The 288,358-nt window shown below is 36.6% G+C and overlaps 3 protein-coding genes across 9 annotated transcripts; 2 read left to right on the top strand and 1 right to left on the bottom strand.

Moving 5' to 3' along the window:
* Nucleotides 1-24,561: 24,561 nt before the first annotated feature.
* Nucleotides 24,562-68,352, top strand: RCBTB2 (RCC1 and BTB domain containing protein 2). Of its 7 annotated transcripts, XM_044249717.1 has the most exons (15): nt 24,562-24,617; nt 37,066-37,164; nt 40,922-40,987; nt 46,537-46,692; nt 46,895-47,045; nt 49,267-49,433; nt 49,938-50,096; nt 50,233-50,340; nt 51,390-51,532; nt 54,838-54,903; nt 57,685-57,875; nt 58,408-58,534; nt 60,253-60,392; nt 64,795-64,925; nt 67,033-68,352. In XM_044249717.1, exons 3-15 carry the CDS (start codon nt 40,946-40,948, stop codon nt 67,171-67,173), a joined length of 1,722 nt encoding a protein of 573 aa, XP_044105652.1. In that variant the 5' UTR covers nt 24,562-24,617; nt 37,066-37,164; nt 40,922-40,945; the 3' UTR covers nt 67,174-68,352. The 7 variants fall into 7 exon arrangements, with proteins under 7 accessions (XP_044105652.1, XP_044105658.1, XP_044105655.1 ...); XM_044249723.1 differs by lacking the exon at nt 64,795-64,925; XM_044249720.1 differs by lacking the exon at nt 54,838-54,903.
* A 4,951-nt stretch (nt 68,353-73,303) lies between these two features.
* Nucleotides 73,304-238,173, bottom strand: RB1 (RB transcriptional corepressor 1). Its single transcript, XM_044249725.1, has 27 exons — nt 237,898-238,173; nt 235,071-235,197; nt 209,000-209,115; nt 205,282-205,401; nt 193,644-193,682; nt 192,593-192,660; nt 188,991-189,101; nt 186,519-186,661; nt 184,292-184,369; nt 181,995-182,104; nt 179,733-179,810; nt 175,968-176,055; nt 168,886-169,002; nt 167,591-167,647; nt 167,475-167,506; nt 167,312-167,388; nt 166,033-166,229; nt 105,381-105,499; nt 101,467-101,612; nt 93,080-93,225; nt 88,006-88,110; nt 87,418-87,531; nt 87,157-87,320; nt 80,903-80,933; nt 78,278-78,420; nt 77,705-77,754; nt 73,304-75,199 (listed from the first exon to the last, which is right to left on the bottom strand). The coding sequence occupies exons 1-27, from the start codon at nt 238,056-238,058 to the stop codon at nt 75,126-75,128; spliced, it is 2,811 nt and encodes a 936-aa protein (XP_044105660.1). The 5' UTR covers nt 238,059-238,173; the 3' UTR covers nt 73,304-75,125.
* On the top strand, nt 135,019-137,119 carry LPAR6 (lysophosphatidic acid receptor 6). Its single transcript, XM_044249726.1, has one exon. The coding sequence runs from the start codon at nt 135,718-135,720 to the stop codon at nt 136,732-136,734; it is 1,017 nt and encodes a 338-aa protein (XP_044105661.1). The 5' UTR covers nt 135,019-135,717; the 3' UTR covers nt 136,735-137,119.
* Nucleotides 238,174-288,358: the final 50,185 nt, after the last annotated feature.

Raw genomic sequence — 288,358 nt, forward strand, 5'->3', positions numbered from 1 at the left:
AAATTGATGCAAACACTTTGAGAAATACTTTTGTATTGTCTGATAAAACAGAAGTTGTGCATACTCTAAGAGCTAACAATTCTACTTTTCAATAGATAGTCTGGAGAAACTTTTGTGCTTGTACTTAAGGAGATATATAACTGGATTTCCATTACATCATGGCTTACAATAATGATATATTAAATATAATTTAAATGTTCATCACAGAAAAATAGATAATCATGGTATTTGGTTGAACAATATGAGATTGCTACTATTCAGCCATTTTGATGTAGTTCAATCTAATAAATTTATAAAACTGAATATTAAATAGGAGCTAAAATGAATGAACTAGTAGTGCAGTTGCTGGGTTATAGGGTAGCTCTATTTTTAATGTATTGAGGAACCTCCATACTCTTTTCCAGAGTGGGCTGTACCAGTGTGCGTTCCCACCAACAGAGTAAGAGGGTTCCCCTTTCTCAACATCCTCACCAACACTTGTTGTTCCCTGTCTTGTAAATTTTTGTCATTCTAACTGGTGTAAAGTGGTATCTCATTGTGGTTTTGATTTGTATTTCCATGAGGGCTAGTGATGTGGAGCTAGCCACACATTTTTTCCTGTGTGTTAGCCATTTGTATGACTTCTTTGGAGAAGTGCCTGTTCATGTCTCCTGCTCATTTCTTGACTGGATTATTTTATTGGGTGTTGAGTTTAAGAAGTTCTTTACAGATCTTGGATATCAGCCTTTTATCTGATAAATCATATGCAAATATTTTCTCACATTCTGTGGGTTGCCTTTTAGTTTTGTTAACTATTTCCTTTGCTGTGCAGAAGTGTTTTTTTTAAATCAATGAAGTCTTAATAGTTCATTTTTGCTTTTTTCCCTTGCATTTTGGGACATGTCTTGCAAGAAGTTGCTGTGGCTAATGTTGAAGAGGTTACTGCCTGTGTTCTCCTCTAGGATTTTGATGGGATTCCTGTCTCACATTTAGGTCTTTAATCCATTTTGAGTTTATGGTGTAAGAAAATGGTCCAGTTTCATTTTTCTGCTTGTGTCTTTCCAATTTTTTCAGGACCATTTATTGAAGAGAATGTCTTTTTTCTATTGGATATTCTTTCTTGCTTTGTCAAAGATTAGTTGACCATAGAGTTGAGGGTCCATTTCTGGGCTACTAGGTATTTACCCCAAAGATACAGATGTAGTTAAAAAAGGGGGGGGGGCACATGTGCCCCAATGTTCATAGCAGAAATGTCCAGAATAGCTAAACTGTGGAAGGAACTAAGATGTCCTTCAACAGATGAATGGATAAAGAAGACATGGTTGATATACATTGAAATATTATTCAGCCATCAGAAAGGATGAATACCTACCATTTGCATCAACAAGGACAGAACTAGAGGGGACTATGCTCAGTGAAATAAGTCAAGCAAAAAAAGACAATTATCATACAGTTTCACCCAAATATAGAATATAAGGAATAGTGCAGAAGACCATAGGGGAAAGGAGGGAAAGCTGAATGGGAAGAATTCAAAGAGGGAGACAAACCATGAGAGACTTTGAACTCAAGGAAACAAACTGAAGGTAACAGAAGGGAGGGGAGTTGGGGGATAGGGTGACTGGGTGGTGGGTATTAAGGATGGCACATGATGTGATGAGCACTGGGTTATAAGTAACTAATGAATTGCTGAACACTACATCAAAAACTAATGATGTTTTATATGTTGGCTAATTGAACAAGATAAAAATTAACAAACAAATAAATAAGATGAATGAACTAGGTTAAAATGGTTCACTAGGGAGAAATCTCAAAAATATGGAGGGGAAAATCCATACTGTAATATACGGTATGATCACAAGCACACTCAGGCAAAAATCAACTTCTTTAAAATAGAGTATCTACAAATAACAACAACGAGAAGGGTCTTAAAAATTCAGAAGTTTGACAGAAGGACTTGTTGAGGACCATATCCTTTTACACTCATATTGAAAGAGGAAGTTCCTCTACAGGAAACCACAGTACTGTTAGAACCAGAGAATGAGCCCTGGGTAGCCAAAAATTACAAATGTCCATTATACCATCCTAGTCCCTTATTTTTATTTTAATTTATTTCTTACTTACTAGTGATACATTACTGATTATTCAAAGAGGAGAGAGTAAGCAATTTAATGCAGAAGACCAGTAGATCTCCAGAGCTAGAAAAAAATAGATTAACTGAAAATTTTATTCTAACATTCTCCACTCACTTCTTAGAAATTCCTATGTATATCATATCAATACTAAACTTGCCATAAGTGAAGATTAAGATTGGCAAATTCACCTCTATTTTTCCTTTTCTTTTCTTTGATCCTGTGGCTAATGATCAATGCATGAAATTTTAAAAGTTGTGCTCTAATTCTTGGTGATATAAAGGGAAAATGAAAGAGTATCACAAATGTGAATAAACTTTCCTTCATACCTAAAATCCATTATTTGTTCCTCATCATATATTAAAAAAAAAACCCTAAATTTCTCAGAGTTCAAGGCCTTCTTGATATTACCTCAATAAAGTAGGTAATATCTCCATTGGTATCAGTTAAAATAGGTTCAGCTACCGTATGCAGAAGATTCATAAGAAAGAGGTTGCAGTGGAAACTCTACAATTGTCAGAGACCTAGGTTCCTTTTAACTTGTTGCTCTGTCATCTTAAACATGTAACTTCTACCTCTGGCCCAACAGGTTACTCCAGATCTTGCAATTACATCTGCACACTGGCCAACAAGGAGGAGGAAAAATGGAGGAGAAGGAATATCCCACATCTCTAAGGACACTTTCAGGATACCTATCACCTTACGCTTCATTATTTAGCACTTAGCCATATGTCACACAGAGCTTCAAGGGCAGCTGGTAAATACAGCTTTTATTCTAGGTGGTTAGAGCCCATCTAAATTTGAGGGCTTTGATTACTGAGAAAGACGAGAGTTGATACTGTAGGGATAACCAGGAGCTTCTGCCATACCATCTTCATCCTTTCCTCTTCTCCTCCACCTGAGAGAATACTAATTTGATTCCAGCACTCATCCTGTCATGATTACTCTTGGGCAGACAACTGTGCAATAAAAGACTTCATGCATGGGTGCACTGATATGGCCCTTTCTTGGAGGATCTGCTCCACTTATTCCTTGCGTATAGCTGAGTTGGTAAACTGATAAATATTGGCCTAAGGAATGACCCAAGTATCTCTATCTCTGGTCCCTTTCTCTTCATTTACAAAGGTTTGAGCACTTTCACTGTTTTCATGGGAGCAGTTGGCTGGTGGCTTGCTTTGGCCATACGTGTGGGTGTGAATCACATACTCCATTCTACCTAACCAGGAAGTCATGCCTTAATAATTATAGTTTGAGACCAACTAATATTTAAGACAAAATAGATACATTGATTTTAGTTTTAAAGAGAAAGTACTTGGAATAGAAGTAAGAACCTCAAGAAAACACTCAAGTGATAAAAGATGAGGGTGCCTAGGTGGCTCAGTTGGTTAAGCAACTGCCTTTGGCTCAGGTCATGATCCTGGAGATCTGGGATCGAGCCCCACACTGGGCTCCCAGCTCCGCATGGAGTCTGCTTCTCCCTCTGACCTTCTCCCATCTCATGCTCTCACTCTCTCTCTCTCTCTCTCTCTCTCAAACAAATAAAATCTTAAAAAAAAAAGATGATAGCTAAATTGTTCTATGTAACAGAAGGAGGCAAAGGAGCTGGAGGTTGTGAGGTGGGAGAATCAGAAGGGAACCACCTTGATTAGGAATGGAGAGACAAAAAAACCCCCTATGACTGTTTGTTGGCTCTGTGCTGTGGATATATCTTGTCAACCTCCTCTTTTTTTTCACTTCTATGAAATATTTAGAAAATTACATTGTACACAAGGGTATGTATGAGTAGACTCATGATGGGGTTCAAAGATGAGACAACAAGTGACAATTTGTATTATGTCATTTGCAAGTTCAGAAACCCAAGACAGACAAGCTAACTCAAGGAAGAGACAGGAAGAATGAAGAAGAAAGTCAGTTGGCTTATTAAACTGGGAAGTCCAGGAATAAATTTTGATTTAGGCATAATAAGTGTTATTGTTTTTTCTTCACCACCCCCTCATCGCTATCTCTCTTAATTTCCATGTCTGCCTCTGCTTTCTCCTCTCTGTTGGTCTCTTTTTCTTTCCACTAAAGACAGGCTTCCGGGGAGGAGGAGTCAAGATGGCGGAGAAGTAGCAGGCTGAGACTACTTCAGCTAGCAGGAGATCAGCTAGATAGCTTATCTAAAGATTGCAAACACCTGCAAATCCATCAGCAGACACCTGCAAATCCATCAGCAGATAGAAGAGAATAGCAATTCTAGAAACAGAAAAACAACCACTTTCTGAAAGGTAGGACTGGCGGAGAAGTGAATCCAAAGCGAGGGGAAGATAGACCTCCGTGGGAGGGGCCGGCTCCCGGCAAGCGGTGGAGCAACGGAACACAAAATCAGGACTTTTAAAAGTCTGTTCCGCTGAGGGACATCGCTCCAGAGGCTAAACTGGGGCGAAGCCCACGAGGGGGCAGCATGGCCTCAGGTCCTGCAGGGTCACAGAAGGATCGGGGGTGTCTCAGTGTCGCAAAGCTTGCGGGTACTGGAACGGGAAAGCCGGCTACAGAGACAGAGCCGACAGTAAGATCACAGCTCAGGGTTACCTTGAACTGGTCGCAGGCTCAGTGAGCTCGGAGTGCAGCTGGAGGTCAGGCAGACGGGAGTTACTGGGCGCTGTTCTCTGGGGGCGCGCTGAGGAGTGGGGCCCCGGGCTCTTGGCATCTTCAGGCCAGAGACCAGGAGGCCGCCATTTGTATTCCTGTCCTCCGAAACTCTACGGAAAGCGCTCAGGGAACAAAAGCTCCTGAAAGCAAAGCCGAGCAGATTACTCAGCCCGGCCCCTGGTAAGGGTAGTGCAATTCCGCCTGGGGCAAAGACACTTGAGAATCACTACACCAGGCCCCTCCCCCAGAAGATCAACAAGAAATCCCGGCAAGACCAAGTTCACCTACCAAGGAGTGCGGTTTCAATACCAAGGAGAGCAGCAGAATTCCAGAGGAGGAGAAAGCAAAGCACGGAACTCATGGCTTTCTCCCTGTGATTTTTTAGTCTTGCAGTTAATTTAATTTTTTTCTTTTTCATTTTTTTTTCTCTTCTTCTGCTAAAATTTTTTTTAACTTTTACCCTTTTCTTTTTTAACTAGTTTATCTAATATATATATATTTTTTCTTTTTTATACTTTTCTTTATTCTTTTTCTTTTTTTAATTCTTTTCTTTTTTTTCTTTTTTTTTTTCTTTCTTTCTTTTTGAACCTCTTTTTATCCCCTTTCTCCCCCCTCACGATTTGGGATTTCTTCTGATTTGGTTAAAGCATATTTTCCTGGGGTTGTTGCCACCCTTTTACTCTTTTACTTGCTCCTTCATATACTCTTATCTGGACAAAATGACAAGGCGGGAAAATTCACCAGAAAAAAAAAAAAGAACAAGAGGCAGTACCGAAGGCTAGGGACCTAATCAATACAGACATTGGTAATATGTCAGATCTAGAGCTCAGAATGACAATTCTCAAGGTTCTAGCCGGGCTCGAAAAGGGCATGGAAGATATTAGAGAAACCCTCTCGGGAGATATAAAAGCCCTTTCTGGAGAAATAAAAGAACTAAAATCTAACCAAGTTGAAATAAAAAAAGCTATTAATGATGTGCAATCAAAAATGGAGGCTGTCACTGCTAGGATAAATGAGGCAGAAGAAAGAATTAGCAATATAGAAGACCAAATGACAGAGAATAAAGAAGCTGAGCAAAAGAGGGACAAACAGCTACTGGACCATGAGGGGAGAATTCGAGAGATAAGTGACACCATAAGACGAAACAACATTAGAATAATTGGGATTCCAGAAGAAGAAGAAAGAGAGAGGGGAGCAGAAGGTATACTGGAGAGAATTATTGGGGAGAATTTCCCCAATATGGAAAAGGGAACGAGCATCAAAATTCAGGAGGTTCAGAGAACACACCTCAAAATCAATAAGAATAGGCCCACACCCCGTCACCTAATAGTAAAATTTACAAGTCTTAGTGACAAAGAGAAAATCCTGAAAGCAGCCCGGGAAAAGAAGTCTGTAACATACAATGGTAAAAGTATTAGATTGGTAGCTGACTTATCCACAGAGACCTGGCAGGCCAGAAAGAGTTGGCATGATATTTTCAGAGCACTAAACGAGAAAAACATGCAGCCAAGAATACTATATCCAGCTAAGCTATCATTGAAAATAGAAGGAGAGATTAAAAGCTTCCAGGACAATCAAAAACTGAAAGAATTTGCAAACACCAAACCAGCTCTACAGGAAATATTGAAAGGGGTCCTCTAAGCAAAGAGAGAGCCTACAAGTGGTAGATCAGAAAGGAACAGAGACAATATACACTAACAGTCACCTTACAGGCAATACAATGGTACTAAATTCATACCTCTCAATAGTTACCCTGAATGTTAATGGGCTAAATGCTCCAATCAAAAGACACAGGGTATCAGAATGGATAAAAAAACAAAACCCATCTCTATGTTGCCTCCAAGAAACTCATTTTAAACCTGAAGACACCTCCAGATTTAAAGTGAGGGGGTGGAAAAGAATTTACCATGCTAATGGACATCAGAAAAAAGCAGGAGTGGGAATCCTTATATCAGATCAATTAGATTTTAAGCCAAAGACTATAATAAGATGTGAGAAAGGACATTATATCATACTCAAAGGGTCTGTCCAACAAGAAGATCTAACAATTTTAAACATCTATGCCCCCAACATGGGAGCAGCCAACTATATAAACCAATTAATAACAAAATCAAAGAAACACATCAACAAAAATACAATAATAGTAGGGGACTTTAACACTCCCCTCACAAAAATGGACAGATCATCCAAGCAAAAGATCAACAATGAAATAAAGGCCTTAAACGACACATTGGACCAGAAGGACATCACAGATATATTCAGAACATTTCATCCCAAAGCAACAGAATACACATTCTTCTCTAGTGCACATGGAACATTCTCCAGAATAGATCACATCCTCGGTCCTAAATCAGGACTCAGCCAGTATCAAAAGTTTGGGATCATTCCCTGCATATTTTCAGACCACAATGCTCTGAAGCTAGAACTCAACCACAAGAGGAAGTTTGGAAAGAACACAAATACATGGAGACTAAACAGCATCCTTCTAAAGAATGAATGGGTCAACCGGGAAATTAAAGAAGAATTGAAAAAAATCATGGAAACAAATGATAATGAAAACACAACGTTCAAAATCTGTGGGACACAACAAAGGCAGTCCTGAAAGGAAAAAATATAGCGGTACAAGCCTTTCTCAAGAAACAAGAAAGGTCTCAGGTACACAACCTAACCCTAACCTAAAGGAGCTGGAGAAAGAACAAGAAAGAAACCCTAAGCCCAGAAGGAGAAGAGCAATCATAAAGATCAGAGCAGAAATCAATGAAATAGAAACCAAAAAAACAATAGAACAAATCAACGAAACTAGGAGCTGGTTCTTTGAAAGAATTAATAAAATTGATAAACCCCTGGCCAGACCTATCAAAAAGAAAAAAGAAAGTACCCAAATAAATAAAATCATGAATGAAAGAGGAGAGATCACAACTAACACCAAAGAAATACAAACAATTATAAGAACATACTATGAGCAACTCTATGCCAACAAATTTGACAATCTGGAAGAAATGGATGCATTCCTAGAAACATATAAACTACCACAACTGAACCAGGAAGAAATAGAAAGCCTGAACAGACCCATAACCAGTAAGGGGATTGAAACAGTCATTAAAAATCTCCAAACAAACAAAAGCCCTGGCCAGATGGCTTCCCGGGGGAATTCTACCCAACATTTAAAGAAGAACTAGTTCCTATTCTCCTGAAACTGTTCCAAAAAATAGAAATGGAAGGAAAACTTCCTAACTCATTTTATGAGGCCAACATCACCTTGATCCCCAAACCAGACAAGGATCCCATCAAAAAAGAGAGCTATAGACCAATATCCTTGATGAACACAGACGCAAAAATTCTCACCAAATTACTAGCCAATAGGATTCAACAGTACATTAAAAGGATTATTCACCACGACCAAGTGGGATTTATTCCAGGGCTGCAAGGTTGGTTCAACATCCGCAAATCAGTCAACGTGATACAACACATCAATAAAAGAAAGAACAAGAACCATATGATACTCTCAATAGATGCTGAAAAAGCATTTGACAAAGTGCAGCATCCCCTCCTGATCAAAACTCTTCAAAGTGTAGGGATAGAGGGCACATACCTCAATATCATCAAACCATCTATGAAAAACCCACTGCAAATATCATTCTCAATGGAGAAAAACTGTAAGCTTTTCCACTAAGGTCAGGAACACGGCAGGGATGTCCATTATCACCACTGCTATTCAACATAGTACTAGAAGTCCTAGCCTCAGCAATCAGACTTCAAAAGGAAATTAAAGGCATCCAAATCAGCAAAGAAGAAGTCAAATTATCACTCTTTGCAGATGATATGATACTATATGTGGAAAACCCAAAAGACTCCACTCCAAAACTGCTAGAACTCATACAGGAATTCAGTAAAGTGTCAGGATATAAGATCAATGCACAGAAATCAGTTGCATTTCTCTACACCAACAACAAGATAGAAGAAAGAGAAATTAAGGAGTCAATCCCATTTACAATTGCACCCTAAACCATAAGATACCTAGGAATAAACCTAACCAAAGAGGCTAAGAATCTATACTCAGAAAACTATAAAGTACTCATGAAAGAAATTGAGGAAGACACAAAGAAATGGAAAAATGTTCCATGCTCCTGGATTGGAAGAATAAATATTGTGAAAATGTCTATGCTACCTAAAGATATTTACACATTTAATGAAATTCCTATCAAAGTACCATCCATCTTTTTCAAAGAAATGGAACAAATAATTCTAAAATTTATATGGAACCAGAAAAGACCTCGAATAGCCAATGGGATATTGAAAAAGAAAGCCAAAGTTGGTGGCGTCACAATTCCGGACTTCAAGCTCTATTACAAAGCTGTCATCATCAAGACAGCATGGTACTGGCACAAAAACAGACACATAGATCAATGGAACAGAATAGAGAGCCCAGAAATAGACCCTCAACTCTATGGTCAACTAATCTTTGACAAAGCAGGAAAGAATGTCCAATGGAAAAAAGACAGCCTCTTCAATAAATGGTGTTGCGAAAATTGGACAGCCACATGCAGAAAAATGAAATTGGACCATTTCCTTACACCACATACAAAAATAGACTCAAAATGGATGAAGGACCTCAATGTGAGAAAGGAATCCATCAAAATCCTTGAGGAGAACACAGGCAGCAACCTCTTCAACCTCAGCCACAGCAACATCTTCCTAGGAACATCGCCAAAGGCAAGGGAAGCAAGGGCAAAAATGAACTATTGGGATTTCATCAAGATCAAAAGCTTTTGCACAGCAAAGGAAACCGTTAACAAAATCAAAAGACAACTGACAGAATGGGAGAAGATATTTGCAAACGACATATCAGATAAAGGGCTAGTGTCCAAAATCTATAAAGAACTTAGCAAACTCAACACCCAAAGAACAAATAATCCAATCAAGAAATGGGCAGAGGACATGAACAGACATTTCTGCAAAGAAGACATCCAGATGGCCAACAGACACATGAAAAAGTGCTCCATATCACTCGGCATCAGGGAAATACAAATCAAAACCACAATGAGATATCACCTCACCCCAGTCAGAATGGCTAAAATCAACAAGTCAGGAAATGACAGATGCTGGCGAGGATGTGGAGAAAGGGGAACCCCCTACACTGTTGGTGGGAATGCAAGCTGGTGCAACCACCCTGGAAAACAGCATGGAGGTTCCTCAAAATGTTGAAAATAGAACTGCCCTATGACCTAGCAATTGCACTACTGGGTATTTACCCTAAAGATACAAACGTAGTGATCCAAAGGGGCACGTGCACCCGAATGTTTATAGCAGCAATGTCCACAATAGCCAAATTATGGAAAGAACCTAGATGTCCATCAACAGATGAATGGATCAAGAAGATGTGGTATATATACACAATGGAATACTATGCAGCCATCAAAAGAAATGAAATCTTGCCATTTGCGACAACATGGATGGAACTAGAGCATATCATGCTTAGCGAAATAAGTCAAGCAGAGAAAGATGACTATCATATGATCTCCCTGATATGAGGAAGTGGTGATGCAACATGGGGGCTTAAGTGGGTAGGAGAAGAATAAATGAAACAAGATGGGATTGGGAGGGAGACAAACCATAAGTGACTCTTAATCTCACAAAACAAACTGAGGGTTGCTGGGGGGAGGGGGGTTGGGAGAAGGGGGGTGGGGTTATGGACATTGGGGGGTGTGTGTGCTTTGGTGAGTGCTGTGGGGAATGTGCACCTGGTGATTCACAGACCTGTACCCCTGGGGATAAAAATATATGTTTATAAAAAATAAAAAATTAAAAAAAAAATTGAGGCTTCCTCCATTCAGCTAGAGAAGACATTCACGGACAGCACCAGATTCACATCTGCACAGCAAACCCAGCAGAAAAGCAATTGGCTCCTCACATTTGTATATCAATATAGAGGAAAACTCTTCTCCTGCTGAATTGCGTGTCTGTTCCTAGATCAATCAGCAAACCAAACATATAATGAACCATGAGTCAGGCATGTGACCACCCCACAGCCAGAGAGCGGTACGATTGATAGTCCCAAATATGTAATTGGAAAAGTACTCCCCACGAGAAAGGGAGTGCTGCAACCAAATGTGCTGTGCAGGCAAAAATAACATAACATAACATAACATAACATAACATAACATAACATAACATAACATATAAACTAAATAAAATACAATATATAAAATAAATTTTAAAAATGAAATAAAGAAAAAAAGAAAAACTCCAATCTACTATACTATATCATGTTTTCCATCTTTAAACTAAGATTTCTAGTTGCATTTTAGATTAAATTACCATGGCAGGACTGAACAATTCATACATTCCAACCAGTGTCTAAGGGTTGAATGCATGGTGTGGACAAATAGAATTGAGGAGCAAGGAGGTCTAAGAATACCACTTCTGAGTCAGAAGAAAATAATGGAAAGAACCGAGTTTAGTCTGATAGCTTTTATGCCCAGTTCATAATAGAATAGGTTTCTAGATTTCTAGAAATAGGATTAATATGTCAGTGTTTGTTCATATTTAATAAACTACCAAAATTCAGGTTGCAATGAAAAAAAGAGAGGTCCCATTGTATGGTCCCATCAATGATACATAAAAGTGCCCATTCCCCATACCTCACTATTGGTTATTAGGGGAATGCAAATTAACCACAATTAGCTACTAGCACACATGTATTAGAATGTCTAAAATTTAAAACACTGACCATATTGAGTTTTGGTGAGGATGTGGAGAAACTGGGATTCTCATATATTGCTCATGGGAATGTAAAATGTTTCAGCCATTTTGGAAAAGATTTAAACAACTCTTATTCCTTCTATGTGATCCAGCCATTCCACTCCTAGGAATTTACTCAAGAGAAAAGGAATTATATATCTATATGAAAATTTAAACACAGATGTTCACAGCTGTTTTATTTCTAAGAGCCCCAAACTAGAAACAGTCCAAACATCCATTAACAGGTGCACAGGTAAACAAATTATGTTGTATCCATGCAGGAGAATACTAATGAGCAATAAAAAGGAAGGAATTATTGATACATGCAACAACATGGCTCAAACCCAAAATAATTATGCTAAATGAAAGAGGCCAGATTAAAAAAAAAGAGTACATACTATGTAATATCACTTCTATAAACATCTACAAGATAGAATACACAGAGAGTAGGTAGTTTTTTGGAGAAAGGAAGAGTACAGATGGGGTGGTAAGATTGCAAATAAGCATGAGGAAACTTTTGGGGGTAACATGTTCATTGATTATGGTGATAGTTGCTAGGGTGTATATATATGTTAAAACTCAACAAACTGTACACTTTAAATATGTGCAGTTTATTATTTGTCAATTACATCTCAGTAAAGCTGTACATATACATATATACACACATAGACATATATATTATACATAGACATGATAATATTACACCTCACTAAAGCTGTATACATAGCAATTGATAGATTGGTCGATAAGTTGATTGATAGACTGAGTGCTTACTAGACACTGTTCTGGATGTTGAAAATTCAGTAGTGTCAATCAAAGCCCCTGCCTTCATGGAATTTTCCTTCTAGCAGAAAGACATTTACCCACCTGCTCCCCAAAAAGTAAATAATTATATAAATAATAAAGAAATTGGCTACCAATATTTTCCTTTATGGCTTTTCTCCTCCAATGAAGAACAACATAAATGAAAATGGCAAAATTCAGTGTAGCAATAAGATACTCATGTTTTTCATACTATCAGATACAGACTGCTATTTTAATTGTTAAGGTACTCACGTAAAATCTATTAACCAAAGATTAAGTACTCCTTCCCTCAAAAAAAATCTCGTTATTTAAACTTACTTCTCAATATCTTCTGGGCTAAAAAAGACATGAGAATTGAAAGTATACACTTCAGAAATGGTAAAAATGCAAACATTTTTTGCATTTTCCTAGTGGGTTGTAGTCAAAATAACACTCGGAAGAGAACTCATAGCCTTAAGCACATGTTTTTAGAAAAGAAATTTTTTAAGCATTGATCCAAGAAGCTAGAAAAATAACAACATAAATTTAGAAAAAGTTGAAGGAACAGATCAATAAAAATAAAAGCAGAAAATATTAAAACAGGAAAAAAATACTCAATTAACAATACCAAAAGCTTACTATTTGAAAAGAGTAATAAAACAGACAAACCTATAATAAGTCTAATAAAAAGAAAGTTGAGAGAGAAACAGAGCAAGAGAGAGAAAACTTGGTAGATGTTAGATTCAGACAAGCCTTCACTTGAAACCCAGTTCATCTTGAGCAAGTTACCTGACCTCTTTAAGCTTAAGTTTCTCATTCACAAAATAAGGCCAGTAACATGGTGCTTATTTCATGGGGTTGTTGTGAGGATTAAATTAAGTCATTTGTAGGGGTTTAGCACAGTGCCTTACATATGATATGCTTACAGTAAATATGACTATGATTATGGTTAATTGTGCTTTGTACCTGGTACATTGCCAGTACTCAATAAATGCTAGTTCCTTTTCTCCTTGCTGCCATAGTTCCACACATCAAATCATTTCCCGTCATTCGTGCCCTATTGTTAATTTGTTTCTAAAGTCAAATCAACTCAGGGCAAATGAGATATGCTGACAGTAGCTTGGGGGGCAATGCCGAAAATATCAATAATTGTCTGAAAATAATTTTGATTCCCTACTCCAACAGTACAGAAATGGACAGCTCAGAGGCGTTGGCTTTCTGGCATTAGTGCCAAAACACAATTCTCCATTTTGGGGTGTATGCAGTCAGGGATCCCCAGTATCACCCAGTGAGGGCTGGAAAGCGTTGTGAGAATAATCAATCACCTTCAAGTCCCAAACACTAAAGACAAAATAGGGAACCAGTGAGCTTCCTGAGGACTGTCTGGGGCAGGGATCTCTTTGAGCTTTTAGAGAGGTGAGGGAGACGCATCTGAACCATGAGCTAGTTTGAGTTGCCCCACATGGAAAAGGAAAAGGAGGAGGTGAGGCCATGGGAACCAGGAAGACTGGTTAAACTAGGACCTGGACATTCTGATGCATGAAGTAGGAGGAAGTCCTGGGTCACCGATTGAGATGACAAGAGGTGGAAGTGTTGGAAACAAGGATTTATGAAGAGACAAAAAGGACACTGAAGCCCCAAGTTGAGCCAGAGAAGAGCTACTGTCAAATCCTAATCATAGAGAAGTCCAAAAGGAAGCTCTGTCAAGTCCTGTGGAAAGAGATTGGAATAGAAGTGAGTTGAGGTAAGAGATGAGTATAGGAGAAAGTAGAGTATAGCCACAGTTGGGCAGCATCTTGTCACATCTTCCTGGCTTCTTGATGGTGTATGTCCTGCTAACTTGCCACCCTGTTGTAAACCATTGATTAATAATTGATTCTTCATTTGCCTAAAGTCATGCTCTTTATTTCTCCTTCTATATACTGCTTGGGAAGTCCTCTGGGAATAGAATTGATAGCCATTTGAGCGGTGATGTTGGGACAAGGGTTCAGTACATAGTCCATATACCAGGCTAGATGGTTCTAGAGAACAGGGTGGGAACTTTTCTATAGTTCTCTCTACTAATTTTAATTTTACAAACCCGAAAGGGTGGCCTTACCTTAACTCATGATACAGGCAATTATTTCAATGTACAAAAAGAGTTAGAAATTTCATTTTGTTCCTCATTTCACTGTGATATACATGACATCATCAATTCAGACTGTACTACTAAGCTTTAGAAACATTACATCAAGCCTTGCAAAAATGAGACAATGAATTCTTTCCAAGCATTCTCTAGTGACTTGGTTCTATGACATGAAACCCTGGCTAGAAACTAACACACCAGATAGGAATATCAGAAGGGGTAGGATTAAATAGACACAAGTTCTAAAGAGTAGAGTCTCAACAAAGTTTCTTCTAGGTGGTATTCATACTTTCTCTGACCCATGCTTTTTATTTTTACTGGCTGGGACAGCATTTTTGGCCTAGAGTAGATCTAAGACCCTGATTCTTGAATGCCTTGGCAGGGCAACAGTCCCAATCTTTCCCTCCAGGTTGCAGATATGCTACAATATTTTCTCAGACCATCATTGGTTCAGGCTGGAGGGGCAACATTGATTTTGAGTTCCTGTTGTTGCACAGAAGTCAGAGGACTTGTCTGACCTTTGACTAGGCTTCAAGACAGTCTGTCCCCTCAAAGGCAATTTGGGTGAAGAGCCAATCACACAGGAAGGCTATAAATGACCAGGTCCACTCCAGAAGTTATAAGAACGCTCCCAGGTAAGTGTGTGAGGAATAACACTTCACTGAAGACTCTGAGGCCAGAAGAGGGAGAATATGTGAAGGCTATTATATGACTTTGGGATCCACAGCTTATTATATCTACACTAGGGTCAAGGTCACAACCCTGTCTGTAGTGGGAGGTAAGTCCTACTTTCAGTCATCAGGGGAGGGGCTGGATCTATCAGACTTGGCACAGAGTTTCATCACCTCCATGCTGGCTGTGAGGAGGAGCAAGCTATTCCTCCTTCAGAGCTCTGACCCAAGGGTGGATAGAAGAAATCTCGTTCTCAGCTTCCCATACCCCAGCTGAGACTAAGTAAATCCTGCTGAAAATTCCACTGATGTTAAGAGAGAATAAGAGAGAGGCTATGTAAAGTATTTACTTACTCCCTTCTTTCTTCTCTCCTCTCCATCCCAAAAATCACTGCTCAAATTACAGCTTGCATTGTCTCTTGTCTGGACTTGTGCAGTCGCTTCTCCAGTTGTTTCTCCACATCTTTTTTTTCCCCCACCCCCACCCCAATCCATCCTGGCAACTATATCTAATTTCTGTTCAAAACTCATCAATGTCCTCAAGGAACTACCTTTCTAGATTCATCTGCAGCCTCATCTCCCTACATGTGTTCAGGGCATTTTCTCTCTGAAGATTGGGAGGTCCAGGAGAGCAAGGTTGTCTCCTTCACTGAAGTTGCCCCAGTAACTATGGTAACACATGGTGTACAACACATGAGCCATAGAGAATTGTTAGTTCTATTTCTTTTGATTACTCTCGTGGTTGGCATAGCCCTGACTTCCTGTGCTGATACATTGGCAGAACCAGCCACATATAGGGTAATTAACAATAGAAAAAAAGTCCCTTCTTCAATTTTACTTTGGAGGCCTAGATTTTTTAAAAAATATATTTTTGGTTTTAAGAATACGCAGTTTCTTGGGAGGATTAAATGTATCAAAGAGACTGAAATTTCTTAAATGTAGGCTAAAGGGAGACTACTTATTATTTTTACCACTAAGTGAAAATTATGCCAATTGTATTTTCTTGGTGACTAGAAAATGTCTCTAATAAAACTTGTGTTTTTCTGAAAGTTTTTTCTTTCAACAGGAAGATTACATCCCACTGGGCTAGACAGTATTGTTGATTATAACAATAAGATACACGAAGGGTAAAAAAAAAGTCACAAAAATTTTTGTATCAGGAAATGCTTAAAATGTTTCTAAAAAATGTTTATCAGGAAATGTTATTCCAGAATCAAAACATTTCCTGTCTGACGATTATACTTCAGAGAAAAATCATGTGATGTGATGCCAGTTATGGGGTCTTGTAAAAAAGAATTTTTATGATGGGATTTTTTTTTTTTGAGAAGAATTCATTATAAGTAACACAAGGGACGTGAGAATTGCTCAGAATCATACTTTGCAAAAAGTTTATTATTTACATAAAAATTTAAGCCTTATATCTTATAGAAAAATATAGCAAATAAAGTGGAAATTCACCAATCTCTCATCAGTCAGAAATGACTACTCATAACATTTCAACGAACTTAATTCCAGGGAGTCTCAGTGTAAATATATGTGCTTATGTTCAATCTTATGTAAATAGTCTTAATAATAACTACTATATCAGCAACATATCATAGATATCTTTCTCTGTCAATAAGTCTAGATCTACAGTATTAATGTTCATAATTGTGCCTATATATCACCTATATCCACTGGGATGTTCCTAGCTTGAGTAGCAGGTCTCCAAACATCAAGGCCTCATGTGATATATGAAAAAAGCTGGATCAGAGGGATGGGGGAGAAGGGAGCATCTGAGTGGGTGGAGGGAGTCTTTCTTGGAAGTAATCTTCCTCATATATGTCTACAGTCAGGACTAGTCATATGCCCATCCTAGACACTATCAAATGAGAAGGAATTGATAAGATATGGTCAGTCAAGCTGGGATTTCTTCTCTGTGACTGATTGCATTACTACCTAAACAAGAACAGGGTTCTGTGAGTAAGAAAAAGGAGATGAGATATAAGAAGCAAGTTTAAATCCATGAATTCACAATGACACCAGCAAACAAACTTATTCGGTCACCACTGGAACACACTAGTGAAAACTCATTGTTTTGAAAACTGGCAAATTAAGAGAAAGAATCATATTTGTCCTATATCACTGGGAAATAAAATCATTGAGCAAAGTATTTCCTCTCTATAGACATATTCCAGCTAATAAATGAAGAAATGATAGAGTTAAAATTTCACCATTTAAAACATCTACTGAACTACATTAGTATCTAATTCAGTGTATCATATTCAGTATAGCATGGATATAGGCATTGAGTATCAACAACTGTTAGCGCAGAAACAATACAACATTCTATTCCTCCCAATGAAAGGACACAACATCATCTAAGAAGTCATCTTGCCAAAAAGTAAAAAATAAAACCTGAATATAATCAAGGTTCTAGATCACTAATTTGTGGGAAATATGGAGACTGCCCTCAAGAAATTCCAGATTTTAGAAGATCTAGAGAACAAAGAACCTGGTGTCTCCAACAAATACATTGCAAGGAAAAAAGTGCTGGAGAGTTAAAAGAAACTTAAAAGATATCTCAACCAATTGCAATGTATATACTTTGAATTCCAAGTCATCCAAACTGTTAAAATATATGTATATGTGTGCATGTATACATATATATATATATATGCTGAACTCTGAAAAGATATTTCATGATCAAGGAATTAGTGTTAGTTTTTCAAAGTATAATAATAGTATTTTGGTTGTTTTTCAAAAGAGACTCCTTATCTTTCAGAAATATCTACTGAAATATTTACAGATGAAATGATAAGATACTTCAAAATAATGTGGTAGTTTGGTTAAGACAAGTTTGGATCTGAATTGCTAATTGATGAAGCTGAATGATAGGTGCATAGGGGCTTATTAATCATTCTATTTTTGTATATATTTGAAGTTTTCCCTAATAAAAAGTAAAAAAGAAAGGGAGAGAGAGAGGAAGGAAAAGAGCAAGAAATAGAACTTTCAGGTGGACAATCAACAGCATTTGCCATATTTTAATTTATCTGACTAGTTTGTTATAGAATATATAGGTTTCTTTCTACTTCTCCCAATTATAAAAATGCTATATGCCTTTATGCATATATCTTTTCATACTTAATAAATTCCTAAATGTGGGATTATTGAGTCAAATGACAAATTTAATACCTAAAGTCAAAGCCTTCCAAAAGGCTCTCCCAAACTACATTTTCAAGATTTTAGAATTATTTAAATAAAATCAGTGAGAATTTTATTAAGATATTATACTTCTGAATTAATTTTAGGAAAATTGGCATCCTTATATTATTGAGTCTTCCTATCTATAAATAGCATGTTTCTCCATTTTGCCTTCTTTTATCTCAATAGTTTTATAGTTTTCTTCACATTGATTTTTGTATATTGATTTTGTAGCTGGCTGCATCACTACACTCTATAATTCCTAAGTTTTTCAGTATATTTTCTTGGGTCTTTGAGGTATACATAGGTCATGCCCAAAGCGGGAAAAACTAAAGTGATGTTTGACAAGGAAATCCAGAAACACCCAAATCTTGTTCTTGACCTTCTTTTCTCTTAAGTTCCCAGGAAAAATATATACACAAGCACACACACACACACACACACACCCAAAATGAACAAACAAAAACCAAACCAAACCAAATGAAAAAACCAGAGCAAGGGAAATGATCACTATTATCTGATGACTTGCCTTGGGATCTCATGTTGAACTCAGCAAATTAGGCCACACAGTACACTATGTATGCTTACCTGGTTTAGAACGAAGGCAGGCCATGAAATCTTCCCTGTTTATTTTTACCTTAGAATCCTGTCCTCAATCTTGGCTCTTGCCCCTGCAATGTACTTGGCCAGGAGAAAGTTGTGCAAGAGCAAAAAATTATTTGCTCCAAAGCTTGGGGCAGTTAGACTGCACCACTGGGCTTATCTTGCCTTTCAGGCACAATGAATGAAAAGCCACAAGTGGAGTTAATATGTTGGCTATCTCCCAAGACAGGGCTCTGACATTGTTTCCTCAGTCCTATTAAAAGAGTCAGAAGAGCCCTTCCCATTAACTCCACTGGACAATGTGCTACCATGGCAGAGAATAGCTCCATTCCCTTGGGAGGGTACCTATAAAATGTCTTTGAACTTGATCAGTCCAAAATTGGAATGGAGGTAGGCAATAGGGGAAAGGAGCTGTGTGTATCCCTTAGTCCACAAATCTAACTGCATAGTTTATGAGTAATGATAAGTTTTCTACATCTTTTTCAGTCTTCATATTCCTTACTTTACTTTCTTATCTATGTGCATTAGCTAGTACTTCCAGAATAGCACTGGAGCATTAAGTATGTATTTATTCCTGTATTTAGTGGACATGCTCTTAGAATTTCACTGTTAAACACAAAGCTAGCTTCCAGTGCATATATGTAGCCTTTTACTAAAATTTCTTTTATCAAAAATGAATATTGAATATTGAATTTTATCAAACATGCTCCCAGCATCAATTAAAATGTTTCTATTTCTTTAACTTATTATTATGAAGAAGTATATTAATGTTTTCTCAAAATTAATCAAAATTTTCTCAAAATCATCTTCTTTCTCTTTAAGCCCAGCATACTGTTGCGTTGAGTTCAAGGACTCTTAATGTCCCACCTGGGCTGATCAGATAGTCTTAACATGGTCCCCTGACTCCAGGCTCACTATCCTCCTCACTGCACAACAGGGGGCCACCTCAACACAAAGGGCATTATGTCATCCTCTTGCTTAAAATCCATTGTTGGATCCTATGATGTATCTTACAGTTACATTGCCAAGGCCTTTTATTATTTGGCCCATTTGCTTTCTACTTCATGTAGAAAGAGGCCACATGGTCAAATGGAAAGAACTCCAGATTGGAATCAGAGATGGATTTGAGTCCTAGCCCTACCTCTTATTAGTTATGTGACCCTAGGCAAGTTAGTTAAGTCTCTACTATTTCATCTGAAAAACAGAGCCAGAATTAAGTTACAGTTTATGGTAGGGACTAATTAAGATAATGTACTATAAAGAGTGCAACCCAAGAAAGCACTCAAGAAATTATTGCTACTTTAATCTTCTACCATTACTCTATCCCCTCCACATACCCTTTGTTCTGCCTTATTAAGCAGCTTACAATTCTCAAACACATCATATTCTTTCTTATTCCACTTGGAATGCTTCCCTTCCCCAGCATCTCCATCCCTAACGTTTGTTCTCTTATTTTTTTTTTTTTTTTTGCCTGGGTGGCTCAGTTGGTTGGACGACTGCCTTCCGCTCAGGGCGTGATCCTGGAGTCCCGGGATCGAGTCCCGCATCGGCTCCCAGCTCCATGGGGAGTCTGCTTCGCTCTCTGACCTTCTCCTCGCTCGTGCTCTCTCTCACTGTCTCTCTCTCTCTCAAATAAATAAATAAAATCCTAACGTTTGTTCTCTTAACTAACTTGTGCACATCCTTAAAACTTAACACCGAAGTTTTTTCTTCTGGGAAGCCTTTCCTGACCTCCTTCTGGTAGTTTGCTGTTCTCTCATTATTGCCATAGTAATACCATCTTCATTACTTTGTATTCTAGCACCCTGCTGGGATACATCATGCCATATATCACGATAAAGAGGAAGAAGGGTCTGTAAAGCCACAGCATAACTAGTATCTCTCTAAAATACAGAGAGTTGGGCAGTGCTTCCTTTGTGCCTTCCACATCAAAGTGGCCTGGGCACATATTGTCTCCCACACAACTGGCAGTAGCCAGGACCCTAGGAGTGTCTCCTGTCCTCACTCAGGAGTAGCAAAGATGGAGGATGCTACATGGTGTCTACAGAATTATACTAGAACACTCCATCTTTCCAGCCCCTATGGACTTTAAGAAGGGCTAATATTCCTAGAGGTTGCCCTTAGATGATGGAGCCAGAAATTTATTTTTTATTGCAATCTGGCTGTGATCTGTAGGGATATAGGTTATGATATCAAGGACATTTTCTGGAATACTTTAAGAGAAATGATAAATGATGAAATAATAGACAAAAAAAGAGCACAAAAATGTCTACCTGGTATAGAGACTACCCCTTCTCTTCTGACCAAGGAATGTGTTGTGTTTAATGATCTTCTTCCCCCTTTCCCTCCTTCTTTTCTCTAGAATAGCTCCCTCATTCAGAATCCTTGCCCCCAAACCATCCTTTTCAATCTTTAGCTTCTGGCCAGTTGGTTTTCCCTGAGTTTGGTCAGCTTATTCAATCCAAGTCTTTGCTTTAACTTTTTTTTTTTTTTTTGCAATATATTATTATCTTAAGCATAGTGAGGGAAAGTGGAGGCAGGTGCATGGGACACTCTGTACTATTTTTGCAACTTTATGTGAATCCATAAGTTTTTTAAAGTACAAGGTTAAAAAAGAATTTCTTCCTCTTTAAAAAGGTTAAAAAATATTTCTATGAGGAATACCTCATCTTCCCACCTTGTGCAATGGCACTGTTGTTATCATTCATTTGATGGATAATGAGATTCTGCTCTTTGTCCTATGAGTGGGTTGATGCATTGGAAAAAGCACTGAAATGATGAATCTAAAGACTTGAGACAAATTACTTCATAATCTGGGCATCTATAAAATGAGGATTTATATTTAATCTCCCAGTTCTATGATAATGCAAAGAAACATTATATAAATTACCAAGATTTATCAGATAAATATCTTATGTTAAAAGTGATTAAGGAATAAATATCTACTTATTGCATAGTATAACAAAGGTAAAATTTTCAATGTTAGATATGTTTCAAGATTATTATACTTAAAATGTTGTATAAATCCAAATTATTGGATTTAAAATATTACAGAGTCAAAACATGTAGTGAAATCAGATGCTGCCTACCGAACTAATGGTACTCTAGAGAAGTGGTCTCTAGGGTACCTGGATGGCTCAGTTGGTTAAACGACTGTCTTTGGCTCAGGTCATGATCCCAGAGTCCTGCATCAGGCCCCCTGTTCTGTGGGGAGTCTGCTTCTCCCTCTGACCTTCTCCCCTCTCATGCTCTTTCTCACTTTCTCTCTCTCTAAAACAAAAACAAAAACAAAAAACAAACAGTTAAAGACTAGTAATGACAAGATATCACTGGGGAAAAAAAAGATGTGGTCTCTAAACATTTTTGGTCATGTACTTAGATTACAAAAAATATGCACTGTTGTCAATTTACATATTAAATATTAGTAAAGTTTGATTTCTTAATTTAGATAAAAATAGAGATAATTCTAAAAGTTTCTTCCCAACTGCTCTAGAGGTTAGATTTGTTTCAAGAAATTTCCACTTTTATATTTTCAGACTATACCTGTTGAATCCTCTGTTCTGATCATTCTTGCTATAATCATATATTAACACTAAGTCCTCCATTAGCAATAGGATTCATGGTAGAACCTGGAGAAAGTCTATCCCATGTCTTACTGTTTTTTTTTTTTTTATCATTTAGTGCCTTTCAGGACCTTTAAAAAGTATTTTATTTTTAAAATACCTCAATCTTAAAATACTAATGCGTAAAGAAGTATTATACCTTTATGTAAAGAATTATTATATAGGTCGATTTTTAAATTATTTATTACATTCTGTATGAAAGGTTTTCTACAATTTTGCTTTCTTAATAGTGACTTTTAAAATGCCTTAAATATAAAACAGTCTGGATAAAGGAAAAAATGTGGCTTGAGTGTTCGAATTAGAAAAAAATCCTGTTTAATGAACCAACTCTAAACTTGTTTAATGATGAATTTCAGCTTTGGTGGTCATCAGAGAAAAAGCCTTTTCCTGAACAGAAAAGTCAGTCACTGGATTTTTTATGCAGACTCAGTGTTATGCAGCTTTGCCACAAGGAGAGGAAGGAGAGAGCTGATCAGGGTATAAGAAAAGGTGACATAAGCCTTTTTGGATTAGGTATGAACTCTTAAAAAGTCAGTTTATCAAGGCGGTCAAGCCCAGGAGACCTGGCACAAATAATCCAAAATGAGAGTACACCATGGATTAATGCTTATGTTTAGGTCTCTTAATGACATATGGAAGCATATTTGAGTAACTAAAGGGCACGTAATCAATGCAATTCGATTCCACAAACATTTATTAAGCAGTTTATAGTACAGAAATAAGGCATGATCTGTGTTCTCAAGAATTTCACAATCTAGTGAGATAAAAAAATCACAAATAGGAAGGTATGTTTAGTGATTAACCCCATCTTATCGCACTACCTTCCTTAGTCTGACCACCTTCTCCCTTAGATAAATACCGTCAGGGAAGTTCCTCCTAATTAACCTTTTCAAATAAAAAATCCAGGCTGTCCTTTCAGTTACGGTTATTTTACCTTTTATATTAAAAGGTCAAAGGGTAACTGATTGTTTCAGGAGGAAAAGCTTGTCTTAGGCAATGCCATGCATGTAAGACTCTTGCCCTGCTCATAACCTACAAAGTCAAGTAAATGCAAGCCTCCTTCTGGGTTTTAATGGAGCCATTCTGTGATAATAGACGTAGATGTCTGCCAACTACAGCAACTGCAATAAAAACACCTAGACATTCTGGATGGATGTTTTCCCAATGAATGACAAAGGTCAGACCAAACAACACCGTCATGGTCCCTGTGGGTTGATATCTCAGTCTACGCAGCTGTGCTACTTTTCGGCAAATCACTTAGACGTTGAACCTGTGTCCTCATTTAAAAGCCACTGTAAAAGCACTCAGCTTACCTCGCAGAAACAGCTAGTAACTGTAGTTGTGAAGCATTTTACCAAAACCCACTCAAGTCAACGTTAAGTGCAGTAAAGTTTTAGAAATTATTGCACATTATAAAGCTATGGCGCATTTTACTAAAATCTAGCAAGGCCAACAGAAGTGCAGTGTAATACAAGAAATTACTAAATTAGTAAAGGGATAGTGCAGTTGTTCCAAAAGACCTTGATCCCGGGGTAGCTCAAGTCACTCCCTCAAGGCAAATCACTCATTATTTCAACATTCGTGTTTGAAGGGTACACGACTTCGGCCCCACAGCAGTGAGGTGAAAAGCAGGCGGGAACCATGCGAAGACGCGATCTGAGCTTCCCCGTGGAGGGACCACCACAAGAAAAAAGCCGAGAAAGGCTGGGGGACGCGGGCTGTAGAAAAGGTTGTCCACGCACTATATGCGCGCCTCACCCTTCCGGGTCGGGCATCTCCAAATTCTCAAGCCTTTGGGGCCCAGAACCTGGAGAGAGTGGGGGGTATCCCACAGGGCGGAGATGGGCTCCCCGGACGAGGCGGGGTGAAGTCCTGGGGTCTGCTCCGCTAAGACCCGGAGTAGTTGGGGAAGGGACGGGGGCGGCAGTGGGCAGCCGGGCGAGAGGAGGAGGGGCGAGGCGCCGTCGCCGGCCCCCTCCCCTCGAGTGTGCTCCCCTCCCTTCCCGTCCCCGGCCTGGCACCCGAGCGCAACCCGCCGAGGCCGGGCCGCTTCAGGGGGAGGTGCCAACTCGTCGCTGCGCCGGGTCCCCAATCGAGCAGTAACGGCGACCCAGAAGGCGGAGCGGATGCGGCTCGGGCCTGCGCTGAGGTAAGGCTACAGGATGGCGTAGGAAGTCAAGAGGGGACGCCAGGCTCGACGCCGGCCACTCTCAGATCCCCCCAGCAAGCGGCCATTTTTCTCCGCCCCCTCAGTCCGAGCTCCGGGACGCAGCGACGGCCGACGAGCAGCCCCCGGGGTTACACCCCCGCCCAGGCCTGGGGCCGAGGCGTCGCCGCGCGTGCGCAAACCCGCTGGGGGGGGGTAGCTGGGTGCGCGACTCAGGAGATTGTCCCCCCACCCAGGCCGCGGGCTCAGGCGGCGCTGCGCATGCGCGAGTCTGAGGGCGGATGTCGTGACGGGGGCGAGGGTCTTGGCTGGCCTCGCCACCGCGGAGCCTTCACCGCCTTCCGCACGCGAGGCAGGGCGTCGTCCCGGCCTGCGGGGGCGGCGGCTGCCTTAGAGTTTCTCCTCTCCCCATTCTTCGCTTCGCGTAGGCTGCTGCTGTTTTTATTTCTGTCGCCTCGACTCGAGGCTGGCGTCGGGAAAACCCATTCACCTAGCTCCTGGCCCCGAATCTGCTCCCTAACTCTGTATGATGTCTTTGACCTTGGTTGCTGTGGTTGAGGGAAGGCAGGGAAAGTTTGGCTAAGCCAGGCGAAGCCGCCGTGGAGGGAGGGGAGGAGTCGCCTTAAGCCTTTATTTTAAGCCCGAAGGTATTGCTCTGCTCAGCCCCGGAAACAGGTTTTCTGACGCTGAAAACTTTCCAAGTGCTCCGCCTTGGCCCGAGTTGGAAGGCGAGTTTAGAGCGAACTTTTGTTTCTGTTCTGTGGGAAGTTACATAAAATGTTGGAGCAGTGCGAGTCCAGGACTGTCACAAAATGCATGTCGCAGAGCTGCCGCCTACAGCTCTTGGCGGCTTAGTCTTAGAGCTGAGTGGAAGTGTAGAGTTAACGAACTGCTTTGGGACGGCGCTCCTTACCCCAGACTCAGAATGACCGTCACTGTTTTTTTTTTTTTTTGGTTTTTTTTTTTTTTTGTTTTTTTAAGATTTTATTTATTTATTTATTTGACAGAGAAAGATTACTAGTAGGCAGAGAGGCAGGCAGAGAGAGAGGAGGAAGCAGGCTCCCTGCTGAGCAGAGAGCCCGATGTGGGACTCGATCCCAGGACCCTGAGATCATGACCCCAGCCGAAGGCAGCGGCTTAACCCACTGAGCCACCCAGGCGCCCCTGACCGTCACTGTTTAATGTTTATAGAGCCTCATGACTTTGCACCCTTCTAGTACCAAGTTAGAACTTGGCTTTACACCTTCGTGCGCAGTGGTACTTAGTGAAAGTCAGTTTGGTGACTTCTGAGGCTACTTGGAGCGGTTTTTAATGATGTCATTACTGTGCTTTGTAATCTTATATGACGTGCTGATACAGACATTTGGGGGCTGGAATTGAAGAAGCTCTTATTATCAGGGAATCTGAGTACTCTAGGTGAAAGGTAATCTCTATTTCCCAGGGCATTAGGAGATATATATATATACACACACAGACATACATACACAAATACATATAGATATGTGTATATTTGAATGTTATTAAGTAGTAGGTAAAGGCAACTAGAATGATGCATTCTTTTTTTTTTTTTTAAGATTATTTATTTATTTATTTGACAGAGAGAGATCACAAGTAGACAGGCAGGCAGAGAGAGAGAGAGAGAGGGAAGCAGGCTTTCTGCTGAGCAGAGAGCCTGATGCGGGACTCGATTCCAGGACCCTGAGATCATGACCTGAGCCGAAGGCAGCGGCTTAACCCACTGAGCCACCCAGGCGCCCAGAATGATATATTCTTGCACACCCCACACACCCCACTTCTACCATGCTGGCCTCATTGGGCTTGCTGAGCTTACCAAGTGGGCCTCTACCCTAGGGCCTAGGTGTTTGCTATTTCCTCCATGCTCAAAGCTCAGTTTCCCCCTCCACCCAAAGACGTATGGCACCTACCTTAATCCAAGACTCAAAACAATTGCCATCACTTCAGAGAGGTGACTCAGGTCATTTAAAATAGCCACTGTGTTCTCTTTCCAACCTCTTACCCTGTTCTCCTTGGCATTATAGCACTTACCACTGATAATACCTATTTCTATGTGTATGCTCTGTCTCCCCCGTATTCGGAGCATAGTAGATATTTGTTAAGTGTATAAAGGGAATTAAAATCTGACTCCAGAAACATTTTGTACTGAGTCCTCAATGTGGATTCATTCATTCTTTCATTCAGTCAACAAATACTGAGTGACTACTTTCCATCAGGTTCTGTTCAGGTGTTTAAGATATGTCAGTGAACAAGATAGACAAAAATCCCTTCCCTCTGGAGCTTAACATTTCTAGAAAAGAATGATTGACTGTAAGCATATTTGGTTATCATTTAGAAAATTATAAGTGCTATGAAATATGGAAAAGAAGAGCTGAGAAAGAGGACTAAGAGTACAGGTGTGGGTTGCAATTTTATACATCATGGTTTTGTTGGGTCTGAGGATAAACTGAAGGTGATGTTCAAGACAGAGAACTAGTTTTTCAAATTATCTTTCTGGAGAAAATGTTCCTTGCCATTCTCCAGTATAAATTTGATGGGGGCCCACAGCATGACCATTGTGACAAATAAAACCTTATTTTATATAGGTAAAACATTTTTTTTTCCAAATTGGGTACAAATTATTCAGAATTTTATGGTTTAATTTAATATATCAAATGAAGAGACTGGGCTCTTAAGTAGAAAGGACTAGCCAAATGAATACTACAGATGTGTTGAGAAAAAGTGTATATTTTCTGCACATATTACTGTACTTTGCAATTCTTCTTAATGTCTCTCTGACTGATAAGTGAAAACTAGTTTTCTAAGAGAGGTCAGTTCCTTTTCTTTATTTGAAACTATGTTGAAAGGTCACCTGGTATGATATCATGTGATAAGTTATTAAATTATTAATCTTAGAGATTTCTGAATAAATCAGACAAGACTTAGAGAAAGTGGCTGATAGAGAGGAACAGTTTTAGAAAAGTGTGTCTTTTGGGCCCTTTACTTAAATAGATTACAAACACTATATCAAAAACTATTAATCTGGAAATTATGTTGGATAACTATAAGGTACCTATGGGGTTTGTCTAAGCCTTGAGGAGTTTGTCATATTTAATTTTGATTTTATCATTTGGTTAGAATGGAATTAAAATGCCTCTAAGGTACCACTACTTTTGAGGTTTACTGGAGTTGAATTATTATAAATCAAAATTGACCAGACAAGAGAGATTTGAAACCAGGAGTGAAATTATCAGTGGTGCAGAATGAGATCAAAGACCCCTGTTTGAGGCTGAAAATAGAGGACTACATGGGATATTTACTTCAAAGCAGCAAATAATTTGCCTCTCTGAGAAGGATATTTATAGTATCCTTCAGTGAAAGGCAGATATCCTTTCAACTTTCATTCTCCGGAAGGAATATGTGTCTAGTTCACATGGTGATCCCATCTTAACAATATAAGAGTCTTTAGGAATTTTAAGGCATAATAGTTTTTTTCAGCATATATCTGACACTGAAGTGTGTGTCTTAGTGTCTTCAGTCTTGCTGATCTAACCTGAGCTGATATCTATTATGTATATCTCTCCATGGAAGATATTTTGAGCTAATGAATACCAGATAGTAAGTAAATCATAAATAGATCACATTATAATATGTTTTGTATTAAATTAAATGTTTATGATACCAAACAAAATGAATCCCCCCCCACAAAAGGAAAACCAAAACCAAGACCAAACCAAACCAAATGAATCCCAAATGGAAATGAGCCAAGGCTAAGAAAGCCTACCATGCTGAAGGAATGTTTATGTTGTGGGACAAAGATCTTTCACAGTTAGGATTTTTAAATTATTATTATTGTACTAGATCTATAAAGACCTAAATTTCAAATGGATTTACAGATTTTTTCAAGTACTAACTCATTTTAGCTAGTTTAACAACATAAAAACATTCGTATAGTTTATGTTGATAATTTTTCATATTTGAAAAAGGTACTTTTGCTCTGTATATTTGAAAAGGCTAACTTTAATGAGCTCAGTAATCTCTTCAAACTAAATACAAGTTTCCTTGAGACTGAAGATCTGCCTCATCTCTCTTGATGAAATTTGGAAACCTTTTTACAAACATAATTAAAATAACAGTGATGTTTCTGTGTTCTAAGTCAGTTTGATGCTTATCATAAACCTGGCAGTATAATTTCTTTTGAGGTTGTACCTTTGTCATAGTTGTGCTTTTTAGTTTTTCAGTTTTGTCTGTCCTGTTTATAATTGTCTCACGTTAGTTAGCAGCTGTGCAGGTATTTTACTGTTATTTGTAGTAGGCTTATCGCCTCTCATTCAAGTAGAGATAAATTATAGCTATCATCCTTTTTTACAAGTGATAATTGGGATCATGTTTTCTTGTATTTTTATCATTTATTACTTACAGATGACATATCACTTAATGGTTCAGTTAGAATGTTGGGAATCATCATTACCCCACTGACATTTACTTGGTCTGGACCTCATTAACACACTGTTACTGTAAACCGTGCTGGTATCTAAAAAGACATTAGTTTTCTTTAATGTCCTATTTCTTTGTTTATAAAAGTGGCATCAACGGTATTGCCCAGATGGGAGAATTTTGTTAAAAGCATTGAGTTCTATATTGCAAGAAAACTTTTTTATGTATTTTATTTTTCAAGCATGGCTTTAGAGTTGACCTCATATTATTAAGTTGAATTAATTATATATTTATAGATAATTATTTTCTATAATAATGTAATATAATGTTGCAATATGTTGTATAATATACCAAATAAAATAATATTTATATATAATAATTGTGTATATATATGTATATATACATATGTAAAACACTGGGTTTTCTTTGCAGAAATTACCATTTTTTTTCACCATAGGAATTACTTCTAAAGAATGGTTATTAGCACTTGAAGTTCCTGGTTAATTGTAAAAATCAGTTTCCATGGAAGATGCTTTCTTCTCATAGATACAGTATGTCTAGTTTATTAAATCTTAAGGCCCACAAGTACTGTTGTGTTGGGGTAATGTTGACATAAGCACCTGGGAGGTGGATATCTTTTTGATCCACATTTATTTTGTTTTTTCTCTTATGTAAGTTTGCTTTCAGCTTAGTACCTACTACAGACACCACCTCAACATCTGTTGAATAAATTAGGCAAATGAATGTATGTCCTGTAATCAGCTTAACTCTTTATTTGGGTCAGAGGTATTACCAAGTAACATAACACATTGTCCTATTAGCAAACACACTGATTAACATTAATTACCAACAATACTTTGTATAGGCTGCTTATCATATACTTTGTGTAGGGAACTGAATAACTTGACCTGTTGTGAATTGATATGTTTCTCATGTTCAGTTATCAAAAGACTGTCTTTTTATCCACCATCTCCAACTGCATAGCTATTAAGAGTGTAGGGAAAACTCTCAAAATACAAATTGCAAGATTAAGGAGTTATCTGTTCCAAACAGGGATAATTTGGAAATAAATTGCTGAACTGTACAAGTTCAAGGAAACAGATATAATCGGTTGAAATGTTGAAAGGGGTGGTCCAAGATGGTGGTGTAGAAAAGCCCTAATCTCACCTTCTCACATAGACATACCAAATCTACAGCTACATATGGAAAAATTCCCTCTGAAAAAGACCAGAAAACTAGCTGAATAGCTACTTCACAACAAAACAGTAAAAGGTCCACGTATGCACAGTTTCACCAAAAACCCCACTGCCAGAGTGGCAACCCACAGTTGGGAAGCATTTCACAAATCTGGAACTTCTTTGATGAATGAGGGGTTTATATCCCACATCAGGCATCCCAGCCCCTGGAACCTGCAATGAAGAGATGAGCTCCCCAAACATCTAGCTTTGAAAATCAATGGATCTTACATCCTGAAGACCCAAAAGGCTGTAGAGAACTGAGATATTTCTCTTAATGGGTTTGCATGTAGACACACTTGCCTTGGGAACCAGCACAAAAGCAGCAGTTTGAAAAGCACCTAGACTATATGTGAAGATTTATTTTCTAACCTTAAAGCTTCTGCTGATTGGAACTTTTTGTGGGGACAGAGGTGCTGGTAGATGCCATTTTTGCACTCTTCCTCTACCTTGATACCTTGGGCAGGCATGCCTATGTTCCTGGGTTCATGGGACTGTAATGAACAGAGAGATAGTTCTTGGACCCCCAGTCTATTAGTGAAAAAAAGCCTATTTACGTCTCCTGATACTTTGGCCCAACGGGCAGACTTCAGGTCTGCCACACATCTAGAGGCTACAAAGGTGCTCTCAGGGAATATAGGCTGTGGGATGTCATCTTTTTGCCTTCCCTCAGCCTCACTACAGTTTGCCAGGACCTTCCAGAAAGAACCTTATACACTGGTCTGAAGCCCCAATTTTGACAGCTGTCACCCAGGGGACACTGCCTCATTGCCTGGTCTAGAGGTCAGCAGGGTCTATGCTTGTCTCAAAGTAATAACCAAAAAGATGTTCACCAAACTTGGGAGAAGAATGAATGTATACAGCAAGAACTTCAGCAGCAAGAGTATATGAGGAAGTACCAACTGAAGTCACAGAACTGAAGAATATAATAACTGAATTGAAAAATACATTAGATGGGGGTTCAACAACAGACTGGCTGAAGCAGAAGAAATGTTTGGTGATCAAGAAGACAGGGCAGTGGAACGCAAAGAGAGCAACAAAAAGGAAAAAAAAAATTAAAAAAAAATAATGAAGCTAGCTTAAGGAACCTATGGGACAACATAAAGTGGCATAACATTAGCATTGTAAGGGTCCCAGAAGGAGGAAAGAGAAAGTGTTAGAAAATCATGTAAAGATCAAACAACATGCTACTGACCAATGGGCCAATCAAAAAAACCAAAGGAGAAATAAAATACCTTGAGAAAAATGAAAATGGAAATATAACTTACAAAATATATATGACTCAGCAAAAGTAGTAGTGAGAGGGAATTTCATAGGGATTCATGCCTACCTAAAGACATAAGAAAAATCTCAAACAATTTAACTTTTCTACTTAAAGAAGCTAGAGGAAGAACAAACAAAGCCGAATGAAGAAGAAAGGAAATAACAAAGATCAGAGTGGAAATAAACAGAGACTAAAAAGATAATAGAAAAGATCAATGAAACTAAAAGCTAGTTCTTTGAAAAGATAAGCGAAATTGATAAGCCTTTGGCCAGACCCATCAAGGAAAAAAAAAGAGAGGGTTCAAATAAAATCAGAAATGAAAGAGCAGTTACAAATGATACCACAAACACAAAGGATCGAAAGAGACTACTAGGAAGAATTATAGCCCAACAAATTGCATAACCAAGAAGAAATGGATATTCACAGAAACTTTCTATGAGTGAATCATGGAGAAAAAGAAAATCTGAATAGACTGACTACTAGTCTGGATATTGTATTTGTCATCAAACACCTCCCAACAAATATAAGTTTATGACCCAGTGGCTTCACTGGTGAATGCTACCATTAATATCTGACCTTTTTAAATTCTTCCAAAAAATTAAGGAGGAGGGAATGCTTCCAAACGGATTTTACCAAAACCAGACAAGGATACCACGTACATGAAAAAGAGTATTACTGGCCAGTATCCCTGATGAACATAAAGGCAAAAATTTTCAATAAAATATTTGCAAATATTGCACACAGATTAGCAAATATTAGGAAATATAACATGAATTCACCAATACATTAAAAAGATCTTACACTATGATCAAATGGGATTTATTCCAGGGATGCAAGGATGGTTCAACATTCACATGTCAATTAACATGGTACACCACATTAACAAAATAAAGGATAAAAAATATATGATCATCTCAACAGATGCAGGGAGGCATTTGACAAAGTTCAACATCTGCTTTTGAAAAACACTCTCAATAGAGTAGATATAGAGGGAATGTATTTCAACATAATAAAGGCCATATATGACAAGTCTACAGCTTACGTTGTACTAAATGGTGAAAAGCTGAAAGCTTTTTCTTTAAGATTAGGTATAAGACAAGGATGCCCACTTTTGCCATTTTTATTCAACATAGTATCAGAAGTCCTAGAGCAATTAGGCAAGAAAAGGAAATAGAAAGCATCCAAACCGGAAAGGAAGATGTAAGCCTTTCATAATTTGTGACATGATTTTATACATAGAAAACCCTAAAGATACCACCAAAAAACTCTAGTTTTTTATTTCAATAAAGAATGTATAAATGGGGCGCCTCGGTGGTTCAGTGGGTTAAAGCCTCTTCCTTCGGCTCAGGTCGTGATCCCAGGGTCCTGGGATCAAGTCCCGCATCGGGCTCTCTGCTCAGCAGGGAGCTTCCCTTCCTCTCTCTCTCTGCCTGCCTCTCTGCCTACTTGTGATCTCTGTCTGTCAAATAGATAAATAAAAATCTTTAAAAAAAAAAGAATGTATAAATGAATTCAGTGAAGTTGCAGGGTATAAAATCAACATATAAAAATCTGTTGCATTTCTATACACTAACAACAAACTATGAGAAAGAGAAATTAAGCAAATCCCATTTACAATTGCATCAAAAAACGCTTAGGAATAAATTTAAACAAGAAGGTGAAAGACCTGTGTGTCGAAAACTATAAGACATTTATGGAAGAAATTGAAGAAGACACAAATAAGTGCAAAGATATCCCATGCTCATGGGTAGAAAGAATTAATATTGCTAAAATGCCCCCATTACCCAAAGCAATATATAGATTCAATGCAATTCCTATCAAAGTCCCATGGCACTTTAAGCAGAAGTAGAACATATAATCCTAAAATTTGTAGGGAACCACAAAAGACTCTGGATAGCCAAAGCAATCTTGAGAAAGGAGAACAAAATTAGAGGTATCATGCTTTCTGATTTTAGACTATATTATGAAGCCATAGTAATCAAACAGTCTGATACTGGTATAAGAACAGACACCTAGATCAATGGAAGAGAATAGAGAGCCATATGTATATAGTTCAATTAATTTACAACAAGGATGCAAGAATATACATTGGTCATTAAGACAGCCTCTTTAATAAATGATGTTGGGAAAACTGAATAGGTACATGCAAAAGAATGAAACTAGACTACTTATATTACACAATATGCAAAAATCAACTCAAAATGGATTAAAAACTAAAATGTAAAGCATGAAACCATGAAACTAAAAGAAAACATAGGCCCTAAGCCTCTTGACATTGGTCTTGGCATATGACTGTAAAAGCAAAAATAAACAAGTGAACTACATCAAACTAAAAAGCTGTTGCACAACAAAGGAAACCATCTACAAAATGAAAAGGCAGCCTATAGAATGGGAGAAAATATTTGCAAATTATTTATCTGATAAGGAGTTAATATTCAAAAAATATAAAGAACTCCTACAACTCAATAGCAAATAAACAGACAATCCAATTAAAAATGGACAGGATTTGATGAGACATTTTTTCCAAAGGATACATACAGATGGCCAACAGGCACAGGAAAAGATGTCAACATCACAAATCGTCAGGGAAATGCAAGTCAAAACCACAATGACATGTCACTTCACACCTGTTAGAATGGCTGTTCACAGTAAGCCAAGAGGGGCACCTGGATGCCGTGGCGGATTAAAGCCTCCCAGGGTTCTGTGATCAAGCCTCACATCCACCTCTCCACTCAACAGGGATCCTGCTTCTTCCTCTCTTTCTGACTGCCTCTCTGCCTACTTGTGATCTCTGTCTGTCAAATAAATAAATAAAATCTTTAAAAAAAAAAACCACTAAGCCAAGAAATAACAGGTGTTGGCAAGGTTGTGAAGAAAAGGGAACCCTTGTGCTTTATTGGGAATGTCAGTTGGTAAAGCCATTATGGAAAACAGAGGTTTCTCAAAAAATTAAAATCACATATGATCCAGTAATTCCATCTCTGGGTAGTTACTGAAAGGAAATAAAAAGAGTAATTTGAAAAGATATATTCACCCCTATGTTGATTGCAGCATTATTTACAGTAGCCAACATATAGAAACAACCTAAGTGTCCACAGGTAGATAAATCGATAAAGAATGTGTGGTATATATATATAAGTGGAATATTGCTCAGCCATTAAAAGAGTGAAATCTTGCCATTTGTGACAATATGAATGGACCTAGAGGTCACTATGCTAAGTGAAGTAAATCAGAGAAAGGCAACAACTGTATGATTTCACTGACAGGTGGAATCGAAGACACAAACAAAAGTCATGGATATGGAGAACAGAGTGGTGGTTGCCAGGAGTGAGGAGCGTTTGGGGGAAGGATGAAATGGGTGAAGGGGCTTGGGAGGTAGACTTCAAGGTATGACATGAGTAGGTCAAGGTGTGCTTCATGCTGGCTATGGTCAATAATATCGTGGGTGCATATTTAAATGTTGCCAGGAGAGTTCTCGTCACAAGAAAGAACAAGAAAAACCATTTTTTTAAAAAGATTTTATTTATTTGTGAGAGGGAGGGAGAGAGAGAGAGTGAGCACAAGTAGGGGGAGCAGCAGGCAGAGGGAGAAGCAGGATCCCCACTGAGCAAGGAGTCTGGTGCCCTGTGGAGCTCCAGTCCAGAACCCTGGGATCATGACCTGAGCCGAAGGCAGACACTTAACCGACTGAGCTACCTAGGTGCTCCTCTTTTTCAAGTTTTTATTTAAATTCCAGTTATCAAACAGTGTAATATTAGTTTCATGTGTAGAATTTAGTGATTCTCACTTATATACAACAGCCGGTGCTCATCACAAGTGCATTCCTTAAGGCCCATCACCCATTTAACCCCATCCCACCACCCACCTCCCTCCAGCAACTCTGTCTGTTCTCTATAGTTAAGAGTTTGTTTTCAGGTTTGCCTCTCTTTTTCCCCCATTATGTTCATTTGTTTTGTTTCTTCAAATCCACATTTGAGTGAAATTTTATGGTATTTGTTTTTCTCTAAGTTTACATAGCATAATACTCTATAGCTCCATCCACATCATTGCAAATGGCAAGATTTCATCCTTTTTGTGGTTAACTAATATTCCATTGCATATATATACCCCATATTCTTTACCCATTCATCAGTCAGCATTGTCCAAGCTATAAGGCAGGGCTTATTAGTGATCCTCGAATTATTTTAGTAGGTTGAGACCAGCATTTTCTTTTAAAAATGAAATAGGAAAGGATAAAATAGGACAGAGTCAGGGTAGAATAAAATAGAGTAAGATAGAAAAAATAGAAAAGAAGATATCCCTTAGCACCTCATACAATAAGGCTAAGAATTATTTTGTGAGACTTTTGTTTCAGGTACATATATGTGTCAAAAAAGATTGAATGAAAGGCACACTGCTCTGACCTAAATATTGTTGAGTTACTCTTTGAAGTGACTACACCAGTTTATGTTTCTTATGGCAGGATGGGTATACTATTGATCTGCATCCTCACTAACACTAGGAATTGTCCCTTTAATTTTGCAGTTGTGACAGGTGAGATCTATTTCATTGTGATTGCATTTCTATGGTAAATTTGAGCATCTTTTAATATGTTTATTAGTTGTTTCTGTGACTTGTCTTGTCTTTGGCCCATTTCTAAATTGGATTGCTTGGGTTTTTTTCTTACTGATTTTTAGGTATTCTTATCTATTCCAGATGCAAATCCTCAGCGAGCCACCAGTTATATATGTTGAAAATACCTTCTCCCATTCTGTGACGTGTTTCCCTTTGTTCATTTTGTCTTTTAGTATGCCATATTTCTAAAGTTTTAATGTAGTAAATTTCTTTTTTTCAGTCTTTTCTTTTAAATTTCAGTCTTTTCTTGTGGTTTATGCTTTTGTATCTTATTTAAGAAATCTTTCCCAGCCTTGAGGTCACAAAGATGTTTTCTATACTTTCTTCCAAAAATTTCAAAGTTTTGCTTTTTTTACATTCAAGATGACTTCCTTTACATTTTCTATATTGACATACTACAAATTAAACTTTTTTGGGGGACGCTTGGATGGCTCAGTAAATCAAGTGTCTGCCTTTGACTCAGGTCATGATCGCTGGGTTCCGGGATTGAGTCCCACATTGGGCTCTTTGCTCAGCGGGGAGCCTGCTTCTCCCTCTGCCTGCCACTGCTTCTCCTTGTGCTCTCTCTCTCCAACAACAACAACAAAGAATAGTATGCTAACAAATTTTTTTTAGTATGTGTTTTTTTTCATATGTTACAGTGTCAAATTGTTGAAGAATGGTCCTAAAACTTACCACATAAAGTTATAAATGTTATATAAAGGTTATAATGTGTAATAATTGCTTTTTAATAATTGAGCACCTCTATTGCTACTTTTTAATAATAGAGCTAATAGGATTTTGAACTATATACCTATAATGTTATCTTTTTAAAGTTGCAAATGGTATATTTTTTTCTTCTCTGTTTTTTTGTAATAGAATTTATTTATGCATTTATGTTTTTCAGTCACATTAACTTTATCCTAGAAGACAACTTTACAAGGATCTAGAAGGAGCAGGATTAAAGATGACTGAATACAGGGCTCCAGAAATTTAAAACAATCAGGTACAAAAATTTTGGATGGAACAGTCCCAGCCAGTCAATACAAAATAAAACTGGAAGGTACACAGGAAAGCTTAAAATATCCCTGCACTGTAGGGGAGGGTCTAGGAGAGGAGTTTTGAAATTGTCCTGGGTTCAGAATCTGGCTCTAACCCTGACTGGTAGGTGATGGTTGGTCAAGTTTTTGAAACATATGTCTAAAATGGAGGCAATGACCTTATCTGCCGCTTTTGGCTACTGTAAAGTTTAATGAGATAATATAAGGCCCTTAATACCTGGTACAGGCTAACTCTTTATTTTAACTGTTATTATTATTGCTGCTGTTATTTAGAATTTATAGATGTGGTATTCTTTATGTATATTGTGGATTTTTAAGAAGTGTATATTGATGTACTGCTATAACATTGATATTAGTAATAGCCTGGTGAGGGGTGCCTTGGTGGCTCAGGCTGTTAAGCATCTGACTCTTGATTTCGGCCAGGTCATGATGTCAAGGTTGTGAGATGAAGCCCTGCATTAGGCTCTATGCTCAGCACATACACTCTGCTTAATATTCTCTCCCTCTCCCTCTGCCCCTCCTATCTTACGCCTGCTCACACACATACTCTCTCTCTCTCAATAATAATAATAATAGCCTGGTAAAATCATGTAGATAACAGGAGAAGATAACTATAATCCTTACATATATTCCATAAACTGTATTTCTCAAGTTGTGCATATTGAAGAAGCTAGTTTTCTCTATTATGTTTGATCACATTGAAATAATGTTAGAAAAAAAAATCCAACTACTTTCCATAATGCTAGAGAATTCAACAGTTTTTTCATAGTATTATACAATAGTAATTATTCTTGAATAATTTTTAAATCTTCAACAACATTCTGGCCAATAAAGATGAAATTATACTAATGTTATATTTAGCCTTAATTGAATTTTACAAATGTTATTTTTTAAATAAAAAAACAGGATTAAAAAATTTAATTAAATTTTATTTAATTAAAAATTTTAAAAAAACCAGGATTTTAAAATGAAAACAAAAAAACAGGATATTCAACTGATTAAAAAAAAAATCTCTGTTAACTGATAAGGACTGATTTCCAGGAGATATTGTTAAATTAAAAAACAAAAACAAAAACAAATTGCTAGAGTATATCAGGTATACTATTTTTTTGTGTAAAGAAGAATTAGGAAATAAAAACACAGACACGTATCTGCCTATTTTTTTTTTTAAGATTTTATTTATTTATTTGCCAGACAGAGATCACAAGTAGGCAGTGGGGTAGGGAGAAGCAGGCTCCCTGCTGAGCAGAGAGCCGGATGTGGGGCTTGATCCGAGGATCCTGGGATCATGACCAGAGCTGAAGGCAGAGGCTTTTACCTGCTGAGCCACCCAGGCGCCCAATCTGCCTAGTTTTGGAAAAAGAAAAAGTAAGAATAAACCAGAAACCAGTAATGGTAGGGGGATGGGATGGGAAACAACAATCCAGGATTGCTGTTCTAGGATCTTAGTGTATTAGCAAGATTTCCCTTCTCCTAGGAACAAAAGTGGCCTACATTACAATGAGGGGCAGTGATAGCTCATCTTTGGTCCCTTTTCCTCCTATTTATTTCCTTTTTTTTTCTCTTCCCTTTGACTTCCCTTTGATCTTAGTGTATTAGCAAGATTTCCCTTTTCCTGGGAACAAAAATGGCCTACATTACAATGAGGGACAGTGATAGCTTTGGTGTCTTTGGTCCCTTTTCCTCCTATTTATTTCCTTTTTTTTTCTTCCCTTTTTCTACTCTTTTTCCTCTTCTCTTCTACTTTCTTTCCCCCCTCCCCTCTTTTTATTTCTTGTTCTAGTAAACCTGGAGTAGATGTGGAAAATGTCATTCCAATTAGGATGAAACAGAAAGAAAAGAACCTCGATACAAAAAGCTGTATTCAAAGAATGCTTTCAACCAATATATAGTCTGTGTTCTTCTCCAAACCATGTCCTGCGGTGGTTATAGCAGTGAATGAGTCATGGTTGCCTCTCAAACAGCTTGCAAATTAATAGACAAGACAGATCATGTAGGGATAACGGTCACATGAAATTATCTTTCCATATTGGAACTAGATCAAGTTTTATAGGTTTACAAGTGAGAAATGTCCAAGTAATTCTTTTAAAAACAAGTATATCTTTTCTAGATGTTAGAAATAATGATTTTGGGGGCACCTGGGTGCTAAGTTGATTAACTGACTCTTGATTCTGGATCAGGGCATTATCTTAGGGTGGTGAGATTGAGCCCCACCTCAGGCTCCTCACTCAGCGTGCAGTCTGCTTTTGAGATTCTGTCCCTCTCCCTCTGCCCTTCTCCCTGCTCATAATCTCTAAGTAAATAAATAGAGAGATAAATAAATAAATAAATGTTAAAAAGAAAGAAATAATGATTTGTATCAGTTGCCACATTTTGAGCTATATTTATTCTAAATATATTATTATTCCTTATATTCTGAGAGAACTTTTTATAGCTGAGGAAACCAAAATTTTACCAGTATCCTCATGGATATATAAGACATTGATAAGGAACATTGTTAAGACTTGACCTTATATTGATTGTTGTTTTTATCTGTCCATTATAAGGTTCTAATTGCCTGTAGATAATATAAAATAAAATATTCTGATGTTAATCCTTGAAATGTGGATTGTATTTAAGTAAATAGAACCCCAACTAATAAATCAGAAATATCAAAATTATTATTATTATTTTAAAGATTTTATTTATTTATTTGACAGAGATCACAAGTAGGCAAAGAGGCAGAGAAAGAGGGAGAGAGAGAGAGAGAGAGAAGGGAAGCAGCCTCCACTGAGCAGAGAGCCCGAGAGAGAATGGGGCTTGATCCGAGGACCCTGAGATCATGACCTGAGCCGAAGGAAGAGGCTTTAACCCAATGAACCACCCAGGTGCCCCAGGAATATCAAAATTATTAAATAAGATTTCATTCAATTGCTTTTGGGAGGAGAGAGAATATTTATTTATATTTATTTTTAGGGATGAGATAGTCAACTAGGTAATGATTGAATCACAGTCCAGACCTGCCCTGCAAGAAATATTAAAGGGAATCCTTTGAGCAAAGAGAGAGCCCATGCCGTGGCTCTTTTGGTAGAGCTTCTTCTATGGTTACTTTTATGTGGTAGAAAGTAATCTTCATAGCGATGATTCATTAAGGCAAGAACATTGAGTGCTGCTGCTGCAAACTTGATGGCTGTTGTTGCAGATTTGTTGTTAAGGTCTAGGATAAACAAAGCTCTATTCATTCTTCATCCTTTCATTTTTTCATTCATTCCTCACCCCACGTCCCTCAGTTTAGCAAATCATATACTCTTCAGTGGAGCTGAGAACTGATAAGTCTGCTCTTCACAGTGATTTGGAACTTTCCAATCCCAGAGGAAATTTGACCAAGGTCTAAAATTTATTTTTTCTTATCTGTAGTAGGTCAACTATAAAAAGAAAATTTTCTACTTATTTCCTTATAGATTTAAGAATCTTCATTTATCCTGGGATTACCTATCCAGACCTCTGCAGGAGGATTCCCATAAGAGACCATATGATAGTTCCAGAACAGTTAAAACACCTTTAGCTATTAACTCTCATGCCTAAACCTCAATTCTCTTATCATCCCTTTACCATATTTGAGCTTAGCTTATTTTCTTTGTTAATTGGAAGAAAAATCATTTTAACCTGCCTAGTTTCATCTGACATATGGGATCCTGATTTTACCACATACTTTTTCCTTAGGCGACTGCACAGGACTGAGTCCATATGGAAGAAGAGCTTTCCCTTTCCTATGGAGAAAGTGGCAAGGTTAGAAGAAAACATACAAACATGCCTTTTGCATGTGTACTTGCTGTTGCATAAAACATGTATCAAACATCTACTGGTCACCCAACAGGAAGATGAAGGAGATAGCATCTGTCTTTGAGGGGCTCACGGTATAGTGGCTCAGATGCAAACAGATAATTATCGTGGGTAATATAGCATGCTACAGGGGCCAGCAGAAAGCTGGGGGTATTAGCTGAGGGATAGAGCAGGGTTCCCAGAAACGGTGCTCTTGGAGCCTTCACGGATAGCAGTGTCCTGCAAAAGGATCTGAGTTGAATAATGTTTACTTCATTGCCAGAGACTTAACAGAATTATAAAATACCTAATCTTAGATGACATAGTCTTAATTCATTATAGATATTCTTTGACTTATTCCTTTTCCTTCACAGCTCAACATTACAGTCAACCAGCTTAACTCCTGTGTATCCTACTCATGTTAAAATTTCACATCTTTCAGCATGCATGTTGATTTCTGTCTTGCATTAATTTTATTAAATTGACACAATATCTGTTCTTCACTGTTAGCAGCTTGATACTAATTGCCACTATTAATTTTCATTTTTCTGTTTTTAAATAAAGTATGGTCAAAACACAATAAAAGATGTAAATAATTATATGGTCAAAACACAATGAAAGATGTAAATAATTATAAAAAAGCCAGCATAGTTTACAAAGATGGCAAAACATCTGAAACCAAACCATAGCATTACCGTGTGCTGACTTGAAGTGTTCATTTGTGAGCCCTTAAAGCAAAATAGAAAATTAGCTTAAAAAGTAATGTATAGAACTTGAGAATCTTCTAAAATGTTAATAGAAAAATTCCTAATTTTTCCCAGGAAGAACAGATTTTGTAAAATATAAGAGAATAACAGAATTAGCGATGAAATGACTATTACATATAAAGTGTTGCATTGCCAGAAAGTCCTCCAAAGGCAAGGTGTTGGTGGGTTTCTTAAAATAACTTCTTTGTTAGTCATGCTCAACAGGTAATTTTGGTTCTATTTCTATGTTCTGTATTTTAAATGTAATTGTGACAACTTAGTTGTCTAGAGTTGAGTGAAATATCATAATCTGTTCAGTTCTTCATTTGGGTGGAGAAGCAGAATTCTATAGGTAGCCCATACTCAAAGGAGTAATAAAATGCATCTTGGTCTCTAATTTTATGGAGCTGTGTTTCCTTAATTATATTTTCCTTGAGCTAATATTAAAATTTTGCCACTTTGCATTTCTCAAATAGAGGCCAGTGAAAGATGGGGAAGAGAGGCTGGATGTAAAGGAAAGTAAAGGAAAGCTGGTCAGGGAATAGTTACTGCCTATAGTAGTAGTATGTGCAGGAAGGAGAGTTACCTGGGCCAAATTAGGACTGAATTCTAGAGATACGGTCTTGAAGACTTATTGTGTGTGCTTTAGTTAAGCTCTCACTTCCTGGTAGTGCTTTTCTCCCATGCAGATTTTTTTGTTGCTTGCCCTTGGCTCTGGCTCAGCGGGTCCCTTACTTAACCAGTTGGGCACAAAGGTGGTTGGGTGCCTTTTGCAGAGAGGGCTATTGTCATGCAGGGTGGCTGTTTCTCCCCTAGGAGCTGTGTGTGAATCCTATGTCACCTCCATTCTTGTTATATATACAAAGTCTCCACATACATGCAATATATGTACATATTTGCAATATTTGTAATATGTACAGCAATGTACACTCATGAGTGTGTTGTAGAGAAATATTTTTCTTCTGAGAACACAGATGCTACAGTTCCTTGAGATGGATAGGAAGGAACTATTTACCTCTGAAAAGTGTAAATGTATGCCTTTTACAAATTAAGTCATAAGTTCTTCCAAGAAATAACTCCCCCACAAGACTTAGAAAACAAAATTTTTTTGATGATTCACCTCCAGGAGCCAGCCTTCTGACAGACATTTAAAAGCAGTGTATTTACCCCTCCATTGTACCCAGGTTATATTGTAAGTATTCGTTTTCTGTTAAATTGTGAGCTCCTTAAAGGGAACGATTGTGCTGCATTTTTATACCTTTCCTATCTGGCCCTTAATACATGATCAGTGATTCTGTCACATCTGATGTTCTTTTGACTTGTGGCAACCTTTAATGGAGGTATGCCTGCAGGTAACACTTCAACACGCACGCACGCACGCACGCACTAGAATCCCAGTGGTTAGTAGAGTCATGGGGCGGGTGGGTACTAGAGGTTTGGTACAAGTGAGTCCGAAAGAAAGTTCAGAACCAATGATTTGTAGAAAGATGTCTTAGGAGTTTGTTGGATTTACCACCTGATTCTAGGCATCTAAGAAAACCACTGGATTTTTGTAGCAGGGAAGTTGAAATCCAAAAATCTGCTGGAAAGGAGAAAATGAGGTGGGAATGCTTAATTTCTCTTTGTATATTGCTGTCCGCCCTGTTCATGGAAGTAGCCCACAGTGTGTATTCTTGCCTTGTTCGTTAAGGACTGGATGAGAACAACCAAAGCCTTGTAATTGTAAGCTAGATCTTCCAGTGGTATAACTTTATATGTGAACTTTTTTTTTCTCTGCAACATGTGCTATATGGAAAGCAGTCTTTAGAAGCAAGTGATCTTGGAAGATTACTTAGTCTTCCTCTGCCTCAGTTTCCTTATATTTAAAATGAGGATGACAATATCTATGCCCTATATTTGTGAAGATTAGAAATAATATGTAAGAATTCTTTTAACTAGCACACTTCATCTATAAATATTTGATGCCACATCCCAAACATTGTTCTTTTTGAAATTTATAGACTTAAATAGGAAAAAAAATTAAAATGCAGATGCCAGAGAAGATAAGATTCCTTCGTGATATAAGGAGGTGGGTGATTTATGGTAGATTGGACTAAAAGCTAATATAATGAGAGATTCTGCCCTTACCTCTATAGTGGCCTTGGGTGCTGCCCAAAAGATAACCAAGGACTTCATTCTCCGGACAGGGTCTTAGAGCTTGAGTGGCATGCTGAGGGCAGCGTCTGGTTTTGGCATCAGGGGAGCTCATCCTGCTTCAGGCGCTGCCATTAACTCAGGAAGATGCTGTTTACAGTTACAGGCTGCCTACCTTCTGCATTCGTTTCTTAGGGCTGCCTTCACCACAAACGGGTGGCTTAAAGCCATAGACATTTATTCTTTTATAGTTCTGGAGACTAAAAGTCTGAAATTAAGGGGCCAGCAGGGCCATACTTCTTGAAGGCTCTGGGGAAGAAGCCTTCCTTTCTTCTTCCCAGCTTCTGGAGGTTTCTGTCAGTTCTTAGGGGTTCCTGGACCTGGAGGTGATTGCTCCAGTCTCTGCCTCTGTGACCACGTGGGCTCCTTCGCATGGTGTGTTGCTCAATTTGTGTCAGCTTGAGTGGTCCACTGGTGCCAAATTAACACTGCTTCTGGGTGTGTATGTGTGAGAGTGTTTCTAGTAGAGTTTCTGAATTGGGGAACTCACTAAATGGTTTGCCCTCCCCGGTGTGGGTGGGTATGATCCACAGTGCTAAGGGACTGAATAGAACAAAAGGGAGGAAGGAGGCATTCATCCCTTTTTTCCCCCTGTTTCACTGATTGATAGGGGTCACTTCACTTCATCTTTTCCTGCCCTCAGACTGGGATGTACATCACTGTCTCCCCTGGTTCTCAGGCTTCCGGGTTCATTAAATTATGCTACCAGCCCTCCTGGGTCTCCAGCTTGCAGATGGAGATCATGGGACTTCTGAGTCTCCATTATCTTGTGAGCCAAGTCATCATAATATGTGTGTGTGTGTACATACGCATACACTCTCCTGACTCCTAAAGTGGGTGGGACAAATATGCTTTCAGATCTGCAGAAAATAAGTAGCTAGTCCAATCAGCTTTCTACCAGAATTCTTTCCTGGTAAGGTTGACTTAATAGCTGATGGGAAAGACAGGCCTCAGAAAATCCTTCGCTCCTTTAAATTAAGCAGGAGTATAGTGATAGGCCATTTGAAGGACACGTTGGCTGTTTATGCACCTTATTGTAATCCTCAAATTTTTGAAAGCTGGAAAGGACATATGTAAAAATGTTTCCAGTAGAGCAAATAAATAAAAGTTCTCTTTAAAACAGCTTTACAGTGTCCACATAGTATGCTCTTATGAGAGCACAGGAGCTTATGATCTTAACGTATACTTTTATGGGTTTAATTGTTCCCCCCCCCCCCACCAACCCCAGTTTCTGTGTTGAAATCCTAACCCCCAAAGGTGGGGGTTATTAGAAGGTGGGACTTAGGGACATGATGAAGTTATGAAGGTGGAAGCCTCATGAATGGGATCAGTGCTTTATAAAAGGGTCTCCAAAGAGATCCATCCCATGGACGATGCCCCTTCCATCCCATGAGGAGGACATTGTGAGAAGGCAGTGGCTATGAAGCAGGAAGGGGGCCTTCATCAGAATATGAGCGTATTGGTGCTTTGATCTTGAAATTCCCAGTCTGCAGAATTATGAGAAGTAAATTTTTGCTGTTTATAACCCACCCCATGTGGCATGCTGTTAGAATAGCATATATACACTAAGACACCCCAAGACCCCAAAAGGTGACCTTATTTGGAGATGGGGTCATTGCAGATGTGATTAGTTAAGCTGAGATTATTACGGTGAGCCCTAATTCCGGTATGACTGGTGCCCTTATGAAAAGGGGCAGTTTGGATCAAGAGATGGATGTGCATGCAGCAAAGAGGATATGAAGACACAGAGAGAAGATGGCCATCACAAGCCAAGGAGAGAGGCCTACCTCTCACAGCTTCCCTCACAGCTCTCAGGAGGAACCAAACTAGAAGATACCTTGACTTTGAACTTCTAGCCTCCAGACCTGTGAGAAAATAAATTTCTTTGGTGTAAGCCTCTCAGCTTGTGATACTTTGCTATGGCAGCCCAAGCAAACAAATACATTCTTTGTGGGTGTATATTCCTAGCAATCCCCAAACCTGAGGGGATGGAGTGGGGGATAGACGAGAGAAGCCACTAACTGCTCAACTGACAGTCAGAATAGACCCAAGAACCGAAACTTCTGGACTGGTTCCTTGGTGTCACCTTCAGCATCGTTCTTTTCCAGGAATGCATTTTGTTAAGACTTAGGTGCCTGATGAAATCCCCGTGCCCTTTCAGTTTTTCCTGCCTTTCCTGCCTTTCCAACCAGCCTAGTTTCCAGAGCTACATTTAAGACATAGCACTGAAAGTACAGAAGTCAGTCTTGGACGGTTCTTGTGGCCCTGAGGAAAATTAGGTGAGATCTGGTCCCAGCTGGGGTCTCAGGCTCTTGGTTGCTGTGAGAGCAGGACTGAAGCAGTGGGCTTCTCAGGACAGTTCCCATAGCTGGGAGGGGCTCTCAAGACTAGAAAGAATGGGCCCTCCTTGAGTCGGTGCTGACTTCCACAGAAGTCAAAGGGGAAGGGAAAAAAAAAATATTTTTAACTTAATAGTCTTAATGTGTGTGTGTGTGTGTGTGTGTGTGTGTGTGTGTACACACATATATTTTTTAATTTTATTGATTTATTATTTATTTTTAATTTTTTCCTTTTCAGCCAGTACAGGCTACTCCATCATCTTTGAAGATGTTAGATGTGGGAAAGTGGCCAATTTTCTCCCTTTGTTCTGAGGAAGAACTGCAGTTAATTCGTCAAGCCTGTGTCTTCGGCAGTGCTGGCAATGAAGTTTTATATACTACTGTAAATGATGAGGTAAATTTTGAAGAAAAAATTCAGACACTTGCAGTAATGGATTTGCTAAGTTGAAGATCTTGGGGAGGGGGGACTAAGGAATTGGGTTTTAAAAAAGGCATGGAGGGTGGATTCTTACTTATATAATGTTATGCAATGAAACAATAATAATGGGTTTGTCAGAAATAGAAGTGCTTGAACTAACAGTGGTTTTTTCCCTCAGATTTTTGTGCTTGGCACAAACTGCTCTGGCTGTTTGGGATTAGGTGATGTCCAGAGTACCATCGAACCTCGGAGACTGGAGTCTTTAAATGGCAAAAAAATAGCCTGCCTCAGCTATGGGAGTGGCCCCCATATTGTCCTTGCAACAACAGGTAACTTTGGGACACAGTGTAGAATTTTAGCTACTGACTTATTTATTGGTAAACAAGACTTAGGACCACCCCTTAAATCGAGAACATACTTTTTGATTGGATAGGAGTTTCTGGCTCTGCCCTGTGAACATTCCCTTGGGTAACATGAAATATGAACATATCTGAATATCAGAGTAATATAATAGAGCAGAGAGAATCTGGCAACTATTGGCATTTTTGATGTGAAAATGACAGTGCTGTAAGCCCAATAAACCCCTTTTATTTATACTTTAAAAGTTGAACTATAATTGCATTAAAATGCTGAATTCACTCTGGACTTTCTGAACTTGAGATCCCTGATCTACAAATTAAGACACTAGAGCTAAATTCCAAGATGCCCTCTAACTTCTAGCACTCTGAGATTGTGACCATCAACAGTGACTAATGACTATATTTGATAGTAGTAATTTAAGGAATTAAATAGTCTCATGGCTGTTTCATGAATTCACACTAATAGGATATTATAATTAAATCATACTTTAGCATTTTTCTTAAGCTGAGTATTCCTTTTTATTAGTTACTCTTTGAACTGAAAATAAAGTTTATAAACACTCTTTTGTAAACTAATTTCACAAATTTTAGAGAATTTTGGTTGCCAGTAATAGGCTAGGTTTTTTGGACCACTTCTTCACTGGAAACAACTAAAAATTCTAAGAAAATGTTGAATTTTTTTTTTTTTTTCATAGAGGCATCAAAGCACTGACAAGGCTGAGAGAAATTATTAGATCATATTTAAGAGAAAGTGTGAACTAAGGTTAAAGGGGAACTTAAAGCTAGTTTTACCTTAGGGCGTCTGCCTCTCCACATAAATGGTGTTCTGGTTTGATGTCCTCACGAGGTAGAAGGGATCATGAGTCAAAAATCTAAGAGGTTATGTGAGGCCCACAAAGGGCTAAAATCTAGGGACAGAGATGGGTTAGCTCTCCCATTTCTAAGGCAATGAAAAGAAAAACCCTTGGGTGTGAGCAAAAAAGGAGGAAAAAAAGAAAAGAAAGTAAACCCCTCCCTGAAGGGTTACAGTCATGGATTTGTATTCCAGTTCACATCAGACTGGGCCGTCCAAGAAATCTCAAGCCTTGGATTTATTAAAGAAGTACCTTTAAGTGCCTTAGTGGCACTTAACAGAAGTTAATGTAGGACCTTTCTGCAAGAAGGTACTTTCACTTCATCCTAGGCTTGAGGAACTATAATGCCATTGAAAAATGAGTGTTCAATGGCAATTAGTAGCACATAGTCAAAGATAATCAGGTACACAAGGAAGCAAGAACCATGAATAAGAACCAGCAAAAAAAAAAAAAAAAAAAAAAGGCAAAAACTGACCAACTGACCACTAAGTATCAGATATTAGAACTGTCAGATACCAGTTACAAGATGGCTCTATTTATTACTATATATATTTATTTATTGTTTGAGAAAGTACAAAGTGATCTTGAAGATACCTGCAGAGATCAAAGAAGATTTGAAAAAGAACCAAATAAACAATATAATGATCAAAATGAAAAAGTCAGTGGGCAAGTTTTATAGCAGTTTGGACACAGCAAAGGAAAATTAATAAACTGGAAGATTAGAAGAAATTATCTGGAATGTAGCACAAAGAGATAATATGGTAGAAAATACAGACAAAAGGAGTATATACTGTATGACTCCATTTATTTAAAGTCCGAGAACAGGAAAACTGAATTCTCTTATTCAATATTATATATCGGGAACTTTTGGAGTGAGCATCAGGTTGTATTTTTTGACCTGAGTGGTAGTATATGGGTGTGTGTTTTATAATTATTTATAAAACTGCATATATATTGTATGGACTTTTCTGAATATGTATTATACTATACAATAAATAATATAATAACAACAATTTTTAAATTAACTTGATCATTTTATAGATAAGAATATAGGCCCAGAGAAGTTAAATGATCTTCCCCTTATCCTTTGACTTTCAATGTAATGTTTCTTCCTCTTAGCCTTAGTAGCATTTCTCTGCCATTTATTAAAAAACCTATCTTCCAGCTATTATAATTGCATCCATTTAAATTTCATCTTGTTGCTTTGAGATAGAATATAGTTTATATTTTCCAAATGTTATCTTTTCTAGAATGAGTTTGGTGCTTTTGCACATGAATTTTTAGTTTTCATTCATGGAGGTGTTTTGAAAGCTGGTCGTATTTCTTTTTATTTTCAGAAGGAGAAGTCTTTACCTGGGGTCATAATGCTTATAGCCAGCTGGGCAATGGGACAACTAATCATGGTTTAGTGCCCTGTCATATTTCTACTAATTTGTCAAACAAGCAAGTCACCGAAGTTGCCTGTGGGTCTTACCATTCTTTGGTGCTAACATCTGACGGAGAGGTGAGACTAGTTAAAGATCTCATTGATTTTTTTCCAGTAAGTTTATATAGATTCTTATAGCAGTCTTAGAAATTGGATCATTTGATTAAAATAACCATCTTCCTCAAATTCGGTCTTATTAGCAATTCATAGTCGTGGTGGTTATATCATGAAGTGTACCTTTATGTAGTAGGTAATTCTATAACTGCAAAATTTAGAAGGCTTTGATGTTCCTTCTATATTACTATGCTCAAAGGTTTTATCTGCAAGAGGAAAAATCCCACAATGCTGGAAAATATGGTTACAGTAAAGTAGATATTTTAATAATATTATGTGATATCTGAGAATAATTATTGCTATTTGTGTAGATAGTACCAATAACCTAATTTTATGAAGTAACGTATTTTGTAAGAATGAATTTTATAAAAATTCTCTACCTGTGGTGTGAGCAGAGAATTTGAGAGCAAAGAGGAGACCCAGTTGAGACACTTTATGAATTAGCATGTTTCATTTTTCAATTCCCAGGTATTTGCCTGGGGTTATAACAACTCCGGGCAGGTAGGATCTGGATCAACAGCCAATCAGCCGATCCCTCGAAGAGTCACAGGCTGCCTGCAGAATAAAGTAGTTGTGAACATAGCATGTGGGCAGATGTGTTCAATGGCAGTGGTGAACACTGGGGAGGTAAGAAAATGGTTTCGTATGTTGTTTAAAAAAACCCAGTTGCCTTATTGGTGTCATACTGACATACCATATTTCTCAATAGAGTGCTTGCTTGCTTCTATTTTTCATGGGCATTGAGTCTCTGCTTTTCCCTCAGGTCTATGTCTGGGGTTACAATGGAAACGGGCAGCTTGGACTTGGCAGTAGCGGCAACCAGCCAACTCCCTGTAGGATAGCAGCTCTGCAAGGCATTCGTGTCCAGCGGGTACGTCCACCACTCGTTTATGTGTGCCTGTTTTTCAGTCTTTAGTGGCAAAGATGCCAATGGACACAGTTTTCTTGGTAGATGAAAAGTTTAGCTGCTTGATGTTTTTCTTCATTGAAGTAAAGGCTAAAGCTCTATTTCCCTGACTTAAGTTATAGATGTTCGTCAGAAAATTTATGTTTCTAGGCCAGTCTCACATGTAGCTGTTGGAACGTCAATTGTTACGATGTTTTCCAAGGAAACTTTGGCAGTATATATCGAGAGCCTTGGAAATATTTATACCCTCTGTTCTATAATTTTATTTCTAGGGTATTATCGTAAGGAAGCAAAAAGAAAGAGACTTCTGGAATTAGTGGAAAAGGTTTAAAAAAGAAGGGAAGAGAAAGAAAAAAGAAAAAATGTTAACTTCAATAAATAACATAAATAATAGATATAGCATAATTTAGTCAAATAATATATTAATAGTTAAATAAATTATACTAAATCTGTATGAATGGGAATGATGTTTACAAAGGGTTTTTAATGATATGGAAATAGTGTTATGTGATGTCAATAGAAATAAAGATACAGATACGATGCGTGGAGGCATGGTACATGTCCCTATTTTGTATAGAAGTAGGAAAATAATCCTGATCTTGAGATTACTTTCATATTTATGCTTTTCTATATTTTTTTCCACATCAAACATTTTTACTTTTACAATAAAAAAGGGAAAAATTCTTAAAAAAGTAAAAGTGTGTTCCATATTCACTTCATACCCCTTGATCTCTGTGAGCATAATGAATGCCATAGTAAAGCTGAACAAAGCAGACTTGTGTCACCACAGGACTCGTGTTGAACTTATTGCAGTTTTGGCCACACATAGGCTAAGCTAGTTATGGGCAAGTACCGGTCACCTTAATGTTTTGCCTCTCTGAGCAGGCTGCCTCTTCTTCTTTTTTTTTCTTTTTCTTTTCTTTTTTTTTTTTTTTTTTTGTATCTTTGATTCTTAACCTATCTTGTGAAAGCATATTTGCAGGCCTAAGTGGATTTGGTTTCTCTGTTTCCAGGTGGCCTGTGGCTATGCACATACTTTAGTGTTAACAGATGAAGGCCAAGTGTATGCTTGGGGTGCAAATTCTTATGGCCAGTTGGGCACTGGCAATAAAAGTAACCAGTCCTATCCTGCGCCTGTCGTTGTGGAAAAGGACAGGTAATATGTGCATTTTCAAAATAACACGCATGTTCTTTAGCGATAAAACAGAATGTAGACATGATATAGAATTGTGGGGAACTTGCTGCTAATATTAGAATATTCTTTCATGAGAGCGTTCATTCCTTTTTAAAATTGGCTTTTGGGGGTGCCTGAGTGGCTAGTTGTTTGAGCAGTGGACTCTTGTTTAAGGCTTGGGTCACTGTCTCAGGGTCCTGGGATCAGCTCCTCACTGGGCTCCATGCTTAGCGGGGAGTCTGCTTGGGGAGTCTCTCTCCCTCTGGCACTCCCCACACTCGTGCTCGCTCTCTCTCTCTCAAATAAATCTTTTAAAAATAAAAAGGTAAAATAAAATTGGCTTTTGAACTGTTGGAGAGTTTGCGTGTTAGACGTTAGATGTTGTTAGACTTTGTACTTAACCTGTATTTCAGCTGCTCTACACTAATGACAAGGACTAAACCTGCAATAACCCACTTTATTCTGCTCCGTCACAAATTACCTTTTCCTCCTTATTGTTTTCTGTTTTGTATTCTTAAGAGGAAGTTAAATAATGTTTGAGGTCAATCTTCTGTGGCTTAGGAAAACCAAAGTACCTCAAATGGGGTAGGGTACAAAGCTATTTACTCTGCTCCTTATAAATGTGCCAGTTGAAAGGATAGGACTGTCTTATTCTTTTAGCTCCCAAGCTATCACTGTGAGGAAGTACAAAATGGTGAGAAAATCGAGACTTAGTTTTGCCCATTTGTTTGCAAGGTTTTGTTAAGTAGTTAGCAAATCCAGAATTTTTCCCTACATTATCCTGCTGAAAGCCTTTTGAGTGCCTCAGACATGGCTATCTCACTACTTTTTCATTCTACATCTTTTGACACACTAAAATGGAACAAAAATATCTCATTAGTGTTTTTGTTAAACCAGGGCTGCAATCATTGTAGAAATTAATACTGCTATTTCCTTTTTTTTATAGTGAGTATTAATTTTGGTTACCTCTGATTTTAAAGTAAAAATATGGACACAGAGATGATCTTTCCTTTGTATCCAGTTCTTTTATAGTTTCCTGTTGGAATATTTAACAATGAAAGCAAAGAACCAAATTGTCATTTTTAACCCCCTTGATTTTCAGTTGTTATAAGCTTGGCTAATTTTGTTTAACCTGTGTCAAATAGTTTAAAAAAAAAAAAAAAAGACCTGTTCTTGGTTTCTTTCCCCAAAATCTTAGAATAAGACCCTGGACCTCTTAAGGATTGGGAAGGAGAAGGGGGACTGGAGGACAGGAGCCAGGGGACGTGCGTCTGTGCACACAACCGTGCTAGTTGCATTTGCTGCTTCTGGACTTGCCAAGTCCACTGCTATGTGTTCGCCAGCAACTTGCCCCACATCTCGCTGCTGGTCCCCGATCGACCCAGCCTGAGCGCCAGGTCTTCTGACTCTAGTCCCGCTGGGCCAGATGGATTATAGGGCAGCTTGGTGGGGAAGGCAGGAGAGGCAGAAAAGCAAGGCAGAAAAGCAGGGCATGGGAGTTATGGAGTGCCAGCTCCTTACCTGGTACCTGAGAGTATTGCTTTTTTGTCTGTTTTTAAAAAACTCTAATTAAAAAAAAAAATCTTTTTACCAATCACAAAACAAATTTCAAAGTCCTTGGATATACCTATGCTATGCCCTGCATAACGCGGCATACAATAAATATTTCTTGAGTAGCTGAATCCTCTCCAAGAGAAAATGCATGTGTTTAACATTTTCTTCCTCCCATAATACTACATTACAAATCTGTAGCATCAGAATAATGCAATAAAACAAAAATTTTATCTTAAACCACAAAAAAAAAAAATCTTTTTAACTTTTTTTCAAATTTTGAATTATAAGTGTAAAAAAAAAAAGTGGAAATAGCTTAACAGTTGCATGCATGCTGTTGACCACATAATCATTATTTTGGCTGTAATATTATGGATGAGGGGCATCTGGGTGGCTTAGTGGGTTAAAGCCTCTGCCTTCAAGCTCAGGTCATGATCTCAGGGTCCTGGGATTGAGCCCCGCATCGGGCTCTCTGCTCCTGCCTGCCCCCCTCTCTGTGCCTGTCTCTCTGCCTACTTGTGATCTCTGTCAAATAAGTAAGTAAATAAATAAATAAACCTTTAAATAAATAAATAAATATCATGGATGAATGTTCTGAAAGAGATAGTCCTGCCTTTCTCTTTCCATTCCTATATTCGCTGTGGTCAGCCCTGAGTTTGCAGGCTCTCCACCACATGAGTATTGCGAGGGAGGAATTTGTAATTCTGCTGGGACTTGTTTTGCACGTATCCACCCTTTTCAGCAACTGAAACTTACACAGATATGTTATGACTGATCTCTCAAGAACTCACTTCTGACTCTTGGGGCCCATTTCAGGGAAGTTTGGCTGATGAGAAACAAAAGGATTAAATTTAGGGTGGGGTGGATCTTCAGGTCCCAGTTACCAGTTCACAGAAGTGGAAAGTGAAAATCTGTCTACACTGGATCCTTTGCTCAAATGACAATCCAAGGAAAAAACCTTTTAAAAATTTTCCCACAGAGGTCTACTTCTGATGAAGAATGCTAATAACATTTGTTAGCAAATTATGTTCACGTAAAAGTAATTTTAATGACTCAAGTGATTCCCTTCTCTCTAATCTAGTCATTCCCAATCTTTCTGAAGTCTCAGTACTTTGATTTACCAGCATTTGTCTTTGTTCCTGAAGTTTCATAAAAGCATATTTGAAGTTAAATTGATTTAAAGCTAAGTTTGCCTTGCATTTTCATGAATTTTGTGACACCTTGCAACAATTGGTAATATGTTGGCGTCTTACAAAGCCAGGCTTGGGAGTCACTGCTCTGGACCCTTTATTATCATTCTTTGTTCTCCACTCTTCTTCTCACTCACAAAGTACCTTTTTTCTCTCCTCACTGTTTTCTGTTTTATATTCTTCCTCACTCCCTGCATTTTCATTTCTAGTGCCACAGCGATTAAGCTGTGGTTGTTGGGGATCATTCTGTGGAGGTGACACAAAACTCATTTATTAGGAACGTGTCATACCTTCTTTTCATTACACATGGCTACAAACTAAAATGTGAAATATGCCAGATATCCGGCCAGGGAAGGTTAGCTCGGTTCAGTCACTGTCTGTTGCATATTACACTGGAAAATCTGAGCTTCAGAATTTGCTTCTTGGTGTGAATCAGGTTTAAGAACTGATCACCTTAGGCCAGAGCAGCGTGCCTTGGCAGTTGGTTGGGTCCCATACTTACACCTGATGGTTCCCTCTAAACTTTCTCCGCTCTTGTTCCTGTAGCAGCTGCTGCCGTCAGCCAAGCCCGTGCCCCACCCCTGACTTCCCGAGTGCTGCTAGGTGTTCCAGGTAAACGTCCCGAGGCCATGCTTAGGGAAGGCTGGCGCTCTGCAGCCTTCTGTATCCCAACCCCTTTGCCATGTCTGTTCCACCCTTTCTCCACCAAGCCGTGTTCCCACCTCTCGTAAGGGCAAAGGCTCCTTACTCCCTTTCCGTGGAGGCTCATAAGGAAATTTCAGAAGCAAATGTAGGAATTAAATTATTTTGGTTTTCTGATGTTGGGTGGCACGACAGTGTTGTGTTTCCATCAGTTACATTTTTCATAGAACATTATCAGGGAAAAGAGATTTTAGGTGGTCTCTGAGAGTTCCTGCAGCCACTGTAAACACTTGAGTCACCAGAAGAGAATGGTTTTGCATGTGCCCTGTGCTGAGTAGCTGATTTCATTTACTCTTCATCACAAGGCTGTGAAATGACTGCTACCTTATCTTCTGCTCCCCTCACCTTTCTTTCTTTTTTTTTTTTTAAAGACGATAAAATAGGTGATAAGAGTCTAAGTGACTTGGCTCCACAGGCTGCTGTCTGACCCCCTGCCCATCTGCTTCAAGCCCTGTAAAATGAAGTGTGTTGCTGTCCTCACATTTGGTGTGAGGGTAGATGGTAATAGTAGGGGCCCTTTTTTTGAATAAATGTATTTATTCCATTTCATTCCCCTTTTTTCTTTATTTGTTGAAAAGAGAAGTCCTGTGCGGGCAAGGAATGTTCTTTTGTAAAGCACACAGTAGAGGTTTGGGCCCATTCACTGACTTAAACATGCGGGTAGGAAAGGTCTCACTGTCTGAATTGACCCTTAGAAATGTGTAGTCTCTATAGGAGGGAGACTTTGCCACTGAAAAATGCTTGGTAGTAATTCTGTAAAGAAATTTCTACCGTTAGCTACTATTTGTACACTGTGTTTGGTGTTTGACATTTTATCATTTAATTCTCACATACTAGCCTTGCAGTATGATGAAACTTGAGTCTCCTAGAGGCTCAGGAGCATTCCTACAGTCACATGGCCTAGTGGTGGAGCTAGGATGCACCCCTAGGTCTGTTTGACTCCAATGTCTAGGCACTTAACTGTGGCACATCGTAGCCTCATTTCTAGTACTCCTGCCTTCAAGAGCTGAGAGCTGCCCTTGAATAAATGAGTAAAATTGCTTGGGCCACGCATGAAAAAATATACTTCAGCCTTTGGAGGCGAGCCATCTCCAGCTTATATGACGACCATCTTCCATCCTTAGCTGGAAAACATCCAATTAAAACACGTGGTAGAGGGATGTCTCCATCCTTTGATCGCTAGCCTGTCAGTGGGGTCTTTCCCACTCCTCACTCACTCTGTGTTGTTGAGTCTTTCCCAATTAGTCAATAAAATGACCTGTAAATTGCTTAGTAAGATACCACATTAGGGAGAGAAGCACACTTAGAGAGAAATAAGCCAGTGATTCAGCCTGCCAACAACTTATAATCTAGCTGAAGAGGTAAGACAGATGTCCCAGAGAGGATAAGGACCAGACTGCAGTGATGTAGACAGGATATGTATCAAGTGCTGGGGTGAACAAGAGATTTCTTGCTTTGGGGCTGTTTGAGCTGGGTCTTGAAAGATGGGCAGGATTTCTAAGGCAGAGAGAAAGGAAAGAGCATTCTTGAACAAGGGATTTAACGAATAAGAATATCGAGGGGCAGTGAGTACATCTGTGTATTGGAGCATAGGGTATGTAGGCAAGTGTGATTTGAAAGAGGGCTGGCTATAGGTAGAGGACAAATTACGGAAGGATTTTATCTTGTGGGAAGCTACTGATGGTTTGAAAGCACTGATGAGAATGGTGTTACCCGGAGGATTGTTAACCTGCCAGCCTTGTGCAGTTTGGTTCGGAAAAGAGAGAGGCTAAGGCAGGGGACACAAGGGGTCATTACTTTGGTCCACATGTGGGGTGTGCCTGACCTAGGGTGGTGGCAGATGGGAGAAATTACAAAGAGAGATTCTATGTGATTTGTCAACTGGATATCCAGAAAAGAGTGGTGAGAAGGGAGAAGAAGTCAAAGACGCTCTGAAGTTCTGAGCCCAGGTCACTGAGCTTGCTGGTGGCATGGCCTGCTATGGCAAAACCAGGATGGCAACCTCACTTAGAGTAAAATAGTTTACTATGTTTTCTGAATCTGTATGGTGGCTTATTCTTTAGGAAAATTAGCTCCAAATCAACAAAAACAGGGTTTTCCATCAGGAGGTGTAGTGTCAACCTGCTCCGTGGTCTTCATGAACTTTAAGGTCTAGTGTATGTCAGTTTCTGGAATCTGCTCTCTTGGGCTCTTGAAGATCGAGTTCAGTGACCCAGAGTTATTGACCTTACTGTTTGTAGTGGGAGTTGGGGTGGCCCACAGCATGTTCCATCTGACACTAAAATTGGTGAGATTTTGATGAAACTATTTCTCGATATTGGGTCAAGATCTGCATTAAGTAGCCCAAGTCTTTCCACGTAATTCATGAAGTCCTGTTTTAAGAAAAAAAGTTAGATCACAGTTTGGTTCACTTGTTTGTTTCAGTCTCTACCCTTGCTTGGATGGTACTTGCATTTCACAATGGGATGCATATGTTTGGAGGCCTACTGCCTGGAAGGGGTAACAAGCAGATCTTCATGACTTGTGCCACTGAAGGAGAGCTAAAATGCAGATCACAGTTTGGTGCCTGAACACTTAGGCGATTCAGTCTTCTGTTGTTTGGTTTAAATCAGTTAAGGTAAAGGGACAGAGAAATCAACTTGTTTCTTCTCCTGTTTATCATGTTCACTTGGTCTTTCTTTGTGAACTTAGAATCATAGAGATCGCAGCCTGCCATTCAGCGCATACGTCGGCGGCCAAGACCCAGGGCGGGCACGTGTACATGTGGGGCCAGTGCCGAGGCCAGTCGGTGACCCTGCCCCACCTCACCCACTTCTCCTGCACCGACGATGTGTTCGCCTGCTTTGCCACGCCTGCCGTCTCGTGGCGCCTCCTGTCCGTGGGTGAGCCGTTTTTGTCCCTTTGGGTGCTGGCCTGAATACTAGGAAGAGAGCTCTGGTGCTTTTTGTGGTGATAGTAAGGACTTTCTTAGGTGTAGTATCATATAACTGATATTTCTCTCATGGACTCCTTAAGAGGAGACTAATTTGATGGGTTAATTTTTCCTGAAAGTATCAGAAACCCACATCACATACCACATTAAAAGCAATTTTATTTGATGCTTTTAATCTTCCTGGGAAACTGTATCTTTTATTTTTAGCCAGGCTATTTACTGAAACATGCAAAAATTTCATGGAATGGAGCCGTCTGGGGCTTTTTAGTTGTTGTTTTGCCAGCTTTCCAAGCAGATGTGTGTGAGGTTCTTATCCTTAATGATGATAGAGATGTGAAAATCCACATTTAGGGGAGAAAAGCATTGCTCAGTAGGTCATTTCGGGTATTTTCATGAGGGTCCACAGAGCGATGCTATATTCTGGCCTGCGTTTTCTATATGTCTGTCATTAACCCTAGAAATGTTTGGTGTTCCTTTCTCAGAACCCGACGACCACCTTACAGTGGCTGAGTCCCTCAAGAGGGAGTTTGACAACCCCAACACGGCCGACCTCAAGTTTCTGGTGGATGGAAAGTACATTTATGCACATAAAGTCCTTCTCAAAATTAGGTAAGGAGTCATTGATTTTGAGAACTGAAATAAATACACTCATTATGTTCTAGGTGTTCACAGAACTCTACTGGGTAAGGCTGCTTTGCCCTCTGAGCATACAGTGCAGCTGGGGAAACATGGTACACGTGACATGAGAGCCAAGAACCAATGGGAGTGGTATAGTGAGTGTCCGGGGCAGGGTGGGCCGTCAGGGAGTGAGGACTATCAGCTTCTTAGAGACCTTGCCCGGTGGTCTGTGCACCTGGGCGTTAGAGCAGCCGACTGGTGCTTGGGGAATGTGTTCTGGGCTTTGAGCACCGCCTGGGCCACGTCCTTGCCTAGGAGCTGAGTTTGTCACGTTGGGTTGTCATCAGTTGTGGGATAGTGACCTTTGAGATGCTTGGAAAAAGGAGAAGGTGAGGCTTTTACAGGACAATGAGGTCTGGGATGAAGTTAACACAGATGATAAAAATCAGATTTACTGACGTATGATTTTTGAGCAATGATCTGCATTTGAAGCGTACAGTCTGAGGAGCTTTGACGTATATATTTATGCCTGTGAAACCACTGCCCTAAATCAAGATATGGAACATTTCTGTCAGCCCTCAAAGGTCCCTCATGCCCCAGGCCTGGGGCAAGCTCTGATCTTCTTTCAGTCATTTAGATCAGTTAGTATTTTCCAGAAGTTTATGTTAATGGAATTCGACAGTGTGTAATTTTTTGTGCCCAACTTCTTTCTCTTAGCATAATGATTTTAAAAATCATTATGTTGTCGTGTGCCAGATATTTAAATCCTGCTACGATGAGTCACAAACAGCAAGGCATTTTTAGTCTCAGGTTCACCTCTTAGTTAGGGCAGGCCGTACAGGATTTGTTCACTCTCACCACAGCTCATAGACCTGCATGGAAAATGTGGGGGCTCTTGGTTTGCTAGGGCTGCTGTAACAGAGGGCCCCATATTGAATGACTCCAACAACAGAAATGTATTCTCCCCTGTTCTGCAGACAGAAGTCCAAGATCCAGGTGTTGGCAGGGTGCGTTTCTCCTAAGGGAGACTTCATGGCTTTGGTGGTTTGCTGGCAGTCTTCAGCATTCCCTGACTTAGGGCAGGATCACCCTAGTCTTTCCATGGGGCTCTCCCTATGTGCATGTCTGTGTCCAAATAACCTGTTTTTATAAGGACACCAGTCACATTGGATTAGGGCTCACCCTAATGACCTCATTTTAACTTAATGAGCTCTGTAAAGGTGCTTTCTCAAAATATTGTTATATTCTAAGGTTAGGGCATCAACCTGTGAATCTGGGGGGAGACAATTCAACAGAGAAGAGGAGGTAAAGAAACAAAATTACTCAGTGTTCATGAAATAACCCCACCTGATTTCCATAAATGCTGCTCATCGGCTGTGGTGCAGGACCTCGGCCTGGGAGTCCAGCCTTGTGTTTGCCTCATGGGGGTCAGACGTGGGGCTCTCCACCTCGGGGGATCTGCACCTGCAGTCTTGTCCCACAAGTGCTGGTGAGTGAGCCTCCTGGCCAGCAAAGGAAGCAAGGGACCAGGACAGGGACACAAAGGTGTGCAACGGGAAGTGAATCCGGGAAGCGAATCTGGCACCGTGCTGCATTTTCCCTTTCTTTTTGTCGGTTTCCCCTTGTGAGCCCTACAAGGACGTGTCTCTCCCCGGGGGTGTCTGCTCTCGCTAGGAGCGAGGGCCCCACATGCTTCTCTCTTCCTTTAGGTGTGAGCATTTTCGTTCTTCACTGGAAGACAATGAGGATGATATCGTAGAAATGAGTGAATTTTCGTACCCTGTGTACCGAGCCTTCCTGGAATACCTGTACACAGACAGCATCAGCCTTTCGCCCGAGGAGGCAGTAGGTAACAGCTACCAGACTTTTCCAGGAGATCGGGGCAACATGCTGAGTAACTGGCAAGGCGGAAGTGGCCGCGAGGGCAACCACAGACAGAGTTCTCTTGCTGGGTATTAGACCCAAACTCTTTTCCTTTGTTATTGCTTCATACAAAGGGTGACTTTGTAGCTGTCACATGGCCAACCCTATAAACAAGATAAAATGCGCAGTAACAGGAAGCCCTACTGGTCTCCACAGCCAGGAATTTCCCTCCACATGGCTCTGGTACGGAGCATTGTGGGCATTCTGGGGCCTTTTGTCCTGAAGCTGGTGTGTGGTGTTCAGTCCCCAAATTTTAAAATATTCATTCCACGTGTATACATCCAATACCATTACCAGATCAGCATTTAATTTTCCTTCCTTTTTTCCACAAATGTTTTAGTGCCCGTGCCCATTATGTGCCACAGCTCTGGCCCTACCCTGGGGACCTGCTGTTTGGGTGAATACACATCCTGAACAAGTTGATCCAGGCGGTCAGTTAGGACGGCTGGGAAGGCCTCTGTGAGGAAGTGTGTGTTGCAGAGAGCTGGGGGAAGCAAGAGCAAGCGAGCAGTACCCAAGGGAAGAGCCTTCTAACCCTGAGAAGCAGTGAGGGCAGCGGTCTGAGACAGGAACAGATTTAGCCTGTGGAGGAAGAGGAAGAAGGCCGGGGTGGGTGTCGTGAAGTCGCACTTGCTGTAGTGAGTATTAGGTCAGGCAGCAGGATGTGGGCAAGAACATGCTAGCTCTTGGAGGCCATGGTGAAGAGCTTTTTTTATTCTTGGTATGATGAAAAGCCTTGGGAGGTTTTGAGCATGAGGCTTTCATTATTTAGTATTTAACAGCAATATTTAAAAAAAATAGTTTAAACAGGACAGTTTCTTTCACACAGGGAGACAGTGCAGGGCGTCCCTACGTGTGGCTTCTAGCTCAGGGTCCAAGATTGCCTTTGCATTACCTGGAGCCAGATGGCGGGCCCATGAGGAAGGGGCAACGAGCAAATCCCAGTGTCTCATAAGAAAAAGTCCTGGAAGTTTCACTTGTTCCAAAACGTGGACCAGAGATGGCCAAGGACAGGACCCCAGCTGCAAGAGAGGCTGGGGAAAGTGATCGTAGAAGAAAGGAAGAATGGATCTGTGTGTATGTGGGGGGCGGGGGGAACAAGGCAACTAGCAGCATCTACAATAGGAGCAATATGATTTTATTTTTTTATTCCAATTTTTAAATTTGAATTCTAGTTAGTTAACATATATGGTAAGATTGGTTTCGGGTGTCGAATTTAGTGATTCATCGCTTACGTTTAACACCCAGTGCCCATCACAACGTATGTCCTTCTTAATGGCCATCACCCACTTAGACCATCTCCTCACCCACCTCCCCTCCAGCGATCCTCAATTTGTTCTCTATAGTTAAGAGTCTGTTTTTTGGTGATAGCTGGGTGGCTCAGTCAGTTAACATCTGCCTTCGGCTCAGGTCATGATCCCAGAGTCTTGGGATCGAGTCCTGCATCAGGCTTCTTGCTCACTGGGGAACCTGCTTCTTCCTCTGCCTGCACCTCCCGCTGCTTATGTTCTTTGTCTCTCTGTCTCTCTCTCTCAAATAAATAAATAAAATCTTTGATTTAATTTAAGAGGGAGCAGGGGGAGGGACAGAGGGTGAGGGAGAGAGAGAGAATCAACAAGGAGACTCCTCACCAAGCACAGAGCCCGACACAGTGCTCAATCCCAGGACCCTGAGATCAAGACTAAGCCAAAATCAGGAGTTGCCACTTAACCTACTGAGCCACCCAGGCACTCCTATAGTTAAGAGTCTCTTACGATTTGTTTCCCTCTTCTTTTTTACCCCTTCCTGTGTGTTTCTGTTTTGTTTCTTAGATTCCACATAAGAGTGAAATCATAGGTATTTGTCTTTCTCTGACTTATTTCGCTTAGCATAACAAACTCTAGCTCTGTGATTTGGGCTCTGTCCATAGTTTGTTGGTAATGCTGCTGTAAACATTAGGGTGTATGTACCCCTTCAAATCTGTATTTCTCTGTCCTTTGGGTAAATACCTAGTAGTGGAATTGCTGGATCAGAAGGTAGTTCTATTTTTAACTTTTTGAGGAACCTCCATTCTGTTTTCCACGGTGGCTGCCCCAGTTTGCATTCCCACCAGTAGTGCAAGAGGGTTCCCCTTTCTCCACATCCTCACCAACATGTTGTTACCTATGTTGTTAATTTTAGCCATTCTGACAAGTGTGAGATGGTATCTCATTATGGTTCTGATTAGCATTTTCATGATGCTGAGGAATGTTGAGCATCTTTTCATGTGCTTGTTAAAAGACCAGTACTTATGATGGTTTAGGTGCAAGGTGACTATGATTAGGGTGGTGTAGCAATGGAGGTGTTGACAAGAGATAAAATTCTGGTTATATTTTAAAGATGAAGCTGATGGGATTTGCTCACGGAAGGCATGTAGGGTGTGAGGAAAAGAGGGAAAGATCACTGCTCTAAGGTATTTGGCCTGAGTAGCTGGGCTAATGGAATTTATCATTTACTAATATGAGGAAGATGGAAAGTGACAGGTTTTGCCCTTGAGTTTGAAAAGTCAAAGGAGTTTGAGTTGCTTCTTAGACATGTGCAGAGCAGTTACTTTAGAGGCCCACTCCCAGCATTTGCAGGGCCCTGGGTGAGAGTCCAGATAAAGGACTAAAAATTCAGAGTTATATCTTTCAGATGAAATATGTTCAATCCTCGTACTTGGAAAAATATACCCTCATTGAGAACTGAAAGGCCAGGCTTGAGTTTTAGTTGGAATTTAGAATTTTAGGACTCCTTAGAGTTCCTTATGGGAATACACAGGAAGGACAGATCCCAGGCCTCCAGCTTGCCGCCTGCCATCTTTCTTTACCCACCACCAGCTACAATCTCCAAGTGAGAACATGGAGGCATTGCAAGGCGGGTGTGGGCCTCCCAGCGGGCACGTACAAGCTCCCTCCACCCCCATCCTGGGCTACCCTTGGGCTGGGCATCTGCACTGGTGGCATGGTCTGGAGGGGAGGAAATATACACCTCTGTGGCCTCGGGGCCAGTTAGGTAGGAAATTCCAGAGTTCCTGGTAACCTAAGCGAGGTCTAGGAGTGGATGCCCGGCTCCCTGGGGTGGATTGTACCGGGAAAAGGTGCAGATCTGGGCTGTCTTGAGTGGGGGCGCAGGGCAGGGTCTTCTCTGAGGGCAGCATTTCCGTGATTCTGAAGTTCAGGAGGCTGTGGGGCTATAGATAGGAATTTGAGAGTTTTAGAGAACTGACCAAAAACAATAAAGCCATCATAGCTCCCATGATTCCAAAAGATTTCAGTTCCTCCATGGGCATTTAGCACTTCTTCTGTAATTTTGATAGTACTGGTCACGTTCCAACGAAAACAGGTTTCCAGCCCATTCCTCACACATACACACAACTCAGTAGCAGAGAGATGGAGAAACAGTTGATATTGTCAGATTGATGAAATCCCGGATACTAGTTAAAAATGGTCTCATGGATTTAGAGAGCCATATCCTTGGCTTACATAGGTTTCCCACTCTACTGTGACTGATGTGAAAGTAGGTGACAGAGAGACGACAGAGAGAGACTACAGCCGGCATCATCAGTATGTATGAAATGGTATTTTAAGCTGGGGGTCAGGAAGTTGGTGCTGGAGGTCACTGAAACTTGAATCCTGGGGCACTCAAACATTGGGAAGTTAGGGAGAATGGCCCAGCCAAGAGACTGAAGAGAAATAGGCAGAAGAAAAACACCAGCAATTAACAGTGTTTCAAGAAGATGAGTGTCACCAACCACATGGAATTCTGTGTAAATGTTGAGTAAGTGAAACTGGGGAACAGCCCCTTGGGTCTGGGTCCATGGGAGCATTTGTGGCATTGGGGCATGGAGGGGATGGGATTATGCTAGAATGGCATAGGGGGAGAATGGGAAGTGAGAACATGGAGGCAGCAAGAGAGGAGGTCTGTCAGGATTTGTGGAGAAATGGAGACTGATGGGAGGCACACATGTAACCAGGAAAGGTTTCTCTTTTTTCTTTTGTAAAATTATGGGCACTGTTTCAGCATGTGTATGTGCTGAGGGAAGTGACCCAGGAGGACAAGTCATGATGCAGGGAGAAGGACATTCCTAGCAGCCTTTCTAGGAAAAACATTTAAGCCATTTTCACTGTGCTCCTGCTTTTCCATTGCTACTTGTTTGGGTGTTGTATTTTCTCCGTTCGGCTGTGTTCCCGGTGGAGCCACACTCAGGATGTAAGTCGGCATCTGTCTGTACCTACACAGCTCTTCCCCAAGGATTATATTCAAGTAAACTCTGAGTTTAAGCCGGATGCTTGAAATCACTACCCCTAATAAACATCTCTTCCCACCAGGGTTGCTAGATTTGGCTACATTTTATAGAGAAAATCGTTTGAAAAAGCTCTGCCAGCAAACTATCAAGCAAGGAATTTGTGAGGAGAATGCCATTGCGCTGCTTTCGGCTGCCGTGAAGTATGATGCTCAGGTCAGAAAAGCATGCTTTCAACTAACTGACCTTCTGGGAAAATGTTAGCTGTTTGGTCCATACATTAAATATAACCAACTCTGAGAGATCAAAGATTCAATGTAAACAAGTGAAGTAACCAGAAGTACCAGAAAAAGTGAACATTTATATATTGTTAGGGTAACGCTCCCATAAAGGAAAGGATTAATAAATCTGATTTCAGGAAGAAAAAAAAAGTCTATACATCAAAAATATCACCAAAAAAAAAAAAAAAGAGAAAGTAAATGATACACTGGGGAAAATATCTGCAACATGTCGTGAAGAACATTTACCATAGTTAATGCATGGTTCTTGGAAAACAAAAAGAAAACATGAGCAGTTTGATGGAAGTGAATGAACCAAAGAACAAAATGGGTTTATAAATAAATGGAAAGTATAAGTGAAAATAAGGTATAATTTTTCACCTGTGCCACCGATAAACATATTCTTAGAGGTAATGCAGGCTCAGGAGGACTGGCGTTCTTCTAAATGGCCGCTGAGGTTGTGAACTGGGGTAGCCGTGTGAGGGGCGATCGGTACCAGATGTACTGAGAGTGAGCCTTAAGCGTTCAATTCTTTAAGGAATCCCCTTGTAGGAATTTATCATAGGGAAGTGATCATGGATTCGGATGGAGACTTAGCTTCAAAGATGTTTATTGCAGCACTGTTTATAATTTTGAAAAATTAGAAAAAGCCAATAGGAACAGTGGAGGATTGTTTCAACTGTAGAATGTTAATACTATAAAATTATACAGCTACTCCAATGTATCATTAATTGAAAAATGATGCCCCCCCCCTTTTTTTAAATGCATAAGTAGCTGAATTTAAAAACACTGAGATTCATTATCTACATAGAAAAAAAAGACCATCAAAGGTCATCTTTGAATGGTGGGATTATGGATGATTTTATTTCCTATCTTTGCTTGTTTTTTCTGAACTTTCTACAGTGCCTGTGTATTGTTTTGACAATAAAGAAAGGAAAGAAAACCTGTCTTAGAGCTAAATCTTTAGGAAGCAGACCATACTTCTTGCAGTCGATTTCCTTTTGTTATAAGGATATCCTCTCCTTTGGTCAAAAAAACAGGAACATTTAGTGGTGGGCAGAAAAAAAAGGTTATAACTTCTTTTCTGCTTATATAAATAAATAAGATTAAAGAAAATTTGGAAAATCTAAAAAGTATGAGGACGGAGATGACTCATCAGTCAGAGAATATTAACATTTTTATATAGCTCCTTCTGTTTTTCCCTGGGTCACATGGTGTATATGGCTCTAAACACTGGATTTTTTTCAGTTAACATTTTACAGAATCTTAACCCACCTTGAAACCTTCACATTTTAAAGTGTAGTGAATGTCTTTCACCAAGCTAATCACATATTTGGACACTTCAAACCTGCAAAATGTTTAATGGCTAGGCAGTGTCTATACACAGTCTTTGCTCAAGTTTTTCAAAGTCATGGGGAGAATCCTGGGGGCTGGTGCACTCTCTCAAGTGATGGGGCAGTGGGCAGTGTTTCCACCTGAATGAAGCTTCATTTTCAAGGCTTCTTCGTAGTCCCTATTTGTGTGAATTATCTGTATGGTTACCTTCCGGCCCTCTGTGTTCTAGAAAGTAAGCTCCTTGAGGAATAGCAGGGACTTTGTTTCGCTCATAACCTTATGCCTAGCTCTGAGGATAGTGTTTCCTAACACATAGGAGAAACTCTGTTCAGGTAGAAACATTTCAGCTCCAATAGGGGAGTATAAAAGTGGGGTATTTTAACAAATACTGAAAGTGGGATGAACAATGCGAATACTGTCACGAGAGAAAGGTACAGAATCCATACACATAGTTACCTGAGAAGAAAAAGATTCTTTGTGTGGGTTGGCATGGAGGAACTTGAATATTTTACCCTGTGTAAAATTTTTGAAAGCATAGGTTCACATTAGCTGTACAGTTTTAGAACTATTCTTTAGGTACAGCTGTACCAACATTTTTTCCTCTTGGCTCTCAAATCCTTTTCCTTCCTGTGTCTTAGGAATTTTCATGCGATGTTGCATTGCATTGGGATATACAAATTTGTTAAAACATTTTTTGTTGTTATTCCTAGGATTTAGAAGAATTCTGCTTCAGGTTTTGCATAAACCATTTGACTGTAGTAACACAGACTTCGGGCTTTGCGGAAATGGACCATGATCTTCTCAAGAACTTCATCAGCAAGGCAAGCAGAGTTGGAGCCTTTAAAAATTGATCCCCATCTGCAAGAAAGAATTTTTAGCATTTCCATTTTTCCCAGCAACAGCCAGAGAATAACTTCTCCTTAATAGTATTTATGATGAGCTACACTTGACCGAATACTTACATTCTATCAAAAGGCGGCGGTGGTCAGTCTGCCCCATCAGCTGAAATCTGAAGTTGATGGCAGAAAGCATTCAGTGCTCTCTGATCAGATGTGACTAAGCTAAAGGAAAGAAAGAAGGAAAGAAAAAAAAAAACGGAAACGTCTTATTTATCATTTCCTCTTTTGAGTCACTTAAGTTGCGACACTTTTGGTTACATTGGTCTAACTATATGCTATTCTGGCCAAATTTCCATTCTTCCAAAGGCTGATATCACATAGAGAGCTTGACAAGGAATGCTGTCATACCACACTGTCAGCACCCAGCACGGCGCCCTGCATACTAAGTAGGCACTCAGTTAATTTCTTCTAAATCTGAAGGATGCCTGAGAACAGCTTTATATGTGGGATACCGGATGAAGGAGTAACTTGCACAAAAACAAATTTTAAACAGCCTGTAACATCTGAGGGTCATGTTCTTCTGTTAACTGGTTCTGAGTCATCGTGGCTAACATCGAACATTAATTAGAATTCACAAACAGCCTTGGCAATTTAATTGTCAAAGTCCCAAGGGCTAATTTTAATTTTCTTTTTACTCTGAGTCATTAATTTCTCATATGGGATTATTGAATATGAAGTACTGTCTCTGAATGAATGTTATTTCTGGGCTTATCTGCCTTACATAATTGCATTATGTCTTTTCCTTTTGTGTTAAGAGAGATTTGCTTATGTAAGTAAAAATGATTCTGTGTTTCTCTTGTAGTTGACTTTTATATCGCTATAAAACAGTTCTCTTAACCTGGCACAAAAAAATTATAAAGTGCTAGCTGAAAAGGAACTCATATTTCATGGACAGCATTAACAAGAATGAGATAAATTTATACTTTTTAGATCAAAACAAGTTACCCAACTGCAAGAGAGAAACTGGAACAGGATGTAGGAAGTAGTGTCAGATCCCTCTAATATGTGTTTCACAATATGATATGTGTTTCTCAATATATTATGTAAAGAAAACTCTTTTGGAATTAGAAACCTTGTTCTGATACTGAACTATTTGATAATAAAGTGCTTATTTGGAGATAATAAGACAAATATGTGGTTTTGTGTTTTTTTTAGTCCCTAAGCAACAGCAAATTTATATCAACCTGACCACTTAAGTTTACATAAATCCATTCAATAAAAGCTTATTTTTGGAAGCAGCTACTCAGATAAGGTATCATAGCAAAGCCCTTCCTAAAACCTAGATGGCACATAAACAACGTAATAGTGTGCATATTATTGAATGTGACTGTTCTTTATTGGTGAGGTCACTTTTTTTTGTTTTTGTTTTTAAAGATTTTATTTATTTGAGAGAGAACACATATGAACATACAAGCGGGCAGAGAGGCAGAGGGAGAGGGAGAAACAGATTCTCCACTGAGCAGGGAGCCTGACCACATGGGGCTTGATCCCGGGACTCTGGGATCATGACCTGAGCCAAATGCAGACACTGAATGGACTGGGCCACCCAGGTACCCCAGTGAGGTCACTTTTGAATCCTTAGTTTCTTTCTTTTTTTTTTTTTTTTAAGATTTTATTTATTCATTTGACAGAGAGAGATCACAAGTAGGCAGAGAGGCAGGTAGAGAGAGAGAGAGGAGGAAGCAGGCTCCCTGCTGAGCAGAGAGCCCGATGCGGGACTCGATCCCAGGACCCTGAGATCATGACCTGAGCCAAAGGCAGCGGCTTAACCCACTGAGCCACCCAGGCGCCCCTGAATCCTTAGTTTCTTTTTATCTGTATTTGCAGACCTTAACTTTAGAGGCAGAGTGGCCTAGAAGTCTCTAGTTGTCCAATCTGTTTTTGGAATTATATAGTCTTCAGCTATTTGTTTTTTAAAGCTGTATATACCATTTGTTTTCATTATTTGATAGAAGTGCTATTTTATCTATCAAAGAAACATCCAGACATGGGATTGGCCGCAGCTATCAGCTTGGGCAATTGGACAGCTGCAGACTGCGGAGCTGACTCTCTCCACTCACCCTCCTGTGCCAGCTGCCAATGACTGATGCCTTTACATCCTCATAAGTGCTTCCAAAACCTCTTCCTTTCTTGTCTATTTTTGACAGGGTCTTCTGAAACTTCTTGATGCCTCTTTCTTTTATGAAATAATTTTATGTAAAAATTGGAACACTCAAGGCGCCTGGGTGACTCAGTTGGTTAAGCATCTGCCTTCAGCTGAGGTCATGATCTCAGGGTCCTGGGATCGAGTCCTGCATTAGGCTCCCTGCTCGGGGTTAGGGGACAGTCTGCTTCTCCCTCTTACTCTGCTCCTTACTCTGCTCGTGTTCTCTGTCTCTCTGTCAAATAAATAAGATTTCAGAAAAAAAAAAATTGAACACTCAAAGGGAACAGGTGCGTTATTTAGGCATGAAAAATGGCCTGCTCTTTACAGAGTGCCACAGTGGGTCAAGGCTGTGCTCCCAGAGGACCATTTCCTCAGAAGGGTTACATGGACTTTTACCCAGATTTCCTAAGTTCTGCTATGTGAAGGCTTGCACTGTGATATTCAGTTCTTCTTTATCTCAGTGTACAGCAGAACAATCAATGGAACTTCTACAAAAAAGATTTAAGGATTGTAATTCAGTACATTTGAAAAGCTCCCCAAGTAATTCTGATGTTTAGCCAAGTATGAAAATCACCGTTTAACCCTTAAAATCTGGGATTCCAAACAAGAAAGTGCTAAATAGGCCAGCTGAGAGATGGCAGTTGAGTCCTGTGGATATATCCCTGAAAAACACATTCCTTTTTCTCTGGTCTTTGAGGATAGGCTTGCCATCCACACTCCTATAGGAAGGATCACAACACTTTCTAACAGATGAGTGTGTGTAGAGCCTCAGAAACCTTGCTGTTCAGTTAGGGATATGTGAGGGAAAAGGTGCACTTTTCATAATGACACTGCACCAGAGATTAATGAATCCTTTACATAAATTCATCTTAGATTTTTGTATCCTTAAATTTTGTTTCCTCCTGCTCACACAAGGAAGTTCACAATGATTAAGTGCTTCTAGTATAATTCCTATGCAGTTTACACAGAGAAGGGTTAAGATTTTGTAAGAATACTGTTGTCTTGTTGGTAGAGGTTTATGAAGATAAACAAAACAACAAAACAACCTTTTAAAACAAAAGGTTAATGTTCTTCAGCTGAGACCTGAAGAAATTGCCAGTTATTCTGGACCAAACATGATTTTTACTTAGAAGCAGGATTCCTGACCAGTGATAATGAAACAATTATAAACGACATAGTCTTGTTTTGTTTTGGGTTTTTTTGGTCTATCTTATTAGCCCTCCCCATGCTATTATTACAACAGACAGGTTGGGAGAATTGCAAAGAAAAATGAAAAATCATACCTGTTATTTTTAATTCAGTCTTTGCCAAGGCATAAAGACATAAACCATACTGATTTTCTCTCACTAAAATCCGTTGAAATCATGACATTTTCTGTTGAGGAAATAAGTGAGTTTGGTCTGTGGCATAAATTTAATTTTCATATTAAATTGTCATTATCTTATATGCCAAAGCTAGTATATAAGCATACTCCCAAAATAACAAATACAGAAAAAGATTTCCAAAAATACCCAGCTTCACATTAAAAGAGCTTGTTTTAATTCCATTCAGACATTATACAGTGTTGCCAAGATATATTTATATGTAAGATGCTATACTCGTGGTACAAGTTTGCTATTCCTAAAGGCAAGTTTTCCTGTTGTCCCGTAAAGTACATATTTAGTCCAAAGGAAAATTCTACTGAATGAATCATTACTAATGCCATGGACACTAGCCCAAAAATGAGGAACAAAAATGTGCTTTGACAGGCAAGTTTCTTTGAAATCATCCAGATGGTAATAGAACTAGGACATAGGGTTTTTCTCCCCCATTTGCACCAGCAAACTATAATGAGAAGTAAATAAATAAATGAATTTGCTTGTCCTTTTTATTGTAAAGAGCTGTAACTGCTAGAATGTTACATCTCTGGGAGCGATTAATTTTCTATCATCCAGACTAAAAACCTCTAGTGTTATAAAGGCTTCTTGATTTCGCCTTGCCCTAAGAGATGCATTTCATGTAAGATTCCCTTCCAACATAAATACAGTCTGCTGAGGTATGCTTGCTGCTTTTCCTGCTCTAGGTTCTTTGCCCTTCTTTCTTCAGGAACAAAGAGGCTGCTGTTCTGAGAGGAGAGAATTTCACTTTCCACCCTGTTTTTGAGAACTCCTTGGTACCAGATACATCTCATACTTTTTTTTGGAGTTTAGTACATATGGTACATAAACCACATAATATGTAATACCTAAGTAGGGCCTAGGTTAGATTCCCAAAATCAATGTATTAATATTTTTGTAGTCAAACAAGAATATTCCTACTAAGTGGGATAAAGGCTGTAAACAGTTCTATGTCATAGATATGCTTTTGATATCACATGACTTTTATCACCAAACACACAGACTTGGGTTATTAAGCTTTTTAGATCTCAGAATTGCAGATAAAAGACAGTAGACTTGTGATATCTACATATATATGGGATGTTTGGGAGGAAAGGCCTTTAATATATAAACTTTGCATGAGATGAACAGAGATTCTTGCTTCCCCATTCCTTCTCCCACAACTGTCCATGTTTCTCTGACACCTTATGGTTCCTCAAGCACCCAGGCATGGTCCCACCTCTAGGCACTGACTTTTCTGCTCTGTGGATTGTTTTCCCGTCATTGAACAACATACTCCTGGCCTTTTCCAGGCTTTGCTCAAAGATCATCTTGGGGAGTCTTTCCCTGACCACCCTATTTTGCATTCTTAAATTCCTTTCTGATCAGCACTCCCTATCCTTTTTGCTATGCTTTTCTGCACAGTGCTTAATACAATCAGACACACTATTATTTATTTATTCACTTGCTCCCATCCCTGAAACGACAATCATTTGGGAAGCTCCATAGAGATGGGGATCTTAGGTTTGTTTATTCATTGCTGTATCCCTCACACATAGAACTGTGCCTGGAACACGGTAGGTACGCAGTATGTGACATATTAAAAGAGAAAAAGAATATTATTTGTTCCCATATACTTGGGAAAAATATGCAAATTACATTCTTTTTTTTCTTTTCGATTACATATGGGCTTCTTCTAGATGCTAGAGCTCTAAGACCAACCAGATGGATGCTTCCCATCCGAGGAGGGAGATTGACACAGGGATGAATAGACAGGCAACAGGCATGTTAAACAAGGCAATTTCTGATGGTGATAAATGCTGTTAACATTTTTGAAGGAGAGTAACATGATGATACAGAGTAAGGGTTTTAGCTTATGTGGTCAAGGCAGGCCTCTGAGCTGATAAGCTCTGAAAGGAAAGAACCACCTATGCAAAATTCTCAGGGGAGAGCACTGCAGACAGAAGGAACAGCAAGTAGAAAAGCCTGAGGTAGGGAGAGTGTTGGTATTACGAGAGGGAAGGTCAGTGTGGCTAAGGCACAGTGAGCGGGAAGAAAGTAGCAGGAGAGGAGGATGCAAAAGCAGAGAGAGCCCACTTCCCAGGCCATGAGAAGAAGTTTGAATACCTGAGTAGCAATGTGAATCAATTTATAATTTAAAGGGGTCATTTTTGCTCTTAAATTGAAAGGTAAAGTAGAAAGAGAGGGAACATGAAGACCAGTTAGACGTCTAAAATGGTGATCTCAACAAAAGCAGATAAATGACTCTGAGGGTTTTGGCTTGACCAAGTAAGTGGCTGGTAAAATGGGGAAAGACTAGGGTAGAAACAAGGTACTTTTGTTTGATTTTGGTTTCTGTTTGGAGAATTCAGGGGGTGAGGGGAAGAGAGTAAGAATCAAGAGTTCTATTGGCTATGAGGGCTCTGACCTCCATGAAGAGGTCAGGCTGGAGAAATAAATTTGGGGATCATTAGCATATGAAGCCAATTAAAGGTTAAGAATGGATAAGACACCTGGAGAGAACTCAGATGTAGAAGAGAACATCAGGGCACTTGATACAAAGAATACGTCAGACCATTAAGACTCTTAGCAACTAATTTATTTTAAAATAGACAAACTATTAATTGTAGAAAATAGTAACATAGCAATTTTAAATGTACAGTTTTAACCAATACAAAAAAGCGATAAAGCAGTATCTGAAGCCTTACTTAAGAAATCTCAATACAAGATCTCTGAAGTTCCTAAAATTCTGGCACTAACTAACGTGAACTTTCATTAGCAAAAGATCCAGAAATATGGTAGCCCTTGACCTAAAAGCTAATGGATTTTTATGATATTCATGCAAAAATTAATGAGGAAATGGGAGAAAGCTTCCTAGTGCCTTGTTATAACTGCCAAAAATAAGTTTGAAACTTAACTGAGCACAAAATAAAATTTCATTTTCTAACAAATAAGACCAGATTTCTTTTTAAAAAGAACTCTGAGTTTAGACAAAGTGATTTTCCTAAAAGCTAGCTGATGCTACCTTAAATATGCTATTTTAAATTATACCATCTCTAAATAAGTTAATCACACAAGATAGTTTAAATACACCTTTAGGTGTTGGGGGAAAATGCCTGTTTTTCTAACACAGCTGTTTTCATTTGAAGCTTTTGCACAAAACCAGATAGAAACATGAATACCTAACCCAAAGACCTTTGATTACTTGCAATTCTGGAGTAGAAATGATGTGGCTTTGAATATGCCAGTGTTAGACCATACTGACTTAAAAAGAAAAAAAAAGATAAATAGACAATTGCCAGTTCAAAAGATACATGGAAGACATGTACAATTCCAGAGAAAACACCCCTCCCCAAATTTAGGAGGGCAGAATAATTGCTGAGATGCAATTAGACAAACCTCTAAGAAAGAAAAATTAAGGCTCCTATAGTTAACAGTCTGTTTGTGGAATAAAATTGTTTTATATCTTGATTCTTCAGGACCCAGAAACATTAGAAAGTGCACTTGGGATATACTGTCTTAGGGCCCTCTGTAGCAAAGCTCTAGCTGAACACTTGATTTTCCAAGTACTATATGGTTACTTCATGAATTCAGTGATCTGAATGGTATAGAAACCAAGAGTACTATTAATAACCCTCATTTTTAAAGCATGAGTTGGATGAAGAAAAGGATCAATAAATTCTTACAAGTCCTGAGGTATGAAATCTGTATCAGTAGTATGACAACATCATTTGTTTATACTTTGTTTTCTGCTTGTGTTTAAAAACTAAAATTTAAAAAACAAGCACACAGTACATCAGATTCCATTAGTAAACTAAAATCTAATGTGTAAAAATTAGTGATTTTTTTTTCTAGTTTTAATATCTGTTTTAGCAGAAGAGCTCAGGATCATTTGGGTGAAGGGGGAGTAGTCAGCCAAATTGCATTTGGAAGACAAGACACATATTCTAAGGGCATTCATGTTAAATTAAAAAAATATATAAATATAAATTAATAAAAATAATAGCAAACATCACATATATGCCACAAGAAAAGACAAAGTACTCAAATAGGCCTGGGTTGTTTGGACCGCCACTCCCAGGGCATCCTCTCCATTTGTAGAGCACAGCAATTATACTTTGGAAATGGAAACATCCGCTACAACTTTTTAAATGGCAGTATTTGCACAAGATTTTCAATCTTGTGCAATAACAAGTATATTCTACTATGACATTGCAAGCGGCGTAGGAATCCCCTGCACGCACACCCCGCGCAAGTGTGTGCGCACACTAGATTCCAGCAGAAGAGCTGAAGACAGGTATTCAATGCGGCCGTAAACAGAACCTGGGAGAGTCACACAGTGGGATCGGGGAGAGACCATGAGGCCAGAGGTGTACTCGGTGCCCACGGAGGTCATGGGACCCTCATTTTTCTTCCCTGTTTGAGGTATCCATGCTATCGTTCATTTTTTGCTTCTGCATTCGTGTTCGGGTAGATGCTGGAAAGAGGATGAAGAGATGTTAATAGCACTGATGGTGCTTCTAGGTAAGGTTGACAAAGGGCTGCCATAAATGTTATTCTCGTGCCAAATCGATGGAGTGCCAGGCCTAGCAAAGCAGTGGTTTCCAAATTTTTTATCATGTTAATTTTTTCCAAGCACGTACCACTAAATTTGTGTGTGTATATGCATTCCATTTATGTTTGTGTCTAAATTATAAAACGCACATAACCCAAACAAATGTGAATAGATGAGCTAAAAATAGAGATTGTAATGTTTTCTCTCTGTACCAAAAGGTGGCCTCATACACTCCACGGTGCCCAACTTTGCAGACCACTTCTACAGAGATGCCGAGGTTGAGGGTGGCCCTGCAGCAGAGCAGAATGCTGGGCTGGCCCAGAATGATCGCTGAAGTGAGTGGTATTCTTCTCAACACAAGCAATTCCCTTGTGCTTGGAGATGCCTTGCAAAGACATCAGCTCATGGCTCATTTAATTTCGACATGAACATTTTAAAAGTACAGTATTAATTACAATATAGACAAAACCGGAAAAACTTCTTTTAAGTTATTTAAAAATTCTTTTTTTTTTTTTAAAGATTTTATTTATTTATTTGACAGACAGAGATCACAAGTAGTCAGAGAGGCAGGCAGAGAGAGAGGAAGGGAAGCAGGCTCCCTGCTGAGCAGAGAGCCCAGCCCTTTGCAGAGCTGGATCCCAGGACCCTGAAACCATGACTTGAGCTGAAGGCAGAGGCTTAACCCACTGAGCCACCCAGGAGCCCCAAGTTATTTAAAAATTCTTTATTTGATTTTAGTAGTGGGCAGGAGCTATTCATTTCAAAGAAGCACAAATTCACACTTGGAAAGAAAGAAAAGACTAATACTAAGTCTTCCCCCTCTGAGAAATCTAGCACTGTGTGATGGTCTTTTTCGAATGTCATTCTTTGAAGAAAACTGAAGAATTCCTTAGCTCTAGGGGTTCAAACTCCTGCTGCTTCTTTCCAATTTGCAGCCCCATAAAGACCCTGAACTCCAGCCTGGCATCTGAAATTCACCACCTGGCAAAGTGCACCGCTGGGAAATGGGCCCAACACAGCAACTAAACTCTCCTCTAAGAAAACATATCTTTACGGCTTTCTGCTCCTTTTAAAAATGTGTATTTGTGAGCTTCGAAATGCTTCCAAATGTTCCTTTTCAAGGCCTCATTTTGGTCAAAAGCTTTGTGTCTGTTTTCATGTACTGAGCAGAAACGCCACCGACTAATTCACAGCTCAAACAGAAGTAGAGCAGTCAATGTAAAATCCAAAACAGAGATTTATTTATAACCAAAACATTTAAACTCTTGGTATATTTAGTTTGATTGTTTTCTTCAAAAGAACATACATAAAAAGAGAGGGTTTTAAAAAATCAAAAGCATTCTTTTAAATACTTTATTTTTTTTTTAAGATTTTATTTATTTATTTGACAGAGATCACAAGTAGGCAAAGAGGCAGGCAGAGAGAGAAGAAGGGAAGCAGGCTCCCCGCTGAGCAGAGAGCCTGATGTGGGGCTTGATCCCAGGACCCTGGGATCATGACCTGGGCTGAAGGCAGAGGCTTTAACCACTGAGCCACCCAGGTGCCCCAATACTTTATACTTTAAATACTTCATATTTACGGGCACATGTTTAGAGACGCCCCTGATTTTTAAAAAGTCACGTTCAACTGGTATAGCTCTTACCGACAAGTCCTATGGCCTAGACTAAGAGTTTGAGTCCTCACTGTCTAGACTGGTCTTCTTCCCAGTACAAGCTGTTCATACTGCAGATGGGTCTGGCAGCAGACGATCAGCAAACATCACACTCACTACCACAGCTCTGCCCCTGGGATAACCCGGGAGCAGTCCGTACGTGTTTGCTTCTTCTGAAAGTACTTTCCAACTATTCTACTTAGGTTAATCTTCTATAGACTTAGGGTAGCTTAGGATAGAATCCCATCTGCCTTAACATTCCAAATCTATGTCACTCTGCATAACTTGGAAAATGATCTGGCGCTTTTTATCAAAATTTTGATTTCTGGTAATGGAAAACTTTTGTTTGACATTGTTTTTAAAACTCGCAAATTAGAGAAGTTCAATAATAGAATAAAAAGTTATTTTTCAAATGAGGGAGATGATGTTCCTATATGCTAATTTTATAAACCCTTTCCCTATATCTAACACTCTTAAAGAGCTCCTCATTATAGTTTTGCTCCCTTGAGGTATTTCTAACCATAGCCATTCATGCTGAAGATGTGGTTTCACTTCTTAGTATTCCTGCACTAAAGATTTTAGAAAAGGTAAAGATTTCATTTTGCATCACACATTTAATCCATAAATGTCTGTGGGTAAATACTATATTCTTGATTGGATTACACTTTAAGTGCTAATTTAGGGAATTATATGTATTTATTCCTTTAAAACACGAAAAGGTTTTTTGCGATACAAACATGGTTTCATTTATGTAGGGTGAGATGATAAGTACTTACTCATTTCTGCCAGTTTCTGTTGAAATTTGGACTCTCCTGGGATGTGTTTACTGCAGATTTAAAAAAGGGAAGATATTTCATATGTATATGCATAAGTTCAAAACTCAAATTTTCAATAACTATGATGGTTCCAATGACTTATTTTATACTCTTATTTTAGTGAGTAGCTTTTAATTTCAGAGGTTTATAAAACATTGAAAATACAAACCATCACAAATTTATAATCTTTTGCATTTTGTCTGTGATTCTTATAAAACACAGTAGTTTTTTTCAAGGGTAAGCATTTAAAAATCTAATGCTAATCATAACAAAATTTTATCAATGGCTTTGTTTTAAAAGGTCAAAAAAAGATCAGATTGTTAATATCTGATATGTTCACTGAATTTCAGTAGATAGTATAGGATTTCAATGGTGTTAACTTTGGGATACATTCCTATTTTTTTAAGCAATCTTCACAATTTCCAAATAAAACTGGTATAAAAGGGTCTGGTGGAAGTTGGGAGCAGAGCCGGCGCTCTGGCTTCTCCACATGACCAACTCAGCTACTGAAAGACATTCTACAACTATTCCTACCTTCCATCTGCTTCATCTGATCCTTCAATATCAAAGCGTAGTTTTTTCAATGGTTTAGGAGGGTTGCTGCCTTCAGCACTTCTTTTGAGCACACGGTCGCTGTTACACACCATCTGATTTATTTTCTGGAACTTCTCAGAAGTCTACAAATTACAAAATTCTTTATTTTAAATCATTAAATGCCAGCATTTCATAGTTAGCAACCCTTAATTATAGTTAAGGGGTATCAAAAATCAGGCAGAGGTCACACATACATTTTAATTTTCTGCTTTACTGTATGTACCAAATGAGATATGGAAAATTCTTGGAATCAGTAACTACACCTAACTTTGCTCCAATTAAATATCTTCCTCTCTCTATGAAGATATTTAGGAAGATGAAATATCTTCCTGTCTCTATGAGGCTCCCCTCCTTCCTCCAACAACTCTGACTACCACTCTGAAATTCCTGGTTCCTCATTTTTGGAACTGACCCACACAGAAAACCAGGACTACTTCTCAGAAGCATGTAAAGTTGGAATGGCTTTCTAGAACCTTGTGGGTTTTGTTTGTTTGTTTGAGGGCATAACCAGAGAGAATAACACAAGAATCTAGTAAGAAGTGAAATGTCTAGTCAATCATTATTTTGGACTCACTTTAGGAATATTACGTTGACAAGTATATAGTTTATATATTTTATATATTTTAAACCATTACTGATACAGTATTTATTAAAATGTTAACTTAAAGTTTTATATATAAAAAATCAAAAGATTTTGAGTCCATTCATTATTACTAGAGATGATTTGAGATCTATATCTCTTGAGGGAGAATATTGTCACAGCAAAGTAAAGAAAGCGTTGGTAATAAATATCAAAGGGGATGTAATACCTTATTTTATCCAAGGACAAGCACATAGAAAAATTCTATTTTTTTTTTTTTTGAGTGAGCACATTAATTTATTTTAGAGTTTCCTTGTTTGTGTTTGCAATTGTGCCATCCTGGTTTTATTATTATAGCTTGTAGCATGATCATAGAAGATGCAAGTTTTCTTTCTTCTCTCTGATCCTCTTTTTATCCAAGTTGACTTAGCTATTTACGGAAGAATATAGTCTTCCTCACATATTTTCCCCATCTTTTTTTTTTCCAATTTATTTATTTTCAGAAAAACAGTATTCATTATTTTTTCACCACACCCAGTGCTCCATGCAAGCTGTGCCCTCTATAATACCCACCACCTGGTACAAACCATAAGTGACTCTTAATCTCAAGAAAAATTCTATTTCTTATTTATCTACTTTAGAACTGGAGTGAGGGGATTACCTCAGGGATATGTATGAACCTGTTCATCTGAACTAAAAAATGAAACCAGACTATTGGTAGAAATTAGGTCTGACTTGACTGACTGATTTGACAGCCAGATTTAGCTTTACTAATTAATCTTTCTTTTCCAAAAATTAAATGAGGCAATTTTCTTTTTTGTGTGTGTTTTGTTTTAAAGATTTTTATTTACTTATTTATTTTATAGAGAGAATGTGTGTGCTCATGAGCAGGGGAAGGGACAGAGAGATCAGAAGAGAGAGAATCTGAAGCAGACTCCAAGCTGAGTATGGAGACTGACACGGGGCTCAATCTCACAACCTTGAGATCAGGATCTGAGCAGAAATCAAGAGTCAGATGCTCAACTAAGTACCCCTAAATGAGGTAATTTTCTAAACATTAAATGCAAAAACAGGTTTTGATGGAAATATGTTTAGAGCACATATATAATATGAAACTAAATTCCTGTATATGTATTAAATTTATGATAAGATTTTTAGTTATCAGCTTTAAAACATGTAGGTTCATATAACATTTTCCTAATTCTTCTAGAGGCTATTGCAAGCAGAAGAGTTTGAGGACCACTAACTCTATATGTATTCAGATCCAAACCTTCTTATGTGGTCCTACAATTTGTCCTTTGTGAAACCTGACAGCTGCAGCCTACCTTGAGCTAAATGTCACAGTATTTACTATTTGTAATATATTTGTTAACATTCGCTCTTTCAGTATACAAACTATTATCTTTCTCTGGTTATATTTGGGGCAGTGGGATAGGCAGACTCTAGAATGGGTCTCACTAACCCTCATCTTCTAGTTTTTACACTCATGTAATCCTCTCTTCCCTGAGTGTGTGGGTGGGACCTAATGTTACCTTGCTTCTGACAAAAATATGACAAAAGTGATGGATTATCATGTCTAATATTAGTTACAAAAAGACTGTGATTTCATTTTGCTCTACTCTGTACCTCCCACTTTCCCTCTCTCTCTTCTTGCTCTGAGGGAAGCAAGACACCATTTGTGAGTAATGAGTGGCTCCATGGAGAAACTAAAGTGACAAGGAATAGATGATCTGGAAAAATATATGGAAGATATTATATAATCTCGAAGGATGTTTAGAAAACCACTTTGAAATTCACCGATTATGAGTATAACTTGAAATTAAATCTGATTTGAAAATAAGTCTGCTATTAATCTTCTAAATTCTATGCAACATGCCTTGCTGAGGTGTTGAATTATATATATGTCAATTCAAGTCACAGAAATCTGAAATTTCTTTTATAGTTACAGTGCATTCCCTTATATTTCATAAAAATAAAATACTCACCCCAAATGATTCACCAATTGATACTAAGATTCTGTTAAGATAAAACACAAATTAATAATGAAGATCATATATAACTTTACAGAGATGAACATTTATCATTTTGGGCTATTAGACATACCAAATCTAAAGTCTGCTCTACCCTAGAACCACAACAAAATTACAATTAGGGGCTTACTCTAACAGTGCTAATCTAATCATGCACTGGGCTGGTCTTAGATTTTTTTAAAGAATTACATGTCTGAAAGAACATATTCTGCCACTGTCCACATTTATAGAAGGTAAAGGAAAATTTTAAGTTTACTCACACTTAATTCTTCATAAATCAATTGGTAAATAATTAAAATTTCACACTTCCTCATTAAAAATTCACATAACAATTGGCAAAAAGTTACATCTAAATAACAATCAGAAAAAATTCAGATCTCTACTTATCATATATCCTAGACTTGGAAATCTATTAGTCTGCCTGTCCTTATTTGAACCTAATAACTTATGTTCTTTTTGTTTTTGAGTATAGCTGACACACAATGTCACATTAGTTTCAGGTGTATAACACAGTGATTCAACAGGTTTATATATTATGTTGTGCTCACAAGGGTAGCCACCATCTGCCACCATACATCACTACTGCAGTATCACTATTATCACTAGTATCACTACTCGTGTTGTACCTTTTATTGCCCGTGACTTATTCATTCTATAATAGGAAGCCTGTATCTCCCACTAACCTTCATTCATATTGTCCATCCTTCCCTCCCCTTTGGCAAATATCAGTCTGTTCTTTGTCTTGATAGGTCTAATTCTGATTTTTGTTTATTCTTTTTTTAAAAATTTTTTTGGATTTTACTTGAGTGAAATCATTTAGAATTTTTTTTCTCTGACTTATTTCTCTTAGCATTATATCTTCTAGGTCCATTCATGTTATCTCAAATGGCATGATCTTATACATTTTAATGACTATATAATATCCCCTTGTATGTATGTATGTATATCTATACTTATAAATCATATTTTTCTTATCCATTCATACATCAGTGGACACTTAGAGTTCTTCCATATCTTAAATATTGCAAATAATGCTGCAGTAAACATAGGGGTGCATATATCTTTTCAAATTAGTGTCAAATTTTCTTTGGATAAATACCCAATAGTGGAATTATTGGACTGTATGGTATTTCTAAGTTTTTGAAGAATCTTCATACTGTTTTCCATAGTTGGGTATAGAAATTTACATTCCAACCAACAGTGTATGACGGCTCCTTTTTCTCCACATCCTCAATAACACTTATTTCTTGTCCTTTTTTAGTCATTCTATAGGTGTGATATCTCACTATTGTTTTGATTTGCATTCCCCTGATGATTAGTGATTTTGAGCATCTTTTCATTTGTATGTTGCTATTCATATGTCTTCTTTGGAAAAATATCTATTAAGATCTTCTGCTCACCCTTTAATTGGATTGTTTATTTGTTATTGAGTTATATGAGTCCTTTACAAATTTTGAAAATTAATTAATCAGATATGTGGTTTGCAAATATTTCCTCCCATTCACTAGGCTGCCTTTTCATTTTGTTGATGGCTTCCTTTGCTGTGCAGAAGCTTTTCATTTTGATGTAGTTCTCCTTTTTATTTTTGCTTTTATTTCCCTTGCCTTAGAAGACATACCTAGAAAAAAATGTTGCCATGGTTGATGTCAGAGAAATTACTGCCTATGACCTCTTCTAAGGGTCTTATGATTTCCAATCACACATTTAAATCTTTAATCCATTTTGAGTTTATTTTCATGTATGGTAATAAAAGGTGGTCCACTTTCATTCTTTTACATGTAGTTGTCCAGTGTTCCTAGCATCATTTATTAAAGAGACTATCTTTTCCCCTCTTACACTTTGGCATAGATTAATTGACCATATATCATTAGTTTATTTCTGGGCTCTATATTCTGTTTCATGGATCTATGTGGTTTATTTTTATGCCAGTACCATGCTGTTTTGATTACTACAACTCTGTAGTAAACCTGGGAATGTGATAATCTCTATTCTTTTTCAAGACTGCTTTGGCTATTTGGGGTCTTTTGTGGTTTCATACAAATTTTAGTATTATTTGTTCTAGTTTGTGAAAAATGATGGTGGTATTTTATAGGGATTGCAATGAATCTGTAGATTACTTTGGGAAACATGAACGTTTTAGCAATATTAATTCTTCCAATCCATGAACATGGAGTATCTTTGCATTTATTTGTATCATCTTCAATTTCTTTCATCAGTGTTTTATAGTTTTCAGATACAGGTCTTTTGCCTCTTTGGTTAAGTTTATTCCTAGGTATTTTCTTCTTTTTGGTGCAATTGTAAATGGTGTTGTTTTCTTAATTTTTCTTTCTTCTACTTCAGTGTTAGTGTATAGAAATGCAATAGATTTATGAACATTAATTCTATATCCTGAAACTTTACTGAATTCATTTATTCTAGTAGATTTTTGGTGGAGTCTTTAGGATTTTCTATGTATAGTACCATGTCATCCGTAAATAGTGACAATTTAACTTCTTCTTGACCAATATGGATGCCTCTTTTTTTTTTTTTTTTTCCTTCTCTGATTGCTATGGGTGGGACATTCAGTACTATGTTAAATAAAAGTAGTTAAGAGTGAAAATCCTTGTCTTATTCCTGATCTTAGAGAAAAAGTTCTCACTTTTTCACTATGATGTTATCATGTGGGATATATGGTGCTAGTTGTGCATTTTTCACATAGCCTTTCTCACATAGCCAAGATAGCCTTACTATCTTGAGGGAGGTTCCTTGTAAACCTGCTTTGTGGAGAGTTTTTATCATGAACGATGATGCATTTGTCAAATGCTTTTTTCTACATCTATTGAGATGTTCGTATAATTTTTATCCTTTGTTTTTTTGATGTGGTGTATCACATTGACTCATTTGTGAGTATCGAACCACCTGGAATTAGTTCTACTTGCTCATGGTGAACGATATTTTTGATATATTGTGGAATACAGTTTGCTAAAATTTTGTTGAGGATTTTTCCATCTATGTTCATCACGGACATTGGCTTGTAGTTTTCTTTTTTTGTGAGGTGTTTTTCTGGTTTTGGTATCAAGGTAATGCTGGCCTTATGAATGCATTTGGAAACTTCCCTTCTCTTCTATTTTTTGGAAATTGTTTGAGGAGAAGAGGTATTAATTCTTTTTTAAGTGTCTGATAAAATTCACCTGTGAATGCATTCTGGCCTGGATGTTTATTTTTTGGTAATTTTTTTGATTACTGATTCAATTTCATTACTAAAAATCAGTCTGTTCAGATTTTTCTATTTCTTCCTAATTCAGTTTTGGAAAATTCTCTATTTCTAGAAACTCATCCATTCAGGATAAATTTGTCCAATTTGTTTGCATACAATTTGTTGCAGTAGTCTCGTAATCCTTTGTAATTCTGTGGTGTCAGTTATTACTTCTCTTTCCTTTCCAATTTTATTTGGGTCCTTTCTCTTTTTTTCTTGATGAGTCTAACTAAGGAATAACCAATTTTGTTTATCTTTTCAAAGAACCAGCTCTTGGTTTCATTAAATTTTTTCTATTTTTTTTTTTTTTAGTCTTTATGTCATTTATTTCTGCTCTGATCTTTATTATTCCTTTCTACTCAACTTGGGCTTTGTTTGTTTTTCTTTTTCTGGTTCCTGTAGGTATAAGGCTGTGTTGTTTATTTGAGCTTTTTCTTATTTCTTGCTATGGGCTCTATTGCTATGTATTTCCCTCTTAGAACTTCTTTCACTGCATCGGAAGGAGTTTGGACCATTTTTCATTTTCATTTCTCTCCATGAATTTTTTGTTTCTTCTTTGATTGCTCTGTTGGCCCACTGGTTGTATGGTATCATACTGATTAATCTCCACGTGCTCATGTTTTTTCCATTTTTTTCCTTACATTTTATTTCTAGTTTCATACTGCTATATAATCAGAAAAGATGCATGGAATGATTTCAATCTTCTGAAATTTATTGAAGCTGTTTTGTGGCCTCATTTGTAATCCCTTCTGGAGAATGTTCCGTGTGCACTTGAGAATAATGTGTATTCTGTTGGTTTTGGATTGAATGTGCTATATGTATCTGTTATGTCCACCTGTAGCAAAGTGTCATTCAAAGACACTGTTTCCTTATTGATTTCCTGCCAGAATCATCCACCCACTGATGTAAGTGGGGTGTTAAAGTCCCTCACTATTATTGTATTACCATCAATTTCTCTCTTTATTTCCATTAATATGTGCTTTATGTATTCAGGTGCTCTAGTGTTTGGTATATAGATACTTACAAGTGTTACATCCTCTTGTTGGGGTGCTCCTTTAATCATTATGTAATACTCTTCTTTGTCTCTAGTTATAGTCTTTGTTTTAAAGTCTATTGTCTGATCTAAGTGTTGCTACTCTGGCTTCTTTTTTGCTTCCATTTGCATGGTAAATATTTTTCTATTCCTTTACTTTCAGTCTGTTTGTGTCTCTATGTCTAAGGTGAATCTCTTATAAGCAGCATATAGAAGGGTCTTGTATTTTTATCCATTCCGCCACCCTCTATCTTTTGACTGGAGAATTTAGGCCATTTACATTTAAAGTTATTATTTTTTTTAAGTTATTATTGTTAGGTATGTACTTGATGCCATTTTTTCCCCTGTTTTCTGGTTGTTTTTGTAGTTATTCTCTGTTTCTTTCCACTTCTCTTGTTCTTTTTCTTTGGGATTGATGAGTTTCTATAGCGTTTGTTTGGCTATCTTTCTCTTTATTTTTTGTATATATATCATAGACTTTGAATCTGTGGTTGCCATGAGTGAACCATATAATTTGTTTTTATAATAAATGTGAAAAACAGTATTAGCTTCACATAACAAGGATATGATCATATGCACATGGAACTAGGAGATATGTCTTATTATACTCCAATTCCTTGATAGGTGGACATCATTTTATATATATATATATATAAATATAAATATATATATATATATTTGATTAAGCAGAATATATATATATATTTGATTAAGCAGAATACCTAAATATGCTTGATAAATAGAATGTGAAGATGCTCTCTTAATGCCTGATCAATGATTAATCAAGATTTTGAGAATATGACCTCAACTGAGAAGTGATTTCACTAAGTTCAGTAAATAGCTATCATAAGAATAATACAAATCAATTATCATTACCTAAGTACACATTTTCATGTGGCAATGTGGGACTGTGTAAATTAAATATACACGATGTATTATCTTAGCAACTTACAGTATAAGTTGTAGATATTATACACAGATACTATAAGAACCGCAAATAAAAGATGGTACAGGGGTGCACAAGAGGATTTATATCACTTGCCAACTAGTTTCTATTTTCTCTCTTCCTGTAGAGTTACAAATTTTTACCATGAGTGTGCATTACATATATAATTAAACACCCCACACAAATGTTTTCTAGATGGCTAATATCTCCCCCTTCTCCCTTTTGTTTTTCTTGCCCATTAAGTACAATTCTATGAGCTGACAATTTAAGGAGATGAGACTACCTTAACTGTACTAGCTAATCTGCCTACCACTCTGTACAAATAAAGTCATTTTCAAACAGCCCATGATAACATATAATAAGGCAATGGAAGCACTTCAAAGTCACAAAGCACTTGTGGTTGGATGTGGAAGATAATGTAATGATTTGTAGTTGCACAGAAACTTTCATCTAGGAATTTAAAACAGCTTCATACTCATCATCTCCCTAATCCACAGCACCCTTCCGAAGTAGTGACACCTGCCCCAGGTAATATAAGGAAGCTGTAGGCAGAATTAAGGATGGACTTCTAAAGACTTAATTTGCAGTTATGTATATGTTAATCAGTCATCTACATTTTTGTAACAAAGCAAGATAAACAGGTTCACAGAGTTTACAGGACATTCAGTAAAGCTAGAGAATAAAAATTCTTAATCAAAAGTAATCTACTTTACTTAGCAAACTGGTTACTTACTAAAGTATGAAAGTGATTTTAAACCTACTATAAAAATTGTTCTTTGTTCACAAAAGAATAAACCCTAGCACCCAGGAAAGCTGAAGACTAAACTTGCAAACCCACTTAAGTAAAAAGATAATCTTTTTACCTACCAAATTCCTATCATGTTACTTAATGTAAATAAATATTTTTTAAGTGAAGAAAGCTTTATATTTTTGTACTTGGATCAAAATAATCCCCTCTTAATTCTTTGTCCTTTCCCTAAAGAGAAAACACAAACCTTGATCTTGGAGTCATTTTTGTTGGCGTTGGCACACCTTCTGAAATTTTATATGGATTCTTCAGGGGTGATATATAGATGTTTCCCCCAGGAATCCGTAAAGGTGAACTAGAAAACTTGTAAGGGCTTCGAGGAATGTGAGGTATTGGTGACAAGGTAGGGGGCTAGGGCAAAAACAAAAAGCAGATTTTTTTTTTAAATGTTTTAGTAAGCTCCACTTTATAATTAGATTTTCCCAATCAAAGAATACTTCCAACATACCCTGGTAGAAGCATACTGCAAAATATTTGTTTTCAGTCTCTGCATGAAGACCGAGTTATAGAATACTATAATGGAATCATACTCCTCTTCTCTGATCAAAACACGTTTGAATGTCTGAGGAAGAAGAATAAAAACACCTGTTAAATGAATCTGGAAATTTATCTTTTTAGATTTTTTTTTCTAATAGTTCATATTATTTTCTAACAGTAAGAATCACATATTATACAGGAAAAAATAATCTAGAAAAGTCTTCTTAGGTTTGGTATATAACTGTTCTACCAGAAGTGAAATGTCACAGACTTTTAAAAATATATATACACATGTGTAAAAATTTATTACAAATATCCTGTTTATTGCAAAGATGTAGTATTCCTTATTAACTTTATAACATGAATTTGGATATTAAAGTGCCTTAACTTTCCAATTCTGTTTTAAGCACAAATAATTAACCAGTAATATAAAGGTAAAAAAACTGATACATAAATTTATATAATTAGGTCATAATATATGATCTAATTAATGACTTACATTATCCATTTTATAGATATGAATATATCAAAAAAAATCTTACCATGGAAGATTACCTACCTCCTGAACAGCATGAGGAAGATCCTTGTATGCTGTTACAATGATTTTGAATTTAAGGTCTATATTCTTCACTTTGCATATGCCATACATGGAACACATCATAATCTAGTAAGTCAATGCAATATAAAAAAATCAGAATTTTGTTACATAGTTGTGCTCTAAAAAGTACTGTTATCTTTCTTTTAGCTTCAAAAAATGGAAATTTAAGTTCCTACAGGATTATGTTTTCCCATCCTAAGCTCAGTTTGAAAGGTGATGTGAAGTGTTCAACCCAAATTGTGTTTAAAGAACAAAATGTCAAAGTCAGACCTTGATTATTAGAACTGATCATATGGTTTGTAAATAACCCTAACTTTGACCTTTGTTCCTTAGGTTTTTTTTTTTTTCCCAGAAAGTTTGAAATTGGAATCAGTTCACTGTTTAACTAGCACTTGAAAAAAAAAAAAAGTCAGATGTGTTAAAGGTTTAAACTATCAGATAAAATAAAATTGAATATACTTGGTGATGGTGGTAAGGAGTTTGGAATGGGGCAGGAGAGAGTCTTTGTATTGCAGGCAATGCTCTTGATTTGGATGCAGGCTATACAGATGAGTTCAGCTGATGAATTTGCGTTAAGATGCAGTCTTATGATATATGGATACTTTTATATGCATGTTCTATCTCAATAAAAACATTATTTTTAATGTAAAAATAAGATTTGAAATTATTCCTTACAGAATGAAAAAATCAAACTTTCTTCATTTGTATGAATTTTATTGCCAAATTTAAGTACTTATATCTCTGCAACATTCTTGCTTATATCTACTATTGCCAAGAATATCTACTCATCACCGCTTGTTCAGCATCCTACCAGCCCCAATTCTATTTTTCCCACTCAGAACACCATCTAATATCTTCTTTGTTAATTCATATTTTTCTCCTACCTCTTCTTAAGGTAACTCTCTGCAAAAGTCTTGATTTCATATACCTAATCTCTTTAGAAATACTTAGGACCTAGGATTTAGAAATCCTTAGGACTAGTGTAGAAAAACAGAAGGCAATGAGTGCCTACTTTTAAAAATCCAACATACTAGAATTTATACACCTGAATATACTCTAGAAAAATATACATATTTGGAGGTTATATCCTTATACACTAATTCACTGTTTGCTGAAAATATCATTCTTTTTCTTTTTTTTAAAGATTTTATTTATTTATTTGACAGAGATCACAAGTAGGCAGAGAGGCAGGCAGAGAGAGAGAGAGGGAAACAGCCTCCCCACTGAGCAGAGAGCCTGATGAGGGGCTGGATTCCAGGACCCTGAGATCATGACCTGAGCGGAAGGCAGAGGCTTAATCCACTGAGCCACCCAGGTGCCCCTGAAAATACCATTCTTACTGGGAACATCACTTCTGAACATATAGAAACAAAGAGAACACTATGAACAACTGCATACCAACAAAATAGATATCTAAGATGGAAAGAAAATTTTTAAGAAAAAACACAAACCACCAAAACTTACTAAAGAAGAAACAGAAAATATGAGCTTGAAATAATACTCCAAAACTATCTGCAAACAAAAGCCTAGGCCCAGATGGTTTCACTGGTGAATTCTACCAAACCTTTAAAAAAGAATCAATACCAATTTCTCACAAACTCTTCTGAAATTAGAAGAGAAGGGAACACTACCCAACTAATTCTGAGAGGATAGTAATACTCTGATATCAAATCCAGATATGAGAGGAAAATTACCATTATCTTTTATGGTTATAGATGTAAACATTTTTAACAAAAACAAGCTGAATCCAGCAGCACATCAAATGTATTATAGACTATGACCAAATGGGATTCGTTCCAGAAATGCAAGATTGGTTTAACATCTGAAAATCAATTCAAGTAATATACCACATATCAATACAATAAAAGGAGAAAACCCCAATGATCATCTCAATAGATATAGAACAAGCACTTGACAAAATTCAACACACTTTCATGATAAAAACAACTAGGAATAGATGGGAACTTCCTTTACTTGATAAAGGGCATATACAAAAACTCCACAGCTAACAATACATTTAAGGGTGAAAGACTGAATGCTTTCCCCTAGCGCAGAAACAAAACAAGGATGTCCTTTCTCACCACTTTCATTCGACATTGTTTTTGAGGTACTACACTACAGCAGTTTGACAAATAAATGAAGTAGCAGTCATCCAGATTGAAAAGGAAAAAGTAAAACTATCTCTATTTGAAGACAATATGATCTTATATATTGAAAATCCTAAAAAATCTACTAAAAACTATTAGAACTAATAAAGTACTTCAATAAAACCGCAGGTTAACAAGATCAATATATGAAAATTAATTGTATTTCTATATACTTGTAATGAATAATGCAAACAAGAAATTAAAGAAATAGTTCCATTTACAATAGTGTTAAAAGGAATAAAAACACTGAGGTGTATAAATTTAACCCACTGAGCCACCCAGGCACCCCTGAGGTGTATAAATTTAATATAAAAAGACTATACTCTGAAACTGTTAAAACATAACCAAAAAAAACTAACATCTAAATAAGTGGAAAGGGCGCCTCGGTGGCTCAGTGGGTTAAAGCCTCTGCCTTCTGCTCAGGTCATGATCCCGGGTCCTGGGATCGAGCCCCACATCAAGCTCTCTGCTTGGCTTCCCTCTCTCCTTCTGCCTGCCTCTTTGTCTGCCTGTGAGCTCTGACTGTCAAATAAATAAATAAATAAAATCTTTAATAAATAAATAAATAAGTGGAAACACATCATATGTTCATTGGCTAGAATACTTAATATTATTAAGATAAGAAAGCTCCTCAAATTAATCTATGATTCAGTATAATCCCTATCAAAATCATTGTTGGCTTCTTTGCAAAAATTGACAAACTGATCCTAAAATTCATATGGAAATGCAAGCTACAGAGCAGTACAACAAATCTTGAAAAAGAACAAATTTTTTTTCCCTATTTCTTTCTTTTTTTAAAGATTTATTTATTTATTTATTTTAGGGAGAAAGAGTGTGCACAAGAGTGTGAGAGCGAGTGGGGGAGGGGCAGAGGGAGAAGGAGAGAATATCAAGCACACTCCCTACTGAAAAGGACCCTGGGATCCGGACCCTAAGATCATGACCTGAGCTGAAATCAAGAGTTGGATGCTTAACTAACTAAGGACCTGAGCTGAAATCAAGAGTTGGATGCTTAACTAACTAAGCCACCCAGATGCCCCCACACTTCCCTATCTCAAAATTTACTACAAAGCTTTGTAATTGAGACAGTGTTATGCTGGCATAAGAGAAGACATACAGATCAATGGAACACAATTAAGAAACCAGAAATGAACTTTTATGCATATACAGTTAGTTCTGATTTCTCTCAACACAGAAAGAAAAGACTTTAAGAAATGGTGCTGGAACAAGTACTATTCACATATAAAAGAGTGACGTTAGACCCCTTTCTCACACCATACAGAAAAATTAACTCAAAATGAATCAAAATGTAAATGTTAGAGTTAAAAGTATAACATTTTTGGAGAAACACAAGAATAAATCTTCATGATCTCTGATTTGGCAATGGTTTCTTAGATAAGACAGCAAAAGCAGTAGTAACAAAAGAAAAAAATAGATAAACTGAACATGATCAAAATGAAAAACTTTTGTGCCACAAAGGACACCATCAAGAAAGTGAAAATACAACTCAGAGAACTGGAGAAAACAACTGCAAATCATATGAAATAAGGGACTTTTATGTAGACTACATAAGAACACCTGTAACTCAATAATAGACAACTCAATTTAAAAATATGCAAATTATCTGAGTAGATATTTCTTTAAAGAAGATATACAAATGGCCAATAAGCACATGAAAATATTCTCAATCAATATCATTAGCCATCAGGGAAGTGCAAATTAAAACCATAAAGAGATACTACTCTATACCCAATAGGATGACTATAGATACTACTCTATACCCACTAGGCTGGTGAGGATATGGAGAAACTGGAACCTCATACACTTCTGGTAGGAATTCAGAATGGTGTGGATATACTAGAAAACAATCTGGCCAATCCGCAAAGGTTAGACATAGAGTTATCACAAGACCTGGCAATTCTATTTCTAGGTATATATCCAAGAGAACTGGAAGCATATATCCATACAAAACTTGTATATAAATGTTCACAGAACATTATTCATAATATCCAAAAAGTAGAAAACAAATGTACACCAAATAATGAACAGATAAATATGATGTGGTATATCCATACAATGGAATATTATTTGGCAACACAAGGGATGAAGTACTGATACAAAGCATAACACAGATGAACAATAATAACATTACACTAAGAAGCCACACACAAAATACAACATATTATATTATTCCATTTATATAAAATGTCCCAAAAGAGGCAAATCTACAGACATAGAAAGATCAGTATTGCCTGGGTCTGGAAGAAGTAGAGGAACAGATGATGAGTATTGAATGGTATGGCATTTCTTTATGGCATGATAAAACTGTTTTAAAAGTGATTTTGGTGATGGTTCCACAACTCTATCAATATACTAAAAACTACTGGATTGTACACTTTATATGGGTAATTTGTATGGTATGTTAATTATATCTCAATAAGTTGCTACCAAAAAAATATTACTATTCTGCATAAAGAGAAAAAACAGGAAGATATGAAAGATCATTCTCTGTAAATTGTCATTCATTTATTTTTTTATTCATTCATTCAATAGGCATTGTTTTAGATCAACTTGTTCTTAAGTCTTGGACTTCTTCCTTACTAACATGATACCTAGTTTACTACAAGACAGAAAAACTCCTAATAAACAGTTTTTTTCAATGATTTTTATAAATAAGACATTTTATGTCATTAAAAAAGTCACTGAAATACTCCCGAGCTCTAAAGCTCTAAGAACTATAGCAAAATTATAAAAGGAAGCCAAAGAATGCATATATATTAAGTCTGCTAAATTGATCTAGCTTCTCATTTGAATCTAATCTTTTAAGAAATCAGTGCACAGTTAACAAATGAGTAGGAGAAGAGTAGTGAAGTGCATTATTTTCTTACCTGATCCAAATGTCTGTCTCTCATGAGTTCATACTCATTTTGCAATGTATGCTGAAAAAGGGTCCAGATGATGTGTTCTAGTTCTGGGTGGTCAGACAGAAGGCGTGCACACAGGGTATTTAGTCGAAGATATGCTAGTCGGTACACTGCAGAGGTAAGGGGACTTAGGTTTACTATTCAACAAGTGGATTTTTCAAAATATTAAATTGCTGTAACTATAATTCTATTAAACAGCATTTTTTCCCTGTTTTTTTTTCAAGTTTTTATTTAAAGTCCAGATAGTTAATATATCATGTAATATTAGTTTAAGATATAGAATTTAATGATTTATCACTTCTATACAACACCCGGTGCTCCTCACAAGTGCCCTCTTGAATCCCCATCACCTATTTCATCCACTTCCTGCTCTGGTAACCATCAGTTTGGTCTCTATAGGTAAGTCTGTTTTTTGGTTTTCCCTTTTTACTTCCCCTATGTTCATCTGTTTTGTTTCTTCAATTTCACATATGAGTGAGATCATATGATAATTGTCTGTCTCTGACTGACATATTTCACTTAACATTATACATTCTAGCTCTATCCACATCATTAGAAATGGCAAGATTTCATTTATTTATTTTTTATTTTTTAAAATTAATTTATTTATTTAATAAACATATAATGTATTTTTATCCCCAGGGGTACAGGTCTGTGAATCGCCAGGTCTACACATTTGACAGCACTCATCATAGCAAATACCCTCCCCAGCGTCCATATCCCCACCACCCTCTCCTATCCCCCCTCCCCCCAGCAACCCTCAGTCTGTTTTTTGAGAGTGAGTCTTTTATGGTTTGTCTCCCACCTGATCCCATCTTCTTTCATTTTTTTGTTTTCCTACCCCCCAAACCACCCACATTGCATCTCTACTTCCTCATATCAGGGAGATCATATGATAGTTGTCTTTCTCCGACTGACTTATTTAGCTAAGCATAATACCCTCTAGTTCCATCCACATCATTGCAAATGGCAAGATTTCATTTCTTTTGATGGCTGCATAGTATTCCATTACATATATATATAGATATATATATAGATATATATATAGATATATATATATCTATCTCACCTCTTCTTTATCCATTCATCTGTTGATGGACATCTAGGTTCTTTCCCTAGTTTGGCTATTGTGGACATTGCTGCTATAAACATTAGGGTGCACGTCCCCTTTGGAGCACCACATTTGTATCTTTAGGATATATACCCAGTAATGCACTCGCTGGGTCACAAGGTAGCTCTATTTTCAGTTTTTTGAGGAACCTCCAAACTGTTTTCCAGAGTGGTTGCACCAGCTTGTATTCCCACCAACAGTGTAGGAGGGTTCCCCTTTCTCTGCATCCTAGCCAGCATCTGTCATTTCTCGACTTGTTAATTTTAGCCATTCTGACTGGTGTGAGGTGGTATCTCATTGTGGTTTTCATTTGTATTTCCCTGATGCCGAGTGATGTGGAGCATTTTTTCATGTGTCTGTTGGCCATCTGGATGTCTTCTTTGCAGAAATGTCTGTTCATGTCCTCTGCCCATTTCTTGATTGGATTATTTGTTCTTTGGGTGTTGAGTTTGCTAAGCTCTTTATAGATTTTGGATACTAGCCCTTTATCTGATATGTCGTTTGCAAATATCTTCTCCCATTCTGTCAGATGTCTTTTGGTTTTGTTCACTGTTTCCTTTGCTCTGCAAAAGCTTTTCATCTTGATAAAATCCCAATAGTTCATTTTTTCCCTTGCTTCTGTTGCCTTTGGCGATGTTCCTAGGAAGAAGTTGCTGCGGTTGAGGTCAAAGAGGTTGCTACCTGTGTTCTCCTCAAGGATTTTGATGGATTCCTTTCTCACATTGAGATCCTTCATCCATTTTGAGTCTATTTTTGTGGGTGGTGTAAGGAAATAGTCTGATTTCATTTTTCTGCATGTGGCTGTCCAATTTACCCAACACCGTTTGTTGAAGAAGCTGTCTTTTTTCCATTGGACATTCCTTCCTGCTTTGTCGAAGATTAGTTGATTATAGAGTTGAGGGTCTATTTCTGGGCTCTCTATTCTGTTCCATTGATCTATGTGTCTGTTTTTGTGCCAGTACCATGCTGTCTTGATGATGACAGCTTTGTAATAGAGCTGGAAGTCTGGAATTGTGATGCCACCAACTTTGGCTTTCTTTTTCAATATTTGAGGCTATTCGAGGTCTTTTCTAGTTCCATATAAATTTTAGGATTATTTGTTTTATTTCTTTGAAAAAAATGGATGCGATTTTGTAGGGATTGCATTAAATGCGTAGATTGCTTTAGGTAGAATAGACATTTTCATAATATTTGTTCTTCCAATCCAGGAGCATGGAACATTTTTCCATTTCTTCATGTCTTCCTCCATTTCTTTCATGAGTACTTTATAGTTTTCTGAGTATAGATTCTTTGTCTCTTTGGTTAGGTTTATTCCTAGGTATCTTATGGTTTTCGGTAAAATTGTAAATGGGATGGACTCATTAATTTCTCTTACTTCTGTCTTGTTGTTAGTGTAAAGAAATGCAACTGATTTCTGTGCATTGACTTTATATCCTGACGCTTTACTGAATTCCTGTACAAGTTCTAGCAGATATGGAGTGGAGCCTTTTGGGTTTTCCACATATAGTATCATATCATCTGCAAAGAGTGATAGTTTGACTTCTTCTTTGCTGATTTGGATGCCTTTAATTTCTTTTTGTTGTCTGACTGCTGAAGCTAGTACTTCTAGTACTATGTTGAATAGCAGTGGTGATAATGGACATCCCTGCTGTGTTCCTGACCTTAACAGAAAAGCTTTCAGTTTTTCTCCATTGAGAATGATATTCGCAGTGGGTTTTTCATAGATGGCTTTGATAATATTGAGGTATGTGCCCTCTATCCCTACACTTTGAAGAGTTTTAATCAGGAAGGGATGCTGCACTTTGTCAAATGCTTTTTCAGCATCTATTGAGAGTATCAAATGGTTCTTGTTCTTTCTTTTATTGATGTGTTGTATCACATTGATTGATTTGCGGATGTTGAACCAACCTTGCAGCCCTGGAATAAATCCCACTTGGTTGTGGTGAATAATCCTTTTAATGTACTGTTGGATCCTATTGTCCAGTTATTTTGGTGAGAATTTTTGCATCTGTATTCATCAAGGATATTGGTCTGTAGTTCTCTTTTTTGATGGGATCCTTGTCTGGTTTTGGGATCAAGGTGATGCTAGCCTCATAAAATGAGTTTGGAAGTTTTCCTTCCATTTCTATTATTTGGAACAGTTTCAGGAGAATAGGAATTAATTCTTCTTTAAATGTTTGGTAGAATTCCCCTGGGAAGCCATCTGGCCTTGGACTTTTGTTTGTTTGGAGATTTTTGATGACTGTTTCAATCTCTTTTCTGGTTATGGGTCTGTTCAGGCTTTCTATTTCTTCGTGGTTCAGTTGTGGTAGTTTATAGTCTCTAGAAATGTATCCATTTCTTCCAGATTGTTGAATTTGTTGGTGTAGAGTTTCTCATAGTATGTTATAATTGCTTGTATTTCTTTGGTGTTGGTTGTGTCCTCTCCTCTTTCATTCATGATTTTATTTATTTGGGTCCTTTCTCTTTTCTTTTTGATAAGTCTGGCCAGGGGTTTATCAATTTTATTAATTCTTTCAAAGAACCAGCTGCTGGTTTCGTTGATTTGTTCTATTTTTTTTTTAAATTTCTATTTCATTGATTTCTGCTCTGATCTTTATGATTTCTCTTCTCCGGCTGGATTTAGGCTTTTTTTGTTGTTCTTTCTCCAGATCCTTTAGGTGTAGGGTAAGGTTGTGTATTTGAGAACTTTCTTGTTTCTTGAGAAAGTCCTGTACCACTATATATTTTCCTCTTGGGACTGCCTTTCCTGTGTCCCACAGATTTTGAACCGTTGTGTTTTCATTTTCATTTGTTTCCATGAATTTTTTCAATTCTTCTTTAATTTCCTGGTTGACCCATTCATTTTTTAGAAGGATGCTGTTTAGTCTCCATGTATTTGTGTTCTTTCCAAATTTCCTCTTGTGATTGAGTTCTAGCGTCAGAGCATTGTGGTCTGAAAATATGCAGGGAATGATCCCAATCTTTTGATACCGGTTGAGACCTGATTTATGACCCTGGATGTGATCTATTCTGGAGAATGTTCCATGTGCACTAGGAAAGAATGTGTATTCTATTATTTTGGGATGGAATGTTCTGAATATATTTCTGATATCCATCTGGTCCAGTGTATCATTTAAGGCTTTTATTTCCTCGTTGATCTTTTGCTTAGAGGATCTGTCCATTTCATTGAGGGGAGTGTTAAAGTCCCCTACTATTATTGTATTGTTGTCTATGTATTTCTTTGATTTTGTTATTAATTGGTTTATATAGTTGACTGCTCCCATGTTAGGGGCATAGATATTTAAAATTGTTAGGTCTTCTGGGTGGATAGACCCTTTGAATATGATATAGTGTCCTTTCTCATCTCTTATTTTAGTCTGTGGCTTAAAATCTAATTGATCTGATATAAGGATTGCCACTCCGGCGCTCTTCTGATGTCCATTAGCATGGTACATTGTTTTCCACCCCGTCACTTTAAATCTGGTGGTGTCTTCAGGTCTAAAATGAGTTTGTTGTAGGCAGCATATTGATGGGTTTTGTTTTTTTATCCATTCTGATACCCTGTGTCTTTTGACTGGGGCATATAGCCCATTAACATTCAGGGTAACTATTGAGAGGTATGAATTTAGTGCCATTGTATTGCCTGTAAGGTGACTGTTACTGTATATTGTCTCTGTTCCTTTCTGATCTACTACTTTTAGGCTCTCTCTTTGCTTAGAGGACCCCTTTCAATATTTCCTGTAGGGCTGGTTTGGTGTTTTCAAATTCTTTCAGTTTTTGTTTGTCCTGGGAGCCTTTTATCTCTACTTCTGTTTTCAATGATAGCCTAGCTGGATATAGTGTTCTTGGCTGCATGTTTTTCTCGTTTAGTGCTCTGAATATATCATGCCAGCTCTTTCTGGCCTGCCAGGTCTCTGTGGATAAGTCCACTGCCAATCTAATGTTTTTACTCTTGTATTTTATAAACTTCTTTTCCCAGGCTGCTTTCAGGATTTTCTCTTTGTCACTAAGACTTGTAAATTTTACTATCAGGTGACAGGGTGTGGACCTATTTTTATTGATTTTGAGGGGTGTTCTTTGCATCTCCTGAATTTTGATGTTTGTTCCCTTTGCCATATTAGGGAAATTCTCTACAATAATTCTCTCCAATATACCTTCTTCTCCCCTCTCTCTTTCTTCTTCTTCTGGAATCCCAATTATTCTAATGTTGTGTCGTTTTATGGTGTCACTTATCTCTCAAATTCTCTCCTCATGGTCCAGTATTTCTCTTTTGCTCAGCTTCATTATTCTCTGTCATTTGGTCTTCTATGTCACTAATTCTTTCTTCTGCCTCATTTATCCTAGCAGTAAGAGCTTCCATTTTTTTATTGCACCTCATTAATAGCTTTTTTATTTCAACTTGGTTAGATTTTAGTTCTTTTATTTCTCCAGAAAGGGCTTTTATCTCTCTGGAGAGGGTTTCTCTAATATCTTCTATGCCTTTTTCAAGCCCAGCTAGAACCTTGAGAATCATCATTCTGAACTCTAGATCTGACATATTACCAATGTCCGTATTGATTAGGTCCCCAGCCTTCAGTATTGCCTCTTGTTCTTTTTTTTGTGGTGAGTTTTTCCTCCTTGTCATTTTGTCCAGATAAGATTTGCTTTCTCCTCCTCTGGAATTCTGCTGATCTCCTTGGTAAGTCAATCTGGTCTTGGCTGGGTTTCTTGTTAATTTTCTGGGGGAGGGGCCTGTTGTAGTGATTTTCAAGTGTCTTTGCCAGAGGCAGAATTGCCCTGCTCTTATCAGGGGTCAGGTTAAGTAATCCGCTTGGGTTCACTTTGGGGAGCTTTTGTTCCCTGAACACTTTCCGTAGAGTTCCGGAGGATGGGAATGTAAATGGTGGCCTCCCAATCTCCCGCCTGGAGGAGCTGAGAGTTCGGGGTCCCGCTCCTCAGTGCGTCCTCAGAGAAGAGCGCCCAATCGTTCCCATCTCCCTGGCCTCTGGTTGCGCTTGGAGAAAAGTGCTCGCGCTTCCATCTCCCTGGCCTCCAGCCACACACTTGGAGAAAAGTGCTCAGTCACTCCGTCTCCCTGGTCACCAGCTGCGCTCTGAGCTCACCCAGCCTGTGCCCTGTTCAAGGTAACCCCCAGCTGAGAGCTCACCCCTCAGCTTTGTCGCTGTAGCTGGCTTCCCTGCTCCAATACCTGCAAGCTCTGCGACACTCAGACACCCCCGGTCCTTCTGTGACCCTGCGGGACTTGGGGTTACGCTGACCCCCTGTGGGCTTTCCCCCCATTTAGCCTCTGGAGCAATGTCCCTCCCCCCGTGGTCTATCTTCCCATCACCTTGGATTCACTTCTCCGCAGGTCCTACCTTTTAGAAAGTGACCGATTTCCTGTTTCTAGAATTGTTGCTGCCCTTCTCTTCGAATTCCCATTAGAGTTGTAGGTGTTTGCAATGATTAGATAAGCTATCTAGCTGATCTCCGGCTACCTGATGTCATCTCAGCCTGCTACTTCTCTTCCATCTTGACTCCTCCCCCCGATTTCATTCATTTTTATGGCTGGGTAATATTCCATTGCATATTTATACCACATCTTCATTACCTATTCATCAATCAATGAACACATGGGCTATTTCCACAGTTTGGTTATTATAGATAATGCTGCTATAAACACTGGGGTGCATGTATCCTTTCAAATTAGTATTTTTGTCTCCTTTGGGTAAATACCAGTTGTAAAATTGCTGGATTGTAGATGGTTCTATTTTTAACTTTTTGAGGAACCTCCATACTGTTTTCCAGAGTGACTGTGCCAGCTTGTATTTCCACCAATAATAAACAGCACCTTAACAGTAACCTTACCTCTACCACTATTTTCTTTATGAAAAAATAACCCCTAGTCTTAGTACAGAGTTAGGTAAATAGAAGGCAAAATAATACTTGAATGCTAACATAAGATTTATTTACAAAGTCTATAAAAATATTACTGGGACATAGGCCTAGAGAAAAGAAATCCACTAAATTTAATTTTTTTCCATCTAGTTTAAATATAATGACTCTTATTTTAAATGTACCTTTCAGAGACTTGCATAAAGCAATCAGAATTTTTTAACTATCCTGGTGGTTCTCATTTTAGTATGCATCAGATTAGCTTTGGAAGGCTTGTTAAAACAAGGAATTTTTTTTTCCACTTCATCCTAGAGTTTCTGTTTGAGGAGTTCTAAGGTGGAGCCTCAACAAAAATTTTCCTTTCTACAACTTTTCAGGTGAGGTGGATTTTGTTGGTTGGGGAACACACTCTGGAAACACTGTTCTAACTTAAGGGATATCTTACAACATGGTTATAAAATTCTGACTTGAGTATATTTATGACTTGAATAAAATCAGAAACAGATTTATCACAGAGGAATCTGGCCTTTTATGTCCCTTCAGAGAGCTTCACTGGGTGTGCACCTGCACATACAGCTGACTCTAAGACAACATGGGTTTGAACTAAGAGGGTCCACTTATACGTGGATTTTTTAAATAAATAAATACAGGACAGTACTATAAATGTATTTTATGATTTTCTTAATAACACTTTCTTTTCTCTAGCTTATTATAGTATATAATACATATATCATATAAAATATGTGATAACTCTTTACACTGTTGATAAGGCTTCTAGTCAACAGTAGGCTATCAGTAAAGTGTCTGGGGAGTCAAAAGCTATATGTGGATTTTTTACTACATGGGGGTATTATTTGCCCTTATTCCCCACATTGTTCAAAGGTCAGCTCTACATATGCACGTACAGACAGCCCTGCTCCACCTCACACACACATAGTCAGAGAATGCTACTCAGCCTAATTACCAGGAAATGTGCCTACATTAGACTACAGAACACTGTACAATCTTAACTTCACATACACACCTGAACAGCAAAAGTAATGTCAGGGTTAAATATTTCCAAACATAAATTTGAAAGCCTGACAAAAGCAGCAGCAGCAACAGTAACAACATCTTATACTTTCTGAGTGCTAACTATGTGCTAGGCACTGTTGAAACATTTTATGTATTCATTCATTTAGTTAACTAAAAAACCTTATAAGGTAGATTACTATTATTACAAAATAAATTATTATTATCATTTCCACTTTACAGATGAAGAAACTGAGGCATAGAGCTATTAAGTGACTTTGCCAAGGACATACCTAGTAAGCAGAAGAGCCATGATTTGAACCCAGTCACAGCCAGGTTCCAGAGTCCTTCTTGAAAATAATCATCTACTAACCTTTTTTGTAAAAAAGTGAAAGGGAGGTAGATTTCAATGGCTTCTGAGTCTGGAAGGCTGAGGTTGCTTGTCCCTCTGTGTTTGCAGTAGAATTTACACGTATAGTTGATCCTTTTTTCTTTGGGGATCTTACAGGAGAAAGATACCTAAACATATTCAAAGAAAAAGCCTTCATTTGAAGTTCCCTAAGAGTCTCTCTCTTTCTCTCTCTCTCTCTCTCACACACGCACGGCTGTACACATGCATCCAAACATATCTATTTAATCTGTTATTCTATACCAAATTCCTTCTCTAAAGAAACATTTTTTTAAATTTTTATCTAAATTCTAGTTATTTAACATACAGTGCAGTATTGGTTTCAGGAGAATTCAGTGATTCATCACATATATACAAGACAGTGCTCATTACAACGAGTGTCCTCTTTAATACCCATCGCCCATCTAGCCCATCCCCCCCAACCTCCTTCTACCAACCCTCAGTTAATGTTCTCTATCATTAAGAGTCTCTTATGGGTTTGTTTCCCCTCTCTCTCCTTTTTTTTCTCCCTTCCTCTATGTTCATCTGTTTTGTTTCTTAATTTCACATGAGTGAAATCATATGGTATTTGTCTTCCTCTGATTTATTTTGCTTAACATAATATACTCCAGTTCCATCCATGTTGTTACAGATGGCAAGATGTCATTCTTTTTGATGGCTGAGTAATATTCCATTGTGTATGTGTGTATGTGTGTGTGTGTTGTGTGTATGCATACAACATCTTCTTTATCCATTCATCAGTTGATGAACATCTGGACTCTTTCCATAGATTGGCTTTTGTTGATAATGCTACTATAAACATCAGGGAGCATGTGCCCCTTCAAATTTGTATTTTTGTGGTCACTGGGTAAATACCTAGTAGTGGAACTGCTGCATCATAGTGTAGTTCTATTTTTAACTTTCTGAGGGACCTCCACACTGTTTGCCAGTGTGGCTACACCAGTTTCAGCAAACTATTTAAACATAAGCTGGAAAAGATACAGCCTAATAGGAAAGCTAAGCTTGACATTATCATTTCTAACTATTTTAATAAATAGCTTTTTCTGAGAGTTACTGTTTTTTTTGAAGAAAAAAATAGCTGTGTAGTGTATATGTTCAATTTTAATAATTATAGTGAGATTGAGATTATCAAATAACTCCAGGTTAAAGGAACAAGTTATTGATACCAAAATAGTGCTGTAATGTTTCTGATTTCCCTCTTAAAAATGTTTCATTGAGGGGTGCCTGGGTGGCTCAGTGGGTTAAAGCCTCTGCCTTCAGCTCAGGCCATGATCCCACGGTCCTGGGATTGAGCCCCTCATCGGGCTTTCTGCTCAGCAGGAAGCCTGCTTCTCCCCTCTCTCTCTGCCTGCCTCTCTGCCTACTTGTGATCTCTGTCTGTCAAATAAATAAATAAAATCTTTAAAAAAATGTTTCATTGATAACTATGGTTCATATGTATGATAAAACAAATACCACGCAGTATAGAATACTGTATTCAGATATATTATCAAGTAAGATTTATACCTGTATACTAAATGTGTCAGACATAAATCTACACAGAGATATTAATAAATATTCTCTCTCAATTTCTGACATTCTACCACCCTTGTGTTGCTTTTCACAGGATAATTCAGATCTATGTTCTAATTTTGTTTTAGTAGCTAAGAAATAATTCTAAAGCAGGAAAGAGGATTTGTACTTTACTGTGGATATTTCTACTATATGTAGTATGTTAACTAGTATACTAGGAAAAGGGAATCACCATTGTAACCTTTTAAGTACCAGGGTTTAGTCTACTTCCAATCTTGAACTTTCCTTCAATTCTCTAATTCACAATATTGTAGACAAACTAAACTTGGACAGGAGTTGGTCTCTCTGGAGTTTTAGGTACAAATATTCAACTACCTATAGAACATCACTAGTTGAATCTCAAACTTAAGAAGGCCAAAGAGGAAGTCTTGATTTCTTCCCTCTGTTTTCCCCAACTCAATAAACGACTCCACATTACATCCAGTTTCTAAAATCTAAAACCTGGGAGCTATTTTTAATTTCTCCCTTTTCCCAATTCTTCAAACTCAATGCAAAACCAAGTTTTATTAAATCATCCTCTAAAATACATCCTGGATCATTCCATTTCTTTCTATCTTTACTGACATATCTTAGATCAAGTCACTTACATCTCTCACTTGGACTGTTAAAACTGTCTCCAAACTGGTCTTCCTACTTCTTCCCTCCTCCAAACCCACTTGTACTTTAAATAGCAGCCAAAAAATAGCCCTTTAAAAATACAAAGTATAGCAAGCTGCATCATTACTTAAAAATTTAATGCTTTCCCATTCTCTGCTAAAATCTAAAACCTTTTCTATGGCTCATAGGACTCTACAAGGTCTGGCCTCAGTTTACCTCTCCAACCTTATCTTGTACCTCCAACCTCCTCTTATCCACTTTACCCCAGCCACACTGGAACTTCTTTCTGTTCTTCAAACCAGCTAAGTTTGGTCTGTCCTAGGGCCACTGTACTTGCCATTTGCTCTATCTGGAATGTACATGATGTAGATGTGTGCCTAGCCAGCATCCAATTGTCCTTGAGGTCTCAGGTCAAATATCACTTTATCAGAAAAAGCTTCCCTAAGCATTCCTACACTCTCAGTTTCTCTCACATTACTTTATTTCTATTACAGTACTTGGTATACTCTCTTTTTTTCTCTCTCTCTCTTTTTTTAAGTAATCTCTACACCCAACATGGGGCTTGAACTCCTAATCCCAAGATCAAGAGTTGCATGCTTTACTGACTGAGCCAACCAGATGTCCAAATTTAGAGTATACTCTAAAAACACATCACATATTAGTTTATTTCCCCCATAACCTAAGCGCTATGAGAGGAAGAACCTAGCTCATCTTATTCGCCTTTTATTCCCAGCGTCTAGAAAACATCCTGGCACTTAGATAAGTCTTGACCTGTTTATATTAGTGCATAACCTAGCAGACAAATCTATATGTGAAGGCAGAGGTATCCTATGCTAGAAATACTCTGGGTACAAGTTAGCTTGGAAAGGACATCTCTGGAAAATAGACCCTGAACTAATCGCAGAACATTATAATGTCAATTCCTAGACTAAACTAAACAGAAACAACAGTAGGCACATTTCTGTAAAAGGCACAGTAGTTGGAATGTTTAAGTACATCAGTTTTGGGGTCAGATTGCTTGGATTTGATTTCTGTTGACTTTGGCGCATTACCCTCTCTAATTCTTATTTTACAGATAACTGAGGCTGATAGCAGAATCTACTACCTTACAGGGCTGTTATGAAGATTAAATGCAAAAATAAAAGAATCTCAAGCACTTAGGCAACTGTCCAGCACACAGTAAACCCTCAAGAAATATTAGCTATTTGCTTTCTTCTTCCATCATCATCATCATCATCATGTACTTACCAACTAATTGTTGATGTTGATGTTGATTGTTGATGTCCCATTCTAGTTCCTATGCCAATCCTATACTTCACCCCAAATGCACTGATCTGTACTCCCTGAAAATGTTTCCTGCTTTCCTGGCCTTACACTTTTCTGACTCTTGGAACACTTTGTGTCTCCTCCTTCCTCTCCAGTTTCCACACAGAAATCCTGTTTTCCATCTTTCAGGCCTAAATAATTTGCCATCTCCACCATGAAAACTATCCTCATTACATCAACCCTAAGTGATCTCAACAGCACTCTTTACCACTTTATATGATCTTTATTTGGGTCATATGCCTTATATTCCTGCTTCTTCAGAGCAAAACAAATATCTTATTCAAAATTCTATTCCCTATAGTTTCTATAGAGTATCGTGCCTTATACCATGTTCAAAATGTAATTGCAGGTTGAATGAATAACATATCATACATTCTACTTACATATCAGCGGCAGTGTGATTACTCTGGAGTGGAAGGTTGAGAGTACAGGCAGGTTCAAGGTGATCAGCTGGTCCTTCTCGGTCTTTTGCTTGTTTAATCAAATCAAATAAAGGTGAATCCTATATCAAACCATATGACATTAAAACCACGTTGGTAAGTATTATTTTCCCATGAACTTATCAAAATCATTTTGTCTGACATGGAAAGCACTACAAATTTAGTTACAATTGACAGCAGAAATTTAGAATTCAGGTGAGATCCTTTTTTCCACTTAAAATACTAATTGCCAATTTTTGTTCTATATATGTAAAGGACTAGAAAAATCTATAACTTCAAATGTTATACACAGAAAAGACCCAAAGAAGGTACAAAGACAGAAATAATAAAGACATGAGCATAATTTAATGAAACTAAAAACAAAGATAAAATATACAGTTTGATCACAAAGCTAATAATCAGTTCTCTGAATTAACTGTATTAAACAAACCTCCAGTCAGATTTAGAAAAACAAAAGAGACTGATAAACAGTATTTGGAGCAAAAAGTAGGACCATCATCAAAAAATTAGAAAGATAATAGGGGATTACTATGAATAACTTTATGTCAATAAATTGGAAAACTTAGACCAATTGGAAAATTCCACAAAAGATATAAATGAATAAAAAATAAAAAAGTATCAATACTCCCCAAAACTATTAAAAAACCTAAATTGGTCATTAAAAATCTCTCTATAAGGATATCAAGCATATCAAGCACCATTGGTTTTACCAGTGAAATCTACCAGTCATTCAAAGAACAGATGATTCCACTTTTACTCAAACTCTTCTGAGAATGGGAAAAGTGGAAACATTCTTGATCTCATTTTATGAGACTAGTACAACAGTGATACTGAAAGTTGTCAAGGACATCAAAAAGGCAATTATAGCCCATTCTTACCATGAACAGAGATGTAAAAATCCTAAACAAGAAATAATAGTAACTCAAATCAGCAGTGACAAAAAGAGAATATATCGTTACCAAAGTTGAGTTTATCCATGTTGCAAAACCATCTCAACATGGAAAGATCTATAATGGCATTCACCTCACTAATAAGTAAGTCAAAGGTGAAAAATCTTATCAAAATCAATGAAGGAATAAGTTCTCATTTTAAAACCTATTTGTAATATAAGGAGGGAAGGATTTATTTCACTCAGCATAATCTCCCCCAGTTCAGTCCATGCTGATACAAAAGCTGGGTATTCATCCTTTCTGATGGAGACATAATACTCCATTGTATATATGGACCATATCTTCTTCATCCATTCATCCATTGAAGGGCATCTTGGCTCCTTCCACAATTTGGTGACTGTGGCCATTGCTAAAGGAGATTATGTTGAATGAAATAAGCCAAGCAAAAAGAGTCAATTATCATATGGTTTCACTCACTCACTTGTGGAGCATAAGGAATAACATGGAAGACATTGGGAGATGGAGAGAAGTGAACTGGAGGAAATCGGAGGGGGAGAAAAACTGTGAGAGACTATGGACTCTGAGAAACAAACTGAGGGTTTGGAGGGGAAAGGGTACGGGGTTGGGTGAACCTGGTGGTGGGTATTAAGGAGGCAGTACTGCATGGAGCACTGGGTGTGGTGCATAAACAATGAATTTCAGAACACACACACACACACACAAATAAAACAAAATATTTTTTAAAAAGGAGGAAAGGAGAAGGAAAAGGAAAGGAAAGGAGCAAGGAGGGAGAAAATTTATTCAACCAGGAATGGTAGGGTACTTCCTAATTTGATAAATGGCATATACAAACGTACCAAAACCCACAGCAAACATCATATGTAATGGTGAAACATTACAATCATTGCCCTTAAAAAAATCAGAGACAACAAAAAAATGCCTATTATCATATGAGCTTTCTATTCAACACTGCGAGGTTCCAGCCAACTCAACAATGAAAAGAAATAAAAGATTAAAGTATTAAATGAAAAAAAATGACAATACCATTATTTACAATATGAAAAATAATTATACTTCTATATATCAAGCAAAAAGCTTGCAAGTCTAATTTTTAAAATACCATTTATAAAAAGATAAGACTAGCAGTAAAATTTACCAAAACACTGATTCAAAATTTATGATTTTCTGGAGGTGACTGCTTATAAGTTCATAAAAAGGGAGCCTATCCATGTTTTACTTTTTTAATCCTTGACCTAAGAACAACAAGAAAACAGAGAGATTGCCAAAATGCTGGGTTTATATCAAAAGGGAAAGTGGTACAACAGTAAGTATTTATACAAAGCAATGTAGAAAATAAGTAGGTTTTGTAAAAATGTAAGAATAGTTCATTCGGGGGGCCCCTGGGTGGCTCAGTGGGTTGGGCCGCTGCCTTCGGCTCGGGTCATGGTCTCAGAGTCCTGGGATTGAGTCCCACGTCGGGCTCTCTGCTCAGCAGGGAGCCTGCTTCCCTCTCTCTCTCTCTGCCTGCCTCTCTGCCTACTTGTGATTTCTCTCTGTCAAATAAATAAATAAAATCTTTAAAAAAAAAAAAAAAGAATAGTTCATTCGGGGATGCCTGGGTGGCTCAATGGGTTGAGCGTCTGCCTTTGGATCAGGTCATAATCCTAGAGTCCTGGCACTGAGTTCTGCATCAGGTTCCTTGCTCACTGGGAAGCCAGCTTCTCCCTCTGCCTGCCACTCCCCCTGCTTGTGCAAACTCTCTCTCGCTCTCTGACAAATAAATGAAATCTTCACCAAAAAAAAAAAAAAAAATCATTCAATAAAGTGTTGAAAAGCTCAGTAATTTGAAAGGAAGAGATTATAACTTTACAATTTATAGAAAATGAATTACTTATATCAAACAAAATTTTAAAATTATTAGAAATAAACAGTATCTTTACAACTTTTTTTAAAAGATTTTATTTATTTAACAGAGAGAGAGAAAGAGATCACAAGTAGGCAGAGAGGCAGGCAGAAAGAGAGGGGGAAGTGGGCTCCCTGCTGAGCAGAGAGCTTGATGTGGGGCTCAATCCCAGGACCCTGAGATCATGACCTGAGCCGAAGACAGAGGCTTTAACCCACTGAGCCACCCAGGCACCCCATCTTTAAACTTCTTGATAAGGGAGGACTTTGTGGGTTTGACCAAAACCCAGAAGTCAAAAAGAAAAAGATGAATTGGTCTAGCTAAAAACTTCTATTTGACTAAAACCACAATAAATTAGGTTAAGCTAAATCTAAAAATAAGCAATACTGGGTTTTTTTTTTTTCTATAACTCCCATAATGTAATTTTTTAAAAGATTATTTATTTATTTATTTTTGTGCGCGTGCGTGTGCACGCACGCAAGAGAAAGACACACAGAGAGAGAGAGAGAGAGAAAATGAGAGGGGTGGGGGGACAGAGGGAGAAACAGAGTCCACCCTGAACAGGGAGCCCAATGAGGGACTCGATCTCAGGACCCTGGGATCATGAAAGCAGATATTTGACTGACTGAGACACCCAGGTGCCATACAATGTAATTTTTATTATCAAATAATTCTTTCCTAGTCTTTCCTTTCATTAAGGGCACTCTGAAGTGCAATCTAAGTAAGCATTTTCATTGGAGTAAAGTAATGCTAATAACACCAGCTAACCCTTGGATGTCATAGTCAGTGTTTTATATTTTCTAGCCACTGACAAATTATATACAAAATATATTTTTTAATGAAAATACTGTGGGTATAAATCCACATATATTCAGCAGAAGTGGCCTAAACCCATTTTTCTTTCAATGAGATTTTAAGAGACCCTAAGATTCACAAAGAAAGAAAAAATGAAAGAAGCCAGAGAGGGAGACAAACCATAAGAGACTCTTAATCTCAGGAAAAAAACTGAGGGTTGCTGGAAGGGAAGTGGGTAGGAGATGGGGTGGCTGGGTGGTAGACACTGGGGAGAGTATGTGTTGTGGTGAGTGCTGGGTGTTGTGTATGACTGATGAATCACAGACCTGTACCCCTGAAACAAATAATACATTATACATTCATAAAAAACTTTTTTAAAAAAGACAAAGAAATGTGAATAAACTTGAGTCTTTAGAGGATTCAGGTATGCTACTAATCAGGCATTTTACTTTCTCTTCAGATTAGCACAATAGGATTATACTAAAGTGAACGCATCCTCCAAGGATTAAGGTAGTATTTTTTTTTTTTTTACCAATAGTCTTTATGTTTCACTCAAGTATCACTTTTATTATTGCATCTTCCCCAACCCAAGTGGTCACACAGATATATAGAAATAGGTTTATGATAATGAGTATGTCATGATAATAAGAGGAGATATAGTGCAGTAGACAGCTGTGAGACTTTGGAGTCATATAACATGGGTTCACATCCTGGCCCTTATTGGTTGCATGACTTTGAACAAGTTACTTAAACACATTATGATACTTTTCTCAACTGTAAAGTGGTGATAGTATGACAATACTTAAATTGCAGTATTGTGAGAATTAAGTGATTTAATAATAAATGTAAAGCATTTACAACAGAGCCGGGCCCAAGTGTTATGCAAACATTTGAAATTATTATGGTCAAGTTCTTACTTATGCATCTAAATAAATGCGTTTATACAAAGGACAATGTATCTGCTCAAATGTATGAATGTCCACCTCACACATTCATATATTCCACCTTCCACCCAATATTTGTTGTCTACTCTATAAGACACTATGGTAGGAGCTAAAAATTATAAACAATCCCCCAACTGCCAGCGATCAGTGGACTTGAAGAATCATTTCAGAGGCATCTGTCCTCTTCCACCTAACTCAATGTTCAATTAATGTCTATGTGTAAAATAAACTTTAACAATCCTCTACCACTAAAAAACTGCTGCTCTTTTCTAGTTTTTCCCATATCATTATCGTTCTTCATATACAGTTGTCCAAAGCAAAAAAAGAGTCATCCTTAATTACTCTTTCCCTCAAACTCCACCATCCAATCCTGGGAAGTCATGTTGACTCTAACTTCAAAATACATCCCAAGTCTAACTTCTCATTATCTCTAACATTACTGTAGTCTAAGCCATTATTATCTCTTGTCTGTACTACCACAAAGGCATCCTCCAACTGATTTTCATACTTCTACTCTTGCTGCCTTCCAGTCTTTTCAGTAAAGCTGATGAACTACTCCTCACACCCTCCACCCTACTCAAAACCCTCCAATGACTTTCCATCTATACTAGAATAAATCCAAACTCTTTTTATCCTGGCTTTGTAAGCCAGGGTGCCTTGAGATCTGGCCCCACTCAGGCCTCACTTTCTACTACTTTCTTCCTTACTTACTTCTTCCATATAGGTCATCTTTTTGTTCCTTGGACACCGCATGATTCTCCCTCTCCCAGTTTTTGTATTTACTGTTTCCTCTGTCTGTAATCCTCTTTACCAGAGCTTCCCATGACTTGACCCATTCCATTATTCATGCTGTATCCTCAGACAACACCTCCTCAGCAAAGCCTTCTCTGAACATCCTGTCCAAGACAGTCATAATTCCCACTTTCCTGCTACTCTCAACTTTGCTCTATTTTCTTCACAGTACTGATCATTATTTGAAATCGATTATGTATTCATTTGTTTACATGTTTAACTGTCTCCTACAGTTATCCTGTTCACAAAAGTATCCCAAATGTCTAAGATTGCCTGGCACACAGTAGGGACTCAATAAACATTTGTTGATAAATGAAAAGTGAGCAGGTAAAAGTGTTTAAAGTTCTTTGAGGTTAATTCTGCCCTAATATATAACCTGGATCCTTTAAAAATAAAATATTTACTTACTCCTTTCTCCCTTATTTTTCCTTTAAGCATTAGTCAAACACATATGTATGTTTACTTTACTCAAAGAAAATAAAAACATGAAAAATTACTTAGAAGACTTTTTTTCAAAGTGAAGTGCAGTGGAGTATAATGGAACATTTAGGCAATCTGCAGTAAAACTAAAAATTAGTTTTGTCTGTAAAAACTGTATCCACTAAGCATCAAACATTTATTGAATACTTCCTATGCACCACGAACAGATATGGCTACTCCCTACATGGGGAGTCCACGGGAAGTGGCAGTCAATAAACAAACAAGGAGGGGCGCCTGGGTGGCTCAGTGGGTTTAAGCCTCTGTCTTTGGCTCAGGTCATGATCCCAGGGTCCTGGAATCGAGCCCCACATCGGGCTCTCTACCCAGCAGGGAGTCTGCTTCCTTTCCTTTCTCTCTGCCTGCCTCTCTGCTTACTTGTGATCTCTGTCTGTTAAATAAATAAATAAAATCTTAAACAAACAAGGAAATAAGTAGCTAATGACAGATTCAGAAAAAAAAATTTTTTTAAAAGATTTTATTTATTTATTTGACAGATAGAGATCACAAGTAGGCAGAGAGGCAGGCAGAGAGAGAGGAGGAAGCAGGCTCCCTGCTGAGCAGAGCCCGATGCGGGGCTCGATCCCAGGACCCTGAGATCACGACCGGAGCCAAAGGCAGAGGCTTAACCCACTGAGCCACCCAGGTGCCCCAGATTCAGAAAAATTATATGAAACAACAGAATTTCTTATGAAGAATGTACAAGTGGATACCCTGGAGGTGATTTAAGGAAGACATATCTGAGAAGGTAACACGAATGCTTAGACTTGAAGGAAGATAAAGAGGCTGTGCTTTGAGAGGAGCAACAGGCAGAAGTCTCCCAAGATGAAGGAAAATGTGCCGAGAAACTGGTATTATTTTAGGAAATCAAAAGAGGATACTGGTACTAAGTAAAGTGGTGGTGCAGTAATGGAGAAGCTGCTAGAGACAAAGGAAAACAGCAGCCTGATGATCCAAAATTATAAAGACCATGCTAAAAAATTTGAATAAACTAAGAGAAATGGGACATCTATTACAATAGAAACTGTATTTTAGGATAGGAAATTTTCTTGTCACAAATCACTAATATAGATATGCTAATTCAACTGTGTCTTGCTTCCTATTATATATATTCATATGCATTCCTAGCATAGAACTGGAGTTCTAAAAATATTTGCTGAATAATTAAATGATTTATTGTTTGCTTTCAGGAATGTATTCCAGGTGCTAGAGGTCACCATAACCCATACTGCCTTAGCTTTGTTTCAAGTGGCAGAATATCCTATCAATTTCCAACTTCCTAGCTCCAACATGCATGAAGAATGTGCCAGGCAGGTTTAGTACCAAGTTCAATGAGAGCAAACAACTTTGAAGTCACATGCATATAACTCAGGAATTAATGCAATTGATCTGAAATTCAAAAAAGAAAAGCCTACTAGTCATTAAATTAAGTCCTTAGCTTCACTATAAGCTGAGCCAAAAATATGAAATTACCAGCATACTCTGGGTTATTTTTATTTCAGCAGTAGTATGTTATCAGCCAAAATGTCTTTCAGCCTATCTTCTCTTCAAGAAAAAAATGTGTATAAGCGGTATAAAACAGGGCCAGGATTAGGGTAGAGCAAGATAGGTATCTAGGATGCAAAATTTAAGGAGCCATTCACTTGTATTTGCATTGACCCTACTATGAAATTTTGCCCCTTGGGGCACTGAACACTAAACTGATAATGAAGTTAGTTAATTTAAGATACATTTGGCAAAACAGAATGAAATATCACTTTTGTGGTTTGCTTAGACAAGAATTAAAGCAGTTTCAATTTACAGAAAAAGTCAATTCAAATGTATTATCTCATGTAATCCCCACAATAAATCTGTGAATTAAGTGTTATCATTATTCATTTCATGGATCACAAAACTTAGCTATTTTAGAAAACTATGGCTGCATACTATATACTGTTATGCACTAAAATTATTTTCAGAGTATAGAGTAATAACATTTGAGTTTATAAATATAAAAACCAAAACTTTTAAAGCTATTTTTTAATAATAAAGAAGGAATAGAGTAGCTTCCTAGAACAAGCATCAGAATATGACTTACTAAAAATATTCTATTAATTAAACTATGGTTTTCCATCTTTATCCAAAGGATTTACTGAAAAAGAAATGTATATTAACATCCACTATTAACAAGAACAGCTACCATTTAGTAAATGCTTACTGCATGTACACTATTTAATTTTCACAAAGCCCTATGGGTATATTATCCCCACTTGAGAGACAGAGAAAATGAGGTTAACAAAAGGATTTGAACTTGGGTAGCCAGGCTCCAGAGTCTGAGCTCTTACTCACTGACTAAACTATAATTTTCATTAATTTCTTAGTATAAAAGATAGGAGCAATTAAGCAAGTACATGAATTAATTTTACCAAGGCTAATCCTGGTATTACACTATTTAATAAAGTGAAATGTTCCTGATAATCATTCGTCTAGCAGAAAACAACAGTTATATTTAATTATTTAACCAGAGATGATTATCTACAACTTCTACAGTATTTGCTTAACATAATGATATAATTTACCAAACAGTGAGAGCTTATGTAAAATATTAGTTTCCTTTCCAAGTTAACTGTTTGGTATAATAAATACCAAAACAATACAATGATGAACTATGAATCAAATTTTGGCAATGCTAGACAATTTATATTATAACCAGTTTGAACAATGTTTAGTTAGAAGCACTGTTTTTGAAAAACACACTTGTTAAATATTAGAAATTATGCAAAAGAGGTCCAAAATTCTAACTAGATTTTCATTGAAAGTGATCATTTAGAGCAGTTTTTTAAGTCTCTCAAAACAGCAACCCCTTTGTTAAATCATAGACTAAAAGCAGATATTTTTAAGAACTTGAAAACTTTAAAGTAATAATGTTATTATGTCAATTATGTACAACTTTACACACACAAATATTCCAAACAACTATGTACCCTAAAATGTATTTTTAAAAGTATTTTCTAAATCGATAACTTCATTAACTTTTTCAAAAACAATGAGAAGTATATCAATTTGGGTAGATCCTATTTTTTAAATTTCAAATTAAGTTATTTTGTGATATTGGGGATTATTTGAAGCCTTTTTAAAAAATGTAACACAAAAAATATGTTATATTTTGCATTTGTTGTATTAATTTTAAAATCCTATTTAAAGAAAGGAATTCCTAACTCAAAATTAGCTAAGAATTCTAAAACCGGGTCAGGGTTTACTTAAAGATGTTTGACATATTTGCTCTGGGTAGGCAGCTCCAAATGGAAATGCAAAATTTATGCAATTAAACTAAGACAGCCATTTTTCTAAATGAAATATTACAGGAGTCAAAAGTCCACTTCCATCAGTCCTAGCTTCAATGACCACAGCAAGTATATCCAATGAGAGGGTCCTCTGTTCTAAGACTTGTGATAAAATTGTGTTGAAGAGTCATTATTTGTATAATTTACCTTAAATACTGTGGGAAAGTTACTGTTCCTAACCCAAAGAAATCTTATTCTAAACCGAAAGCATAAGAGAATCTATAATGAATATTTGCAAAATGAATAAAAATTCATACAGTAGGCAGAATTAATATTATTAAGGGAAATAACAGTATGAGAAGTGGACATTAAAAGAGGAATCAGGGGGTGACTGGGTGGCTCAGTGGGTTAAGCCTTTAAGCCTCTGTCTTCGGCTCAGGTCATGATCCCAGGTCCTGGGATCAAGTCCCACATCGGGCTCTCTGCTTGGTGGGGAGCCTGCTCCCACCCCCACCCCCACCTGGCTCTCTGCCTACTTATGATTTCCATCTGTCAAACAAATGAATAAAATCTTTAAAAAAAATAAAAACAAAAAATAAAAGAGGAATTGGGTATGAAAGCTTGTGAAAGGAAACTAGCATGTCTGAATATAATGAAATCAAGGATGTTTTGTCAAACTTGGAAGAAGTAGAGGGTTATGACTGAACAGGAAAGCACAAGATGGAGGGATAAGAATTCAAAGGTGAGGAACAAACATGTTTGCCATGCTGAAGTGAGGAATCACCAAATTATCTATTAATACTGCTGATGACAAAGATTTGTAACAAAGTAAAAGAACAAAAATACATACCCTATGATTAAATAATCGTAAGAAAAGTCATTCTTCTCCAAATGATTCCTGCTTTTACTAGGGCCTCTCTACCAGAGAATCAAAATCACCAGATTTTTACCTTTGGGAATCTACTTAGTACCTTTTACCTACATATATTATTCCATGATGGGAAATATTGCAGCAGGTTTAACCTATTCATAGCACCAAGGTTTTGCATCAAAAATTATTTAATGACTAGACATTGAATTGTTTTCAAGAAAATAAAACAAACTTAGAAATTTAAGCCAACACTATAGAGGAATTTCACTGGTCTTGGGTTTTGCTGCTTCCCCTCTAGGTGAACATACTCTTGAGTTCTCAGAAATTTCATAATCCTTAAAGTTTCCAATCTGAAATTGAACTAGATCCATGTCATTATATAGGTTTGGGCCTAGGCTCCCTGCAATCAGTTTTTGTTGATATACACATTTATTATTTCTACACCTACCCTAGCTCTGTAAACCCCATTGGCCATGCTTATCCTGAAGCCTTAAAATAAGGGTTGGCCAAACATGGGCTCAATAATAACTTGACATGTAAATGTAATGTAAGGTTCTACAGGCACAGCTTAGTTTCAGCACATGAGTATAACCTGCCAACTTAATTTTTGTACTTAATTTCAATGAAAAAAGTCTACAAAGTAATTATGAGATAGTAAAACTGATTGTTAAACTTTAACTAAAATCTGTGCATTCAAACACACTGTTAAATTGTGTATGTCTTTAAGTGTAATAAGAGTGCAGAATCTCTAATCATTAATTTCAAGTCTGGACCATCAGTGGCCTAGATCATCCCTAGAACGACTCAATTATATTTTATAAGGTAAATGCTTACTTTCTTATATAGCTTCTTTTTTTTTTTTTTTAAAGATTTTATTTATTTATTTGACAGACAGAAATCACAAATAGGCAGAGAGGCAGGCAGAGAGACAGGAGGAAGCAGGCCCTCCGCTGGGCAGAGAGCCCGATGTGGGGCTCGATCCCAGGACCCTGGGATCATGACCTGAGCTGAAGGCAGAGGCTTTAACCCATGAGCCACCCAGGCGCCCATAGCTATATTTGGCTATATGCCAAGTTCTATGCAAAAATATTTTACAAACATTATCTTATATAATCCTCATAGTAAATCTGTCAAATACATACTATTTATTATCCCCATTTTATAGGTAAAGAACCCGAAACAGGAAGTTAAGAAATCAGCCTCATGTCATATGGCTAATGAATAGTGGAGCCGGGATTTAAACCCAAATCTGTTTCAAGAGCATGTGCTGTTTGCTCCTACACTATGATGTGAACCATGTTCATTTGCCCATTTTCTCTTTATTCTTTGTGCCTGTCATACTTTTAGCTGCGTTCCCATGGTGTTGTCTTCCCCTACGATTAGCTCTACTCCCCATAATTCCATCTACCATTTATTCATTCATTCCACAAATACTCATGTTCTATGACAGGCACTATAGCCACTGAGAAGAATAAAACATTAATGATAGTACCTACCCGCATAAAGTTTTTGTGAGAATTAAATAAACGACACAAAGGGTTTGATACAGTACATGGCACATAATAAGCATTCATTAATTCTGCCCTTAAAGAGTTTACAGATTTACCGAATGCCAGGCATAGCACTGAGTACTTTATTTATTCCCACAAAAAACTGTAAGAGGTACTATTTTTTATGTCATTTTACAACTGATGAAAGGTAGGCTAGGATTAAGTTACCCAAAGGCACAGTTAGTAAGTGGTGGATCCAGGACCTGGCCACAAGTTTTCTCACTCCAATGCCCGGGTTTTTAATCCTTATGCTACAGTCTCTAGTCTAATGAAGGAAACAGATAAGTAAATAAAAAAGAGCAATCCAGAGCAGTAAATTCCATAATCAAAGGACACACAGGGTATATACATTGGAAATCAAGAGAAGAATATCAAATCTAGATTAGATACATTAGGAGAAAACATCCTAGAAGAAGGTTAAGCCTGATTTGAGTTTTAAAAATAGAAGTCATTTCAAATGGAAAGCAGAATAGATGGCTCAGAAACTATGAAAATATGGCCCTAAAGAAACTTTATGTAGCTCCCATAAAATGAGGAAAATAATACTCCCTCATAGGGTTGGTTGTTATAACAATTAAATGAGATGGTAAATATAAAGTACTCAGAATGGCACTGGGGCATAAGTCCTTAAGATTGAGATGATTCATTACATAAAGCTGAAACATAGATTTTATAACAAGGAAAGAGTAGGGGATTAAACCAATTAAAGGATTGTAAGCAGGAGACTAACAGGATCCAGATGGGACTTTTTAGACAGCTATAAAATAAAATCCCAGTGCCTAGCACATAATGGATACTCAAATATTCTAGAATGTTATACAATATAGACATATCAAGGGTTAAATTAAAATACAGTAAAGCACTAAGAAGAAAAGTGGTATGCTTTGCTTTCTAATTGCCATTAAATATCATCTGTGGCAGCCATCCTACAAGATCACCCCCATAATCCCTACCACTGGGTTATTTATATACTTGTGAAGATGACTCCTATATTGTACCAGGGTTAATCTGTCTGTCTGGTCAATGGCATATGGCAGAAGTGATGGCATGTCGCTTCTGAGTTAGTTTATAAAAAAACATGCAGATTTAGGCTCTTGGAAGTCCCATGGAAAAAGGTCTACATGGCAAACAAAGGATGCCTCTGGCTAACAACCAGTGAAGAAGAAGGGTTGCCAACAACCATGTGAGTGAACTCGGAAGTAGATTCCCAACTCCAGCAAAGCCTTAAGCTGACTGCATCCTTAGCTGACAATTTGAGGTCTCTCCTGAGTGAACAGGAACCAAAACCACAGAGCTAAGCCACTTCCAGATTTCTGACCTTCAGAAACTGTGTAAGATAAAACTTCACTTTCTTTTTTAATTAAAGTTTTTATTTATTTATTTGTGGGAGAGAGAGAATGCACACAAGCAGGGGGAGCAGCAAGCAGAGGGAGAGGGAGAAGCAGACTCCCTGCTGAGTCCCAATGTGGGACTTGATCCGAGGATCCTGGGATCATGACCTAAACCAAAGGCATACGCTTAACTGACTGAGCCACACAGGCATCCCCAAACTTTAGTTATTTTAAGTTGTCACATCTTGTGGTAATTTCTTACACAGCAAATAGGTAATTAATATAGAAACTGATTTTTTTTAAAGGACTATAAAAAATATTTAGTGGAATACTTAACTTTTGAAAATTATGTATTTATATCTGTAGCACTATGTCCAAAACTCAGAGAGCAGCTTTTCTCTTGGACTCAGGCAAGCTTTCTCATGTCATTACTTATCTACCTAAATTAACTGTCACATGATCACTCTCTGGACAACACTTCACTCTGTTTTGCCACTTAATCTTGTGAAGGAAACCAGACTCTACCAGCAAGATTAGTATATAAATCTCACTGAATAAATGATATGCATAAAAAAGGCAGAGGTAAGTTTATTCTATGTGGTATTTCATCATTAACATACATTTCTAAAGCAAGTATGAACTTTTCCAGAGAGTTGAAGACTTAAAGGTTATCAAGTCAAGGTGTTCCTAAAAGAGATTCTAATTATCTGAGTAAGCACAAGTTCTCTAGGGCTAGTAGAAAAATTAATAATAGAAGTGGAAGGCGGGAATTGCTATTGTTTTCTGGGTATTTTAAGGAATATTATTGGACTTATGTTACAGGAAATGTTTTCGTACTATCCTAAACCAAATCATAAGATCATTTTACCCTAACAAAGGAAACTCAAATATAAAATAGAGGGTGGACCTTGACCTTTCTGACAGTTCTTTCCCATTTTATTTTACTTCTTTAATATTGATATTCCTTAGGATATTCTTGCCAATATATATGCTGGTTGAGCCACTATCATGGTTTTAATTATAGCTATACTTCTCCTAAATCTACATTTCTGACTAAATGTACTTATTCAAGTTCCAGATCCATTATTTCCAACTAGATATCTCATATCTCCACATGGACACGTCAAGTATTCACATGTTCAAACATTAACAGGAACTCATTACCCTCATCACCAATCAGCGATCACTCCTTCAATATCCTCTTTGGTTGACTGTGTTATTAATCACTAACTACAGTACAAATCTTGGAATTATCCTCAGTTCTATTCAGGCTCTTAATCTTTGGAGATTAATTATATATATATCTTTGTATTTAAAACTGGTGTCTTATACAACTATCATATGATCTCCCTGATATGAGGGAGTGGTGATGCAACATGGGGGCTTAAGTGGGTAGGAGAAGAATCCATGAAACAAGATGGGATAGGGAGGGAGACAAACCATAAGTGACTCTTAATCTCACAAAACAAACTGTGGGTTGCTGGGGGGAGGGGGGTTGGGAGAAGGGGGGTAGGGTTATGGACATTGGGGAGGGTATGTGCTTTTGGGTAAATTGGAAGGGGAGATGAACCATGAGAGACTATGAACTCTGAAAAACAATCTGAGGAGTTTGAAGTGGCGGGGGGGGTGGGAGGTTGGGGTACCAGGTGGTGGGTATTATAGAGGGCACAGCTTGCATGGAGCACTGGGTGTGGTGAAAAAATAATGAATACTGTTTTTCTGAAAATAAATAAATTGGAAAAAAAAAAACTGGTGTCTTATAAATGGCACAGAGCTTCTTTTTTAACCACTTTGACAATCTTTGCCTTTTTTTTGGGCTAGCACATAATGGATACTCAAATATCCATTTATATTTATAAATGACCATTTATATTTATAAATGATCATTTATATTTAGTGTAGTTACTGACAATGGCTAGTTTAAATACTCCATCTATTTGTTCCATTGTCTTCTTTGTTCCCTTCAGATTCACCAAAGTAGAGAATTAAATGATGAAATTTTAATTTAAAGTGTAGCCAAATGCAAAGTATTATTATTAAAAAGAGTATTTCTTCTAATTATCAATATTTTAAGAATATATTTTCGAGTAACCTTTAAGTAACATGGAGGTAACAGATAAAAGTTTTAAGACATGCTCCTTCTCAAGAAGAAACTAATTTGAAAGTGATGAATGAAACAAATCTGAACAAACCAAACTATCCATTTCTCTAGTTCAGCTAAAAATTTTCTCAAAGATATCAGTGTTTAGTAATGCAGAGTATAGCTACTAAAAAGAAAAAAAACCCTGCATTTTCATTAACAAAAAAACAGTTTTATCAAATAAGAATTAAATTTTGATTGTGTTTCTGACTATGATTTTAAATGGTTTACTTTACATAAAGTCTGACTTCTGTAGCATACTTATTTTAGGCTCATTTGGTGGCAGAAATTCTTTGACAAAAATTTTTGCTAGATTCATCTCCAGAAGGTATACTTCTTTGATGGAGTACCTGAAAAAGCCTTCTCTATATTAGAAAGGAAGACAGCAGAATCCCAACTCTCTCCTTCAGATAGTATAAATCTTAGGTAAGAATTTTATTGCATCTGACCAACAACTGTTTTTAAATTTACAAGTGTAGTAAATATAAAATGACTTTGTTTTAAAACATCTTATTATTAAAACATCCTAAAATTCCCATTTTCTAATTAACTGAAGTATACTTTTATAAACAGAAAAGTACATATGCATTTTTTTCCCAAATTTAAAATCTAAAAGATAATCTATTCCTAAAAGATTCCTTTTCAGATATGTCATAATGGAAGGTACTGAGACTTTACTAGTTTATATATATATATGTTTATGCCAGGAATCGGCTTATTTTTCATATTGTTTAAAATGGTTGGTGGCTAAAATAATTTTGAGAAATTTATGGTGAGATAGTTTAAAAGATACATAAGAAAATGTTCTTGAAGACATCCAAATGGCCAACAGACACATGAAAAAGTGCTCAGCATCACTAGGCATCAGGGAAATACAAACCAAAACCTCAATGAGATACCACCTCACACCAGTCAGAATGGCTAAAATTAATAAAACAGGAAATGACACATGTTGGCGAGGATGTGGAGAAAGGGGAACCCTCCCACACTGTTGATGAGAATGCAAGCTGGTGCAGTCACTCTGGAAAACAGCATGGAGGTTCCTCAAAAAGTTGAAAATAGAGATATGACCCAATTGCTATGACCCAGCAATTGCACTAGTGGGTATTTACCCCCAAAATACAAAGATAGTGATCCAAAGGGGCACTGCACCCCAATTTTATAGTAGCAATGTCCACAACAGCCAAACTATGGATAGAGCCCAGATGTCCATCGACAGACAAATGGATAAAGAAGATGTGGTGTATATATATACAATGTAATATCACGCGGTCATCAAAAAATGAAATCTTGCCATTTGCAATGATGTGGCTAGCACACAAAGCAAAATAAGTCAATCAGAGAAAGATAAATATATTATCTCAATGATACGAGGAATTTGAGAAACAAGACAGAGGATTATAGGGGAAGGGAGCGAAAAATGAAACAAGACAAAACCAGAGAGGGAGACAAACCATAAGAGACTCTTAATCTCAGGAAACAAACTAAGGGTTGCTGGAGGGGAGGGGGGTAGGAGGGATGGAGAGGTTGGGTGATAGACACTGAGGAGAGTATGTGGTACAGGGAGCACTGTGAGTTGTGTAAGACTGATGATTCCCAGACCTGTACTCCTAAAACAAATAATACATTAAATGTTAAAAAAAAAATTATACGAGAGGAAATATAAGAATTTTACTATAATATCTTTTCTGCCTCTACTCTTGTCATTTAGCCAGTATACAAACTTTATTCAAGGACGAAAAAATAAATAAATAAATAAAAAGAAGAAGAAAATGTTTTTATCCAATAGAAAATGTTTTTATCTAATAGGACATTAAAAAAATCAGTGTTCCCTTCTAAACCTTAAAGATACTATTCTCTGATTTCAGCTATGTAAGTATAATAGCAAAGACTTAAATTAAACCTCAATCTTGTGGTGCGTGCCTAGCTCAGTTGGTGGATCATGCGACTCAATCTCAGGGTTGTGAGTTTGAGCTCCATCTTGGGTACAGAAATTACTTAAAAATGAAATCTTAAAACAAAAACAAAAACAGAACTCAAGTGTTCATTGATGGAATGGATGAAGGAAATGCGCTGGATAGACCATAAGGGCATTATGCTAAGTGAAGTAAATCAAACAGAGAAAAACAAGTAAGTATGACTTCATTTATATGTGGAATTAAAAAAAAAAATCCCAGATACTGATCTCATAGACACAGAGAACAGAGATGAATCCCAGAGGGGTGGAGAGCTGGGCCAAATGGATAAAGGGGTCAAAAGTTAGGAAATTCCAGTTATAAAATAAATAAGTCATGGGGAGGTAATGTGCAGCATGGTGACTACAGCTATATTGTATATTGTATATCTGAAAGTTGCTAAGATAGTAAATCTTAAAAGTTCTCATCACAAGAAAAGTTTTGTAATTATGTTTGGTGATGAATGTTAAATATACTTCTTGTGGTGGTTATTTCACAATATATACAATACTGAATCATTATATTGTACACCTAAAACTAATATAATGTTATATGTCAATTATATCTCAATAGAACCTTCTGCACAGCGAAGGAAAGATCAACGAAACTAAGGCAACCTAGAGAATGGGAGAAGATACTTGCAAATGACATATCTGATAAAGTGTTAGTATCCAAAATCTATGAAGAACTTCTAAAACTCAACATGTAGCAAATGAATAATCCAATTTAAAAACGAGCAGAAGACATGAATAGTCATTTTTCCAAGGAAGTCATACAGATAGCTAACAGGCACATAAAAAAGATGCTCAACATCACTCATCATCAGGGAAATGCAAATCAAAACTGTGCTGAGAGATCACCACACACGTATCAGAAAGGCTAGAATCAACAATACAAGAAACAGCCAGTGTTGGTGAAGATGTGGAGAAAGTGGAACCTTCCTGCCTGCACTGTGTGGCAGGAATGCAAACTGGTGCATTCTGGAAAACAGCATGGATGTTCTTCAGAAAGTTAAAAATAGAACTATCCTATTCAGCAATAGCATTAGTAGGTATTTACCCAAAGGACACAAAAATACTGGTTTAAAAGGACACGTGCACCCTGATGTGCATAGCAGCATTATCTATAATAGCTAAATTATGGAAAAAGCCCAAGTGTCCATCAACTGATGACTGGGTAAAGAAGAGGAGCTATATAAATACAATAGAAGATTATTCAGTCATTTAAAAAGAATGAAATCTTGCCACTTGCAATAACATGGATGGAGCTAGAGAGTATTATACCAAGTAAAATAAGTTAAGAAAGACAAATACTACATGATTTCACTCATGTGGAATTTAAGAAACAACACAAACGAGCAAAGGGAAAAAAGAGATACAAACCAAGAAACAGACTCTTAACTATAGAGAACAAACTTATGGTTACCAGAGGAGAGGTAGGTGGGGAAAAGAGTTAAATAGGTGATGAGGATTAAGTAGTATACCTGTGATAAGCATTGAGTAATGTATGGAAGTGTTGAATCACTATATGGTACACCTAAAACTAATATTACACTATATGTTAACTAACTGGAATTTAAATAAAACTTTAATATATATACATTTTTTTAAAAAAACTAGAAAATGACAGCTGATTTATTATAGCAGTAGAATTCTGTTACCTTTACTCTTTCTACTTTTTCTCTATTACTCTTTAAGAATCTTAATAATATCTCTCCTACAGGGGTGCCTGGGTGCCTCAGTCATTAAGTATCTGCCTTCGGCTCAGGTCAGGATCCCAGGGTCCTGATATTAAGCCCTGAATCAGGCTCCCTGACCAGTGGGAAGTCTGCTTCTCTCTCTCCCACTCACCCTGCTTGTGTTCCCTTTCTCACTGTGTCTTCTATCAAATAAATAAATAAATTCTTTTAAAAAAATCTCTCCCACATTATAAATAATAAATTTATTCTTGGGAAAAATTATTGAAAAATCAACCTCATGGAATGAAGTCATATGTACCTAGAAATTGGTTAAGTTATGTCACAGAAAAGTGAAGTCACAGTTCCAGAAATGAGCAGGGCTAAGTAACAGTTGTGTCAGAACATAAGAGTAAGGAAAGAGTTAGTTCCTTGAAGGACTGACACAAAATTTAAAGGTGGATCCCAAATAGGATACCCTGTTATGATGCAGAAAAGACAACTGTAATATATAAGTACTTTTAAGATCCCAAATGCTCATTCAGGCATAAGTAAGGCAGATAATTAACAGGAGTCTAGGAAGTCAAGTGGTAATAGTCTGTCAGATGTCACTGCAATGAGGGAAACTGGACCCTGTTACCTCTGAGGTAACAGGGTGCTGGCCAAAGCAACAAAGAGCAGAAGATTAACCTGATAACTGCACAGGGAGGCAGAAGTCAGGGTAGGATCTGACTTGAAATGAAATTATTGCCCTGGGGCTCCTTTTAATGAAAGATAGGTACTCTCCTAGAAGTACTTAGTTTCAAGAATGCTGTCAAGTAGCCAAAACCAAACCAAACCAAGTTTATAAGTTGTCACGCAAAACAAAAATCAGAAGTAAACATGTGGAATTTTATCAAATTGAAATGCTGTTTGGAAGTTTCCAATTGCCATGAAAATTTTGTGCAAGAACCTGGTGAGTGGAGTTAAGGAAGATGAGGCTGGAAATATAAATTGGGAAGGGTGTTTTTAAAGACTGTTTATCAGTTAAATGTTAGTCCCTAAGACATCCACATGATTCATTCCTTCATTTCTGTTCAAATGTCCCCTTATCAGCAAGTCCTTCCTAAAACACTTTCCTTTTCCTCCTAAGTGTATTTTTCGTCAGAGATCTTACCACCATATGACCAATTACATAATTACTTATTGATTGCATGTCTCCAAATAAAATATAAGCTCAGGAATTTTTTTACCCTGCTATATTCCCTATATTCTGAGCAACTGGAAGAGTCCCTGGCATACAGTTCACAGGCAGTAAATACTTGCTATTGAATAAACAAATACATATCAGTAGATCCAAGATTAAAGATAACATAAGAAGGAAAAAAAATTTAAATGTGCCTATCCTATTTCCCTATCTATATAACCAGGACAACAATCCAGCAACTGTTCTTTGGTCTGGCTGAAGCAGTCCCCTGTTAAATAAAAACAACAACAAAAAGCTGGGCTTTAAAAGGGGCCGTTTTGTAGGGTCAGTCCTTCCGGTCTTTTGTTTCTAACCTTTCTGAGGCAGCACTGGTGACATCTGGTATAGATAGGAAACCCTCAAGTTTTCCAAGAATGTGAAATCAGTTGATTAAAATAATCACAACAGCAAACCAAAAAATTTCGTTCTGGGAATGAATTACTGTAGTTTAGAATCTTACTGATTAATTCTTCCATATACCTGAGTATCAGTATCTGTTAAAAGAGCCTGTCTTTTTGAATTCTAGTTAAGAGCAAAACATCTGCATAAATACATTTCTGTTGTTAAGTGTATTTGCAATAGTGTTCATAGAACTAGATCTTTTTTGTTTTTTAAAGATTTTATTTATTCATGAGAAAGAGAGGCAGAGGCAGAGGGAGAAGAAGGTTCCCCACTAAGCAGGGAGCCCAAATGTGGAAATCGATCCCAGGATCCTGGGATCATGAGCAGAGCTGAAGGCAGACATTTAACCGACTGAGCCACCCAGGCACCCCACAGAACTAGATCTTAAACATCTGTCATTGTAAGGAAGAAAAAGACAAAAAGAAGATTCTAAATTATGTATACTCATTTTTATTTTGAAGGCCAAAACTTAAAAAAAAGATAAAAATATTAATTTGGATATCAAAAACAGCAAATCACTTTTAAGTTAAAAGAAAAAAATAGGGGCACCCAGGTGGCTCAGTGGGTTAAAACCTCTGCCTTCGGCTCAGGTCATGATCCCAGGGTACTGGGATCAAGCCCCGAGTCGAGTCGGGCTCTCTCCTCAGCAGGGAACCTGCTTCCTCCTCTCTCTGCCTACTTGTGATCTCTGTCTGTCAAATAAATAAATAAATCTTCAAAAAAGAAAAAAATATTCACGTTCAGATCCTTTTCCCATTTTTTGGAATGAATTGTTAATTTTTGTTTGCCTTTTTTTTTTTTTTAAATTAAGTAAACTCTATGCCCAACTCATGACCCCAAGAGTCACATGCTCTCCCAAACGACACAGGGTGCCCCTCACCTCATTAGTTTTATTCTTATATTAAGTACAGTATGATAAATTGACATTTTCTTCCTACTCTACGAATTCTAGCAACAAAACTAAATTATTTAGTCAAAGGTATCTTTTCCTTTAAAACTAAAGACTTCATATAATACTTAAAGATTTTACTACTTTATTGTTATTTTTAAGTACACTCAATTTTTTTCCCAGAAGTCTAGGGAGTCTTTTTTTTTTTTTTACTGGAGTCATTTTTTACATTTAAATACTTGATTTGTTGCCATTTATTTTGGTATAAAAAATTTAAGTCCAGGGGCACCTGGGTAGCTTAGCTGGTTAAGCATCTGGCTTCAGTTCAGGTCATGATCTCACGGTCCTGGGATAGAGTCCTGGGTCATCAAGCTCCCTGAGGAGTGAGGAGTCCACTTCTCCCACTCCCTCAGACTCTTCCCCCATTCCTGCTCTTTCTCTTTCAAATCAATAAGATCTTTAAAAAAAAAAAAGTTAAAGTACACTTTTTAAAATTACTTTTCTGATGACCCATTAAGCATTTATTGAACTATCCATATTTTTCTCTACTGATTTGAAGTGTTATTATATTTCCCCAGGTTTATAGTCTATTTCTGGGCTCACAATCACTCAGAACTAAAGAATTGTAAATTAAATGAGATATCACTTTTGACCTATTATTTTGGAAGGGTTTAAAAGGCTCATAATAATCTGGTTAAGAGGAGGGTGTGAGAAAATAGGTATTACTGATAGAAACATGAATGGGAAGGAAAGACAAAATTTTTGGAAGTAAAATTATGAGGTTATACTATATATGTATATTATACTACATGTACAGTATATTTGCCTACTTATATATAGTATATTTGTACATTATATGTATAATTACACTATATATATATATATGGCATAGTATATATATACATATATGCCATTTTATTCAGGACATTCATTAAAAATCTATTGGGATTTTTAGTGAAATAGCATTAAACTTACAGATTTGTCCCAGTAAAACTGTATGTCACATATTCAAAAATTTTTCTATGGCCTTCATTTAAGCTTTTGGTCTTTTGTTTTCATCTAGATCCTGTTTTTTGTTCTATAAGTGGAATCTTTTTTCCATTATATTTTCTAGTTGATTACTGCTGATGCAGGAATTGTCTTATTTAATGAGAATTAATCAAAAAAACTGGGGTGCCTGGGTGGCTCAGTGGGTTACGGGTCTGCCTCTGGCTCAGGTCATGATCCCAGGGTCCTGGGACCATGCCTGCTTCTCTTCCTGCCCCCTTAACTCATGTTCTCTCTGTTAAATAAATAAAATCTTTCAAAAAATTATATATATATATATATATATATATATATGAAAACATTTTACTTGAATTTTCAAAAATATAGATGTATATTCATTAAAAAATTCTCTTTATGTAGGCTCAAGGTTCTTTTTTAAGTAGAGTTCCAGGTTGTTTTTCTCCTATGAACCACATCAACAATACGTGTCTATGATTTTCACTGTATATAGAGTAAAAACATAAAGACTCTTGCAAAACAATCTGAGGACTAGAGAATCAATCCTTCTAGTTCCTTATGGTATCCTCTAAGAACCTTTTACAGATATACACATCTAACTCTACAATGTATTTTCAGCAACTTGCCTTTGAGTCACCCCAAAGCACCAAACTGGGTTTCCCTAAAACATAATTTCATTATTGGGAACAAAAGAACTCAGGTGTATCAAAGCAGCTTTCTAGCCACAAGTATTTAGCCTTTTAGGAGTATCCTAAAAGAGTAATCCTTCCCTATCTCCACACTTTACTAAATGATAAAGTCAACAAATGCTTATTGAAATAAACTAGAGTACCTGGATTTCTAATAATAAATACTGCTGGAAAATGTTAAATTTACTATTTACAGGAAACCTTTCTTCTAATTATTTGAAAGAAAAAGAAATATTTCCTTTCGATCTATATAAAATTTGGTGCATACTTTCCCAATTCCAACCTTTTTAAAAAATTTTAGACCATAATCTTTTCCCAAAAAGTCTACATAGCTTACACATATAAAAATAAACTTCTTCTCTGCTTAACATTCACCGAAACTATGAACCAAGGTTCTTATTTTGTGTCAGTAAGAAAATGTAAGGTTGGAATCCATCTGTTATATAGCAGGAAATCAGGACTAGACATCAGGGAACGAGAATACTAGTTCCAATTCCCCAAAGATTCATTGAATTGCATTCTCTAACTTAACAACAAAGTACAAGGAACTGTGCTGGGTACATAACAGTGAGGACCTGGTTTTTAGTTCTGGCTTCATGATTCTCCATCATTTAATCACATGTAATTCTACACAAACCACAACTTCTCTGAATTTCACTTTCTTGGGAGACAGTATGTTCTTTGTACCATTCAAAATTAGTATGAAGATTAAATTAAAAATGTAAGGTCTGAAAAGGATTCTAAAGATCTAGTTCAATATTCTTCTTTTACAAATATGTAATAGAGAAGTTAAATGATTTTCTCAATGTCACATTAATTTTAATAGCACAGGTGGAATTAAGAATCTAGGTCCCTCAACACTTAGACTGGTTTTTTAACACTCTATCTTCTTGCTTCTAAAGTAGGTGAAAGACTTCTAAAAACCACAACCAACCTATAACCTTCCTCAACTAGATTCTATGACCAAATTAAGCCCTTATGCCCCCAAGCATTCTTTGGGTGTGATGAATTAACTTCTCTTCTAGAAATTTAGAGTGGAACTAATTATGTAACATTCTTGAAAGAATTGAGAAAACTGTCACTCAAATAATTTTATGTGTTTTTGGTTGAAAAAGACAACATTACTATACTAACAGTACTGTACTAAGACATTATTACCAGGCATGGCTCTAGCCTTTAAGACTTTAAATTTGAAACTCTTATTCAACTGAAGGCTTGCCTTCTTGAGACATTACCTCCTCTGAAGGCCCTTTAATGGACTTGGTTGACTCTTATCTCCATTCTGAATAAACATCTATTGTTATACTCTGTACTGTGATTATTTCTGTGTTTTTTAATCATAACTGAGTTGAAAGAATATGTCTTAAAAGGAAGAGAGACCAAATACTATTGAAGAATAGAAAAAAAAATGATGAAACTGAGGTCTCCATAAAAAATCTGATAGGATTTTAAGAGGCAGAGATGAAGGAATGGGGAGCAGGTAGGGATAGGAAAAAAGGAAGAAGGGACAACTCAAAGTGTTGGCAGTGATAAATATTTACTAAAGTTTTAAGTTTTACACCACAACAATATCCTTGCTCCTCTTAATTTCCTTTTTCTCTTTGTTTGAACCTGCTTCAAGCACCATTCCCATCTACTTTGACTTGGCTATAAATCATCACCCTTTAAATCTTTTTTCTCCTTCCACCCAACCCTACAAGCTGGTTCAATCCTCTGAACTTGGGTAGATGACTCATGTTCCAGTAAAGAGTAACAAAAAGTGCAAAATGTTTGCAATAATGAGGAAAGGTAAACCACTTTCAAATTATATCAACACATAGTAATACTAAATTTGTTTAATTAAAAGATCTTTTTCTATTAAATATATCTATTGACATAAAACACAAATGTTCATTTCTCAAATTGAAAGTTCTGTTTATGTCTGAACCTAAATAAAAAATTTATCCTAAAAAAAAATTATCCAAATAGGCTTCAGAAGAGTCTAAAGTAAGAAAACATTTTTAATAAGTGTAAATTTGAGATGGAAGAGAACATTTAAGAGTCACATTCTCATCACAACAAATATTTGCTGCATTCAAAACAAAGTAAGTTTAGAGTATTATTCTTACATTTTAAATTTTCACTATTCCACACTTTATTTTGAACTTGAACAGCTTTCAGTTTAAATTTCACACACACTCCCATCCAATTGTTTTAAAAATCTCATATTCTCAATGTTATTTTAGGTACAACTCTGATTATGGCCATCAAAACTTAATGAGAAATTAGAGTTCTGATCAATTTTATAGTAAAAACGTGGCATCTTATTTGTGTTTTGGAAAGAAAAATCTTCTACCTATTTATTTTTAAATATTTATTTATTTGAGAGAGAAAGAGAGAGAGAGAGAGAGAGAGACAGGGGGAAGAGCAGAGGGAGAGAGAGAGAGAGAATCTTAAGCAGACTTCCCACTGAGATCAGAGCCTGAAGCAGAGCCTGATCTCAAGACACTGAGATCATGACCTGAGCTGAAATCAAAAGTCAGACGCTTAACTGACTGAGCCACCCAGGAGCTCCAGAAAAATCTTTTAAAGAAGAATGCCATAGAAATACAAAGTAAAGCCTTTTTTTCAATGTGAAATCTTTACAGTATTACAGAATGTTAACAAAATACCCCTTATGAGACTCTTGGCTGAAACAAAGAATATTTTTTGTACATATTTCTTATACAAACTGTTTTCAAAATTAGAAATCCTTAAGCATAAAAAAATGAAAGAGACTCATTGATTTGTTATATCTGAGAGTAAAAAAAAAAAAATCTAGCAGCTTAAGCATTCAAACTATTAAAAAAATCAGAATCAGATACAGAAGCAGGAAGGGACCTCTTAGCAGTCCAACCCCCTCAGTTCACAGCCAAGGAGCCAGAATCACAGGAAGGTCAAATGGTTGCATAACAAGCTTCTCAGATTCTTTGCCTGTGCTCTTTACACAACACTTTGCTACTTCCCTATTAAAATGAAAAAATTACAGATTTACATTTTATTGCCTACATAAACAATTCTGTACTTCATTCATAAAGAACCTGCACTAGGCAAAGTCTTTCTCCTTCTTGTCTATCTACAGAGAAAAGCTTCCAAAATATTTCAGAGATTTCCAGGTATTTCAGAGAAGCAGACTTCAGGACTTGCTAACCCTTCAATTCTTTAGATCCAAGGTCTCTTACCTGTTTTTAGTCACAGAATCTCATCAAAGCAGAATGAATAAACATTTTATAATTGTCAAGGTCTTTAGGTGGAGATCCCTTGCACTAAACTATTAAACTTTCCTTGGCATTAAACCAAAATCACCACATATATATGGACTATATTAATCTACCAACATGTTTCTCAGAACCATAATCTGACACTGAGTACTCTTCTTATATTGAGGGCTAATGAGAAATGGCATATATTCTGCCACTAGGAAACAACCTCCTATAGTCATTTAATGGTTCAAATGTAAAGACTCACAATGTAGTTCTGAGATAAAACAAACCAAAGTTTCTCCCTCAACACTGCGTAATGTTTTCTTCCATTAAATGAAAGCAATGTAATCCACCAAGTTTTCCTTTTCTGCCTTGCTTCAAATGCAGTAGCTTCCTGTAGCCTAGATTTTTCTAACATCATTATTTCACATCTTGGCCCCCTTCCCACCCATCTCGCTCCCTGCATAACACTTGGTTTTTATTCTTTTACTAATGTGTTATAAATTTGTGTTTTAAGATTTTTTTGCCTTTTGCAAACATTTATTGTGTTCAAAATGAATACTTTTTAGAATGAAAATGACTAATACATAGAAAAATTTCTCACATTTAAATTTTTTAACTGTTCTATACTTTGTTTTTAAACTTTTAAAGTTTAGGTATCATTTACATGTAATAAAACACTAAGGTAATTGTTTATTAGTTCCATCAGTTGTGACAATTTTAAAATTATCATCTGCTTTATATACTTTTTGGAAGCAAGAAGGGTATAAATGAATAAATAGCCCCTTTACCTGGCTTCTTGATGATAAAATTAAAATTTGAAAAGTGAAGACTCACATAGTGAGAATAACTAAATTTCAACTCAGTGGCATATGTTTTTTCAGCCCCCTCTTAAGTTCCACAAGAATTAAGTTGATGCACAGACTTACCTTTCAGAAGTGTACAAATCTCATATTAAAATAACAGTTTGGTCTGAGGCTATCAAATATGAAGCACCTATTAAATATACTCCATTCCCTCTATTTATTTAACTCACTTTATAAGCAGTTACTATATATTTTTCAAATCTTAACCTAAGGAATTTTCAAGGTATCTAATTTCACTTTGGTTCCTTAATTAGAAGTCAAATGAAGTATCTTGAAAAATCCAGCATTTAATAATCTTCCCTGAAGCAGATGGCCCCTCTGGTACTGTTCTTTTCCTCAACAGAAACAGTGTTCAAAAGTAAAGTTTATGATCGTGATTCATTCATCAGCAAACATATGAGTACCACTAAGGGCCAAACACTTTATAAGAATTAGAAATACAAACATATACTAATATACCGATAATAACAAAAAGCTTAATTCAACAAATAGTGATCTAAAAGCAGCAATAATTCAAACATAAAAAACCAGAAATGAATATCTAGTTCAGTGAATAACAACATCAATATATGGAAGAATATTCCAATGTAGAATTAATACATTTTAATTCTTTGTTTGAGACAATGCCATAGTCAAAATGAAAGCAGAAGTAAACAAGGTCAGGGCACATGATTACTTATTATTTAATGATGACCCAAAACCTTATCAATTTAATAGATTACTAAGAAACTATAATAGAAATTTTTTCTCAGTAAGAATACAAGCTTATTAACTACTTCTTATTTCATTACTATTCACCTGCCTTCTAATATGAACACTACCGCTTTTTCACACCAGTGCAATACACAAAGAATTCAGCCCTTTAATGTTTAAGTTTATTGGTTATAAATAATACTCGTTTTTTGGTTTCACTTGACTATAAATTTCCCAGTCAAAACCATAATAAAGAACACAGAATATAGGGGCGCCTGGGTGGCTCAGTGGGTTGAGCCTCTGCCTTCGGCTCGGGTCATGATCTCAGGGTCCTGGGATCGAGTCCCGCATCGGGCTATCTGCTCAGCAGGGAGCCTGCTTCCCTCTCTCTCTCTCTGCCTGCCTCTCAGTCAACTTGTGATTTCTCTCTGTCAAATAAATAAATAAAATCTTAAAAAAAAAAAAAGAACACAGAATATAATTCAGGCAGGATTCATCAACAAACAACAGAAGTTGCTGAACTTAGTTTTATAATTAAAAAGGTATAAAATCTGGCGATTCACAGACCTGTACCCCTGGGGATAAAAATATATGTTTATAAAAAATAAAAAAATTATTTAAAAAAAGGTATAAAATCAGCATAAAACATATTACTGCAACATATTACTTTTAAATTAGGTAATTTAGGAAGAAAAAACAAATCACTCTTCAATTCCCTAAATCTTCCTAACAGATACTTCGAAAGATAGAGTTTTGGCCCAAACTGAATGAAACTAGAGAATAGCAACAGTGAATAGTAACTGGATCTATCCTTTTCTGAAAAATGGTAGTTTAGAGCAAGAAAAACATGTATATGTCCAGAGGCTGTGGTATCTTCAATCCTCGAGGAAATAACATCCATATTCAATTACCTCCATCCTGAACATACTTTATTCTTCGAAGTTCTTTGGACTTTAAAAAGATGAGTATCCCTTAGATATAAATATATTCAGAAACAACTCATAGGAGCTTTTAAATGAAGACAAAATCGGAGCCATACACAGTTAATGTCATATTAACAGGGTAAGAGACAGGTGGTAATGAAAATAAAATAATGATCCTAAAATTTAGCCAAGTAGTATAACTTTTATTTTCCAAAACTTATTTCAATCGATTTAGGGAAAAAAATAGTTTGTTTAAAAAGATGCAATTTAGTTCTGTGCGTAAGTAAGATAAATACTACGCCAAACAAAAGAAATGAACATTCTTGAATTTATTCTTTTTTTTTTTTTTTAAGATTTTATTTATTTATTTGACAGAGATGACAAGTAGGCAGAGAGGCAGGCAGAGTCTTGAATTTATTCTTTGGTGAAAGTGAGTTATTTAAAAGTCAAAAGTGCTCTAAAATATTAACTCAATTTTCAAGGAAAGAGGAAAGGATGTTAGAAAACTGCTTATCAAAAACAGAAGAGATGCAGGATTGGAGCCATTCACAATCATACCAATTAATTCTTGAGGAGCAATTATGGCAAACAGAATCCAGAAGCAAAATCACCACCAGTCAGTCAAATATCTTTTACGCCTAAAGATTAAATTTCTCTTTTTCATAAGTCATTAAACAGTTTTTTTTCAATGCTATATTACGATGTCACAATTTCAATTTATAAATAAACACTATACACATTTTATTTTTTTAAAAAAGAAATTTAAAAAGTCATATTCCAAACACAAAAGCAATCAAATAAGAGAAAATAGGCTTAATACTGATTTCTTATTCCCAAATAGAAAGAAATAAAAGAAAGGAAAGAAGGTGGCCAAAATCCCAGAAGCAATTCTGCATAAAAAGAGTTAAAGGGCAGAGGCTTAGCTCCAGAGCCAGTGACCATTTGCAAGTCTCCTAGGTATACTCCCAGAAGACACATTATCAGATTAAAGGCACAGTAAACAAACCGGGCTGAAACCTTTCTTTGTCCAAGCCCAGCCTCTTCTTCCTGTGATGTCATACTACAAATCTAGCGAGCCTTTCTTTTCCACTTCAGAGAAAGCCCATCTCACAATACATCTGGCAACGGAGGAAAAGGCTTCAATTCAGCAAGAGCTAACACGCTTAGGAATTTATTTCGGAAACTTTTAAAGACTCTCCTGCTTACCAGCATCTGGAATCCACTGCAGGAATACCAACAAGGAAACCTTCATTTAAAAGGAGCAAGAAGCGAGACCAAACTGGCAATGTTTAAGTCTCTGAAACTCTGCACTGAAAGCAAAAAAAGACTGCTACCTTCATCTTAAATATTCTGGAGCGTAAAGAAACTTTAATTTTGGGAATATTCATCTTGACTACTGAAATACAAGTTTACCAGATGAGTAGATTTATTCCCATCTCAGAACATAGCTTTTCTTTAAATTCATAATCAACAGGTTGGCTTCACTGACTACATTTTTCTCAAAAGTTGTTCGTCGGTTACCTAAACCCTGAATTCATGGATTTTCTGGATTAGAAAATGAGAATATATTCCTGTTGAAGAACCAAGTGGAAATTTTACAGCAACGAATTTCATGTTTCTTACTGAGATTTCAAAGAAAAAGGAAATATTTATAAAACCATCTAAAGATACAAAGAATTTGCACATACTTTGGAGGTTATAAAGTGATCACAATCTGAATACCAAAGAAGACTGCAGCTGACCAAAGGACTTCAATTCTGTAAATTGGACGTGCCTTTATAATGGTAAGCAATAACAGCTCCAATTGCTCCTATGATGACTCCTTTAAGTACACTTTGTATGGGTGCATGTTTAGTATGGTGTTCGTGCTTGGGTTAATATCCAACTGTGTTGCCATATACATTTTCATCTGCACCCTCAAAGTACGAAACGAAACCACAACATATATGATTAACTTGGCAATGTCAGATTTGCTTTTCGTTTTTACTTTACCCTTTAGGATTTTTTACTTTGCAACACAGAACTGGCCATTTGGAGATGTACTTTGTAAAATTTCAGTGATGCTGTTTTATACCAACATGTATGGAAGCATTCTGTTCTTAACCTGTATTAGTGTGGATCGGTTTCTGGCAATTGTCCACCCATTTAAGTCAAAGACTTTAAGAACCAAACGAAATGCAAAACTCGTGTGCATTGCTGTATGGCTAACTGTGATAGGAGGAAGTGCACCAGCAGTGTTTTTTCCATCCACCCACTCTCATTTTTGCTTTGAAAAATTTCCAGAAGCCACATGGAAAACGTATCTCTCAAGGATTGTAATTTTCATTGAAATAGTGGGATTTTTCATTCCTCTAATTTTAAATGTAACTTGTTCTAGTGTGGTACTTAGAACTTTAAATAAACCTGTTACATTAAGTAGAAGCAAAATAAACAAAACTAAAGTTTTAAGAATGATTTTTGTACATTTGGTCATATTCTGCTTCTGTTTTGTGCCTTACAATATCAACCTTATTTTATATTCTCTTATGAGAACACAAACATTTGTAAATTGCTCAGCGGTGGCAGCAGTGAGGACCATGTACCCAATCACTCTCTGCATTGCTGTTTCAAACTGTTGCTTTGACCCTATAGTTTATTACTTCACGTCGGAAACGATTCAGAATTCAATAAAAATGAAAAACTGGTCTGCTAGGAGAAGTGACTTGAGATTCTCTGAGGTTCACAACACAGAGAACTTTATTCAACATAACCTACAGACCTTAAAAAGTAAGATATTTGACAGTGAATCTACAATATAAACTGCCAGAAATGAAATCACTGGGACTACACTGGGAATCTCTAAGTTCCTTCAACTGTGAGAAGTGTTTTCTTGGACAACTATTTCTCCACCTTTGAAAGAAAATAAACACGTGGACATTTTAAAGTTATTAGTATAAAAATTGTATTCAAAGTGTTAAGCATTAAAATGTATTCTATTCTTGTATACATACCATTTTATGTTTCTGAGCCATTTTGACCTGTATCTTCCTCTTCATTAAAAAAAATCCCTAAAAGGCTTGTTCAAAGTCTAAAAGTGACTATGACTTAAATCATGTGATGACCATGTGTACTGTTTAATTTCTTAGCAATTTTAAATGATTTATCACAAAATAAACGTTTTGTGTACTTAATATTTTTATTCTACATATATCTAATTTCTATTTCAATCTGAATTGAAACTACTAATCATGTTTTTTGAACTATAACATAAATGAGAAAGGAAAATAATTTGAAATAATCAGTGGTTTTGGAGGATCTTTTGAAAAAGACAGCTTACAATCTCTTTTCTAGAATAACAACACACTATTTGGGGATCTCAAGCAGTTACAGATAATATTCAGGCTTTTGTCTTTGTAGACAATTCATAAGAACCATGTGCTACCTAACCATGTAGCATGTAGGCTTTAAAATTATTATTTTGATCTATTTTCTAGATATAACAGCACTCTATCCCAAAATAATATATGCCACCAAAATTGAGAGGGAAGAAGCTAACAAAATGCTGTTTTGCTAGGTACATTTAAAAAAAAATACTACTTGGAGGTACATTTTAAAGGTATATTTTGTATATAAGTAACCTGTATATGCACCTTAAGTCAGAAATACCACAGAGAGTAAGATAGTGAAATACAAGACTTGGTGCTTAGAAAGTGATCAATGAATATATTACTACTCTTCTCTCTTTTTTTTTAAATTTTTTTGTTAAATTTAAACATTTTTTTATTGACATATAATGTATTATTTGCCCCAGGGGTACAGGTCTGTGAATTGCCAGGTTTACACACACCCTTTTCTCTTTTGACCATTTAAAGTCAAATATTGAACAGCTGAAAATATTTCCACTTAGGCAAAATGTTAATGTATAACAAAATAATTTATAAAGTAAAAACAGTTCCTTATGTAAAAAGCAGCAAAACTACAGGGCCAAATAATTCAGTACAACTATATTTTCATTTTCTTAAACACAGAAAAGGTATTGATTTGAGCTATAATTTAGTAGATATTAAGTACCAACTACACTAAAACTTTTTCATTTTCCAACATGTATTTTCTTCCAAATTCAAGCAGTTCTCCAAAGTTAACTAAAAAAGAATGCTTTTTATTTGAGAAAAATGACATAAATAAATTCAGCATTCAATGTATTTTGATTTTTACATCTAATCTTTCAAGTCTTGAACACAACTTTTTTTTTAAAGTAAATTTTTAAAAGTAATATAAGTTTATTAAGTGAAGATACAGAAGAAGCTCTCAAGAGTGAGAGGGGTCCCAACAGGGTTGCCATGGGCAATTACTCTTAATTTAAATTTTATTTTTGCTGTTCTCTGGGTTTGGGCTACAATGATTTCAGACAAATCATAGTCATTTGTTAGATCAGTAATCCATTTTCAATAAAATAATGGGGGAGGGGGAATTTTCTTTAAGTAGTCATAGTCTCCTTTAGATAAAACCAAAAGCAAAATAAATCCTTAGTGTCTTCAATTGGCCCTATAGTATACCTTTATTTGATATCCCTCTTTGGAAAACAAATAAACCTAGCACTTTCAAAAAGTAACAACTTAATGATGTAGAAAAAAGGGGCTGAGAATTTGTAACAGAGATTTCTCTCAGTTTCCCTGGCTTAAAGATCTGTGAGCAAGATCTCAAAGTATGGCTATTACTTTAAAATACAAGCAAAACAGTTATTAGATATTTGTTGTTACTGTGATTACTGGAGACATTTTTGTTGCCCTCTTGTCAACAGAAAGATGAATCAAAAGTTTTGTAAGATTTTTCACAAAGTAATACCTAACAGATTACAAATACTAGTATTCTCTTGAACTTCAAAATCCTGGGTAAAGCTTAACTGCATGGACAGTGTAGTTAAGTAGTTGCGTGTACTAAAGTTATTTTCCTTTGTTAGCATTGCACGTTATGGTAAATTACATACTCAGAATTTTCTCTGTTTTCTTTTCCCAGAAAACCTCTTGAGAATACTTGAGAATTTTACTCCTTATACTTAAAAGTGATAGTACAAAGTCATCCCTCTCGAAAAACCATGCCCACTGTTTTTAACATGTTTATAAAAGATTTAACTGATCTTTTGTTCCACATTAAAGCCCTTCAAAGGAACAAAAGATGAGAACATTTTTAAGGTATGGATCCTAATTTTTAAGGTATGGATCCTAGGATCCTAATGACTGGTTCTAAACTCAGAAATGACCTTTTCTGAGAAAATAACAATTAAGTAACTATTTTATCAAAAGAATGTATGAAAATATATGTGCTATACATAATATATATATACAAAAAAATTAAAGAAACTGGACACACTACTTCATCAAGGAGTTTTGACTATATTTTGCATTCAAAATACTGAAAGTAGATTTGAGGTATAAATTTATAGATGCTGGTATTTAAAGATTAGTAACTCACTTGAGGGATATAAACTATTATAATCTAAAACTTCATATCCCAAATGAGAAACATTTAATTTATGACTTGTATCTAAAGCAACTGTTTTTTGGTTCTGTAATTTTGGACCCCCTAATGAATGAACCTGATATGTAATCTATTATATATCTCAACATATTAATTTACTATTGCCTAGCAGAATCTTTACTACTTCCCAACACCCAAATTTTTTTAGTATTTACATGTCAATCCAGCCCAGATGCAAGTAAGGGAAGATAACCTGGTGCTCTTAGTTGTAAATAAAAAGTGCTTACTAATGGATGAATCTTAAAAGTGCTTACTAATGGATGAATCTTAACATAATCCTAAGGTAAAATGTTTTTAAAAAGCTCTTTTGGGCTGGGCTGGAAATCAAATTATCCATTTATAACATGATTTCCAAGAAATAAATTCTAAATTAAAAGGAACTAATGGGGATGCCTGGGTGGCTCAGTGGGTTAAGCCTCTGCCTTCAGCTCAGGTCACAATCTCAGGGTCCTGGGATCGAGTCCCTCATCCAGCTCTCTGCTCAGCAGGGAGCCTGCTTCCCCCTCTTTCTCTGCTTGCCTCCCTGCCTACTTGTGATCTCTCTCTGTCAAATAAATAAAATCTTTTAAAAAATAAATAAATAAAAGGAACAGATGTACAAAGTTAAGGGCACAAAACATCTTTAAATAGACCAGACTATTTAATGGTCCACAATACTTAATTATAACATTTTCCAGAAATCAACATACACCTTTCCTAAAATCACAAATTCTTAATTACCTATTTAGTCTTTCTTTAACCTTTTTACCTGATGTCTGCTACCCATTTTCTGACAGTCAATTTTACAAAAATACAAAGAATTATCAATTAAACAGGGCAAACTGATCAGGATAATAGGATAGTATGAAATTAACTCCAGGCCAACTTCTCTATCAGGTCTTCCCCCTTCCTCCTGCTCTCAAAAAAAGATTTACTCCAGGGCGCCTGGGTGGCTCAGTTGGTTGAGTGACTGTCTTCAGCTCAGGTCATGATCCCGGAGTCCTGGGATCGAGTCCCACATCAGGCTCCCAGCTCCATGGGGAGTCTGCTTCTCCCTCTTACCTCCCCTCTCATGCTCTCTTACTCTGTCTCTCTCTCTCTCTCTCAAATAAATAAATAAAATCTTAAAAAAAAAAAAAAAAGATTTACTCCAGTAACTCCTTAAAAGGATACAAAATGATCTCTCATTACACTGTGATTCAAGTGCTGAAAACAGTGGCAAAAACAGAATCCAAGACATAAGACCCCAGAAGCAGAGATAATTCATGAACTTAATAACCACTCTTCAAACTCAAACCTTACTTTACTCATATAGCATCAACTCATCAACTAATTTTTGAAAATAATTAAAATTTAAGTAAAGAGTAAGAATGAGAAACAAGTGTGTATTATACACTTAAAGTCAAATTATAGTTAAAAGCCATAGGGTGCCTGGGTGGCTCAGTGGGTTAAAGCCTCTACCTTTGGCGCAGGTCATGATCCCAAGACCCCAGGATCCTAGACTGAGCCCCTCATCCGGCTCTCTGCTCAGCAGGGAACCTGCTTCCTCCTCTTTCTCTACCTGCTTCTCTGACTACTTACAATCTCTGTCAAATAAATAAATAAAATCTTAAGAAAAAAAGAAAACAAAAACCATAGGGTGTATGTGCTGAGTTCTATTAACCTTCGCATCAAAATGACTTCTGGTAAATTCACAATTTAAAACTAAAAGAGCCTACAGCTCACCTTAACTGAAGAATTAATGGGCTAAGTAACTTGCATAAGGTCACATAACAAGTTAAGGTAGAGCCAGGAGAAGAACTTGGGGTTTTTTGTTTGTTTTTGACTCGTCTGTTTCTTTAATGGTGTTCAGGGAAGCAGCACATGCAAAGACCCTTGGTATACTGAAAGAACTAAAACAAAGCTAAAGTAGCTGGAGATAGAGGGCTGAGACCTTACATGTACTTATAGGCCATAGTACAGCCATGTTAAGATCTGAGGAGATGTGGAAAGCCCTGAAGAATTTCCAGTTAGGAGAGACACGATAGATTTGCATTTCAAAAAGCTTCCTCTGATTACAGGGTAGAGATGCATTTGTCTTCAGCAAAACGAAAACTGTCACAATAAGAAAGATATAGTTATTCAATTTTAACTAAAAGAGCTGTTCTAAACCTTTATTTTATATTCTTTCTCCCTTATAAAATGGCCTTTCTTTTTTTGAAATGAGGCTGATGAAAGATGGCAAGAATATTTTAATGTCATCACTGTATAAAATTAAATGAGCAACCCTTGTGAAGAAATTGGTACATTCATACACTGCTGATGAGAACAGAAAATGGTATGACCTTTATGGACAAGAATTTGGCAATATCACACACACACACACACACATACACATTTACTCTTTAAGCCAGCACTCTCATTTCTAGGTGTGTACCCTGAAGACGTAATTTCAATAATGTAAAAACACATGTACAAGGTGCAGCACTATTTGAAACTGTAAATATTGGAAACTACCTAGAAGTCCAAGCATAGAAGATTGGCTGAATAAACTGCAGCACATATATAATGCAGTACCACGAAGCTGTAATAAAGAATGAGAAAGAGCTCTATGAACTGGTATGCCGAGACTTCCAGGAAGTGGTAAGTGCAAAAAGTAGTGTAAGATACTTATGGTATGCTATCTTTGGTATAACAAAAGGCAAAATAAGACAGCATACATATATTTGCTTATTTTCATCAAAAGAAATATAAGAAAGATAAACCAAAAAGCAAGTAATGGGGTGAGGAACAGCATAGAAAGGACATGGAAGGTTATGACACTTACCTGAGTGTAAGATTCCGGGAAACATGTTAATGTTACACATCAGGAATCAGAAAACTCTTTTTTCTTCAAGGGTTGGATAGTGAGTATCTTAAGCCTATGGGCTATAAGGTTCTGTTGCTATTTCTCAACTCTGCCTTACAGCATAAAAGCAACCACAGACAAAACATAACTGAATGAGTGTTGCTGTGTTCCAATAAAACTACAGAATCAGGTGGTTGGCCTGGGAGATGTATGTGCCACTTCTTGATCCACATAGTCAAAAAACTAAAGCCAATAAGGATGGGAAAGAAAAAAACAAACCCAACCTAGAACTACATTCATAATTAGTACTCGGCACGTAATAGCTCTCAATCACCTGTTGAATGAATGAATCTTAAAATTCTATTAAAAGACCGACATGAGTTCTAGTGGGTAGGGGGGTCGCCTTGATCTCAGGACACCAAGGTCATAACCTGAGCTGAAATCAGAGTCAGATGCTTAACCGAGCCATACAGGTACCTCCCTCCCCCCACCACCCTACTCCCTACCAGCCCCACCCTTTAAATAATCATTGTCACCACTGTTACCATGTTATATTGGGACTACTACAATTACATCCTCTGCCTGCTTCCTTTTTTTTTTTAAAGACTGTATTTATTTATTTATTTGAGAGACAGTAGGAGAACACAGAGGCAGAGTGAGAGGGAGACTAAGAATCCCCACAGCAGAAAGCCCCACACAGGGCTTAACCCCAGGATCCTAAGGTTTGTAAGCCACACAGGCACCCCCTCAGTCTGCTTCTTGTTTTGTTGCCTTCAACCATCCAGGACAGGTCAACCAGATTTACCTATTATATCACCAGTTTAGGGCGCCTGGGTGGCTCAGTGGGTTAAGCCGCTGCCTTTGGCTCAGGTCATGATCTCAGGGTCCTGGGATCCAGTCCTGCATCGGGCTCTCTGCTCAGCAGGGAGCCTGCTTCCCTCTCTTTCTGCCTGCCTCTCTGTTTACTTGTGATCTCTCTCTGTCAAATAAATAAAATCTTTAAAAAAAAAATCACCACTTTATACCAATCACTTAATGTCCAGTTTTTTTTGGGGGGGGGTTGTTTGTTTTTTAGAGAGGGAAGGAGAGGTGGGGTGAGGGGCAAAGGGAGAGGGACAGATCAGTCTTCATGCCCAGTGCAGAGCATGAAGTGGGGCTTGCTCTCACAAACCCTGAGATCATAACCAGAGCTAAAATCAAGATTTGGAGGCCCATGGGGACTTAGCCACCCACGCGCCCCGTCCAGTTTGAAAAGTTGTCAGATTCTCCATTGCTTGAAAGAGAAAGTCCAGTTTCAAAGTTCGGCATTCTCCAAAATACAACCCTGACCTCTCAATTTTTTGGTGTATCTTCTCTCTCCCAAATAAGATTCCTCCACTCCTGGATGGTCTACTATATGCCCTGTGTTCCTAACTGGAATTTTATTGACTCTAGACATTTAGGCACATGACACACTAACTGCCCCACTCCCTATCCTAATCAATAAAATTCACGCCCCTCTTCTCTGATAAAATCCATTTCATCCTCCAAGGGCCAGTTCAACTCCTAAACAAAATCTTCTTTGATAATGCTTATTGTCTGTATCACATATTTGGTATTTTTTTCTTCCACCTTTGTTACTTATCTTTTTATCTTCCTGACACCTCAAGCTCCTTGAGGAAAGGGATTACGTTCTGTACTTCTTTGTATTCTTTATAGCATCTAACATAGGTTAGTTTCATTTATTATAGTGAGAGAGGGAGCATGGCGGGGGGAGGGCCAAGGGAGAGGGAAAGAAGGGGAATCCTTAAGCAGACTCCCCACTAAGCACAGACCCCTCCCCACATGAGACTTATTCCCAGGACACTGTGATCATGACCTAAGACAAAATCAGAGCTGGCCACTTAACTGAGCAACCCAGGTGTCCCTGAAGGTTAATTTTTAATAACCAATATGTATTTACTTATTATAGTACCTACTCTGGATATTTGTCAGTGTAGTTCTAATAAATGTCCTATATTTATACACAAAATGTAAAGAAAATAAAGGCTGCCTCTTGTATCATGTATGGTACACTTAATTCTTCAAAAGCCCAAGAAAGAGAATAGTTTCCTTTGTTAATACTACTCTATGACACAAGAATTCAACTCTTGCAGTTATCACCATAAATTTGATTTACCTTAAACGTTACTATTGAATCCCCACCTTTAGATGAGGTTACAGAGTTGTTAAAAGAAACCACTGTGTTATTTAAGACATTCTTTATGTAACTATGGATTTCTTTTCTGGAACAACTATTTTCTAGACCTGTTGTATCCTACAATTTTTCCCAGTTTTTTTCTCTCTGCACTCCTGTTTAATTCTTAGATCTCATAATTTCTCCCTTCTTGGTTTTGTTTTTTACTTTGCTAAATCATATTCCCTAGTAATTTTATTTCAAAAAGGATAGTCAAGAGATAGACCTTCTGAGTCTTAGATGTCTGAGAATTGTTTCATTTTACCCTCCGGTTTGACATGTAGGTTAGACATAGAATTCTAGGTTATCAGATTATCAGTACTCCTGCTAAAAACAGTGATGCTGATCTGGATCTTACTCCACTGTAAATAACTTACCTTTTTCTTGCTGGAAGCTTTCATGATTTTCTCACTACATTTGGAATTCTAAATTTTTCATCAAGATGTGTCCACATTCATTTATCCCACTTGGATCTATGAACCCTTTCCACTGGACCTTCTGGTTTTGAAAATTTTTTGTTATTGTTTTTTAATCTGATCTTTCTTTTGGCGATGGATATTAACTGAGGTTATCCAAAAAATACCAAAGTTAGGGCAACATAACCTCACAGCACAGTAATTTGATGCATTTTCGTCTTAAGGAGAATTATCTTTCCTCTATCATTTTTTCTTCAAATCTGTTATAGAAGTCTATAGATTTATCTAATTTACCTAACTTACCTAATTTATAGGTTTACCTACTTTTCTGCTCTGCTTCTCTTATAGACTCAGCAGAAAGCTGTAGGTACCGTGTGTGTGTATGTTTGTGTGAGCACGTGCGTGTGCGCGCATGTGTGTGTGTGAATACACAAAAGTTGGGGTGGGGTCAGACATGTATTTGTATAGTTTGTACACTTCACAAAAGCACAGGGCTTCAGCACAAATTCTGCATACCAAATCAGGGGTACCTGTATCCAAAGGGGCATCTTTTTCTAATTCATTCATACAGAGGAATGTGCATTTTCCTGATTCTTATAGGCTGGCATGGACTGAGGTGGGGGACTGGTCCAAATGTTTCATGGACCAACGTTCTCAAAATATAGTGGCCAGAGCAGCAACATCAGCATTGCCTAGAAACATGTTGGAAATATAAATTCTTGGGCACTACGCAAAAAATTTGGGGTTGCACCTAGCAATCTGTGACCTGTGTTTTTAACAAGCCCTCCAGCTCATTTTGATGCATGCTCATTTGAGAGCTACTGGTAGACAGCACTTTTTAAAAAAAATTCTCCTGATTGCTGCCTTACTCTCTATAACTGCTACTTTGAGCTTGGAGGCTACGACTCCCACTTCCACCAGAGCCCTTTCCTGTGTGTATTCAGAGCTGTGGTTTTATCAACTTTGTTCAATCCTTCAATATAACCGTCATTTACTTTTTATCCTCAAACCTGAATCAACTGTTCACTTCCCTCCATAGTTTTTCTACTTTATCATCTCAGTATAGCAGGATTTCACCCCCACATGTGCTTTTTATTTTTTCTTTCTGTAACTTTTGGAGGGGTTTGGGGGGAGGAAGCAGGTAAAGGTGTGTGGTCAGCTTGCTATTTCAAACCAGAAACATTCTCATTTTTTTTTTTAAAGATTCTATCTCTTTATTTGACAGAGAGAGATCACAAGTAGGCAGAGAGGCAGGCAGAGAGAGAGAGGAGGAAGCAGGCCCCCTGCTGAGCAGAGAGCCCGACGCGGGATCCCGAGATCCCAATCCCAGGATCCCGAGATCACAACCGGAGCCGAAGGCAGCAGCTCAACCCACCAAGCCACCCAGGCGCCCCCAAAAATATTCTCATTTTTAAAAGCAATTTCACACATGATGTGATAAGCACTGGGTATTATGCACAACTGATGAATTGTTGAACACTACATCTGAAACTGATGGTATATTATATGCTGACTAATTGAAATATAAATAAATAAATAAATAAATAAATAAAAAATAAAAGTGCACAGTATAAATTAAACAAGAAAACATTATAGTACTTAAACCCTTTTACTCCTGCTGAAAAATCATATTCAAAGGGCTTTTTCATCAAAACAAAGCAAATCCATTAATTATGAACAACATAACTTTCAGTTTACTTTCTTTAAAAAATGCTAAGATTTTAAACTATTTAACCAATTATTGTTAGATCACATTTTAATAGGTCAAAAAAATTTATGAATCACTTTATTACAATTCTTTATTTTAAAATAAAGAACTTTCATTTCATTATATGAGTGTAAAATATTCATACTGGACTAAATTTAGGCTTTCCAGAGCAAAGGATTTTATGTATAATGAAAAGCAGTTTATTGAAATAAAAATAAATATTAAAACAGCACTAAAAATTATACTTTTGGCTTAAATGTCACATATGTGATTTTTGCTGATGGCCAACATAACTGGTTTCAAAAGTGTTGGGCAAAAATAGCTTTATTTTGGGTGGGAGGTTGGGGTACCAGGTGGTGGGTATTATAGAGGGCACAGCTTGCATGGAGCACTGGGTGTGGTGAAAAAATAATGAATACTGTTTTTCTGAAAATAAATAAATTGAAAAAAAATAGCTTTATTTTGTGTTGTGCTCTTGTAAGTCTTTTTTAGACTGAAACACAAATAATTTTGATATAAAGAGAAGGGAAAATATGGACATGTGTTTAAAAAATCGAAAGGGACAATTATAAATAGTTTGTCTGTAAGAGATTATGGAAAAAGTTGTTGTTCTTCCCCCAGAAATAATCACAAAGATCAGGTATATCATTTTTGCATTATCATGGCAATCTCCAACCACCCATGCCATTTATTCTTCACTTGAAACTGGACTGTGGAAAAGAACTTGTTTAAATATGTGAGTTAGATCCTGGTTTAAAAGTACATAGTACTGAAAAAAAAAAAAAAAGTACATAGTACTTAAAGTTTCCAGTATGCCTGTTACAAAGACAATATAAAACTTCCTATTTTTAAGAACAAGTTTATATATTTATGAGTTCAGTACTGGATTAGGAAATCCTATGTTCATTTTTGTTTAGGACTGACTCATGTATTGGTAAGAGAGGAGTCATTTTACTTTTATACCTTTCTCATTTTTAATGTTGAAAAGAAAAAAAAATGACAAAGCTAAGTTGTAAAAACTAGTGTTACTTAATATAAAAATGAAAAAAACTTTTAATTATCTTAAAACATAGAAAGAGTAAGGATAATGATCACATATTAATAAAAATAAGTTTTTATTAATTTTTTAGTAAGGATAAAAATGATCAGATATTAAACTCTAAAAAGGAAATGAACTTAAATACAAGATAGCAAGGCAGATTTCTGTTAGTCTTTGGAGTATAATCAAATCTTAAAGAGAAATTATGTTACATTTTAACACAGGCAAGAAAAACTGAAACTTAGCAAGAAGAATATAAAGTTTTTGAAAGAGAAACAAATCCAGCTGTTTCCTATTCTACATTTCCTAATCAGTTCTACATCCACTTACAGAAAGATACTATAAATTCTTTTGATATTTGGCTATTTCTGACAATAGTAGAAAATATGAAGAACTAACAGTAAATTAATAAAACCAAACACACAAGGGCCACTGACCTGCATTTTGAAACAGACTAGGTTGTGACCATTCAGTTTCAAGAACATGTCATAAATATTTAGAAAAGATAAACATCAAAAAGTTGGTCCTATTTTATTATGAAAAGTAACAGAGCTTAATTAAATGATTTAGGAACAATCGCCCCAGAGTATTTTCTAAAATTTTACTAAACTGATTAATAATAATAGCTTCTCATATTGCTGAAGGAATTTAGAAACTAAACTATATTAATTAAAGTAGATTATCTCATAAGATACTTCTACTTTTTGTTTCTTTCACCTTCACATTCCAGAACTGTTCCTCACTATTACAGTTACAGTTACAGTTATACAGGATATAACTACAAGTTTAGAGACTGAAAATTCTAAGATTATATTCAAGAAATTTCCTAACATCATGACCTTGTAGAAGACGCTCTGAACAAGAGTACAACTGCTTCCATTTCCAGAGGTTCATAAGCACAAAAGTTCTTTCTGAGCTTTCTTCTACAATTGCTATCTTCCTTCTTGTTTGTACTTGAATAATGAACTGACACTGCCCTCAGGTAATTACTGACATGATTCATAACTAAAGCAATATAACAAATTCCAACTGCAGTATAACAGTGAACACTGCCTACATTTAACAATACTGGAATTCAGTTACACCTTTTTCCCCTGAACTTTTTCCGTTTTGAAAAGGCAACGGGGGAGGGGAATACCTCAGGAGAAAAGTTCTGAATACTTCTAGTAGGCGAGGATAAACAGATCCAATACTGTTTAACTGTATTCTCAGTTCTCTGTTCTTAAGATATCACTGTAAAGTAGAAGAAAGGGAATGAAGAAAACTAATAATCTTTGTTTCTAAAATGTACCATTCTCATAAGTGTTTATTCCTCACAATAATTCTGAAAGGTAAATACAATTATCCCCATTTTACACACAAGGAAACCTGAAATGCAGAGACATGACTTGTTCATAATCACACCAAAGCAAGTTACATAATTTCTCTGAACCTCAGCTTTTCTTATCTGTAAAATAGGAATGGCATTATTTACCTTCTGTGAAAACCGAGATCTGGTAACTTAAAGCCCAGGTTCCTTCTGTTGCAGCACAGTGACACACAGAGAGAAAGATACAAATACAGATAAAGCAAGAATTAAGAAACCAATCACAACACTGAGTATATCCAACAGTAAGCTAATATACACCATAAGGGAGCACAGAGATTAAGAACACCGTCTCTGGAATCAGATAGCCTGAGTAAAAATTCTGGCTCTGCCAGTCACTTAGTTTTGTGGACCTGCAATATAACCAACTCCACCTGCAGTATAACAGCAAACACTGCGCACATTTAACAACGCTGGAGTTCAGTTACATCTTTATAAGGAAAAGGTTCTCAATTTCTCTGTGCTTCAGTTTCTTCACCTGTGAAATGGTGATAATGACATCATCTATTTCACAGAGTTTGCAAAGTAAAAGAGTTAACATATTATACTTTTAACAGTGCCTGTAACAGCACACATGCAAAAGTATTATCTATTGAGATTTCTACACTGCAATGTTACATGCATAAGTGAGGATCATTTTGATCCTGGTCTGTATGATGATCAGGAAAAATTCCAAAGAATTAAGCTGGTGATGAGCTTTGTAAAAGCACTGCTTCCTACAGCAAGTTTCTATGAGCTACACCTAAGGGACATTTCTGAGGTTTTTTTTTTGTTTTTTTTTTTTTTAACATTCCTAGATTTCTTTAGTCCTTGTACCAATTCACGAATAAGGAAAACATATAATATGGACAATAGGAGAGAAGAAAGGGAGACATGAATGGACAAGTCTCCTCCACAGTGAACACTACCAATTACTCATATATATCAGAGTGTTCTAAAGATTAAAGAAGGAGGCAAATGCATAGAGAAAAGAATAGTCAAACATGGCATGCAAGACTAGAAGGCACCTGAGTGAAGGTTTAGATAGGAAAAAATTTTCTGTTTAAAACCATAAATAGATCTGGATCAAGAGCTCAGGCTCATACCAGCATTTAGTACAGAAGAAGACTTAGACTAATTTATAATAGCCATCTCAGTTACTTTGGGTTTCCCATTTATTGTTTTTTAACATATGAGAAACCATATAAAAAACCATTTTAATGTCTCACTGATTCTTAAAAATTATGAAGAAATGGAATTATTTTACTAAATTGAGTTTATATTCAGATCTTTTAAAATAATCATCTATTCATTTTTCAGTGGATAATTCATTCAGATTAACTAAATTATTATCCTTAATTTTGTGTGTGCTTTTCTGAACTGTATTTTTTTTTTATTTTTCTCTATACTAGCCCACTAATAGAAAACAAGGATATTATCAGAAATTTTATTTCTATGATATTGCCTTTCCTCAGTTTCCCTGTTCAGGCTCTATATTTTTTCATTCTTACAGAAGACTTTAGGCATACCTGGGATCTTTTATTAAAAGCTAAGAGAAAACTCAGTTGTAACATTTCAGCCTATGAAAACAAACCTAGCTTTAAAATTCACTTCAGGGGCGCCTGGTGGCTCAGTGGTTAAAGCCTCTGCCTTCCGCTCAGGTCATGATCCCAGGGTCCTGGGAGCCTGCTTCCTCCACTCTCTGCCTGCCTCTCTGCCTACTTGTGATCTCTGTCTGTCAAATAAATAAATAAAACATTAAATAAATAAATAAAATTCACTTCATTTTTATCCCTCCCTTCAATCTCCTTGAGGTTGTTGACTCAAATACCTAATTTCATCAACCCTAAATTATAATGGATTCTAAAAGTATATATATTAAAATCTCATTTCTAAGAATTGTATAAATCAAACACATATGGGCAATAAGTACTTTCTCTTAAAATATAATTTGTTATTTTTTGTAAAGTTTTCTTTTAATCTTTTCTTCCTAAAGGATCCAGCAGACCAATAATGACAGTGCACTGCACATAGGAGCTGGTTCCCAAATGGTACTTTCTTCCCTTCCTATTATGAACTAGCTTCTAGACAAAACACTTACCTCGTTATTCAAGATAAAAAAATACATATATTATATTTTCACTTAGAATAAAATTAACTATTTATACTGTTGCCTTTTATAATGTCCCACATGCTTGACTACATGTTATAGTGGTAATAAAAACAGTGTGAATCAATAAAAGGGCACAATGACAGGAACACTTTACTAGATGAACATGGAATTTGGAATAAAACCAGTCTGGGATAAAAGGCTGACTGGGTGACCTTAGACAAATTAGGTAACCTTCCTAAGCAAGTTTCCACTTTTATAAAATGAAAATAGTTTTAACAACTTCAAAGGATTGTTGTGATATTTAAATTAGACAAACAGTTTTGGCGTATACACACTTCATTTTTAATTAGTGTATAGAATTAATTGTTACATTTGTACAATATTTCCATTACTAACAGAACTATCTTTCCATTTTTAACGAGGTTAAAAACTCTAACTTAAAAAAAAACAAACCTTGAACTTTTAAGAATAAATTAGTCTTGATGACTAATCTACTCATCTATCATTGCCAAAGCGAGGCCATAATTTCCCCCAATGTGTCTAATTCCAGGTTTTCGTACTTCTGTATCTTTCCGCATTTTTACATCTGTGGCAGGTCTTTTCCTATCAACATATGATTATTCCCTTCTCTGACCCTTGTGGCTTACCTTATTTACTTTTCCACTAGGTACCAAGCAAGCTCCTTTAAGACTAAGGACTATCTTCCATGTCATTATATATCTCACAAGGACAAACACAATTTCTTTCAAATATCTGATATATGGAATACTAGGTATGGCCCAAAGAGAACTGGGAAAAATTGAGCTAAAGGAGAACACAGAAATGAGACCTCTGTGTAACCCTTTTATGAAAGAATCTTCCTTTAATATTTTATAAACTGTGAAGCAATTTAAAGGAATATGGATCTACATTCAGTATTGGCAAATAATTCCTTTAACATTTAAATATTTTTATAAAAACATAAAATATTTGAACTAGAAGAACTCAAATCTTTTGGTCTATCTCAGCTTACAAAGCAAAAATCTAAGACAAAAACATTAACTTGCAGATGAAAGAGGACCTAAAACAGGTCTTCTTCTTTTTTTTTTTTTTAAAGATTTTATTTATTTATTAGGCAGACAGAGATCACAAGTAGACAGAGAGGCAGGCAGAGAGAGAGAAGAGGAAGGAGGCTCCCTGCTAAGCAGAGAGCCCGATGTAGGGCTCGATCCCAGGACCCTGGGATCATGACCCGAGCTGAAGGCCGAGGCTTTAACCCACTGAGCCACCCAGGCACCCCTAAAACAGGTCTTCTGTTTCCACATCAGGCAGGTTATCTGTCACTGGATAAATGTGGTTTGTTCCACAAATAAAAGAACTCTCTGACTGTAGTAAGTGTTTGAGGAATAGTGGAAGTGAGGCCAAGAAGGGCCAGATTCCACAACCAGAGAAAAGAGGTTAAATTTTTCTGAATGGCAACAGGGAGCTATTGTAAGTTTTTGGAACAGGAGAAAGGCATACATTAATATTTAGAAATATTAACTTAGCACCAAAGTTTAAATGGAAGATAGTGGCAAAGCTGGGAGATCAAACAGGAGCCTAAATGTAAATGAAAATAAGATTTAAAAATTAATAAAATAAATCTAAGAGACATTTTTTTTTTCTTTAAATTGTAAGATCCTTGAATACTTGGTATCCAAGCCTGGCTAACTTGAAAAGTAATGTAAAAACATAAATATTAGTAAGCAAAGTTGTACTTAGAACAAAAAAGATAATTTCAGTTTTGAGAAACTACTAGTTAGGGGCACCTGGGTGGCTCAGTGGGTTAAGCCTCTGCCTTCGGCTCAGGTCATGATCTCAGGGTCCTGGGATTGAGCCCCACATCGGGCTCTCTACTCAGCGGGGAGTCTGCTTCCCCCTCTCTCTCTCTGCCTGCCTCTCTGCCTACTTGTGATCTCTCTCTCTGTCACATAAATAAATAAAATCTTAAAAAAAAAAAAAAAAGACTACACTTTCATTAAAAAAAAAAAAAAGAAACTACTAGTTAGTTATGGGAGGTAAGGGCAAGAAATCAGGTCAGAGTGAGAAAGGTTAAAGCCTTAAGCTATACTTTCAGAAAGAATCAGATTTAAAAAAAATTAAAACAGGGGCGCCTGGGTGGTTCAGTCGGTTAAGATCTGCCTTCAACTCACGTCATGATCTCAGGGTCCTGAGATTGAGCTCCACATTGGGTTCCCTGCTCAGGGGGGAGTCTGCTTCTCCCTCTGTCACTCCCTTTCTTGTTCTCTCTCTCTCTCTCTCTCAAATAAATAAAATCTTTTTTAAAAAATTAAAATAAAATGTTTTCTCTTGCTGGCAAAAAAGTATACAGTTATTTTAAATAACTCATGAAGAACTTTTTAAAAACCCAACATAAAATATTTTCCTTTATAATAGCATGGCTATTATATCAATACAAAATATCGCATTATATTATTTCATCATCCTCACCCATATTCTTAGAAAACTGTTATAAATGACTTAATTATTATCTTACAGTTCACTCACTTTCCTGAGACACAATTCTCAGTAAAATGTAACTTTAAAAAAAAGAACAATGTCTCATGGTAGATACTAAAACCTTCTGTAATGTGCACCAGAGGTTAATTATCTACCATACAAATATAGAACAGATATCCTTTTTGGCTTTTTCAAAGCCACAGGCTTTTCTGCCTTTTGTGTTCACTTCCTATCAAATTTAGCATTTCAAAAGGATACCAAAGAAGCTTAAAAATTTGTTTATAGTTTCTTCATCAAATTGGGACTCTAAAAATATAAGCTTTTCATTATAATGGTGCTGGTATGTAAAACAGGCCTTTTAAAATTTGGAAAAATAATAAAAGAAATGTTTTTAATCTTTTCTATGTAAAATGCTGAAGGAAGCAATTTGCTAATGTTTGGTGACTACGGAAAGGTAGTATGACAGAATCCATTTTAATGAGTCAGCTATATTTAACAACAATTAAAGGATACTCAACTTTCTTGTGACTTACTAAAATTAAAACAATAGTTAATAACTAGTACTTCTATGATCTCCATATAATAAGTACCCCTCCAAAACAGTATTATTCAGAAGATATGATACATTTAATATAGGAAAATAGAAATAAAATACTTAGGATACCTTAAACATACATATTTATAAAAATTTTATCAGTAAATACTATGCATAACTCCTTCAGCCATGATGATGAAGGAACAAATAGGACTTGTCTTAAACAGCTAAAAAATTAAACAACATAAATGAAACAATAGATTTCTGCATTGAACAACAGGTAGCAAAGGACAGTGATCCCTGAGAAAAAGAAAACAAATGGTAAATCCAACCACTGCCTCAGTTTACTGCATGGAGAGAGTTCCCAGGCTACAAAGCAAAGAGAAGAAAAAGTCCACTGGTTTCCCTGGCAGAAAACAGAGTTCAGAATTCAAGGAAGCCAAGGTAGCTAAAATTAGCTGCACAGAATACCAGAGGAAGGAGTTACACACAAAGGAAAGAGTTGCAAAGAGAGAGCTCCAGAGATCTACAGAGGGTTATGCTCAAGTCTTCAGAGGAGAACCTCTCAGAACCTATCCAGAGCCAAAGGAAATAAAAACAAAAACAAAAACAAACAAACAAAAAAACACTGGAAAAAGCAGAACCATTTTAGAAGCTAACACAGAGCCAAGAAGAGTTCTGATTTCCACCAACCAGAGTGGAAAAACCTTTTAATACATGTGACATAGGGTAGAGTACTCAGAAGGGTGTTATAGCTTAGCCATAGATTAAAGACTGCTTGGGCTTTGTCCAAAAACAACAAAAGCCTTAACAAGGATCAAATTATTTCTAAGAATCTAAATTGTGTACCAAAACACAAATGAAACATACTGAAAGGAATATGAAAATATCTAGGATTCCATAAGGTAAAAATCACAATGTCTGGCACCTGATAAAAAAATTATGAAGTAAACCCAAAAGGGCAAATAAATAAATAAATAAACAGGAGAAGTATCAGTCAATAAAAACAGACCTAAACACAAAGGTGTTAGAATTCATAGACAGGGACTTTAAAACTGTTATTATAACTATATTCCATATGTTCAAGAAGGTAAAGGAAAGCCCAAACATGTTTTTTCGCCTAACATGTTAAAGAGAGATACAGAAGATGTAAAAAAGGATTCAAATAAAACTTAAAATTGATAAATATAGTGTCTAAGATTAAAAATTGCAGTAGATAGAAAAATAATAGCAGATTAGACATTTCAGAGGAAAAACTTAATGAATTTGAAGACACAGCTACAGAAACAATCTAAAATGAAACAAAGACAAACACCTGGGGAAAAAATAAAAACAGAGTAACAGATTATTAGGTAACCTTAAGTTACCTAATACATTTATGACTGGAATCCCTGAAAGGAGAGTTAGGAGGAGTCAACTAAAATATTTTAAGAAAATAATAGACAAAAATTTCCAAATTTGATGAAACCTATAAAGTCCACAAATCCATAATCCTTTTGATATATTGCTGAATGTGGTTTGCTAATATTTTCTGAGGATTTTTGCATCTATGTTTATTAGGAGTTTTGGCCCATAGTTTTCCTTTTTTGTAGTGTCTTTTGGTTTTGGTATCAAGGTAATGCTATACTCGCTGATGCATTAGGAAGCTTTCCTTCCTCTCCTGTTTTTTGGTAAAGTTTGAGAAGAATACACATTAACTCTTTACGTGTTTGGTGGAATTCACCTGTGAATCTCTCTGGTTGGTAGTTTTTTGATTATTGATTCAAATTCATTACTAGTAATTGGTCTGTTCAGATAACATGATGCTATATATACAAAATCCTAGGCTCCACTAAAAAATTAGCACAATAAATGAATTCAGTAAAGTTGCAAGATACAAAATTAATACCAAAAAATTGGATGCATTTCTATACACTGATAACAAAGTTGCAGAGAGAGAAATTAAGAAAACAATTCCATTTAAAATTATACCAAAAAGACTAAAATAGTTTGGTATAAACTTAGCCAAGGAGGTGAAAGATCTGTATCTGAAAACTATAGAACACTGATGCAGCCTATAAGAAACCTACTTTAAGTATAAAGAGACAAATAGGTTAAAAGTAGAAGAATGGGGAAAAATACGTGCCAAGCTAATATTGAAGAAAAGAAAGCTGGGGTGGTTTTACTGACCAGACAAAGCAGTTTTAAGAGCAAAGAATAGCGCAAGGGATAAAGAGGGTCAGTTCATAAATTAAGGGGTAGATTAATCAAGAAGACATTATAATTCTAGTTGTTTTTGCACTTAAATTCTATATGTGAGACAATGAACTAGGTATTGTACAAAATTATTTTAAGAAGTTAAGACAGGACCTTTTCTTTTCAGGAACTCTCTGCCCCTCCTAGAACCTCTGATCTCAGAGTCACTTCCATCAAGCACTGAACACTTTGGTGCCTAGTCCACATTCCTCTCTACCACATGTCCAGGTGACTTCATCTCTCAGCCTCTTGGTTCCTTGACCCACCTCATTTCCAATGGTTTTCATCTCCATTCCAAATCATACATATGCTCCCAAGATTATTTCTTAGAATACAGTAAACTACATAAAATGTTCTAGCTCTGGAATATAAAGTTAAAATCTCTTTCTCTCTATTAAATTTTATTAAAAGCTATTTCTTACGGGGTACCTGAGCAGCTCAGATAGGTGAGCATCTGCCCTCGGCTCAGGTCATGATGCCCAGGTCCTGGGATTGAGCCCTGAATTGGGCTCCCAGATCAGCAGGGAGTTGACTTCTCCCTCTCCTCTGCCTCTCTCCCTGCTTGTGCTCTCTCTGTTTCTGTCAAATGCATAAACTTCTTAATTAATTAATTAATTAAAAGCTGTTTCTTTTTTTTTTTTTTAATTTAAAATTGTGGCCACTTTCCTCAAACTTCTGACTACACACTTTGCATTCCCTATCCCAACCCACCAACCCACACTCAGCAAATTACCTCAGCTCTATTTTGTAAAATAAATAAATAAATAAGGCCATTAGATGGAAAGTCCCCCATTTTCTGCCACAGCACCCACATACCTCAACTTGTAACTGCTTCCATTCTTTCCATTTGCTGCACAATATTTCCAATCCTCTCCTCAAACAGGAGACGACATCTATTCAAGGGAACCCCCTGAATCTGGACAGGCCCTGTGACTGCTCTCACCAACAGAACATACCTTCCAGCTACAGTCCTTTCAGAAGCCTTTTGAAAGCAAGCTACTATGTAAGATGCATGAGTATTCTGAAACCAATGTGCTGTGGGATGCATACCTTCTCATATAAGGCCAGGAGGATGAGAGCACTCAGAGTAGGAAGGAAAGGGAAAGAAAAATTGACCATGTACTGAGGGGCAATGAGGGGCCAGACTTGTGAGTTAAGAAGCATCATGGAGAGGCGCCTGGGTGGCTCAGTTGGTTGGGTGCTGGACTCTTGATTTCAGCTCAGGTCATATTATGAGGGTTGGGAGATTAAGCCCTATGTTGGCCTCCACACTGGGCATGGAAACTACTTAGTATTCAATCTCTTTCCCTCTGCCCCCAACCTCTCTTCCTCTAAAAAGGAAAAAGAAAAAGTAGAAGCATCATGGAAGCAGATCTTGCCCCTGACACCAAACAGTCAAGGATGAACTGCCCAGTCAAGCTCTTCCTAAATCCCTGACCCTCAGAATCATGAACAAAATAAAATGATTGTTTTAAGCCACTGATGTGTCATCCTGCAACAGAGAACACTCATAACGAATGGCTCTTTTCCATCCACATTTAATCCTATCTTTCCCATCTCAAAAATATAATCTTCCCTCCACCTCACACAATTGGCAGCTATATCTTTATTTCCCTTCAGACAAGACTCTAGCAAAAAGCTATCCACAATCATGGTCTCCACTTTATCCCTCATTCACATCTCATCAAAATCCCACTGCAATCTACTCCTGCCTCCAAGACTTCTATTAAGAGTCCTTGCTACCACTGCCAGTGGCTTCCTTGTTGCTCAAATGAATGCTCTTCAGTTCTTACTGGTAGCTCCTACATTATCTTAAACACCAAGCCCCTTCTCAGACCTTGTAATGCTTTCTCTTTATGACACCACCTCCTATCTCTCTGGCTATTCTATTTCAATCTCTTTTGTAGGCTTCTCTTCTCTGCCTACCTCTTAAATGTCAGAAAACTTCAAGCCTCTATCTTTAACCACCTTCTCTTCCTATACAGTAGCCCCCCTTGACTGCAGTTTTGCTTTCTATCGTTTCAGTTACCCATACTCAACTGCGGTACAGAAGCAGAAGATTCTCCTTCTGATGTGTCATGTCATTCACCTCACTTCATTCACCTCACTTCATTCACCTAAAGCTATGTCATTCACCTCACTTCACTTCATCATATAGGTTTTTTGTCATCTCACATTACAAGAAGAGGGGTAACTGTAGTACAATAAAATACTTTGAGAGGAGAAAGAGACCACATTCACATAATTTTTATTACAGGATACTATTATAATTGTCTTATTTTCTTAGTAGTTATTATTGTTAATCTCTCACTGTGCCTAATTTATAAATTAAACTTTATGACAGGTAAGTATATATAGGAAAAACAGAACATAAAGGGTTCAATACTATTCATGGTTTCAGGCATCTACTGGGGGTCTGGGAACACATCAGCCATGGATAAGATGGAACTACTGTGCTATATTCTCCCCTTAGGTGATCTCATCTATTCCCCAAACTTTAGTTACTTGGTAAAAACATACAGATTAACAAATTCAGAGCCAGGGAGACCTGGGTTCAAACCACAGTGCTGCCATTTAGCTTGTGTGGTTTGGAAAAGTTATTAAAGTTCTAAGCACTGATTGCCTCATCTAGAATATGACCTCATAAATCATAAAAATTAAAGATACTACAAGAAGTACTCACCACAATGCCCGGCACAAAATAAACTGTCAATAAGGATGGAAACTTTTGTTATATATGTGCCAGCAGCTTTCAGGTTCATATTCCTAGCCTAGTATTATATACTAGAAAATACCTAATATTTCTTTCCTTAGCTCCAGACACATATCCAACTGCTACAGGACACCTCTACTTGAAGAACCTACAAGCACTTCAAATTCAACATAATCAAATGAAACTCATCTTTCCAAGAAAATCTCATCTGATCCCGGTATTTTAATGAATGATACTACCTATATGTCATCATTAGTTGACCCCTCTTTATTCATCACTTCCACTTAGTAATTAATTGCCACACACATAATGTCAGCTACTGTTCTGAGTGGTTTACATACAGTTTATATACAGTAACTCAATTAACATGAGTTGCACATATGCACATAGAATAAGATATAAAATTTATAAATGACTGGTAAGTAGTTAGTAATAAACACTGTAAGACTGTAAAGGAGGAAGAATGACTATAGACTAGGATGGTCATGAACAACAGAGTAGAAGTAGAACTGAAATTCTGGTAAGTACAAAGGCAGAGGAAAGTATTTTAAGTGGGGCCTACGAAGTGAACAAAGACTCAGGGACAGGTGAAAAAAAACAAAACATGGTTGTGTGAGTTACAAGAAAAGACAAGAGTAAATGGAGAAGAGAATAGAAGGCAGGCATTCTCCAACATTTGACTCATAACTCTCTTATATTCTTAAAATTATTCAAGGCCCAAAAGTTTTTGTTCATATGAATTATATCAATATTTACTGTATTAGTAATTTTTAAGTAAAGTTAAGTTTAATTTAAATTAAAACGGGGGCACCTGGGTGGCTCAGTCAGTTAAGCATCTGTCTTTGGGTTGGGTCATGATCCTAGGATGCTAGGATCAAGCCTCACATTGGATTCCCTGCTCAGTGAGGAGCCTGCTTGTCCCTCTCCTCTCTGCTTGTACTCTCTCTCACTATCTCTGTCTCTCTCTCTCTCAAATAAATAAAATCTTAAAAAAAAAAAAAGAAAATTTCTAAGAATGTAATAAATAATAGAGCTTTAAGATAGTAATGGATTTTTATGGGGTGCCTGGATGGCTCAGTGTGTTAAGGCCTCTGCCTTCAGCTCAGGTCATGATCCCAGGGTCCTGGGATCGAGCCCATCAGGCTCTCTGCTCAGTGGGGAGCCTGCTTCCTCCTCTCTATCTGCCTGCCTCTCTGCCTATTTGTGATCTCTGTCTGTCAAATAAATAAATAAAATCTTTTAAAAAAAATAGTAATGGATTTTTTTTTTATACTAGCCTAAAACTTGGCAAGTTATAGCTCCTTAAAGCTTAGTTACAATGTGGAATTGGGAACAATATCAATATATCAATTAACAAAAATAAACTTTTCATACTCTGAGATGTTAAAATCTGTTGTTCTATCTTGAACTTTATTAATTATTATGTTAAAAATATTTTAAAAAATTATTATGGGTCTACCTTAAGCTTTGAATAAATTTCTTAATGACTTTATGACACGATTCACTGGTCTTTTGGAAATATTGGAAATATTGAATCATGGAGATCTTACTAACACTGAAAAATCTCCTTTACAATATCAGAAAGTCACATTTATTAATATACCACTGATTTCATCAGAAGTCTCTGAAGTCCTGAGAAGCTGTACTTCTCAGTACAAGCTTAACCAAATTCTAATTTTCTCTTGGAAACTCAAAAATTTACCATTGGCAATATTTTATTGTCAGTTGTTTTCAACAACATGTGATTGAAAATAGAAATTCAATAAAATTAATACTGCTTACTGGTGCATCAATGGCATTCTTAAATGAAACTGACATGTTCTGTTTTGTATTTTAACGGAGAGATGTGGTGGTGAAGAATACAAGGACAACTAGCCAGCTTGATGCTATTGCTCTGATACCTGCAAAGGTGCTAACACTTTTACATCATCAGTATAAATGTCAAGAGAGTAAAAAAGATAAGTAACATCTTAATAGTATAAAAATACTCTTTAACTTTGCAGATTCCCTAAAATGGTTGCAGGGACACCAGGGAGACACTTTGAACTGCTGATGGAAGAAAAAGGGAGGCAACAAAACTCCCAAAAGAGAGCCCTGAGGCATCAAATAGTTGACCTAAAGTTCCCATTCTAAAACCCTGGACCTGATTCCTTTGACCCTCTTCATATGCTGTAATTTTAAAACTGTGTCCTGAACATCATAAATGTTAAATTGTAAAGATTTCTGGATTCTGTTATTTTTTTTCTCAAATAAGCATTGCTTCATTTTGTTTTTAAGCGTGTGATTATTTTCACTGAACCTGAACTGTAAACTTTTTATTTGGGTAGCAGCACCTGTCTCAGTTCAGACCTTCCTTCATTAAGCTGCTGTTAATCCATACAGGGCAATAATTCATGGTTCACATAAAGAAGTGGGCAGATAGGATTTGTCCACTCTCCTCAGCAGCCAAGGTTTCCCCACCTTCTATTTTTTTAGTTTCCCTGGCCCTGGCCAGAAAGTCTGCAGTTTTCTTCTCACTGGCACCCCCTACCCGTCCTATAACACTTTCCACTTAGCCCTGGGCTGAAAACTTCCTTCCCAGGCTCAGAGCTCCTCTTCTCTCCTGAAGAGTCGGTCTATTCTTCCTGTCCAGGAATTTCAGGCAGTTGCTTTCGGAATCATGCAGAGGTTTTATAACTGTCTTTTTTGAGGGGAGTCATGTTGTTAAGTCTTCCTCCACCATTACCAGATGCATAGGACCCTCACAGGTTTTTATTTGAGTTAGCATGATGATATCTGCATTTTAAAAAGATTTCTCTAGTTGCCGCCAGAAAAAATAGTCTTAAGGAAGTTAGAGATGCAGGGAGATCAATAGGAAGAGTCCACAATATTCCCAGGAAGAGAGACCATTTAGAAAATAAAGCACCAGGGCACCTGGGTGGCTCAGTCTGTTAAGTGTCTGCCTTCAACTAGGGTCATGATCCCAGAGTCCTGGCATCAGCCTGTGTTGGGTTCCCTGCTCAACAAGGAGTCTGCTTCGCCCTCTCCCTCTGCTCTTGACCCTGCTCCTGCTCTCTCTCTCTCTGTCAAAAACAAGAAAGAGAAAAGAAGGAAGGAGGGAAGGTGGGGAGGGAGGGAAGAAAGAAAGAAAAGAAAAGGAAAGGAAGAAAAGAAAGAATGAACGAACCTAGTGTATCTTGGTTTATAAAGGTTTAACTGAGGAAAAATCTGATGAATTTTGAGCATACTAAAAGTAATATATATAAATCTCACTTCATAACTGCTGGCATTATAAACTGCTTAATAGATTTAAAAGGCCTAAACATCTGGAAGTCATTTAATCTAACCCTTAGGTATGGTTTATTCTAAATCACCTCTAATTCCTTTAAATTTCCAGGGAACAAGATTTTACCAGGTTTTTCAACAGACTGTTTAGCATTTTATACTTATATATGGCCTATTAATCTCTTCGAAATCAAAACAAAGAAAGATATGCTTTTTCCTTCAAGTTATTCTGTTCTTGATTTATTATTTCTCAAGATTGTTAAGCAAAGATGCTGGAACCCTTCTCCATGCAACCATTAAAAACATGATGATGTTCTTTCTTTCATTAAATTATTGGGGGGAAAAAGTAAGTAGAACCTCCCTTGATGTTTCCCTAAGTAACCAATACTGTTTGAATCTACAGTTAAATGAAAAATTCTTATTGTCATACAGAATCAAAAGATTATTAAAGTTTGCTCTGATTCTTGATCTGGGTGCTGGCAACAGGAGTGTGTTCAATTTATGAAAAATTCTTCAAACTATAAACCTGTAATATATAGTTTTCTGTATATACGTTTTACTTCAGTAGAAAAAAAAAGTCTGTGAAAGCTCAACTATATCTATGGTATGTACCCTTCTCTAAAATGTCAATTATTCTCACATGAGAAATTCACAGTATTCTATTTCTGTGGTATGACTTATCTTCATAGTTACCCTATTCCCTTAATGACTAAAAAAATTAAAAAAATAAAAATAAAAAAATAAAAATTTTAAATGTAAAAGAAGTTTTTAAAAGTTCAAACATTAAAAATATATGACAATACAAATTATCTATAATTTTATCCCCTAGAGACAGCAACCACATTTAGAATTTATATGTAGAGGCTTATGACTTCCACATCCTATTAATAAATTATATATTTCTCCTGACTTTGGGCATGTCACTTTTTCTCCAAAAATTCTCAAGAATAAAGGGATATTGTTTATAATTCTAGAACACCAGTAACTGAACCAAACAGGCTTGAGCACAAGCAATTTATAAACAATAAATTTCTATTTCCTCCACAATTTTCAGAGCCCATGTCTTCTCTGTATCTTTACAATGTTTACTCCAATGCAAGCCATGCTACAGATGCATACTAATGGGGAAAAAAACTCTCTAAACAAATAAAAACAGTCACTTTCATATGATAGAGTCATGTCTTGATTTCAATGTCTAGAAGGAGAGGACACTTCAGCCTCTGAAAAATACCTCTTACTTATTATATTTATCATTGATTCATTTTTGTCATTCTCACTTAAACCTCTAGAAATCCCCTAGATTTCTAAGCACTCCTTTTCTCATTAAGTAGAAGGTCCTATATAATGGAGTTATTAAATTCAATTATAGAAATGCAATGGCTTTCTATCAACTTCCCCTACTTCTCCCCTATTCTATCTACTCTGTTCATATAGCAGTGCAAGAAAACACTAAGAAATAAGTTATCTCTTAGTCATTAAGTTTTTGGAACATCAAAAAATTAAAACTAAGACTTATGTGTACAGATTAGAATTCTAGTGTAATTAAAGTCTATTAAGAAAACAGGTAAGTCTAAAACTATTAAGTCTATTAATGAAAACATTAGTTTTCATTGCCATTTCTATATATTGGCATAAATGAAAAGTTATATGCTTAGCATGCAACACAGCTTCAAAAGAAACAAACTCTATATTAATCTACAGATCTGATGAGTCACAAAGTATTACCCAACTATGCAGATTTAAAGAGCATAACACAGAGGAACTTCAAATAAGTATTTTACCATTACTACATAGAAAATGCCAACTTTATGAAACAAAAGCCTTATCAATAGCTCATATGCTATAAATACAATACATAGAGAATATGGTTTGTGCTTCTATAATGCTATAAACAATAACTATAATTGAACAATAGTGTAGATTTTTGGACTACATTTAATAATAGAACAAAAAGAAATACAAATAAATTGAACCAGAAAACTGTACTTTGTTAAATCACCTAAATAGCATAATTCTACACTATGGAGTATTATGCCTCCATCAGAAAGGATGAATACCCAACTTTTGTAGCAATATGGACGGGACTGGAAGAGATTATGCTGAGTGAAATAAGTCAAGCAGAGAGAGTCAATTATCATATGGTTTCACTTATTTGTGGAGCATAACAAATAGCATGGAGGACAAGGGGTGTTAGAGAAGAGTAGGGAATTTGGGTAAATTGGAAGGGGAGGTGAACCATGAGAGAATATGGACTCTGAAAAACAATCTGAGGGGTTTGAAGTGGCGGAGGGGTGGGAGGTTGGGGTACCAGGTGGTGGGTATTATAGAGGGCACGGCTTGCATGGAGCACTGGGTGTGGTGAAAAAATAATGAATACTGTTTTTCTGAAAATAAATAAATTGAAAAAAAATAGCATAATTCTAATTTTTACCATTTTGTTGGAATTTAACAGCATTTAAATTTTCAAACATGACAACTCTATTTTAAATATACTCTTCAAATACTTTAAGGAACTGTGTTTTGCTTTAAAGTGCCATGTCTTGTACAGACAAAAGGTTGATATCCAGGATCTATAATGAACTCCTCAAACTCAACACACACGAAACAGGCAAACATATAAAAAATGGGAAGAAGATATGAACAGACACTTCTCCCATCAAGACATACAAATGGCTATCAGACACATGAAAAAATGTTCATCATCATTAGCCCTCAGGGAGATTCAAATTAAAACCACATTGAGATATCACCTTACACCAGTTAAAATGGCCAAAATTAACAAAACAGAAAACATGTGTTGAGAGGATGTGGAGAAAGGGGAACCCTCTTACACTATTGGTGGGAATGCAAGTTGGTGCAGCCTCTTTGGAGAACAGTGTGGAGATTCCTCAAGAAATTAAAAATAAAACTTCCCTATGACTCTGCAATTGCACTCCTGGGTATTTACCCCAAAGATACAGATGTCGTGAAAAGAAGGGCCATCTGCACCCCAATGTTTATAGCAGCAATGGCCACGGTCGCCAAACTATGGAAAGAACCAAGATGCCCTTCAACGGACAAATGGATAAGGAAGATGTGGTCCATATACACTATGGAGGATTATGCCTCCATCAGAAAGGATGAATACCCAACTTTTGTAGCAACATGGACGGGACTGGAAGAGATTATGCTGAGTGAAATAAGTCAAGCAGAGAGAGTCAATTATCATATGGTTTCACTTATTTGTGGAGCATAACAAATAACATGGAGGACAAGGGGTGTTAGAGAGGAGAAGGGAGTTGGAGTAAATTGGAAGGGAGGTGAATCATGAGAGACTATGGACTCTGAAAAACGATCTGAGGGGTTTGAAGTGGCGGAGGGGTGGGAGGTTGGGGTACCAGGTGGTGGGTATTATAGAGGGCACGGATTGCATGGAGCACTGGGTGTGGTGAAAAAATAATGAATACTGTTTTCTGGGAAAATAAATAAATTAAAAAATAAATAAATAAAGTGCCATGTCTTAATTAAAGTTATCCCCAGATGGTCTGGGGAGCCCAAGTAAAAGAAAACTCCATTTTAATATTCCACTTAACTCGGGCTATACACTGAAATTGCATTTTCATTAAATTGCATATTTTCTCTTGAGGTAAATTTTAACGAATACCTCTCACTAACATATAATCGTTATTCATTTGCATATTAATATCTTTAATTATTTTAGCTAGTTACTTACAGAGAGCCATGCAAGCGATTCCATGATTCGATGTTCACATCGTTCTAAATGTTTTATCATTTCTCTGGTCAAGTTGGCTTCTGCTTTGATAAAGCTTTCAATCACTTTGTAAAAATCAAAGGCTTTTAAATTAAGTATATTCAGAATCCATGGGAAGGACAAATCTGTTCCAGTATCAAGATTCTGAGATGTATTTCCTAAAAATGAAAGAAAAAATGTAACTTAGGTATGAGATGTTAAGCATTCAATTATGTACTTTCAGTTTGAAAAGATTTTATGAAACAAAAATTTTAAAACACAGTAGAAAAGCTAAACAAAAATTTTTTATTCAGACCAGATTTTTTTTAAATTTTGTTTTTTAAATTCAAGTTGTCTCCTTGCCCAACGTGGAACGTGGAACTTGAACTCAAGACCATGATGACATGGTTAGTTGTGTGCTCTACTGACCGAGCCAGTCAGGCACCCTTGGAGCAGAATTCTTTCCATAGACTCATAGGAAATAGGCTTCTAAATTCTGAGTGTAGGTGCACATGTTTTTCCTAAATAGAGGGCTCATGCTTATATCAAATTTTCAGTGGTCTAACTATTCTAAACTTATGTCAGGAACAATATCTAACCAGTTTAATATCTAACCAACAACGCATTTGCATAGCCATTTTCACAGTCTCACTAATCCTTGATGTGGGGAGGGAAAGTTTCTTTAAGATTTTGCTAATTTGGTTAGCATTTTTTGGTTATAAATGAGGAGTCACAGTTTTCCACATATATTTCTTTTTTGTGTATTTGTATCCTGAGGTAAATTTTCTTTTGTTTTTGCCAACAAAACTTAATATTTGCAACACAATACATGTCTAAAATTATATCTAAAAGAAAATACCATGAGTGGCCTCTGTCTGTTTATCCTGTGGACTTTGGCTCTAACCTTTGGTTTTATGACCATAGAATCTAAAGCAGTGTTTCCATATAGATAAATGATCCTTTGGTAATTTACAATCTCCGGTCTTGGAAGGGATTTCAGTAGATATATTTCCTGGACTAAGAACAGCCCAGAATAAGAGTCTAGTGAAGTACTATTTCCAAGATGACCTGAAATAATTCAGATAATAACCCATTTACAATAATTTATGGGGACCATTTACATTCTTCAGTATATACTGTTCTACATTATGCTATTGTCTCCTTAACTCCACCCCACCAAAAAACACACCACACCTTAGATAAGTTTTTTTTTTTAACTTTAAACTGAGCTAAAATGTTTATTTACTAAAATTTAACTTACTGCTATATGTAGCCATTACGACCTCAAGAGCGCATGCCAACAAAGACATATGAAAGATGTTGTCATTCAGGAGTTTGCTAAAGGAAAGAAAAGAATGATTTTAAAACATTTACTTTTATTAAAAAAAAAGAAGAAATTGTTTCATTAAAACTAAAGAATTTACCTAAAATTTTGAATGGATAATCGTTCTTCTTCCTAAAACAGATTAAAAAAACATTTAGCTAATGCCTTTTTTGTGTCAGCATTGGATTTTTTTCTATTATGTTCTTTTTAACTTACTGATTTAAGCATGGATTCCATTACTCGGTAATACAATCGGACTCCAAGTTTGTATCGCTACAAAGAAAAAAAATTAGATTCCACTACTTTAGAAAATTACAATTATTAATTTTTAAGAATGTTTCTCTTATAATACATTTCTGATACTTTTAGGAATATGAATACCAAAAGATCACAAAAGCTAGCTTGTCTAACATTCAGGACTTCCATATAAAATGATGGTTAACATTCCCAATAAATTATCAAGAGGGAAGGTCCAGTAATTGGTTTCTCTTTTCCTTCATTCTGCTTCAGCCTACATCATTCAACAGAAACACACACACACACACACACACACACACAGGATATGTTTTATACACCTTGTACTATTTTAAACATTTTATACACTAATGTAATACTTTTTGTGGCCTAGGACATATATTTTCAAGAAAACTCTCTAGGACTGAGAATAGTCTGTCCATAAAACTGGCAAAGGCAAAAAATGACCCAACTGATACTATCAGCAAAAAGTTTTAACCAAATAAATAGTTCCCATTAGTTCAAAGAATAACCAAATTTTAGATAGATACACACAAACCCTATTCCTTTGTTCAAATTATTAGCATAAATTTCATATACAACCAAAAAGACTTCTAAATATTATTATTTAAAACACAGTATCAAAATATAACCTCGCTACACTGAAATAAATGTATGTAGTAGATTATAGTTTTCAAACATATTTTTATATGTTATCTCACTAATTCCACACAACAAAGTAGAGCAAATATGGAAACCTGAATTTCAGAGAAGTTAAATGACAGCTCATAAATGTTAGAAGCAGATATAAACCCAGGCTTCTGAATCAGAGACAATACTTTTACCCAATGTATAGGTTGTAGATTTTCTGAAATAACAACAGTAAAACCAACATCACTCAATAATATCACCAATAAATAGCATGTATATCATCCCATTATCTAAGTATATGCATTCATGAATATTCATATATGCAGAGGCCAAAGAACATACACAAAAAATGTAATGGCATCAAAGATTTTAATTTTTTTGTACTTATATTTTTTAAATGTCTACATTTTTTTCTAAAATTTTCTACATGTTTACTTTTGGTTTTTGTAATGGCATAAGGGGCATTTTCTTATAGTTTTCCATAAACAGCAGCATACACAGGTAGCTTAGATACAGAATCTACCAATATAGGACAAATACCATTATAATATTTTTACAATTTGGAAATATATTTCATTTGAGGTTATTTACATATAGTGACACTAATCAAGATGAACTCAAGTTACCTGTGATCCAATTTCCATACATCCCTGTCCCACAGCTTTAGCAAATTTCTCTTTAAAGATGTATCCAACATCCTTCACTCTTTTCAAGATACTTTCTTTTGGATTCACTGTGCAGTTCTTTAAAGAGGAAAAACATAAATCAATGTTGAGGATACTGTTTAATCAGAATTAACATTTTCTGTCCTATAAGATAAAAATTTCACTTTGGGTTATTTATAACATAGAAGCACTTCTACAGAAACTAGATAAACGCAACTACTGAAAATAAGGAGAACATAAAGAATTCCATTTTAGGATGTTAGTATTATCTAAATTTTCTGCTGCTAAGTTAAAGAACAGATTTGTTAGCCTTTCCACCCATTAAAAAAAGTTGCATAGACATTACAAACTAAAACCATGGAAATATAAAGGATCCTAATTGACTACTATGAACAATTATACACCAACAAACTGGAAAACCTAAAAGAAAAGGATAAATTCTTAGAAACACACAACCTACCAAATCTGAACCATGAAGAAACAGAAAATATGAACAGATTGATTACTAATAAGGAGAGTGAATCAATAATCAAAAACGTCCAAAGAAACAAAAATCAAAATTCAGAGAACCTCACTGATGAATTTTACAAGACATTCAAAAAAGAAAAAAATTAAACTTCTCAAAGCCCTCCAAAAAAAAAAAAAAAAAGAGGAGGGAACACTTCCAAACACATACAAGGCCAGCATTACCCTGACATTAAAATTAGACAAAGACGTCATAAGAAAAGAAAATTATAGGCCAATATCCCTGATGAATGTAAATGCAAAAATCCACAAGAAATTATTAGCAAGCCAAATTCAACAATATCTTAAGGGATTACATACTACAATCAGGTAAGACTTATTCCAGAAATGCCGGGATGGTTCATTCAATACTCGCAAATAAATGTGACACATTAACAAATGAAGGATAAAAATCATATGATCATTTCAAAAGATGCAGAAAATACTTGACAACATTCAACATCCACTTATGATAAAAAAAAACTCTCAACAAAGCAGGTATAGAGAGAATATACTTCAACATAATAAAGGCTATATATGACAAGCCCACAGCTATTATCATACTCAATGGTGAAAACCTGAAAGATTTTCCTGTAAGATCAGAAATAAGACAAATATGCCCCCTTCAACATAGTATTGAAAGTCCTAGCCAGAGCCAACTGGCAAGAACACTAAGAGGCATCCAAATTGGAAAGGAAGAAGTAGAACTGTGTCTATTGACACATGACATGACATTATACATAAAAAACCCTAAAGACTCCATCAAAAAATTGCTAGAATAAACTAATTCAGTAAGGTTGCAGGATACAAAACCAATACACAGAAATCAGGTTTGTTTCTATGCACTAATACTGTAATAAGATAGTTAAGAAAACATTTACAAATGTATCTAAAAGAATAAAATACCTAGGAATAAATTTAAGCAAGGAGATGAAAAACCTGTACATGAACTATATGGCATTGATGGAAGAAGCTGAATAACATAGAAATAAATGCAAAGATATTCTACACTCATAGATTGGAAGGGTTAATATTGTTAAAATATCCATTCTACCCAAAGCAATCTACAAATTCAATGCAATCCCTATCAGAATTCCAATGTCTTTTACACAGAAATAAAACAAACAATCCAAAAATCTGTATGCAACAACAAAAGATTCCCAATAGCTAAAGCAATCTTGAGGAAGAACAAGGCATCATACTGCCTGATTTCAAACTATATTACAAAGCTACAGTTTTTGGGTTTTTTTGTTTTTGTGTGTTTGTGTGTGTGTGTTCCAAAGATGTTTTTTTTATTTTTTTAATTAATTTATTTATTTTCAGAAAAACGGTATTCATTATTTTTTCACCACACCCAGTGCTCCATGCAATCCGTGCCCTCTATAATACCCACCACCTGGTTCCCCAACCTCCCACACCCCCGCCACTTCAAACCCCTCAGATTGTTTTTCAGAGTCCATAGTCTCTCATGATTCACCTCCCTTCCAATTTACCCCAACTCCCTTCTCCTCTCTAACACCCCTTGTCCTCCATGTTATTTGTTATGCTCCACAAATAAGTGAAACCATATGATAATTGACTCTCTCTGCTTGACTTATTTCACTCAGCATAATCTCTTCCAGTCCCGTCCATGTTGCTACAAAAGTTGGGTATTCATCCTTTCTGATGGAGGCATAATCCTCCATAGTGTATATGGACCACATCTTCCTTATCCATTTGTCCGTTGAAGGGCATCTTGGTTCTTTCCATAGTTTGGCGACCGTGGCCATTGCTGCTATAAACATTGGGGTGCAGATGGCCCTTCTTTTCACGACATCTGTATCTTTGGGGTAAATACCCAGGAGTGCAATTGCAGGGTCATAGGGAAGTTTTATTTTTAATTTCTTGAGGAATCTCCACACTGTTCTCCAAAGAGGCTGCTACGGTTTTAAAAACAGTATGGTATTGGCACAAAGCAGACACACAGATTGGTGGAATAGAACAGAGAGCCCCCAAATAAACTCATGCATACAGCCAGTTATGCATGAAGTAGGCAAGAATATACAATGGGGAAAGGACAGTCTCTTCAAAAAACAGTGCTGGGAAAACTAGAGAGCCACATGAAAAAGAATAAAACTTGACCAATCTTACACAATACACAAAAATTAACTCAAAGTGAATTAAAAATCTAAATGTTAGACCAGAAACCATAAAAATCCTAGAAGTAAACACAGGAGATAAGCCCCTTGACACTGGTCTTCAAGACCCGATTTTCTGTTTTACAAAAGATAAAGCAACAAAAGCAAAAATAAACAACTGAGACTACATCAAAATAAGAAGATTCTACATGGCAAAGAAAACCATCAATAAAGCAAAAAGGAACTAGCAAAATGTTGTATGTCAATTGTACACCACCAACAAAAAAACCACCCTAAATATAAAAGAAACATCACTACCAAACCTACTGAATGAGAGACATCACTACCAAACCTACTGAATGAGAGAAGATATTTGCATGTCACTTATTCAATAAGGGGTTAATATTCAAAATTTTATGAAAAACTCATACAACCCAACAAATAATCTAATTTTTTTTAAAAAGGCAGAGGACCTGAACAGACAGTCTTCCAAAGAAGATACACAGATGGCCAACCAACACAAGAGAAGATGTTCAAAATCATTCATCATCAGGAAAATGGAAATAACAATGAGATATCATCTTAGACCTGTCAGAAATGGCTAGAATTATAAAGACAAGAAATAGACCAGTGTTGACAAGGATATGGAGAAAAGGGAGCCTCGTGCGCTGTTGATGAGAATGTAAATTGGTACAGTCACTATGGAAAACAGTACAGAAGTTCCTCAGAAAATTAAAAATAGGGGTGCCTGGGTGGCTCAGTGAGTTAACCTCTGCCTTCAGCTCAGTCATGATTTCAGGGTCCTGGGATCAAGTCCCATATTGGGCTTTCTGCTCGGCAGGGAGCCTGCTTCCTCCTCTCTCTCTCTGCTTGTCTCTCTCCCTACTTGTGATCTCTCTCTGTCAAATAAATAAATAAAATCTTAAAAAAAAAAAAAAAAGGAAAAGAAAAGAAAATTAAAAATAGAACTACTATATAATCCAGGAATTCTACTTCTGGGTATTTATCTGAATGAAACAAAAACACTAACTCAAAAGTTATCTATATCCCATGCTCACTGCAGCATTATTTACAATAGCCAAGACATAGAAACAGCCTAAGTGTCCATTGACGGATGAATGGATAGTGTGTGTGTGTGTGTGTGTGTATAATGTGGAAGGTTATTCATACACAAAGAAAGAATGAAATCTTGATATTTGTGACATGTATGGACTTTGAGGGCATTATGCCAAGTGAAAAAGTGAAATAAGTCAGACAGAGAAAGACCAATACCATAAGATCACACTTATATGTGGATTCTGAAAAACAACAACAACAAGCTCATAGATATAGAAAACAAAATGATATTGCCAGAGCAGGGGGAAAAGAGTGGGCAAAATGGGTTAAGGCTGTAAAGGGTTACTAACTTCCACTTATAAAATAAATAAGTCATGAGGATGTAATGTACAGCATGGTGACTGTGTTAATAATACTGTATTGTATATTTGAAAGCTGTTAAGAGAATAAATCTTAGAAGTCCTCATCCCAAGAAAACAAAAATTTCTAACTTCTAATTTCTAATGTATGATGATGTGTTAACCAGACTTACTATGGTGATTATTTTGTAGTATATACAAATATCAAATCACTATGTTGTATAACTGAAACTAACAAAATATCATGTCAATTATACTCTAACAAAAAAGAACTAAAAATGTAAGAATTATAACAATACCACTACTAAAACAAAGAATCTCTTCTTATATTCTCACAAATTATCTTCAATTAAGAGTTATATTGAGATGTATATTACCCTAAAAATAATAAAGATAAAACTAAGATTGGAGTTTGGTAGCATTTCCTAATTTAAAGCTGTGCTTTCAAAGAGTTAAGAATTATTAAATCATTTAGCTACCTTTTTAGAAACACACGATTGAGAAATGGTTACAAACGAAGTCTCAATACACATATCATATGGGGTGGGGCCATACTTAATAATTAAAATACGTCACAAGATGATTACAAAAATGCATACTATGATATATTAAAATACTCTGTAATTCATATTATAACCTATAAATAAAAAAACTGATTCCCTTCAGCTACAAAGATTGACTTTATTTTTATAATCCTCATAGATCAAATACATTCAAAATACTATAAACTTTCCAAAACTAGGATAAAGTATAATTTTCTTTAAAATGTGAACATTGTTGGGGCACCTGGGTGGCTCAGTAGGTTAAAGCCTCTGCCCTCGGCTCGGGTCATGATCCCAGCATCCTGGGATGGAGCCCCGCATCAGGTTCTCTGCTCTGCAGGGAGCCTGCTTCCCTTCCTCTCTCTCTGCCTGCCTCTCTGCCTACTTGTGATCTCTGTCTGTCAAATAAATAAATAAAATCTTTTTTTTAAAAATGTGAACATTGTTATTCAAAAATTTCACATCTTATAAAGTCAATAATTCTACCTCCCTAAAAGAAAACAGCACATGTATCACAGAAATAGTAACAAAGAAACACTTCCTGTCATAAAGTCATTGTTACCAAAACATCCATTTAAAGGTCTACAGCTTCTAAGATTTTACTTACAGAAGAAAAGATGGCATTAATTTTAAAAATAAAGAAACCTGAAAAAAAAGTAAACCCAAAGAAAAACTTACTGATCTTCAAGACATGCCCACTTTTGAGAATAAGCAGTTTGCAGTCTGTGTAAAACTGCAGTTAAGCTAGTAAAGCTTCATTTAATGTTGAACTTCACATTGAGCTCCAGAGAATGCCTTTGAGACAGAATTTTCTGACCAACTAAAGAGCTCCTATATACTCAAAATGTTGTAGGAAATATTCAAAATTATATTTGAAAAGAGAGATTATGGGGGTAGTGTTGGGAGAGGGGAGAAAGAGAGGAAAAAAACTATGAGAGACTTTAAAGGTATTAAGGAGGGCACTAGTGATGAGCACTGGGTGTCGAATGTAAGTGCTGAATCACTAAACTTCTCCTGAAACCAGTATTGCACTACATGCTAACCAGCTAGAGTTTAATTAAAAATTGAAATTTAAAAAAAGAGAGAAAGACACAGAGTCAAGAGAGAGATTATCCTTCTTACAACTTCTATTATTCTCCCTTCTAAAAGTGCTAAGTAACTGAGTAGCCATGTTTGGGAACTACTGTTGCTCTACAGATCATCCATAAATAAAAGTAACCATGCAATCTGGACAAACAAAATCAGTTCTGAGCCAACACAATTATGAATACAATGACAGAAATTACTAATTCCTGAGAGGCATTTAAACAAGAAGATGAGAACAGAATATGACAAGACCACAAGGAAATTATGATATTAAATAAAATGTTAACTACACAAAGCACAGTTACTGGAAGAAGGCAAATTTTAATAATCTTCCTGGCCTTATCCAATTTCCCTGTTTGAGCATTTCAGTGAGTCCTAACCCTCATTTGAATTTAAATAAGGAGTGAAGAAGCAAGCAACACAAATGCTAGTTTTCATGATCTCCTCTCTCCATTGTTTGTCTAGCAGGGAGTGGCCCTTCAGATGTCAAACTCAGGTCTACAGGAGTTATAAACTGCAATGCACACAAGTCCAGGCAAGAAATGTAAATAAAAACGGGCTGAATATAGGATAAAAGACTGTAGAAATATGACAAATGTTGAATTCTTTTTTTTTTTTTTAAGATTTTTATTTATTTATTTGACAGACAGAGATCACAAGTAGGCAGAGAAGCAGGCAGAGAGAGAAGAGGAAACAGGCTTCCCGCTGAGCACAGAGCCCGATGCGGGGCTTGATCTCAGGACCCTGGGATCATGACCTGAGCCGAAGGCAGAGGCTTTAACCCACTGAGCCACTCAGGAGCCCCAAATGGTGAATTCTAATATCACATTCAAAAAGATCTAAAAAGCAGACAGAAAAGATATATAACAAAACAACAGTTAGATTCACAGATTTCTTAAACAGCAATAAGGAGAACCAGGAACATAAAAGTATTACTTACAAATTCTAAAAGAAAGTAAATAATCTAGAACAGAAGATTCAGCTAAAGTATGTTACAAAAAATAAAAGTAAAGATACTTTAACACAAACAAAACAAAAACCTTTTAAGTTCACCCCAAACTAACCCTCACTAAAGGAGTTATTAAAGTACTTATCTGAAGAAGAAAGGAAATGAAATTAGAAATGAGGTATAAGTTGCAAGAAAGAATGATGAGCAAGGCAAAGAGCAAACATGAAAAAAAAAAATCTAAAAATAACACTACCAAAATAACACGCTACGACCAATATTTAATTTGGAGGGTTCAAAGAAGCAAGAAGTAAGGTAACAGACTAGGACTTGTTGGTTTGGAGGTATTTTTTAAAATTCTCAGTATTTTAACTTTTAATTTCAAATTTCTTTCCCAAGATAACACAATAATAATGTTTCATTTATGGCTTACATTAAAATAGGAAATCAGATTTTCTGATGGTTGATCACTTGCTGAATTTAAGATCATCATTAATTGTTGGATAGTATTCATAACAGTCCTAGAGAAAAAAAAACAGGAAGAAATATTAAGCACTGAAGGAAAACAAATGAACAAACAAAATATATCTATTTCACAAGCTAAATGAATCTTTCAAACTCACCTATTTTCTGTTTAAAGAGTTCTTTGAAATAAGACTTTACAAAACCCTCAGTATACTGTTGCTTACAAGGAATTAAATTTTTTTCCTGTCACTCTTTTTTAAATTAACATACAATTTATTATTGGCTTGAGAAGTAGGTCTGTGATTCATCAGTCTTATATTATAAATAGCCAGTCCCATTGCATCACGTGCCCTCCTTACTGCCCATCATCCAGTTACCCCATCCTTCCATCTCCCCTCTGCTCCAGCAACCCTCTGTTTCCTATGAGTAAGAGTCTCTTATGGTTTGTCTCCCTCTCTGGTTTCATCTTGTTTTATTTTTTCCCCTCTTCCCTTATGATCCTCTGTGTTGTTACTTAAATTCCACATATCAGTAACATCATACGATAATTGTCTTTCTCTGATGGACTTATTTTGTTTGGAATACTCTCTTGTTCCAACCACATCGTTGCAAAAGGGAATTACCTTTTATTTAAACCATTAAGAAAGAACATGTTCATAATCACTAAGTTTAAAGTTGAAGAATTTTACATCTATTTATTAATAAAACTACATTTCAAAAACATTAATTGGTCAAATTAATGATATTTTAAAAAACATATAAACTGGTATTAAAATGATAATTTTTAAAGAAAACATTATTACAATCAAACATTAAAGTTTTTCAAATAAAACCAGTAGGATATATTGTAATTCAAATGAAGAAGCATGTGACTTTTCTTTATAGAGGCCTTGAGATGAAAGCATACATAATTTTAGAAGTCATCAGTGTTAAAGCATAAAACTGGGTCAGTCCCTTAAGATTTCTGTAATTTTACAATGTGTATGTGTGTGTGTGTTGTATAGTAAATACTAAGATTCCAATTTTGGAGTAGCAGTACATTGTTACTGTCGGTATGGTTTATTGATGCAAAGAACTATAGAATGTTTATGGCTTAAAGAGTCCTTAAATATTACTTAGCAAACATGTTCAGTGAGCATTTTTTTTCTTTTTTGTAACATCAGTAAGAATTAGAATCGATGTCATTTGTTCAGTTTGGAAAAAGAACTTGGCTTTAAGTCTTTTAACCTCTTTTGGTGAAAGTTTCCATTTAGGAAAAAAGATGACAAACATCACTGATATATTTTTTTTCTATCTTCCTTATTATTATACCAAACTATTATACCTCTCTCAACTGATATACTTCCTCACCTTTAAAATATTATTGTTTTTATAACTTTTACATCTTCTAATCCACTTATGAATTATCCACTTATTCACTTCTAAGCCCACAATGAATAAAGCCACAAATAACTAACTAACTGCTAACACCAAAAGTTCTTTCTCAATTGTTCTGATACTTGATTTCCTTGAAGCATGTGACACTCAAACACCTACTCTTTTCCGAATTTCCCTCCATCCCTTGGCTTTTTTGGCTTCATTCTCTGGGTGCCCTCTCGTTCTCTTTAACTTCTATCTAGTATTTAAATGCTAGCATTCTGGGCGTTATACACAACTAATGAATTGTTGAACACTACATCAAAAACGAATGATGTACTATATGTTGGCTAATTGAACTAACTAACTAACTAAATAAATAAATAAATGCTAGCATTCTTTAGGGCTTAGCCAGCCATTCTTGCCATTATACCTTTACTTCAGGCAAACTCATCTATTTTTATGGTCTTAACTTCCCCAGATAATTCTCAAATCTGTAAGTTACTACTTCTTCATGTTCCATAAATGCCTCATGAATAATATTCTAAGTATGAATTCATTAAATATTTATCAAACCTGTTCTTGTTCCTTCATTCCAACTGCCTACTCTTGGTTCAGATTTCAGCATTTCTCAACTGAATTATTGCAATAGAGCAGTCCAGGGATTTTGACTATGTGTATGGTAGTAGGGTCTAGGCATTTGTAGTTTGGGAAAAAACCTCCTCAGGTTACTCTAATTTGCACCCTTGGTTAAGAACCACTGTGACAGATTGAGAGGTCTATTTCTTACCATGTCCTCCTTAGTCCATCCCCTCACAAACTACTACCGCATAAACTTTCAAAAAATCAGGTCTAATTTTATCCTTATCCCTATTTAACACCCATATATAACAGCAGGCCAAATCACACACAAGCTAAAATCCAAACTTATGGGTACAGTGTATTAGGCCTTTCAGGATCTAGTATTCACCTTCCTCTCCTGCCATTTCATCTTCCCACTTAGGAAGTCAGTACAGAGCTGCTAATAGTTCCCCAGACAAACTGTGTTATTTTATACTTCCACGCCTTTGTACATGCTATTTCTACTCCCTAAAATGCCAGTCTCCTGTGTCACAGACTTTCATGTTTCGAAATTCAGTTCAATAAAATCCCTTCGTAATGTCCCTTCTGTGCCACCTCATTAGTTTGTCAAAAGTTTATGACTATAATTTACACTAATACAGAAATGTATCTTTATATGTCTATGTAGTCATTTGAAAAATATTACTGATAGCCCACTATGTACCAAATATTACCCTAGGTCATAATTATTAAATGGTGAACAAAAATGTCATGGTCCACAATAGTATCAAGCTTAAAGGCTATTATGGGTATTGGTAAAAACAAGCAAGCACAAATTAATTTTTAATTAAAAATTGGAATATATGCTATAAAGGAATAACAACAGGATACTATCGGAAAGAAGAATAAAGAAAAATACTTCAGAAAGAAATACTTTAAAAAGTAATATTTGTACTGAGCCTAAAGGAAGAGTAGTTGTTGGTAACTCAGAAGAAAAAAATTAAAAATAAAAATAAAAATAGGAAGAGTTTCAAGAAGAGGGAAAAGCAAATGTGAAAGTCCTCAAGTACAAAAGAGGAGCCTCGAGTATTCAGGAAACTGGCTAGTACACAATGAGCAGGAAAACAAGATGAGGTTAGAGAGACAACAGAAGCTGGATCATATAAGGTTTTGTAAGCACTGTGAGGGAGTGTGTATTTCAACTGCAACAAAAGAAGCAGTCAAAAAGTTTGATAGCAGGGTGAACATGATCTGACTTACATTTTTAGAATATTATTCTGGGACTCTTTGGAGAAAATATCTGGTGGTGGGGAGAGAGGAATAGTGAGGAGACTAGACACAGCAAGATCAGTTAGTAGGCTACTATAAAAAAAATCCAAAACAAAGAGGAGGAGATCTGGACAAAGTTGGTGAGAGTGCTAATGGAGGACAGGAGATGGACTAGAGATATATTAAAGGTAGATTCAACAGAACTTACTAGCAGGTAAGATGCAGGAAGTGAGGAAAAGGACAGAAAAATGGTTTCTGTCTTCTTAAGTTGTATGCAGAGTAAAGGGTAATGATACATTTTTTCTTTTTTTATTTACTGAGATGAAATACATTCCCATTCTAGGTTATATTCATTAAGGATGGACAGAACTAGATTTGATAATCATATCCTCAGCAACTAGTGAAATACCTGGCAGGCAAAGAGCACTCAATATATATTGGTTGTATGTATACATAAATATATAACAGAACAAATGAACAAACTTAAAGTACAAGAAGGCACTGAGTAAATAATTACAATGAAAAACAAAAGTAAGAAAATGCATACCTAACTGGAGTTTGTGGAAGAATCACATTCACTTCTTCATCAGAGTTACTTTTTCGTGGCGTTCTCTGCATTTCAAAACTAAATAATGATAAGTAAAGTCAAAAGAGCAATATATCACTTATTGCCTCCTACCATTATACAAAATGGTTAAGTCAATAACAGAAGTGATAAGAAACTGATGATCCAAAATCTGCTTAAATAATAAAAATTTTGTGTTTTTCACCATTGTTTTTCAGTTGGGTTTCTTCTATTAGGTTTATGAAAAACAGGTACTCCAATCATTAACAATTTTTTAAAAGTAAAAGTTAAATGCTATCTCTAGATGTTAGATGGTATTACAAACCAAGCTCTTCAATAGTTAAAAAAAAAAAAAAAACAAAGCTCAAGATTTTCAATCATTATGGCTTCCAAAAACCTTACTTTGATGTAAATAAAATTTGAAACATTTTGTGTTTAACCTATAAGTTACATATATTATCAGTTACATATTAAAAGATTTCATGCTAAAGATATAAAATTAAATATACCTATAATCATTCAAATTTTTTGTAATTACCCTATAATCATTCAAAATTTTTATAATTACTCTCAATCATTCCTACTTTAGAATTCTATATGATAATTCAAGAGAATGCACTTCTTTTTTTTTCTAAAGGAAAAAGGTTTAATGTAGAGATTCAAGATTCACATGATAAATGATCTAAAATTGAATACTTATGATAAAAGTTCAACTTTTGCATTTTTTTCCTATTTAACTTATCTTGCCATCTTTTTTCCTGTGTTTTTCTATTACTTTCACCCCACCTCTACCTGTCTATGGTTACAACGACAGATTCTCTCCCTCTCCCCAGTAGTGTAGAAAGCCTACTCTTGCAAAAGCTACAGTGATAAACACTAATTTTAACACTTTAACTTCACCAACATTTAAGTAGTATGTGTAACCTTCCTTTCACCTGCTCCCCAAGTATACTGATCACAGTCCATCCTCCTAGGTAGAAATGTGGCATTTTAATTTTGTTTTCCTTTTTGACTCTTGCTGTGGGAGGAAGATAATATATATTGTGTGTATGCATTTATAGTCATCCTAGATTGCTAAAGTATATCCTCCAGTAATTCTTTCAAAGAGGGTATGCAAGAAACAAACTTTGTGAATTCTTCAGTATCAAAAAAATGTCTTTGTTTTTCCTTCAAAATCAAATGCCAGTTTGGCTGGGTAAAGGATTCTAGGTGTAAAGCCTTTTGCTTGCAGAACTTTTATGACATAGCTCCACTGATTCCTAGCATCTAGAGTATCTAGAGTCTGTGGTCAATCTGATTCTTGCTCCTTTATAAGTTATTTCTCTTTTTCTGGAAGCCTTTCGGATTTTTTCTTTATCACTGGAATACCCAAATTTCACCAAGATGTGTCTAGGAATGAGTCTCTTCTCATCAATCTTACAAGGTACTCAGTAAGCAGTGACAACCTCAACCTTTGAATCCTTTAGCTCTGTAAAGTTTTCTTCAATGATTTCCTTAATTATTTCCTCTACTTCATTCTCTTTATTCTCTTTTTCTGAAATTCCTATCAAACAGATGTTGAACTTCTGGATCTATCCTCTATGTCTCTTGACCTTTATTTATTTATTATCTGTTTGGCCATTTGCATTGTATGCTTAGAGAATTCGTCAATACGTTCTTCTAGATTGTCCATTCTCTTTTCTTCAAGCAGTCTATGCTGCTCTTCAGAACATCTATTAAGTTTTTTATTCCCAACACCTCTGGAAGGTAATTTTTAATATTAGTAACCTCCTCCTGTAGCTCTCTAAATTTGTTAATTACATTACTTCTAAAATTTTCTTCTGTTTTTTGTATTAAGTTTGTATCTTTAGATGTTGAGAATATACTTCTGTATTAACATTTTTAAGAAAAAGAACCAAGCAAGTAATAGCAGATGAAAGGGTGGGGAAAAAGAGAGACCACTACTTAAGTAAACTAATTACTTCAACAATTTTCTTTTAGTGCAGTTTTAAAATTAAATTCAGCTTAATTAAAAAAATAGTTGCTATAGAGGACAATTCACATTAAATCTCTATTTGTTTATATATTATATGCTTAGAATACTGTTTATCTTATTATCAGGTTTATAGAAAGGCATTTGAAATAACTTATTATAAATGATATTTAAAGATCATGAAGTTAAATAAAAACCTATTTAATCTATCTATATTAAATCAACCTATAGCAGAAGTACCTCAACAAATAAAATTAGACCATGTACAATACCTGTCCATAGGCTCAGCCTGAAGGGTTTTATCATGATCCAGAAATAATCTTGCATCAAGATCTTTGTTTTTAAGGTAAATCTCTTCATATTGTTTAGAGAGACTTTCCACCTCAGAATAAAAAATTACTGATTATCCTTTTCATATCATTACATCTCTCAGTCCATAGAAATACATATTTAAAGAATCTTTGTGCATACACTTCATTTTTTAAAATATACTGAGTTCACATGCAATAAAAATAAAGCATACCTGAAAGTGCTATTAAAAAATGCTACTTTTTAACTCTAATTTTAAACCAATTTTATGCATGCATCCCATTCATTAGTGTTTTATGTAGACAATGATCACCAGTAACAAAAAACAGTAGGTATTATTATGACCACTTAATTGCCAAGATCCTCCAAATATCCCATACATACCTCACTTCTAATCATTCCCTATGCTTATCAATATAAAAATATTTTTCAAATATAACAAATCCTCTTGGTTATATATTCTCTCTACCTTTTCTAAATTGTTTGAGGTATTATAACTCCCTTTAGTTAAGTGTCTTGGACAAGAATATTAGCTCAATTAATTAGCCCACTTAATACATCTGCATAATGTCTTCCTAATCTCAGATACTTCTACATTTGCTAGAACTTATAAGTCTTTTACTAGTACTGATTCATAATTTTCTAATCATAATTTAAAATTAATGCCCAACAGACAACTATTTGGCATGATTTCTACTATGACTTTTGAAGTCTGAGGATTTCTAACCTGAGTGAACTAAAATTGCATTTCAAAAGGAGAGGCAGGAAGAAATCCAGTTAAATGTAAATTTTTTGTTTGTGTAAGTTTTTTAGCTAAAACAGTCACTCACATTGATTGAATTTAGTCATTGTTTCTGCCCAATCTTAGTGACACGAATTATCAATCATTTATTGGGGCAGCCATTAATACTATATGAAAAATGATGAGGTAAATATAAGGTTTATCTTAAGATTACTATTAAAACCATAATCCTTTCTAAAGGAAGAAAATTACAGTGAGTGTCCAAGATTCTTTAGAGTTTTGAACAGCCCATTTTTTGGTACAGTGGTTAAGAAAACTCAGTAATACAACATTTGGCCCCTTTTCTTGCCTCTCTAGTCTATCCTACCAGTCTTCTGCCCTGTGTCCCCATCTTAATGAATTAGTGGGAGTTCACTGAATAGACCACACTATCACATATCACTGTCCCTGTGAATCTATAATTTCTAACACTGGAAATCCCATTTCTCATAAAGCTTACTCATCTCAGAAATCACACCTCCAACAGTTTTCCATAAAACCTATCTGCCTCACTCTGAATTTGGTGGCCCTCCTCAAAGATGACACAGCAAATGTGTATACTTCTACCAGACCCTTACAGACTCCTGTAGCGTTCTCTTTGTTTTTCTCCAACTAACATTTTAACAAAAATGACTGTGAGTTAAAGCTCTTACGGATAGTATCTAGCACAATATCTGGCAAATATTAAGCATTCAATAAATAATTTTTGGATGGATAAGTTTATTTATTCAAGGACTAGCCACCAATTCAGGTCACAGAATCAGCAAACTACCTATCTGATTTCATGTCTTTTGGTCTTGGTAACTAATGCCAGGTGCTTCTAAAACACTGCTTTATCCCTGAGTACTTGTTCTTCATCATTTATCTAAGCATCTTTCTCTCCACATATTTCATCTTACCACATATCAGTTGTTCTGTTCTCATTGAAAAGCAAGATTTTTGAGGCAAAATGGGAAAAGAAACAGATAGATGGATGGCACACCACTAAGGTAAAACATTTCTGCAATATAATCATAGCTGTTTCGAATGAATTTATTTTCAATTAAGTAGTTTAAATGTTCAAAAGAGACATTCCATAATACAGAAATGCCAATTATGTTGATGGCATCAATCCATGTATCCTATGCTTAAGGATGCACAGCAAATTAGAATCAAATTTGATTGTGCATAGTTAGCTATACTTAAATATAATGGCACTCAGAAATTCAAAAGCCTACAATTTGATTTTTGAAAGATTTCAGTAAAAATCAATTTTTAATGCAAATTACAAATGCTGCTTATTTATACATCTGAATATATATTCAAAAGGTTTTTCTCTTACTTATATAAAGCTGGTTCACCAAAATTCTACTTAGTTTTCTTTCTTTGGGCAAAAAATATTTAATAAAAAGTAATTTTAAGAAATTAGAGAGCTACTCTTCCCTCCCAAAAGTCCCAAAATACGTTAACTTCTACCAATTAAGTTTTCTTTCAGATTACCTCTGGAAGTCCATTAGAAGCTACAATTCCAAGAGAATTCATAAAAGGTATGAAATTTTTGAAATAAACATTTTTCACCTGAAAAAGATAAAGTTACAGCATAGCCATTAAAATAAAAAAACTTAATCTTTGTCACTATTTACACTAGAATGAAAGTGTTAACTGATACTTTGATCTATGATTTACATTCAACTAATAATAATTATTTATAATTAATTCAAGTATTTTCTTTTTAATTTATGTGAGGCAGATTTCAAGTCTTAGAATGGGAGTAGAGAACTATTAATGAAATAGGATTTATAAGAAGAAAACCCACTGAAACCAACTTCAATATTCTACATTTAACAGATGATGAAAAGATGGTTCAAAAAAATTAAGCAACTTGACTAAAGTTACATAGCTAGGAAGTGGCAGCACTGGAATTAAAACCCAATCTATCATCACAGTCAAGACTAATCTCTTCTCTTTTCAGTATACTGTTTCCAATTTCACCCTAAAGCGTATTTTTAGGTCACTTCACACTCATCATCTGATAGTTAGCTTAGGAAATATCAAGGCAATTATTTTAGCATAAACTCAGCAGAATAGCTTGTTTTTACAAGAAGATAATTTCACATAAATAAAGAATACCCAATAATTCAATTCAAAATCAGGTAACAGTATTTTGTAAAATGATGTAGTTTCATACAAAAGCACCTTACATTTATTTAACATGGATAATAAAGACTAATCAGGAAATCTGGAGTCATATTCCTGCCTGTTCTACACTTGTGATATGTTACAAAATTTCAAACAACTTACTTTTTCATTTAAGTTTTCCAAACTTGAAGTCTACATTTACTAAGATGGAAATAATATCAATTCATATCTTCTTCAAAATAAGTTGCAAAAATGAGCCTTCTGTAACTTATTAATTTTGTTTTCTAACTAACTCCCATTTAACTGGAGTATTTATAAGGTAGGTATTTCTAGTTAACCATTTAGTGTTAATTAAACAATAATTATATAGCCACTAATGTAACTAACTAATAGTTATATAACCAAAAAGGCTGTATCTAAATAATCAAGTGTCAATTAATGTCAATTACTACCATGGTTTTTAACCAGCTGTACTTTAAAAATCATTCCTATAAAGATTCTAAATTATAAAGAGTTATTTAAAATGAAAAAAGATTTTAATGACTTATTCCTGATTTTAGAAATGAAATTTTGCAAGTAGTTATAAAACTCAGAGAATTAACAACCAAGAATGAGAAAACTGAATTTATGTATATTCATTATCTTACAGGACTTAGCAACAGACTGGATTAAAAAAAATCAACTATATCTGTGAGCTTATTAGCAAAGATTATTTGTGATTCTAGAAAAATAAGAAAGTAAACATATATATAAGGTTGATACATCTAGAACCACAGGTGTATATCTATGTCTTTATTGAAACTGACAAAAGTCACAGTGTTAACATTAAGATATCCTGATAAATCATTCCAACACTTCTTAAACTAGATTTTGAGATCATACTCCATTCCTTCCCAGAGATGACAGAGAAGTTTCAAAGATGCAACATTTCATACAGCTATCTGGTGGTAGTAAACTGTGGACAACATAACAATCTATGAGAGAAATAGCATACACTCGAAGGAGCAACTGGTGGCAGATTTCCCAAAGTCTAGCCCTTCATTATTAGCTATTAGTTTCTAGAAGTTCATTTACTCATTACTAAGAGGAGGATGAGTACACTATTCCTAAGACTCCTTCCAATTCCAACACTCCGGATTCTATGAACAAGATAAACAATTCCAGCGTGTTCATGTGTATTCTCTACCAGTGATTAACATCTGGTGTAATATTTGGAATGAGCATATAGGCTGAACAGAAATCTAATGCTGATATTACTTATCATCAAACCAAAACACAAGGGTATCTTAGCAGGGTATTTTAAAACATTAGGAGTTATCAGTAACCACAGAGGAATCAAAGAACAAATTCATTTGAAACCTACTGCCATAAAGATGTACCTTTTCAGTGATTCCTGAGTAAGGGAGCTACTCTCTTTAAAATCAAAGTAACTGAACATGAAAAATAAATTTTTTCTAAATATTTTGCTGCAAAAGAATTAGTACTAAGTACAAAAGCAAGCTTGTCATGAAAGAAGTATATATATACTGTTAGGAAGAACTTACATCTAAATCTACTTCATTTTAAAGAAATCATGAAGTTAAATTACCTCATCTATATTACATTCATGTTCTTTACAGAGAACTTCAATAATTCTTGTATCATTTTCTAGTTGTTTTGCTATCCGTGCACTCCTGTTCTGACCTCGCCTTGGTGTTCGAGGTGAACCATTAAAAGGTATTACAGCTGTTTCTGTAAAAATGGTAAATTAGATAAGAACAATTGCACATTCCACTGTATAAAATAATGAAGTATTCTAACTTGGGAGATCAGAAATAATCTTAGTAACATTCTGCTACTTTTATTTACTAGGCTTCATTAAAAGGCTAACAGTTTCATCTATTTATTGACTATTTTAAGTTGTGTTACTGATAATAGTTTTTGCTATTAGGCAAATACAGAGAAGGCAAGAGAAATAGCCAACTTATAAACTAATTTTAAATGTATCCTACTGAGTCTGTAAGGGGAAAAAATGTTTTCTATCTTAAAGAGTTAAAAAAGTAAAAAAATTATGGACTCAATTGCTAGACATGGTATAAAATTAAATAAAATTTAAAAGTTTGAGCAAATATCATAGCAAATAATTCTTTTTTTTAAAAAAAGTATTTAAATATTATGTGATAAAGGGTGATTTTTTGAAAAATCTCCTGTATTATTTTGAGCATTCCCAATTCAAACTGAAAATGAATTCAGCTATTAAAGAGATAACAGATGACTAAGTATGAAAAGTATTAACTGCCTCCAGGGCTGACCAACAATTTACAGGAAACAGAAAATACAGAAACATGTTAAACTATACAACAGGATGCAAAATCAGAAAAATTTAAACCGCGAGAAACCCCAAAGAATAAACCACCTATTATTTAATGAATAAATTATGAGGAAAAAAAGACAAATGGAGAAGGAAGTTTTTTAAAAGTCTCAAAAGTGTATCAACCAATCATAAGGTATAGATCTTACTCGGATTCTGATTTAGTCAACCTGTAAAAAAGTTTTAAAATCACTTTTATTAGACAACTGAAAGTCTGAACACTTACTAGATACTTGGTGGTAGGTTATTAAGTGATTTTTAGGTGTGACAATGGTAGTTATTGTGCTTTTTAAAAAGACTATATTTAGAGACACATATTAAAATTTATAAGGATGAAATGGTATGCGAAGATGTACTTCAAAATAATATACTTGATGCAACTGGGCAGCAGATGGGGCTACAGACTAACCATATGCTGAAGGTAGGTACTTTAAGTACTGGGGGCTTATTATGCTACTGTCTACTTTTGTAGTTGCTTTAAATTCTCCATAATAAAAAGTTAATTGTAAGTTTACCTTACTCAGCCAATTTAACACCTCATCCTGGTTTCTCTTTAACACAGCACTTAGAGAATTAAATGTACTTTCCAATGATTCAAAAGAACAATGCCTGTCAACCTAATTAACATCCTACATCAATTTATTAAACTTGTAACATGGAAAAAAGTGAAGAAAAAAATATATATAATCTTTACAGATTCAGAATTTTTTTTTAAATATATGTGTTTTCTATTTCTTTTCTCCTGTTCTATAGGTGGTTTCTGCTTGTGACCTTTTTCTGTCAAACCATGTTCAACACATTTTCGAAATTCTGCTCCAAACTCCATTTTCCATGAAGTTATTGTTCAAAAAGATTAATTAGGCTTCTGCTTCTCAGGCACTTCCAACATTGAGACTTCCATGTTTTGATCTGTCCTCTATTATTTTTAGTATTATTAATTCTTTAATCATTTTAGGACCAATGAATCAGTTCAGCCTTAGTTAAGTTTACATTTTTCTGTGATATAATAAGTGATTTTGATATCCTACTCTTGATGCCACCAAAAGAAGCAATTCCATTCTCAGAGGAATATATTTGTCTCTGCTTAATGCTGTCTATTTTAGCAAGTTATTTTTTTAATTTTAATGTTTAATTTTTTTTTAGAAACGGTTACTTTCATTTAAGAATACTTCCAACCACATCACCCCTTGAGGTAGATCAATTACAATTCATATACAAAAAAAAAAATGAGTCACATAATAATCATAGCATCCAATAATACAAATTAGGTGATCTTCTCCAGCAAAATGGGCCACTCTTTCTCAACAAGTTTCATTCATATCTGTGCCTTACCTCCTAACTTTCTTTTTACCAGAAATATCCTACTCCAACTTCCCCAAACACTCAAATGCTATCTACTCTTCAACACTCAGTTCAAAATCCACCTCTTTTATATGGTCTTCCTTGGTCTTCCCCAGCTGAAAATATTTCTCGCTCCTGAACTCTCATGGCATTTACTGTATTTTGGCCCAGACCATTTAGAAAATGGCCATATAGTACTTCTTTGCTTACTTGTCTTATCTCTACTTCTATATCCTATACTACTTGAGGGCAGAGTCCATGTCTGATTTATTTTTTATCATTCCTTCAGCTCTAGAATATGTTTGAGTCATTAAACACAAACTGTTGAATAATGATATAGAAGATGCATAAATTATTTAAAATACTTACTATACGGTTCTTTAAGCAATGCAGGAGGTGAGAGTTTAATAAAATAGTCAAGGACACAGAGCATTAACTGAAATGAGATGACGAGATCATCCTCCATTTGCAACACTTCCCCTGAAAATAAAATAGGTTTACAATGTAAAGTAACAGATCAGAGACTGAGATTGAGATCTTTAAATCAGGGAATATTGTGAATATGGGCATATCCATATACTGATTTATTCAAGAATAAAGGCATGTTAAAGAACTTAACATTTTTTCTGTCTTGCAAAAACTCAGATTTGAAATACATAAAAGTATAAATAAAAGTATATGAAGTTTTGAAATCAGTGATGTATAAGTCTACCATGAGAATTTGACATCTAGAAATTATTATTATAGTTCATTCCCTATGTCTAAATTCATTTTGTTTGTTGCTTTTTTAAACTTATTTCTGGTTTTGGTAAGAGTTATAGAATTTATTACTTCTGAAAGTAATTTTGAAGTATGCTACATGGTAATCTTTAATTCTACTTATTTATGTAACTTCATATATTTTCAATTTTAACCCCCCTCCAAAATATTACCATAACCAAAGCCATTAATAACAAAATTAACATATAACTGAAAGTCATCTATAAAGTAATTCTTTAGCATAAAATCTCAAAAAGATAGTACAGAAAATATACAACTGGAGTGTTGTGAGGAAATAAATGCATATAATAAATATCTGAGAAAAAAATAGTGTAGCTATACAAATCATAATCAAATATAGCTATGATATATTTGCTTGTTGTTCTCAAAGTTTAATTCGGCTCACTTTCTATCTTCTTGGTATCTGCCTGCTAAACCATTGTTAATCCCAACAAATATTGAATGTATAGAAACTATGTGAGAAAGCAAGTAACTGTGCATCAGGAAGATTTTTTATACTCATAGGTATAGTGCAAACATATGTTTGTAACAGACTTAGAAGTAATTAAAGAAACCTCATATAAGTAAAGAATGGTATCAAGGACTTACAGTTAAAATCAGTAGGGCAGAGCCAGATCAAACAATTCTCTTCCAATACCCAATAAAATAAAAAGAAAAACTGTACTGGTTAAGTGTCAGTACCAACAACAAATTTGAGAGACACTGACTGAGAGTATCCCTCTCCACCTCTTCTGAGTTGGAGGGAGGAGAAATTGCTGATGATGGGATAAGGGTAAAACACAGGAAATAAACAAAAGCTAACTTTTTGTTTGTTTGTTTGTTTGTTTTTCTGGGGGGTTTGCTTTGTTTTGTTTTGTTTTTATTTTTTTGATAGCTAACTTTCTGATAAACACAGAGATTCTGATGTGCTATGCTGAATTGGGGACCAATATGAATCCCAACACAATCCCATTATAGAAACAGGATGTATTTACCACTATAAGTGTTCTATTTTAGAATTCATTCTAACAAAAATCTCAGAAGGACAAAGACTTGTATCATTCCAGATGAATTCTTCACTTTCTCCCTCACCCCCTAACTAAAAGTAAGTAAAATAAAAAGCCTGTATTCATATTGTAGCTCTTTGGGGAACACAACTAGCCAAAGATAAAATGCAAGGAGAGTAAAAAGAGATTTATTCATACCACATCAGAGAAAACAGAACATCACACACCAGCCACATCAAAGAAAGCAGAACACCAGGTCAGAGAGTCTTAGTAACATGGGGAGGGGATAGAGAATGAGAAGCACAGAGATTACGCAAACATACTACTGAAAAGAAAAAGAAAAAATAGAGTCACTACGTAAGAAGGGGAAAAGTCAGAGGAGAACCTGATCTAGAAGATAATCTATAAAAAGAAAACGCCCTATAACTTCTTGCACTAAGAAATAAAAAACAAATTATATAAAAACAACAACAATAAAAAGCTAAGGAAAAAGTGAGGACCAAATAACACCATTACAAACATAGGTTAGCTCAAAAGAGAAGAAAGGCTTGAGCCAAAAATAGTTAACACATAAGAAAAAGACCAAAGATCAGAATAATACAAGAAAAGAAAGTGAATAAGGAGGACAAAAATAATTCAACATAAGATAATTAATTTCCTGGGGCACCTGGGTGGCTCAGTTGGTTAAGGATCTGCCCTTGGCTCACGTCATGATCCCAGGGGTGCTGGGATCAAGCCTCACATCAGGTTGCTTGCTCAGCAAGGAGCCTGCTTCTCCCTCTCCCTCTGCTTGCTGCTCCCCCTACTTGTGTTCTCTCTCTCTCTCAAATAAAATCTTGAAAAAAAATTTTTTAAAGACAGTTAAGTTCCTGAAACATAACAGAATAAAAATAATACCTACCTGAATAGAATAACATTTTTTAAAAATATTTATTTATTTGACAGAGATCACAAGTAGGCAGAGAGGCAGGCAGAGAGAGAGAGGGGAAAGCACGCTCCCCACTGAGCAGAGAGTCCGATGTGGGGCTCGATCCCAGGACCCTGAGATCATGACCTGAGCCGAAGACAGAGGCTTTAACCCACTGAGCCACCCAGGCACCCCTAGAATAATATTTTAAAATGTACTGTGTTAAGATGTCTTTGAAATGAGAGCAAAACCTTTAGTTTAAAAAGAGATATAGTATTGTAAGAAAGACTAATATGGAATAATAAAAATCAAGAGATATTCTAGTTAAGGTACTGAACCTCAAATAACCTAACACAAAGTTAAGTAAAATAAAGATTCTAACCTTAATTTTTTAAAAGTGCTTTTTCATAATCTTAGAGAAATATTTTAGGAAATAATACTGCTTAAGTGACAAAACATTTATCTAAATTTAAGTAATTCCTCCCATTTCTCTTATTTATTTCCTTCTGTAAAGTTTGAGTAAAATTAATTTTTATGTCTACATGTTACACTGTAATATGATTCTTTTTTTTTTTTTTTTTTTGAGAGAGAGACAGTGAGAGAGAGCATGAGCAAGGAGAAGGTCAGAGGGAGAAGCAGACTCCCCATGGAGCTGGGAGCCCGATGCCGGACTTGATCCCGGGACTCTGGGATTATGACCTGAGCCAAAGGCAGTCGTCCAACCAACTGAGCCACCCAGGCATCCCTATGATTCTATTTTTAAAAAATTAGATCCGTTTGTGGAGGCACATATCTCCATTATTTTTTTATCAGATTCTATGCACAAAAATGTATCTGAAATGAAAATCACATAATTTTAATGATTATTTATTTATGGGTAGGTTTTGCATAATTTTTCTTTGCATTTGGTGTATTATTTGAATTCTGTATCATGAATATGTACCATTTTTATAAAAATAGTAACATTATTCTTTAAAAAAAGAAAAGAAAAGAAGAAGGATAAGAGGTTACTACAAACAGAAATGAAATGAGACATTTCCAAAGTTGCCTGCAGCGCCTTTTTAAAAAAAAAAAAAAAGGAAGAAGGATAAGAGGTTACTACAAACAGAAATGAAATGAGACATTTCCAAAGTTGCTTCTATAACAACTTGTCAATAGGTTAATAAGCCGCACAGAGAACTGCAGAGTGTGGGAGAATAACATTAAATTGAAAAGAATTTTTTGAACCTAGTCCAAAAAAATTATTATTACATTTGAAACATTAACATGTAACAGTGTAACAAACATAATGACATTACCTTTAGCTAGTAAAAATGTGATCCAAGAAACTTTTAGCACCAACACAGAATTTATTTCAGTAGATATCCTAGTAAACAAATAGAAAGCAGAAAAAAATTTTTATACTGACAGTTTTCCAACTATCTCTTCTTTTTGCTTGTTTTAAATTATAGGCCTAAACTGACTGCATAAGAGAATACAATCAATTTTAAAGGCGTAATTTACACAGTAACTCAGTTTGTCTCAATTAGTGTTTTCACCAAGATATTTATAGTTAGCCCAGAGAACAGTATATATTTTGTGAAGGAAATATTTAATATTTCAATTCTAAACTAAAAATATGCACAAGAAGTGATATACTATGATGTACTTTGTTTCCAATTACTTAATACTTTTCTGCTCCTTGCTTTCTAATTAAAACCAACACTTTAGCAGAAAAATAGAGGTTTGGACAACTCTACCAATTTAATACTATGCCTTGATAACCTGTTGATATTAACAACTGGACTAGATTAATATAATGAATAAACACATAATTTCCCATTATATCAATCATCTTCAATACTACTAGGTCAGTGGGGCAGAAAACCTCTTACACTACACATTCTGTTTCCAAAGAAAACCTCTAGAGCTCTTACATGGGTATACTGTTGGAGCATGTATCATACATTTAAAAAAATAATTGGGAAATTTTAATATACATTGTCACATTTACTCTTACACAAAAACTATGTTCTTAGTCTTAATAAAGTTAATAAAATGTCAATAACAGACACTTAAAAAAGATTAACTCAGTGAATTTGCGTTTTTCCCAGAACTGTTGATACGTTGCACTGAATCTACTTCCACCCTATTAGTTCTCCTTGTAGTAAAAGGCACATATTTCATACAATTTTCTTTGTGAGAAGATAAATAATATACATTGGGTTTTAAATCTATGACCTTAATTTATGACGTAGCATGCTATAATCAATCAAACTAACCCTGGCATTATCAACATGTTTGGGATTCTTCCAGAAAAATCTTTTGAAACGCCAAAAAGATAAAATTAACTTGCTCTGAACTACTTACAAAGTGCTGGGTTGTGTCAAATATATAAGTTCACATGTCCTAAAACAAAGAAATAATTATATTAACATTATGGCTTTTTTAAAAGTTACTTTAAAAATTTTTTTCATAATGTAAAAATCAATCATACTTTTTTCATCTTATTTCAAGAAGTATACATTTTTGGGGTACCCAAGTGGCTCAGCTGAGTGTCCAACTTTGGGGTTTTGGCTCAGGTCCTGATCTCAGGGTTGCTGGATGGAGCCCCGCACTGGGCTTCAAGCTGAATAGGGAGTCTGCTTGAGATTCTCTCCCTTTCCGTTTGCCCTTCCCCCTGCTCATGTGCACACACTCTCCATAATAAAAAATCTTTTTGAAAAGAGTATACATTTTTTTAAAATTATAGAATTATTTAAAAAAGTTAAAGTAAATTTTTCCAATACATGACACTTCACACATCACTGTAATATCTAATTACAAAAGGACTGGATTTCATATGTGCATTTGTAACTCAGAATACATTTTGTAATTAAATCTTGATTTAGTTAGAATCCCAGATCAGGTCATAAAAGCTTACTTAACTAGTAGCCTCACTAAAATAACTCAACTTAAAAGTACTATAAAATCTATTTGTTTAGGACAATGGCAGAATTAGAATCTCCGCAGACCTGCTTCCCAGTATAATAACTATAATTCATTGAAATTATTTAAAAAGTCATTTAAAGTCTCTGGAAATTCTCCTAAGGGCATACAGCAAAAAAGGAAATATTTTTTCAAGAAAATATACTAACTCCTGGCAAGAACAAAAATTGTGGAATTCAAAGCAAAGCTCACTTCCTCCTCTCCAGCTCAGCATTATAAACCTCTACCTTGGGCAGGTGCAGCTAAGACACAGGACTCCTTCTCTCCTCTGCTCCCAGCCTAGGACCATCACTCTGGGAAAGGAAGGTTACTAACACTTCTAATCACCCCGACTTTGAGTTGTAGAAAGTCTATCCCAGGCAGGAGGAGCTGAGAGGTCTGGGGCTCCCATCCTCCACTTAGCTACCACATATACAGCAAAAGTTCTATTCCAGGCACAGCAGATCAATACTGGGGCCTTGACTTCTCTTACTCCAGTCAATTCACAGGACGGAGGTTTCAGACATGAAAGGCAATCTGAGAAAACCAGAGACTATTACCTCTCCTCAGTGATTTTATTTTTTTTTTAACTTTAGAGAGAGCAGGAGAGAGAGAGAGAGAGATAATAGGCACAGTGGGAAAGGGAGAAGCACACTCCCTGCTGAGCAGGGAGCCCAACTCGGGGCTTGATCCCAAGACCCTGGGATCATGACCCAAGTGAAAGTTAGATGTCTATCCAACTGAGCCACCCAAGAGCCCCTCCTTTTTTTTTTTTTAAAGTTTATTTATTTATTTATTTATTTATTGAGAGAGAGAGAGAGAGAGAGCTAGAACGTGCACATGCACAGGGGCAGAGGGAGAAGAGAGAGAGAATCCTAAGCAAGCTCCATGCTCCACTCAGTGCAGAGCCAGCCACGGGGCTGGATCTCATGACTGTGAGATCATGAACTGAGCTGAAACCAAGAGTCAGCCGCTTAACAATCCAAGCTACCCAAGCAACCCCTCAGTGATACTCTTAAAGCAGGGGTGACATTACAAAAGAAGACACTGTCCCCATGCTGACCTCCCAAGCAGTGGCACAGAAATGATGGCCAGGGGAGAGGCAAGTCTTAAAAGATAAGAATTTTTTTTTTTTTAATTCAAGAGAGAGACACAGAGAAAGCAAGAATGGGGAGAGGGGAAGGAAAGCAGAGGGAGAGGGCAGGAGAGTTGAGCACTGAGCCCTATGCAGGGCCCAATCCCAGGACCCTGAGATCATGATCTAAGGCGAAGTCAGACACTTAACCAACTGAGCCACCCAGGCAACCCAAGAAAAAGGAGTTCTGAAGCTCTCTCCAAGGTAATTAACTTCATTTGGAACATAGTGTGGGGACTTTCAAGGCTAATTGCTATTGAAAACAATGGAAATTTTGGTGGTGACCAAGTTAAGAGGAAGCTAACAGTTCTATGAAAGCAACAAGCTAAATTCTAGACCACCAAAGAGAGAACAAGGTGAAGTAACAGCTAAGAAGGGCTCTCCTGGAAAAAGAACAAGCCTCAAGACTAACCTCAAAGACTATTCTTGCAAAGGGAGCCAATTTAATTGGACCAGACCGTGAAGCAATTTCAAATGTGGGGTATTGTCATAAACAGCAGAATAGTCAGCAATTAGTGGAAGGTAACAGCTAGGTATTAAAAAGAGATCGGGGGTTGGGGGGAATGCCTGGGTGGCTCAGTTGTTGAGCATCTGCCTTCAGTTTGGGTCATGATCCTGAGGTCTTGGGATGGAGCCCCACATTGGGCTCCCTGCTCGGTGGGAAGCCTGCTTCTCCCTCTCCCACTCCCCCTGCTTGTATTCCCTCTCTTGCTGAGTCTCTCTGTTAAATAAATAAATAAATAAATCTAAAATAATAATAATAATAATAAGATCAGGGGACAAGACTGTCAAAGAGAACCCCTTGAAAATGACTCACCTCAGAGTAACTGTGGCATACCCAATGGCTACACTGAAGAGCAACAGCAGAGGCTACCCACTATGGAATAAACAGTCCTCACTGAAATAATACAGCAAGGTCACTAAACAAATAAACAACCGCAACAGAAATCCCCAAGAGAAAGGATAATCAGTACCTAGAATTACTACGATGTTATAAAAAATGTTCAGTTTCAAAAATAAGTGAAATACGTAAAGAAGTAGGAATGTATGACCTCTACATGGGAAAAAAGCAGGCAAAAAAACAACAATAACAAAAAAAACAAAACAAAACAAACTGTACTTGAGAGAACCCTGGCACCAGACTCAACAGAGACTTCAAAAGAGCTACTGTAAATATACCCAAAGAACTAAAGGTAACCGTGCTTAAGAAAGAAAGAAAGGTATTCTGACACTGTCTCATCCAATAGAGAGTATCAATAAAGAGAAATTATTTGAAAAGAATCAAATGGAAATTTAGGTTGAAAAGTACAATAACCAAAATGAAAAATTCATTAGATGGGCTAAACAGTAGATCTGAGCTGGCATAATGAGGAAACACTAAGCTTGAAGATAGGTCAAAAGAGATTATATTGCATGAAGAACAGAGGGAGAAAAAAGAAAATGAAGAGGTTCACAGAAATGTGGGATACCAAAAAATACACCAATACATGTGTAATGTGAGTACATGAAAGAGAGCTGGGGCTGAAGGTGGGGAGGTGCTGGGAGTGGAAAGAGCAGAAAAAATATTTAAGGAATGAACTGAAAACTTCCCAAATCTAATGAAAAACATTAATCTATACATCCAAAAAATATAAAGTCCAACTAGATGAATATAAAGAAATCCACACCCAAATATATCACAGTAAAATTGTTTAAAGACAAAGAGGAAATTCAGGAAAGTAACAACAGAAAAATGATATAACATGTATAAAGGAACCCAATAACATTAACGGCTGACTTCTCATGAAACAATGAAGATCAGAAGGCAGCAGGATTACATATTAAAGGCGCTGAAAGAAAAAAAAAGTTAACCAAGAATCACATCCAGCAAAACTATCTTTCAAAAGTGAAGATGAGGAGCGCCTGGGTGGCTCAGTTGGTTAATCAACTGACTTGATTATTACCTGATCATACCTGATCAACTCAAGTAATGATCTGGGAGTCTTGGAATCGAGCCTCAACATTGCGCTCCCTGCTCAGCAGAGAGGCTGCTTCTTCCCCTGTCCCTCACCCTACTCCTGTGCTCTCTCTCTCAAATAAACAAAATCTTAAAAAAAAAAAATGAGTATGCCCTTTAAAAAAAAAAGTGAAGATGAAATAATGACATTCCCAAACAAAAACAGAGAATCTGTTGGTAACAGACTCACTTTACAAGAAATACTAAAAAGTTCTTCAGGCTGAAAACAAGTAGCCCAAAACTGTAATTCATATTCACATGAAAAAACAAAGAGCACTGGAAAAGGTAATTATGTTATGATAAGAGATGGCATAATTGAATATTCTTTCTTCTCCTAATTATGTAAAAAGCAACCATATAACACAATATGTATATAATTATATTGTTAAGCCTATAACATATAGGAATGGGATGTATTTGACAATACCAGCCCAAAGGAGGTAGGTAAGATCAAAGCTGTATTGGAGTAAACAAAGGACACTAGATGGTAAACCAAATCCATGGTAACAAAGGAAGAGAACAAGAAATGGTAATAAGACAATTAAGATAACAAACTCTATAAATATACACTCACTTTCCTCTATACTCTCAATTACTTTATAAGATACAACAGAAATGTCTATAAACCGATGAATGGATAGACAAAATGTGGTAAACCATACACAATGGTTTACTCCATAATAAAGAGTAACAAAGGATTGAAACATGCTACAATATGGATGATCCACAAAAGCATGCTAAGGAAAGGGGCCAGTCACAAAAAATATTTAAATAAAAAATTTGTATTAGAAAATTACTATCTTAGGGGTGCCTGGGTGGCTCAGTCAGTTAAGCAATTGCCTTGGCTCTGGTCATGATCCTGGGGTCCTAGGACAGAGCCCCGCATTGGGCACCCTGCTCACAGGAGTCTGCTTCTCTCTCTCCCCCTGCTCCTCTACCCTACTCGTGTTCTCTTTCTCACTCACTGTCTCTCAAATAAATAAAGTCTTTTGAAAAAAAAAGAAGAAGAAAATTACTATCTTATAATAAAAAGCTGATAGTATCAAGAAAGAATTTTTATATAGAAAAGATGCTTAATGTCTGATGTAGTTTTAAATTATTTTGTAACTTAATGTAACTCACAATAAAATGCTGTCATACAGTAAAAGATAATTGCATTCATTATAAATCTGTGCTTAAATGGTACCACAAGCAGTTGCAGCTACTGAACACCTAAAATGTGGCTACTGCAAATGTAGCTGTGCTATAAATGTAAATTACACACCAAAGTATTCAAAAATACTTAGTATGAGAAAAAAAGTAAAATATTTCATTTATAAGTTTCATGTTATTATTAAAATAAAACTCATATGACATGAAATTAATTTTAAAGTGTATAAATTCAGGGGTGCCTAGATGGCTCAGGGGGTTAAAGCCTCTGCCTTTGGCTCAGGTCATGATCTCAGGGTCCTGGGATCAAGCCCCGCATCGGGCTCTCTGCTCAGTAAGGAGCCTGCTTCCCCCTCTCTCTCTGCCTGCCCCTCTGCCTACTTGTGATCTCACTCTCTATGCCAAATAAATAAATTTTTCTTAAAAGTGTATAAATTCAGTAATTTTTAGTATATTGACTTTGTTTTGCAACCATCACTATCTAATTCCAGATATTTCCATCACCCCCATAACAAACCCCATACTTATCAGCAGTACTCCCCATGCCTGGCAATCACTAAAAATTTACATTCTGTCTCTATGGATATGTCCATTTGGACATTTCATACAATGAACTATATGGCCTTTTGTGTCTGGTTTCTTTCATTTAGCTTAATGCTTTCAAGTTTCATCCATGTTATAGCATGGATATTATAAATAATGTTGATATAAATATTAGTGCTCGAATTTTTGTGTGAATGATACATGTTGAAATATCTTTGGATATATGGGTTAAAATGTTAAAATAAACATTTCACTTATTTCTTTTAACTTTTTGTTAGCAGCTACCAGAATATTTAAAATTTATGGCTTATGTTATTATATTTCGCTGTGACAGCATTAATGAACCTAAAAATAACTTTAAAAGCTACCATTTATCAGCGATCAAAAAGAATGAAATCTTGCCAATTGCAATGAAATGGATAGAGCTGGAGAGTATTATGCTAAGCAGAATACATCAGTCAGAGAAAGACAAATACTATATGATTTCACTTCTATGTGGAATTTAAGAAACAATACAGATGAACTAAGGGAAGGGATATTAAAAAAGAGAGAGAGAGAGAGAAGCAAACCATAAGAGACTGTAAATGACAGAAAGCAAACTGAGGGTTGCTGGAGGGAAGGGGTGTGAGGGATGGGCTAGACAGGATAATGGGCATTAAGGAGGGCACTTGTGATGAGCACTAGGTGTTACATGTAAGTGACGAATCACTAAATTCTACTCCTGAAACCAGTATTATAATACTTGTTAACTAGCTAGAATTTAAATAAAAACTTAAAAAGCTATTCTTATTACACACTTAGTATATGCCAAAAGGTGAGCTAACCAATAACACCGTCTTACTTAATTCTCACAATTACCCTACAAGGTGAGTATTACTGGCTATATTTTAGATTAAAATTGAGGTTTAGAGAGATTAATTAACATTTCCCTAGCTTATACAGTCAGTAAGTGACTGAATACTCATACTTAGATCTGTTTAGCTTTTTTAAAGTCACCATAATCACTATGGCATATTGCTATATCTACACACACACACACTCTGCTCTGAAATGAACAGGCTTTGATGTCACAGTTAATTTTCCTAACTGTTCTTCAGTAAAGGTACAAATAAGATAGAAAAAACTCTGCTAATTCACTTTAAGGCCAATAAGCAGTAAATTATCTCATATAACAAGTTAATAAAAATTCTAAATCCCTTTTACAAAGGGCTGAATGATCTTTTAAGGCCAAATCTGACTGCCATTCCCAGCTTAAAATCATGCAATGATTCTATTGTCTGCAGGACAAAGTCCAAGCTCACTAGCAGCCTGATCCTTTCCTACCTTTCAGCCATCAGCAATATCAAAGTACATCATCCTGCTGCTTTGCCTTTGGACACATGTAATCACTCTGCCTGGAAAGCTCAGTCCCAATTCCTCCACATTTTGTTTGGTGACTTTATCCTTAAACCTGTTCAGACACTGCCTTCTCCTAAAATTTTTACTTGATCAAAAGCATCCCACAGGGGTAACCTGGGTGGCTCAGTGGGTTAAGCCTCTGCATTTGGCTCAGGTCATGGTCCCAGGGTCCTGGGATCGAGCCCTGCATCGGGCTCTCTGCTCAGCGGGGAGCCTGCTTCTCCCCCTCTCTCTCTGCCTGCCTCTCTGCTTACTTGTGATCTCTCTCTCTCTGTCAAATAAATAAAATCTTAAAAAAAAAGCACCCCACAATAACCCTTCTTGCCCTTAAACACACACAATATTTTGCACACTGTATAATTTCTATTTCTCACATAGAATCCTCTACAATAGAGCATCATTATAATAATTATATAATATATAATTATAATATTTAATAATAATTATATAAATATGATAATTATAATATAATCATATAATATAATTATAATAAATTATATAATAATTTATTAAAATAAATTTTTATAATTATTTATATAAAATTTTATATCATATATTATTTATATAAATTTTTATATTTATTTATATAAATATTTATACTTATTAAAATAAATTTTAATAATTCATTTTAATAATTATATAATAATTATATTAATATATAATTATATTATATAATAATTATAATAATATATAATTATATTATATAATAATTATAATATATAATATATAATTATAATATTTATATAATAATATATAATATAATTATATAATTATAATAAATGCTCAGTAGAGCATTTATTTTTAATAAAAATAATGTATTACTGCATTATTTTTATTAAAAAACATAATTTAGTTGCTATATTTACTATAATCACAGTGTCACTAGATGTTTTATGTCACTAACATATAGCTGAGTCACTTAGTTAAATGTTTTTTGTAATTTCTTAATTTATTTGCAGTAACAGCTAATAGCTAGCCTAAAATTGCTTAAGGAATATTCTACAAAATAATATTTCCAGAAGTTAATTGATATTAAATACATATATACATATATTAGTAGTCTAACAATTTAGGAAATGATAAATTCAACAGATTCAACATATTTTATTATACACAACTTTTAAGAACCCTGGTTTGCAAATGTACAGTCTGACTCTTTAAGGGGGATATAGTATGTAAATTTTCCTAAACTGGGCCAGAAATTTTTTTTGATTTATAAACATTTCTGGAGGGGTACCTGGCTAGCTCAGTTGGTAGAACATGTGGCTCTTGATTTCTGGGTCAAGAGTTCAAGCCCCACATTGGGCACACAGCTTACTTAATAAAAACAAAACTGAAAACATTAGTGGAAAGTTTACTGTTTATTACAGGTACTGGACTCAGCACCATCTGCATTATCTCATTTAGTACGTTAAAAAATGTAACAGGGGGCTCCTGGGTGGCTCAGTGGGTTAAAGCCTCTGCCTTCGACTCAGGTCATGATCCCAGGGTCCTGGGATCGAGCCCCACGTCAGGCTCTCTGCTCCGCAGGGAACCTGCTTTCTCCCCTCTCTCTCTCTGCCTACTTCTCTGCCTACTTGTGATTTCTCTCTCTCTGTCAAATAAATAAAATCTTTAAAAAAAAAAAATGTAACAGGGTAGGCACCATTATCAACTCAGTTTACACCCGAGAAAACTAAACACTAAAACTAAGCACTAAAGTTAGGTAACTCACTTGTCCAAGATCTTACAGTATATGTTGGAGCCCAGAGTAGAATACGAATCTGTCTGACTCAAAAGATTCCTTTCTCTTCAACATTAAACCGTACTAAAGCCACTCTTTTTTGGTAGGGCATCATACTAGACTGTTGTAGAGAGAATTTTTGTGAACTCTGATTCTAACTCTACTTACGAATCTGAAATAGCCAGTGTTTTACACTGGTCTAAAGAAAAAAACATAGGGTATAGGGGATAGGAAGAACTCAAATACTTCAGAATTACCCATATAATATTTGACTTTCTTTCTTTTCTAACTTCCTTTAGCCCCCAAAAGAATTGTAAATACAATGTATCACTAGAAGGTATGAAGGGTAAAGAGGTAAAACAGAAATAAATATCCAAGTAGATTTCTGACCTCAGATAGCGAAGCAAAAAACCTAGAAGTATCTAATTAAAATTATTACAGCAGGGAAAAAAAAAATCAGGACTGCACTCCAAGTCATTCTCACTAAAATTCTGTATCTAGAAATAACCTGATAATAATAGATTTTGAGGTACTAGTCTTTACAGAATAGGTTTTTTTTTAAAGATTTTTTATTTTATTTATTTGACAGAGACCACAAGTAGGCAGAGAGGCAGGCAGAGAGAGAAAAGAGAGGAGGAAGCAGGCTCCCTGCTGAGCAAAGAGCCCGATGCAGGGCTCGATCCCAGGACCCTGGGATCATGACCTGAGCTGAAGGCAGAGGCTTTAACCTACTGAGCCACCCAGGCACCCCCAGAATAGATTTTTTTGAAATATTGGCTTAGAGACATTTTTGCTTAATTTATTATACTGGTAACATATCCTCTTTAGAAATGTAAGTTACTCATACAAAACCCTGGTTAACATTTTGGTACTTCTTTTCCAGTTACTGTCATTCAAAACATTAGTGTCAATACATTACTTTATTCAATAAATACAACCTCTTTCTGCAGTTATAAGGACAGTATATCCTGCTTTATTTATTCAGCATTAGAAGCATTTTTCTCATACTGTTCTAGTCCTCATCAAATTTTATATTTAATATTAGAACCATTTTTGCAGATTGTTAATATTCCTCAGCAAATTTTATTTTACCTTTATAATACTTAGTGTTTAGACTATATTTATATCTTACTCTTTACTGTATAAATAGGTTGTTTCCAGCTTTTCATTGGTTTAAGTAATATTGTGAAAAAAATCTCTAAAGCGTTTTTGTATTTAAGATAACATTCTTAGGATAAGTTCCAAGATATGAGTTAAAAGGCCATAAACAACTTTAAGGGAAAAAAGCATTCAGAAAAGTCCCAGTTAGGTTTAAAAAAAATAAAAAGAAAGAAGGAAAAAATTATATATACCACATAATTTACATATAACTATATCCAAAAGAAAGAAATATTCTAAACATGAAAACTAGTTATCTCCAGTACTAAAATTTAGGGTGATTCATATTTTGTATACGCTTTTCTGTATTTTCCAGGTGCTTTATAATTAGTCTACATTTCTTATACAAATTAATTTTTGTTATAATAAAAAATCCTTTTTTTCCTGTGCAAATAGACTTTACTCAAGAAAAGACAAAAGAAAATAATGATGGCCAATATGACCTTATTACAATTAAAAATGAGGAGCAAGGGGCGCCTGGGTGGCTCAGTGGGTTAAGCCGCTGCCTTCGGCTCAGGTCATGATCTCAGGGTCCTGGGATCGAGTCCCGCATCGGGCTCTCTGCTCAGCGGAGAGCCTGCTTCCCTCTCTCTCTCTCTGCCTGCCTCTCCGTCTACTTGTGATTTCTCTCTGTTAAATTAAAAAAAAAAAAAAAAAAAAATGAGGAGCAAGAAAAATTCCCTCAAAAGCCCTAGGCCAATCTTGATTTTTCTCTCACTTTTCTTATCTTCTGTCACACCACTGAAGTTTTAGTGGCATACCAACCAAAAAGAAGCAAAGGGAAAATAGAAGCATCCTTCTGAGAAGGATATGTATGTATATGTCTCCAGCTCTATCTACATACTCATTCTCCCCAGAATATTTAAGGACATGCCTCTTCTCTTCTCTCTCTTTACAATTGTTTGGTTAGCTAAAGTATTAAATCTTATATATTCTCAACCAAGTGAAAAGAGCTCCAAAATAAACAAAGTAACAGCCACATGCCAGACTTGGCATTTTACCAGTGGCAGTGGAGAACTGGATGAAAAGTGTATTAAAAACTTAACCCGGGATGCCTGGGTGGCTCAGTGGGTTAAGCCTCTGCCTTTGGCTCAGGTCATATCTCAGGGTCCTGGAATCAAGCCCCACATTAGACTCTCTGCTCAGCGGGGAGCCTGCTTCCCTGTCTCTCTCTGCCCCCAGCTCTGCCTACTTGTGATCTCTCTGTCAAATAAATAAATAAAACCTTAAAAAAAAAAAAAAAAAAAGAAACTTAAAAAAGAAAAAAAAACCTAACCCAAGTTTATCTGAATTTCATCTTTCTCCCGGTTAAACAGTAATGAAAAGTCTCCTAAACTACCACTGAGAATATAAATCATAGCTTGGTAGTATAGGTTGTGTATACCTTCTACTACCAGCACACTTTCCTTTTTCTGAACTAAGTAACACCATTAGGAAGAAGTTTAAATTTAGGTCACTCTTCCATTGAAAACTGGAAGTCTCTGGTAGAGAAGACTAAAGTCTTAAAGTTTGTTAAAACAAATGAGAAATACGAAAGGACAGTATAAAAATTTTGGAGGAGGGCGCCTGGGTGGCTCAGTGGGTTAAGCCGCTGCCTTCAGCTCAGGTCATGATCTCAGGGTCCTGGGATCGAGTCCCACATCGGGCTCTCTGCTCAGCAGGGAGCCTGCTTCCTCCTCTCTCTCTCTGCCTACTTGTGATCTCTCTCTCTCTGTCGAATAAATAAATAAAATCTTTAAAAAAAAATTTTGGAGGAAACATTCAGAATGCATATGACTAGATAAAAAAGAAAGCTAAGAACCAATAAAAAACTAATAGCAAAAGGAACAAATCTAAGAGGTAATAACCAATAACTTTACTAAATATATTTCCCAGATGGAGTCTAATTGATAGTAACATGCAAAACTGGGGCATAATCCTAATAAAACTTTTACTTTACCTTTCTAATTTGCTGTAGAGCGCACATAATACATTATACTTCTTCAACAGTCTCGACATAGCATTATCAACCTTGGTACTGGTATCAATTTCTTTTAGTAAATCAAAGAATCTGCAGACACTACAAAGAAAGGAATAGAAAAAAGTGAATCTGTAACTGAAAAAATTCATTTTATTTCATTTTCAAAGCATAGACATTTTAATCCAGAAGTTTATTAGCTCCATACCAAATCACTATTGTGTTCTTTGGAAGGAATTATTTTTTGTATTTTACTAGTTTGAAGAGTAAAAATCAACTACCTTCAACCCTATATGTGTATACCTATGCCTACATCTATTTGTACCCCCCAAAAAAAGGTTGTTATGATAGATATATACATACATATTTATTTCTACACCTGCCTATATGCTTTGAAAACCATAAGTTCACATCAATTTATCCAACTCCAACATACTGTTTCCCTTTCCAAATCTATAACTCTTCTTTGACAGTGAGAAAGCTGTGATCCATTTATCTTTATTTACTCACTTAGTTAATCACCCTGCATGTAGCTACCTTCCATCTCTGAAGTTACCCACTCTCCCACGTGGGCACTCTCATCTGCTCAGACTGACTCCCCATCCTAGACTGCCCGACCCCTCCATATGGACAGCTTCCTCACCCTAGTAGTAATCTGACTCCCCAGCCCAGACTGCATTCACTTTGCATGTGGTCTGGCTACTCACACACCCTGCTTGGTCTCTGACACTGTATACCAAAAAGCCCATTTCAGGGCCCTCATCCCCAACCATATCCATATGAATGCCCTCTTCATCACACTTGGGCTCTAACATTCTTCTCTGCACCCCATGCTCTCTCCTACCACAGATGCACATACGTACTTTCTTCAACCACTAATGGTTTTAGGGCTGAATTATTGGGGAAGGGAAAAGAAAAATTTATTAAAATTTTTAGGTTGTTTAAATAATGACTTTAAATCATTTTTTATTGTTTTCTATAAAAATCTGTTTGAAATATTAATACATCCATTTTTTGCTAATAAAAAATAGGGCACTAAACACAGCAATCATCAGCTGCACCACACACACACACACACACACACACACACACACACAAAATTTGGAATTATACCAAAACAGCTAAATGAACTCAAGGGTAGTCACCAGACCCTCCTATATGCTCTCCAGCAACTAATGAATTACAGGCTTCATTCTAAAAAATGGGCGGGACCACTCAGACATTCACCTCAAGAACTGTAAAAATAGAAGCTTCAGCTAATCAGCAGTGAACAAAGAATCCAAGAGACAGTTGCTAAAGTACTTGTGACACAGAAGGAACTGGGACAGCCATGACAAGCTACACGGAACAGCAAATAAAGAAGTAGAAATGATACAGAGTAGATGTTCATTATGCTGCTCACAAGAGAAAAGAGAATGGAGTAAATGTCTAGATACCTTCAAAGAAAAATATAACAACCTCAAAAATATAACAACCTCAAAAAATCTATTCAAGAAGCACGCTCAGTTCCAGTTTTTATGAGATACATGGCAATACCTATGGGACACCATGTAAACTGAATTATTACTACAAAGTCACCTTTTTCTAGGGTTAACTTAAGTCAGTCTCTATTCCTTCTGCAGCCCCCCTCTGAAGGAAAGAAGAGAAGAGGGAAGGGTACAGAGAGGAAAGGCAAGCATAAAAAGCCATGATTAAGACATGCAAATCTAAAATAACTACTTATTCTATAGCACTGCTCTATGGATTGATATGTCTTATTATCCATCCACAAGTAAGTAAGTACAGAAATTCAGAGTAAGCATTTAAAAACTTTTATGGCAATTTAACAGTAATGTCGTGCCTGCTGAATATAATAGTAAAAAGTTTGGTCCTGCAGTTAGTATAATTTTTTTCTTTCATTTTTCTGGTAATTAATTTATATTATTTATTTTTTAAATGTCAGTCCATGACATACTGAAAAAAAAGTCCTTTACTGAAGCACATTTAAGCAGCAGTGGTCTAGATACCATTCCTGGATAGTTATTAGAACAAAGAGATGACCTAAGAAAAAGCTGTAACAAATATATTATTGTATTTATTGTACAGAGATTATTTACGACATGCCCAATTACAATTGTTGCTCCATTCAGGAAAAAAGTTCAGGAAAAACTTTTCCAGGAAAATTCTTTCATCTTAGAGATAAAAGATGTGATAGCCTTTCTGTCATATTCATTTAGTAATCTAGAAATAGCTTTGTAACACTGTATTACAGACATCTGTTTAATTTTACCCTTCCCACTGGAATGAGTTTCTTAAAGTCAGAGACTATTTCTCACCTCTATATCATTAGAATCTAGCACAGTATCACAGAGCCTAACAGCTCTTTAAGTTATCTTTCCTTTCCTTTTTTTTTTTTTTTTTTTTTTGCAGGGAAAGGGCATGGAGGGGTGGTCTACAGTAGGAAAGAGATCAAGACCTCATCAGTACCTATGGTTAAGTTATAAGCACAGACTACATGAACTACTTACTTTTCTATTCATTGTAAGTTATTTAATTCTCATAATTCTATAAAATAGCTCACAGATGAGGAACTGAAACAATAAAGCTAAGCCATCTGCTCTAGGTCATTTAGCTTATAAAACAACAGAGACCCATTAAATCCACTCCATCTTAACCAAAACATTCATATCATTTTCAATCCTCTAGGCCACTGAAACATCTACTGCATGAATGTATAAATTAATGCAGAAATTTACTTATATAATTTTCAGTAAAAGGATTTACTGAAATTACTTATATAACTTATATATTATATAACATATAATATAAATTAACGCAGAAATTTACCTATATAATTACTTGTATAAATTTTAATGAAATCTCTGAGATTCTAATTCTAATTCAGTAAGTTAAAATATGACTATACAAGTTCGTTTCCACATTTTATTTAGAGATGGTAAGAAAAAGAGTCACTGAAAAATGTGGCAATTTACCTCACTTAATAAAATACTAATTATGTTTAATTCTAGATGATTTTATCCAAGAAGAAATATATACTACTATCTTTCTAGTAAAATTATTTACTGTTACATTTTGTAAAATGATGCAAATGAAATGACTAGATGTCGCACAAAGCTGCTCAAGATAAAGTTCAGGAATTACTGGAAACAAATTAGTAAATTCTTCTTATAAGTATAAGGTTTATAAGCTCAACAACAAACAATTATTTGAGTAATTATGGAAACTCAACTGGATATACAATCTCAAAAAGTATATACTTATGCATGTGTTACATTAAGCAATATTAAACATTATTAAATGTTAACTAAATTCTTCTAGACTCCCACAACTTTTATAAAAATTTTAATCTAATAACCCTACTTTATAAACCCTTGCTCTTTTTTTCCACTTCCTCAATAGTTACAATTAGAAAGTTCTAGAGAGTGAGAGACATGATGAAAAATTTCCCAGGATTAAAAAAAAAAAGAAAGAAAAAGAAAAATTTCCCAGGATACAAAATTCTTCAGGAACTATATCATAAATAACACATTCATTAAGGCTCCATGAGCCTTAGGTTGAAGGAGACTTAGGTTGACCTAAGTCCTTTAAGTGTTATTTAATTTTAGCATTTCTCACTAGTTCCCTAAATTCTATTTAAGAGGAAAACTCAGAAATACTTTTCTTTGATGGCAGAGGCCTATATTGATATAAGAAATTTTACCTGGTTTCTATGTTTTTCTGTAGCTCAGTAAAAGTGAATGGCATCTCATCTAGATCAACTGCTGCAATAAAGATACAGATTCCCCATAGCTCCTTTTTCCTTTGAACATAACCTTCCTGCGTACAAAAAAAAAAAAATTCAAATATTTCATTAATCATTCACACACTGGACACCATATTAAAACTGTACTATATGATAATTTTTTTCTTATTCAAAATAAACTTTTTTTTAAATCCTTATGATGGCATATACTCTAAAGCATTGAATTCTAAACTAATCAACAACACTTAAATTTTACATTGTAAGTAAAAAAAAATACTAGAAAGATCACAAAAGTTAAATTACAACTTACTGTGAAAAATTTAGGGTCTTCTCTGAAGTAAATACTTTCATTTTTATTTTATTTTATTTTTTAAAGATTTTATTTACTTATTTGACAGAGAGATTACAAGTAAGCAGAGAAGCAGGCAGAGAGCAAGGGAAGCAGGGTCCCAGCTGAGCAGAGAGCCCAATGTGGGGCTCGATCCCAGGACGCTGAAACCATGACCTGAATCAAAGGCAGAGGCTTAACCCACTGAGCCAACCAGGCACCCCAACACTTTCATTTTTAAATAATCCAATGTCCTCATAGCCAACTTAAAAGATTTTCGAGTTTATTATATATATTGATTTTAAAAAAAACAAGGCTACTTTCTTATATAATTATCCTCCTTTTGCTCTGATTTACTTCTATTTTTTAAAGACATTTATTTTTATTTAATTTATTTATTTATTTAAGATTTTATTTATTTATTTGACAGAGAGAGACATAGCAAGAGCAGGAACACAAGCAGGGGGAGTGGGAGAGGGTGAAGCAGGCTTCCCACCAAGCAGGGAGCCCAATGTGGGGCTGGGATCAGGACCTGAGCCACAGGCAGACGCTTAATGACTGAGCCACCCAGGTGCCCTTAGGAGGCCAATGCCTTATCCATTAGGCTACTAGGGCCCAGGTGCCCTTAAAGACATTTATTTTTAGAGATAGAGCTCACACATGTGAATATGTGAGCAGGGGAGAGACAGAGGAGAGGGAGAAAGAATCCTCAAACAGACTCCCTCTTGATGGCAGAGCCTAACATGGGCTTAATCCCGGGACCCTGAGATCATGACCTGAGAAGAAATCAAGAGTCTGTCGCTTAACTACTGAGCCACCCAGGCACCCCTGATTCATTCATTTTTTAAATATTCTATGGACTCAGGTATTTTTTAACCTTGTGAAATTCAAATCCCTCAGTGTCATTATTGCCTTCTTTGTGAAGTGGAAATAATAATAAATATCTCACTTAGTAAAAATTAAAAAATGTAATTATACACATAAGGCCCTTAGCATAATGCCTGACATATAATTAGTACTTGAGTGGTAGCTATGATTATCATTAAAATACTTTTATTATAATTTCACTATCATTACCTTTTCCCCTAAAAATATGTATTACTTTCTAAATATCTAAGTTTTATAGATAAAATTTGATTACATTAAATTGAAAATAAAAGAAATACCAAATTATCTGATGTTCTATTACAAAACTGGAACTATTTTCTTACTCTTAATTGGATGTTATAATAGAACTGAAAAGAATGTGATACAAATTTACATCATTTTGAAATCTCAATTATACATAAGCTTTAAGAAAAGAATTATTCTGGGGCACCTAGGTGTTAAGTCAGTTACGTCAGTTAAGCAGCCAACTCTTGGTTTCAGCTCAAGTCAGAATATCAGGGTCAGGGTTCTCTCTCTCCTGCTCCCCCTGCCCCCCGCCCCAGCTCACAGTCTCTCTCTCTCTCTCTCTCTCTCTCAAATAAATAAATATTTTAAAAAATTATTCTGGATTATCAAATTTTTAAAAATATTTTGAGTTGTTTTTCAGAGAGAGAGTGAGGACAAGCAGGGAGAGCAGCAGGCAGAGGGAGAAGCAGGCTGCCAGCCAAACAAGGAGCCCATTATGGGCCTGGATCCCAAGACCCCATCATCATGACCTGAGCCAAAGGCAGATGTTCAACCAACCAAGCACCAAGGCGTTCCTGGATTATCAAATTTCATTGACAACAAAAAGTTTATCATTATCCAACTCTAAACTTCTCCTTAATTTTAGCTACTTAAAAAATAAAATATTTTTATTTTTTATTTTAATTCCAGTACAGCTAACAAACAATGCTATATTACTTTCAGGTATACAATATAGTGATTCAGCACTTCCACACATCACCCTGTGCTCATCAAGACAAGGGCACTCCTTAATATCCATCACCTATTTCACACCCAGCCCCCCACCTACCTTCCCTTGGTAGCCATCAATTTGTTCTCTATAGTTAAGGGTGTGTTTCTTGGTTGTCTCTTTTTTTCCTTTGCCTGTTTTGTTTCTTAAATTCCACAATATGCAGATATCTGTTGCATTTCTATACAAATCTTTTAAAACTTATAAATATACATCCACCAAAATTATTAAATTAAAAAGTCAGACAATATCAAAGTTTGATGAGGATGTAGAGCAAGGAATACTCAGACACAGCTGGTGACCATGTGAAATGGTACAACCGTACTGAAAAACAAGTTTGGCAAGTTCTTATACCATTAACTATACACTTTCTGCAATACTTAGCAATACCACTCCCAGATAGATGAATTTCTCCCAAGAGAAGTGGAATTCTTTCCATTTGTACATGAATCTTACTAGCAGCTTCAATCATAAAAACCAAAAAACTAGAAATAACCCAATATCCAAAAACAGATATCCAAGAACAGATAAACTGTGGTATATCCATATAATGGAATGCTATTCAACAATAAAAAGGAAAAGTACAAATAAACATAGATAAATCTCAAAATTACTACATGGAGAAAAAGAAGCCAGAGAAAACAGGGTACATCCTGGATACTGTGGGATTCCTTTCCTACAAAATTCTAGAAGAGGCAAAATTAATCTTTAATGGCAAAAAGTAGACTAGTGGCTGCATAGGAACAGGAATGGAGGTGTGTGAAGAATCACTACAAAGGAGAAGGAGAAAACTTTCTGGAGTAACCAAACATTTCTATATCTTAATTTATGGTGGTAATTACATGGCTGAATGCATTTGTTAAACTTAATGAACTATTCACTCAAAACTGGTTGACTTTAGTATCTGTAAATTATGCTTCAATAAATTTGATTTTTGAAACTATGTTATATAACTTTATTTCTGAAAATGAACAAAGTCTATATAGCTCGACTGTTAAAATGACTAATAAGAATATTATGCTTTAATAAAATGAACATCAACTTTTGTGTATGTGCTTATATTAATATGGTTAATTTCTCAGAAGCAACTAAGAGGTAAAAGGTTGTTTGTCCCTATAATAAATAACCCCCACACTACATTACTTTTTAAAATTTTTTGTGCTTATTTCTTAGATTTTTGGTTTGCTTCCTTGCTCTCAGGCTATCACCTGTTAAACCTAACTGCCCTCAATATGTGTACTTTCAGGAACTGTAATTTTTTTTTTAAAGATTTTATTTATTTGCCAGAGAGAGAGAGAGAACAAGCGAGTACACACAAGCAGGCAGAGAGGCAGGCTGAGGCAGTGAGAGAAGCAGGTTCCCTGCCGAGCAAGGAGCCTGATGCAGGACTCGATCCCATGACCCTGGGATCATGACCTGAGCAGAAGGCAGTGGCTTAACCCACTGAGCCACCCAGGCGTCCCGCGGAACTGTAATTTTTTTTTAAATGTTTTAAAAGTTGAGAAATGAAGTAATTAAAGTTATTAAAAGGAGAACATTGTTTGCTCATTTTTTAAAAACAACAGATTTTATTAGGACATAGCCAACACAATTCAACACACATTCACTGAAATGATAAAATGCCTAAATGAAATGTTCTATAAATAGGTTTGGATTTTTAAGGACCTAAGGAATTTTCCTACAAGCAAAACATATGACCATTATTTCAGAGAGATTTGTAAAGCTTGCTGTTGTTGCTGCTGTTGTTCTAGCTACATTTCAATTAACTCTTTTTTGGATAAAGTGTTTTTTCTTCTTGATACACATTTATCTATGGAAGAAAAATAAATGTTACTTTTAAACTTCAGACCATTAAATATTAAATATGTCAGAGAGAACCATATAACAGATGAGATGAATTAGATTACTCATTTATAAGCAAATATTTTTGTGTATCTATGCAAAGGAAATGATCAGTTTCCAACTAGAAGATTCCTAGAAGTAGACTTTCTGGACACACACACACCCCCCAACAAGTACAAACAAGAAGGGCTTGTAGTTTAGTTATAACCAATAACACTGACTTAGTCTGATCTTATACCTAGCTGCCACTGAGATTTGCTAGATGGAAAAAATTTACAAAGCCAGAAAGATTAGAATTAACTACAAAATCCTACTCTATAATTACTTTGTTCGCTTTTTAAAACAGCAGATTATATTAGGACATAGACACCACAATTTAACACAAAGTCATTTGATATGATAAATGCTTAAATGAAAAGCATCAGTTTAAACACTAAACTACACTAAAATCATTTTTACCTTCATATACGCTTCTTTGTACCTTCCTTTTTGTTTTTTTAGTATCCTCCAAAATTTGACATCTCTAAAAATGTCTTAAGAAATATTCATTATACAACTGCCACGGTTATGACTCTGGGGAATACAATGGTGAAAACAAAAACAAAAACAAAAATTCTGTATCTTCCTGGAACATACATTCTCTTATTTAAGAACATGGATTTTGGTGTCAAACACTCAAGAGTTTGAATGCATATTTGAGTTGTGTAACTGTGGGCAACTTGTTTAAATCCAATAAAGACTCAATTTCTATGAAAATAGTAATGACAGTAATAGTGTCTGATCATAGAATCACCACAAAAATTAGCAGTGAGAATGCTCTTAAGTAATGTTTGGTGCCTGGCATTGTACCTACTGAATCAGAATTAATTAGCAGCAGCAGCATTACCATTATCAGTGAATCTAGCACTCATTCCACTACACCATAGTGGTCTCAATACCACTCACTATTTGATCTTCTCTATACCATAAATATCCAACCTTGGGAATAATGGATGTGTGTGGGTGTGTATGAGTGTGTATGTACGTTTAGGAAATCAGGTTTAATGACCCCGAGCCCCAGGCAATCACTGAACTGATTTTAATTCCTTTTCCAGAATGTCATACAAATGGAATCATATGGTTTGCAGTCTTTTTTGTCAGGCTTCTTTCACTTAGCAAGCTTCTGAGGATTTATCTATACTATATCTATCAGTATTTATTCCACTTAATTTCTGAATGTACTCCATTGTATGAATAACCACAATTTGTTTATCCATTCTAAGAGCTGAGTACACATGTTATAAATAATGCTAGTAAACTTAACCCTAAAAATCCAACTATAGGTCTTTAAATGGATATATGTTTTCATTTTCTGAGCAAATACCTAGTTGGGAAACAGCTAAGTTCTATGTTAAATGTTAGTTTAAGTTTATAAAAAACCAACAAACTGTTTTTCCAATGTTTGTTGCTGGCTTTCTAGCCATCCTAATATGTGTGTAGTGGTACATTTCCCCAAGGACTAATGACATTGACTGTTTTTTTCAAATCTTACTTAACATCTGTATCTCTTCCTTGGTAAAGGGTCTTTTCCAATCTTTTCTATTCAGTTGTTTGTCTTATTAAGCTGTAAGAATTATTTATACTTCTGGATTCAAATTCTTTGATCAGTGTTTTGCAAAAATTTTCACCTGTTCTGTGACTTGTATTTTCATTTTCTCAAACAATGTATTTCAAAAGATATAAGTTTTTCATTTTAATGAAGCTCAATTTATTTTTTATTTTATGGATGATATTTTCATGGTATTATCTTGGTATTTCGTGGTATTATCTTTGAAATCTCTGCTTAACCAGAGTCTCTTATGGTTTGTTCCCCTCTCTCCCTTTTTCTCTCCTCCAATATGTTCATCTGTTTTCTTTCTTAAATTCCAAACAAATATTTCCCATGTCATCTTCTACAAGTTTAGGTCTCTAAATCAAGTTAATTTTTATAAGTGTTACAAGGCAGAGATCAAAGTTCATTTTTTGTATGTGAATATCCATTCAGTTGCTCCAACATCACTTGGTGAGAGGGATAGTCTTCCTGCACTGAATTACCTTCAATCCTTTGTATACAAAGACTGAGCATATATGTGTGGATTCTATTTATGGATCCTCTGGTCTGTTCTACTGCCCAGCTTGTCTTTCTTTTCAACAATACTATAATGTCTTGACTAATGTTTTACATGTTTTGTTCTTTTTTAGTTTGGTTCAGGATTTTCCAATCTGAAAAGGTCACCTGATTCATCTCTCATTTGCAGATTAAGAAATTAAAGACTGGAACTGAGACTTGTGCAATACAGCCAGTCAATGCCACAGAACTAAAACCCAAGTTTCCTAACACTCAATTTAGTATTGCTCCATTCCTTTGAGAATATTTCCTTGTTACATTCCTACATTGATGTTCCTAACATTTTCAGTATTGAGATCCTTAATCTTATCACCCCACCAAGAGTATTCTTAATTATTTTACTATTCTGTGCTCTTGATTTTTATTTTATTTTAGAAGGTTAAAGAATCACAATACCTAAAGCTTCAACATTCTTCTCCACATCAAATACTTTCTAATTATCATATCTCCCAGTCTTCAAAATGTCTCTGCATCTTCATCTCTAAATTCCTCTTCTCTTCTGATCTTTACAAATGGACATTCTCCTCCACTCTCAAATTAGCAACTCTAAGGTCTTTCTACCACCTATTTTCAGATCTCATTGCCTCTCATCTCCTTCAAGACCTGGTGGCTTTTTCATTACTCCCTCTATCTTTTGTAATTTCTCTAACAGTTTCCCTTCTAAAAGCTTCTTTCTCTTTTGTTACAAATAAGCCTGTATCACCTTAAAAACAAAAATGACCCATATCTTTACGTCTGGACCTTATCAAGCTACCATCCTCCCTTCACATACAATCCTTTTACCTTCTCACTATTCACACACCCACTCACCATATACACTCTCACAGGACACACACAGTACATCCACTGAACACATATGCTAACTACACAGGCACTATTATACTTAGGCTATTCTCTAGGTCTTCAAAGATCTGTCTTTCCAAACTAAATGGCCTTTTTGGGGTTCATCCACAAAGACCTCTATGTGGCATTTGACACTGGTGCAATGAAACTTTTTCTCTTACCTTTTAAAACACTCTAATATCCACATTCTCATTTCTTTCTTTCTCACAACTTTTTCAGTGTTTCCCACCCCCAAAGACTTTTTCCCACCATATTCTGTTTTTCTCAGCAATCTCATTTGCTTCCACAGCAAACCCTACCACTTCCATACAAATGATTAGCATATCTTATCCTGCTTTCCAGCCCTGATTGCTCTCTCAAGATCCACAGCTTATTTTCCAATGGCAATTTACAACTAAAATCTGTAACCTATGTGTTTTCTTAAAAATTTAGTTGAGAATTATGAAAAGGGCTTAGAAGAGGACATCAAAAATGGTTATAGCAGAGAAAAATTCTTACCCAGCCAAAAGAATTACCAAAAAGAAATGGTAGAACGTGAAGAAAATAAATGGGCAAGGACAGGAACAAGCATTCTGCAAAAGAAAAAAATGGTACTTTCCAACAAACATATTTTGAAAAGACTGAACCCCAAAAGAGTAACAACTGAAAGACATTTTGATAATATGATCAAGATCCTTAGGAGTTCAGTTTTATATCTAAGAATTTATCCAATGAAAATATCTGGACAGTTTAATCAAGATTTAGTATAATACATCACCAGAGGCAGGGGAAACAAAAGCAAAACTGAACTACTGGGACTACATCAAGATAAAAAGCTCCTACACAGTGCAAGAAACAATAAAAAAAAACTGAAAGGCAGCCTATGGAATGAGAGAAGATATTTGTAAACAACATATCTGATGAAGGGATAGTATCTAAAATCTATAAAGAACTTGCCAAACTCAATACCCCAAAACCAAATAATCCAGTTAAAAAATGGGCAGAAGACATGAATGACAACTTTTCCAAAGAAGACATCCAGATGACTAAGACACATGAAAAGATGCTCAACATCATTCATCATCAGGAAAATACAAACCAAAATTATGATGAGATACACACCTGTCAGAATGGCTAAAATCAACACCACAAGAAACAACAGGCATTGGCAAGGATCCAGAGAAAGGGGAACCCTCCTGCACTGTTTGTGGTAATATAAAATGGAAAACAGCATGGAATCTCCTCAAAAAATTAAAAATAGAATTACCCTATGAGCCAGTAACTGTGCTACTAGTTATTTATCCAAAGGATACAAAAATACAGATTCAAAGGAATACATGAACCCTGATCTTTTTGGCAACATTATTAACAATAGTCAAACTATGGAGAGAGCCCAAATGTCCATCAACTGATGAATGTATAAAGAAGATGTGGTGTGTGTATACAAACACACACATACAAACACACTGGAATATTATTCGGCCATCAAAAAAATGATATCTTGCCATTTGTGACAATGTGGATGGAGCTAGAGTGCATTATGCTAAGAGAAATAAATCAGTCAGAGAAAGATAAACACCACATGATCTCACTCAAATATGGAATTTAAGAAAGAAAACAGATGAACATATTGGAGGAGAGGGAAGAAGGAGAAAGGGAAACAAACCATAAGAGATTCTTAACAACTCTAGAGAACCAACAGGGTTGATATAGGGAGGTGGGTGGGAATTGGGCTAGATGGGTGATGGGTATTAAAGAGGGCACTTGTTGTGATAAGCACTGGGTGTTGTATGTAAGTGATGAATCACTGAATTCTACTCCTGAAAGCAATACTGCACTGTATATTAAATAACTAAAATTCAAATAAAAATTACGAAAATAAGATTTAGTGTAATAGAGGTTAAAGAATTATTTGTAAGAGCAAAAATAGTGGGAAAATCTAAATATCTTAAAATAGAATATTTAAATAAATTGTGATGGAGCTCTATCACACAATGATCTAAAACCCTTAAAATATTTCAAAGATTATAAGGAAACAGGAAAATGTCAAAGATATGTTAAGAGGAAAAAAAACCCTACCAAAATTCAAAATTCTGAGTATATTTTGCTTATAATTTTGTGAAAATTTTTAAAAAGGGAAAGCAAAAATATATCAAAATGTTAATTATTATCTCTACATGGTAGGATTACAAATGATTTTCATTTTATTCATTATTCCTAGATACATTTTCTAAATTAATACAATTATAGTAGGAAAGTCAGTAAAATTAAAAAGTTCTAGGGGCACCTGGGTGGGTCAGTCAGTTAAGCCTCTGCCTTTGGCTCAGGTTATGATCTCAAGGTGTTAGGATTGAGCCCTGCATCAGGCTCCCTCCTCAGCAGGGTGCTTTCTTCTTCCTCTCCCTCTGCCTGCTGCTCCTCTGCTTGTGTGCTCACACCTGCACTCTATCAATAAAACCTTAAAAATAAATTAATTAAATAAAAATGAATAAATAAGTGCTAAATTTATACAAAGCAATAAACAGAAAAAGTAGGAATACTAAAGAGAAAAATCTTAAAGATATTAAAACATTAATTACCTATCTTATAGTTTAAATCAAAATCTACAATCAACATTTGAAGAGGCTACCTATTAAGGTAGCATTTAGTTTAATGCACTTGAACCACCCTAATGATAACCCCCAGTTGATGATGATATGTACTTGCTTTAAAATGCACTAACTTACAAAAGAGCTCCACCATGTGGTAACAAAAATCATCTTGGAGGCATCAGAAAATTATCTTACCTGCCATAACTTAACATGAATTTAAACTGAATTTTGAAAGTTAAAAATACTAGCCATGGGCAAGATGAAAATAAGCCATACGAAATATGGCTTGCTATACCTCCAAGAGCTTAGTGAAGTATCCAGCACTAACTTGGCATTAAGTATGTTTGTTTGTTTTTTTTTAAAGCAGTACTAATAGCTATACCCCAACATAGAATGGAATAGCCCAAATGCTTTTGGGCACCTGGGTGACTTAGTCAATTAAGCATCTAACTTCAGCTCAGGTCATGATCTCAGGGTCCTGAGATGGGGCGGGGGGTGTCTTCAGGACTCGCACTTAGCAGGGAGTCTACTTCTCCCTCTCTTTCTGCCCATCTCCCTGCTTGTGTGTGCTCACGCCCTCTCTTTCTATTGCTCTCAAGTAAAGAAATAAAATATTTTAAAAAAAAGAAATATACTTTCTAACTCACAGTCAGTAGGACACATCCTTACTCTTGACTCATAGGATTGTAACCAGTGATTAACAATAAGGTTGCAAATTAAATATATTACAGGAATATAATAATATAATAGAGGACTGGAGGCAATAAGAGCTGTCTTTATCTTCTACTCTTGGATTTCCTCCTCATCAAGGTTATATGTAGGAACCAAAGGGATAACAGACCAATATGTCAGAAAATCCCACCTCTCTCACTTGTGTAATAATGGCTGACAGCAGTTAGTGTTAAACACGTTCTTTGATGTGCTCAGAAGTAAAAGTCAAGAGTGGCTTAGCCAAGAAAAGGAATGCAAAAGCTAATCTTACTTGTACTCAATCACATTTGTGATACAACACACAGGAGTAAACAACAGGTGAATCAGCCATGGAGTTACGCAATGCCCTTGTGAGGAGAGAGTTGACTCCACTACCAGAAAAATACGTACCTAACAAGTTCAGATTTACCTGACCCACTGTCCAAGAGATGGGGCTTCCTCCCTTAAGAATTTCTACAGAACTCAGTGGATAGGAATATCTAAACATTCAACTGAACTGTGATTTACTTATTTATTTGTCCATATCTCAACCAGTCTATATATACATCTGGAAGGTAAAACAGTTCTACCTAATTCATTGCTATACCCCCAAGAGCTTAGTGAAGTATCCAGCACTAACTTGGCGTTAAGTATGTATTTTTTTTTAAAGCAGTACTAATAGCTATACCCCAACATAGAATGGAATAGCTTTTTTTCCCCTTTAGTAAGCTCAAAAAAACAAGCATCAATTCAATCACCAATACAAGGTATAAGATAAGACAACTAGTTCTACTACAGTTTCTTTAACTCCCATTCATACATTGGTAACAACTAATGAGTACAAGCAAGAGTAACTCACACAAAGAAATGATACTACAGAACTCATTTTCTAAACAGGTGATAGATGACCGACCTGGAACTTGGTTTCTGGTCAAGCTGTCTGCTTAGTTTATTGAGTCAAAGCCCCAAAGATGATCCCAAGAAGATATAACAATATAGGAGAGAAAACTGCCACCAAATGCAAACAGCTACTAATTAATTGGCTTTTCTGTAAAAGATCTATGAAACTGATATCTACCACTCTTAGGAACAAGGTTAAAATACACTGAGGAGAGAGATCATTCTGACAATTCGGATTGAATTTTATGGATAAAAGGTATCTTCCAAAGTTTGCACACCAACTCCTTCTTCCAATACTGCATATTCTACTTGAAAAAAGGAAAACATCAAATTAATAAATGAGCTGGCATTAGAATAAAAGAATCCCAAATTGGAAGGGAACCAAGAGATCACTGATCATCAAAGTCCTGTATCTGGGAGTTTCTAGGGTTCCAAGTCATAAAATGATAATCTGGCAAATTTTTCAATATTTAAAAAAACTTAAGAAAACCCATATGTCTACTTTCAATAAAGCCTCAGTTAATAAAATAGCCATCCAGTTACACAATGCCCTTGTGAGGAAGACACTTGTTAGAATGGGCATTTGTCACTTTTGTTAGAATTCAATGCAGCACAGTAACATAATTTACCTTTATGTTGATAAAAAGCATTGGCTGTTGGCTTTTATGTCTGAATAAAATTAGGAAAAATAAACAAACTTAATTTTAAAAAGTTTGGTAGACTTTCTGAAACAGAGCCAAGGTGGGGGAAGCTAATAATTAATGTTTGGTAGTTTTGGGTTTTTTTTAATCTTTTTTTTTTTAAGAATTTTATTTATTTATTTGACAGAGAGAGATCACAAGTAGGCAGAGAGGCAGGCAGAGAGAGAGAGGAGGAAGCAGGCTCCCTGCTGAGCAGAGAGCCTGATGCGGGACTCAATCCCAGGACCCTGAGATCATGACCTGAGCCGAAGACAGCGGCTTAACCCACTGAGCCACCCAGGCGCCCAATGTTTGGTAGTTTTGAGTGCAATATGATTCTGATTCAACTTACCTTAAAAAAATAGTTTGTATGATGAGAAAATCAAAGCACATATAAAAGAGATAAATTAAAGCAGGACTAGAATAAAGAATGTTTGATAAAATAATTCACTTCTAAACTCTCCTAAATACCTAAGTCTCATATAAACTTGATTATCTGTTTATAGCTGAATATAAAAGAGAGAAATAACTACCAACCTGAACATCAATAATTATGAATACCACATCTTTAAAATTACAATGAGTATAAATAAGGAAAAATATTAAATGCTGACAGATTATTTAACCATTTATTTCAAAGCAACTCCTGTTGACAACCTAGCACACTTGGAAGCCCTTAATAATCTCATGGTCATTTCAATCCTATGGAAGAGTATTTCATATATCCTTCTGGTATCTCTTCCTAATTAGGTGGGACAAAATTCAGATCTGGCTCTATGTTTGTGGGGAATTGGGGGGGGAGGGTAATTTTTTAAAAGATTTATTTATTCATTTGAGAGAGAAAGAACATAAGTGGGAGGGGCAGAGGGAGAGAATCTGAAGCAGACTCTGAGCTAGTGCAAAACCCTATGTGGGTTCGATCTCACAACCCTGAGATCACGACCACAGCCAAAAATAAGAGCTAATGGCTTAATTGACTGCGCCACTCAGGCACCCTGTGGGGCAGAGGTAATTTTTTAAAAAGAAATTCATTATGGTTGATTTTTAATAATTCGTATCCCAAAATATACTAGAAAGGATTTTTTAAAAAATCTTAATGAAAATATATGGAATAAAATTAAAGAAAAAACATAAAATATAAGATAACTTGGGCATTCTGGGAAGCATAATTCTGAACATTATTCTCTTATTAATTTTTTTAAATTTATTTTTTTTATTTGACAGAGATCACAAGTAGGCGGAGAGGCAGGCAGAGAGATAGGGAAACAGTCTCCCTGCTGAGCAGAGAGCCCAATGTGGGGCTTGATCCCAGGACCCTGAGATCATGACCTGAGCTGAAGGCAGAGGCTTAACCCACTGAGCCACCTAGGTACCCCTCTCTTATTCATTCAATTAACAATAAATATTTATTAAATACCTACAGCAACAAGCACTATTTTAACTGCTAGTAATACATTAGTAAACAAAATAAGCATTCCTGTTTCCTGAAGCTGACACCTTAGGGGGAAGAGAAAGACAATAAGCAAAAATCAGTATAAATAAGTAAACTATACACTGTTACAAAAATAACAGAGTAAAGTGGATAGAGAATTTGAGGGAGAAGTGAGGGCAGATTACAGTATTAAACAGGGTGGTAGATCTCATTGGTAGAGTGAGATTTGAGTAGACTTTTATTTTATGAACAAAGACACAATCTATTAAATTTTGACCCAGAGGTTCCACTTCTAGACTACACTACATCTTCTTACTTGTGCATAAATGTGGATATAAGGATATTCACTGCAGTTGTTTGTAGTATCAAATATTCAAAAATAAACTAAATCTTTCTTAACAGGGGAGTACGTAAGTAAATAATACGTCCATACAATGGAAAATACATCCACTAAAAATATCAAGCTAAACACAGAGGGTGAGGTGATGTTCAAGATACATTGCTACATGAGAAAAGCAAAGTAGAGAATAATGCAAAAACTAGAAACTTTTATTAGTTGCTTCTGGATGGAAAAAGTATGTGTCTGGAGGATAAGAATGAGAGAAACTTCACTGTTTAATTTTTATTTCTCTTGAATCTTGAACCACATGAATCTATTGCCTATTCCAATAATAATAAATGGTAATAATAATAAATAGTAATTATTTATTTATACTTCTAAAACAATTCATAAGACTTCAATTAGGTAAAACAAAAATCCTTATATCCATGTGGTGAGGTGGGAGGAGAAAGGATTGGAGGTAGAGAGCAAATGAAAACTTAACAATGGTTAGTTATCCCTATAGAGGTAGAAATAGAAAGAAGCCAATGGATATTCATTTTTTATTACTATAAAATGTGATTTCTTAAAAAGAAGCATATTTGACTTTTGAATATATATTTTTCTCTGAAATTTTGAAAACAAAATATAAAAATGATAATTTTTTAAAAAACAGGGAAAATGTTAGTATCTAAAAAAATGCATGCTATAATGCTTTGGATATAAGCATCCAAAATAATAAATACTCAATTAGAAGATTCATAGTGACCACAAAGTTAAATAAGTTAGTTCTCAGAAGAAGCCTAATGGCTCTTCATTAAGAGATGAAGGTTAAATTCCTTGTATGGGTCCTCCAGAAAAAGAAAGTACACTGCAGTAAAAAAATATTGGCCAACAGTGAAAACTTCTATGAAGGAAAAGCAATTTTTAAAACAGGCAGCCCAATTATATATTATTATTATAATTACACTATAGATAATTATATATGAGACCTATATGAGTATTTCATGATTAAAGTTCATGATTAACTTTAATAATGTTATCTGATATATATATTAAGTATAAAGCAATAAATGATGGGAAAAATATGAAAGAAACAGGTTAAGAAAGAGAATAGAAAAGTGGAGAAAATCAGTGAAAGCAAAATCTATTTTTTTAAGAGATCACCAAAATAGAGAAACTTTTAGTTTGACTGACCAAGACAAAAGAAAGAGGCTTAAATTAGCTAAAATTAAGAATGAAGTAACGACATAAAGAGCAACCTTACAGAAATTTAAAAAAAAAAACTATAGCATGAATGCTTATAACAATTGAAATGGACAAATTCCTTAAGAGAGACCAACTACCAAAACTGACTCAAAAAGAAACAATCTGAATAGACTTATAGCAATTGAACAGTAATTTTAGAACTTCCCACAGAGAAAAGTCCAGGCCCAGAGTGCTTCACTGGTGAATTCTACTGGATATTTAAAGAGGAATTAGTAACAATTCATCAAATTCCTCCATAAAAACCTCTTAGAAGGGAAGATCTCCCAACTTATTCTGTGAGAAGCCAGTATTATCCTGATACTGAAATCTACAAGGAAAGAAAACAGAGATAAAATCTCCTATGAGTATATGCCAAAATCCTCAACAAAATACTAGCAATCCAAATTCACAAACATATAAAAAAGATTATACACCATTATCAAGTAAGACTTATCCTAGAAATGCAATTCTGGCTTAAGATCTGAAAATCAATTAAAGTAATACCAATAAGAGAGGAAAAAAAGAATATAACATTATATTAATAGGCACAGAAAATCATTTGACAAAATTCCAACTCATTTGATAAAACACTTAATGCAAGAGAAAGAAAAGGTAACACTCTTTCTCTCTCTAAAAATAAACAGGGACGCCTGGGTGGCTCAGTTGGTTAAGCAGCTGCCTTTGGCTCAGGTCATGATCCCAGCATCCTGGGATCGAGTCCCACATCGGGCTCCTTGCTTGGCAGGGAGCCTGCTTCTCCCTCTGCCTCTGCCTGCCTCTCTGTCTGCCTGTGCTCGCTCTCTCTCCCTCTCTCTCTGACAAATAAATAAATAAAATCTTTAAAAAAAAATTTTAAAAAAGTAAAAATAAACAAACTACTTGTCTAGCATTAAATATTCACTAGGGAGAAGGATATTATAAAATATACCATTTTACATACAGAGAAACAAAGATTTGGATGATAGCAGACTTATCTTTGGAAACAATGGAAGCTAGAATACAATGGAACTTGGCAGGAAAAAGCCAAGCTACAATTTTTTAAAATCATTTATTTATTTATTTGAATGAGCAGAGGGAAGCAGAGGGAAGAGCAGAAAGAGGGAGAGGCAGACTCTGCTGAGCAGGAAGCCTGACTCAGGGCTCAATTCCAGAATTCCAGGATCATGACCTGTGCCAAAGGCATATGCTTAACTCACTCAGCCACCCAGGTTCCCCCCAAGCTACAATTTTTTAACTATGAAAATATCTTTTAAAAACAAAGGCAAGGGGCACCTGGGTGGCTCAGTCAGTTGGGCTGCTGCCTTAGGCTCAGGTCATGATCTGGGAGTCCTGGGATTGAGCCCCATGTTGGGCTCTCTGCTCAGTAGGGAGTTTGTGTCTCCCTCCACTTCTCCCCCCACCTCATGTGCTTTCTCTCTCTCTGACAAATAAATCTTAAAAAAAAAAAAAAAGTAAGAAAACTGAATTGCCCACATCTATTAAAGAAACTGAATTTGTAGTTAAAAACTTTCCCACCAAAAAAACAAAAACAAACAAACAACAAAAAAACCCTCGAGGCCATACATATGGCTTTACCAAACATTTAACAAGGAAAAATACAAATTTTACACAAACTCTACAAAGAAATTAAAGAGAACAAAATATTTCCCAATTCATTCTATAAGGCCAACATTATTCTGTCACAAAATCTAACAAAAATAGAAGGCGGGAAAAAAAAAAACACCCGAAAAAAACCCATAACCAAAAAGAGAAAACTACATACCCACTATCCCTCATGAATACATATGCAAAAATTCTTAACAAAAGTTTAGCAAATCAAATCCAAAAATATATGAAAGGGATACTGTATCATGATTAAGTGGAATTTACCCAGGATTGGAAAGTTGCTTTAACAGTCAATTTTATTCATCACATCAACAGTCTAGAAAAGGAAAAATATGGTCATCACAATAGATGCAGAAAAAGCATTTCACAAAATCCAACATTTATTTTTGATATAATAAAAAAAAATCTGCAAACTGGGAACAGAAGGAAAATTCCTTAATCTGATAATCTAAGAAAAAATCTACTCTTAACATTGCATTTACTGGTAAAAGACAGAATGATTTCTCCCTAACAGCAGGAACTCTTCCCACTTCTATTCAACATTGTATTGAAATCTTAGCCAGTACAACAGGCAAGGAAAAGAAAGCAAAATGTTATAAAGGAAAAAATAAAGCTGTCATTATTCACACATGACATAATTGTACACATAGGAAATCTATGGAAACTCAAAAATGGGCAAAAAAAACCATAAAAGATAATACACTGTTCATGATAAACAATGGCAAATAAGCACATTTAGAAGACCTTCAGTAACTGTGGACTTTGGGTGACAATCATGTGTCAGAGTCGGTTCAAGTGTAACAAATGTAGCACTCTTGTGACAATGTTCATAATGGAAAAGGTTAAGCAGGTGTGGAACAAGGGTATATGGGAACTCTCTGTACCTTTTGCTTAATTTTGTTATGAACCTAAAACTATTCTAAAAAGAAAAGTCTATTTTAAAAATATTTCATATAATTAGCAATCAGAAAAAATGTAAATTAAAATCACACTGAAATATCACTACATACCAAGAAGAATGGCCAATTTAAAAAAATAGTACCACCACCAAAAGTGGGCAAAGACATAAGGAAACTGAATCACCCATATATTGATGGTAGGAATATAAAATGGTATAACTGGAACAAAGTTTGGCAGCTCTTACAAAATTAAACACATATAAACCATACCATATGACCAGCAATTGCACTCCCCCAGAATAATGAAAACTGATATCTACACAAAAACCTATACACAAATGTTCACAGCAGCTGTATTCCTAACAGCTAAGAGCTAGGAATGAGGCAGACGTCTTTCAATGAGTTAAAGGTTAAACAAACTGGTCCAGTCATGCCATGGAATACTACTGAACAATAACAACAAAATGCAATGGGCTGACTTGTGCTCCTGCCCAACTCCTGAAAACTCATATGCTGAAGTCCTAACCCTAAGTACCCAAGAATGTAACTATTTTGGAAGATAGGGCCTCACAGAGGAACAATACATTAAAATGAAGACATTTGGTAAACCTTAATCCAACCTGATTAGTGTCCTTATAAGAACAGGAAACTTGGAGACACACACACACACACCCCACCAGGGATATGTGCACATAGGATAAGCATTCCAGAATGCATGGAGAAGGCAGCAATCTGCAAGCCAAACAGAGAAATCCCAAAAGAAACTAAATCTGCTGACATCTCAATTTGGACCTTCTAGTCTCCAGAAACATGACAAAATGTATTTCTGTTGTTTAAGCCACCCAGTCTGTAGTATTTTGTTATGGCAGCCCTATCAAACTAATATACTGATAACAGTTTTACTCCAGGGAATTTACTCTGAGTGAAAAAAGCCAATCCCAAAGGTTAAATACTATAAAATCCCACTTAGATAACATTCTTGAAATTACAAAATATGTCACATTATTATTAAGTAACAATCTTATTAAATATGTATAGACAACCTGGTCTACTGGTACTGTCAACATAATATTTGGAATGATGATTACAATCATTGGTCATCTTTGGGGGATCTTACAAAACAAATATGTTCGTTTAAAAACTAGCCAGTAAAAGCAAAGCATAAAGCACTTATCCTTCCTTTCCTGAATGAACTATACTTTAGAATAAGAACAGTTAATGAAGAGAAGTTTCTCTTTACAGAATTACAACTAATAATTGAAAGAGGAATGATAAAGTATCATATTACCATTTAGCAACCCCTATGGATTCAGTCAATGGTCATCAATAGTTGCTTATAACAAAAAAAGGGACATAGCAAGATACATACATCCCAATGGGCACTCACAAAAATATCTCTAAAATATTTCTTCCAGAAAATATCAAACCAGCATCTGATCAGGCCTCTGGCCTAATCTATTTCCAGAAAATACAGAGAATTAGACAAATATTTTAAACAATGAAGAAGACACAATCTGCAAAATAAGCACTGTAGGAAATTCTACAGAATAAACCATCCAGTTTCTTCAACAAATAAATTGTAAGAAAAGAAAGGGATGGGGGACAGAAGTAGAAGATAAAATCTATAGATTAAGAGATTTAAGACACAAGTCAACCAATTACAATATATGAGCCTTATTTGAATCCTGATTAGAACATGTGAAAAAAAGTTCATGAAGTAATTGAAAAATTTTGAATATGTAATATTTGATAATAGAAAACTGTTACTGGAGGCACCTCAGTGGCTCAGTTGGTTAAGCAACTCTTAACTCTTGATTTTGGCTCAGGTCATGAACTCAGGGTCATAACATTGAGCCCAGCAGCAGGCTGTGCACTGAGCGTGGAGCCTGCTTAAAATTCTCACTCTCCCTCTTCCTTTGTCCACCCTCCATATGCATGTGCACACACTCTCTCTCAAAAAAAATTTTCAAATAAAATATTCTGTTTTTTAAGGTTATTAAAAGAACCTTTTGCAAAGGAGAAGTTATTTGCAAAAGAAGAACTTCAGCCCTGCACGAAGAACCCTGCATGAAGTGGTGTCATATGTCTGTAGTACTGTGTAACTTACATGGAATGCCTAGTGTTACTCCAATTCCAAATGATGCCTTTCAACTATCTTCCTAAACATAATGATCCATATCACAAAAACAAATGCTTCTATCAAGGGCAATATATTTCAAAGTTCTTGAATATATATACACACACACACACAAAAAAAAAACCTTAAGAGGTTGACATTCAGACATCATTTCTGCTTTATAGATAAGCAAACTGAGACTTGGAGAATTAACCAATTTACCTAAAATCCTATAGCTAAAATGCAACTAGTATCATCAAAAGTTTCCTGTCTCCAGATCCAAGGCCTTTTCCATTCTATACAGCCATTTAAGATGCACAAAGAAAACCAAAATTTTAACAACTGATTCATTGTAAGTCACAACATGAACAGTACTCCTGGCCAATTTCTTAATGGAAAGTCCCTATTTATATCCTATATGCAGTATGAACAGCATCTAATCTAATGACAGCAATTACATATTACACACTTATTAAACATTTATACAAAAAGGAAAAAAACAGAACACCACAGACCTTTCCTTAAATTTTAGAAAAATTACCACATCAGTATCATTACATACACATTTATAAATTCAACTATTTTCAAGGTTGCTTTGGCTATTTGGGGCCTTTGTGGTTCCATACAAATTTAAGGATTGTTTGTTCTAAGCTCTGTGAAAAATGCTGTTAGTATTTTGATATGAATTTCCTTAAATGTGTAAATTGTTTGGGGTAGTAAAGACATTTTAACAATATTTGTTCTTCCAATCCAAAAGAATGGAATGTCTTTCCATTTCTTGGGGTCATCTTTCTTTCATGAGTGTTTTATAGTTTTCAGAATACAGGTCTTTCACCTCTTTGGTTAGGTTTACTCTTGGGTATTGTTTTTGGTGCAATTGTAAATGGAACTGATTCCTTAATTTCTCTTTCTGCTGTTTCATTATTGGTGTATAGAAATGCAACCGATCTCTGCAGGTTGATTTTGTGTCATGAGACTTTACTGAATTCATGTATTAGTTCTAGCAGTTTTGTGGCAGTCTTTCAGATTTTCTACATAGAATATCATGTCATCTGTGAATACTGAAAGTTTTACTTCTTCCTTCCTGATTTGGATGCCTTTTATTTCTTTTTGTTGTCTGATAGCTGTGGCTAGGACTTCTTGTACTATGTTAAATAACAGTGGTGAGAGTGAACATCCCTGTCTTTTTCCTGACCATAGAGGAAAAGCTGTTTTCCCCATTGAGGATGATATTAGCTGTGGGTTTTTCTTATATGGCCTTGATTAGCCTACTTTGTTGAGGGTTTTTATCATGAATGGATATTGTACTTTATAAAATGTTTTTTTTTCATCTATTGAAATGACCATATAGTTTTAATTCTGTCTTAAAAAGCAAAGCTGGAGGCATAACAATTCCAGATTTCAAGTTATATTACAAAGCTGTAGTGATCAAAACAGTATGGTACCAGCACGAAAATAGGCACAAAAATCAAGGGAACAGAATAGAAAACCAAGGGATGAACCTACAACTATATAGTCAGTCATCTTCAACAAAGCAGGAAAGAATATCCAATGTGGAAGAAGTCTCTTCAACAAATGGTCTTGAGAAAACTGGACAGCAACATGCCAAGGATGAAACAGGACCACTTTCTTATACTAAACATGAAAATCAATTCTAAATGGATTAGAGACCAAAACGCGAGATCTGAAACCATAAAATCCTAGAATAGAATGCAGACAGTAACATCTTTGACACTGACCATAGCAACTCCTTTCTAGATGTCTCCTGAGACAAGGGAAACAAAAGCAAAAATAAACAATCGGGACTTGATTAAAATAAAAAGTTTCTACACAGCAAAGGAAACATAAAACTAAAAGGCAACCTATGAAACGGGAGAAGTTATTTGCAAATGACATATCAGATAAAGGGCTAGTATCCAAAATATATGAAGAACTTATAAAACACCCCCAAAACAGATAACCCAATTAAAAAATGGGCAGAAGACATGCATAGACATTTTTCCAAAGAACATACAGATGACATGCAGTCAACATACAGATGGTCAACAAATACATGAAAGGATGCTCAACATCACCCATCATCAAGGAAATACACATTAAACCTACAATGAGGTATCACCTCACATCTGTCAGAATGGCTAAAATCAACAACACAAGAAATAACAGGCATTGGAGACAATGTAGAGAAAGGGGAACCCTCTTGCTCTGTTTGTGAAAACACCAACTGGTGCAGCTACTCTGGAAAACAGCATAGAGATTACCCAAAAAGTTAAAAATAGAACTACCTTATGATCCAGTAATTGCACTACTAGGTATTTACCCAAAGAATACAAAAATACTAATTCAAAGGGATACCCCAATGTTTATAGCAGTATTATCTATAATAGACAAATTATGGAAACAGCTCAAGTATCCACTGACTGATGGGCAGATAAAGAAGGTGTAGACTATATACAATAGAATATTATTCAGTCATAAAAAAGAATGAAATCTCGCCATTTGCAGTGACATGATGGAGCTAGAGGGTATTATGCTAAGGAAAGTCAGTCAGTCAGAGAAAGATAAATACCATGTGATTTCACTCATATGAAAATTTAAGAAACAAAACAAATGATCACAGGGGAAAAAGGAAAGAGAGGCAAACCAAGAAAAAGAATTTTAACTATAGGGAACAAAGTGATGGTTACCAGATGGGGGATGGGAGATACAGGTGATGGGGATTAAGGAGGGCACTTGCTGTGATGACGACCAATGTTGTACATGCTGAATCACTACACTGTACATCTGAAACTAACATTACACTGTATATTAACCAACTAACAGGAATTTAAGTAACTTTTAAAAATTCAAGGATTTTAACTGATTCTCAAGTTCTTCTAAAAATTAATATGAAGTTTTCCATGGTAGTTCTTTTTTTTTCTTTAAAGATTTTGTTTATTTATTTGACAGACAGAGATCACAAGTAGGCAGAGAGGCAGGCAGAGAGAGAGGGGGAAGCAGGCTCCCTGCTGAGCAGAGAGCCCAATGGGGGGCTCGATCCCAGGACTCTGAGATCATGACCTGAGCCAAAGGCAGAGGCTTTTACCCACTAAGCCACCCAGGCGCCCCATCCAGGGTAGTTCTTAAGTTAAATTATTCTAGTTGTATGATCTAATATAGATATTCCTTTGCACTAATCAGTGCTTTATGTGCATGAAGTTATTTAATCCACACTATTAACTCCAAGATCCAGAAGTTACTGTTAGTCATTTTTACAAATAATGAAACTGTGGCTTGGAGCTTTTAGGTAATTTGTTCAAGATCAGGAAGCTAGTAAATGGTAAAACTAAGACCTGAGTCAGTCTAGTCTGATGACAAATCCTTGCTCTTAACCCACCCTCTATTCCAATAAACATCATCTACTTTCAATTGTCAAAAAGAGTTACCTTAGTTACTACATTTCTCTTCTTGTTTAAAAAAAGATAGCCAACTATTATCTAGAAGAGCTAGAATGGAATAGCTGCATCAGAAATGAGTTCATTTTGTCATAACATTCACTTCTCTGCATAAGCTGTTACTTTCTCCCTTAGGAATGATTGTATAATCAGAGGTTAAATTCTCAGGCCAATCCTCAAAAATCTAAATATCACTTAAAATAATATTTCTAGATAAAAATTCTGGTAATTATAACAGGACAATACCATATCCTGCAAAAAATAGGTACCCAGTATCCCAAAGGTAACATGTAATTCCTTCCTTTTCTTCCTCCAGCACACAACCAAGAATGAATTCACATCCCCCTATGTGAATGAGCTCCATTAGGAAATAAGATTTAAACTGTGCCAGTTCCTATGGAAGGTAAGGACAAAGCCAGGATAAAAGCATAGAATAAGAAAGTAGTAACATTTATTCATACTTGTAGTCAAGTCTGAAGCCTTAAATGTTCTCCACAACCAAGGAAAACTATAAATTATCATTCAAATATAATTCAGTATAATATAAATACATAATACATACTATTATATAATAATATATATTAATATACTATATATAATATAATTCAGTATAATATATAGTTCAGTATAATATAAATTATAGTTCAGTACAAAAACAGTTTTGTATTAATCAGCCTGGAACCCTCACTACCATATTGTACTTAAAAAGAAATCGGGAACATAACCCACTCATAAACTGGAAACTACCCATATTCACCAACACTCTCTATAATCTACAACTCCTTCCCAACTTTCTGAAAACTAAAAGCCTAGCATCTGTGAGCAAGAGGTGAAGGAGCTATGACTCCCTCTAACTGCATATGCACAAAAACAGGTTTGAACATGAAGTACCCGAATCAGTGGAAGTATACATTAGATACTTTGGGAAGATAATACCAAAGTCATTCATCCAAGATCCTTCAGTTTGCTCTCGTTTTAAGTAAGGAGTTCGAGATTATGTTCAGGCCTTTGAAATTGGATTCATTTTCTGTTTTTTTATTATAGAGTCTATGTACTGAATGCTTGTGCCCCCCAAATACATATGCTTAAAACCTAATGCCCATTGTAAAGGTATTAGGAGTTGTGGCCTTTAGGAAGTGATTAGGTCATTAGGGCTCTGTCCTCATGAATGGGACTGGTGTCCTTATAAAAGAGGCCTGAGAAAGCTCCCACTCCTTCCAACTTGTAAAGCTAACGACAAGATACTAACTATGAAGGAGGAAGCGAGCCCTCACAGAGACACAGAATCTGCCAGCACCATGATCTTGGACTTTCCAGCCCCCTGAACTGTAAGAAATAAACTTCTGTTGTTTATAAGCCACCCAGTCTGGTATTTTGTTAAAATAGCCCAAAAGGACTAAGATGCCAGAATTTTTTTAATGGTTTTAAACATTTTCATGGGAGGTACATTAACATATTTTGCTGTGTTAATCTGATCAGTAAAAACAGACAGACATGTACAATAGTATAGTGCTAATGTTAATAAGAAAGTAAATTTATTAAAAGTGTCTGTCTGGAGTGCAATTTAACAATAATTACCAAAAGATTTATAAATGTTCATAGCTGTTGACTCAGTAATTCAGCTTGTAAAAATGTATTCCAAAAATCAGATTCATTCATTAATTTATTTAACAAACTATCAAGGACTTACCTTGTGCCAGGCATTATTCTTATGAATAGAGATGTTTATCACATCATTTTATAGTGTCAAAAAGTTGCGGTGAAAAAATGTTCAATAATAGTAAGATTTTTAGCAAATTAAAATATATCTAATGTATAAAATATTGTAGTACCATTGGAAACATTATCAAATACCAAAAAAATTCAGTAACATAATAAAATACTCATGATATATTAAAAAAATTTAAAACAAGATACAAAATTATTACATGTAACTATAGTTACATCAAATTACATGTATGATCCCAAATCTGTTTTAAATGACCGAACTAAGGACCTTGATCGAGTTACCTAACCTCACTCTATTTCAGTATCTTCTAAAAAATAATCAAGATTTTATATTTTACATGTAAAATAAAGACTTTTTGTTTCATATCTCAATGGATTGTTGAATGAGTTATTTTTTAAGTGCTTATAATATCCCCAGTACATATAAAGCCCTAGTAATTATTTCCTGGTATTATTAGTAGTAGTAATATTACATATACACACATATACTTATGTAAAGAAAAAAAGGAAAGAAATGTTCCAAAGCTATCAAAGATTCTACATTCTAACAAAACTAATTCTGAAACAATCAGGAATTTTAAACACTACATATTATAAGATATTAAAAATTATAAGGTATGGCTTTGTTTTATAAAAAGTCTTTGTATCCGAGTGAAGGATGTATGAATAAAATATGATAGCTAAGATTTGCTTTAAAATACTTTGGGGGCACCTGTGTAGCTCAGTGGGTTAAAGCCTCTGTCTTCAGCTCAGGTCATGATCCTGGGTTCCTGGGATGAGCCCCACATCCGGCTCTCTGCTCAGTGGGGAACCAGCTTCCCTTCCTCTCTCTCTGCCTGCCTCTCTGCTAACTCTGACAGATCTCTGCTTAATTTGACAGATCTCTCTGTCTGTCAAATTAATAAATAAATTTTTAAAAAAACTTTAAAATACTTTGGGGGGTTTACATGTGGAGATTTTAAAAAATTTTTAATGCTATCAGATGTACATTATTTACCTCTAGGTAACAAAATTATTATTTGCTTTTCTTTTTTTTATGTTTTCAAATTATCTAGAGTAATTCAAAATTATTTTTTACATGAGAAAATTTGGAGGGCACCTGGGTGGCTCAGTTGATTGAGCACCCAACTCTTGGGTTTTGGCTCAGGTCAAGATCTCAGGGTCCTCAGATTGAGCCCTGTATTGGGCTCTGTGCTCAGCAGAGTTTGCTTAAGATTCTCTGTCTCTCTCACCCTCTGCCCCTCCCTGTGCTCAGGCTCTTTCTCTCTCTCCCTCTAACATAATTAACTTTTTTAAAAATTCTTTTTAAAAATAAATAAATAAATAATGAGAAAACTTTTTTCAAAAAATGTTAAAGAAATCCTTACCAATACTCCATCCACAGATGAAACTTTCTCCCAAGTTAACCAAGCTCTTTCTTTGACATGATCTGGTATCTTTAATTTCTGACATAATGCAGTAAAATCAGGTTCTTCGGTTTCTTCCAACACAAGACTACCAGATAAAAATAGACATGTAATAGGGACAGACTTACAAATCAAACTGATTAAACATTTCTTTCAATGGTTTGTGTATAACAGTGCTGTCCTGAAAAAAGCATCAATAAATACTTTAAAATCTTATTTGTCTTTGAAAAAACTACAGGTAGAATTTAAACATGTTTATCTTTCTCAAAATCTTTCCAACAAAAATACAACACAGTGAAAGATGTTTCTGGCCTGGTGAATCACATACAGTTCAGAAAAGCAAAATAGCTTTGTAAAATTATGATAGCTAAAGCTGTATAGGAAAATTGGGATGACAATAATAGCAAAAAGAAGAAAGCCCATATATAACATTACAGATTCAATTTAGTATCAGTGAGTTTGCTAAAATGCAGTCTACAACTTATCAATGTCTCACATGATGATTAACTTAATATAAATTACTGCTATGCTTATATCACATTTTCCCTTTGGTCCTCCTTACCCAGGACAGGTAGACAATAATTTCTTGTTGGCTAGTTCTTTTTCATTCATTTAAAGTCTATTTCACACCTAATAGTAATAATATGAGGAATACTGAGTAATTTTTGAGTATTTACTCTGACCCTGTCTGTACAAAGTACCTTAGATGCATAGTTTCAGTGAAATTCGTACATCGGCCTATTAAATAAGTACTCTTATTACCCTTGTTTTACAGATAAGTACCAAATCAGAGAAGCTTAAGTACTCACTCGAGTTCATGGCCAGTAAGTGGGAAACCCAACAGTTTAACTCCATAATCCATGCCCTTGACCACTATTGCAGACTGCCAACCCTCCTTCAAAATATAATTAACTTTTGATTATGTCAACAATGAAGGTGAAATGCTGTTCCTAGTGAAGGTTTTCCTTCCAACTTCACCACTTAGGCCAGATACAATGCAAAAGAAAAAAGATCTCAGCTGTCAAGGTAGAAATACACTCTGTCATTGAAAGTGCAGGTGGAGTGGGCCCTGAATCCATCCCTAAGCAAGTACTAGGCTTTGGATCACCAGGCACTAGTTTTTACCCTTACTAAGCAGCTAATCTACAGAGTTCAATTGCCCATACTAGTGAAACCTTTTGTGGGAATGGATAATCAAGAGTAGAGGGTATCTCGTATGGTTTTTGACCTACAGGAGATTTTTTGATAGTTCCATCATTTACAAGTAAATAACATAATGTTGGGGTGGGGAAGAAAGGCATTCTTTTCTCAGGTGATGGCCAAAATTTCAGTATTTCTGGTTACCTTATAATAATTGGATAAGATGGAATTCTTCAGAGTAGATTTAGTGCTTTTTCCAAATGAAAACTTTCAAGTATTGGATACATCACACGTTAATCTGAAATTAAATTTGTCTTCTCCCAGAACATCCTAGACTTTTTTTTTTTTTTTAGTGAGTGCGATTTTTAACTAAGCCACAAGACAACCCATTTAAATATATGTATTTTTAATAGCCTTTCACAGGCCATCCCAAAGATCATTCCAATTTTTTACAATCTGTCTGAACTTTGTTAGTGTCTGGCAAGTTGAAAGAACAGGGCTTGGTAATGGGCTAGAACAGGGGAGGAAGTGGTGAAGGACAGAAATGAATCCCATTTCCCCGAAATCGATATGTAGTCTCAAAGTAGAACCAGTGCGGACAATAATAATGGCAATCATACTCTTTTAATCTTAGCTTCTTAACCATAAAAAGTATCGCAATCAAGAAAAATAGAATGTTGCAATGGAATAAATACCCCCTTGTCATGTTCTACTACATTATCATGGACTCGCCTAAATTTAGATACCACTTGGGGCGGGGTGGGGGGGGGAGTTTCATGTGAGCACAAGACCATCACTAACTTTGTACCCAAACAAAACAAAATGAGAGGACACAAAGTTGTTTCCTGGCTCAAAGGCAAAATGAAAGCAAAAATGAAAAATGCTGAAGATTAATAATATACAAGAGTTTTATACAATGGGGATAAAAGAAAAAGTTGAGAAACTTTTAAGTTACAAAACTTTTTCCCATACACCAGTTCCTCTCAAAAGTTATGTTCCTCCAGTAACTACTGACGGTTCTGAATCCCCAAAGCACTGTTAAAAGGGAGCGCCACAAAACACCTCAGCCGAATACCCTGGGGGCAACTGACACGCAGGACCCTGCACTTCACGTCCGATGGCTTTCCTGGCTGGCCTCTCTCAGCCTGGGGCTTCGGATGCAGTGCACGCCCAGAGGAAAACACTTCCAGCTGTTGCATCGCAGTAGACCAAAACAGAAAGTCAAACGGCCACCGAAAAACTACAAATCTCAACAGGAGACAAACTCTCCATCAGACACTAGTAAGTCGTTTTTCTTTTTTTGCCTTTGACGGGGCCTCGAAATCACCCGCCGCCTGCAAGCCTTTCCGCCTAGAGGAGGAAAGGCGGCACCTGTCACTTTGCTCAGGGACCCGAGCCCCACCCGCCCGACACCTGTCAAGCTGGAGCCCAGACCCTCCCCGGCTTCCCTCTCCTTGCTCCCGAACCCAGACCCCTGTCACCCTCCCCCAGGCGCTCCGCGGTGGTGGGGGACACAGGAGCACCCTCCTCTCGCTCGGAGGCGGCCGCCGGCGGAGACGCGCCCCCGCCTAGACGCCGGGGCGCCAGCCCGGACGCACTCTCGGGGCGCCCTTCTCTAGCCGCGGCCGCCGGGGTTCTGCTCGCTTACCTGGGCAGAGGCAGGTCCTCGGGGCCACTGTCCTGCTCGGGGTCCTCCTCAGGAGGCGGCGGCGGCGGCGGCGGTGGGGGTTCGGCGGCCGCTGCGGCGGCGGCGGCGGCAGCGGCGGCGGCTGCTGCTGCTGCTGCTCTCCGGGGGGTTTTGGGCGGCATGACTCCCCCCAGGGCAGGAGCCAGTGACTGGTGGCGAAGGGCCGGGAAAGGAGGACGCGCGCACGTCGGGGCACGCCCCGTCCTCTCCTGACTCCCGTTACAAAAATAATTTGAACGTCCCCTGAGAAAAACCGGACGAGCCCTCCCCCGCCCGGCAACCGAGCGCCGCGTCCAACCGCGGGAAAACGTCACTTCCGCCCCCGGCGTCACGTCCGCGAAGCTCCCGGGCCCGCCGGCGTCGGGAGGGAACCGGGGCGCGGAGCGGTGCGCTGGGCGGGGGCGCGAGGTCTGCCGGGCTGGGCGTGGACCCCCGGCCTGGGCCGAGACAGCCTCCCTGAGGCAGCCGCCGCCGCCCGGACGTGTCTCTACTCGAAACTCTCCTCTTCAGGCCTGGGTGCCGGTAACGGGGCACCAAACAGTCTGGGGGGTGAGATTGGGCCCCATTTTTATCTGTGGGCTGATCTGGGGCCGCCACTCCGGCCCCGCCGGGAATATCAAGCGTGTGCACCCTGGGCGGGCACGCCCCTCTCCCTCCGTGGGCGGCGCCCTCCCTCGCCACCACGCTCCTCCCGCCCAATCCGTTAGGCAGAATCGGCCAAAACAAAAACAAACGTTCGTGGAACACCTCGTAGAAAGTGAATTTTGACGATCATTGGGAGATACAAGGTGTAGAACAATTACTAGCCTTTTAGGGTCACTGTTTACAGAAGGGGAGTGGGGGAGTGGGTACAGAAAAAATTATAGTGTTGATAAATGTTTTAATAGCGGTGTAAAAAGGGGAAGCACCGTCGAAATGTCTAAGGGACAACTTCAGAGAAGCCGTGGCTCCTGAATAGAAGTTTGCCAGGTATGTACATAGCAAGTTTGCCTTGCTATGTACCAGGGATTGTGCTGGCCATTTTACCTATCTTAACCCTGGTTCCTAGGATAGAGCCCCCCCCCACCGCCCCGCCTCCCTCCCGTAGTGCTCACTGCTCCGCGGGGAGCCTGCTTCTCCCTCTGCCTGCATCTCCCCGTTGCTTGTGTTGTGTGTGTGTGTGTGTGTGTGTGTGAGAGAGAGAGAGAGAGAGAGAGAAATGAATAAAGTCTTAAAAAAAAAAATGCACCAAGAAAAGAGGAGCATGCGCAAAGGCACAAAGACCTCTGAGAAGAGCTTGCTGAAGAGCTTAACACCATTCAACATTGGTTTAGAAGCTGTGTCTCTTCTCTCATGACATTTACTATAATAATAGATTGTCTAGTGTGAAAACGTGTTTTTCTCTCTTCGGCAGACCCAGTGGATTGCCCAGTCAGAATTTGCCACTTGAGGCACTGTGAATAAAACATAGCTGTGTTCTGATGTGAACCCCCTCATCCTTGGAATAGCTAACCAGGGTTGAGGCAGCAGGACCCTTCAGTCAAGTCAGGGCTGCAAACTTCTTGGGTTTATCTTGGCCAGTTGTACAATGGATTACCATTTTCTATATATACTATGATATATATGTCAGGATGTGGAAAGGGTTGGCTGTCATTGGCCTACTCAACAGCCAGTCTGTCCTACATTCAGAAATCATCTCTTGGGGGCCTAAAGTTTGTCAGGAAGTAGGGTCCAAACCCAGCCCCAGCTACAAAGAATGAATAGAATCAAAGTGATAATCCTCTTCACCTTGCCAGGGATTAGTGTAGGCAGGAGCTCAGGACCAGTTTTGCAAGATCAAAGATTGTCTGCTGGCAGCCTGATAAATCAGATACAGAGATGACACAGTTCTTTTTCCTTTAACTGTTATCATGAGAATGTGACACTGAAACAATTACTCTGGCCATCATGACTTAAGACAAGCTGACCTGAGGATAAGGCAGAAATGTTAATGATGTTACAGTAAGTAATACCAAAACATCTGCATCCTCTGTGACAAATCAGTTCTGACTTGATCAATGATGGAGGTGACCTCAACTGAGCTGGAGTTTTCAGTTGTTTACACCAGAAAGCATTATGACTGATAATATTTGTTCAATGAGCCCTTTCAGGGTAGAGACCAAATAGTTGTAGGCATCGTTGTAGACATATAGTAGCCAGAAGTGTTAGCCACGCGGTAAATGCTTGTTTGCTAAAAGTAGAGAGGCCAGAAGAGCAGAGGAAAATTCTGGAAACTGAAGTAAACTCTATATGTGGATATGACTTTCTTTAAACTCAGGTTATCAACCTCTGGATTTGCCACAATTGTGATAAATCAAAGAGAGATTTCTCAATTTATAAAAGGATGTGTGTCGTTACCATGGATCAATTTAACTATATACTCCACTACATTTAAAACCCTTACACATAACTCAGGAACAATTGGGTCGATCAGAAGTTTTATATTCCCCCCCACACACACACACAGCTTTCTGTTGCACAACCAAAGAAATAGGAATTCTACAGATTCTTAAAAGATTCTTTTCCCGATCTTCCTCCAACAGTGAAATCACAGACATTATAATCAGGGTTCAACACTGAAGTCGTGTAAACGTGGTTAGTTGGTGGGCCCTCGGGTTCCAAGCCAGACGGGCAGCTCTGATGCCACCAGCTCTCCCCTTAGGCCCAGCCCCGGCTCAGTGGCGGCCACCACCCAGCCCTTCCTTTCCTGAAGGTGGGTGACACCCACGCCCCTGCTGAGCCGGGCCTGAAGGTACCTCCAAATGCCCAGGCCAACAGCTTTTCTGGTTACCTATGTCCTACTTGTTCATTCAGTGACTGTTCTCTGATGTTCACTCTACTTGACCTTTCTTGCAGTTAACACAGTTAACCACATCCTCTTTCTTAAAACTTCCCTAGTCTTCCATAAATCCATGGTCGCTTTTTTTCCTCCTCCCTTCTGTTCCTTTATAAACTCCTCCCTGGTTTTCTCCCTGTCTTCAGTGCAGTTTCCCTAAAGCAGCATGAGTCAACGTGTGTTCCTTGGACCACTGCCAATTTGCTTATGTCTCATCTACAAGGAAATGAGCACAGAAATTAAGAGTAAGTGCTTAGCAGCATTTTCAGCTATTTAATATTTCGGCTATATCCAGGCACATGATCTTTGAGCACCTCTCATTAAACAGAATATGGAACAGTTCAGGTGTTTTGCAACTTGTGTGATTGTAGGTGGCATAGCTGTGTCCTTGGTCTATGCAGTAGGACCACATTATAAGGAATAAAATTTTAAAGTTAGTTCATTAACTGTAACCCCAAAGTGAATACAAATCTGTGAAAGTGTAAATATTTGTTTACTTTTCTAACTTGTTATATTTACAGTCATTTTAATTTTTAATCAAGCCTGGTTTTTGAAATTCATAGCTATATTAGGGAAGTTAAATTTGTGTCATTTGTTTCTAGCCCTAAATTATAGGTGATGAAATAAACCTTACTGTCCTGTTGTCAAGAAAAGACACATGTCAGTACTATGTTAGTAATAGTAGTAGCAACCCAAACAATGGCCAGAGAAGTGATTCTAAAGAATTAAAGACCCAAGTGTTTCTACTATTTTTGCTCGGAAGTAGCATCCCCCTTCTACTGAGTCCATAGCCAAAACTCACAGTAAAGTACTAAAACCATAATTGTCTGATGAAGCATCAGACATCAAAATTCGTCAGCATTCATATATAAAATATAAGAAAACTAATTGTGTTTGATAAAACATGTAGCATTTTTATTTTCCATGAAAAAAATCTCCACACATAGGGAATTCATGGATCCAGAATCCATTTCTTTTTTTTTTTTTTTAAGATATTTATTTATTTATTTGACAAAAAGAGAGAGAGAGAGCACAAGTAGGCAGAGAGGCAGGCAGGGGGTAGGGGGGCAGGCTCTCCACTGAGCAGAGAGCTTGATGTGGGGCTTGATCCCAGGACCCTGAGACCATGACCTGAACCGAAGGCAGAGGCTTAAAGCACTGAGCCACCCAAGTGCCCCCAGAACCCATTTATTTAATTGAAGTATACTTTAAATACAACTATAACTTAATAGGGCACATTTTTAGAACGGATAAGAAAAACCGGTACTATTACTGATAAGGAAGATGAATTTTGAAACTAAAACAGTATTTGTTCTATTTTGGATAAAAATTAAAAGTGAATGTCCTCAGCTTGCTGAAATTGTCTCCCAATCACTTCCATTCCCTTAAACATATCCTTGAGAGACTAATTTCTCTACTATGAGTGTTACTGAGTAAAACATAAAAACAGTTTAGATACACAGTCTCTCCTGCTAGAGGCATTGTCAGCACTCTAATCTAGCTAAGGTAATTTAACAGCAAGAAACATTTTCATTTGTGTTAAAATCTGTAACTACTGACAAATTTTAAATATTAAATATAGCATTTAATATGGGAAATTACTCCTTCACTACCAGCTTTTTGTTTTTTGACTATGGGATTATTTAAAAACTAACTATGTATTAGTAACTCTTTATATTAATCACCTATATGCACACGTAACAGTGAAAAAAGTAGTTTTTGTAGTTTCTTCTTTAATGCTACGTAATATTTTGTTCTATGTTTTTTGAAATGTAATTTTGTATCTGTTTAAAATGCTTAAAATGTGAGTCTGTAATTGGTGTGCCTTTTTAATTTTCATTTCATAAAAGCTTCATTTTTCAGAAGTATCAATTCATGAAATTAAAAAGAAAGGAAAGGCCCTTCACAGATAGTGTGAGATAACACTGGTCTAAGAGGTCCTCACTTCTCCATTTGCTCTATTTTATTTCCATGATTTAAATCACCCTTATATGTGTATGCTCTTAAATTCTTTCAGATTTCAAGAAACAGAGATCCATTTTGTTTACCTTAATTATTTAGGATTATTGATTAGTTTAGGGGAGGAGTAAAAGAGACAAAAAACTAAAAAATAAAGAGTCCCTCCTGCTACACTCCTGTACCTTATCATCCATCCACTAGCTGACTCCCATACTTCCTGCCACTGTGAACATTGTTAGTTTTCATCTCTATAATTCCTGCCACAGTGATCCCCTCTCCATGTCACTAATTCACATTCCTCAGGAGAGAGACTCTAGATTGGTTCCCCTACTAAACTATAATTTACATTAGCAGGACCAGATAACATAATTTGCTAGTCGCAGTGAAAAATGAAAATTCAAGGCCCCTTTTTCACAAATTATTGAGATTTTCAAGATAGTGAGTGTGGAACATTAAACCAAGCTCAGTGCCTTTCTAAATGGAGTCTTATAGAACTGCATAGCTCACCTGCCAGCCATGTCCATGAGAATAGATCTATATATGCTCTGCTAGCTAGTGTGTCCGCATACCTAGCATGTACCCATGACGTTGAGCAATCAAATGGCCTTGATACCAAGTGGTGCCAGTTTGGAATAATATCATTGTATTAGTTTCGCCTCCTTCCCTGCCCACTCCCCTTTACCTTCACTTCTATTTCTCTCAAATTGCACTCAGTCTGTATTTTCTAGAGAATCCAAGCTAAAACACTTGACTCCAAAGTGTCCTGAAGACATTCAGGATGGGATATTAGAGTTGGCTTAATCACTGGTCTTATGGCAATAAAGACAAAGCATGATATGTGGGTAGTAGTGGGGCCACACAGTGGTATCATAACTACTGAGGCTTCCCACCTATGCTAATCAGGATGCTGTGCATGTAGAAGGCGGAACATTGGAATATGTCGTGGCTGTGACGCTTGAGCAGTATGGGGATAATAACTGTAGGGATTGGGGTAGATTCTGTTACTGGAATTGTACCCTTTGTAAAAGAAAATGATACCTCAGGGCAGGCAACTGTCACCTTAAGGCAAGCTGAGAAAGGCAGAAGTCTTCCATTGGCAGTTTTTTAAAAAGATTGTGATTTTGATGTAAATTATTTTTGCTTTTGTCTTTCTTGCCCAGGGAGACATATCCAGAAAAATGTTGCTAAGGCCACTATCCAAGAGATTACTACCTATGATTTTCATCTCGGAGTTTGGCAGTTTCAGGTCTTATATTTAGGTTTTGCTGCATTTTGAGGGTTTTTTTTTTTTAAGATTTTATTTATTTATTTGGCAGACAGAGATCTCAAGTAGGCAGAGAGGCAGGCAGAGAGAGAGGGAGGGAAGCAGTCTCCCAGGTGAGCAGAGAGCCGGATGTGGGTCTCAATCCCAGGACCCTGGGATCATGATCTGAGCCGAAGGCAGAGGCTTTAACCCACTGAGCCACCCAGGTGCCCCTTGAGTTTATTTTTGAGTATGGTTTAAGAGGGTGATTCAGTTCAACCTTTTTGGGGGGGCGGGAGGAGAATGTAGCTTTCCAGTTTTACCAGTACCATTTATTAAAGAGACGGTTACCCATTGTATATACTTTCTTCCTTTGTTGTAGATTAATTGACCATATAAATTGTAGATTAATTGACCATTAAATGGTCACAGATAATTGACCATATAGGTTTATTACTGGCCTTTCTGTTCTGTTCCAGTGATCTATTTTTGTGCCAGTACCAAATTATTTTCATTACTATAGCTTTATAGTGTAGCTTGAAATCTGAGATTGTGATACCTCCAGCTTTGTTCTTCTTTCTCAAGATTGCTTTGGCTATCTGAAGTCTTTTCTGGGTTCATACACATTTTAGATTATTTGTTTTAATTCTGTGAAAAATACTACTGGTATTTTGATAGAGATTACATTAAATCTGTAGATTGCTTTGGATAGCATGGACATTTTAACAATATTAATTCTTCCAATCCATGAGCATAGTACATCTTTTCCATTTGTTTATTTGGTCTTCAATATCTTTCATCAGTGTCTCAGATGCAGCAAGTCTTTCACCTCTTTGGTAAGTTTATTTGTAGGTATTTTATTTTTTTCGATACAATTGTAATTGGGATTGTTTTGTTAATTTCTCTTTCTGCTAGTTCATTATTAGTGTATAGAAACAACAGATTTCTGTATATTAATTTTGTGTCCCATAATTTTACTGAATTCATTTGTCAGTTCTAATAGTATTTTTGGTGAGGTCTTTAGGGTTTTCTTTGTAGAGCATAGAAAACCCTGAAACCTTTTTCTTTGGGAATCTAGAACACAAAACAAACAAACAAACAAAAAACAGACTCATAAATATAGATAGCAAACTAGTTATTGCCCAAGGGGAGAGGTGTGGGGTGATGGCAACATAGGGAAGGGGATTAAGAGATACGAACTTCCCAGTTATGAAATAAATAAGTCAGGGATAAAAAGTACAGCATAGGGAATATAGTCAGTATTGTTGTAATTATGTTGAATGGTGACAAATGGTAACTACATTTATGGTGAGCATTGCATAATGTATAGAACTGTCAAATCACTATGCCGTACACTTGAAACTAATGTAATATTGTGTGTTAACTGTACTTCAATAAAAAAATAACTAAAAGACTTATTTCCTGTAGCTTAGAGCAAACTATACTAAAAATCAGGCCTAGAATCTGATTGTAAAGGCAGCAGAGCTGAAAAAGCAACAAAATGCATAGATTTACAAGGTCTCCTATGTCCACATCTGGTCCCTGAAGGAGCAAAGTGATCTAAGACCCGGATGGGATATTTGTATGGATGAGTCTGAGAATATTGAATCTCCTAATTCTCCCCTGAACCTGTGGAATACTGGAAAAGATTAGCAGCCAGTTCTCAGGGGAGGGGTTGGCAGGGGATGACCATGATTTGTAGCATTAGCCAATTTCTATTGAATAAACACTCCCACCTTAGTCGCTTTCAGACTACCAACATAATGTCACTAAACACAGAATTAAAAACTGATGCCCACAATTGGCTATTATAAGCTGGTATGAATTGGCTCCAACCCATCAGTAACCTGAACCCTCTGGCTGGCGGAATCAGCACCTCCACTTTGCCAGAGGAAAAAGAGTCTTCTCTTGCCTGTAAATCATGCAAAGACTGTTGAAGCAAGTGGCTCTCCAAAAGGATGTGTGGCCATTAGCCGGGGTAACTGTGCACTGGAAAAAAAGGAAATGCTCAGAGTCTTCAAGGATTGTTAGATACAGGGCACCTGGGTGGCTCAGTTAAGTGTCTGCCTTTGACTCAAGTCATGATCCCAGGGCCCTGGGATTGAGTCCTGCACAGGCTCCCTGTTCATTGGGGAGTTTGCTTCTCCCTCTGTGCCCCCGCCCCCACTTCCTGATCTCTCTCAAGCTCTCTCTCGCTCTCGCTCTCTCTCTCTCAAATAAATGAATAAAATCTTAAAAAAAAAAAGAAAAAAAGAATTGTTAGATACAGTGTCCAAACTGTCACTGACACCACCATGATTCTCTAATTAGAATGGAAACCAGTGAAGTTTTGGCTCAACTTAACTTATTGTGAGTCCAGTAGGTCTATGAACACATTCTGTGGTTAAATCAATGATTGTATAATTAGGACAGATGACCTTAACAGATGGTAAAATCCTCATGTTGGTCCCCTGACCTGTGGAGCAATTGCCATTATGTAGGATGGACCATATAGAGGGTGTTAAAACTGCCACTATTACCCCCAGGCAGGTTAGTAATTCAGAAGCATGACAGCATCTTAGGAAGAAATGCAAAGACTTATACCACTATCAAATATTTAAAGGATGCAGAGTTTGTAGTTTCTTTTATATCTCTATTCAACCAACTCTCCTATCTAATTCTTCCAAAAATGGGATCATGGCAGGTGATAGTAGACCACCATAAATTAAGCCCCAGTAGAAGCTTCCATACTACATGTAGTCTCTTCATTAGATCAGATCAACATAGATTTGGCATTGGTATATAGGTATTAATTGGTTAATGTGTTTTTCTGAATTTCTATCATTAGAAAGGATCAAAAGCACTTTGTCTTTAGAGAGGCAGTTGCCTCAGGGCTATTTTAACCCATCTGTTCTCTGTCCTAGTGGGCACAAAGGGCCAAGTACTCCAAATCATTGCTTCTCATAGTTTGTTTGTTGTTTGTTTGTTTGTTTGTTTGTTTTTCCAATCTGTCTTGGAGCGATATTTTTGGAAATCACCACTGAATTTGACTGGTAAGTACCTTGCTGCACATGTGAATCACCACACAAGTTTGACAGTTGCTAAAATGATCAATACCTTGCTTAATGAGATGAGGCTTCTGATCATGTACTTGGATGTCACAGCAATGTCAATTGCTATAAAATGTTCTAAACACAGATTTTCAATTTTATAATTCATCTTGCAAGAACCAGTAACCAAGAGTTAACCAACAGCAGCAGTCCGTAGATTCCACTTTGAATATTAGTCTAAATGGCCTTGTAAAACATGCATGATGAAGAATAGACGATAGACTCTAAGGCAATCCAAGGACTTGCCACGTCAACGACATTTTTAGCATTCCAAAATTATGGGAACACAGGAAACATCACCTTTAATGTAAAAATATCACCTCCTGCCACTAGGAGAGAGACTCTTCACTTAGTGGACTTCTTTGGTTTTTGAAGGCATATACTGTCTTTGGGAATATATCCCCAGCGCATTTATCAGGTGACTTAGACAGCAAGTGGGTGCCAAAGTAGGAGACATCTCTAAATGAAATCTAAGCTGGGGACACCTGGATGGCTCAATTGGTTAACCATCTGCCTTCAGCTAAGGTCATGATCTGGGGGTCCTGGGATCAAGTCCTGCACTGAACCCCCACTCAGCGGGAAGCCTACTTCTCCTTCCTCCTCTGTGTGTATGTACTCTCTCTCAAATAAATAAATAAATCTTTAAAAAAGAAAAAGGAAAGATATCCAAGTGCAGTACAAGCTGGCCAGCTACTTAAGCTGTATGATTCAGCAGATCCAGTGGTATGAGAGGTGTTTGTAGTGAATAAGTAACACATAGAGTCTCCAGCAAGCCCCAATAGGTGGTATACACCTAAGGTTCTATAGCAAGGAAATCTTCTGCAACAGAGAATTAGCCTCTATTTGAAAAATCAGCTGTTTGTTCTTCTAGGACCCAAATGGAGACAAAGTGCCTAAGCAATAGAAGCAACCTGTCACCAACTGATTATTATTCTCTGAGCTATAAGGTCTGTCAGCATCAATCCATTTTACAATGGATATGATACATTCAGGATCAGGCAAGCAGGGACTAAGAAGTCATGAGCAAGTGTGAATAAATGATGTAAACTCTTATGTCACCAACCTCTCTTGCACTGACACATCTCTCTCAGTTCAGTCCTTTGGCCTAAGGGGATTCTCTAAGACCAACAGATGGAGAAGGAAAGAACCTGGACCTGGTTTACACTTGGCTTGGTACAAGATGTAAGTGTTATAAAAAAATGCACTCCTGGTGCCCACAGTACAGTGATGGTGGGAAATCTTCCCTTGGGAAGATTTGTGAGCAATACACTTGATCGTTGACTTCTTAGGAAGAAGTGTTCTGAGATATAGATATGGATATACAGGAACTTCTAGGCATAGAGAAATGGCTTGGCTAATTGATTCAGGACCTGAAAAAAAAAGATTGAAATATTGGGGACAGATTGGTCTGGAAAACAAAATTTGAATGGATCTGAGGGGATGAGAGAATGGGTCTGGAAAACAAAATTTGAATGGATCCGTGTCTCATGTTAATTTCCCGAGAAAGCATTCTCAGGCACCAGGTAAATGACATGATTTGTGTTGTGGTATCAATTAGCAAGCATGAAGATCTATGAATGGAGATGTCATGGTGGCAGTGATGGAAGTATTGCATGGGCCAGAAAATATGAACTCCTCACTAATTCTGATCTAGCTAGATTAATGGCCATTGCTGAATTCCCAACTTGCCACTTGCAGATACCAAAACTGAGCCTTTAATTGCCATTGCTCTTTGAGAAGACCAGTCGGCCACTTGATAGATTGATTACACTGGAACACTTCTACCCTGGGGAAGGCAGTAATGCATCCTTATCAGTACTGGTACCTAACCCAGTCATGAATTTGCCTTCCTTGTCCTCAGCGCCAGGACCAATATTCAAGAATTTATGAAAGCCTAAGATTTTGACATGGTTTCTCTCACAATAATAGTTCAGACCAGAGAATATATTTTATGACAAAAGAGAGGAAACAGTAAACACAGGAGCCAATGGTCTTAACCTCGTAACTCATCTGTATTAGCCAGATTTTGTTCCATAACAAAATACTCCAGACAGTGCAAAGTTGAGGAATGCCCTCCAAGATATGGTATATGCCCTGAACCAACAGTTAATATATAGTACTAGGTTCCCCAGCAACTAGAATATAAGGGGGCAAGGAAAAAAGAATAGAGGTAGGATTAACCCCTTTTAGTGGATGGGTGCTGTTGGTGCTTTGTTTAAATGTCCTTTACCTACTCACACACTCATCCCCCAGCTGTTGTGAGTATTGACTGAGAACTGTCCTTAGCCAAAGAGCTGCCTCATCTGTGACATCTACCCCCATCCCTACCCCCCCTCCCCTCCGCTGACAGACACTGGCCAGTGATAGACTGACATAAGGGCACAAAAGAGTAGAGGAGAGAGACATGAAGACTTTCAATTATGACCTTAATATTATCTTCACCAGCAGGGACTTTACCTTGTGTCATTAACCTTCTTGCCTTAAGTCTTTCCAGAGATGGTGGCTGGATGTCATCTTGAACAGGGCTCTGTGACGAAATGAACTTGTTCTTTCCCCCTTAGGGAGGAAGTGAAGGAATGATCTACTCACAAAAATCAGTGCTTCTATTGCAGTATATGGGTGAATATAATGGGAAGCATGAATGAAAATGAGTGGTGAAAAAGATGCATTTTATCAAACATTGTACTCTAATGCTCTTAGCCTCATCCGCCCAGGACTAGTAGCCATTTGTTTTGTCCCAGCCAACGTGTGACAGCCAAAACCTGGTGGGCTGTTCTGCTGTGGCAAGAGACTTCACATTAGCACAACTGGATGGTTAGCTCACCTTATAACCAAACAATATTGTGTCTCACCTCTTGCCCTTGGAGTTTTTCTTTTGGAAAAAAACTAATGAGATGCTGCGGGACCTGCCAGTACTTACACATGAACAACCCAGAAATGTGTGGGATTCAACATCCATGAGGGAAAATGTTGACAAGGGGATCTAGCAGATAAATTCTCTTTGTTCTTCTCAGAAGTTTGTTCTGCGATAAGGGTCATTTATATTACCTCTTGAAAGATGCTCCCTCGAGACTAAGCAATTAATTGTATTTCATACTGAGTGATGGCAGGTTCACAGAAGAAGCAGTGAAGTGCATACCCATATAGAAAATGGTTGCAAAGGATGAATAATGCAAAGATAGTTTCCCCTCATTAATTTTATTTTCACACAATAAATTAGGTTTGTAAAATTGTACTATGTATGGTGTTCGGTAATAAAAAAAATGATATGATCTATAATTTTAAAATGTATACAGTCACGATTGTGAGGTTCTTATGTTATATGTAAAGTTGCTTAATATCAATTCATTAGATCTGCATATTATAATCACTATAGTAACTAACCTCCAAAAAACTGGAAGCAGATATAACCGAAAAGAAAATACGCTTCAGTTGAAAGGCAGTACTAGTCAGGCTGGATAAAAAAGCAAGACATAATAATATGCTATTTATAAGAGATTTACTTTAAATATGAAGACACGGCTAAATTAAAGTGATGGACATAAATTACCATGCAAACACCATGCAAATTCATCTGTTCAATTTCAAAATGAAGTTAGAGTACCTAGGACTTCCAGCACTCTGTTAAATAACAAATAACAGTGGTGATAAGTGGACCTCCCCGTCTCATTCCTCACCATAGAGGAAAAGCTCTGTTTTTCCTCATTGAGGATGTTAGCTGTGGGTTTTTCATATATGACCTTTATTATGTTGAGCTATGTTCCCTCTAACCCTACTTTGTTGAGGGTTTTTATCATGAATGAATGTTGTACTTGGTCAAATGCTTTTTTTTTTTTCTTTTGCATCTATTGAAAGGATCATATGGTTCTTATCCTTTCTTTGGTTAATGTGGTGTATCAAGTTGATTGATTTCTGAATATTAAACCACCCTTGAAGCCCAGGAATAAATCCCACTTGATCTTGGTGAATGACTCTTTTTTTTTTTTAAAGATTTTATTTATTTATTTGACAGACAGAGATCACAAGTAGGCTGAGAGGCAGGCAGAGAGAGAGAGAGAGGTGGAAGCAGGCTCCCCGCTGAGCAGAGAGCCCAACGCGGGGCTCAATCCCAGGACCCTGGGATCATGACTGGAGCCGAAGGCAGATGCTTTAACCCACTGAGCCACCCCAGTGCCCCGGTGAATGACTCTTTTAAGGTACTGTTGGATTCAGTTTGCTGGTATTTTATTGAGAATTTTTGATCCATGTTCTTCAGAGATATTGGCCTATAGTTCTCTTCTCTTTTTTAGTGGAGTCTTTATCTGGTTTTGGTATCAGGGTAATGCAGGTCTCATAGAATGAATTTGGAAGTTGTCCTTCCATTTCTGTTTTTTGGAACAGTTTGAGAAGCATAGGTATTAACTCTTCTTTAAATATTTGGTGGAATACATCTGTGAAGCCATATGGTCGTGGACTTTTGCTTGTTGGGAGATTTTTTATTTTTGATTCAATTTCTTTGCTGGTTATTCATCTGTTCAAGTTCTTTACTTCTTCCTTTAATTGTAAGTATTCTTTATGTGTTCTAGATATATGATTCACAAACATTTTTTCCTATTCTATAAATTCTCTTTCTACTCTATTGACTGTGTTTCTTATAGCACAAAAGTTTAATTTTGTTTTGTAGCTTATATTTTGGTGGCATAGCTAAGAAAATAGTCAATGCCTATGCAAGATCATTAAGTTTTATCCTGTTTTGCTTTGAGAGTTTTGTAGTTTAGTTCTTACACTTAGGTCTTTGATCCAAAGGAGCTAGTTTTTATCTAGCTAGGAAAGAGGTAGGGGTCCAACTTCATTATTCTGTATATGGATACTAGCTGCCACAGCACCATTTGTGGAAAATAATGTTTTGTTTTGTTTTTCTCTATTGAATTGTCTCGTCAGCCTTGTTGAAAATCAACTGACCAGAAATGTGAGGGTTTATTTCAGGACTCTCAGTTCTGTTCCACTGATCTAAATGTTTATCCATGTCAGTACCACACTGTCTTGATTACTATAGTTCTGCTGTAAGTTTTAAAGTAGGAAAGTGTGAATGCTCCAACTTTGTTCTTTATTTTTCAAGAATTCTTTGATGATTCTGAAACTTCATTTACATATAAATTTTAGATCTGCTTGTCAGTTTCAGTCTGCAAAAAAAAGCCAGTTGAGATATTAATAGAGATTGCTTTGATATGTAGGTCTATTTGGGGAGTATTTCCATCTTAACTTTGCCATAATCATATGACACATAAACATGAAATGTCTTTCCATTTAATGAACCTTCTTAATTTTCTTTCTTTCTTTCTTTTTTTTTTTAAGATTTTACATATTTGTTTGACAGACAGAGACACAGCAAGAGAGGGAACACAAGAAAGGGGAGTGGGAGTAGGAGAAGCAGGCTTCCCGCTGAGCAGGGAGCCTGATGTGGGGCTCCATCCCAGGACCCTGGGATCGTGACCTGAGCCTAAGGCAGATACTTAATGACTGAGCCACCCAGGCACCCCCTTTATTTTCTCTAAGCAATGTCTTACAGTTTTTAAAATATTTAAGTATTATACTTATCTAGTTAAATTTATTTATAAGTATTTTATTCTTTTTATATATTGCAAATGGACTTGTTTTCCTTATTTTATTTTTAGATTGTTCATTGTTTTTAATGAATTTCCTAGGGCTATTTTTTTAAATATACAAGATCATATCATTTGAAATAGAGATTATTTTACTTCTTCCTTTCCAATCTGGATGCCTTTTATTTTATTTTCTTGCCTAAAGTCCCAGTTTAGAAACTTCAATACAATGTTTAATAGAAGTGGTGAGAACAAACACCATTGTCTTGTTTCTGTTCCTTAGTAGAACACATCCAGTCTTTTATCGGTAAGTGTCATGTTCTCTGGGGGGATTTTCACAGAAGCCCATCAGGTTGAGGAATTTTCTTTCTATTCCTAATTTGTTGAGTTTTTTTGTCATGAAAGGGCAATAGATTTAGTCAGATGCTTTTTCTGTATCTATTGAGGTAATAATGTGTTTTTTTTCTCTCCAGGATAATATAATACAGTGTATTATATCAATGAATTTTTTACTCATTTAAAATTTTATTGTATTAATCTTTAATATTTTTCATTAATTTTTTTTCTTGATCAGTCTAAATAGAGCTTTATTGCCTCCATAGTTCTTTTGTAAGAACCAAATTTTGGCTATACCAATTTTCCCTGAACTAATTGGTTGATTCACTTTCTATTTTATTGATTTTTCATATTTTTTAAACTTCCTTTGGTTAATTTACTCTTCTTTTTTTCCTTTTGCTTTGTAAGGTAGAAGCATCAACAATTTATTTTGAATTGTAAGCATTTTAGACTATAAGTTCCCTTCTATGCAATGATTCAGCTGCTGTATCTCACAAATATAAGATGGTTTAATATGGCGTATTTTTATTAACATTCAGTTCAAGATATTTTATTTCCCTTGTGATTTCTTCTTTGGATCACAACTTATGTTAAAATGTACCATTTACTCATTTTATCAATTACTGAGAGAGGAACATTCTTACCAGCACAGCACTAAGCATCACAGAAAAACTGGTGAATTAAACTTCATCAAAGTTAAAACTATCTGCTCATCAAAGGACACTGCTAAGGAAAAGAAAAACCTAAGCAAGATGTAGACAGAGAGAAAATATTTGTAATACATATAGCTATCAAAGGACCTTTATCCAAAATATATAAGGAACTCCTCCAACTCAATAATAAAAAGACAAACAACACAATCTTTTAAATGGGCAAAATACAAGGAAAAGGCATTTCGCAAAAGATGATGTATGATTGGCCAAAAAGGTCATGGAGAAATGTTTGGTATCATTAGACGTTAAAGAAGTGCAAATTAAAACCACAATGGGAATAAAAGGCACAGCATAGGGAGTATAGTAAGTGATATTGTAACAGCATTTTGTGGTGACAGATTGTCAAATCACTATGTTGTATGCCTGAAACTAACATTGTGTCAACTATACTCACAAAATAAAATAAAAATAATCCACACCGGCATATTCTACAACAACTGGAATGGCTAAAATTAAATAAATGGCAACAGCAAATATTGGTAAAGATGAGAAGCAACCAAAACTCATTCGTTTATGGTTGAAGTATATGATACACATGTTCTTTTTTTTTTAAGATTTTATTTATTTATTTGACAGAGAGAGAGATCACAAGTAGGCAGAGAGGCAGGCAGAGAGAGGAGGAAGCAGGCTCCCCGCTGAGCATAGAGCCAGATGTGGGGCTCGATCCCAGAACCCTGGGATCATGACCTGAGCTGAAGGCAGAGGCTTTAACCCACTGAGCCACCCAGGAGCCCCAGATACACATATTCTTAAGGTGGTCCCCTTCAATCCCCGCCTTCTGGTATCCCTGCCCTATCGGATCCCTCCCCTTGAGCATGAGTGGGACTTACATTAAAATATGGCAAAGGTGGGGCGCCTGGGTGGCTCAGTGGGTTAAAGCCTCTGCCTTCGGCTCAGGTCATGAACTCAGGGTCCTGGGATTGAGCCCAGCTCCCTGCTCAGCAGGGAGCCTTCTTCCCCCTCCCTCTCTCTGCCTGCCTCTCTGTCTACTTGTGATCTCTGTCTGTCAAATAAATAAATAAAAACTTAAAAAAAAATAAAATATGGCAAAGGTAATAGGATGTATATGGTTAAATATATTTGATTACATGATCACATTTATAGGATTATAGCACTTCCTTGCTAGAGTTTCTGGCTCCGTTGCTGACTTTGAGGAACCAACTGCCCGTGCTAAAGAACCCCACATGGAAAGGAACTCCTCGCCTTTCTAGCAGCCGAGGGCAACGACCAGCCAACAGCCAGCAAGAAACTGAAGTCCTTAATCACACAACACAAGGAAGTGAATTCTGCCAACAACCACATGAGTCAGGAATCAAGTTCTTCCCCAGTTAAGCCTCCATATGAGAACCCAGTTTGGATCAGCACTTTGATTGCAGCTCTGCAAAGGACCAGCTAAGCTATGCCCAGTCTCCTGATCCAGACTGGGAGACATAAATGTGTGTTGCCTTATGCTGTTGAATTTGTAATAATATTGTTAGGCAGTGGTAGATAACTAACACAGACTGCAAAATGTTACAACTTCTTTGGGAAATGGTTTGACTTTTTCTTATAACACTGAACACAAATACAACACACGAGACCCAGAAATTCCACCCTCAAAGAGAAACAAGTCCACAAAAAGGGCATAAACAAGAATATTCACAACTTCATTCAAAATAGCCTAAAAAATAAGAAAAAACAAATTTCCATCAATAAAAAATAGGTAAAGCAATAGTGGTATATTGATACAATACACTGAATACTACTCAGCCATAAAATGGAATAAACTTTGGATAGATGCAAAACATGAATGAATCTCAAAACATTATGCTAAGCTAAAGAAGCCCAGACACAAATGAGCCTAAACTATGTGATCCCATATATATGAAGTCCTAGGACAAGCAAACCTAATCTATGATGAAAGAAACTGAACCAGTGGTTGCTGGTTGAGGTACAGGCAGGCATTTACTTGGAAAGGGCATGATAATTTTCTGTAGTGATGAACATTTTCTCTGTCTTTGAGGTATAGATTACGCAAGTGAATGCATTTATCAAAACACATTTAACTGGGAGCCTGGGTAGCTCAGTTGGTTAAGTGACTGCCTTCAGCTCAGGTCATGATCCTGAAGTCCCAGGATCAAGTCCTACATTGGGCTCCCAGCTTGGCAGGGAGTCTGCTTCTTCCTCTGATCCTCCCCCCATTATGTTCTCTCTCTCTCTCTCTCATTCTTTCTCAAATAAAATCTTTAAAAAAAACAAAAACAAAAAACCTCTAATTGTGCTCATAAGATCTGCGCTTATCACCATATATAAATCATACTTTGATTTTTTTAAAGAATATTTACATAGCATTTCTCAATTTACAAAGTGTTTTCACGTGACTCATTCGCTCATTCATTTATTCATCAAACATTTTTTTTAAAGATTTTATTTATTTTTTTTATTTGACAGACAGAGATCACAAGGAGGCAGAGAGGCAGGCAGAGAGAGAGGAGGAAGCAGGCTCCCTGCTGAGCAGAGAGCCTGATGCGGGGCTCGATCCCAGAACCCTGGGATCATGACCTGAGTCAAAGGCAGAGGCTTTAACCCACTGAGCCACCCAGGCGCCCCTATACTTTGATTTTTTTAAAAATTAAAGGATAAGAGAAATACTTGCTTGGTAAAGGATAGCATATGTCTCAAGCCAAATTACCCCATGATTCTTACAAAGATAAAGAAAAGCATAAAATATCTGCCATGTGTAGTCTGTAACAACACACGTTTCCAGAGGAAAAGGCACCTTCTGCATGGTTCTCTCTCAGAAGATCTTTGTGCTTGGATCTTCATTGACTCAATCCACCCAAAGAAGACCATGCAACCCAATGAATGCTATATATACTCAATAAGTAGTCATAATATGATCCCAAACAAACAAGGCTGCTAAAATAACTTTATCGTCTTTATCATACAGCCACTTCAAACACGATTTGATCTTCACCAATTATCAGAGATTTTACCTAATTCAACATAATATTTGTTGTGGTGCACTGCCAAGCATTGTAAGCGAGATTAAATTATCAAAAAACCTAGGAGTTCAAAACTGTCAAAGACATGAAAAACAAGAAAAGTCTGAGGGCACCTGGGTGGCTCAGTCGTTAAGTCCTCTGCCTTGGACTCAGGTCACCATCCCAGGGTCCTGGTATGGAGCCTGCATGGGGCTCCCTGCTCAGTGGGAAGCCTGGTTCTCCCTCTCCCTCTGCCCTTGCTTGTGTTCCCTCTCTTGCTGTGTCTGTCTCTGTCAAATAAACATTTTTTTTTGTTAAAGAGGGAAAAACAAAACAAGAAAAATCTGAGAAACCGTCAGTCTAAGGAGTCTAAGGAGAAATAACAACTAAATGTAACTTTGATTCCTGGATGGGATCTTGGAACAGAAAGGACATTAGGTTAAAAACTATGGAAATCTGGGGTGCCTGGGTTGTTCAGTCGGTTAAGTGTCTGCCTTCAGATTGGGTCATGATACAGGGTCCTGGGATGGAGTCCCACATGAGGCTGCCTGCTCAGCAGGAAGCCTGCTTCTCCCTCTCCCACTCCCCCTGCTGTGTCTCTTAAATAATAAATAAATAAATAAATAAATAAAATCTTAAAAAAGAACACGAAACTATGGAAATCAAAATAAAGTATGGCCCTCATTAATCCTAACGTGTGAATACTGGTGTATCATACTGTACTAATGTAAGTTTTGTTTTTTGTTTTTTGTTTTTTGTTTTTTGAGAGAGAGAGTGAGAGAGCACAAACAGTGGAGAGCAGAGGGAGAAGGAGTCAGGCTCCCCGCTGAGCACAGAGCATAATGCAGGGGTCAATCTTGGGATCCAGGATCATGACCTAAGCTGAAGGTAGACACTTAACTGACTGAATCACCCAGCACCCCCCCCCAAGGTGTTAATTAATAGGGGAAATTGTCTGCACATGTGTGCAGAGGGAGAGGGGATACATGGGAGCTTTTGCTATTTTCTCAATTCCTCTGTAAATGTAGAACTTCTCTAAAAATAGAATCTATTGTGTGTTTTTTTTAAGATTTTATTTATTTATTTGACAGACAGATTACAAGTCAGCAGAGAGGCAGGCAGAGAGAGAGGAGGAAGCCGCTGAGCAGAAAGCCTGATGCGGGGCTTGATCCTAGGATACTGGGATCATGACCTGAGCCAAAGGCAGAGGCTTTAACCCACTGAGCCACCCAGGTGCCCTGAATCTATTGTTTTTAAAGGCCTATGAGAGCAAGCTGAAGGTACATGGTAGGATCTGGGAAGCATACTAACAACTAAGAGAGGACAGATTAAAAACATGGGTGGGAAGAAAAGGGGCAGCACCCTAGGAACAGTCTAGATGGCTTCAGTCTGTCTCTGTTACTTACTGTCTCTCCAGCGTTCTCCTCCAAATAGCTGGCTCAGAGGTAATCCGTGCCAACCAAACTTTCCTCTGGCAGCTGCTATTATTTCTATTTTCACTCCCTGCCAATCTGGACATTGGACATCTGTAAGTTCCCCCATAATTACTGACAAAACATATAAATGAGAAATGTGGTTGTTTTTGATGATTTTGCGGGGAAAATGGAAAAGGCATTTATGTTGAACACAGAAAACAATTTTAAAATCCCTCTTAATCTGGAGATTTATATGGATATCACTGGGACAGTGGGGAAATTTGAAGATGCACTAAGTATTAGATATTGTATTATATCCAGCTTAAGTTCCTGAGCGGGATAGTTGTATTGTGGTCCTATCGGAGAATGGCCTTATTCTCAGGAGACACATATTGAAGTATTTAGCAATAGAGTTTCACAATGCCTACAAACAACTTTCACATGGTTCAGGAAAAAAAAAAAAATATATATATATATATACACACACACACACACACTTCTCTCTGTATCTGCTTTTTCTAATCTGCCTATCTATATACAAAATGTCAATACACTTTTATAAAAGTATATTCTCTGGGGCGCGTGGGTGGCTCAGTGGGTTAAAGCCTCTGCTTCAGCTCAGGTCATGATCCCAGGGTCCTGGGATCCAGCCCCGCATCAGGCTTTCTGCTCAGCAGGGAGCCTGCTTCCTCCTCTTTCTGCCTGCCTCTCTGCCTGCTTGTGATCTCTCTCTCTCTGTCAAATAAATAAGTAAAATCTTTAAAAAAAAAAAAAAGTATACTCTCTGTCCCTCTGTATACATGTATATGTATAAGTAAAGGGTACACCAGTGTTTGTTGTGCGATTCTTGCAACTTTTCTAAAGTTTTGCTATTTTTCAAAATAAAACGTTTGTGGGACTCTCCCTTAACATATCTGTTCTTTGGCATCCCCCCCTTGACTCCCCAGTAAAAGGGATCTCTCTAATACTCCTTCCCTATACTGCTCCATCTTTGATGGCTCTGGAGTTTGACACAAGATTTGTCTTTCTCTTCCACTTCAAATATATTTCCTCTGTTTATACAAAGCATTTACCTCTTCTTGACTTCTACACCCAAATTCACAATCCTAAACCCATCAAACTGTTTAGTGAAACCCAGAGGGCTCTAGATGATTGGGCCTACACTCCTGAGAAGACAATCTAGTGACCATCATGTACAACCAAGCTGTGTTTATGAGATATTGTCCGCAGCCTAGGTCGCATAACAAAATATTCCTACCAAGCACGACTTCAAAAGAATTCTATGGAATGGAATTTTCATCTCATTTCACAACTCAAGGACTCCAACACTGTACTAAATCAAAAAGATTGCTGCTATTTCAGACTTTTCTGCAGGTCATCTAAGGCGAGATTTAAAGCCTACTCCTAATTCCTGACAAAGATTTTCGCTCAGAAGTGCAAAACTTCCAGGGATGTCAGAAAGTTAGAACAACTAGCTGAACTAATATCCAGGGGCTTTCTTGGTAAGGACAACACCTACGAAGTATTTCTAGTGGTTGAAAGATTAATTCTTGGCTCCTCAAGCCCCAATTACTATGTTTGTTTGTTTGTTTTTTTCTCTCTGCTCTCTCTTTTTTTAATTGAAGTGGCATTTACACACAATTTTACATAAGTTTCAGGTGTACAACATAGTGATTTGAAAAGTATTTATATTATGCGGTGCTTACCCTCTGTCACCATACAATACTATTACAATATCATTGACTTCATTGACTTCTTCCCTGTGCCGTACCTTTTATACCTATGACTTATTCATTCCATTACTGGAAGACTGTATCTCCCACTCTTCTTCACCTTTTTTGTCCATCCCCTCACCCCCCTTCCCAATTTCCATTAATTTCTTATATTAAAGGTGTGAGAAGTGATTGTCCCATTCTGGAACTCAAAGTACAGTCTACCTTATAGTTATTGCAAGTAGATCTCTAAGGCAAATGAACAAGAGACTCTACAGCTAAGGGTGAGTGAACAGAGTTTGATGTCATTATTAAACTTCCAGCCAGGTTATCTGGGTTCGTCCTTGATGCCTATCTAACTCCTTTCCTCCTTTTTCTCTTCTGGATCTCTTTATTCCAGTATGCCTGGTGTCCTTGTGTTGAACTGTTTGTTCCGAGATTCCAGAATAGCACCCTTCAGCTCCATGAGCCTTCTCCCCCTGCATCATTTCTCCCCATTGTCTTCTCCACCACAAAAATGATGCCCCACATTGTGCAGTTTTGTACCATTTACAAATCTCTTTCATGTGCACTGACTCAGTTCTCTCAGTAACTCAATGGGATGTATTATATTTAAACCCTTTTTACAACAGAAGAAAAGGAAGTTCAGATAGGTTAAGATAGTGTCCAAAGTCACACACAAGTGAAAAGTGACACAAGTTTATCACACACAAGTGATAAACAAATCCGGGTTGTGATATTAACCCTAGCACTGCTTGTTTCACATCTCATATACCATTACAATTTCAGTAACCAAGGTTAAAGTGTCCTTAGTGAAAATGCTAGAGAAACAGAAAATCACACAAATTCAGTATGAATATCATAAGGACAACAAAAGAGATGTTGGATATTCATTTGCCTGTTTTCTTCTCTTTCTTTTTGTCTTAATTTCCCCCCCTTTTCTCCTCCCATTAGAAAGAGAGCCCTTTCACAATGACCCTCCTACCTCCTTTCTCCTTTCCCAAACACCTTCTATTCTCCTGCTAGTTCAAAACCAGGTGAGGGGATGGCTATGTAACAAAGAAACATTACAATATGTGAATGCAGGACATTGGCATTTCAAAAGGTTTATGTTTGGGTTTCACTTTCAGTTCACAACCCCAGCTATATAAGAAACAGAAAGCTTATTTTCTTTTACTTTATTTCCTATTTAGAGACCCTGCCCTCTAAATGGTAAAAATTATAAATTTAGTCAATATATACCAAAGGAATACATTTAATTTCTGGGGTTGGGGTTGTGCTCGCTTCGGCAGCACATATACTAAAATTTCTGGGGTGCCTGGGGAGGGTTAAAGCACTGGGAGATGTGACGTCTGCTCCTTGACTGTCTGTCCTCATCTTGGCTTTCATTTAGCCCCTCATCCTGTTTCATATTTGTTTACATACAGGTGACTGCTGCACCATCCCCACGATCCCATTAAAAAGGCCCCTGTAGTTTTGACAACTAATATTTTAACTTCTGTATAGACTCTGGGGTATACAAAAATTCATTCCATTGCCAGGCCGAGTCTTGGAAACTGGCGCGCAGCGGGGTGCACTCAGGCCACAGAACCATCGGTCTGCTTGTAGGCCACATTGTGACACATGGGACTCTGAAAGCTGTCCCACAGTCATACCTGCCATGCAGGCTTTAGTCCCTAAGATCTTGGGTTTCCTGGAGCTTCTATCTAAGAACACATCAGGATTGTCTCTCCTTTCAGTTCCCACAAACTTACCTGGTGCTTCTGTCAGTTTGTTTCTCCCCAGTGGGGCAAGATCAGTTCCCTGTTCAGTGATCTGCTAGGATAAGTGCTGTTCTTGTTCATTTGCCATCTGGATATGTCCTTTCCTCTCAACCCAGAGAATCTTGCACCTGAAGTCAGGAAATTTTTCTCTGATTCATATTACCTGCTTCTACACAATTGCATATGCCCTAAGACCTCCTCACAGGGTATATAAAATTCAATGAGATAATTTAAAAAATGTTAATCATATATGAGTTCAAGTTGGCCAAAATAGAATGCTTAAGCCACAAAGACTTTTTAATTCAAAGCAGTTTGTGAAAATAATTTTCCATTAAAAAGACAATTTCTGAATTTCTCTTCTTTCCAATTATGAACAGTAACTTACTTTCTCAGTTAACATGGCTTTTCTTTCAACCAAGAATACAGGTTTACCTTGTTGCCTACAGTGTTCATTTTTCTTTGTCCCAGGACATGAAATACAATTAGAGAATGTACAATTTTGTAATAAGTTTGAAGGGTTAGTTCATTTTCTTTTCCTTTTCAATTTAAGTTCTCTTTCTGAAAACAATTGGGAGAAATGTGCTGAGTACTTTAAAAAATTTTTTTAATTAGCATAAAATGTATTATTTGCTTCAGGGGTACAGGTCTGTGAATCATTACTCTTACACAATTCACGGCACTCACCATAGCACATACCCTCCCCAATGTCCATCACTCAGACACCTTAACCCTCCCTCTCCCACCCCCCAGCAATCCTCAGTTTGTTTGCTGAGATTAAGAGTCTCTTATGGTTTGTCTCCCTCCTGAACCCATCTTGTTTCATTTTTCCCTCCCTTTCCCCCACGACCCACCCATCCCTGCCCTGCCTCTTAAATTCCTTATGTCCTTATAGCTTTATATTATCCTTATATCTTTGTATTATCCTTATGTATATCTTTTATATATATCCTTGTATCTTTATATTATCCTTATATTCCTTATATCCCTATATCTCATATTCCTTATAGTTGTCTTTCTCTGATTGACTTATTTCATTTAGCACAATATCTTCTAGTTCCATCCATGTTGTTACAAATGGCAAGACTTCATTTTTTGATGGCTGCATAGTATTTCATTGTGTGTGTATATATATATACACACACAATGGAATATCCATTCTTCTGTTGATAGACACCTAGGTTCTTTCCATAGTTTGGCTATTGTGAACATTGCTGCTATAAACATTCAGGTGCACGTGCCCCTTCAGATCACTATATTTGTGTCTTTAGGGTAAATACCCAGCAGTACAATTGCTGGGTCATAGGGTAGCTCTATTTTTCAACTTTTTGAGGAACCTCCATACAGTTTTCCAGAGTGATTGCTCCAGGTTGCATTCCCACCAACAATATAGGAGGGTTCCCCTTTCTCTGCATCCTCGCCAACACCTGTCCTTTCCTGACTGGTTAATTTTAGCCATTCTGACTGGTGTGAGGTGGTATCTCACTGTGGCTTTGATTTGCATTTCCCTGATGCCAAGTGATGTTGAGCACTCTTTCACATGTCTGTTGGCCATTTGGATGTCTTCTTTGGAGAAATGTCTGTTCATGTCTTCTGACCATTTCTCGAATGGATTTTTGTTCTTTGGTGTTGAGTTTCATAAGCTCTTTATAGATTTTGGATACTAGTCCCTTATCTGATATGTCATTTGCAAATATCTTCTCCCATTCTGTCGATTGTCTTTTGGTTTTGTTGACTATTTCCTTTGCCATGTAAAAGCTTTTTATCTTGATCAAGTCCCAATAGTTCATTTTTGCCTTTGTTTCCCTTGCCTTTGGTGATGTTTCTAGGAAGAAGTTGCTGTGGCTGAGGTCAAAGAAGTTGCCGCCTGTGTTGTCCTCAAGGATTTTGATGGATTCCTGTCTCACATTGAGGTCTTTCATTTATTTTGAGTTTATTTTCGTGTGTGGTGTAAGAAAATGGTCCAGTTTCATTCTTCTGCATGTGGTTATCCATTTTTCCCAATACCACTTGTTGAAGAGACTGTCTTTCTCCAATGGACATTCTTTCCTGCTTTGTTGAAGATAAGTTGACCCTAGAATTGAGGGTCCATTTCTGGGCTCTCTTTTCTGTTCCATTAATCTATGTGTCTGATTTTGTGCCAATACCATACTGTCTTGATGATTACAGCTTTGTAAATAGAGCTTGAAATGTGGAATTGTGATGCCAAATTTTTCAGCATTCTTCTGGCTATTTGGGATTATTTTCTGGTTCCATATAACTTTAGGATTATTTGTTCCATTTCTTTGAAAAGTTGATGGTATTTTGAAGGAATTGCATTAAATATATAGACTACTCTAGGTAGCATAGACATTTTCACAATATTTGTTCTTCCAATCCATGAGCACGGAAGCTTTTTCCATTTCTTTGTGTCTTCCTCAATTTCATTCATGAGTAGTTTATAGTTTTCTGAGGACAGATTCTTTGCCTCTATAGTTAGATTTATTCCTAGATATCTTGTGATTTTGAGTACAATTACAAATCGGATTGACTCCTTAATTTCTCTTTCTTCTGTCTTGTTGTTGGTGTATAGAAATGCAACTGATTTCTGTGCATTAATTTTATATCCTGACACTTTACTGAATATCCGTATGAGTTCTAGCAGTTTTGGAGTGGAGTCTTTTGGATTTTCCACATAAAGTATCATATCATCTTCAAAGAGTGAGAGCTTGACATCTTCTCTGTCAATCTGAATGCCTTTTATTTCTTTTTGTTGTCTGATTGCTGAGGCTAGGACTTAGAGGACCCCTTTCAATATTTCCTGTAGGGCTGGTTGGTGTTTACAAATTCTTTTAGTTTTTGTTTGTCTTGGAATCTTTTTATCTCTCCTTCTATTTTCAATGACAGCCTAGCTGATTATAGTATTCTTGGTTGCATATTTTTCTCAGTTAGTGCCCTGAATTATCATGCCTGTCCTTTCTGGCCTCCCAGGTCTTTGTGGATAGGTCTTCTGCCTATCTAATATTTCTACTGTTGTATGTTACAGACCTCTTGTCCCGAGCTGCTTTCAGGATTTTCTCTTTGTCACTAAGACTTGTGAGTCTTACTATTAGATGATGGTGTGTGGACCTATTTTTATTGATTTTGAGGGGGGTTCTCTGAGCCTCCTGGATTTTGACGCTTGTTCCCTTCCCCAAATTAGGGAAGTTCTCTAGTATAATTTGCTTCAATATACCTTCTGCCCCCCTCTCTCTTTCTTCTTCTTCTGGGATCCTAGTTATTCTAATATTGTTTCATCTTATGGTATCACTTATCTCTCAAATCCTCCCCTCATGATCCAGTAGTTGTTTATCCCTCCTTTTCTCAGCTTCTTTATTCTCCATCACTTGGTCTTCTATATCACTAATTCTCTCTTCTGCCTCATTTATCCTAGCAGTAAGGGCCTCCATTTTTTATTGCACCTTATTAATAGCTTTTTTGATTTCAACTTGGTTAGATTTTAGTTCTTTTATTTCTCCAGAGAGGGATTTTATTTCTCCAGAAACGGATTCTCTAGTATCTTCCATGCTTTTTTTGAGCCCAGCTAGCACCTTGATAATCATCATTCTGAACTCTAGTTCTAACAACTTACCAATGTATCTATTGATTAGGTCCCTAGGTGTCAATACTGCCTCTTGTTCTTTTTTTTTTTTTTTAAGGTGAGTTTTTCTGCCTTGTCACTTTATCCAGAGAAGAATAGATGAATGAGAGAACAAAATGCTAAAAGGGTAGCAATGACCCCAGAAAAATACACTCTAACTAAATCAGAAGAGAGCCAAAACTGGGGGGAGAAGAAAGGGAAAAAAATTACATATATATATATATATATATATATATATATATATATATATATACTGGTGAATATAACAGAGCCACCCACTTGATTTGGGGTTTATTTTGGTCTGTTAGAAGAGAATGTCTCCCAAAATTTTAAAGAAAGAAAAACTTATATATATACAAAATAAGGGTAAACATGATGAAGGGATGGAATATGACTATAAAGATAAAAATTTAAAAAGAGTTTTAAAAAGTAATTGATAAGAAGTTGGCTGAAAGAAGAATAAAAGGAGAGAATGTGATCAGGCTGGAGCCTTGAACAAAGCCAAATGCTAGATTTAGGGTATATTTTGATCTGTTAAAAGAAACTCTATCCCAAAATTTTAAAGAAAGAAAAGCTTATATGTATACAAAAAAATAAGGTTAAATACAATGAGGGGATAGAATATAACAAAGGAAGTTAAGATTTTTAAAAAGGTATTAATAAGATAAAATAGTTAAAGAGGTTAAAATAGGAAAGAGGAAGATTTTTAAAAGAATAGAATAAGAAAAAAAATTTTTTTTAATTTAACTTTGAAAGACTAAAGAATTATGGGAAAAATACCATGAATTCTATGTGCTGTATTCCCCTAACACTTGTGTTCTGCAATTCTCATTGATCAGTGAACTTGGTCTTGGTTGGAAGTTCTTGTTGATCTTCTGGGGGAAGGACCTGTTGCAATGGTTTTCAAATGTCTTTGCCTGAGACAGAATTGCACTGCCCTTGCCAGAGGCCATGCTAAGTAATCTGCTCGGTTTTGCTCTCAGGAGTTTTTGTTCCCTGAATGCTTTCTGTACAGCTTTGGAGGGCGGGAATGAAAATGGTGGCCTCCTAATCTCCAGCCCAGAAGAGCTGAGAGCTCGGGGCCCCACTCCTCAGTGTGCCTTCAGAGAAAAGCAGGCAACCCCTCCTGTCTCCCTGGTCTCTGGCTGCACTCTGAGCTCACCCGGCCTGTGACCAATCGTTTCTATCTCTGGTGCACAGCCCCATTTGGAGTCTCCAAACCCAGCAGATTCCTGCCAGGCACTCCCGCACTGCTTCTCCCAGAGGAAGAAGGAAGGGGACTCCCCAGGTCTGCTACTTGAGAGGTCCCTGTCTGAAGAGTAGTTGCCCGACTGTCCCTCAGATCACAGTTTAAGGTAACCCCAACCTGAGAGACCCCTCCTCAGCTCCATCTCTGCAGCTGGCAGTTCGGTTTTTGTGCTCTACTGCTTGCTGGGAGCCAGACCGTCCCCCTATGGTCTATCTTCCCAAATGTTGCCTCAGATTTACTACTCTGCTCGTCCTACCTTTCAGAAAGTGGCTGCTTTTCTGTTCCTAGAATTGCTCTTCTTCTTCTCTTCTATATCCTGTTGAGTTTGTAGGTGTTCAGAATGGTTTGAGAACTATCTAGCTGAACTCCTGGGACCTGATGAAATTTAGGTCTCCTACTCCTTCGCCATTTTCCTCCTTCTGTGCTGAGCACTTTTATGTACTGATATGGGTTGGGGAGAATATAAAGCAGAAGACCCATAAACTCTATTCTTGAGTAGCTTATGATCTTTTTAGAAAACAAAACGTAGACATAAGTGAAAAGTTAAATGGCCAGTAAGGAGTTTGAGTGAAAAATGTGCTGTTAGAAAATAATCCAGGTGGTGTGAAGTTTTTATTAAGATCCCTAGAAAATGAGACTTTTGAGAAATTAGTGAATCTTAAAGAAGGGTTAGGTTATTTTCTGACTAACATAATGTTTTAATAGAACTAGGCCAACTTATAGATTTCACTAAATAAATAAGGTGGAAAAAAACATTTTTGCAGAATTCAAGAATCCAGAGTTCTAAAGCTACCTTTGCTAGCTATATGCTGTGTGAAAGTTGTGTGCATACTTGTGTATGTGTGCACGTGTGTGTATGTTGGCGTGTGTCCACACACATCTGGTGAGTATTTTAGGTTAGCCAGAGCAAAAAAGAGAGAGATTGAGGGAGAAGAACCTGGACGTGAAGAATCCAGATGCCTACTCCTGCAGCTTTCATAGAGAATATTTATATGTCACATAGAAGGAAAAAAATCCTCAGGTATTACACATATGGCAGAACTACTGAAAGTACAGGAAGCTACTGAACTACAACTGTACTCCTCAGCTGTTGGAGCCTATGATAGAAACATTTCATGTTTATTTCCATTAATTTATTTATTTAGTCAATATTTATTAAGCCCCTACCATTTGGGTACTCAGGATCTAGCGGAAACATTTACAGACATAGATTCTGCCTTTATGATGCTTACAAGCCAGTTAGGAGGAAGACATTCAAGATTACTCAGTCTTATAAATGAGAAATGAATGGGATGGAGAGCTATAAAGAAAATAATGGGACAGTGCATCTGTTCTGGGGCTTCAAGGACAGCTTCCCTGAGCAAATGACATTTGAACAAGCTTGGAAAGATGAGTGGGAATTAGTAAGTTGAAGAGTCAAAGAGAACAGCATATGGAGAAGCTCAAGGCAGAAGGGAACATGGCATTCAAGGAACTAAAAGATGTGATAAGAGCATCTTTGTGTTCTCATCTGGACTTCCAATACCAACGTACGGAGTATGGCCTCAGCAGGAGAAAGTTCTTCGGGGGATTCCCCCTGACACCAGGTCAGTCCTTATACTCTCTAGCAGGCAGTCTTGCAGGACAATGAAGTCCCCTGGTGCACTCAGATTTCTGATGAATTGTGTGGGATGCGAGAGTTCTGCTAATGGATTATAGGAAATGCAGTGCTTAAGATGAAATGGCTAGAAATAAGATAGGGACTCCTGCAGGTGGAGCTGAGACCATTTGATAGAGACAGAGCTGGGCCACCTCTGGGAGATGGTGCTGGGCTCTACTGACTCAATCCTGGGTGTCAGGTTTAACGGATAGAATCCTTGGAGATAGAGGGGTAGGGATATCAGTCTTGAGTACTTGAGATCCCTAAATAAAGGAAACTTGAACTGATATCAAAGTTTCCTTCTAGCTGATTTCACTGCCTGGTTAAGTTGGGGAGTCACTGTCACTGCTGTGGATGGGATCCATGAATTACTCCTGAAATTATTCACATAGGAGGCACCTGGGTGGCTCAGTGGGTTAAGCCTCTGCCTTTGGCTCAGATCATGGTCTCAGGGTCCTGGGATCGAGCCCCGTGTTGGGCTTTTTGCTCGGCGGGGAGCCTGCTTCCTCCTCTCTCTCTGCCTGCCTCTCTGCCTATTTGTGATCTCTCTCTGTCGGGTGAATGGATAAAATCTTTAAAAATAAAATAAAATTTAAAAATTATTTACATAGTAAAGTTTGTGCCAACCTCTGTTAGGGTGCAGACGGAAGTTATAGAATGTTGGGGAATGAAACTGTGGGCCGTTTATCAGTTCTGGTAGATCACTGAACTCTTGAGAAACCTAAGTAAAGCACTCTATTAGGGGCTGTAGTTATGTCCATAGGGAGCCCACAATCTTCCTTTCACTCCAACAGAAGACTAATTATATGTGAGGCTTTGGCCACAGCTATAGGATACAGGGCCACCTGTTAGCTAAATAAAGGAATCTGGGAGTATCCAACTGCTTAGAACTCTCCATAGTTTTTAGCTGTTAGTGGATCAGCTGGGAAGCCTTGTGTCAAAACCATCGAGACTGGTGACAAGTCTTTTCTTTGTGTGAAAGAGATTTTTCCAGCATGTAGGGTACCTAGATATGTGATTAGTTAGACTCTCCAGTTTTATCCAGGAGAAACCTAGGATGTAGCAAATGGCATAAGTCCTAGCAAGAAGAAGGAGCGGACAGCATGGAAAGCAGGTATCATAGAGAGAAGCAAGTGGCACATGCAGTCTGTTATCCAAGAAGCAAGTTCTACAGAACAGACTGAGACAAGTTCTACAGAACAGTCTGAGCAAAAGTGGACTTTGAGCAAACATGAAACTATTTTAATTCTCCATGCCTACCCTCCAGACTCAACTGGATTAGCCACTTTAAAACACCAGCTGTTTTGAAAAATAAAAGAGATCTACTTAGTAGGTATTTGGATAAAACCCAAAATCTAGAGAAGAGATCAACACCTTTCTTTCTTTTTTTTTTTTTTTTAAATTTATTTGTCAGAGAGAGAGAGCACAGGCAGACAGAGAGGCAGGCAGAGTCAGAGGGAGAAGCAGGCTCCCTGCCGAGCAAGGAGCCCGATGTGGGACTCGATCCCAGGACGCCGGGATCATGACCTGAGCCAAAGGCAGTCACTCAACCAACTGAGCCACCCAGGCGTCCTGAGATCAACACCTTTCTAAAAACCCACCTGTTACTGAGGACTCAATTAAATGTGAAACCAAGAAGGGGGATGGAATAGATGACACAATGAACTCTTCTGTCTTAATTTCCTTCCCTGGGTCCTTTCAAGGTGCTTTAGTATTCCCTAATATGTACCACATTTGAATCAGCTTTTATATTTATGTGTTTAAATGGCCTTTTATTTAGTTTCTACCCCATAAGTCAATGCTAAATTTTAAGAATCTCTGCAATTGCCTTTTTTTTTTTTTTTGGCAAATGTCCAGCCTGCAAAATTTTAGTTAGAGGCTAGAGGGAGATAAAGGACCTTTAAATTTTTCCTTCCACAAAGGATTTGTAGCTATTAGTACTCCTGATTCAATGATTGTCTGACAAATAGCATAAATAAGTACATGCCTAACAGTAGGAAACATCAATTGAGTATATATTTCTATGTTTGATTTTTAGATTACACATCTGTTATTTAAAATAAATCTTAGTAGGATTAAAGTAACAGCACATGCTCTATTATTTTTTGATTTGATAAAAATTACCCAATTTTCCCCCAATCCTCATAGCTATATGGCAGGTGTTCTCAAAGTATAGTCCTGGACCAGCAGTATCAGCTCTACTTGGGAATTACTAGAAATGCAAATCCTCAGACCCCACATCAGACCTACTGAATGAGAAACTCTGGGGGTGGTCTATGTTTTAACAATTTTTTCAGATGAGATCTAAGTGGAATAAATACGAAGAGACCCACACACCCAGACATCAAAATGTTGAAAGCCAAAAACAGAACAAATCTTGAAGGCAGCAAGGAAAAAATGAGTCATCACATACAAAAGAATCTCAATGAGATTAATAGCTGATTGAAAGCCAGCAGGTAGTGGATGACATATTCAAAGTGCTGAAAGAAAAAAGAAATGTGAGCCTAGGATCTTATATCCAGCAAAATTATCTTTCAAATATGGAGACGAATTAATGACAATTCTAGATAAGTAAAAATGAAAGAATTCCTTGTTAACAGACCACCACACAAGAAATACTAAAGGATGTCTTCAGGCTGAGGGACGCCTGGGTGCCTCAGTCGGTTAAGGGTCTGCCTTCAGCTCAGGTCATGATCCTAGGGTCATGGGAACATGTCCCACATCAGGCTCCTTGCTCTGCAGGGAGTCTGCTTCTCCCTCTGCCTGCTGCTCTCACTGCTTGTACTCTCTCTCTGCCTGACAAATAAATAAATAAAATCTTTAAAAAAATGTCTTCAGCCTGAAAGCAAGTGACAACAGACAGTAATTAAAATCCACACAGAAAAACAAAAAGTAGCAGTAAACAGAATTATCTCTTTTCCCCTTCTCTCTTAACTGAATTAAAATTTCATAAAGCAATATATATATGAATATATTGTTGAGTCTATAACACACAGAAATATACTTGACAGTAACATCACAGAGGAGGTGGGTAGGAGCAAAGTGTATGGGAGTAAAGAAATGACACCAGCTGGAACTCGAATCCAAAGGAATAAATGAAAAGAACCAGAAACAGTAAATGAGAGTTTCTCTAAGGACATAAAACCATATGAAGTAATGATTATAACAATGTACCACTGGATTTGTAACACACATAATAAATGTTTAATAATAATAGCCCAAATGGGAGAACAAATCGAACTTTATAAGAGTAATGTCTTATATCTTTATGTGTTTTATAGAACTAGAATTAAGCTAGTGTATACTTTAAGTAGATTCTAATAGGATATGTAAACACTAGAGCTACTACTGAGAAAATAACTCAAAAAAAGAGTGAAAAAACTGAAGGAATTAGTAGTAAAAGAGGAACAGAAGAAGGAAAAAGACACGAGATGCATAGAAAACAAAAATAAAATGGCAGATATATATTCAACTATATTGATGATACTAAATGTGAATAGATTAACTATACTAGTCAAAGGCAGAGGCTGCCAGATCAGATAAAAATCAAAGTTCAGCTAAACCCTTTCCACAAGACAATTTCAATTCAAAATACAAATAGGCTGAAAGTAAAAGGATAGAAAAAGATACATCACGCAAACCACCATCACAGGAAAGCTGGGGTGATTATGCTAGTATCAGACAAAAAAGACTTTAACCAAAATTATTTCCTATTGATAAAAAGGATAATTTTATAATGATAAAAGGGTCAATCTATCAGGAAGATTTAGTAATTAAAAACCTGTATGCTTCTAATAACAGAGCCCCAAAATTCATGAAGCAAAAACTGACAGAATTACAGGGAGACCTAATCAACTCAACAATAATAGTTGGAGTCTTCAATACTCCACTTTCAGCATAAATAGAACAACTAGATAGAGGCTCAGGATGGAAATAGACTTGAAGAACTCTGTAAACCAACTTAGTTCTACAGACAACTATAGAACACTCCAATCCAACAACAGAGTATGTATTCTTCTCAGGAGCACACAGAACAGAATCACACTTAGGCCCTATACTACAAACTCATTAATTTAGAACAATTGAGATCACATAAACTGTCTTCCAACTATAATGGAATGAAAATAGATATCAGTACAGAAAGAAATTGAAGATGCTAAAATTAAACAATACCGGTCAAAGGTATATGTGTGTGTGTGTATATATATATATATATATATATATATATATCCATAAACAAGAAATCCTAAGAAAAATTAGAAAATACTTTAAAATGAATGAAAATGAAAACACATCATACCAAAATTTATGGGATGCAGCAAAAGCTGTGATTAGAGGGAAGCTTATAGCTTTACATGCCTATATTTTAAAAAAAAAGAAGAAAAGAAACAATAAAAATCTGAAGTCAAAACCTAAACATCCACCTTCAGATATTGGAAGAGAAAAAAATGAAACTTAGACCATGCATTAGCCACCAGGGAAATGGAAATGAAAGGCACAATAAAATATCACTAAGATGGTTAAAATAAGAAAGCCAGATAATAACAAGTGTTAGCACGAGGATAGAAATTGGAACCCTTGTGCAATGCTGGTGGAAATAAAATGATACAGCTGCTACGGATAACATTCTGACAGTTCCTCAGAAAGTTAAACATAGTTACCCTATGGCCCAGAAATTCAACTTCTAGGTATATACCCTAGGGAAATGAAGCCATATGTTTATGCAAAACCTTATACACAAATGCTCATAGAAGCATTATTCATACAAGGCAAAATTGGAAACAACCCAAACGTCCATCAACTGATGAATAGGTACATAAAAATCTGGTATAACCACAATGGAAGATTATTGAGTAATAAAAAGGAATGAAGTACTAATAGATACACCATGGATGAACTTTGAAAACATTATGTTAAGCGAAAGAAGTCAAACACAAAATAACACATATTGTACATTTATGTAAAATATGCAGATTAGGCAAATCCATAGAGATGGAAAGTAGATTAGTGTTTACCTAGAGGCAGGAGGGCAACTGACTGCTAACAGATACAGGGTTTCTTTTCGGCATAATGAAAATGTTTTAAAATTTAATATTTTGCTACAGTGGTTGCAAAACTGTGAATATGCTAAAACCTGCTGAATTTTATGATATGTGTGAATTGTATAATATGCAAATTTTATCTCAACAAAGCTGCTACTTGAAAGTTAGACAAGTTGAACAATTTAACTGTACATTCTTAGGGAGATATACTTTTTTTTTTTAATTTCTTTTCAGCATAACAGTATTCATTGTTTTTGCACCACACCCAGTGCTCCCTGCAATCCGTGCCCTCTCTAATACCCACCACCTGGTTCCCCCAACCTCCCACCTCCCACCCCTTCAAAACCCTCAGATTGTTTTTCAGAGTCCAGAGTCTCTCATGGTTCACCTCCCCTTCCAATTTCCCTCAGCTCCCTTCTCTTCTCCATCTCCTCTTGTCCTCCATGCTATTTGTTATGCTCCACAAATAAGTGAAACCATATGATAATTGACTCTCTCTGCTTGACTTATTTCACTCAGCATAATCTCTTCCAGTCCCGTCCATGTTGCTACAAAAGTTGGGTATTCGTCCTTTCTGATGGAGGCATAATACTCCATAGTGTATATGGACCACATCTTCCTTATCCATTCGTCCGTTGAAGGGCATCTTGGTTCTTTCCACAGTTTGGCGACCATGCCCAATTGCTGCTATAAACATTGGGGTACAGAGGGCCCTTCTTTTCATGACATCTGTATCTTTGGGGTAAATACCCAGTAGTGCAATTGCAGGATCATAGGGAAGCTCTATTTTTAATTTCTTAAGGAATCTCCACACTAGGGAGATATACTTTAAGGACAAGGGAACTATGAAAATATTTTGTGAACTGTTTTCAATAATCATGTTGTTGATAGTAGTGTTGCTATTGTTATGCTGAGGTGTGTGTGTGCATGTTGTGGGTGGTACTTGGCCTTTTCATCCTTATGTTAGTCTTAACCCTCTATCTATCGAGGGGATTAATTGTCTACCTTTGGCTTAGGTCATGATCCCAGAGTCCTGGGAGCAAGTCCTGCACATCGGGCTTCTTGCTCAGTGGGAAGTCTGCTTCTCCCTCTGCCTGCCAACTCCCCCTGCTTGTTTGCTCTGTCTCTCTGACAAATAAATAAATTAAAATCTTAAAAAAGAAAGAAAGAAAAAGAACTCCTATAACATAAAAACAAAATCCAAACAACCTGTTTAAAAAAATGGGCAAAAGGACTTGAATGGATATCCCTCAGAGAAAACATACAAATGGCCAACAAACATGAAAAGATTCTCATCACTAGTCACTAGGAAATGCAAAACAAAACCACAATGTGATACCATCTTACACCCATTATTATGGCTACTATTAAAACAAATAAAAACCCATAAGTAACAGAAAACAATAAGAATTGACAACACTGTGGAGAAATTGGAACTCTTGTGCACTGTTGCAGGGAATGTAAAATGGTATGGTGGTTCCTTAAAATAAAGTAAAATAAAAACAGAATTATCATATTATCCAGTAATTCCACTTCTGGATATACATCCAGAATAACTGAAAGCAGGTATCAAAAATATATTTCTACATCCATGTTCATAGAAGCATTACACAGCAACCAAGAGGCGGAAGTAAGGCGGAATCAAGAGACATCCAACAAGCTATCTAGCTAAACAAAATGTGGTGTATATATATACAATAGAATATTATTCAGCCTTAAAAAGGAATGAGATTCTGACACATATTATAACATGGAAAAACTCTGAGAACATTATGCTGAGTGTAATAAGCCAGTCACAAAAGAATACATACAGTATGATTGCACTAATATGAGGTACCTAGGGTGATCAAATTCATGGAGACAGAAAGTAGAATGGTGGTTGCCAAGGGGCTGGGGAACGGGGTAATTGTTGTCTGGTGCACATAAAGTTTTAGTTTGGCAAGATACAAAGAGTTCTGGAGATGGGACAGTGGGAAGGTATTTAACACTCCTGAACTATACATGGAAAAATGGTTACGGTAGTAAACTTTATGTTACGTGAATTTTACCACAGTTAAATTTAGAAATTTTTGTTAATTAAAAAACAGATTTCATAAACAGCCAATGGCAATGTATGGATACTGATTCATACTGATTCAAACATACAAACTTAAAAATAAAAGAAACAAAAACACTTATGGGACACTGGGGAATTTGAATCATAACTGTGTATTTAACGAATTACATTGTTTTTATCCATTTGTTGGATGTGATATGGTAGAGTGGTAGTCTTTTTTTTTTTTTTTAAAGATTTTATTTATTTATTTGACAGAGAAAGATCACAAGTAGGCAGAGAGGCAGGCAGAGGGAGGGGGAAGCAGGCCCCTCAGAGAGCCCGATTCGGTGCTCCATCCCAGGACCCTGGGATCATGACCAGAGCTGAAGGCAGAGGCTTTAACCCACTGAGCCACCCAGGCACCCCGTCTTTTCTTTTCTTTCTTTCTTTCTTTCTTTTTTTTTTTAACAGAGTCCATGTCTTTTAGAGATAAATACTAAAATATTTGTGGATAAAATAATTAGATATTCTGGAATTTGCTTTAATATAGTCAGAGCTGAGGAGTAGATAGGAACAAACTAGATTAGTTATCTGTTGATAATTGTGAGGTTAATTGATGGGTGCTTCAGAGTTCCTTTTCCTCCATTATGTATTTTTTAAAGATGCCTTTGGCTTGAATGTGAATGGTATCTGATATTATTCTTTACTAGTCCCTGTGCATATAGGAAGGATAGTACATCTATGCCAATTTATTCTCAGCCCACAGTGACATGCTTGTTTTCAACCTTGTCTAGCAAATCTGTTCCCTTCTGTCAAGTACCATGGAACTAAATAGTTCCCTGCATTCCAATTGCTTAGAAGCCAGAATAAATAGCCATATACCACATGGCACCATCAGTCCCTGTTGGCAGTCCAGAAATATCATCAGAAAATGGATGACTAATGCACATGTCTGTCTGCTGAAGGATATCCTGTCAGCCACAAAGTGTCAAAAACCTGTGGACTGATTATTGCCCTACAAACAGGACAGCACTGGAGACACTGAGACTGATTTTCAGGTTAAATTTATCCACAAAGGAAATAGAGAAGCAATGCTTGTACAAAATGGTAGGAAACTGGATACTAAACACATCATCTAGCTGCTTTAAACCATTGTCCCAAGAGCTTATTACTCAGTGAACAATTAGCTCTTCCCTGCCATTTATTTCTGACTCTTATATATGCATTTTAAGTTAGCATAATGACAGATTTTGCTTCAGTTTTCCCTAATGAGTTTTACATATTAGTACTTTTCTATATGCAAACATTTCCACTTTTAAAAAAGCATGACCAGGAATATTACAAACAAGCTTATTATTCTCCTACCTTTATTTTGGAATGAAACTATTCAGTGGTTCTAAAAGATACAATTATTTAAATTGTTCCTGCCGAGGATTAAAGAAATTTTAGAAAATATAATCACGGCCTTATTTCAAATGTGTCTTCTCTCCCTGTCTGAAGTCCCTCTTTGTACCCCAGCCCTCAGCTCTCACATTAGTAGGAAACCATTCTTGGCACATGTTTTATGACTGTAGGACATGCTTCTGAGTCTGGTAAAATCAGTACTCACTCCAAGCATAACAAAAAGATAGTTTAAACATTTACTCTGGTTCATCCAGGGAAATTCTCTCATAATGGCAATGTATAACTGAAGGTCAAAGATGTTGAGTTCAACCCATGCCTTGATATCAAAGTAGTTGAGTCACCTGAGGAAAGGCACTGAACCCATTAGGGCTTTGGACTTTTCGTTAATATTGAGGATGTTCTAGAAGATTATCTTTAAAATACTTTCCAGGTCTAAAATTCTGTGCTTGTTTTAATTAATTCATGCAATGAAGAGTTGATATGACATAGAATTTATAGATAGCCAAAACCCTAACTCCTCCAACACAGATTTTTGTCCTCTTTTTCATTCCTTTTCCTATATGAAGTTAAAGACTAAATGCCAGTACCACAAGAAAAGATAAATAGTAAAGATGAAATGGAACATGGAAAACTTGTAGAACTATTTTATAATCTCTGAAAAATGAAGAACTTTCTGTACTTGGTTTTCACACATCTAAATGAGTTTGCCTTGGTGACTCTCTAATAAAATCTCTCGAGATTTTAAGCAACTAAGAAGTTTTTTCATGACCATCAAGTACATTCTTAACCAATTAGACAGAATGGTCCTATTTGACCAGTTCCCAAAAAATTCGGGAAGAAAATCAATGTTAGAACTTTGGATTTGGAATCAACAGATTTTAAGACTCTTTGGACTCAAAGTTACAGACTCCAAGTGGTCTGATTTCCACTGATTTCTTGATTTCCTCTTTCTCAAAATAGGAATATAATACCTCTCTGAAAAGGTGATTGGGAAGATATGTAAAAACTAATGCACAAGCAACCGCTGCATATAGCAGATGCTCAAAAGGCACCCTACCTTCCTCTCTTCTTTCTTTGTAGTATCACAAAAACATAACAGGCACCCCAAAATATTTGTTAACAAAGGACTTACTTACTGGATGATACTGTAAAAGCTGCATAAGTCCAATAAAGGAGAGAAAGGAGAAAGTTTCAAGACTCATCAACCAAAACAGAAGAAACCAGGGAAGATGTACACCAAATGTAAATAATAGTTTTCCTTAGAATGTAGGAATACTCTTGCTTTTTATTTTCTTCTAGATTGTTTTTCAGTTTTTCTTTTTTTTTTTTAAATTTTATTTATCTGAGAGAGAGAGCACAAGTGAGGGAGAGACACAGGCAGATGAAGAGGGAGAAACAGACTCCCCACCGAGCAGGGAGCCCAAAGTGGGGCTCGATCCCAGGACCCTGGGATCATGACCTGAGCCAAAGGCAGATGCTCAACTAACTGAATCACCCAGGTGCTCTTGTATTTTTCAATTTTTCTACAGTGACTATATTATATTCAGAATTAGGAATTTTAAATAAACATACAAATCTAGCTGAACCCATTAATCAAGCTTAATATCACTTTCTATTAATGAGATGCAATAGGAAGGCTATTAGCCAATGGGTATTGTTGCCTAAATCAATCAACCAATCAATCAATTAGTCAGTCACCTGAATTGAATTCCTCCTCCAGATCTAACTATCAGTTTACAAAAAATACGGGCATACAGGAAAAATTTTAAATGGCATCATGGAAACGCAATCAGAAAAAAACAAAAGTTTGGGAAATTCTGTAGGACACATGACCCATCTTTTCATTCAGTAAATGGTAGAATGGTGGAGACAGGGGGTATGAACTCCTAAATTAAAGGCAGATGCTTAACTGACTGGCTTAACTGATGCTTAACTAAGCTTAACTGATGCTTAACTTAACTGACTAGGTACCAGGGGTACCTATTCTCCATAATTTTGTCTTCTATATGACTGATTCTCTCTTCTGCTTCTCTTAACCTAGCAGTAAGAGCCTCCATTTTTTAAATTGCATCTCATTGATAGCCTATTTTATTTCAACCTGATTAGATTTTAGTTCTTTTATTTCTCCAGAAGTTGATCCTCTTCTATCTTTTATGCTTTTTTCAAGCCTAGCTAGTATCTTTATAATCATTATTCTGACCTCTAGTTCCAACCTCTTATTTATATCCGTAATGATTAGGTCCCTCGTTGTTCTCTTTTTCGAGTTGAGTTTTTCCATTTGTCATTCTTGCAAAAAGCGGTCACTTTTCTATTTGTAGAATTGCAGCAATTCTTTTCTTAAATCTCCAGATGAGTTCACAGGTGTTCAGAATGATTTGATCGCTATCTAGCTGAACTCCAGGGACCAGATTAACCTAGGATCCCCTACTCCTCTGCCAACCTCCTTTCTACCTTTGGAGAGAAGCAACTACAAATGTTAAAGCTGGTTTTCCCACAGAATTTCCAGAAATGCCAAACTAGAGTTACCAAATACAAAGATGAATCAACAGCTGGATGAAGAGATGTGTAGAGCCAGGTGTGGGGAAAGGATGCAGAGCTTCCATGCCCTCTCCAGAGGTGCCACTGTCCCTACTCCTCTACGTGCTCTCCAACCAGAGAGCTCCTGGGCCTAGTCTTTTTGGGTTTTACAGAGGCTTCATTGCATAGTCCTAAACCAAACTTGTTTAACTTAGTCATTCACAGGAACCACATGAATTTTTGGCTTTGCAGATTGTTTTTATGTATATGTGTCTTCTTTAAAAAGTGATTACTATGTCTTCCATAGTTATTATTTCCGCCTAGAATTTGGTGTGGAATGCCCTTGTTCTTGCAGGAGTCATAGTCGCCATCTTCCTGACCATGGTCTTTGAGTATTTGGGGAGAATAATAGAAGATTTGCAACCCTCCCACGCACAAGCCCCACCCTCCACCACAAACCCAGCTGACATACTGATATTCAGTTCGATATTATGTCAGTATCAAATATTCTCTCAAAATTTGCAAAACAGATTTTAATCATTTCCATATTATTGAAAGAAGATGACCTAGAAAAGTTTATTAGTCAACATTCTTTCTTCCACTGGAAGCAGTGAGACTTACTGAGAAAGAGTCAAACTTAGTTATAATTCTCCTTTCAACCAGTAAGACCCTTGGGCAGACAGAAATTACAAACTGCTTTAGGGTAGAGCTTAGTGCTGTAATCTGTACATATGGGCACTCAATGAATATTATTTATTGACCACTAGGGAGTTGGGATTTCCTGGGTCATCTGTAGGAAATATTTTACTATGGAAACAATGTTGACTTTTTGAAAAAACAGATCACAATTAGGATTACATATTTGAGGGATCTGATATTCTAAACACTTGATCAAATTATTTATTGGAACAAAAAATCAATAAAAATCTACAATTTCTATTTCAAATCTCAGTACAAGGCATACATCCAGACCCCAAAACATGCAGATTTTCAAAGAAGCAGGACCTTCCTCAGAATGTTATTTCCAAGAGGTGTTTACTTGTGAATCAATCTGAATTTCAACCCAGTCTTTGCTATCTTTTATTCTCTGGTTGTGATTCAGCATTATCACATTCAAGAGATCCCTACATTAGAGGGAATTTGAACTTCAGATATTAACATAAGACTAGGGTTGGTTTGTTTTTTTTTCTACTCCAGCTACTGAAAACACAATTCCCAGTTCCCTTCAACACCCCAACAGAACTTGTACTAAACCTGAGATATTGCATTCCCGTGGCCGTTCCAACCTCTGAATAAGATTCTGAAACTAGGGGCGCCTGGGTGGCTCAGTGGGTTAAGCCGCTGCCTTCGGCTCAGGTCATGATCTCAGGGTCCTGGGATCGAGTCCCACATCGGGCTCTCTGCTCAGCAGGGAGCCTGCTTCCTTCTCTCTCTCTGCCTGCCTCTCCATCTGCTTGTGATTTCTCTCTGTCAAATAAATAAATAAAATCTAAAAAAAAAAAAAAAAGATTCTGAAACTAAGGGGTGCCTGGGAAGCTCAGGGAGTTAAAACCTCTGCCTTCGGCTCAGGTCACGGTCCCAGGGTCCTGGGCTCGAGCCCCGCATCACATTGGGCTCTCTGCTCAGGAGCCTGCTTCCTCCTCTCTCTCTCTTTGCCTGCCTCTCCACCTACTTGAGATCTCTGTCTGTCAAATAAATAAATAAAATCATAAAAAAAGAAAGATTCTGAAACTAAAAGTAAAGAGAAAAGCAAAAAGGGAGGTTGGTTTAGTCTGACATTAGTAGCCACTTGAATCTATATAAAATGATGCCAATTTTTTAGACAGAGACTACATAAAACCACAAATACATTGAACAAAAGTTAATTCAGTAAGTATTTATGTGTCAGGTACTATTCTATTAACAAAAAGTCTGTGTTCTCAGGGAACTTACATTTTACTTGGAGAGACAGACAATAAACAAGTACAAAATATAAATTTGTAATAGGTCAGATAATGGTAAGCACCATGGAGAAAATAAGGCATTGTGGTAGGTTATGGCCAAAAGTGGCCGTAAGGGGGCAGACTGCAAAACTCTTAGAGCCTACTGGAGTGCAGGCATAGATAATGGGCGATTGTCAAAGCCGAAAGGACACGTAGCTACATGGCCTTGTTGATGAGGCTCCCTGTGCAGCACAGTAAGATAGTACAGGTTGTTTCTGGTTGTTGAACAGCTGCGAGGGAGGGAAGGGACAAGGCAGAGCCCGCAGTTCTATGCTTCCCTACCCTGGTGGACATCTCACTCCATGTGGGGGCTGTGGAGACCATCAAATCCCAGAGGAACCTCCATGAGAAAACAAGGGAGGCTATGAGAAAGTATCCTCAACCACTCTGTTATTCTTTACATTGGATAGTAGCTGCTTCAGGAAACTTGGGCCAAGTTCTCATGAGCATTTCTGCCCATCTTCAAACTTAAAGCAGTCTTCAAGGTCTGGCTTTGGCGGGGGGTGCTAAATAAGAATGTAATACAGATAAACACAGCTGGCTTTGGGGTGTGAGGTGGGACTCACATTAGAAAGGTGATCGGGCCGGGGCACCTGGATGGCTCAGTGGGTTAAAGCCTCTGCCCTGGGCTCAGGTTATGATCTCAGGGTCCTGGGATGGAGCCCCGCATCAGGCTCTCTGCTCAGCAGGGAGCCTGCTTCCTCCTCTCTCTCTACCTACTTGTGATCTCTGTCTATCAAATAAATAAAATCTAAAAAAAAAAAAAGGAAAAGAAAAAAGAAAGGTGATCAGGGAAGACTTATTGAATGAAGAGAGCATTGAGTCCAGAGAAGAACAGAGTAAGACACTGCGCCTTGGGATATATGGAGAAGCTAGAGGGGAGCGGGAATCCTGAGTCAGAAACAAGTGCAATTCCTAAGGGAGGATTGCTCTTGGTCAGTGCAAAAGAAAGTGAGGCTGCTGTGTGACTGGAGGGGAGCAGGAAAGGGGGAGAGTGGTCAGAGATGTGAGGAGAGGTTCTGGAAGGCCAGATTATGTATGACATTGTAGACATCTCACTGTAAGAACTTTGGTATTTCTTCTCAATGGGCATGTTGGGTTTTGAGCAGGCATAGCTGACGTGACCGAGATTGAGAAAGAATCCCTCCCAGCTGTTTAGAATAGGCTCTAGGGGCCAAAGATGGCAGCAGGAAGACCAGTTCGGAGGCTATGGCACCAATACAAACAAGAAATGATTGTGGCTTTGACTAGCGTGTTAGCATTAGGAAGAGTGAGATGCTGCATTGCTAATAATCTGCATTTTGAAGGCAGAGTACACCAGATTCGCTGATGGATTCCATGTGATGTTTATGAAAAAGAGAGCCATCAGGGATGAGACCACATTTTTTTGACTGAGCAACTGAAAAAAGAGTTGAGATGAGGAAGCCATGGAGGGCTAGGTTTAGAGAAGGAAATCAAGTTTGGCTTTGAATACGGTGTCTGGTATGACTACCGGACAAGGGAAATGGGGATTTGAATGAAAAGACTGAGCAACCTATACTTTATGAGGGATCTAAATGAGAAGTTATCCAAACTGCAGAATTTTGTTTGAAGGGATAAGTTATGTATCTGGCTTGGCCTTCAATTCTAAAAACAATGGGAAATCATGCTCACTTTGGCAGCGCATATACTAAAAACAATGGGAAGTTGGTATTTGTAGGGGTTTTTTAGTGTTATAAGTTAATGACTATAAATCTAATCATAGGAGCCTGCTGTGTTTTTGGTTATGTATTATAATTTATCCACTCTTCTCATAAAGATGAGTATGAGCTGTCTACCAAGAATCCACACGAATGTTCAAAAGAACTATTCTAATAGCCAAATATTAGAAACTGAAATATCCACATGCAGAAGTGATAAACAAATTTAAGTATATTTAAAAGCGAACTACTACTCAGTAATTAAATAGAACTACTGATTCAAGCAACTGCACAGAATGTCAACAATGTCAAGTGGAAAAAGCCAGACTAAAATGATTCCATTCAAGTAAAGTTCAAGAACAGCCAAAATTGGCCTATGGCCGCAGAAACCATAAAGTAGTTGCAATAGGAGTAAACACTGAGTGCAAAGGGGCACAAGCAAATTTTCTGGGGTGACGAAAATGTTCTGATCATTGTTAACACATACAAAATTATTAAAACTCATTGAATACATGTGCATTTTATCACATGTAAATTCTATCTAAAACATGCAACAAAACATGAGCCAGCTACTGAAAAGGTTATATAACAGGAAAGCCTAGGCTAAAAGCAAAATCTAAGTTTTGTTTTGAGTTTCCCAGCCACCAATGCAAAAAGGAAACAAACTGGTTGGCTCTATTATCTAATATTACTGTGTATCGGAAGAGACTTTTCCTAAAACCAAATTTAAGAATATTTAGTTAAGAAACACTAGATATTACATAATACCTTCACTAGGACTTCCATAAAAGCAGAACCATTTTTGGTTGATTTTTATTTCTGTCAGTCCTCAACAGAAGTCAAGAGGATGATACTGAGTTACGGTTCTATGAAGGCATTTCTACATGGAGTTAAAGGAAGGTATTCGGTTTTCTAGAGTGCCCTGGCTGCAGGGATACAATCTGGACTCACTCCCAAGGAACAGAGGATTCTCAGATTTCCTAGGCTTACGCTCCCTCATGCCTCAGCTGGATTTGTGACAGGAGTTAGGTATCAGATAATTACGGGTTGGCTAGAGTGTAATATTCTCTGGAGCTGATTAAAACTAGATACCTGGAGTTTAGCTACTGAACTTGTATTTGGCTAATTATATGTTTTGTTATTTAAAAAAAATGTTCGAAGAAACTGCCATATTCATGCCCAAATTGAAAAGTATGTCTTGCTTTACAGACTCAAGGGCTTAATGGGTGCCTTTATCCCTGGTATTCAAGAAACTCTTCCGAATATCCTATGCTTCCCAGAAGGGGTATAATTGACTAATTAGGCAAGGCAATACTTGGCTGTGTTTTTAAGTTATTTAGCATCTGTGACCCCACCCAATAAATACAAATAGCCTATCTCCAGTGACAACCAAGCAGTGTGCCTGCTTTTTTATTTTTATTTATTTCCTTTTTGGCCCACATTTAAAAAACTTAATTCTAACCCCTTTTGGTAACCACTGGGCCAAAAATCATGTTGGTATCCTTTTGAAGATGGAAGAATCTGGCCTCAACTTCCACGGAATGACATGGCATGGAAAAAGACAATCTTGGTTTATAACATTTGAGGAGAAATAGTGTGTTATTACTTCCATCCTATAAAACCTTAATATGGCCCCCATAGCACATTTTATCTAGAACAAGGATGTGTCTGTACCATGAGCCCACCAGGGTGAAGCAGCCTCCAAGTAAAGCCCTCACCAGCTGAATGAACTGATCCACAAAATGTAGCACATTATTAACTGAACATGGCCCATTTAAGTGCTGAAGATCCTCTGCCAAAAAAAAAATATTTTGGCTTTAATGAGTGGATATTGAACTGTTTTTGTTTTCCTAGCTACAGCTGACCATGAATAATTGTTTTTTCATTCAATGTTAAGACCTATTATTATGTGCCAGGTAGAGAAAACACAATGGTGCACAAACTTCGCTAAGTCTCACGGAAGGTTTCAGGAGACAGATAATGAAGCAACATGGGAGTTAAAAGAAAGAAGTATGGTAGCCTCTTTGAAGAATGTTTTAATCTGAGATCTGAAGGATGAGTGGGCGTTAACTCAGTGTCTTGCTTGTGGGAATGGGGGTGGGAACAGGCCAAAAGAGAACAGTTTCTAGCAGGGCCATCAGATCACATGAAATTCACCAAACCAGGAAGCAGAGGTTAGGAAACAAACAGTTAAGTGGTGAACAGAAGTTTAGCCAGGGAATAATTTTGGGCTTGGAAAATTTTTTTTCTCCCCATGTGCAACACAACTCTCATCAACATTTACACACACACACATATATATATATAATTTTTTTTAAAAGATTTATTTGAAAGACAGAGATCACAAGTAGGCAGAGAGGCAGGCAGAGGGAGAGGGGGAAGCAAGCTCTTCGCTGAGTAGAAAGCCCGATGTGGGGCTCGATCCCAAGACCCTGAGATCATGACCTGAGCTGAAGGCAGAGCCTTCAACCCACTAAGCCACCCAGGCGCCTCTCTTATGAACATTTATAAAAAACACAGATTAATATTTAAATCAACTCACTCAGATCCAGAGAAAGCCAGCCAAGATTCTGGAAGAGCCAGTATAGACAATTAATTGGTTGGGAAATGCTGTACTATCTAGAATAGAGCTGACAGTAGGCAAGACTAGAGTGGTACAGGAAGGAGTGTTAACTGACTCAATAGATAATGAAAAGCTCCAACTGTGTGCCAGCCATCCTATATATATTGAGTCTAGTGGGGGAAATAGTATTACCCAAACAAGCAAGCATGACAAAATATAAAAAAACAGAACCTTTCCTAGTGCTTCAAGAAAGGTTTCTCTTGAGGAAAGTCCAACTGAACTATCTGAAAGTTGACTAGAAGCCAACTAATGGGCACAGTGAGGAATGGATGGGAGTAAACTTCAAGGGAGGGAAAATTGCATTTATTAAGAAACTAATGTAGCCATTGTGGCAGAATGGAAAGAGCAAAGAGTGCTAAGGTGAGGCTGGAGAGGTGGTTTGGGACTAGATCATGCAGATTAAGTAACTGGGTTTTTACCCTAAGAGCCAGGGGATGCCATGAAAGTGCTTAATTAAGCAAGGGAATTGATAAAACATCAAATTTGTGTTTTGAAAACTGCTGTGGCTGTGGCATGAAGAATGGATTGTATGGGGCACAGAAACAGATGTGGTTAAGTGGGTTACACCATGACTGCAGAAGGCCAACCAGAAGACGTTCGGAGGTCGATGACTTGGGAGTCTGTACAGAGCACGGTTTCTGGCCTGGGCTTCTCACACAATTCATGACACATGAACCCACATCATCCCACCAGAGAAGTCATTTGCTTTTTCTTACGCACTAGGTAATTATGTTACACATTAAACGATGAACAATGGTACTGGAGAGGAGGATGGAAGAAAGAGGGCATTGCATTGCCAAATACCCAAACCAGACAAAGATGCTACAAAAAACTCCAGACCAAAATCTCTCTTGAACATTGATTCAATGAAGTATTAGCAAATCAAACCCAAGAAAGTATAAAAAGAATTAAACACCTTATCAAGTGAGATTTATCCTAAGATACTCAAGGTTGGTTTGGCATTCAAAAATCAATTAATGTAATCCACCACCACCAACAGACTAAAAAATATCACATGATCTTATCAACAAAGAAAAAGCATTTGTCCAATGGCAATACCCATTCATGATAAAAACTCTAAAAACAAAATGAAACAACTCTCAGTGAACCAGGAGTAGAGAGGAACTTCCTCAATTTGATAAAGACTACTTAAAAAAAAAAAAAAAAAGCACAAAAACCTACAGCTAACATCACACTTGGTGAGAAACTAGGAGCTTTTCCACTCTCCAGTACAGGGCAAAGATGTTGCCTCTCACCACCTCTTCTCAACATCATACGGAAGTCGTCATTAATACAAGGAGACAAGAATAGGAAATAGAAAGTACAGACTGGGAATAAAAACTTAAGAGATATTAAAGATAGCATTACAAGTATGAAGAGAAAAATAGAAATCAGTATCAGAATTAACAGGAGAGTATGATCTGGACATAGGGAAGGAGACGAGAGACTGCCTCTTTTTTTTTCTTTAAGTTCCTTTAATAGTACTTGATTTCTATTTGCATCTATAACTTGAATAATTTTTTGAAGATCAAATGGAAAAGGAAAAATTGCAAAAACAGATGGAAATAATCATGGATATATGTATAAAGGCTTATTAAAAGGAACTCATCAAGTGTTTTTATTGGCAAAAATGTCTTAAAATTATCAGTAAGAGAATACACGTTAAAAAAATATGGTACAAATGAATCTTGGAACACTGAGGAATAAATATAAATAAAATAACATAATAATATATAGTAAAATGAAATAAAATAATAAATAAAAAATAAAATAAAAATCAAATTTAAAAAAATTATGGTGCATCTACATAAATATAATGCAGCCTTTAAAACGAATTTTCAATGATACAGAAAAGTGTCTATGATGTGTAACGGAGGCTAAAGACTGTAGAGCAGTAAAGAGATAAGGAATGTACACACCAAAATAACCAACAAAACATCAGTTAAGTTATTGGTAGGGAACATATACAACTTGTTTTCCTTGTGCTTTCACCTATTTTCCAAATCCACCAAGAACATGTCACTATTGTAGTCAGGTAAGTTTTAAACACACACACCCAAAATTTTGTTACAATTGTTTGTGTGATGGAACCGTGCATGAACTTTTTTTTAAAAAATATTTTATTAGTTTATTTGACAGACAGAGATCACAAGTAGACAAAGAGACAAGCAGAGACAGAGAGAGGAGGAAGCAGGCTCCCTGCTGAGCAGAGAGCCTGATGTGGGGCTCAATCCCAGGACTCTGGGATCATGACCTGAGCCGAAGGCAGAGACTTTAACCCACTGAGCCACCCAGGTGCCCCCATGCATGAACTTTATTTGCCAATTTTTTTCAATCCTTTATTCATTCATTCAAATTGTCCATTGGTGGTAAAGACAATGCCGTATATGCAACAAATCATTATGGCTCTCTTGATTTACACACAGGACAACTACATTTCCCATCTTCCTTAACACTGGCCTCGGGTCATATGACTGGGCGCCAGTCACGAAACCAGGCCAAGACACAGAACCCTGCAGAACCTACCACTCTAGTTCCTCTCCTTCCACCAAGATTTGAGGATTCCAAGCTGACACTGTTACAGGATAGACAGAGCAATCTGGATCCCTGGGAGCCTGGAGCTTTCCTGTCACAATGGAGTATGATAAAAATAGATGAACTCCTACTGTCTGAAGCCACTGAGATGTTGGGGGTTGTTACAAGCAGTTTATCTATCCTGATAGAGTGCTCGCTTCGGCAGCACATATACTATCTATCCTGATAGAGCATCACTATTACCCATGGGAAAATAGAAACTAAAATGTTCCTTCCAAAATACCAACCTTCAAGAGCAGCTCATGATCTATTGAAGGAAGTCCTCAAAATGGCATACAAGGTCCTCCATACCCTAGCTCCATGCATCTCACATCCCAAATATCTCATTGTCCCTTGTGAATGCTCCCGGAGGTTCCTGGACCTGTTCTTCCCCATCACAGCACCAATTGCAACTGTACTGTAATTAGCTATC

Source organism: Neovison vison, chromosome 5 (assembly GCF_020171115.1).
Source record: "Neovison vison isolate M4711 chromosome 5, ASM_NN_V1, whole genome shotgun sequence".
Lineage (NCBI taxonomy): Eukaryota > Metazoa > Chordata > Mammalia > Carnivora > Mustelidae > Neogale > Neogale vison.

What these genes read in the sequence shown, in the direction of transcription:
- RCBTB2 (XM_044249717.1), top strand. Translation starts at nt 40,946, where the DNA reads ATGGAAGAAGAGCTTTCCCTTTCCTATGGAGAAAGTGGCAAG. An exon ending in AAAGTCCTTCTCAAAATTAG is followed by an intron (nt 58,535 to 60,252) that starts GTAAGGAGTCAT and finishes CTCTTCCTTTAG; the next exon opens with GTGTGAGCATTTTCGTTCTT. An exon ending in CCGTGAAGTATGATGCTCAG is followed by an intron (nt 64,926 to 67,032) that starts GTCAGAAAAGCA and finishes TGTTATTCCTAG; the next exon opens with GATTTAGAAGAATTCTGCTT.
- LPAR6 (XM_044249726.1), top strand. Translation starts at nt 135,718, where the DNA reads ATGGTAAGCAATAACAGCTCCAATTGCTCCTATGATGACTCCTTTAAG.
- RB1 (XM_044249725.1), bottom strand. Translation starts at nt 238,058, where the DNA reads ATGCCGCCCAAAACCCCCCGGAGAGCAGCAGCAGCAGCAGCCGCCGCC. An exon ending in CTTCTAATGGACTTCCAGAG is followed by an intron (nt 182,105 to 184,291) that starts GTAATCTGAAAG and finishes TTTTATTCTGAG; the next exon opens with GTGGAAAGTCTCTCTAAACA. An exon ending in GAGACAGACATTTGGATCAG is followed by an intron (nt 88,111 to 93,079) that starts GTAAGAAAATAA and finishes TTGACTTACTAG; the next exon opens with ATTATGATGTGTTCCATGTA.